This window comes from Lycorma delicatula, chromosome 1, assembly GCF_047948215.1.
Source record: "Lycorma delicatula isolate Av1 chromosome 1, ASM4794821v1, whole genome shotgun sequence".
NCBI lineage: Eukaryota > Metazoa > Arthropoda > Insecta > Hemiptera > Fulgoridae > Lycorma > Lycorma delicatula.
The window spans coordinates 323,462,860-323,675,335 of NC_134455.1; the positions used below are offsets into that span (position 1 = coordinate 323,462,860).

Consider the following 212,476-nt stretch of genomic DNA (forward strand, 5'->3'; position numbering starts at 1 on the left):
AGATGTTGTAGCGATTAATGGGGAATCTCAATGGCAGACTGCCCAAGTGCATATGTAGAGGAGGATACCATCTACCTGATGTAATTTTCAAAAACTGATATTAGGTATTTTGATAATTTGATATTTTTATATTTTTTATTTGTAATGGTTAGGTTTCTGTCAATAAATTTTTTTGTTACATTTTTCAAAAGTTCCTGTTTTTTTGTGTCACTGGTATATAATACAGTCAGACTTTTAAGTTGTATTGCTGTGACTCTGTGAGATTATGAAAGTCTTTTCTAACTGATCACTGAAGCCTACAGCAGAAGGTTTTAATGAGATTCTTCTGTCCACATTGAAACTGAAATTATGTATCTCCCATAACAATGCTGTTAAAACACATAGTTCAGCACAAAAAATCTGATATCTTTATTAAGAGCCAAAACAGTATTTTTTATAGTCCTAGTATTAAAACCACCCATCAGAATAATTAAAAAAATACATGAGCAAATAAAAATGTGTTCTTAATGTATTTAAAACGTTAATATTCTTATATAAACTGTTAAGGAAGTTATGGAATGTTGAAGTTGCACTAACAGCAAAATAGTTGAAAAAGCACGTAATTTATGGATAGTTTGCTATTCTCATAGGTTATATTTTAACTCACAACAATAAGTTTAATATAATATGATACTCAATTTTTTTCCCATCATGTGATTTGTAAGACGGAATTCATCTAAGACAAGCTTCCTTTTTTTATGGTTGTTACAAATAATATGAAATTAAACGTAGAATACTAAAAAAATCAAAATTTTCAGCATTACATCAATATTTAACTATTCAATATTAAAATATTTTATTGATAAGTGATACTGATATATTACTTATCTCATATGAGGTCTTTAAGAAAAGGTTATTCAAAATTTTTCCATTTTACCTTACTGATTTATTTTTACACCATCTTGTTAGTATGGCTAAAACTTTTGAGAGAATTTTAAACAGAATAATTATTTACACATATAAGTGTACTTTAATAAAAATGTTTTCAAATTTTTACTACTTTTTCTTCTCTTTATTTTTCGTTTTTATCTCTGATTTTCTTAAACGCAAATTTCATCTTGTGAATCAAAAGCTCATGCAGCAAACAAGGTATAGATAGGAAGGTGGGTAAAGTGAATTTGTTTTATATCTAATAAAAATTCATGAAAGTGTATTAGTATCGATTTAGGCTACAATACTTTATATATACTCATACGTGCACAAATGTAATGCCATTTGTCAAAAATCTTTTTATATAATAATAATGATGATAATAATAATAATCTGTTAACAGTAAATATCTCAAATTTTAATATCAAACCTGAGACATAACTTTTATGATATTTATTTATAAATAAACAAATAAATACAAAAAAAATCAACATCCCAGTTTTTATTTATAAATAAATAAATATATTAGAATATAACAGTAATAATATTTGATATTAATATTTTATTTGTTCATAGTTATTAAACTAATAATTCTAAACAATTCAACTTTCAATTTCACAGCCTGAGAGAGGCACTGCTCCTACACAAATGGGCAGTAACATATACATATATATATTTATTTTCTTAATTAAATTACTTAATCCTAACAAAATTAATAACCAGCATGCTTCTATTAAGATTATTCATTTAAATATTAACATGTATTTATAAATAATAATAGCTGACTAAGATTAAAATTAAACATGTTATATTACTACTGATATACCTATTACAAAAAAAGTAAGTAAATAAAATTAAAAATATAATTACAAAAATTTATGAAAATACTATCATAAAAATTTTAACAATAAAACAGAAAGTTTGTATTTTACATAATCATAATGCAAATAAGAATTATTAAAAAAGGAAATATCATTCATTTTTTGTTCATTCACATTTTATTGCTGCAAGAAATCTTCACCTTATTAAAAATGTTTAACATCAAATCACCCGATTATTCAATGGTTACAATAGTAATACACATTTATTCTTTTCATTAAACCAGATAAAAATATGTTACTTTCATCCAGGAAATTAAGTGTTATCTTCAGTTAGAAGAACAATCATTAAAACAGAAAAATTCTTAAAATAACTATTTTTAGTTTGAATATATGTAATACATGTTGTACCAGAAAGATTCCTGTGATCCAGTTTTCACTTCAGTTTGAGTGTGAAAGGTTTTTTCACTGTCAAAGCTTTATCTTCTTTAAATCATACAACAAACTCAGCCTGAGTGTAAAACAAAAAGAAAGATGTGAACATATTTGTTAACAAGTAATTATTAAAACTGAAATAAACTATTTATGTTTCCTTACTCAACTAATTAAAAGATAAATATTCGCAGTAAAAATTTACAAAGAAAAGCAACATGAACTGCAAATATTGGGTACATGACTAGTCTGAAAGGCTTAGATATTTACAATGAAAAAAAAAACCATTAAGATGTTTTTTATTGCAGCATGTGAAATTTTATTGTAACACAGATCTTACTAAAAATAAAATCATCTGCTATAGGCAAACAAAAGTCAATGGCCAAAGCAGTAATGCTACAAAAAAGCAAAAACAACAAATTGATATGTAGAACTGACTGGATTAAAAATTAAAGAGGTAGTAAAACAAATATTATTTGATACTAATTGAAGTTGAGAAGATTATTATGATAGTCACGAACTGGAAATATGAGAGGAGGTTGAAGAGTATATCTATTGTATAAAATTAAAAACATAAGAAGCAGATGACAAGTATCAAAATTCAAAAAAAGGTTAAAAAAAAATTTTAATTAATAGAAAAGGGAATGCCAGTCTTATGTGGTTAATGTGCAAATATCAAGAAAAAACTTTAAAAGAGTATGTAATTAGTGTTTCTGTAAGAAGAATGAAAACTGTTAACTAAACAGAAAAATTTAACTCAAACAATTCCAATTTAGCTTTTGTAAACTATAAGCAATATAACCTCAAAAAAATACAAATACTTACGTTTCTGCTATTTTAAGCAGTAAACAACCATTTCAATAAATTACTTATTTTAGGAATAAATCTGACTTACATGCCATGTATTATACATGATAAATAAAAAAAAATATATTGATTGTTCTTCACCGACTTATTAATAATGCGAATTGAATTCTTTACCATCCATTACAATACTTAAAGGGGAACGACAATTTAATTTTCTGAAATTAAAAATTGTAAGCTCTGATTAAATATACATTTCTACCATATTTACAAAGATTATTCTCATAATGATAATTAAAACTTTTACATTTAAATTCCTTAACAGGTAAAACTGAAAATCAATGAAGAACAACATGACAAATAACAAAAAGGCCAATGGACATTAAAAAAATAAATTATTTAATGTTCTGTTATTTCATAACATTAAATAACATTTACTGTTATGTTATTTCATGTTTATTTAATAATAAACATGAAATGTTGGAATGGTAATTTAATGACAAAAGGACATTAATTTTTGCAACAAATTCACAAAAAATATACAATCGCACTCACAAATACCTTAATTTTTGTATTTCTATTACACATACGATATGGGTATGTCATCATCGACTTCATCTATATCTACAGAAAGCATACTACATCAAAGAACTGTACCAATGTCATTTAACTGGTCCTCACTTTTGCATCCATCTGTCTGTGTTGCCGATTCAATAACTGGATCTTTTGCAACATAATTGTTTGAAACACCGATTTTACGGCTGGTTTCAGGATGGAAGTACTTGTAATACACTATCATAAATACTATACCGATCAGAAATGGAACAATACCGCTAATTATAAACGGTACAAAATACCATGATCTTTTCAAATGGTCATCAGCAGTAACACTCCAAATTAAAATAGCCGCTGCATTTTCAACAAAACAAACAGGGTAATATACGAGGTAACGATTCCGAGTACTCCCATCACTAGGTGTAAGGTAAGTGAAAATATAGACTAGACCAAGAATGGCACAAAAAGTAACTTCTGTTAGACGCTCCCCAAGGGTAGCTTGATCTGTTACCATGCAGAATTGTGTTCGTTCCCAAATACTCAGCCAGAGAGTCATCGCCAACCAATGAACTGCACATGCCACTCCAGTGTAAATAGGAAATGCAGAAGCAACAGCACTGATCGAAAGAATACGAGAAACTGAAATCAATAACAAACGTATGAAAAAATGGTAATACTGTTACAGATATCCATATCCAATAATATATACTATTCTTTTTTCATAATATATTACAAATATAATTAATGATTAAAAATCTAAACATGTATTTAGTCCTAGAGTTTTACTTTATGTAAACTATTCTTGAATAATCCTTAGTATTCTTATACCAGTCAAGTACTCAACATTTACTGTACTTGGCAAATAATTATTTTGTGATTTTTGTTCTTAAAAAAGAATTGACATATATCATGGGTAGAACAATAACAATTGTTACAACAAAGTAGAATTCTTGATATAAAACTTTATTTTACAGATAAAGAAATTTGATTTTCCTATGTAACATAATTTTTAAGTTGATAGTACTATGTTTTATATAACAGTCTCTTGCAGCCAGGAGAAGTTTTTAACAAAAGTCAAATTAGCAAAAAAATATAATATCACAATTTTATGAGTATACATAAGAGGTGCAGAAATTAATTTTATTAATTAGCTGCTGCAAAAGTACTACTATGAATTGTATAGCAATTTTTTTGATGTTGTGATTAGTGTACTTCCTTAACTACCATTCCTCAATGTAAGGTTAATAAGTAGAACAGACACTTGGTGCATGGCTGATGATATTTTACAAGGTCATCAATAAAGTACTGTACACAGCTTGTTTTAGATTTGCTTTTCATATTAGTGTATTAAGTTGTATTTTTTTTCCTGGGCCCACAACGAAGTGTCATTATCAGCGCTCAGACATATTATACTATTGTAAGCAACTAAAAACTAAGTTAAAAATTAAATTAATGCCTATTCTACATGCTAAAAGCAAAATAAAACCACAATAAAAAGAATAATAAAAATCTAACTTAAAACACCTAAACTGCCATCTGCCATATGCCAAATGCAAAAATGGACGAAACACATTATAATAATCAAATATTTGAATACAAATGCACGACCTTAAGAAATAGTAAGACATTGTATAACATAGTCATACTGTTCCCAAAAATATTTTGGTTAGTCCCAAATTTAAATTCCTGATGAAATGCCAAAAAACAGACACAGTCCTGTGGTGTACACTCAGTTGGCAGTCGCAGTGAACACAAACAGGAGCATCGGTTTGAGAGATGAGATATCCATGAATAAGTCTAGTGTGTCCTATTTGCAAACGGCAAATAATAACTTCCTCTTGCCGGTTACCCTTGAATGAGGAGCCCCATGGTGACACACTGTTCTAACTGGATGATGTTTATTATTGATGGTAGCATGCCATTCAGTTGCCACTCGTCATGAACACCCTCTTCAGAAAACTAAGAAGAGCTTCAGAAACCACAAGATTAATGAAAGGAGGCTGCAAATAAGCCTCTTTTGCTGCACAATCAGTGCGCTCATTGCCTGAAATTCCAGTGTGGCTGGGAATCCAACGAAAGCTCACACTTGTGTTGAGTCATTTCAGAAATAATAGACTGTACCTCATGGACAACTGGGTGTCTGGAGTTCAGGTCACTAATCGCCTGCAAGGTACCCACAGAATCTGAGCAGACAAGTACATGTCAGAATATTGTTAAAATATTATAGAACTTTTTTTTTAAGATAACCAGATTTGAGTACTTTTTTTGATATCAACAAAGACTAAAGCAATAACTTACAAGAGAAGGCCACCAAGGAGGGTAACCACACGTAACTTGAGGTATTGGAGGTAATTGTATATTTAAAAAAAAGAAAAGACGGTGAGCTCTGATGCCTAGTGGGGTAGAGCTGTTCCTGATATCAATTAAGATGTTGCTTGGAGAACACTGCATCAAAGGTCAGATGACTTGGTTGCGCTTTAATGTGGGCTACATAGGAGCCTTCATAGCCTACGTTCCTAGCCAACGTTTCATGTGAGCAAAGAGGTGAAAATCGGATGGAGCCAAGCCCGTGCTGTACGGTGGGTGATCAAACACTTCCCAACGAAAACACTGCAGGAGCTTCTCTGTTTCAGCTGCAGTGTGCGGCCGAGGATTGTCATGGAGAAAGACAATGCCTGATGACAACATTCCTCTCCGCTTACTCTTATTTGAATAAGAATAAGCGGAGGATGAAACGCTGGCTAGGAGGACAACATTTTGGCACAGACATCGAGTGCAGACAAGCGTAGAAACATGGCTGAAAACACAGGCGGCTCCGTTCTATGAAGTGGGTATTGGAAAGTTGGTACCATGCTACTACAAATGTCTAAATCGGAGTGGCGATTATATAGAGAAATAGCGTAACTGTTTAAGTACTTGTTACAAATAAAAAATTTTTTTATTTTCACTGTGGTTTTAATTTCGTGACCGATCGGACCTTGAAAAAAAATAACCCTCGTACCTATGGTTTGGAATGAACCAAAGGATCATATAATCGATTGTTACTTTTGTTTAACAAGTGTGTCTGGAATTTCTACAAAATATAAACATACTGTAAAATATCCTTCATTGCAATCTGCAGTCAGGTCTGTACCTCACAGTGAAATAATTTCAGTTCCTGAACCACCTATGAATGTATGTTTCGAAAGTAAAGATGAAGAATCAGGCAGCACTGAAGAAAACAACAATGATTATGACTTTGAATTATCTTCCAATAAGCCACATCTTTTATCTCAATGTGAATTAATTGACTTGGTTAAGGATTTAAATTTATCAAAAAATCAAGCTGAACTGTTAGGATCAAGACTGCAAGGTTGGAATTTACTTAAAAGAGATACAAAAATTTCAGGCATTCGAAGCTGACAAAAAGAACTTTCTCAGTATTTTATTGATGAAAATAATTTGGTTTATTGCACAAATACTGATGAGCTTATGTTATATTTAAGACAAGTTTATAAACCTGAGGACTGGTGCCTTTTCAAAGATTCATCCAAGTATAGTTTAAAAGTGGTTCTACTACACAATGGTAACAAATATCCTTCGATACCAATCGCTTATGGTATTAATTTGAAAGAGACATACAATGTAATGAAAGACGTTCTTGAAAAAATAAATTATAATATAATAATCATAGCTGGAACATATGTGGTGTTTTGAAAGTTATAGCTATTTTGTTAGGCATGCAGTTAGGCTATACTAAGTACATACGTTTTCTTTGCGAATGGGACAGCCGAGCTAGGGATAAACATTATGTTACCAAAGAGTGGAAGAAACGAGACAACTTAACTCCAAATGGGAAAAATATTATTCATGAACCCTTACTTGAACCCAAAAAAATATTTTTACCCCCTCTCCATATCATGCTAGGACTAATGAAAAATATTGTAAAAGCAATGAAAAAGGATAGTCCTGGATTATTGTACATCAGATAGAAATTTCTAAATGTAAGTGAAGTGAAAATTAAAGAAGGAATATTTGTTGGTCCTCAAATAAGAGAGTTGGTCAAGATGATGTATTTAACTCATGTTAAATAATGTAGAAAGTGTAGTTTGGGCTTCATTTAAAGATGTTTGCAAAAATTTTCTCAGCAAACAAAAATCCAACAATTACCACAATATTGTTAATCAACCTCTTACTTCATACAGAGCTATGGGATGTAATGTATCTTTGAAAATACATTTCCTCCACTCACATCTGGATTTTTTCCCAGACAACTTTAGAGACGTAAGTGATGAACACGGTGAACGTTTCCACCAAGACATTTTGGTGATGAAAAGCTGTTATAAAGGGAAATGGAATGCTAACATGTTAGCCAATTAGTGTTGGGCATTAATTTGGGATGAGCTTCAGGCTATTTATAAAAGAAAAGCATCAGCGAAATTCTAACACAGGTATGGCGATGCAAAATTATAAATTTTATAGATTTTTAACTATATTTCCCTTAATTTGTTTGAAGTATAATTTATTTAAAACTAAGGGTGATAGAAAAATTCTATTTACAAATCATAAGGTAATCTATGTATGTAAAAAAGCAATTCAAGAAATGGTATCACACTTAGAGAAACATTAAAAAAAATGTTTCTTTCTATCAGTGTAATTAATTTAAAAATAAATTGCAATTTTCACAAAAAATAACAGTCTGTAGTGAAATTTGAGTATATAAATTATCATTTGGTGAAGCTGAAATTCCTAGGATTTAGCTAATAAATAATAATATGCTGAAAACAATAATTGTATGTAAACAATATTTTTTCTTCAATGTAGAACATCTAACAAGATTTTCTGACAATATTTCTTCAGACTGAAATTTTAATTGTGTTGGTGATGAATTTATCAGGTATTTTCAAATCTTATATGCTGGAATATAGAATGGAAATTTTAAAATCTATGAAAACTGTCTTGCCATCTTTCATCAAAATTTGAACCCAGCATCTTAATTCAGCATTCTAAAATCATACTTGAACAAATTAGGTATCATTTTGTATATAAAAATTTATCTAATAAATACTAATTATATTAATGTTTATATTAATTTAACATACAATTTACAAAATAATTTTATCAAACTCAAAGTTATGGAGTTATTAATGTATTAAAAGTAGTCATTTGTATAAATTTAGACTTGTAGCAAACAATCTGAAAACTTAAAACTACCATATTTATTTATTTTTTTCTTTCTCCATCATATTAGCATTAGGCTAAATACAGCCTGTTTCATGAAATATCTCTAGCGTAGTTCTTCCAGCTCATATTGACCCTTAGTTTAAGTTGTATTCCAAGGAATTATATGGCAGATGGTTTGGGTGTATGCATAATAGATATAAAGAATATTAATTTACTTAGATGTAAATGATATTTTTGGTGGTTTTACATCATCTTTTTCTAATTCTCTTTGTTATGAATCCTATCTATTTTATTGCAGCTCTTCACTGACCATAAAAACCTTGATATCCAAGTTTTAGTTTTATAAATCAAATCTAGAATAGCTTCTAACTGACAGAATTTCAACCAGGTTTCTTTTTTAGTTACTTTTCATCAGAAAATGAGTCTTAAATTGCATTAATTTTCCAGTTCTTGCTTATTGGAGTCTGAACAAAAGATAATTCATATCTAAGAAATTTAACTTTACTGACCTGCTCTTTTTTTTTTGTCTTCAGTCATTTGACTGGTTTGATGCAGCTCTCCAAGATTCCCTATCTAGTGCTAGTCGTTTCATTTCAGTATACCCTCTACATCCTACATCCCTAACAATTTGTTTTACATATTCCAAACGTGGCCTGCCTACACAATTTTTCCCTTCTACCTGTCCTTCCAATATTAAAGCGACTATTCCAGGATGCCTTAGTATGTGGCCTATAAGTCTGTCTCTTCTTTTAGGTGTATTTTTCCAAATGCTCTTTCTTTATCAATTTGCCGCAACACCTTTTCGTTTGTCACTTTACCCAGCCACATGATTTTTAACATTCTCTTATAGCACCACATTTCAAAAGCTTCTAATCTTTTCTTCTCAGGTACTCCAATAGTCCAAGTTTCACTTCAATGTAAAGCCACGTTTGAAACATACACTTTCAAAAATGTTTTCCTGATGTTTAAATTAATTATTGATGTAAGCAAATTATATTTGTGACTAAAAGCTTGTTTCTCCTGTGCTATTTGGCATTTTATATCACTCCTGTTTCGTCCATCTTTAGTAATTCTACTTCCCAAATAACAAAATTCTTCTACCTCCATAGTCTTTTCTCATCCTATTTTTATATTCCATGGTCCATCTACTTTATTTCTACTACATTTCATTACTTTTGTATTGTTCTTGTGGTAGTTCTTGCGTAGGACTTCATCCATGCCCTTCACTGTTTCTTGTAATTTTTTTTTACTCTCAGCTAGAATTACTATATCATCAGCAAATCGTTGCATCTTTATCTTTTCACCTTGCACTGTTACTCTGGATCCAAACTGTTCTTTAACAACATTAACTGCTAGTTCTATGTAAAGATTAAAAAGTAATGGTGATAGGGAATATCCTTGTCCGATTCCATTTTTTTACTGCTAATTTCTTATGCTTTTCAATTATTAATGTTGCAGTTTGGTTCCTGTACATGTTAGCAATTGTTCTTCTATCTCTGTATTTGAACCCTAATTTTTTTAAAATGCTGAACATTTTATTCCAGTCTACGTTATCGAATGCCTTTTCTAGGTCTATAAACGCCAAGTATGTTGGTTTGTTTATCTTTAATCTTCCTTCTACTATTAATCTGAGGCCTAAAATTGCTTCCCTTGTCCCTATACTTTTCCTGAAACCAAATTGGTCTTCTCCTAACACTTCTTCTACTCTCCTCTCAATTCTTCTGTATAGAATTCTAGTTAAGATTTTTTATGCATGACTAGTTAAACTAATTGTTCTGTATTCTTCACATTTATCTGCCCCTGTTTTTTTTGGTATCATGACTATAACACTTTTTTTGAAGTCTGACGGAAATTCCCCTTTTTCATAAATATTACACACCAGTTTGTATAATCTATCAATCGCTTCCTCACCTGCACTGTGCAGTAATTCTACAGGTATTCCGTCTATTCCAGAAGCCTTTCTGCCATTTAAATCTTTTAATGCTCTCTTAAATTCAGATCTCAGTATTGTTTCTCCCATTTCATCCTCCTCAACTTCCTCTTCTTCCTCTATAACACCATTTTCTAATTCATTTCCTCCGTATAACTCTTCAATATATTCCACCCATCTATCGACTTTACCTTTCGTATTATATGTTGGTGTACCATCTTTGTTTAACACATTATTAGATTTTAATTTATGTACCACAAAATTTTCCTTTACTTTCCTGTATGCTCCGTCTATTTTACCAATGTTCATTTCTCTTTCCACTTCTGAACACTTTTCTTTAATCCACTCTTCTTTCGCCAGTTTGCACTTCCTGTTTATAGCATTTCTTAATTGCCGATAGTTCCTATTACTTTCTTCATCACTAGCATTCTTATATTTTCTACGTTCATCCATCAGCTGCAATATATCGTCTGAAACCCAAGGTTTTCTACCAGTTCTCTTTATTCCGCCTAAGTTTGCTTCTGCTGATTTAAGAATTTCCTTTTTAACATTCTCCCATTCTTCTTCTACATTTTCTACCTTATCTTTTTTACCCAGACCTCTTGCGATGTCCTCCTCAAAGATCTTCTTTACCTCCTCTTCCTCAAGCTTCTCTAAATTCCACCGATTCATCTGACACCTTTTCTTCAGGTTTTTAAACCCCAGTCTACATTTCATTATCACCAAATTATGGTCGCTATCAATGTCTGCTACAGGGTAAGTTTTGCAGTCAACGAGTTGATTTCTAAATCTTTGCTTAACCATGATATAATCTATCTGATACCTTGCAGTATCGCCTGGCTTTTTTCAAGTGTATATTCTTCTATTATGATTTTTAAATTGGGTGTTGGCAATTACTAAATTATACTTCGTGCAAAACTCTATAAGTCGGTCCCCTCTTTCATTCCTTTTGCCCAGTCCGTATTCACCCACTATATTTCCTTCCTTGCCTTTTCCAATGCTTGCATTCCAATCTCCAACTATTATTAAATTTTCATCTCCTTATACGTGTTTAATTGCTTCATCAATCTCTTCGTATATACACTCTACCTCATCATCATCATGGGCGCTTGTAGGCATATAGACGTTAACAATCGTTGTCGGTTTAGGTTTTGATTTTATCCTTATTAAAATGATTCTATCGCTATGCGTTTTGAAATACTCTACTCTCTTCCCTATCTTCTTGTTCATCACGAAACCTACTCCTGCCTGCCCATTATTTGAAGCTGAGTTAATTACTCTAAAATCACCTGACCAAAAGTCGCCTTCCTCTTCTTGACCTGCTCATAGTATGTTTTCTTCCAAACTGATTTTTAATCACACAGCCATGATTTTTAATTTACCCCTCAAAAAGACAAAGCTTGTTTTCTGCAAGGAAATATTCATTCCAAAACATCTGCTAATGCAAATTATAAATTTTCAACTATAATAGTCAAACATTAAAAATGTGTCACCTGCTAAATGCATATAGGTAACAGATATTTTGACTTAGTTGGATGCTAAGTCCACTGTTTGCTTCTAAACAATAGAAACTCATCAAAAAGACATTAAATAGTCTTGGAAATGTAAGAAAAAATGACTTCTTATTCTTAATTCCTTTGTAGTTGATTTCCCTTGAATCTAATACAAAGGCTGTTATGGAATGAGCCAGCAATGCTAACTATTACATGTCTTGGGAGACACATTTTTTTAACATTATCTTTCAAAGTTTATTCGAAATCTTATCAACTGTCTTTTCCCCAATCAATGAAAGCTAACTAAGTTTCAACATTAAATTTTTGGTTCTTCAGTATTATTTTTTTTTTATTGTTAACAAAGTGTTTATTCAAGGATGGCCTTTCTTGAAACCTATCTGATACTCTGATCAAACGTTCAGCAATAATTAACAATCTCTTGTTTAATAAAGAAGTATAGTTCAGTAATCTTATTACCCTCGATTTGGTTTCCTTGTTTATCCAAGACCAATTTTGATATTGCCCATGCATCGAGGACAAACATAGGTTGTTTTAGTTTTTAATGGAGTTTCAACGACAAATTGTGAAAGGTTATTTTCTTAAAACACACAAGGAGAAGTTTATAATTTTGTCATTCATTTTATTCAAGTGACCACAATTCTGTGTAACAGCTTATCCAGTCATTTTTTGACACAAAGTTCAACTTCATATTCTCTCTCTGACACCGATTCATCATTCTTTTAGGCAAAATTCTGTCTACAGTATAAGTCTTTTTATAACCTTCTCAATAAACCTTTCACAACTCTGTTCAATTCCTTTTTTTATGGACTTACTGGTTGTTATATAAGTCAATCTACTATCTTCCACGCTCTTTGGCAGTTCTGTTTTTCTTACATTGCTCTTCTAACCTATTTCCTATTAAACCAACCTTTTCCTATTAAACCAACAGTTTTAGTAGTTGGTTCTTTCATTACTTAATTCATGTTATCATTCGCACAATTAATATATTTTTATTTTCCAAAATCTCAGCTATCTATTATAATTCTGCTTTAAGATGTTTACTAACATTTGTGTCTTGAGATTTTATTGTAAAAATATGAAAAGCACACAGGCAAGTAACTAATAACTAAGCATTTCTGAATCAATGTCGATTTTTTCTTAAAAGAATGTATGGAAAATGAAACTGAAATAATGGACAGCCTTTCCTTATAGCAAAAAAAAAAAAATAAAATATTGTATATTTATTGTACATGTAAATAATATACAAGGGGATAAATCCTGGTTATGCAAAGTATTTTTCATGTTACAAAAATCATTTCTTATCATATAAAACCAAGTCGGTAGCTGTAAATGGTCAACCTATAGTCACTGGAATGAAGTAAATATATGTACAAAAAGTGCAATGTTATACAAAAAAATTCAACAATTGAGAGGCACTTTTCTGTCCTCTTGACTTTCTAATTTACAAATAAATTATTAAAGTGGAGAAACACAATCACTTTAACTTATATAAAAAAATAAATGAGCTGAATGGTCTGCAAAGGAGATGATGTGGTCAAATTTTGAGAAATGAGAACAATGAGAGTATCCTGGGAATTGAAGTAAAACTTAAAAGATGGAAGGAATACATTGAACTTCTTTGCAAGGATGACTGAGGTGTTCCTCCACTGCCTGATGAAAGAATTAATGAGGCCAATCCTGAAAACACAAAGAGTGAAGTATGAAGTAGTATATGCTATTAAACTTCAGAAAAATGGTAAAGCCACTGGTTCAGATAGAGTTTATGTTGAAGTTATTAAAGTAAAAGCTGAACAGGAATCGACTGGCCTCAATCTCCTACCATCATTTTTCAATGTTGTTTATGCATCTGGAAAGATACCTTTTGACTGGTTGAGATCAATTTTCATACCACTGCCAAAGAAGAGCAGCTAATCCCAATGTAATGACTATTGTCTGATTAATTTGATGTTTTGCAAATTATGCATACCCAGATGTACAGGAGATGTGAATTTCACATGGATCAGTGTCAGTTTGGCTTCTGAAATGGTGATGGCACGCATGAAGCACTCTTATCCTTTAATGTAATAGTGGAGAGGTGCAGAGACATGAATGTTGATGTGTATACCTGTTTCATCGACTATAAAAAAGTCTTTGTTTGTGTGAGGCATGAAAAAATGTTCGAGGTTCTGAGATCAACCAGTATTGATCAAAACGACTTACGTGTTTTATATACATATATATACACACACACATACACACACAGATCATTTATATACAAATATTGCTTTAAAAATTCAAAACATACCAGTAACCATAAAGTGCCAAAGAAACTGCAAAATTGTGCCAGGCCAAGTCAGATTTCTTTTTTCCTCTTGTGCAAACCTAATAGACCGTTGATATGATGCCATTGACCAAGCCATACTCAAAAGTGAACTGCATATAGATCCAAATTGATGGAATACTGTAAAAAGGAGGAAAAAAATTATTACACCCTAGAATATAAACCCAGCTAGAATGCTGTCGTCTATTATAACAGTTTATGCCATGCCAATTGTAGCTAATGATCTTTTGTGGTGTGCATAACCTTTACAATAAGTACATACTATGAAATTACAGTACTCATAAATTACCTGAACATGTTTTTGTTGACATGTTGTGTTTGAAAAGTGGACCTAGCGCTGGAAGCAATGTGTTGCACTTAAGGGTGACTATTTTGAAAAGGAACAAGTAAATTTAGAATCAGAATAAAATTTGTCCAAACTACATCTGTTGTCTCATTAGTTTCAACAACTGCAACTTTGTGTTCTCAAACTATGACTGATTATACAAGGTTGTGTGTTGTTTAGTTTTTGATAATTCATTTGTATTTATTAGCGTTGAATCCAAAAATAACCTTTTTTAACATCATGTCAGGATTTTTTTGCAAAGCGCAGATTTCAAAATTTGTAAGCATCCTTGGAAGTTGAAAAATTGTAAAAATTTGATATAATATATCCACTTTTTGGGTTATACTATGCATTCTTATAGCTAAACAGTTGAGTGGTCTGAAGAGGGAGCAGGGGGAATTCACTGACCCCTTAATTTCTAATTAAATTGCCACAAAATAAGCCTAATTTCTATTGTAGTGCATTTTCAAATTAATATATTTTTATTTATTAAATTAATTTTTATGAGGTACGTCGTGCCTTTGAAAACCACTTCCCCTCTTCATAACCCTTAATGACGAAGTATATAAAATACTTACAATTTATTCCATGAGTCAAAGTTTGTTTGGACGGCTTATACTTTGCTTTGTGCTTTTCCTTCTATTTTCTCAATATGGTTCATCTTGGTGTAACATCTATCAATAGTCTGCCATCATTGCAGTAGTCCATTTTCCTTGATACCTCCTTTCCATTTCTTTCATGTCCTGATGAAATATCTCACCCATTTCTGCAGTAATGGCACCCCGTTGTTTAGGAAAATAGTCCACATGTGAATGTAGGAAATGAACCTTCAAGCTCATGGAACAGCCTAAATTTTTGAACTTCTGCAGCATGTTCTCAATGATTGATTTTAAGTTTGAATCCATCTTATTGCCCAGAAACTTGGTTACTAAATCTTTAAAGACTTCTCAGGTTTGTTTTTTTGCAACTTCCATTTGTTTCTCAAAATTACCATTGTTGAGAAGTTTTCTAATGTTAGGACCAGTAAAGACACCCTTTTAGTTTGGCAGTTGATAAGACTGGAAATTTGTTACAGATTTATTTAAAACATTTACCTTCTTCTGGTAGGCTTTGACAAATTGCTTCATCAAGCCTAACTTGATATACAGAGGTGGAAGGAGAACTTTATTAGGATCTTTTCACAGCACATTTTTGGTTCCAAGTTCTAATGAAGATCTTTTTGGCCAATCTTTTCTTATCCAATGATTTTTTCTGTCTCTGCCATCCCATTCACACAACAGACAAGCAAACTTTGTGTATTCTCCTTGATGTCCTAGGAGCATCGATATTATTTTGAGATCACTGCACGTAATCCACATACGATTGTCATATTTAATTTTATCAAGAAAGAATTCCAAATTATCATAACCCTCTTTTAAATGGACAGAATGTCCGACGGGTATTGATGGATACGTATTCTCATTGTGAAGAAGGACAACTTTGAGGCTACTTTTGGAGAAATCTATGTAAATTCTCCAATCAGTACTTTTGTACGAAATGTTAAGTCAAGTCAAAAATTCACATACATCAGTGCAGATGACTAATTCTCCTTCTTCTGAAAAATATGGAAGAAATACCTTTTCTGTGTACCTGAACCAGGAAAATAAGGTGCCAGCTGCTAGAAGGTTCTTCTCTTTAAGCCTCAAATCAAGCAATTCTGAATTTTCTTTGGTCAGATGTAAGTTTCAAACCAAATCATTTAGTTCAGACTGTGAATAAAGCTCTGGTGCACAGATATTTCTGGGTTTGTACTCCTCGATGTTACCTTCATTTAAATCACTTGTGAAACCATCTATTTCAGGTAAATTTTCTGGTGGGATTGGCACTGGTATGTCTGGACCATGAGGAACCACGCATAAAGTGGATAGCATATTTGGATAGACAATTCTTTCTTTATTCTTCAAATTGAAAATGTGAACACCAGTTGAACAAAAGTAATAATCATTGGTGTGATTTTGTGGCTCTCGCCCCACCCTTGGAACTCCAAATCTGAATACTTTTTGTTCACCCTTTGACCATCATTGAAGTCCTTCAACATATGTGTAGCAAATGTAGTGGGGTGCTCAAGTTTTGTCTTGATCTCCTACTTTCATTCCAAAATATGTGAGGTACTCTTGTCAAATGAAACTTATATTTCTTTTTTGCCTTTCTACCATTAATCATCACAAATGTAACAAAAAGAATCTGTAGAATTTTTACAGCCTCTTGAAGCCATTTTGAAAACAGAAAATTTGCTTTATGGCCTAAAAATATATTTTCCACCAACAAAATGCATTTCATCAAGGAGGATGGAAAATACTCAATTTACGCACGCTGATGGTTGAAACATTATTGATAATAGTTGCACGGTGTATGAGTGGCGCAGATAGCTGCCAATAAACATGTTAAATCTTAAGTCTTGTCAAAACCTGTTGGCCAAGTTGTCAACTCTACGTATTCACTGGGCAATGGAGAGCCAACTCTCCCACCGTCTCATCATCTTCAACCCAAAAACCCCTGGCCTCCTTTTAAGACCACTCAACCGTTTAGCTATAAGAATATAAATATATTAAAGAACTGATTATTTATTATAAAAAAAAGTTTTATGTCTATTTTATAGTATCACAATTTTGCAATTTTTTAACTTTTTACAAATTTTGAAATTTGCAATTTGTAAAAAATTCTGACATGATGGGAAAAAATGAAGGTAATTTTTGGATTCAACGCTAAAGAATACACAGTAATCAATTATCAAAAGTTAAAAAAACATTCCAAAATCCAAATTTTGCAGGCTTGTGTTACTGGGCTTGAATAATCCCGTGGAATTAGCATGGTATTAGATACACAGGTAAAAAATGGATCTTTATGGAAGTAAATAAATAAATCCTTAAAAAATTAAAATAAAGGTTTTTAAGAATATGGATGAAGTATCCAATCCAAGCCTTAATAAAAGAACCAAACATAGATCTTAAATCTCTTTTCACGACAACACAGGCAAAATATTAGTAGGTGATCAGTTTTGTAACTGCATTTGGTATAATCAATAATCTTAAAAATATAAATTACCTTAACAATTCAAGTACATACTTACTTCTGGAGTATGAGATGTTCCAAAACTGTAAGACTGCAGATTTTGGGATACCTACACTAACCCATCCTCTGTTTATGTAAGTTAGTTTCTACAGCTTATTAAGAACACAGAACCGAGTGAGAAGAATAACTTGAAAGTAATAAATAATCAATAGTTTACCTAACCAGTAATCTACCATTAATCAAACCTCCCTAGAGTAATTTACAAAATAGTAAAATTTCAATGAATAACAACCAAATTTGTTGCTAACTATGAATTGTTTTAGCAGAAAAATTCTTAATAAAATCTTCTTCCTGACATAGGGTATAACTTGATAAAAGGGCATTAGGGTATAACTTGCGGGCATTAGGTACCAAATGTGGAGTTCATGTTGCAACTTTTGTTGTGCTATGTAGGGTGATGAGTTATAAATTCAACTACAGCAGCTTAGAGATGAAACATCCCCACAGTTAGTAAAAAACAAAATATGTGTGCAAGCCAGTGGCCATAATTTTTATAGATTAGTCTGGTGCTCTGTTGATTGACTTCATATCACAAGAAACAATGGTATACAAGCCTATTCAAAAAGACTCTGAGATCTACACAATGCTATCCAAAACTGGCCACAGCGTTGGCTAACAAAGGACGTTGTGTTGTTCCAGAGTAATGTGCAACTATGTCACATATTCACTGAGAAAATTAAAAAAAGACAATATCCACCAAACTTAACTTCAAGTGATTTCTCCATCCATGTAACAAATTTAAGTTACTTTTGACCCGGTAATGATTCATGAGAGCTGGAAGATGTTGCCATCCTTCATAAGCTAAATGATTAAACGAATATATACCAAAGGTTTATGACAAAGTTATTTGAAGCTTACAAATCACTACCCTCAAATTTTGATCTTTTAATTTTTTATCTTCTGCCATTGGGAACACATAAATATGTACATTAGCTGAAAATAATCTATGCTGCAAGATAAATGTAAAAACTTAACTGTAATAGATTTATAGCAGGATTTACATTGAGGATAAACCACTTACAGTTGAAGAATTAAAAGTCTTGACTGAAATTATTTACATACATTATTGATATGTACCTTCCAGTTTAAACATAGTCAAGAGTAATCCTTAAAAATAATATGAAATTATTCGTCTTAGTGGCTTTGTTATTTATTTTTATTTCAAAACTATTTTTATCCTGTATTATTATTGCAATTTCCATTATTATTGTTAACATAAAAACCAGTTTTAAGTATTGTAACAGGTGCAGAATGGAGTAAAATAGCAACATGAATAGAATAATAACATGCTTTATGACTGGAAGTTCCATTATTTTCCCTTTCTTATATTTTGCAATTTCTCTCAATTCTATAAGTAAAATTATAAACTATAAAAAAAATAGAAAATTATACAACTATCATGCTTATAAATTAATTAATGGCCCAAAAAATTGTATAATCAGATGATTGGTTTTTCTTTAAAAAAATATATTATTTTTGACATAATAACCCATAATAATGGATTGAATTCAACCCCCTTAAACATTCACGTAAAGCGAGTATGACATATATAAAAGGACCTTTGGACACTGATTAAGTTCAAGACCCTCCTTGATGTTTTTAAATTGCTTTCATAACTGCAGTTGTAGTGTGGTTAGTAATTTCCTTTTCTTAATTCTTTTTAAAATCAATTTTTACATATTTTTATCATCATAAAATTTAAACATGTTATATATCAAAATTATAGGGCTTGCTATAGACATATTTTTACATTATTATTCCAGCAACAACTTATTTATGTATATGAAATAGATTAAGGCCGTTCCTACTAAATAAATAAACTTCAAACTGATCTTGAATTAGTTTCTTTGGAAGTTATACCAAAAATAATTCACAGTTTATGAGATTTCAAAGAAAATTTATTTGTACACCAAATCAAGTTTATAGTCCTTCAATATAATCCCCTCTTCCAATGTGTAATGCTTGCTTGCCAACAGTCTGGCAGCTTTTGGATTCCTGTCAGGAGACAATCTTTGTTGAAGAGTTGAATTTTCTGGGTCACATCAGCTGATATTCTTTCAAACTGCTAAAATGAATTCCTCGGAGTGGTTCTTTAGCTTTGGAAAGAGATCAAACTCTGGTGGCCTCAAATCAGGGCTGTGTGGTGGATGGCGAAGCGTTTCCCAAGCATAATCGCTGACAAATCAATGACAGAATTTGCAATATGTGGGCGTGCATTGTTATGTAAAATTGACATTTCTTGGGTTTGTGACCAAGCATTGCTTAGTGACATCAGTTAAGGTTTACAATCATAGATCCATATTTCACAGAAAGCAATTAGTCGATTCGAGAACTTGTAAGCAGTTTTTGTATATATAAAACATACAACTGAGAATGTAGGATGTAGTAGTTATGTTTACATTTCAAAATTAGTGCAGGGCAGAAAATAATTGGGAACTGCATCAAACTAGTCAAATTTCTAATAACTCAAAACATATTATAATTTAATATATTTTGATATAATGGAACATATGCCTGAAAAAAATGTGCCTTATTGATATACTCTTATTATTTTTGAGTATTATATTCACAGGGTTTTATTTTCTGCATTGTCAGTTGTTGTGATAAGTTTTCATGTGCAATTTCAGATTCATTTTCACTTTAAAAAAGACTGCCATATTTTCTCTATTACTCTTAATTCTTCTTCTTCTTAATGTGTATCTAAATATTTTCTAAATCATAATCAATTTCTTTTAGAAAATTCTTGTTTTAAAAAAATTATTAGTGATAAGATGTGAAAAATAAAACCAAGTGTGTATTAAGAAAAAATTAAGGGTGAAAAAAGAAAAAAAATTGTTAAATAACATAAAAACTGAACTATCTAAATGAAAATAATAAAACATCACTCTTCATCCATAATAGTAGTCATAAAAAACACAGGTAGTATTTACTGAACTTAAGTGAGATTAACTGTTTAAAATTTGATCTCTTTTTAATGATATAAGTGAAAATTACAGAGGCTATCTTGAAAGTAAAAAGTGTTGGATTAAAACAATTTTTAATTCTTTAGATGCAGCCAATCTAAACAGTGTAAATTGCTTACTGTAGCTGGATTCAATTACTAATGCTGTGTATCAGCATCATTTTATCTCTAAAATTCCCCAGCTGTAGTCTTATTTTTATATCTATCAATATTGTTTAAAAAGCTAATTTTGTAAAATGTGAACTTAAACACTTTTTTCTTTCCATAATACATCAAATATATGGTTATTAATAATGTTTATACCATTTTAAATTAAAAAATTTGCTACTGAAGAGTTTAGAAATCTTCATGAATTAGTTATGAAATTTAAAATAGGTATTTCATTGTTTCCTAATAACTATTTGTTTTCGGGATAATTCAAGTTTTCTTGATTGTAATTGAAATCTCAGATTATTTTTTATTTAAGTGTCCTAAGCCTATAGTAATATGTTAATTAACATAAATTTAATGTTTTCAGTAAATTGTTAAATAACAGGGTTGTATTTGAGTCTTTACTTTTTCCAGTATTTAGTTAGGATGAGTCAAAAGTTAAGCTTAAATTTAATACTATATCTGCATTATAAATAATATCATACAAACATAGTGTCCACCTTCATAAACCAGACAAACAAACTGTTTATGCATAATTCAATGCAATAGTTTAGCTTATGAGAAAGGGCTTTATTATGCTTCCATTATCAACTTTTTGATTACGTACAGATTACGTACAGCTAATATACATATTTATGTGTTTTCCAATGGCAGAAGAAAGCTGTTCATATTGCTTAAATTAAACACACAAAAATCTTGTAGTCCAACCAAATTCACTTAGAGAAAAAAAATTGTTACCAGTACTTTTATAAGTGGAAATGGTAAAGGGGCTTATATAAATGTAAAAAAAATAAATACGTGAGTGGGGATGGTGGAGGGTTGATTTGGGAGGTTGAAAAGGGGTGAAAAATAGTATTATTGTTATTTTTGGCAAAAGTTGATATAAAAAAAAAAATATCCAACAAAAAAGTTGTAGATCATGCAAAAGTCTACAACTTTTGTAGAGGTCACTTTTTAACGTAACCTAAAATTTTCAGGAGAAATGTGAAAAATCTTTTTTTTTTCATTTCTACAAAAATAATTTAATTTTGATGAAACCTGGTGAAAATATACCTTTCTGAGTCTTAAATAACCATAATATTTTTTAGATAAAAAAAATCAAGATGTTTCCAAGATATTCATTTTTTCCAGTGTGAATTACTTTCTTTTTTAAATTCTACTTAGAAAAATCATCGCATAGAGAGCTCTGCTGGTGTTCATTTTTTTGTTTCGACATAAACATTTTGGTAAAATAAAAAAATCTATAATCACAATTCAAAAACATACTTAAAAATGCAAATAAAAAACAAAAGAATGACTCTTGCAACAATGAATTTTTCAGTAATAGTTGATAATTTGTTTAAATTTGTTAAAACATTCAAAAACTGATTACACCATTCAATTGTATGGAAAAATACAAAAGAAACTGTTTCATTGTTTGACCTGAATCTTTATTTTTGTACAGTATTGCTAGAAACATCTAAGTCAAATAATTTTGTGTACGTAGGATCTAAACAAGAGAGGCGAGTGGGCGTGCAGATCCATTCCTCTCACTTTTTACAGAAAATGACTTCAGAAAAAACATTAAATTGCAACTGTTTCATCAATTCACTAGCATTGAAGCTTTACCAACTACTGAAAATGTAGTACATGTTACTGATGGTGGATTTCTTTTACACAAAGTTGTTTGGCAAAAAAATGATATGACTGAAGTGATCACCAGAAAATATTTGTCTTTTATATGCAATGATTACGCAGACAATAGCTGTATAATATTTTATGGTTATCCAGACAATGAGGCTGATAAAAACTCAACTGTGTCTTCAACAAAAACAGCTGAACGCTTAAGGTGAAAAATTTCTTCAAGTTTTTTTTTTTTAATATTGAGCCGCACACAAAAATAACATCTTTACAAGAAAAATTTTTGTCAAATGATAAAAATAAGAATGAATCAATAAAAGAGTTGTCAAAAGAATTTAAATTTGAATGATATACAATTAAACAAGCAGAAGAAGATGCAGATTCATTAATCATTAATAAAGCAATAGAAATTGTCGAAAAAAATAAGGTTATAAATGCAGTAACAGGAGTCGCCGAATATTAAAAAAACTATCATTGTTGTTAGCCAAGATATTTGATCTTTTGGTTCAATTAAATCAATTAAATTTGACTAATGCAACAATTTACTTTCTCAAGCCAGGTGCAGCCCAATGTAAGTGACTCAATGTATTCGTCAAATAGTTTTAAGCATGAAGATTATCGTTCTAGTGTTGGTGTTTTACAGTGTTTTACTGGCTGTGACATAACATCTGCTTTTGCAGGCAAAGGAAAAAAACAACATTGAATTCAGTGATTAAAACTCCCGAGTTAACAGAGTTGGTAAAGCTTTTTATCAGACTAATGCAGAGCCAAAAGTCAATGCTCGAAATGGTTGTAAAATAATTTCATCTATTTACAAATGGCGTTTATAGACCTAGAAAAGGCATTCGATAACGTAGACTGGAATAAAATGTTCAGCATTTAAAAAAAATTAGGGTTCAAATACAAAGATAGAAGAACAATTGCTAACATGTACAGGAACCAAACAGCAACAGTAATAATTGAAAACATAAGAAAGAAGCCGTAATAAGAAAGGGAGTCTGGTAAGGATGTTCCCTATCCCCGTTACTTTTTAATCTTTACATGGAACTAGCAGTTAATAATGTTAAAGAACAATTTAGATTTGGAGTAACAGTACAAGGTGAAAAGATAAAGATGCTACGATTTGCTGATGATATAGTAATTCTAGCCGCCGAGAGTAAAAAGGATTTAGAAGAAACAATGAATGGCATAGATGAAGTCCTACGTAAGAACTATCGCATGAAAATAAACCAGAACAAAACAAAAATAATGAAATGTATTAGAAATAACAAAGATGGACCACTGAATGTGAAAATAGGAGGAGAAAAGATTATGGAGGTAGAAGAATTTTGTTATTTGGGAAGTAGAATTACTAAAGATGGACGAAGCAGGAGCGATATAAAATGCCGAATAACACAAGCGAAATGAGCCTTCAGTCAGAAATATAATTTGTTTACATCAAAAATTAATTTAAATGTCAGGAAAAAATTTTTGAAAGTATATGTTGGAGTGTCGCTTTATATGGAAGTGAAGCTTGGACAATCGGAGTATCTGAGAAGAAAAGATTAGAAGCTTTTGAAATGTGGTGCTATAGGAGAATGTTAAAAATCAGATGGGTGGATAAAGTGACAAATGAAGAGGTACTGCGGCAAATAGATGAAGAAAGAAGCATTTGGAAAAAAAAAATAGTTAAAAAGAAGAGACAGACTTATAGGTCACATATTAAGGCATCCTGGAATAGACGCTTTAATATTGGAAGGACAGGTAGAAGGAAACAATTGTGTAGGCAGGCCACGTTTGGAATATGTAAAACAAATTGTTAGGGATGTAGGATGTAGGGGGTATACTGAAATGAAACGACTAGCACTAGATAGGGAATCTTAGAGAGCTGCATCAAACCAGTCAAATGACTGAAGACAAAAAAAAAATTACAAATGCACAAATGATAAATTATCTCTGGATGATTTGAAATTTTAGCGGGGATGGAAAGAAGTAATTGCGAATAATTCCAAAATACTCATCTCTCGCTTTGCGGAAGTCTCAGTCATAGCTGAAGGTTTATTAAAAAAAAACAATCTCTTGCAGCTGTGAAACCAGTTGTGAAGTTAATAGATGCAGGTGTTGAAAACATGGACTGCGATGTACAGATTTATATACAAAATGACATGGTTCGGACAATTGTTTGAATGTTGACAAAATTTCAGAAGATTTCAGTGATTCCGAAGACATTCCACATGAAATCAAGCAGGAAGTCTTTGCTTGAACCCAGAAAATCAATTACCTGAGGAATTTAGTGATATCGAAGAAACATTTGAAGATCAGGAAGAAACCCAGTCGACGATGAAGAATGATGATCCAGACAATGAAGATCAAGTTAAAAAGTTGCCAAAAAGACCAAGATTGGCTTACTATTATTTAATTGTAAATATTCATTGTAAAAATTTTGAAAAATATAATAATTTTGAAAGCAAAGACTGGAATTTTAAATAATTTAATTAAAAAATCATTTATACATCTTTGAATTCATCAAAATTTAAATAAAAAATAAGTACACTAATTAATTCCACAACAAACAAATTAAAAAAAATTATTATTTTTTTATTTATATGAAGCTTGATTATTTAAATTAAATGTTTATAGCAATACTGCACAAAAAACAGTTTCTTTTGTATTTTTTCCGTACAATTGAATGGTGTAATCAGTTTTTGAATTTTTTTTTTAATTTAAACAAATTTTGTACAATTACTGAAAAATTCATTGTTGTAAGAGTGATTTTTTGTTTTTGCATTTTTAAGCATGCTTTTGAATTGTAATTATAGATTTTTTTATTGTACCAAAACAAAAAAAAAAAGACCACTGGCAGAACTCTGTATGATGATTTTTCTACGTATAATTTAAAAAAAAAAGAAAGTGTTTCGTACCGGAAAAAATGAACATCTTGGAAACTTCTAGATTTTTTATCTAAAAAAATTGTGGTTATTTAAGACACAGAAAGGTATACTTTCACCAAGTTTCATCAAAATAAAATTATTATTGCAGAAATGAAAAATAAAAAACGAAAAAAAGAAGATTTTTCAAATTTTTTTAGGAAATTTTGGGGTTATGACAAAAAGTGACCTCTACAAAAGTTGTAGATTCTTGCATGATCTAAAATGCTTGTATTGGATACTTTTTTTGACATCAACTTTTTCTGGTAATCACAATAATACCATTTTTCACCCCTTTTCACCCCCCCCCCCTAAATCAATCCTCCACCTCCACAGCTTATGCATTTATTGTTTTTATGTTTATTATAAGCCCCTTTACCATTTTCACTTATAAAAGCCCAGGTAACAATTTTTTTCCCCTCTTAATGAGTTATTTCGATCGGTATATGTTGAGATGTCCTTCCACAAAAAACATATGATCTTTTTTATTTCAAGATTTTTTCAAAGTTTAAAAATAATTCCAATATGTTTAATAAAATTAAAAATTCTGCTCAAAAAACAACATGAAAAAAATTGTTACTTGAGCAAAATTAATGTAAATAACAGACTCTGCATCATTATAATGCCTATATTATAATGCCTACACATATTTTATAAATGTCTTCATAATAAAACGTGAATCATGACAATTTGGAAACAAGCTGATTTTTAAGATCCAAAATGAAGTTATATCGTTACTCTTTAAGTCATTATGCTTTACATAAATTTTTTATCCGAATAGTGTACTACTATTAACATAAGATTATCTTAATATTTTTTGATTTAAACAACCCATTAATATTTCACTTTGTACTACTGTATCAGTTAATTTTTTCTTACCACATACCAGCAGTATTAAGTTAATAACATATACATGGGAAGTGTATCATAAACCATGGCTGAAATATTTATTCAATCTTTTAACACTAAATATTTAAATATTACACTCCCTAAAAATGTCAAAATCATCCTCATGCTTGTAATAAGTTATAAAAGTTATATTTTTTATTTATTTGGTTTTGACTTATTTGAATTTTTTGGAAGTAATAATAACCAATTCTATTAGGGATTATATTATGACACTACCCAGATGAAACCAGCTAAAATATTTATTTAAAATTGTTGAATTTTAAGTTGTCTCATGAATTAACTTTTATAAGAAACTAGAAAAAAAGCCGGCCTATGGCGCGCTGCAAAAATGTTATATGGTATAAGTTTCATTACACATGATTTTGTTACATTTTTTGCTAACTGTAGCTATATAACATTCATGAATTTAGCGTACTAACAGCAACAGAAATGAAAACCTTCAAAATCCTGAACATTTTTAGTTGATTCTTGAGTTGTGATTTTTAACACAGCTCTAACCTCAATGTTTTCTTTTTTATCCTCAAAACACAAATATAATTTTAGATAAATTGTTCATATAAAGAAGTATATTCATACGAACAAATGGATCGTTTGTGCACTGCCCACAGCTGCCCAGAGCACCACGTGGTCTGTCTGCACCAATAACAGCTAAAATAAAAGTATGCACATAAACATCAAACAAACAAACCCACGCACCATTATTTTTTATGGGAAAGAAAAATAAAATTAATATAAAAATTGATATTTAAAAAATATAAAATAAAATACTTACACTGAAAGGTAGATCCTTTTCCTCTATCCACAAGAACAATGGCAACTTGCAATATTTGTTGAGGTGCAGCTTCTAGAAAACATTCAAATACTCTCAATAACGCTACATCAGAGTCTTCTTTTAGCATTAAATCATAGTATTTTCGCTGTCCTACCCTATCTTTTTGTTGTTCTGCACGACGAGATCTGAGTGCATAATCAAGAGAGTCACAATACCTATGACAAGCATCAATTATTTATAAAAAAATATCCATTTAGTTTGTAAAGATACATTAAAAACTGTACTTGGAATATAAAATGGCCAGTTTCTAAAAAGGATCTTTAGCACAAAAGTTGCAGGACTGCAAAAAAAATAAATAGGCTAGTTCAATAAAATTTAATTGCACACGTGTAAAATACAGTAAGTCTTTTTATTTCAATAATTTTTTCTAAAAATTTCTTATGATTTAAATATAGGTAAAATAAGTTTTTTAAACAAATTAATTCTTTATAATAGTTAAAAATAATAATAATAAACATCATAAATGTAATATGAAGATTAAAATTGTCAATTTAAAAAAATTGTTACATTATGACACAGAATCTATATATTCCAAGTTTGTAAATAAATAAATGAAGTTATGTATAATTACAGAATCATGCAAATCTAAAATAAAACTCCTTTAAATCAAATACCTCAATACACGGCAAGATTATTTTATTATTTAAACTAAGATTTATTATAGAATATTATATATTATATTTTAAATTATTTTATTTTAAAATATAATAATAATATTATAAAAGTATTATTATATTTTAAAAATATTTTGTTATTTTTTATCTATAAATCATAGATAAACAAAATATTATGGCAATATGTATAAATAAAAAACCATAATCAATTCTGTTCTCTCAGAAAGACATCCATTAGAAAAAAGAAAGATGGAACATATATCCTTTAGAAAATTCGTAATTTAATTACAAACAATTGAGACAAGCAGAAAGCCCACCTATAAGTATGAAGCTGATACTACTACAATGTACTATGGAGGATATTTGTACACAAGGTAGAGAAGTTATCATAATGTTGTAATCATGAAAGGCATGAAAAGCATCGACTCATGATCATGAAGAAATTCCCATCGGGTAAAAGGTTGCTTGGCAGTTATATGAAGTAGTCATTGCGTAGGGGAAATCTCCAAGAGTATACTCTCCTATGTACATCATATTCTGATTTATCAAGCTTTACAAACTCAAATCTTCATTTTTAACTTTTTCTTTAAAATACTTCTGAGAAAATTCAAAAGGTATGACTACATGGCAGTTGAAAAACTCATATTCAAAATTACATTAATTGCTTTCAACAAAAAAAAAAATATTATAATTTTTTTATACTGAATAACTTTTTTTCAGTGCAAATTTCTCTTTAAAATATATCCTCAGAGAAAAAAATTTGAACCCAATTTTTTCGAATTGTAAAGGAGATGATCTGAGAAGAATTTTATAGCCTCAGGTTTATTCGGTAACAATAAATGCAAATGGTAACATAAATATATTCATTTGATTAAAACCATTTTTTAGGCAAATATGAAAAAATAAGTGACATTTGGGAATATTTAATCGTAATTATGATTTATAAAAATAAAACAAATCTTAATATTAATATATATATATATATATATATATATATATATATATATATATATATATACATAATGCAATAGTAGCATTATATACTACTATTGTATATATTTTACATATAAATATATATATATATTATAATAGCAAATTATTAATATGTAATTTTAATTTTAATATTACAGTAATGAAACATACATTACACCATGTACCATAATTTATTTTAGTATTTTTAATTTTTAATATGCAATTTAATTAAATAATTCAACCATTACTGAAAATGTGAGATCCTGCGAAGGTACTTTCATGATAAAATTAAGTTAAGATAAATCTCAACTCAATATTCTGCATAGGTGGTTTATATTATAGAATTAGAACATGATTCAACAGTATAAAGTAATAATATGAATTGTAAAATGATCAATTTCAGTAAAATAAAGATATATATTAGCCCATCGAGCTGGTCTAGTGGTTAATTTGTCACAAATCAGTTGTTTAGCAGCTGATTTTCAAAGTCAAGGATTCAATTTCTAGTAAAAGTTGTTGCTTTTTATACAAATTTGAATACTAGACAGCAGATACCAGTGTACTTTGGTAGTTGGGTTCAACTACATCTCAGAAATGGTCAGCCTGAGTTGTACAAGATTGTAGCTCATTTACATGTCACACATATCATCCTCATCTCACTGGGTCGTGGGGGGGTTGCTTATTGTTTGCTAGTAGAACAGATTACAATGTTCACATTAGTAAAATAAAATATATATATTTACTATATATGTATGTATAGTTTACCCATATTACAGGAAGCTGCTGATCTGAAAAATCAAACAGCAAAACCCAAAAAATAATAAAATAGGCAATACAGTCAAACAATGTTTAAATAAATTTCATACAATTAAAACCAACCTCATAATTGGTGCTAACTGGAAGAGAAGTACAAATATTCTAATAGTCCATTTCTTAACAGCCATTTTAGAAATAGATACTTCATCAGGATCAAGCATGTACCTGAAACAATTTAATTTTGCATAAAAATGGTACACACAAATGGACAAAATAAATAATTTACTGATCAGAAATATAAAGTTTTTAAACTATGAAAACACATAACCCACATATATAAATACGTGGAAATATGCTTTCAGAAAATATTTACACTTTTTAAAACAAATGTTTTAAAAAAATAATGAGATTAAAGAAATTATCATCTCCTAAGAAGAAAAATCCAATATCTACTACTAAAATTTACATGCTCACATATACAATTATGAATGTATAGTTCTGATACATTTTTAAACATACTTTTTTGCAATGGTAAAACTAATAAATTTAAATAACCAATGCTAGATGAGTTTTGGAGATAAAAGTAAAAAGTGCTAGTCCAATTTATTAAAAATCGACAATGTAATTTATAAATGAATTTAATTTTTGTAATCATAAGACATATACAAAACTTATAAATCTAAAATAAATGAATGAATGACACTAGTCAGTGCTGCCTTGTTACACAATCCAGTTCCAGCTGAAGTTATTGCTGTTATATTTCTTAAAGTAGGAAGTTTAGGTGTATTAGGGTATGGTAAAAATGTATACAAGTTTAGAAAAGAATATGCTCATTAAGTAGATTAGTATTATTTTTTGTTTGTTTATGTAGTCACTTATTTTGCTTAATTTAGTCACAATCGCAATTAAAATGTAGACACTTATTACTTATACATAAAATATCTAGTATCATTAATGTTGTTATATATTTATGATTTATTTCTTTGAGTTATTTGCAAATACTATGTTACTACGGATTGCCTTTATTTGCATAGTATATCAGTTTGATGATGTATCCTGTTTGAACAGTACAAAAACTTTTACACTACATCAAAGCAATTATTTATATTTATTTACATTATATATTATTACTAGTAACCCCATCGCAGCCTTGTCCATGTTATCTGCATTTCCTGTCATGGTCAATTTTTTTTTTATTTACATTTTTTTAATCAAGTAACTGGAGGCAGGCTGCACCTGCCTCCAGTTACTTATACTATTTATATATTTTTCGAGTAATGGTTTAGTTTATTTAACTTTTTTCTGAAAGCTACAGAATATCCAGCTCTTTAACATATGCAGGTTCTTTAATGTTCGCTTGTCTGTAATGAAGCTTTGTTTTAACCTGTGAAGGAGTGAATCAATGAACATATTATGATTATTACAGTTTTTGTGAAGAGATGATATAACAAATACTTGATGAAACATATTTTTGAACAGATCCAGAATATACTAAAAAATAAATAGTGAATAACTACAAATAGTGACAAAAATTTTTTTTTACATACATAAAGTTTCGTAATTTTTTTTCTCCAATTTATCAATAAAATTTTATCATTTTATATAATCTATACTACCAACATTCATGGGCAACAAAACCACTACTAATTAAAAAATCTAAAGTAACAACATTCCAATACAAATTCTTAACAAATACAAATGTTTACGTACAAGTTTTTTTAAACATCTTCTCCACTGATATCTGATTTCTTTCATTATATTCAATAAGATTATTGAACATTTTACACAGTACCATCGTCTGATATTACATATGGAAAGCAAAAGCTTAAAAGTACGATACAAAGACATACATATGTTAAATACATAAAACCAATAGAAATAAAATACATAAAGATCAAGAGCAACAATAGGGAGTGTAAACATGTATCAGTAATAAATAAATTTAACAGTAAAATTCTATATATTGATCTTTGTAATGTACATTTAAGCTTTTGTATTTTGCATATAACATCTGAGGAAGGTAATATGTACTAAAACGTTGTCATTTTTTAAATCAATTTTGTGAAAATAAAGAAAACATATTCTGTTTTAATTTTCTTTTTGGTATTATGGATTTTCACCAAGTAAAGGCTTCATCCTTTGATTATTTAAAATCTGCCATGTTAATAGTAATAACAAGCTCAAAGAAAACAAAACATTAAACTTTTTTAGAACTAAGGGCTCATTGATCTACAATCCAAATGATTTACTTAATAAATAATTTAATTTTTATTCTGTTCAAAACAAACAACAAAAACTATGTGATAAAGAGATAAACAAACAAAACATGCTATTGGTTGCTAGGCCATCTTTGATAAATGATATACACTAAAAAGCAAGGAGTACCTAAAGTGATTATTTTTTTGTGTGTACTGGGCAAGTAGTTTAGGATCTTTTTTCTTTGAAGTTAATATAAATAATAATCACGTCTAATAAGTGCCTGAACATGATCAGATGCAGAAATTCCAAATGTTTTCAGCAAAATCAGATTTCCCATGGTGCTGTTGCATTCAAAAACTGCTCTAATATAAATTTCGCTAGCCATTTTGGACACCATGGCTACATGAACACTAGGGTTTCGGGTTACCAAATTCAAATGGGCTTATTTTTTGTTAAAAAAAAAGCCCATTCTTTTTTTTGTTTAATGAAAATACATCTTAAGCAACATATCACAGAGGCACCCATGCATAGATTAATAGGGATGTAATGTTCATACAAAATTTTCAATAATTTTTCTTTTAGCGTTAAGCAATCCATTATTAATAAATAAGGATCTAAATGTACTTCTACAACAGCCACCACGTAATGGTGAGTTTGGGTGATGAGCCTTCACGTCACTGCTATACTATTGTTCTCTGAAGCATTGGCACAATATGATTAGTCATCTCTTAGTAGCAAAAATATGATGCAACTTACGTAGGGTAGTAATCATTACCAATTGTAGCTTGCTGTTACTTGGTGATGACTGTACACTGTAATGCCATTTCAAGATTATAAATTTTTAAGCATTTAAAGAAAAAGTTGTATAAATATTTAAACTGCATATGTGCTTATATTTCCAAACTTTTGAGGCACTGTGCGAAATTACAAACTAACAGATGATTAAAGCCAGAGCAAATAATATGCCTTTAAATCAATTTTAAAGGTATATGTTTATTTAACATACAAACAAGATTTAAAAATATTGATCAATATTCTTTTCTTGAATCTTCAAAAATGCCTGCTCTGTAAAAATTCAATAAACATACAAAAAAAAATTCTACTGACAAGACATCAATTGTTATTTTTAAAATTAGTATTTTACTTGATTATACATGTATAATAAATTTAAGTGTTTAAATGTAATTTTTGTTAAAAACTAAAAATTTTTATTTTTTAAAATAAGAGAATTATTTTAAAAGGTTTTTTTTTTTTAAAATAACTAATCAAAGTTGTTCATTTGTAGTCAAGAATCTCTGTTTAATAAGGCAGTCAAATTTACTTGACGATGAAAACACAATAACTGAAATATCAAATCAAATTAAGAATGACATTTAAATGTTGAGAATGACTTGAAAATCAATGTATTCATTTAATTATTAGAAATGATATTACAACTAGAAAAAGTAGAGGAATAATAACAATAGTCTTTTACAGAATTTGCTGGGAATATTTAGAAGAAATACTATGCAGTGTATTAATAGTGAAGAAACATTTTATTAGATTTTTTTGTCATTTAACTGGTTTGCCTTTTTTCGTTCTCAGCGTAATAATATAGTTTAAAAAATTATTTTTTTTTTGTCTTCAGTCATTTGACTGGTTTGATGCAGCTCTCCAAGATTCCCTATCTAGTGCTAGTCGTTTCATTTCAGTATACCCTCTACATCCTACATCTCTAACAATTTGTTTTACATATTCCAAAAGTGGCCTGCCTACACAATTTTTTCCTTCTACCTGTCCTTCCAATATTAAAGCGACTATTCCAGGATGCCTTAGTATGTGGCCTATAAGTCTGTCTCTTCTTTTAACTATATTTTTCCAAATGCTTCTTTCTTCATCTATTTGCCACAATACCTCTTCATTTGTCACTTTATCCACCCATCTGATTTTTAACATTCTCATATAGCACCACATTTCAAAAGCTTCTAATCTTTTCTTCTCAGGTACTCCAATAGTCCAAGTTTCACTTCAATGTAAAGCCACGTTTGAAACATACACTTTCAAAAATGTTTTCCTGATGTTTAAATTAATTATTGATGTAAGCAAATTATATTTGTGACTAAAAGCTTGTTTCTCCTGTGCTATTTGGCATTTTATATCACTCCTGTTTCGTCCATCTTTAGTAATTCTACTTCCCAAATAACAAAATTCTTCTACCTCCATAGTCTTTTCTCATCCTATTTTTATATTCCATGGTCCATCTACTTTATTTCTACTACATTTCATTACTTTTATATTGTTCTTGTGGTAGTTCTTGCGTAGGACTTCATCCATGTCCTTCACTGTTTCTTGTAATTTTTTTTTACTCTCAGCTAGAATTACTATACCATCAGCAAATCGTAGCATCTTTACCTTTTCACCTTGCACTGTTACTCTGGATCCAAACTGTTCTTTAAAAACATTAACTGCTAGTTCTATGTAAAGATTAAAAAGTAATGGTGATAGGGAATATCCTTGTCCGATTCCATTTTTTATTACTGCTAATTTCTTATGCTTTTCAATTATTAATGTTGCAGTTTGGTTCCTATAAATGTTAGCAATTGTTCTTCTTTCTCTATATTTGAACCCTAATTTTTTAAAATGCTGAACATTTAATTCCAGTGTACGTAATCAAATGTCTTTTCTAAGTCTATAAATGCCATCTATGTTGGTTTGTTTTTCTTTAATCTTCCTTCTACTATTAATTTGAGCACTAAAACTGCTTTCCTTGTCCCTTTACTTTTCCTGAAACCAAATTGGCCTTTTGCTAACACTTCTTCCACTCTCTTCCCAAATCTTCTGTACAGAATTCTAGTTAACATTTTTGATGCAAGAGTAGTTAAGCATGGATAATATTAGATAAACAAATTTTAAGGTATGATGTACAGAATTCTTTAAGACATGCTGAGAATCTCTGAACAAATGATACTTGTCAGGACGATTGTTGACAAAGTGGCTTTTTGAAAAGGGATGTTGATGAAAACAAAATTAAAGTATAGGTTTCAGAAAAAATTGTAACTGAAAAATGGATGTATTTCTTCATTATCCAGCTAATATTATTCCTCAAATACAAACATCTTGTAAATTATGGAATATGAACTTCCTCCAAAATTAACAAACTATGATTGAAAAAAGGTTCAATTAAATTTAGATGTAAAATGCATATAGAGTACAAAATATAATTGGAACAAATCCTTTTGAAGAATTTAAAAAAAATTTGTTTAAAAATAATCAATTTAAAAAAAAAATTACTTAAGTAAAAAATATGAATTAAGCACGAATTGGACTTTTTGTACAATTTTTTTTAGGTCTACTTGAAGAAATAAATTGTAAATTAGTAATAATTAACTAACATGAAAAGATATTTTTTATTTTACAGTTCAAAGTTATTGTAGCTTTTGTTTATTATACTTTCCATTCCCAAAAAAATGAAAAATATATGTGTTATTGTGGGAGTGTAACTATGTACAATGTTAAAATCAAAACCTGATAAGTTTAACATAACAAAATGTTTTAACAGAAAGTAAAATAAAACTGGGAATTCAAGAATGTAATATATATATATATATCCTGTAATATATATATCATTTTTGTCAACAATAAGTGCATAATACTGCTAGGAACTGAGAAGGGAGGAGAAAGGGAACAGTATGGAAAAAGCAAATACAAAAGACCTATATACATGACCTGCTTCAGTGTGTTTACAATACTGATATTAATAAAAAAAATTCAATATCAACAAAAAAAAAACCAATGATTTACTGACCTGAGAGGTCTATAAAAACATAATTTTAAGCTAATATACTGGTACCTATCACTCTGCCAAACCTCATCTTTCCCTTCTCACCAAAACATATATATATATATATATATATATATCATTTATTTTTGGAAAAATTTCCTTCAAAGGATTGAAGGAAAAAACCAGAAGCAAAAACAACATTCCTATGTTTTTTTTGCTTCTGGTTCATTTACTACAAACATGTACAATCTTTGATTGAATTTAAAACCACTCCAAGAAAAATTAAATGAGGTACATAACTTAAACATGTTTTTTAATCACCTTTTTCAGTTTTTCATCCTCTCACATAATTCATTTATTTACTCTTACCATAATGTAATTGTCATCTGTTTTCTTTTGTATGAAAAATGAATTTTATAGTGTATGAAAAAATGCCAAGTGTGACTAGGTTTTGAACCCAGAACCTTCTGAATGAAAGACAGAGATGCTACCATTTACCAGTGAGGTCAGCAATAATAATAATAATAATAGCAATAATAATTATAATATCAGCATACACTAAAATGTAAAAAATTATTTTAACATCTTTAACACTCTTACCACTTCGTTTTAACATTAAATCAGAAAACAAATGATTTTCTCTTAAACAACAGTTCCAACTTAAGATGATTCCAATGAAGTCCAGTTAATTATAATCAATAATATTAGCTCACACTATGGTCAAATTTTGCTACTTTTTTCATAAGCCAATATATACTATATCTTTCCAAAAAAACTATCCAATCTATTGTACATCTTCCTGAATTCTATGATAATGTATATTTCTCAGGTTCATTCCTAATGCATTTGTTACTATGTATCATCCGACCAACTACACATTTATGCTTCTTTATATGTCTTCAAGCTGAATACAAAAAAATGTTACCAAAAAACCATTAATTTCTTAATAATTCTGTAAAATATCATACATCTAGTAAAAAATGTTATGTCGAAATATGAGAACATAATATGTACATTCAATCACTGTCAATATTTAAAAATAGAATGAAACTGCTGTCTATATGTAATAAATAATAAGAAATATTTTATGTAGGTTTTATTTCAAACAATTATTTAATGGAAGTAGTAAAAATAAACTTTATAAATGGAAACATCCAAGAATTAAAGGAAATTCATTCAATAACTAATATAAATACAAATACTTAATATCAAATTGTTGAAATGAATAAAAAAACAATCCAAAAATGGTAAAATGGAAAACTACTAATTGTTTTTCAACCATCTCTAACCCCACACGTAATTCTGAATTGATCTTTCATAAAAAGAGCATGTAGAACAGAATCTTGACAGTCTTTACCTGCAATAAAGAAGTTCAACTCACATACTTACATTCTAATACTTATTCCAGTGTTGACAAACGCAGGAAAAAGTATAAACACAACAGTTAACAGGAAGTACACAGTTTGCTGGTGTCTATAATAACGATAAGCTAAGTTAATGTCTAATGCTACATCTACAATATGACTTAGTATTGACACTAATAGCACAAAAATATCCCAATTGGTGACTCGTAACAATGTCTGTGTTTTTTCTGGTTCATCATCACCAGACATTTCATTAAATTCATTTTCTTGAATAACATTTTCTTTCTCAGTATCTCCATGATTGTAGTTCGTGTCACTTTTTATATCTTTATATTCTAGGTCCATTATAAACAAAAGTTCTTACTTCTGGGTGAAGTGAAAAAGATACATTTAAAAGAAGAAATTCTTTAATTAATACCAGAGGAAACACAACTGTCAAAAAAGTAACCCCACATCTGCCATGTTTACATCGGCATTTTAACAGCAGCATAGAATCAGCTGAAAATCAGTTTTCGGATTCTATTGGTTAAAAATGAAGTTTCCGAATTAACAATTATTAGAAACATTTGGCATTCGTATTACATTTAAAATAAAACTATACTAAATGAAAGTTTTTTGATTAAAAGGTATGAGAAAATATGATTTCTACATAGCTATTTCATTAAAAAAAAAAAAAAAAACACTTACGATAATATTTTAGGAAAAAAATATTAAAATATCAGAAAATAAACAAAGTTGTGTTTCCTTATTTTATTTCGTGTTTCAGTGGAACAATATTTTTGTGAATACGTTGGTTAGGTTTGCGAACAGCTGATGTACACCGGCTATCTTACCGCCAATTTCTGTGCTTTTGTTAATTTGGTTGGGTTCTGGTGTATCAGGATGGGAATTTTGGGATTGTCAAAGTTAATCGCTGATATTGCGCCAACGGCTGTTAATAACAGCGAAATAAAGAATTATTTTGGTAATCTTTAATTTGTTTTCTGTTTATTTTGTAATTAATTTATGGTTGTCTAGTTTTACGAAGTCTAATGTTACGATTATGTAAATAGTCAAAAGTTAATGGAATCGCGTATTTCTTTTGTTTGTGGAGTTATTTTGATGGTTTTTTAAGGATGGATATGGATTTGAGGATAATTTGTTACTGAGGACAAAAGAAAATTATGAAGCCTGTCCCAGAAGAACAACACCTGCTCACTTGAGACTAATGGCTAGCTTATTATAAACAAACATAGCTATATTGAATTTTTAAGTGGATTGTGTAATATGACTTCATGTATGTTCGTTTATTCTATTTTTGCAAGTAATTGTCATATTTTTTAATGCATTTAGGTTCATTAATGGGAAAAACAATTAATGAATGAGTAAAATCAATTTGAACTCATTAAAATATTGAAATTTAATTTATAACCTTATACTTGCTTATAAGTCTCAAAGAATATATTCTTAATTCTTTCTCTCTCTCTCATTATGTGACATTTTCAATATATCTTAATTAGGACCTAAATTATTCATTATAATTGAAATTATTCATTGGAATCAAGTTATATCCCTTTAAGTTTCATGCTATCCTCACCAAAAATTCTCTCGTTCAACACTGCACAAATGTAATTTCCATTATTTTAAGACTAAATAATTTGGTAACTTTGTTAGATTCACTTTACGACTAAATTAAGTTAGGTTAAGTGCAATATCCATTATTTATGGAGTAAATAAATTTAGTTGAGTTAGTTTAGGTAACTACCCACCAGTTTGGTCTAGTGGTGAACGCATCTTTGCAAATAAACTGATTTGGAAGTTGTGAGTTCCAGCATTCAAACCCTAATGAAGTCAATTATTTTTAAATGGATTTGAATATTAGATTGTGGATACTACTGGTGTTCTTTGGTGGTTGGGTTTCAATTAACCACACTTCTCAGGAATGGTCGAACTGAGACTACAAGACTACACTTAATTTACTTACACTCATACATATCCTCATTCATTCTCTGAAGTATTATCTGAGAGGTAATTACCAGAGGCTAAACAGGAAAAGAAAAAAAAAGTTTAGATAACTATTTATTCCGTGTTCTGAACTTCGTACAATAACAATATAAACTAACCAAACATAACATAATGCTCGCTTCACCTGCTAACCTTGTTTAATTGAATTGAATTTATTGAGGTAAAACTTACATATGATGATGATTTGCATAATACACAATACTATAATAGTTACACATAAGTACCACTAATATTTGTCTGCAGACCTGTTTGCTAAAATTATAATGTTTATATGATAATAAAGTAATTACAATACTTAAACTAAATATACACTATGGTAGTATACACTGTGTTCATTTTTCTAGCTTGTAGATTAGATTACCTATTTATCATTATATTTAGTTAGAAATTCTTTAGTCTCCAATCCATTCAGGTTACATTAACCTTAAGCATTAAATTGGCCAGTTGATAGGCCAATTCCCTAATTGCATTCAATAATCATTTATTTATCTGATAATGTATATTACACTTGTACAATGTTGAATTATAAAGTTTTCATGACTGTACTTTGTAACTTATGAAGAACATAACTCGGGCGAATGTCTTCTGACGAATAATTTCAGTTTTAACGAATAACTCAAGTCCTAAATAAGGTATATTATAAATTTAATCAAAATCAGAGATGAGTCCCAAATTGTATATTATTACCCTCACAGAATAATATAGAACTAACTAAACTTGTTATAATTGAAAACAAAAGTTAATACTGAAAAGTATAATAAAATACCATAAATGTGTTAGTTAATATTTTAGTTTAATAGTGTAATTAAAAAAGCAAATGGCAACTTCTCTGCCACAGCTTAAATTTTCTTATATCTCTAGGTTAGTGTAATAAAATACACACCCTATAAATAAGATATGTTACATAATGATCGTACAATCTTTCATCTCTAAATAATAACTTGTTCAGTTTTGTCCTTTATGTAGGTTTTCTCAATGCTTATTTTATTGCAAACATTTGTATTGCACAACTATTACATATAGTGTGCATTACATATTACAACTGTTATTCGTTATAGTGTGGCCATATAGTTTTGATGGATCCATTTTGGTATTGGTTGCCTTAATCCAAGCCATATTGTTTTCTGTCTGTTAACTTTACATATTTTGATCATAATTTTTTCTTAATTTCATTTAGTTTCATAATGAAGTCTTGAACTGAATTGTACAATTCACAACTTTTGTTGAGTTTTTCTTTTTCAAAATCCACTATATTTTATTTGATTGAAACTATCACATCTAATAATTGTGACTATTATACATTTTGGGTATGCAACTATAAAAAGAAGATAGATATAAATTTTAATAACAGCACTGTTAAGTTTTAAATCTGGTTGTTAATGATAAGAACATACACTAAATAATGTTTGGGGTGTCTGAGATTGCCTACTTTTCACTGATAATTTATACTGATGTAAATTACCACTTAATTTATTAGTAAAATTTAACCCTGTTTTGTTCACTCATGTCTGCAATCCTGAAAATGGGATGTCTGTTGCCATTTTTGGACTTGTGATTCATTATTAATTTCCATTTAGATGAGTTTCTGATCAGTAAAAATTCTCATCAGTGAAAGACACATTATTAAGTCATTAATTGCCTTTTATCTGATGTGTTATTATGATGCATGACCAACTGTTGAACAGCCACTCTTTCGTTCCATTTGGGACTAACACAGGTTGCTATTTGTTTTAGTATAATTTTATCATATTTAATAAACTACAGTTTTTTTTAAAGTAATGTTAAACTTTTTGAAATAAAAATTATTCTAATAAACAATGAAAACAGGATTAGACAATTCTTGAAATTTAGTGAAGTGTAATAGATGCGTATTATGAAAATTGTCTTCAAGAAATTGAACATGATACAGAAAGTGAACAAGGACACTGTCTGTAAATCAATTATTTTATCTGTTGAAAATGAAGAGAAATTGCACTTTACCCAGTTGGGATTATCAAATCCAACTTATGAATTTTTCTTTTTAGGTAGAGAGAACATGCCTTGTTCATAACATTCTAGACCTAATGTAACACCAGTATATAATGTATTGGTATCAAGAGTGGTGCACAAAATGCTGAAACCCCTGTTTATTTATGGTCATTATTCTTTCATTCTTCAAAATAAGGATCATCAAGAAAGGTTATAACAATTTAAAAAAATTGTATCTCAGAAACTACTAGAGTTAATCAAACTAATACTTTTTTTTTTAAATTCACTAACTCAGAAAGTTTTTTTATATACCCTAGAATATTTCATTATAAGCTCTGTTGGTCGTTCTGCAAACATCCAGCTGGTAATCGACGACTTCTTCCCTGGTCCACTGGATCATTGCAGATGTAACTGGCAATAGCAGTGGTGATCCGTTGTTTTAAAATTTGTACATCTCTGATGTTTTCTCTGTAGACAGTTTTTTTAATGTTACCCAATGGAAAAAAGTCTAGGGGTGTTAAATAAATCTGAGCTTCTCAGAGGCCAAAGCTTGGTACCGGCCGTACCAATTCAATGATTAGGAAATCTTTCATTGGGAGCGTGTTGAAGGCTAGACTAAAGTGTGGGCACACCATCTTGTTGAAACATTACTTTCTTGTTCAATTTGGTCAACTTGTGGGAAAATATACAGTTGTAGTATGTGTATATAAACATTCCCTTTGATATAGTAGGTTCATGAAAAAATAATGGGCCAATCACACAATCTTACATCAAACTGTACCATGTGTTTATTTTTGGAGAATCTCTGACACTCAATAATTCCATTGGGTTGTTGAGATCCCCATGTCCTACAATTATGCTGGTTTCCACTGACATGGAAAGTCGCTTCATCTGTAAACATAACGCGTTTTAAAAATATCTTGTCATCATCAATGTTATTAAATATTTTACTTCTGAATTAAACAAGTTTAGGACTATTTATAGGTTTGATGTATGTAAAAAACTTTTTGAGTTAGTGAATTAAAAAAAAAGAATGTACTCTAGATACTAGAGTATCTCTAGTAGTTTCTGAGGTACGATTGTTTAAATTCCCGCAACCTTGTTCAGTGACCCTGTATTATTAGTCAGTTATTTTATGCATACAAATTGAACCTATTACATCTTATAATTGTGACGGTTAAAAATTTTGAATATGCAACTTTAAAAAAAAATTATATAGGTATAAATTTTAATAACAGCACTGTTGATTTATAAATCTTGATGTTGATGACAAGTGTATACACTAAGGGATGTATAGGATGTGTTTGTGTGAAGGCCTGTAGTGTATGTTCCAATGAAGTCGCTTATTATGAAAATTGTCAAGTGATTGAACATAAACATGTTCCTCTATTCTCAAGGATAACAGAGGAACCTATACCAAACTAAGTAATACCAACTTTGTTGTCTGGAAACAGATCTGGAAGATAAAATTCTTTTACGTGAATCACAGTAAGTATGATGCCTATAGAGAGCACACCAGAATCATGTACAACACAGAATGCCCAATTAAATTATATACTTTCATCCAATTCTGCTGAAGAGTGTTTGAGAATGTTTTGAAAAACTTTTTCAAGCTTATTTAAATCGTTGCAGCTCATGTAGCTGAGTTTTACGAAATTTTTTATGATAACTTCTAAATACGGGTTACTGATGCCATGTAATTTTGGTTACATTCGGCCAAAGAAGTGTGTAGCTATGTTCACCAGAAGATCCATTTGTTAAAATTTAACTCTGAGTAGAATAATAATTTTTTTATATAATTTTTATTGCAATTCTACTTTTGTTGTTTCTTTTTTTTGTGGTGGGGGGAGGACTCTGTATCAGGTTGGGTTGTTTATTTTCTACAGTTATCTTTATTATTTATAAAGTATTTTAGTTTTTTGTTACAGCTTTTCTAGTAGATTAAGTAATGTATCATTTTAGATAATTATACTTTGTGTTGGGGATTTTTGTTTATACAGCGATTAATAAAAAAAAGCTAAACCTAAATATTATATTTATTACAATGTTATGTTTAATAAAATGTTGAAGAGTACAGTTTTAAATGACTACAATTTTTTTCAAAAGATATAATTTTTTAATTGCTTTGCCTACAAATTGTTAATTTTAGTAAATATTGTTAAAATTAACTTAAAATTGTCTGTTTATTTCTAACTTGTTTATTTTTTTGTAACGGTAAGGTTAATTTTTATTCATATACTAATAATAATTCTTATATTTTATGACTGGTTATTTTTAATTGTCATTGTAATCTGATTGTCCACATTGATATTATTTGTTTATATATTTAATTATTTAGACAATTTTTTTATTGATAGTTTCAAAATAAAATGAGAACATTTTTAAATAATTTGTGTCGATACATATTTATAATTTTATTATTTATTACAAGGGATAATTAATCGATTATACTGAAACTTAATTATATTTTATTGCTAATGTTGGATTATGGATAGTTTTATCATTACCTTTTATTTTTCCTTAAAAAGGTAGTGTTTTTATTGAGCCTATATTAAATATAATTTAATAAGTTGTTTGCTGCTGTGTTGTTTTATGTCTTAAATGTGTCAATGTATAGACCTCCACTTGTAGTTGAAGTTAAAAAATTTATATTTGCTCCACTTATCATTGTTCATTTTTTTATAATTTTTTATAAGAAATATTTGGGCCGTATAATTTTGTACTTAACATATTAAATCTTTTTTGTGTAATAATTTTATTCTCTACCGTTTTACAGCTTACAATTTTATAGAGAACTAATTCAGTTGATTGGACAAATTATTGTAATCTGAAAATAGTATAAAATTGTTGTACAATTTAATAGCGAATAAGAAATTATTTTATTTCTATTGTTGGATTATTGCTTTAATTTCAGTTCTAAAGTAAAGAAGAAAGTATTATGATAGCGAAAAATTTCGGTTTTCAGATTTTAACGGAAATATCCATTTTGACCATCCCTAAATCCATTTTGACTAGTTTCGGCGTGATGTCTGGACAAGTATGAATTTCGCATAACTCAAACACGATTAGCCGTAGGATGTTGAAATTTTCTATTTAGGATTGTTGTAACATCTAGTTGTGCACCTCCCCTTTTGATTGCAGTCGATTGAACCAAAACTACAAAAAAGCCCAATTTTTCTAAACTGCAGTCATAAGTTATCATTGAGAGCTTTCCAACTATTTATCATAAGTGGTACTTATTTTCATTGGTTCCAAAGTTATAGCCAAGTAAAAATTTAATTAATGAAATAATTGGATCTTACAAGGGGAAGACACATCGGTTCGAATCAGACGACTTCAACTCCTTTTTTTTAACCTTTTTTTTAAATTTAATTTTATTGATTTATTAATAATTATTAACCTCAGATTGTAAAAAAAATTACAATAAATAATAATTCAATAATAAAAAAAATATGAAAAAATGTCATAAGTTATTAATGAAATAAAATTTTATGTGTTTCATTTAAAAAAAATGTGTACATGTAATTTAATTGGCATACAAGGAAGTCATGTGGAGTCCACATCAGATTTTTTATTTTGGTGAAAAAATCAATCATTTATTATAATAATTTGTTAAAAATGTATCTGATCCTTTTCAGTCCATTTTAAATACACAATACAATTTTTATTTTATTTTATGAATTTTTAAACATAAATTCAATTTTACGAGGCATATTCATAAAGTAAGAGCCGTTTGGTCATTAAAAAAATTAACAAGTGAGAAAAGGTTTTTACTTAGTTTTAGTTTACTACGTACCTACTTCACTTTTCCACCTAATCGCCATTCAGTTCTAAGCACTTTTCGTAACGCCGCACCAGTTTCTTTAACGCCTTTGCAAAGATGTTCGGCGCCTGGAAATTGAATCAGTTGACAACGGCAGTCCTGAGTTCCTCGTCCTTTTCAAACCGTTGTCCATCAAGGCACTTTTTCAAGCGCAAGAAGAGAAAGTAGTCGCTAGGTGCGACCTCCTCGGTAGGAGGAGGTGCAAGGTCTGTATGGAGGGTGTTCAAAAAGTTTCCAACAAAAATGTTGATTCTTGGTTAAGGCAGCGGTGTGAGGACGCGCGTTGTTGTGAAAGAGGATTACGCCGGACGACAGTTTCCCGCGACGTCGATTTTAGATTGCTCATCTTAGTTTGGTAAGCGTTTCGCAGTACACGTCAACTGTAACTGTTGATCCATGTTCAATGAAATCAACCATAATTTGCCATTTTCGTCCCAAAAAATGGTAGTCAACATTTTTTGATTCGAGTACGGAGATTGCTTAAATTTTTTCGGTTTTGGGGAACTTGAATGGCGCCACTGCATTGACTATTGTTTCGGTTCTGCTTTCGTGTAGGATATCCCCGTCTCGTCGACCGTAACAATGTGGGAAAACAAATCATCTCCATCTTGTCGATAGCAGTCCAAAAACGCTCGTCCATTGCACATTCTTTGCTCTTTGTGTTGGTCGGTGAGCGTTTTCGATACCCACCTTGCACACAGTCTGTAATATCGAGCTTTTCTGTGACTCGTGTAGATAAGAGGTGCGTCCAACATGCGGAAATTCACCAGCCAGCCTAATCGTCAATCGCCGATCACATCGCAGTTTTCGGTTCACTTGTTCAACGATTTTGTCGGTCTGAATACTGGGCCTGACACTCCGGTCTTCGTTATGCACATATTTGCTGTCATTTTTAAACACGCGGCACTTTTCTAACCTTTCCTTCATTCATTACCGTAGGTCAATACACTAGGTACAACGCGCAGCTGAAGATCCTTTTGCATACAAAAATGGAATCACAGCGCGCACTTCACAACTGGCAGGAGAAACGATTGTCGCGGATATTGCGATCTGCATTCGCCGGCAGACAAACAACTATTGGATCAAAGCAACTGCAGTGTCTTCATAAATAGCCGATAGATGATCCTTCACGCGTGAAAGCTTGAAACTGTTTTCAGAACCGCTAATATTTAAATATAAGCCGACGGCCGTAACTTTATGAATATGCCTCGTATTTTAATATTGTAAGAAGAAAAATAAACAGTTTGCAAAAACGTCCCTTAGAAATACCTTTTTACTTGCTTGTACGAGTTAAAAGAAGTATTGTGATCACGAAAAGTTTCGGTTTTTAGATTTCAACGGAAATATTCATTTTGACCATCCCTGAATCCATTTTGACTAATTTCGGTGTGACGTATGTATCTCGCATAACTCAAAAACGATTAGCCATAGGATGTTGAAATTTTGGATTTAGGACTGTTGTAAGATCTAATTGAACACCTTTCCTTTTGATTGCTATCTACTGTACCAAAGGTGTCCAAAAAAGCTCAAAATTAAAAAAAATTGGTTTTTGGACATTTTCTTAACTGCATTAATAAGCTCTCATTGAGAGCTTTTCAACAATATATCATAAGTGATACTTATTTTCATTGGTTCCAGAGTTATACCCAAATAAAACTAAATAATGAAATATTGGATCTTACAAAGGGGAAGGCACATCAGTTTGAATAGGACTTCCATCTCCTTTTTTTTTAATTTGAATATATTGATCTATTAATAATTATTAACCCGTGATTGAAAAAAAATTACAATAAATAAAATTCAATAACAAAAAAATAAAATAATAAAAAATTATTTATTAAAGACTAGGAGGATTGTATCTCACTCTCAAATTAAGTTAAAATGAAGTGCAGAAAAAATGTGTATATGTAATTTAATAGTACACAAGGAAGTTCTGTGGTGTCCGGATCAGATTTTTTATTTGTAATAATTATTTATAATTTATAATATTTTTTATAAATTTGTAATTTAAGTTCTAAATTTGTTATGGTTGGATGATGTTATATGGTCTTTTGTAGAGCAGGTAATGTGAGTTTCTGGACGAATTTGTAGCATCATTAATAAAATCATAAAAAATTGAAATATCTCTTCTTAAAACTTTCAGATCCAATATACATTATTTATAATATTCAGCATCAATAGGATCAATTCGAGTCCTATAATTCTATATATATGCATCACATTTCATGGTCTTGATATTGGTTACATTTATTGTTGAAAGTAACTATTTAAGTTCCTGTTTAATTTAACGACTTAGGGATTGATAAAATAATATTTCCTTACTTTTCCTAGGTATCTTCTTGAAAATAACTACCAAACTTGATGTTTCTAGATGTTTAGAAAATGGAAGAATAAATGGTTATTATTCAAAGACTAATAGACCCTTTGAATTAGTATATCTAAAGAATTGATTATTTCTGTAAGAGGAATACTTTTCTAAATTAGACAATTAGGTTTTTCATATATCTGCATGTACTGTTACATATTTTCATAATGTGTAATATAATATTTATAGATCTCCCTGATATTAAACAAGTTATCTATATAAATTATATAAATCATCTATATAAAGATAATGTATATGACTGCCAAATCACTATTCTTGATTACATTGTTTAAATATTACAGTCTTGGCAAAACTTTCATAAATAGTAAATTATCTGGATTTTTTTTTAAATTTTATTAAGTAGCAAATTCAATGAACAAAGGGAAAAATTTGAATTCTGAAGTTCTGCATTACATATTTTGACTTTTTTTATATAATGTTATATGATGCATATGATATTTAAAAAAAAAGAAAGAAAAACCTTAGTTATTAGAACAATTTCCTTATACAAAGTATTATTAAATGCATTAGTAGTTGGTGGCTAATAGTTGTAGTATTTGGTACCACTTAAAAAAAAAACAATAACAAAATAGCTTCCTTTTTATTAGTTAATACTATACTCAGTTTCAAATCTTGTAGGCAATGGAGTTATATTGTGGAAGCGTTATTCGAGATTGTAAAATTCTTTGAATGTTAGATAAACATATGAACAACCAGCATGGTCTTATTTATATTTCTTAAATTAATCTGAATTAATTATTTATTAAATCTGTTTTATTACAAATGACTATAGGTCTTTAAAGAATGCCAAATATTGTAAAAAATAATCAGATTCAAATCTGCCACTAGGTAAATGCAAGAATATATTAAATTTAAAAGATAATTCACAATTCAAAAGTTATGAAAACTTAGTGAGCATATATTTATGCCCACATTAAATGGAGATGCAGAAATTTCAGGTAGTTTTTTAAATTTTTAATAGTTTTATTTAAAATTCATCAATAGAGTAATAATAATATTGTCACAAGTTCTTGGTTCGAACAGGATATTGAGCAACTAACAAACTAAAGATTTCTTATAAATATAATTTATTACTCTATAAACAATAATAATAGCAATAAATTAATATAACTTTCAGAATATAATTCAAATAAAAAGACAAGATTAAGACAGTTAAATTAATAAATATAAAATACAGCCCAATTTACTAAAAACGTTATAAGGGCTGCCAGAAACTAACATTGCATTAATAACAATTAAATAACAAGATAACAATTAAAAAGTCTAAAATTCATCCAATCACTTTCCAAAAGTATTACTTTTATCTGTTTATTAAAGAACTATCCTCCTACACTTCATAAATAAATATAATACTTTCACTACTATTTAACAATAACTCACCGAGCAACTTCTTGTATTCATCCACTGTTCACACTGGAATACTCGCAATGTACTTTGTTTTACCACTTGCTTACTGATGTTGCTATTATCTAGACTGTGCCAAAAACTACCTCGCACAACTACTGACTGAAAAGAATCGTTTTTTGTTCCTTCTACATTCTTTCTTTATTTTCTTAGATTTTTTCTTAAACAAAGAAACCTGTTGCTCTGCTCCATTATACTGGTCCTGTTACAATATTATTCCTGTAAAAGAAGTTTCATTTAATTGTGTTGTAAATGGACTGGTGTGGAAATTTTTTAAATGGTTAAGTAATTTATTAAAAATGGCCACAGAAGCATAAAAATAGGTCCTTTCTCCTAAGCCAAAGTATTGTGCAAGTTGTTAATTTTAGTAAATTAATCCTTCTACTTTATGTTTTGTTTTTTACCTTTAATGTTAAGCTTTACATGTAACTGTATCTATTGTTTTTATTATATTCATGTATTGGCAGAATTCTTCCTTTTTTCTTCCTATTCACTTTCAAAGGATCCTGTACCCTTGCTTCCTTATTTTTTATATTTTTAAAGTAGTTTGTCAATTTAAAAATTGTGTTCTGTTTTCTTTAGGCCGAAAAGTAGCTATTGATGCATCAATGAGTTTATATCAGTTTCTTATTGCTGTAAGAAGTGAAGGGGCTCAACTAACATCGGTGGATGGTGAAACTACCAGGTACAAATGCCATAATTTATATGTATCTTATTGTATTGCATCATCTCTGTGGATTTGATTTGTAAAATAAAATTTTATTCTTTTATGATTAATATAGAATACTCTGGTTTTGATATGTTGTCTTTGTTCAGTTGGTCATTCAATTTTTAGTGCAGTTAGTTTCAAAACGTCAGGTTTTCATCACAGTTCTTGTAAAAATTCACAAAATGGTGAATTTCTTTGCAAGGTCTGTGGTGGAAACTTGAAATTTTGACCTGCAGGTAAAAAAAACACAACACAGTTGTCCACTGTAATGTAATAAAAACACTAAATTATGGTAGAAAGTTGCAATTAATGATACAATAACATAAAAATGTGATATGCTGGGACATTTCTAACGGTTACCATTTAAATAACAAGCAAAATTAATAATATTGAATACATTTTTTTTACATTTTGCAATAAAGTCATAAGGTAAATATATTAATAAAAAACAATTGTATTTTGGTTGTAAAATTGGGGCTACTCATGTTTGTTGTGGAAACTGTTATGTGATTAATTCAGTATATGAAAGGCAACAGAAACTCTTTGACATTTGCTGTCCTATCATATTGCATGATCATACAAATCAAATTTTATGATTATTACTTTTGTCGTATGAGTGCAGAAAGGTATTTAAAACACAAAACCATTGGGATGTGTCATATGCTTCTAGAACCGTTCTTCATAGAAAAGACTGATTGATATAAATTCTTTGCTGTTGATGTGTAGGATGATATTGACAATTAGTATAGTGATGTTGAAGATATATATACAGATGAAAATATAGATCATGTTGAGAGGTCTTATGATCCCACTTATAATCTTCAGCTATCCTCTCTCTTTTTCTGTTTAGCCTCTGTAACTACTGTAACGTATTACTTCAGAGGATGAATGAGGATGATATATATGAATTTTAATGAAGTATAGTCTTTGTACAGTCTCAGGTTGACTATTCATGATATGTGTGGTTAATTGAAACCCAACCACCAAAGAACATCGGTATCCACAATCTAGTATTCAAATCGGTATAAAAGTAACTGCCTTTACCAGGATTGAACCTTAGAACTCTCGACTTCAAAATCAGCTGATTTGCGATGACAAGTTAACCACTAAATTCGTCATTTAGTGACAAGGTATCCACATGCCCTGTGGGCAATCTTCAGCTATGCAGTGAACTCCATCTTATCTGTCAAAACAAATTAAATGATTCCGATCTGTGATTTGAGTCTATTAAAACAGCAAGCTGAACTTATGGCTCTGAATTACAAGATTGATATTTGTTGGTAGTAAGAACAAGCATTACTACCTTCAGAAAAGAAATGCTGCTTTCTCAGTGGTTTATAAAATGAGTAGTTTTTTTGTGTATGTTTAAAAAAAAATGGTTGTTAACATAGTGGCATTCTGAATGCAATTAAGTCAAGCAGTTTAATTGTCAACTTTGTAGAAATTTGAAGTCCATAGTTAAATTAATAGGCCTTCAAGGTGGGTTCACAAAATATTGGTTTTCATGTATACAGGTTGGCCTGCCCCAAGGGCAGGCCATACATTACATTGGTGAAAAGGAGGATGAGACCCAAGGTCCCTGCTATGCAGGATACTCAAGAATTACAGGGCATAATCAATGGCCTTTTTCTGGACGGACAAGAAGTAATGACTGATGAGACGAGGATGATGGAGAGATTCCATCACATTTTACACAAGAGCAGTTATTGGATGCAATGTTACGCATGCCCCTGAGAAAGGGCCAGGCCCAAACCGGTTGCTGAATTTGGTGATAAGGGTGGTGGTCCAGGATGCTTCGAATGTATTTCTTGAGGTATATAATGCTTGCCTCACAGAGGGGGTATTCCCCCTACTGGTGGAGATGCCAGCAGCTGGTATTAGTTCTCAAACTGATGAGGAGGGACCCGGCATTATCCTCCTTGTACCAGCCGCTGGCCATGATAGATGCTCTAGCGAAAATGTTGGAGCATATGCTCCAATGCAGAATATTCGCGGTGGCGGAGAGGGTGGGTGGACTCTCTGCCAGCCAATATGGCAATATGTTGTACAGGGCTGAATTGTGGTGGAGCATCACTATGTATGCAAAATATTTAGGACAATTCAAAGCTTCACACAGGAGATGCTGTTTACAGAAATGATCTATGCTTATCGCACAGTATCTAAGGAGGCAGTTGTGGTCCTGGCTGGCCTTTTACCTATAGACCTGCTGATTGAGCAAAGGAAGAGACTTCTATCTCCTGCTGATATAGAAGAGGAGTTGTTAGGAATCTGGCAAAGCAGGTTGGACGAGGGGATGAAGGGCTGTGGATGCACCACATTGTCGGAGATATTAGAATCTGGTACTGAAAGACTCATAGCTCGCTGGGTTACTCTTTAACACAGTTCCTGGTGGGCCATGGAGGCTATAGAGCTTACGTACAGATCCTCTTTGGACCACTCAGACCTTTGTCTCATGTGTGTTGAGGAGGAGACCTCTCTACATGTTTATTTTAGGTACACGATTTGAGAATGAATGCCAAGAGATGCTGGAAGCCTTGGGCACAGAGGTCATGTTTAATCCTCAAGACACACAGAGAATTATGTTGAGAAGACCCCTTGAATAAAGGTTATAGAGGATTACACAAAGAAAGTGAATGACAGATTACATACCTCGGAGGAAGCTTGATAGGGAATTCAACCATGGAGGGTGCCAGGCCTGCGGCTGAGCGCTTAGAGGGCTTCCCGACTGTGTGTGGGTTGTCTTCGTGCAATGAGATCGCGGGCACTTCACATACTGGCATATGATGGTTGTATTCTTCCCCTGTCAGAGGTAATGCTCCAAGAGCGGTTCCAGAAAGGGGAAGGAAAAAACATAGAAACACAGTAGAATTTTGTAAAAAAGACTGGCCAAAGAGAACTTGATGAAAATTTCTGATACACCCCTCTAGTTGAACCCCAGAAGATTCCTTTTTCCTTCTCTGTATATCAAGTTAGAATCTATCAAAGAATTTTGTAAACACCATGGATAGAGAAAGAAAAGGCTTTAAAGATTTAAAAGAAATTTTCATAATTAAGTTTTCTGAAGGAAAACTCAAAACTCAGTCAAAAGGAATTGGCAGCATGGAAATCATTTATGAAAGTGGTCAAGGATTTTCAGGCAACATAAAAGAAGGAAAGTAAAAAAACCTAGCATAAGTGTTTTGTAAGTCCTCTGAGCCATGGGATGTCGAATACAGTTTTTACATTTCATATTTCTTTCTTTCTGGGAAATCTTGGTGCAGTTAATGATGAGCAAAATGAGAGGTTTTAACATAGAGACTTAATTCCAAGGGTGTTATTAGGATCCTGCAATGATGAGTAACTACTGTAGCTATAAAAAAGTTTGATTCCTTTTAAAGGAAAAAATAAGAAAATGTTATCATATTTCACATATGTTAATATTTTTTTGTTTTTTGTTTTTACATAGCCTAACATATTATGCTTATGTATTTCAGTAAAATGATATTTCATGGTAAATAAAATAAATTAATAAAATGAGTTTCTGTTATTTATTTTATGAAACGTACAGTATTACTCATAATGAAAAACCTGTATGGAGAAAACCTTTTGTAAATATTAGATAATGTATTGCATTATTTGTCGGAGTGTATATTGTTTCAAATTATTATTAATTATATATTTTTTTTAAAATCTCTTGTAGTAAATTATATATATTGTTTGAGGGGTGGCTGTATATGTATAGCATTCACAACTCCCAAATGAAACAAATATGGCACAAAAATACATTTATTGTTACAAAAACTTAGATAATTTTTCACTAGTCATCATTTTCAGGCATGCATTTCTCCCAATGGTGAATGAGTTTTCTGATACAGACGATGAAGAATGCTGGTGGTCTTTCTTTGATTCATGATAACATTGTGTCCTTCAGTTTATCATCTGTATTAAAGTGAATACTCTTAATATTCCTTTTTATTTGTAGAAAGAAGTGAAAAATCACAGGGCACTGAATCTGATGAATATGGAATAGGTACAAATTTCAACTTCACAAGAGCTTGGTGGTCACTATGTACATGAACCATAGTGATAATATTTATGCTGTGCTGCTTCTCTTTTGGAATTGTAATGATTCACCACAGTTTTGAAATTGAACTCGACTTCCTCATCACGATAATGTTTCAGAAGCTATTCACAACATTCCATTTGTTGTTTGTTATTAATTTCTGAGTTTAAGTGGCTCTCACTGTAAACAGATTGTATGGTAGCCCAGTTGTGCAGTAATGCGTCCTCATTCTGTTAATAACCTTATCTGGATGGTAATGCGATGGTCAGTTTGAATCAGTTCATCCATTTCCTTTTGGTGCTTTTATTCAGTTAGAAACTGGTTGACAATTGCTAGGTTCATTCATCCTCAATATTCGTTCACCAACTCTTTAATACAAATTTTATTCCCAATCTACTCACTGATTTCAATAAATAGTTTCATCACAATAAACAGCTTTTAGACGACATTGAATGTGACTAGTACCTTTTCATGTGACATGTGTCATTCGCCTTTTCACTGTTAAAAATTAAATAACTGTACGTTGTTTTAAATACATAGCAGGTGTACTCAACTCCATAATAGAGACGACAAACAGAAAATGAGAGGGTGAATTTTGGAATGTTAATAGTAGGGAAACGAAAATACAAGATTGCAGCACCTGTCATTTTGTGTGATCGGTCTCCTGCTATGTTCCAGTATGCATTACATTTTAGTACCCTTTTAAGTTAAAAATCATTCTTAAATTTGTAAATTAATTTTTAGTTATTTATTATCAGTCTTATATATGCATGGGGTATTCCATTCCATTTTAATTCAACTAATTTTCAAAACATTTATTGCATCACTATTTTTTATTTTGATGATATTTGGTATATAATAACTAACCCACCTTCTAATGGCCAAAAAATGTTTTTTTTTTAATTTTCCATGAGCTGTAGCATTCTTATTTTACATGATACAGAGGTCAAAGAGGGTTTTTTGTATTCCAAAGAGTGAAGATGGAACTTTGTCTTAGTGTACTCAAATTTCATTTGTTACATAACCAAATCATGTAATGTTTACTGAAGTTACATTTAAAAATTTTGTTTTTTTTTCAAATTTTGGGCCCAGATTAAATAATGAAGAGCTTAGGATAACAGGCCTGTTTTTTATCTTTTAACTCTTAGGTATTAGTAGCACTTACAAAAAAAATATTGGACTGTTAATGAGTGTCCTTCATTAAAAAAAATGGCCGCCAAATAGTAAGATTTTAAATATGTCTCATTTTTGGGACCCAAAAACTACATGTGAGACAGGTGGCAAATATCTGAAATGTTTACAGCATTAAGTAATTTTTATATACTTTAAAACCATATAAAATTTATTTTATTACTCAAAGGGGTTGATAAGTAATAAAGCCATCAAAACCGCTAAAAACACTTTTCCGTCTATTCTTCTGTTTCTTGTTCACTGTGAACAAGTATCCAAAAAATTCACAGCATATATTTTTTCAGATAATAATGTAGGCCTACTATGTAAAATATATTGATATGTCTATAATGACAGCTTATTTATTTTAGATAGGTTGTTACTTAAAGTATGACTCATACACATAAACTCATGTTTAAACATGAAAGTGAATAGACATGCATGGACATGAATGTTTGTGTAATCCTGAATATAAACATTGTAGAAGGCTCAGTTACTGTTTCAATTTCAGAGTGATATGTTGTATTGTTGCTAGTGTTAATACTGACTGTGGTTAGGTAATGTACATTTGTTTATAAAGTAATTTTATTAGCAGTTAACTTCTCTTTTATGCGATATCTTTTATTTTTAATTTTATTAATTAGAGAAATTTTTATTTTACCTGTAGAGGGACTGGAATAAGACAAAGTGAGGTGCAGTTGGACGTTTTATAATTTATACTAACTATATTGTTATTGTAAGAAACCCTGCATTTTATAAAAATGGATTATGTAGTGTTAAATTGGCATTCACACTGAAACAGTATGTCACAAATTGACTTAAAGTAGATCTTCAGTGTTCCACAATATTTTAGAGTTTATTGAACAGCAGATAACATTGATATTCTTAAGAAATGGATGTACTGAAACAAAAAATATGTGTATTTTTTGCAAAACTGAATATTTAGATAAATATTTTCATATTAATAGGAAAAGTTGCTCTGACTCATTTAGCTGTCACACTAAACCTTTTAAGAAATTTCTTTGAATAATATCTTTGACATTTGCAACAAGCAATCCAAATTTAAAATTAATTCCAGGCAGAGCACTCTGTACAAAATACTTAAACAAAATACAAAAACCACAAGATGATACAGAAAGTGAACCAGAATGTAGAATATAATATAGAATCAGAATATATTTGAGCCTTAATGTGTTATAGTCGAATTAGCTTGTTCAGCATTTGAAATTATCGAGCAGCGCAAAGAACCAATTTAAAAAAATAAAATTACAAAAATAGCCGAGTCAGTTAGCAGTAAATTAAATGATTCCTTTGATTTAAATATTTCTACAGAAGAAACCAGTTTAGTACCACAAAATTATGCTGATTTAGGTAGGGAATATGAAGAATTAATCATTAAATTAATGAATAAAATGAAAACGGTTACATCATTCCAGGAAAAAATTAATACTAAGTTTATTTCCAAGCAGCTGGAGCATTCAAAATCAGTTAAGTGTTTGTCAGTATTTAGCTCATCGATCCAAACAATTAGTTAAAACAAGTGGAATTTTGCCACACATCAGCAAAAAGAAACTCTGTCATGTAATTGATATTGTTAAATGTGTCCAAGATTTTTACCAGAATGATGAGCATAGCCAAATGATGCCAGGCAAGAAGGATTGTGTCTATAAGATAAGCTGACGGGAAGAAAATTAATATTCAGAAAAGGCTTATTTTATGTAACTTAAAAGAATTGTACACAGCCTTCAAATAAAACAATTTAAAAATTGGTTTTTCAAAATTTGCTGATTTAAGACCTAAATTTTGTATTGTGGCTGGTGGGTCAGGTACTCAGTCTGTGTGTGTGCGCGCGCGTTTTCCACCAAAATGTAAAACTAATGTTATTTACTCTAAAAATTATTTTGATTATAAAATTTTTCTTTCAACCATGGCATGTGATATAGAAAATGCAATGTGCATGCTGTCACAGTGTGAAAAATGTCCAGGCACTAATGAAGTGCTCAGATTACTGCAAGAGAGCTGGGATGATTTTGATTCTGAAATTATCTTCAAACAGTGGGTTTCTGTCGACCGTTGTGAACTAACTACTCAAATGCTTCCATTTCAAGAGTACTTAGATAAACTTACTGAAAAATAATCTAAAAAGGCATCATTTTGTTGCAAAGACAACAAAACATTTCCTCAGCATTAAAAAGGAAAACTTGTTGGAGTGTGAATGTATTGTAATAGGATACTTCTCTCAAAATTTTCCTTTTCTGGTACAGGATGAAGTCCAGTCATATCACTGATCAGAATCTTATGCCACAGTACATCCATTTCTTATATATTTTAAAAAAAGAAGGAAAATTATAAAGCCAAAGCTACTGTGTGATTATTGAGAACCTGGAAGCACAATACTACATCGTTTTTCTGCTTCCAAAAGCAAGTTATAAATAAATTAAAAACACTGTTACAACAACTGCCGATGTTAATGCGAAGTTGCCTTTCTGGCACAGTGGAATCACTGATCTTGGCGGTGGCCAAATTGACAGTTTTATCGCGCAGCACAATTTTGAGGTCTTTAGTGTTGCAGACCATTTGACCACTTAGTCAGTAAGTGGTCAACTGGTCTCAGACCATTTCGGGTACAAATATTGACATCACCATTGGCAGAGACATCCCTGGCAGGGTCCTTGACTGGTCTGTGGTCGACGACTGTTCTAGCGATCATTGATACGGTTTGAAATAGCAGATGAGCTGCGCGATGGCCACGAGGGACACTTTCGTGTTTACCGAGGGCTCTTCCTGCATAGGAGGGCGGACTGGCCGAAATTTTCCTCTTTGTTGGAGTCCAGACTGGAGATTTTTTCTCGAGATCTTGACGGCCTGCCATTAGATGTCCTGGTAGAAAATTTCACTTTGCGGTGGTAGCGATGCCCTGGCAGAAAATTTCACTTCTGCGGTGGTGGCGGCAGCTAAAGCTGCTATTCCTAGAGGGACTGGTAGGGAACGTATATCTGGTTGGTGGTCTCGGAATCTGACAGCGATGAAACAGTCTGTGAACCGACTGAGAAGAGCTGAGAGAGGGTGATCCCTATCGGCGTGTGGCCCAAGTGCAGATTACCGCAGAGCGAGGGCTAGGTACTTTCATGGCATTAGGACCTCCAAGCGTAATTCTTGGCGCTCCTTCGTTCAGGAGCAAGGGAATAGGGACTCTTGGGGCGTTACGTATAGAGCCCTTGAACATAAGCGCAGGAAAGGTGTCCTCTTGACAGCCTTGTCAACCCACGAGGGTGTGGTAATTGTTAAGGACCGTGTCCTTAACATTTTGTTGAATGATTTGATCCCGGATCACTATGGTGAGTGAGGTTTCATACCACCGGCGTGTCAGGCGGAAAGCCGCGATTTTCGAGACTATCTCACGATCTTCTGAGATCACTGAGGCGGAAGTGCGCCAAGTGATCTGTAGTATGGCACGGCACAAGGCCCCCAGATGTGATTTTATCACAGTGGAGCTGATCGTCCGAGCGCTTCCAATAGTCCTTGGTCCTCTAACTAGAATATATAATAGGTTGCTCTTCGCCGGTTATAATAGGTGTGGAGATTTCGTGTTGTTCAAAGGTGGTGACAAAGATTTTACAGTTCTTACCGTCCACTGACGCTTCTGCTCGTGATTGGTAAGGTTTTTGAGAAGGTGGAGACTCATTTGCGTATTAATGTCAGATTGGCCACTGATCATTTGCTAATGGACAACCAGTATGGTTTCCGACCGGGCAAGAGCACTGAGGATGCCATACAAAAGGTGATGGATATAGCTTCCTCTAGTCCATGTAAATATGTATTAGGGATTTTCCTGGACATATCTGGGGCATTTAACAAATTATGGTGGCCCTCTGCCCTGTTTTAGATGCAGAAGCGTAAGTGTACACAAAATGAACTAGAAGTGCTCTCAAGTTATTTCAGCCATCGGACTGTCTCTCTGCGTGACGGTGGCTCGGAGGTTCGTAAAACCTTAACTAAAGGATGCCCTCAGGGCAGTGTTCTGAGACCCCTTCTTTGGATCATAGAATTCGATTCGATATTGCGTTTAAGATTGCGATGTGGTTGTCGTATCGTCGCTTATGCTGACGACGCGCTGCTATTAATTGAAGAGGATTCGCGTAACGAGGTAGAGTTCCGAGCTGCTCGTATTTGTGAGACACTCCGACTGTGGAGTCTCCAACATAAGATGATTTTCAGCCCAAAGAAAACCACAATGATGTTGCTTAAGAGCCGATTGGCAGCTACTCGACGAATCTGGGTCCGGATGGTTGGTCTCTCCAATTGGTACGTTACGACTCAAAAATACCTGGGTGTTATCCTTGATGAGAATTTTCGGTCCAAGAAACATCTACAGTATATAGCAAAAAAGGCTGCGATGCTTTTTATGGAATCCGGAGAGTTATTCATCCCGATTGGAAATTGAATTACCGTACCATGCGTATCCTTTACAAAGGTATCAGCGAAGCTATTATGCTGTTTGCTGCGCTTGTCTCGGCTCACCGTATGGCATTTAGGTATTGCGCGGACATTTTGCTGTGGGCCCAGCGACTCCTCTTGCTGGCTGTTATAGGCGGTTATAGAACAATCTCGCGGGAGGCAGTCTGTGTTATAGCCGGAGTCAGATCAATAGATATCTTGTCCAATGAGCGTAAAGAATGCTACATTTCCGAGGTAAATAACTTATTGACGTCAGAACAAAAGCAGGAAATTGAAAACCGGGGTCTTGCGGCTTGGTAGGTCAGGTGGGACGAATCCCCCACAGGTCCACTACATGCATGGTATATTTCCTATAGTGTCTGATTTAGGTGCGATTGGATGGGTCTTCCCCAATCCGTATATCACACAGTTTCTCTTCGGGCATGGTGCCTTTTGGGCAAGTTTGGCTAGGTTTCATTTGGTGGATTCGGGTCAATGCCCGGATTGTGGGACTGATGATACAGTGGATCACGTCCTCCACGTCTGTCCTGGATACGAGGTCGAACGTTCACGAGCTGTTAGGGAACTTGAGAGAATACATTCCTTTCTGTATCTCCGTATTAACTGGATGATCAGTGAGGAATGGTCTATAGTGGCTAGTTTTCTTCGCGCCCATGTGGTGTGTAGGTCTACAGAGGGAGTTAATCAAGGTACGCGATCGTTGTAGGATCCTGGGTGCTAGGGTTTCAGCTTAGGCTTTGGATTGGTTGGAGATAGGCGCATTGGCATCATGCCAAGGTTATATTAGTATTGTTTGTGATTCGCTTTAGGGCTTCCGCTGTTGGGGATAGCCGCGCCGCTGGGGTATGTTAACCCGAGCGACAGCGGGGTGGCTTCCTTCCACCAGTGGCAGTTGTGATCATGACTTGGTAATGCTACGTGAGACACCATGATGGGACCGGGTGGGGTACGAGGTTTGTCCCCTGCTCCTACACGGACTGGACTGAGGTTGTGTTCCCCTTGTTAGACATAATTTTGATTGGGATGAGTGTAGCAGTGATTTAATTTAAAACTCGTTCATTTTCTGAGGCATTTGCAGTCACAAACTGTGCTGTTAAATCTGGACTAGACGTGGCGTTCGTGCTTCTGCAGTTTCGGTCAGTTAGTTTGACGGAATCATGTTAGGTTGGATGTGAAGATGTCTGTTTGAGGCCTATGTGAAGGTGAAATTTGATTTGTATTTTACTGCTTCAAATGTTTGCCGAGGTATTTACATCGGTGGCATCCCAACTGTGAGGCCTGGCTGATGACTGTGAGATGTAATCAGTTAGAGGGTCTAAAGACGACCTTCAGTAAAGCTCCTCAGGGCTTTGAACGAAGGGGGTGATGTGGTGACTGGCAATGTCACAAGGTGGGTATCTTCCCCCATTCGGGGTTGGGATGTTACCACAAGTTAAACAATTTTTTTATTTTCTGATGGCTCCTTAGTCCAGTATAAAAATAAAAAAAAAGTTCATAAATTTGTGCTACCATCAAGAAGATTTTGAAATCGCAGCTGAATGGCACTTTTTTGCTTCATACCATGGAAAAGGACTATGTGATGATATTGGTGGAACTGTAAAAAGGACTGTGACTAAAGCAATCCTTCAAAGGATAATCAACAGTCAAATTGTTACACCTGGTGAAATGTACAATTATTGCAAAGACAATCTTAAAAATATAACATTTATTTTCTGCTCTAAAGATGTTCAAGAGACTGAAGAATACCTCAGTTCTTGTTCTTAACTTCTTAATGTATTTGAATTGTTTATCATTTTTAATTAAAGAAAACCCATTTATAATTCTGTAATTGACTAGTTATCAATTATCAATTTATTCATTCTAATAAGTTAAGTTATAATTTTTATAAACTGAAAAAAATACATAACAAATGTATTTTTTGATACATTGTATACAGTTAGAAGGAACAGTATTTTTAGCAGTTTTGTTAACATCATTACTTGTCAACCCTTTTGATTAACAAAATAAATTTTATGTGGTTTTTAAAGTACGTAAAAAGTACTTAATGCTGTAAACAATTCAGATTTTTGCCACCTGTCCCACATGTAATTTTTGGGTCCCAAAAATGAGACATATTTAAAATATTACGATTGGTGGCCTTTTTTTTTTTTATGAACATTAGGTAACAGTCCAATTTTTTTTTTTGTGAGTACTACTAGTACCTAAGAGTTGAAAGGCAAAAAACAGGCCTGTTTCCCTAAGCCCTTCATTGTTTATTTTGGGCCCAAAATTTAGAAAAACAATTTTTAAATGTAACTTCTGTAAAAATTACAAGATTTGGTTATGTAACAAAATGAATTTTGAGTATACTAAGATGAAGTTCCATCTTTACTCTTTCCAAAAAAAACCTTTTTGACCCTCAATACGATGTAAAATAAGATTGCTAAGCTCATGGAAAAAGTGATGAAAATGGCTGTTTTTACCTGTTGTGGCAAGTTGGAAAATAGTCTATTATTCAAGAAAAAGTTTTTTAAAATTAAAAAAAATATTTTTTTTGCCACTGCAAAGATATACCAAATATTAAAATAAAAAATAGTGAAGACTGATTATTTGTTGATTTAAAATTTAAGATCTCAGGTCCTTAATTTAGTAGTCAGTGATATTATTGATTAAGCAATCAAGAATTAGAGTGAAATAATTGCTTAAATTAATTTATATAAATTTTTGTATATAGTTTATGTTGAAAAATATGTGTATATACTAGGAGGTAGTACTTTTTTTCTCTCTCCCCCCTACATCCCTGGGCCGGACATCCACTCAAGTATACACGGCCCAGGGATGTGTCCTTGTGACTCTAAGGGGGGCTCCCCACTCACCGGCTGTATGTCCGGCATGGCAGATCAGCCCCCCCCGGTTCCGGATCTTTTCTTATTGCTGCCCGCCTCTAATCCTCCGCACGTTAGGGAAGGTCCGGCTATGCCGTCCTCCCCCCACACGCAGAGAACCGGGTCTCGGTCTTTACTCTTTTATGCCTGCCTCAAACCGGCGGCGCCAGCCCCAGCAAGCACCGAAGCGCCCCCAGAAACCGACACCGGCGGCCGGGACTCGGTCTTTTCTTTATCCCTTTCAAGCAACCCCAAGAGTTCTCACCCCATCACCGGAACCCGCATACCTAAGCATACGGGTCCTCCGGGGTGGGACTGTCCTCCCTGCCCTACCTTCGCGCCTATCGTCTGTGATGCCTCTCCTCTTCCTCTTTAGATTTGAAGACGGTGCTCGCAAAATTGGAAAACCAATCCCAGTTGTTATTGGATTGCATTAGCCAGCTAACCAGGTTGTCAGGTTATTATGCTTTTTGTCATGTCTGAGACCCTCCCATCTATAGCAGTTGAATACGGTGTGTTCCGCGTCGTCTTCCTCCTGACAGTACGGACACCTTGACGTCTGCCTTTTCCCGATTCTATTGGTGTTTCCCGAACGACCCATGTCCTGTCATCAACTGAGTGGTGTGGAAATTTAGTCCGCCTTTCTCCCTACCCAACCACTCTTTCAGATTGGGAATAAGTCTCCTTGTCCACTCTCCTGTTTGAGCGGATGACCATGCGGTTTGGCAGTTGCTAACGACTGTGTCTTCTACCTCGGCTCTTGGCACACCTGCCGCCCTCATGCTTCGGCCTTTTATCTGTAATTCAATGGGAGGCGTTTCAGCTAAGACACATAATGCATCGTAAGAAATTGTTCTATATCCTGAGACAACTCGTGCTACTCTGTGCACGCTTCTAAGTTTGCGTTTATTGCGTTGTACATTCATTACAGTGCGCCAGACTGGTGCCGCGTATAAGATAGATGACATCATTGCCGTTGTGATCAACCTTCTGACACCAGTTTTGGTGCACAGTGGTTATTAAATAGACCTCTTAGAGCCTTAATTGTAGGGGCAACCTTTTGACAAATCATATCTATGTGATAACCGTACTTTAGACTCTTATCTATGAATACGCCCAAGTATTTGACGTTACTAACTTCATAAATAATTTCCCCCCTTATTTCTATAGGTATTCCTCTGACCCTTCTCCTACCAGAGAGCAAAATGCATTTTGACTTAGCTGGGGCTACTTGGAGTTGGTTGTTATCTAACCATTCGTCTAATAGTTTAAGGCCTGATTTGCCTTAATTTCAAGACGGTCCACTTCCCTATCTTCCACCAGTACCACAACGTCATCTGCATAGCCGACAATTCTCACTCCTTCCGGATAAGGAAGCCTGAATATTCCATCATAGAAAACATTCCAGAGTATGGGTCCTAGAACGGACCCCTGTGGAACGCCGCCAAACATCTGAAAATTTACCGTGCCCTCAACAGTCTTGACCTCAGTATGTCTATCGTGGAAGTACTGATTAATCTGATTTACAATGTAATCACTGATGTTCATGTTTATTAGAGCATCAATAATCGCCGGCCACGGTACAGATCCAAATGCGTTTTTTACATCCAGTAACACAAGTAATGGCAGACTTCTAGATCTCCGAGTACCGCTTTTGGCTGCTGTTGCCCATTCCGTAACTCTCTTAATCGCCTGTATCGTGGAACGCCCTTTCCTAAAGCCGTACTGTTCTTGGTGTAGGCAGTTCTTCTCCTCTAACTCATTCTGTAGTATGGAGGCTATAAGTCGTTCAACCGTCTTCCCCATATTATTGATAAGACTTATGGGCCGGTATCCAGCTTGATCTATATTCGCGGCTTGCTTGGGCAGGAAGACGGTTCTTGCCGCCTTCCAGCAGCTTGGAAACATGCGGTTTTGAAGTCCAAAGCTGGCCACGTCCACCATCTCCCAGGGAACAGCTTCTGCCAGACCCTTAAGAATTGCTGATGGTATACCGTCTGGTCCTGGGCTTTTCTTATTGCTGAGTTTCTTGATCGCATTTAACACCTCTTGTTGATCGAATCTACCCCTTTCGCATTCAAGTATCGCTCTGTTTCCAGTATCCTCCCTGGGGAATAAGGTTCTTTGCTGTTGTATAGCTTCATCACTGTTTAGTATTGGAGCTTGCCGACCAAGACGTTTTGCTATGATTTTGAATGCTTTACCCCAAGGGTCGTTATCCAGGTCTTTACACAGTTCTTGCCACTTCTTGCGTTTAGCTAGTTTAATAAGGTAATTTAGACGTTTTCTGGCGGTTCTATATTCTTCCATGGCTCTACTACTTTCTTCATTTATACCGAAGTGGGTGCGAAGCCTCTGCGCTTTCCTCACATCTGTGCATATAATCTCTTTGGCTAGCTATATCACCATTCCACCAATACACAGTAGTATGCCTTGTTGCATTACATGGGATTCTGGACATTTCATCGGTGATAATGTTTTGAAAACTGACAGGATCTATTTGCATACACTCTGCGATTCTACGAGTCGCATTCCTTACGATCCTTTGAATTTGGTTGTTCGACCAAATCTTGGTGTGACATTTTGTTGAGTGTTTCCTGTAACTTGATCATTGGTATCTACGGCTACCGCCTTGTGATCACTCGCCGTCTCTTCTGTCAATACTTTAAAGACTACTTTGTCCGGATGTATTCTGTTATCGATGATTGCTAGGTCTATTATTGATGTGTGCCCTCTGGCATTGTACATAGGTGTTCCGTCATTTATGCACGTTGCCCCTGTAGTAGCCAGGAATACCTCCAGTATTCTACTTCTTACATTGGATGAGACGGCGCCAGCCGCCGTCGCTCTGCAGTTGAAATCACCGAGTATTAATACGCGTTTCCTAGACTGCATGACTATGCGCTGTATACTAAAAGTTTTATCTTGGAATTGATCCAAAGCACAGTTTGGGCTGATGTAAGTCCCCATAAAAATCAAATCGCATAGTTCGACGGCAACAATATCATCCTCTCTGAGATAAAGTCCGAAATCCGGCTACTCGTCTGATGGCTACCACACCATTTCTGTCCGGAACCCACTGCGGCCTGGCCGCCGAACGTGCATTGGGCTCCGTGGCTACAATAAAGTCATATTCACCTCTCGTGGCAATTTCCTCTGCAAGGTCACCGGACAGTAAACTCCTGTTGCTATTCAGTAAAAGCACTTTAATCATGCGGCTTTCTACATCCTGTGCTTCCAGTCCTATGGGACCGGCTATCGCAGTCTAGACATTTGGTGGCCTCACGGCAGTCCCTGATCGAGTGACCCTGACCCCGCAGTTAAAACACAAATGGGACCTGTCAGGGCCACAACAGTCCCTTCTGCCGTGCCCGGTTGCCCAGCACCTATAGCACCTCTAGTTCTCAGTTCTTATATACGTACGGCAGTTCACCCAACCTACTCTTAGTCTTTCAGCCACCAGTTTTACTGCGCCCCTGTATGTTGTTATCACAGTCGCGTTCTTAGTATTACCCGATGCTTCTCTAAGAGAGGTTACTTGGAAGCTCTCTCCCGTTCCTATGACTTTCTCAACTATTTCCTTAATTTCACTCTCTGATGTGTCATATTCTAAGTCTTTGACATGAACGACGGTTCGACGATCACCCCTAGTCCTGACGTCTACTTGGAGATCGGCTACACGACTTCGGAGCAGCGAGGTGAACTCCCCCGCTTTTTGAGAGCCTTTAATTCTCACCTCGACCTCCTGATTTCTGCCTCTTCTAATAGACAGGACCTCACCTGTCTCTTCTGCTCTTACTTTCTCTTTCATCGTCTTGACCAAATCGGCATATGACTTCCCCTGGGCTTTTACTACTACTGTTTTACTTTCGGCGATTGGAGGCGTACCTCTTCTCACCGAGGCCGACCTCGATCTTGCCCGCACTTGTTCTCCCTGACTAGGCAGCACCATTTTGGGAAGCGTCTTGCCCTTTCTCATGACATAAATGACGATCTTTTTAATTATTATTCCTACCGGGCCTGTGGGGACTACAAATACTGCCGAATCGGTTTTCCCTACCACTCTCCTGAGGGCTCTGACAACATGTGACGCCGTATTTCTATCCCCTTTACTAGAATCGTAAAGTATCGTATATCTTGTGCCCCTAGTTGTTATTCTATTATCCTCAAGTATAGTTGAGTCCTGGAGCACCAATGCTCCTGGACTTGCGTCAGCAAATTGACTGTTGAGACCTATGTTAGCTAAATCCACAAAATGACAGTTGTCTTCGCCTGGTTTTATGGCCGCCACCTGGGTAAGCCGGTTCATTACCCAGGTCGACCACCTCGCCGGGAGCCTATCCAGCAACTGTTCCTCAGTTAGATCCGTATCCAGTATATCGGACATCTCATCACGAAAGTGTCCGTCTGTCTGCGTCCCTACGTCTTCCAATTCGGGTGTCTCGTCATTAATTCTTTGTAGCTCTTTATAAATATCAGTGAGATCTCTCTAATGGGCCTTCATTGTGGAGATACTGGTTTTACCAAGGTTCTGTCTTAGCTGGATTAGTATTTGACCCAGTCTGTGTGTTACATCCTTAAGTGTCGGGGAGGTCTCTTCCTCCTCCGACGAGCCGGCTCTCACTCTTTTCGCTGCTCTTCCCTCAACCGGTTTCCAGTTCTTTCTCTCTTGTACATTGCCAACCTCTACGCTGCTCGTTTCCATATCTTCTGCCTCATTTGAAGTGGTCTCCTTTGTTCTCGACATCCTTGATGTTCCAGCCGCTTGTGAAGATTTCTCCAGCGGTAAAGAGCCACGTCGTCTCATGACCTTGGGTTGGACTCAGGGCCCAATCCCAAGTTCAACGACACCCCACTCGGGGGGTGCCCCAAAAAAAATTTGGGGGGGATGTGGGGGCACTAAATGTATGAGTTCGAAAAAGTAATCAAAAGTTTTGGGGGGTCAACTGATGAAGAAAGTTGTGATCCGGAAAGATATGGACAAATTTTTGGGATAGGATGAAAACTGTAGGAATTATGTAAGGAAAGGATTTCCCTAGTAGAGTGTCTGTAGGACTTTGAAATATTTCAGTCTTATAAAATTTTCTTCGAAATTTTAACTAAGTCCTTGTTTACTTCAATGAACTATGACAGGCCTAGCCTGTCTATTGACTTTGAAAATTTTTACAATATTCTATTATGTTAGTATAACCTCTAAATTAAAAAAAAAAACTTAGACAATGTTTTTTACTCACTTAGGTACTGCAGAAAGTTTTGTTTGATCACTAAACACAGTTTTCAACACTCTTGGTCACTTAATACCCTTCAGGGTCACGAAGAAATCCAAAGAAAACTTCACTAACCTCAAAATTTTTCAATTGAGAAAAAACGCTAATAATTCTGTTAGTCCGTGTCCAAAATTCATAAAAATTCACACAATAGTCCGTTATCCAATTCACTTTGATGCCTGTATGTCCAAACCGAAAAAATTCACCAAAAACCAGTCAAAATAACTCAAAAACGCGGAGCGACTACAGGAACGTCTGCACGTCTCCAACTCGACAGCAGGTAGTACTGGTGATCCAGTACTAGTCATCCAGATTGTGGTCACGTACTAACATGACTCATAACTATAGTTAATATTGTTTCTAGGAAAAAAATTTGTTACAGCAGTCAGAAATAAAATATTTAATTTTTATTTTGAATTTTTTATTTTTTTAAATTTTTCTGTAGTTTACAGTTTTTTTTTACTTCAGTAGCACTACATGAACACTATTTTGAAAACGTGAATTTTTTGTGTTGTTTTATGATAATTTATTTTCTAAAATCTGATTTTTGTCTGAATTAAAGTGTAAAAAGTACGAGGGTCTTTCAATAAGTCCTTAGAAAATACAAGAGATGGCACTTGTAGTATCAAAAATGGTTTGCTTTTAGTAAGCGTTATTTGTCGCTAGAGTGCAGTTAAAGTTTCAGCTGTATCCATCACGTGGTTTCATTGTCATAGTTAATTGAAGCAACAAGCTATTTATTTAGAAAAATGGAGAAAAGTGAGTTTCGAGTGGTGATTAAACACATATTTAAAAGGCTTAACACTGAAAGAGATCAAAGCTGAGTTGGATGAAGTTCATGACACCTGTGTTTGCAACTGTTTACAGTTGGGTAAATGAGTTTAAACGTGACCGTACATCCACAAAAGATGAACACCATTTGGGTCATCCCAAATGGATTGGAAGTGACCACCCCCAAAATGATGAACAGAATTCATAATATGGTTTAGAGTGATTGGCAAATCAGAGTGTGCGAAATAGTTGAGGCCACAGGCATATCGCAAGATACAGTGTTTTCAATTTTGCATGAAAAATTGGGTGTGAAAAAAATTTCAGCAAGATGGGTGCCGCATTTGCTCTCAGTGGAGAATAAACACAATCATGTGGTTGATTGAGGCTGTTTTGGCACTTTTCTGTCACAGTTCTGATGATTTTCTGCATCTATACATAACTGTGGATGAAATATGGATACACCACTACACTCCAGAGACAAAGTAACAGTCAAATGAGTGGGTTTTTGAAGGTGAACAGGCTTCAAAGAAGGCGAAGATGGTGAAATCAGCCGGCAAGGTGATGGCCACGGTTTTTTGAGATGCATATGTTATCATCTACATTGATTACTTGGAAAAAGGACAAACAATAACTATGCATATTATAGTATTATGCATCGTTATTGCACTGGTTAAGCGAAGAAATCAAGTATAAACGTTCTCATTTGAAAAAGAAAAAATATCCTCTTCCATTAAGACAATGCACCGATGCACACCTGCACAGTTTCTATGGCCAAAATTATGGAATTAAAGTTCAAATTATTACAACATCAAACCGTATTTACCAGATTTGGCCCCAGTGATTTTTTTTTTTTTGTATTTCCAAACTTGAAAAAATGGCTTGGTGGGCAGTGGTTCACGTCAAATGAGTAGGTCATCCTCCAAACAGTTGCTTATTTTGAGGACCTTCTGAAATCCTACATTTTGGACGATTTAAAAAAGGGAGAAACGCTTGGAAAAATGAATAGTTAAAGGAGATTATGTTGAAAAATAAAAAAAAAATCTACACAAAATAATTTTTTTTCTTTTTCTAGACTTATTGAACAACCCTCATTAATTGACATTGTCTACTTCACTGAACTAATACACTGCTGGATATCATTTTGGAATACAGGACTACAAGACATACATCACTCTTTCACTGTAGGGGTTGGCTGTATAATGAACAGTTTACAGAAATATACATTCAGGGAAATCAGTTATAACATGTACTATTTTCACCTTAGATGTATGGTTCAATCATGAGATAGGCTGCAATAGATTATATAAAGAATGAGATTAATGTACCATTTTGTTTTAGAATGAAAGGATTACATTTTGTTGTGTGAGAAATATAATGGATATTTTCTTTTGAATGTGTACAGGGTTCAGTAGGGAAACCTGATAGTTTTTTGAAATGATAGTACAAAGTTGTAATCTGATAAAAAACAAAAATTATCTTTTTTTTACTTAAAAAAGAATAGGTGACATTTATGACTTGTGAGGAAAACTGAATTTAAAAAATTAAGTTTAAAAGTTATGTTGGTCCACCAGGCTGGTCTAGTGGTAAACTCATTGTCACAAATCAGTTGTTCAACAATTGATTTTCAAAGTCGAAATTTCTCACATTCAGATCCTAGTATAAGTTAGTTGTTTTTATATGGATTTAAATACTAGACTGTGGATACCGTTGTTCTTTGGTGGTTGGCTAATTAACCACTCATCTCAGGATTGGTGGACCTGAGTCTATAAAAGAATTACATTTACATGTCATACATATCATCCTCATGGTACCCGTGTACTTGGGTTTCAATTAACTACACATCTCAGGTATGTTGGCCTGAGTGTACAAGACTACACCTTTTATTCACATGTCGTGAACAAGAGATGTAGCCGCCTAAGAGACCCGATTCCAGAAAGCTGCATGGGATATCTGGAGACTTCCAGAGATTCATAACAAAGAAAAAAATCATCTTCATCTCATTGGTCTGGGTGGGAGGGTTGCTTATTTATCATTAATTGAACTGATTGCAATATATACATTTATTCGAAGTCTTAGCTCAACAAGATCAGCTGGCTAAGTTAGTACATAAAACTCGATTTTTAATGAAACCCCCACAACAAAAAATCTAGCAGGGACAATCCTGGGGAGCAAAGTGCCATTCAATTGGACCTTTGCGACCAATCCACCAACCTAAGAATTGTGTATAAAGAAAATCTCAAATTCTAGGCGGTAGTGAGAGGTGGTGCTAGTAATCTTGCGGATAGTAATGGTATCAATCTTGGTCATTATTGTATAACTGAGGAATTGGAAAATTTTGTAGCACGTCCAGATAAAAATTACCATTTACAGCTGCCTCCTGGAAGGATTTTTTGCTTACGTCACAAAAAACATTGACGTTAGGACTATCACTAGTGGGCTGTAAAGTTTCATGAGGGATTTTGCTACTCACCTTGCAAATGGTGTGAAATATTGACTCTTCATTAAAAATGTATCATTGTCTGCAATTCTATCCATCATTTCCACAAAGAAATGCAGCTGAGCAACTTTGTTGCCATCTGTAATGTTTTGAACATGGTTAGTTTGTATGGCTTCAAGTGCAATCATTTGTATAATACTCATCAGACAGTTGTTTGTGGAATGGCAGTCTCATGTTGAGTTGATTTCTTTGGACTGAGTACAATACTTTCTTTGAATTGTCCCACCGTAGCTTCAGGGACATGTGGGCGTCCTGGTGATTTTGTATGTTTAATAGAACAACCTGCCTAATCAAAGGTTTGGTGCCAAGAGCAGTAGCGGCTTGTGTATAGGCACTGTGGAACTGCAGAACCCCTATTTCCACTTGATATTATTGATAACATTTAATATGAGTCTTTTTTTCTTTATAATTGTACAATATATATTCCTTAAGCCTAATGTCGGTACCCATCTCCCAGCTTATAAAAAAGATAAAAAAATCTTTGTATGGAACTGTGCGCTTCACAGTTCAAGGAGCGTGGTGTTTGGCTGTTGTGCGCATGCACACATAGGAAGCTGCACCCAAGGCTGCGAGGGAGAGGGAGCACTGTGCTCCTGCAGTACCGACCCTGGCGTGCTGGTGGAAAGTAGTTTATTTTTTACTCCAAGTATGTATGGAACATCCCTTGCTTGCTTCGTTTTCTAGTTTAGTCATGGAAGGAGTATGAAAGTGGCTTAGTTGTTTTTTCAGTAGTGATCAGAAGGTGGTGAAAGCAAGCGCTCTTTGATTACCAGACCTGTCCAAAACACGCTGGAAGGGCGAAAGACAAGGTAATGAGTAAAAACTAATTATCTATTTGTTTCTGTGTACATAGAAATTAAAATTAAGCACCATTGGACTATAGTGTTTTTAAGCAGATATCTTACTAAGTTATCTAATAATTAATAATAATAAAAAATATTATCTGTATTGACATTTTATTATTTATTTGGTTAAACTGTGTACCATATTCTTGAACATGATAAAGTATAGAATTGGATTATTATCCTGCTTCCTGCTATTCTATTTGATTTATTTTTTTCGGTTCTTTTATTTTACAGAAAACTTTAACATGACCTTGAAAAGACCCAGAAAAAATTTCTGGAGCAATATCCCCACTAATGTTAGCTACAAGCTGCCACTGGCCAAGAGCAAATTGTATGCCTACTAGGAGCGTCCCAACTGTACTCTAAAAATTACATGAACTGCAGTTTCTGACTGCAAATTGTGAAACCAAAGTGCACAGCGAGAATGTTCTGTACCAGTAAATGTATCCATTTTTAACAATACTGGTTTCAGCGCTTGTAGCTGTATTTGGTAGTAATGAATTAAGAGTTAAAATTTGATCTGTTTTGCTAAGAAATGAGATTGCAATCAAATTTATAAGTTATCTAAATTAATTGTTATATGCTTTTAAAGTTGTTAAGTTCTGTTTGAATAACGTAGTAATATTGAATAACAGGACAATTCTGCGATTTATGAGTATAGGTGATAGGTCTTTTGATGCAGAGATGTAACTTGATGCTGCTACTACAATGCTATTTTAAGTTTTTTTTGAGGACTAGGCACTATGATAAATCCAAAAAAATAAATGAACATAATTAGTATCCATTTTAGTTATTTTCATGAAAATTTATTTTATTGTCTTCATAATTTTTGTTTCTTTAACTAAAGATTTTATGTTACAGTCACTTAATGGGTACATTTTACCGCACAATTCGTTTAGTGGAGAATGGCATCAAACCAGTTTATGTTTTTGATGGTAAACCTCCTGAAATGAAGGCCGGAGAACTGAATAAACGTATGGAGCGTAGAGAAGAAGCTCAAAAAGCATTGGAGAAAGCAGAGGAAGCAGGTACGTGATTTTGTAGGTATTTTATAGTTTGTTATTTTAGAATTTTGTTCTCCATGTGTGTGTGTGTAATAAACTTTGTTAGGCTGTTTATTGTAGTTTTTGTGCAAGTAATTGTTCAGTAGATTAGCGCATATCACTGGTTATATTGATTAGCACATTTTGCAGTAGAACCCAAAATTTATTAATTTCTTGCATTTCGATACTGCTTTAACCATTTTTCTTTCACTGTGTTCTGTTTATTTGGTGACTCAGTTACAGTGCTTTTTCATTTAAATGCAGTTTTACAGTGGCTGTTTAAGATAACATATATATCCTTTTTTTAATGTTTTCTGATCAGCTTAGTGAACTTTTTGAAAATATTTATTTTAATATTTTATTTGATTTGGGCTTTAACATCATTATATTTTGAGGTTGCAAATATTATTTTACAATTTTATGTTTATTAAATTTCATCAAATAATTATCAGCACGTAGTTGTAAATATCCATGTTTTTTTATTGTGTGATGCGCCTCACAAGTTTACAGAACATAATTAAGAGTAGGAATGAAAGGCAGAAAAAAGGAAAATGCAAAAAATCTTAGGATGATGCTTTTAAAAAGAAATAAACATTTCAAAAATTATAAAAATCAGGTAAATAAACAAATAAAGCAGCAAGAAACTAAATTGTCACATTTGACTGTAATCATTTATACAGAAAACTGTGCTAGATATTTGAAAGAAATTAGAATTGTTTCACCAATGCTGTTGAAAATTTCTGAAACTCATACCGAAGTTAAAAACCTGTTTTCAAGGATTAAAGTAGTTACCAAAACTAATCAGTTGGTTTGTATGCCTGTTATGCAGGAAATATTTCTATAAAGGCTATGTAAATATTATAGTCATTAAAGTAACTGTCATATGAAACTACAGAAGAGAGTAAGTGTAGTGTTGATAAAGAGTAGTTTTGATAAATTTAGAAGACCAGATATTACACGATTTAAAAATTTTAGATAAAGCTGCTGATGCAGGTATTTCAACTGCTGAATACAATTCCAATCCATTTGTTCAAGAAATAAATATTGCTGATATTTACCCTGTATATGAGGTTAAAAAAAAAAAAATGTGCGGAATTTTGGTTTCCTCAAAACATTTTTATTTATTCACAATATTGATTTTGCCACCTTTAAAGAACTCCCCCTCAGATGTAATACATTTGTGCCAATTCTTTTTCCAATCTTTGAAGCACCAGAATGCAATTTTCGGTATTGTGTTTAGCTCCTTCAGTGATTGTCTTATCTCTTCAATGTTGGCAAAACATCATCCTTTCATGGTTCTTTTCAGCTTGGGGAATAGGAAGAAGGGACCATGTCCAGTGAATACAGAGGCTGTGGCATCATAACAGTGTTGTTTTTGGCCAAAAATTCATGAACAACCACTAAAGTGCAAGTGGATGCATTATTGTGGTGCAATTGCCATGAATTGTTTCACACAGATCCAGTTGTTTTCTTCAGGTTGCTTCACTCAAATGGCGTAGAACTTCCAGGTAGTTCTCCATATTGACCATATGACCTGATGGCAGGAACTCATGATACACTAAGCTGTTCAAATCGAAGAACACATTGATGAGAATCTTCACATTCGATCAAACTAGACGATCTTTTTTTGTTCTTAGTTTATCACAAAGCATCGATTTGGATGATTGGGCTTAGTTTCGATGTCATACCCATAACTCACATTTCATCACCAGTTATGACCTGTTTGAGCGCTTCTTGATCGTTGTTCACTTCATTCAGCAACTCCTGAGCAATGTTTATTTGGTACTGTTTTAGGTTGAAATTCAACAATTTTGGAACAAGTTTTGCTGCCATATTTTTGACATCTAAAACATCCAAAAAAATTGCCTGGCATGAGCCAAATGATATGCCAACAACATCAGTATACTGATTCAGCGATTGTCCATAATTATTTTCTTCACTTTTTCAATGTTCTCATCGGTTGTTGATGTGCTGGGATGTCCAGGGTGCACGTCATCTTCAATATCATGACCCTCTTGGAAATATTAATACCATTTGTAAATGCTTGTTTTATTCATCGAAGAATTACATTCAACATTTTCAACGCGGTGCTGCACTTTATTTCATTCTTAATGCAAATTCTTTGTTCCATTTTTTCCAGAAGGTAAAGATTGCTTACCATATGAAAACACGTAATCTTTCCAAAAGCCAACAATAAATTAAACATCCAGAACAGCTACCAATGTAAATATACGTTAGGAAAAAGTGTACTAACGCAACAAAAATAAAATTATGACTGTTGGTCTTAAAAAGCACAGAAAATTTAAAAATTCTATGTATATTTTGATCAAACCTTGTATATTGCAAGATATTGAGGGTTAATGAAATTGGCCGCTGTTGGAAGTTTGTACCGTCATGAACATATGTAGCCAAAGAAGAAAAACTTAAAATTGCAATAGACCATGTAATCATGTTTTTAAGCCGTACAGAATGATTATGTTAAAAAAAGAAAAGTACACTGAAGGAAAGAACTGTCTAATTTATGACCGCTGTGGAATCATGGAGGTCTTTATACTGGGAGGTCCTTCTGTATGTATGTTAAATGCCACAGAGTCTGTGAAGTTTTTTTTCATATATGCAGATTTATAATAATTGTAGTTACATATGCAGAGATTTAAACATCTGTTGACGTGTCCCTTTTTTAGGCTTTAATATTATTTTTAGTAACTGGTTCACTGTAAGATAGAAAAGTATATGACTAGATGAGATTATTACAGTTCTTGGAGCTCCTATATCTCTTATACCTCAACTGCTTTATATCTATCAGCAGTAAAACTCCACCAGATAAATATTATGTTGCTCTCAAGTTTCTAGAGTAGGGTAGAGTAGAAAATTTTTGGTATTAATGTAGTAGGCGATCTATCACTATAGTTAGTTAGTTGTTAGATGGCGCCACTGAAACGCTATATTGAAATAAGAAAATAAATAATATTATAAATATAATTAACCAAACTTAACCTACGCTCACTTTGCTCACTAACCTTGACTAGCAAGTGTAGTTTAAGTTTGGTTAGATTATATTTATAATTTTATTTTTTTATCTCAGTACAGTCCAGTGTTTCAATGGCGCCATCTAAGAACTAATAAACTACCGCTGTAGTTTATTAGTACCATTGTAGTTTATTACCATTTTATTTTACAGTAAATTACATCTTTAATGGATAATGAGTTGGATCAATTCAGACACCAGAAACCTGCATGAATTTCCATGTATTGCCGAACTAATTTTACTGCAGTGTAACATGTTTTCTTTGTTTAACTTCTGTTTTTATTATTATTACATCACTATACTTACCTTGTTCAGTTTGTGTTAATGTTTTGACTTGGCATTACTGCTTGTCTGTTTGAAAATCACACTGTAGAGTTTGTCTGCAAGTGCTTAAACGTTCTGGACTTTTAATTTTAAAATTTTCCATTCTCTATCTCAATTTAGACACTTTTGTAACTCTGAACTTCTCTTTTATTATTTTTAGCGTCTTGATCCCTCATTAAATTGACTGTACCTCCAAAGACAATATTTATGAAATTATTGATTACTATAATAAGCTTTAGTTTTCTTGGGAATGGATTAATAGAAAACTCTTTTAAGAGTGATTGTAACAGAAGCCCAAAAATGTTTACAGATATTGTTGGAGTTGACATTCTATAGTTCTGGTCCAAGTAAACCTGAATTTTAAATATTCTTTATCATACAAATGATTGACATTTTGAGTTAATTTCACAATTTTTGTCTTTACTGCATCGTCTCCAGCTTTACTAGTACTAGTATCATCATTAGAATCAGTACATGATCTTTTTGTGATCAATTTATCCATTTTATCTTTCTTAAAAAATATATAAATGAAAATATAAAATTAACTTATATAATGCAAGACTTAAATAAATGTAAACTCGTTTAATTTAAAAAATTGTGTAAGATCACTGGAAAAGAAATCAGCAATATAAACTTCACATTAACTTTTCAGAATTCAATTACACACAGAACACATGTTGCTTCTGCACAGTTCATTTACTGATATAGTTTATTGGTATTCTGTCTGCCGTGCCCCTGTTGTCTCCACTTGTAGCCATGAACACACAGCATTATCAAGTCAACTATATTAGTAAAATGAATTGTGCGCATTGCACAAGTGAGGTGTGTTCTATATTTGAATTCTGATTAAAGAACCAAAAGATATACTTTGTCGTTCATATTTGCTGATTACAATTTGATACCAAAAATTGTTCTGTATTGTCTTGATTTTTCTTTTACTAAAATTTTTAATTGTGTAATCTGATTTTTTCATTGGAACACCATTGTTCTATGGAACATGGATTGAGAACCATGGGTGTAAGGATCGAGTTAAATTTTTTTTGTTCTGTGATGTCTGCATGGTAATTTTAGTACTGTTAGTAAAAATTGAAAGAAAAAGGTTAAGAAAAGGATTGCCAGAAAAATGGTAATCCATCGGATGTATTTTAATTACAGCATTTAAGGAAAATATAGTTGAAGATGGAAGCCTGGTCTATGAAGTCCAGAGAAGGAAAAGAAGGATTAGTAAAGGTAAAACCTTTATTTTTAGGGATGTAGTCATTAGTTTAATGGCGGATAACGTGTTGTATTGAAAACGTTTCTAGTGTTTTGTGCACATTGGAATGTTGTGGTTGATGATTATGCATAATAAAGATAAAAAATAATGGTAATATTCTAATTTCAGTGCTGCAAATCAATGAGGCTAATATTACACTATTTCTTAGCTTGTTTTGTTTGCTTCTGCTTTGAGTCTTTGTGGTTTGTGCTTATAGATTTAGTACTAAAGTTAAAACAGTTTATGTTATTCAGATTGTAGAATAACACGTAGTCACCTTGTTTAGTTTTTGAGTTAAGCTAATAGAAATTTGCACCTGAATGAAGATGTAAATCTTCATTCTCTGATAGTTCAGAGATCTATCTTATCAGCAAAAAATCATTTTAAAGATGGATTACCATTTGTTTCCAAAGAATTGACAGGTCGGTCATGAATTATGAGTTTTGTCCAAAATATCCCAGATGGAATTCTGGAACCCATACCAAATTGAAAGTCCTCATTAGGTACATGGATGTATTGTTAAGTGGCAACACTTGTAAAAATTATGTGCCGCTGTTCCATGCTGTACATAGCTAGGCTGAAGTTTGAAATTATAATGCATTTGTGTTATTCTTGGAACTCTGATGATTTCTCAAGATAATGTGAAGAAGAAATTATAATTTATGTAACACTTTATCCAGTTTTCAGAAAAATACAATTTTGGCATGAAAATGAAGAACTTATATACACAGTCCTTATTTTAAGGCATATTATTTATAGTGCGTTGAAAAAGTTTTATCTTGAACTTGTTGTTTTGATGATGACAAAGTAAACATAAACAAATATTCTATTCTGCTCAGTATATAAGTGATGAAAGTTTGTATTACACAAAATTAGCTATGAGAAGATACTGAATAACTATAAAATAAATATCAATTCAAAAGGTATTAATGAAAATAATTTGAACCTATGTTTAAATAAATGTTAAAGAGATAATAGAACGTTTAGGGTTTTATTTAGTACTAAAAAAACTCAGAGCCATATGTCTGTGAAAGACAATCTGTAAATTATGTTGTGGAAAGATCTCTTAAATGAATTAGTCATTTTTTTTTAACGAATGATATGGAAGTATAATATGGCCCTTTTCATAAGCCAAAGAATTGCATTTGAAACCTCTATCAGGACTAATAGAGTTGGCTATTACTTCTAAAAATAAACTAATAATTTTTATTAGCAAAGGTTGCTTATTAATAAATATAAACACATAAATTAATAATCTTTCATTTGCTAATTATCTGTCTATCTGATTAATACTTATGGATGCAAAACAGTGATCTGACTGCCCGTTTTTACATCGTTAAACTCTTTTTGACTTTTTAGGAAGCTCCAAGAGATGATATTGTATTTCAGAATATAATTAGGCATAACATAATTTAATGATAATAAACTTATTTTATTGATATGCTTCAAAACTAAATAGTACAATTTGATTTTGTTGCAAAAAAATCAGTTTGATATCCATAAGAATTTGTCATTTAACAATAACACCCAAAAAATCATGGAACTACAGCTAAAAAAACACAGTCGGTACAATTAATAGGAGCTCTATACATTTTATTAGTGGTGATACTTCTATCTGAGAAGTACAGTACAATGATTTTATCTATATTTAAGCAGTTGCAATTCATCCAGTAAATAATGGGACTGCTTATGTAGAATTTTCTAATACTTATAAATATCATTCTATTCTCTTTTAGTATATTTATGAAGTCATTAGAAAATTTTCAAGTAATTTTTTATATTTAGTCTAATAATACTTTTGAAAGCTGATGAGCAAATTATTTTTTGTTATGTTATGGAGATTCCTTACCAAGGAGTTACATTTTAATTTAGGACATTTTTTTAACATTCTTTAGTAATTATGCAATTTTCTTATTGTGTTTAATTATATTAACTTTTATATTAAACAGGAAGCGAAAAAGGCCATCTGAAAAACATGGGATGGTTGTTAAATTTTTCATCAAACTTAATTTTGTTATTATATCCCTAAATAGGAAAGAAACACATATATTTTGAATATAAATTTTCATTGTGGAATTTATCTAAAGCACTTGTCTGACATTCAGTGTGTTCAATTGAAGAAGTACAGGTTCTCAAAAGTCAAGGTACACTGAACAATTACAGCCCTTCGAATTTACCAAGAAAGTTCATCAAATGGAATGCATTTGGTACACTAATTCAAACGCCATCTATTCAGAATGGGAATTCAGGTTGATACCATGCAGTATTAAAACTAGTTTTATTTACACTCCACAATGATCAGAACTTGATGATTAAATGTGATCAACAAGCTTTGTAGATTTAATTTTTGAAGATGCTGAAAAAATTCTTTCTAGTTTCACATATTAAAAAAATGGTAATTGAGGGTTTGGAAGGGAATCAAATTTGGAAGCTAAAACAGAAAAATGCTTGAAAAAAATTATTAGAAAAGGTTAGTTCGAATTTTTTAGCTGCAATGTTGAGCATTACACATTTTAACCAAAGAAGATTCTGATTGAATGAAAATAGAACTCTAAAGAAGAAAGGGTAGTAAAAAATGCGCTACAGTGAACTTCACAAAGAAAAATACCTAACAGGTAATACCATAGACTTAAAAAAAATCAGCTGACAAATCAAAGCTATTAGTTATATTTTATGTTGTAAATAAATAAGAAATTAAGTTTGTGGGTAGAATACAGGTCAAATCAGTATTGAAAACTGCATTTCAGTTGATCTATCTGAGTGTTTATTCATATATAAGCACAATAACAAGAATTGACAAATTTTGTAGACAGTCATAGAAATGATAAATCATTTAAAATAAATCATTTTGTTTCATATAATTATAAAGCATATAATTAAAAATTTCCGCAAACAAATTTGATTATACCATTTTTCCCGTTTATGTCTATCACCAAACACATCTGCCATTTGTTTATATTTATTTGGAAAAATTGAAAGAGAAAGGCATTAGCTGAAGTTGCCAATGTATTTTAAGTTAAAAAAAAAACAATAATCAGAAGTGTTCCTTTTTTTAAATATATACATGATTTGTGTAAGATTGTTTTGTGTGGTACAGTAGATACTAAACTTTAAAATGCAGTGGCATAGGGCAGCCCAAGGGATACTTTTCTATTCCTTTTACTGCTTGTTGTTTTGATAAAATAAATGAAATATAGAATTTTTGTTTTGTAACTTAGTTTTTTTTTTGTAATTAAGACATAAGCTGTGATATCTAATTAAACAAATTTTTGATTTGGCACTTGTATATAAAAAATGGAATCTGTTAAATCTGATTCAAATTTTTCATCTGAAGTTGTAATATATAATTATCATACCCTCCTGGTTATAACACTGACTGTTGAAAGAATTTTGGTTTAATGTGTTTTAGAATGAATCAAAAACATCTAAACTAATTTATCAAGTTGTTTAGTAGTAGCATGTTGAATGAGAATAATTATTTTTAAACAGGTTTAAGCTGTTGTTTTGGGGTTAAATTACTGCATGATTGAGATTCTTATAAATACATCTTGGAAATTAGTGAGTACAACTCAAAAATTTGTATAAGTGTTCCCTCCTCCCCTAAAAAATAAATTGTAATCTTACAGTAGAATACTAAATTTTATTCTCAGTGTTTTGAAATGTTCAACTCACAATTAGATAATCACAGAGGAGAATGTTAAGCAGGTTTTAGAAATGGAAGATCTTGTCCAAAACAGATTTTAAGCAGATAGTTATTTAAAACTAGCCAAAAAAGTTTGATTTTTGAACATTTCCAAAAAGCTTTTGATTCTATTGTTAGAGATTTTTAAAAGAATTTGGGGCAGGTAATAATAAAACAGTGGAAATAACTAGACAGACACTGACAAACGGAACTTCTAAAATTAAATTTATGGAAAGAAACTTTAGGGTAGGCCATACACCATTGCTGTTGAGCATTATAAAGACAAATTACCAAAATGTAAATTAGCATTCTACAAATTGATTTCATCTGCCTATGAACCCGTTTTAAGGCAGTTTCAGAACCCAGATCCTCTTGCTCCTTATTTATTTTCACATCTTTTAATGATTTATAAAAACACTCCTTAGCCGTTTAATTAAATCAAGTAATATAGCAGCTGCTGCTGTAAACACTTCTTCGAAACTTACTTCAATTGATTGTACTGACTTTTTTTTTTTTAACCTCCTGGACCACCATTAAGTATTACTTAAGAGGATGAGATGAATGACAATTTTTGTAGCATGTGAAAATGCCATGCCTGACCAGGGTTCAAACCCGGGACCTCCAGATGAAAGGCCAAGAGTCTACCAATCATGCCATGGGGGCCGGCTAATTGTACTGACTTAAAAAATTTATGTGAATTAAAGAAAATTGATCTTTATTTTAAAATTACCAAAAACATCAGAAGGTAATGAATTCCTTTTGACTGTGCTTTGGAGAATGCAAAAGCTTGAAGAAGAATATAGCATCAGTAAATAAAACTGAGAAGAATCAAAGAATCTATTTTGCAGATGTTTAGGTATAATAACTTATGATTTAGAAAATGGTTATACAAGATTAAAACTTCTCAAAGAAACAGCAGAAAAAGTAGATGTACATATTTAATCTAAAAGAAAAAACAGATTTATGATAATAATTTGAAATATTTTGAAAAAAGAGAATATATATCCAGTGATAAAAATTCACCAGAAGTAATTGAACAAGTTACAGAAACATTAATAAAACTGATAACTTTATCATGGTTCCCACTGTCAGGAAATATAGACTTAATCAGGAATGTTTAGAAAAATTCAGGAAAGTTGCAAAAAATTTTTGAGAAGGGCATTTTTGTTACCAAATTAAGTTTAATAATGTTAGTATTAATAAAGTACTTTTTAATAATGCCAAAATATATTTGATATACTTTCCCAGCATCGGGAAGTGGCGACCACCATTGCCCAGCACATTGCAACTACGTGCTGCAAGCAGCCATTAATATGTTCTGTTCTTACTTATATTCCTAATCGTTTTTTTTTTTTATATTGAAGGAGGGATATTCCAAATTGCAGTTAATTTTTTCTCTGGTGAAACTTTAACAAAAAGTTACCATTGAAAAATTTAAAGGTTGTTAACTATTTTTTTGGAATTTCGAACCACCATGAATTTTTTTTGTATTTTAGAAAATTACTTGCTTTTAAATGACATCTAAAAAGGCGCTGTTTAATTTCCACTGGTTAGATATAAACAGAGAATTCAGTTGGTTGAGAAGAGGTAGAGATGTGTTCTTTTTGTGATGTGTCTAAAAAAACATTTTGGACTGGCAATATGGACCAAAAGGCAGTGTCTTCACATTAAATGAAAGCTACATAATGAAATAATTAAGATAAGGAATTATCTGCCTTCACTGAACTTTTTTTATCTTCCAGTGGTATTTCAACTCAGGAGACTAAAACTTTGATCAACAGTTGTGAGAGTAGTGGTTGTGATACATCTGTGTATTCCTTGCCTGGATCTTTTGGTTAAAATAATAGCATTTCAGCAGCAAAGAGATACATTTGAATCCTCAACTTCATTTATGCAAAATCACAACACAGTTACTTCTTTTTGTTATAAACATGATGTTTCTAAGGCGGAAATATGTGGGTTGTCAATATTGTACAAAATAATTTATCCCTAAGTTCATGTGAAGATATTGATTGCAATTTTTAAAATTATGTTTCCTGATAATTGTATAATGTCAAAATTCCAGCTTGGAGCTATAAAATGCTTCTAAGTCATCAATCATGACCTTGCACCATACTCTGATGACATTCTGCAAAATCAGCTATGTTCTTTTTTTAGTAATGTGGTTTGCTTTGATGAAGCATCAAATTGTACAGAGGGGTCAAATGGACTTATTTGTGTGATTTTTTGATACAGAAACAAATAAATTATGAACAAGGTATTATAACAGTATATTTTTGGGAAAGTCCATTGCTCAACATAGTCAAAATAATTTCATAGAAGATATCTTCCCTCTAGATAAAAACAAAATATTATATATATCTATGAATGGACCAAACTGATCAGAAGATAGAGGAAGACCCTGAAGGAAATTGTTTGGTGAGTATTGGTGTTTGCAGTTTACATGTTGTAAATGAGCCATGAAAACAGGGATTGAATCCGTCAGATGGGCTACTCATACTTTTTTAAGAGATCTTTACGTTTTGTTTAATGATAGCCCAGTGCGGCACGCTGAATTTACCTCAAACACAGAAAATAAATTTCCTTTAAAATACTATATGGTTAGAACAAGCCTTGCTAATTTTGGATGACGTAAAGAAATTGATTGACAAATCAAAAAAAACTTCAGTGTAAGCCATACATACTCCTGTTGAGCATTATAAAGACAAATTATGAAAATGTAAATTAGCATTTTACAAATTTCATCTGCTATAAATCCTTTTTAAAGCAGTTTCAGAACCCAGATCCTCTTGTTCCTTACTTATTTTCACATCTTTTAATGATTTCTAAACATGCTCCTTAGCTGTTTAATTAAATCAAGTAATATTGTTGCTGCAAACATTTTGAAACTTACTTCATTTGATCGTACTGACTTAGAAAATTTATGTGAATTAAAGAAAATTGATCTTTGATTTCAAATTACTAAATTTCTGAAAGAAATAAAAACGTCAGAAGGTAATGAATTGAGGTTTCATAAAGAGTATCAGACGTCATTAGTTAAATTCATCTCAAAGTTTGTTGAACGAAGTCCTTTAAAATGTTAAGTTTTGTTGAGGGGTTTATCATCATTAAATCCAACTGTGATCCTTCATGAGCCTGAACTTGGTTGTAAAAAAATGAAGTGTTTATTGGCAGCATTATGTGAAGCTAATAGATTTACTGTAAATTCAGCTGAGAAACAATATTCTTTGCTATGTATGGATGTTAAAGGAGGAAATATATATTAAAATATATATATATATATATATATATATATAGTTCAATATACTGAAGATGACAACAGTGAAGAATTGAAAGATAAGAGGAAGTTGGATAAATTTTTTCATCTTTTTTTAGCAAAAAATCAAAATATGTGAACCATTGGGAAATAGTAAAACTACACGTAATTTTTTCACACTGAAACATAACAGTTGAAATGGCTTTTCCATTAATAAATCTCTTCTTGTTGATAATTTGCAAGAAGAGAATAATTAATCATCAAAAGGTTTTTGATGCAACTCTAAACGCTGGGGGCAAGGAGAATATTTTCCTTACAAAAAAATGTTCATTGCTGTGAGAAGCCCTAGAAGACAGTATGAAGAATGTATTTTAGAAAAAATAAAAAACTTCTCTTGTGAAGAATAGAATAGAGCCTTGTAATGGAAAATGCAAGCAGAAATTTAAAAAACTAGAGGAAGAAAGGAAAAAGTTGAGAGCTACAACCCTACAGTACAATTAACTAAATTAAAAAAAATCAAATAAAAAAAGAAAGACAAAAAAACTCTTTTTAAAAAAAAACCTATCAGACCTAACTGAATTGAACAGCTAAAAATATTTATTGTAAATAAATAAAAACCAAGATTCGTTTCTAGATCTAGAGAAGAACAGATACCCATCAAAATTAAACTTTTAGTAAAGGATAAGCAGTTAGAAACCTAAAGGTATTGAAGAAAAGTTGCTCTGTATTTTATATGTACATAATAATACGTTTGTATTGTAATATATACATTTCTTATCTGTAATACTTTTAGTCACAGTGATTTCTTTTTCCTTTTTGTTCAGTTCAATTTTCCTTTTTGTGGTCATACGTATTATTTGTATAAGTTGTGATCATACATATTCTTTGCTAAATTGAAATTTGTGTTTCTTAGCATCTTTATGCAATCAAGTTATTAATTGTTTTTTGTTTACTTTGTAAAATAATGTAGGCTAGTTTTTGTGAAAAAGTTTTAAGCAATCTTAGGGCCGAGAGCCTGTATTTTTAAAAATTGCTTTAGTTAGTTTATTTTTAGTTTTTATTTCTTATCTGTGTTACTTTTAGTTCCCATAATGTTCATTTTTATGCAAGAAACTTATTAAATATTGTTTAGTTTTTTGTACTTTGCAGTGAAATTTACTGAAACAGTTTTATTACAGAAAATAGCCTAATTTTAAATGTATATTGTAAAAAAATCATTAAAAAAATAATCTTTAAAAATGAATGTAACAATAAATAAAATTTAAAAAAAAGAGGCATGAGTTGGGCAGCTATAGAGATTGTGAAGGCTGCAAAAAAAATGTATATATTTTGTAGAGTAAACGGCAGTAGCATAACATTGTAAGAGTGAGGAAATTTTTACAAAATTGGTCAGGGAAAAACCTGAATCTTAAAATTCTGTGGGAACCCTGTTTAAATACCTTGGAGAAAATCTTAAGATAAGAGCAGAAAACTAGAAAAAAGTGTTTGTGAATGTCAGGAGTTTGTTTACAAAGAATGTATATCTTAAAATGTTTAAGATTTGACACTAGTAGTAAAACCAGAAGTTCATAAAAAAAATCAAATTTTTCTAAATTTTATGTAAACATGAAACATGTATGGTGATTTTAAGTGAATTATGTCTTTATCAGCTGCCAAAATCCTAGAGGCACATGCTCATATTTTTGTGTTTTAAATGCAGTCCAGTATTGATTTTGCTGTAAATTGCTTTGTGAGTTTTACATGGATTTTTATTTAAATTTAAGAATAATCTGCTTTGATGGTTAGTTATATTTCTCATTATGCTCACCTTCCTTGGATGCATTTGTGATCATTGGTTCTGGTCAACTGGGAAACAATTTTATTGTACGTTATTATCTTACTTACTTTTGTATTTAACTGTGCACCATCGAAATGCTACCAGCATGTACTAGGAATGTATTACTTCTTATGTAATGTTGTGTTTAATTTTAAAAAGTAATGAAATGTATCTGCTTAATTTTGAAATGAAGCATAAATAAAATATGTAATTAAATGGAAATAAATAAATTATTATTGTTCAGGAAATTTATAATCCATGCTTTGTTGCATTTGATGGAGTTGTATAGTATGAGGGTGAATAATCATATTTAAACAATAATTTTGCTATTCTACGCAGCAAGCAGTTCCAAGCTTGATGGTGGTGTGAGGGGTTAATGTTTCGTGTATTAGAGAGGGGAACCAACTTGGTTAGCTCCTCCGCTCGGTTCTGTCATCAGTACAGCCATGAGTGAGCAAATGATTCCATCGTCTGTTGCACAACATATAATCATTAAGGTTTTTAACTAATGAAGGCATTAAACTTACTGAAATTTTAACTCATTTAAAGGTACAGTTTGGGGTTGCTATACTGTCCCAGAACCAAGTGTATACATGGACCAGACAATTTAAGGGTGGGCGAGAAAGTGTAGAAAATAAGTCACGATAGATGTCCAAGGCCAAGTTTTGCAGCTGACAACAATATGCCATTTGAGAGCTTATTGACAGTGGTTGCTGGTTCACTGTTGAAGAAATAGTGTCAGAACTGTGTATTTTCTAAGGGAGTGCTCAATCCATTATCACTGATCATCTTGGCTTTAGAAAAATTAGTGCTCAATGGATTCCAAGGTTATTGACCAAAAATCAAAAACAGGTCAGGTTGGAGATCTGTGAGAGACTTCTGAATCAATTTCGGCAAGAAGGGGATGATTTTTGACGTGCATCGTCACATGTGAAGAGACATGGATCCATCATTACACTTCAGAGTCAAAAATGGCGAAGGAAAGATGAGGGCTGCCCAGTGAAGGCCAAAACCCATTTGTCAGCCAGAAAAGTTCTTGCAATGATTTTTTTGTATTCAAGAGGAGTTTTACTCATTTATTTTCTTCCACAATCAATGTATGGTGAATGCGACTTACTATTGCAAGCTGCTACAGTAACAAAAGCCGTCTACCGAAACAAAAGATGGGGTATGCCTATCAGAGATGTCATCCTTCTCCATGACAACGCCAAGCCACACACTGCAATTTTGACAAGGGATAAATTGGAAAAAATGCACTGGGAAACCCTCAACCATCCTCTCTACTGTCCAGATTTGACCCCTGTGGCTATTTTTTTGTTTGTACCCTTGAAAGAATTGCTTAAAGGGGAACAATTTGAAAACAATGAAGATTGTCGAGGAACGTGTACACAATTGGTTGATGACTCATCCTCAAGCTTTATCTGAACTAGGAATATATTCAAGCTTCCAAATCATTGGCAAAAGTCTGTAGATTGTACAGGAGACTATATAGATAAATAATCAAGGTAGAATTGGTGTATATTATTAATCAGTAAATTTATAAAAAAGTTACCATTTATATTTGATTCACCCTCATATGATGTGAAAAATGTATGAGTAAAGTCATTTTATATTTAGGGTGATCCATATAATCATTAGACTGTACCCTCAAATAAAATCTTAACTTTGTATGAACATTTTTTTAATGCTGTATCTGCATCTTGTGTTTCTTATTTATGGCATATGTGTCAGAGTGTGCAGATTGTTAGCTTTCATGTTCAGGAGGTTGTTAAAGCCCCAGCTGTACCGCTTTTAATTAACAATACGTCCTCTTGCCCTGTCAATCAATAGGTGTAATAAGCTGAAGGTACACTCATTATATGAACGAGGGGCGCTGCTGCCTGTGAGCTCCAGCTCAAGAACATTGCTGTTGATGTTTAAAGAGTAGTTTCAGATTATCTTAAGAATAACTCATTCAGTTTGTAGTATTGACTGCTGTAGCTATTAGACACTGTGTGTAGTTCCAAATTAGTCTCAGATCACCAGTATTAAAGAGAGTACATTTTTTTCATTAACATAATTAAATGATCTAAGGAGATTAACTTTATCGCAACTTCCCTCTTTGGTATTTCACCATTTTCTCTTGATTTATTTAAGAATGTTCTTTTTGTTTAATTTTTAGATTCAGGGAACAAACTCATAGAAAGGAAGTTTTACATTCACTTACATTCACATTATCTTACAATCTGCTTTTACTTTTTCTTTAAAATCTTAATCATTCCTCACTGCAATTCTTATAGACCTGCTACTTTTACACACATTCCTAGATTGCTTTAAAACTGAAAAGTAGAATATCGCTAATGAATACCTTAAATCTGCAAATAGTGTATGTTAATATGTTAAATAAATACTGCAAGGTCTGTCATAAAATTACAGGATGAATTACAGTTTGCTTTGGTTTTTAGTTTTGATTTATATTTGTTAGAAATTTGTTTACTAAAACAAAGAATACAATTTTACATTATGTTTTGAAATTTTCTTTTATTTATTACTTATTAATATCAGGTAATAACTTCTAACATTTGATGTAGTCATAATTTTAACACAGCAGTTAGTTTATAACAGCCTACTTTTTTTCTAAGCAGAATACAGTTTTCTAATTGTTATGATGTGAGTGAAAATTACGCTTTTGTGATGAATCAAAAGATTTTTGTTAGCAATTATAATTGAGTGATTCTCATAAAAAGTCACAATTTTTGTTTTTGTTTATTTTATGCATTGCAATGTAATGTGTTAAGAATTTTATACATTACATTAAAGAATTTTTCTTCTAAATAAATTCTGTATTTTCAGTAGTTGTATAATTACAGGAATTTTATAAAGTACTGTTGTATTATTTAGTTAAATTCTTTTGACATTTTTTTTTTGAAGCATGAAGCTAAATGCTTTAGCATTTTAGTTTATGCAAAATTGTCATTGTAATTAAAAAGAAATATGTATAACTGGAAAGATTATCAAATAATAAATTATAGTTGTGATAACATTTTCTATATGCAGTAAAGAATGGAGTAGCATGGAAACATTCTGAACTTGAAATCATGCTGATGGTTTGATGAAAAAGCAAGCATTTCACCAGTGATCAACTCCAAAGCATGAAGTTTAATAGGTTCCATTTTAATTTATTACAATTTTGTTGCAGGAGATGGTGATCTTGTGGATAAATTCAGTAGGCGCCTTGTAAAAGTAACCAAACACCATTCAGAAGAGTGCAAAGAGTTATTAAAATTAATGGGAATCCCATATATTGATGTAATTTACTTAATTATATGCATGTTAAATATAGTATAACATTCTACATTTTTGAAGAAGTTGTAATGTACAAATAGTGGTCCTTCTGCTTCTGTTAATTAATTATTTCCTTTCAAGTTTAGGAAGAGAAGTATTTTATAGAAAATATTGAGTGATATTTACTGTTTTTTAAAAGAATTATAAAGACATTTGTGGATTAGGCTAATGTAATATTGACATTTCTAATCTTACGTAAAAGTCATGAAAATGAAGTATTCAAAAATAAAGGTGGTAAGAATATTTTATGAATTCTTTTAGCTTATATATAATTCAAAATTTTTATTTCATAATCAACTTTTATAAAACAGTCACAAGTACATCCATATTGTTCAAAAAATAAACCTTATTTTGGTTATATGTATGTAGTTGATGCTACTGGTCTGAACAGGAATACAAATCAATTAGGTACGATTAAGTGGCTGTTCCAGTTAATAAAAAGTTAAAAACTAGATTAACCATCTTGAGATAAAAACCCAAATGTAACTGTATACTGAAGGATTCATGTTAGTTATATTGCAGGTGCCCAAAAATTACTGGAATTGTTGGGAAAAAAATTGATTTAATTATTTTTACTTCCTGGAACATTAATCTTCTTCAAAGTACTTTTTATGTAACTGAATCCACTTGACGCAAAAACTATATTACTGTTTACAAATTATATTACATTACAATTGTATTTGTAATGCAATTTGTAATTGTCATGTATTACATTACAATTGGAACTTGTATACAAGTTCCCAAAAATTATTGGAATTTAAAAAAAATTGATTTAATAAGATTTACTTCCTGGACCATTAATCTTTTTCCAAGTGCTTTTCATGTGAATCCACTTGTTCCAATGGTTTTCTCACTGTTAAATTTTCACATTTTTAAAATTCCTGAAGAGGAATGTTTCCCAAGATCTGCAACGATTTATTTTCTTTGAGTTCCTCCAACTACAAAAATGTGTTCATTTGAATTCTGTTTTCATATGTGAGAACAAGAAAAGATTACATTGAGCAATATATAATGAGTAAAGAAGATGAGGGAAACGGTTATCTTGTTTTTTGATAAAACTGTTGATACAGAAGGCAATATGGTCAGGGGCATTGTGATGGTGCAGAAACCATCACAATACCTATCTCCTACACCTCCGGGTGTTTTCACTGCATACTCTGGTTATTTTTGATTACCCCTTATATAAGATAGTTCCATTTAGTTTTTTCAACTTATTTATGTGAGCAGAAATGTGGTAAATAATGAGAAATTTTTTTTTAATTACAGTTAATTGAAATTTCATGAATAGATCTAAATAAAAAAGAAATTTATTAATACTCATGTGAGTAATTTCAAAAATCTTAATTATTTTAACAATTCATTCGGAGTTTCCGTGTGTTTTTTTTTTAAAACTAATACTTAAAATTTTAAGAAGTTAATACTGATATAAGTTTGCTTTCATTGGCTTTTTTTGTGAAATATTTCTAAAATGTAGCTGTAGATTTTTTATCAGTTTCATTTTAGTTTCTCTTCATTATCATTGTATTTGTGTATTTACTGCAGTTCTTTGTAATATGGTTTCATTTTAATTAATACACATCCTTCATTCCAGTTAAAACATTCCTTTGTTTTATTCTTTTTTATTTTCAACTTAAGAAATTGCCTCCTTAACATTGACTGATAAATAAAACACTGTGAGCTGTGCCATTTTTAATTATGTTTCCACCTATTTTGTGCCAGCTTTTAAGCTGTTGCTTGCAGCAAATTAACTTGTTCCTGTTTCTTGGGGTATGGAAGACCATGTTAAGGTATTTTCTTCTACTCCAAACAAAATGTGATTTTTAATTAATAATCCCAATTGGTGTGAAATAGGGTTGGATTTATCTGTTAATTTATTTCTTTAGTGTCTAAAATGGTTGGTCTTTGTAAAATAACAAATCTTAATACAATGAAATCTGTGTAAACTAGAAGTTGTACAATTGACAGTACATTCTGCTTTACACAGTATTCAGCAAATAGTTTATTTAGTAGCTTATGAAGGTTCACATTAATTTAGTAATTAATATATTACTATTAATAATACAATAAATTACTTGTATATGTATTTGTTGCTCCCAATTGTGTGTGTCTGTGTGTAATTGTACATAAACTTTTTAAATCCATTCTAATAATTTATACATTACTGTTTATTTTATGCTAAGTAAAAATAATTTATTTATATATAAAATGAATTTAACTATAGTCTTTGTAGGAGTAGCTTATTCTTACTTGCTTATGTTTCAATGTTATTTTCAAATACAACAGATCATGATTCATTTCTGGGCTGTTATTACTGCAAAGTTTTCCAGAAAACACAATCTGAACAGTACGTGTTCTGACAATCTTTTTTGTACTCCAAAAGATTTAGTTTTTGTTTTCTACTTCTGGCAGAACTTCTTTTTACTCCTCACTCAAAGGTGTCTGTAGTTTACACTTTAATAGTTTTATCCAGACTTATGATTTCTTCATCTTTTACCTATTCATCATAATTACAAAATATTCTTCCACTGATACAAACTCATTCTCAGTTTCTAATATCAATTGCTCTACAATAGCAATATTTATACATCTGTATGTTTTCCTACAGATATTTTATTTTTTCATTTATAGAAAAAAGATAAAATTTGATGTTAATATAATTATAGTAATATAAAAATATTACTTAATTTTCTTTTGTGTAAGATAAATTTTGAAGCCAAAATCTGGGTATAAATTTTTTGCAAACACTATAAAAGCTGATATATTGTGTTTCTATCCTTGTTTCAACAAAATTGTCAGTGCCTTTGATGTTAAATGCAGCTTGTTTAAACACACTTTTAACAAAACCTTTATGTAATTTTATCATTCAAATTAATTTACATTGTGTTCAGCAAAAATAGAAAAAGTTATCAGTTATCCTTTACAGATAGATGGACAGGAATTAATTTTAGCAATAAGTGATTATAGTCAGCTTCATTGCTTTAGTGATTAGTTTTTCTAATTTTCAATTTGAAAAACCATAAACTAAAATGATAAACCTCTCTTTAGACTGCTTGTTTCCAGTGCTTTTCTCATTCTTCAAATCTAGTTTTATTAGTTTGAGCTCTAAAATGTTTATATTTTAGAGTTTAATAAACTACAACAAACAAATCTCATCACAATATCCACTATCCTTAATTCATTAACTAGTTGCTGATTCTGGAATTTTTAGTCTACTATTTTTCAATCAACAACTTTTTCTTCACCATAAATTTGGTTGAATGAAACAGTGTTTTTGGAGCAAAACCTTTTTAACCACCCACTGAAGATTTTCAAGTTGTGTTTACTAATATTTTTGCAATTGATTTTGCTTGTTGTGTAATATTGATCCCAACATGGGAAGGAGGTATTAATTTTTGGTCTTGCATTTATAAAATATTTGAATAAAATATTGTTGAATTTTTAATTTGGACATTTGTCTTTTGAAATTAAGTGATCTAGCAGCTTTAAACCAATCTGTTTTAGTTTTCCATGTTATCTTTTAATTCTGTAAGTTTGAGATTTACTGCAACTGTATTTCTCACTTAATTTTTGGATGGTTAATTACTTGCAGATTGCAGACATCAGTAACTTAATATTTTTCTTTCAACTAAAAAGTATTTGATTTTACTATTTTTTTATGACAGTTTAATCCAATGCACAAGTACATAAAACAAGCAATAACAATGAAAAAAGTAACAATTCGTATACTATAATATAAAATAAAGTATGCGGTGGGTTGGGGAAAAGATTGAGGCACCTTTACATAGCTGAATGACAGGCTGATATGTGAGCATTAATCTGTTTTTAATGTTAAAATAAATAAAAATTATAATCCAAGCAGGATATTATTGTTCTTGCAATATATGCTTCTGTATGTTTCTACACATAAAAGCTACTTCAAACGTTCTTCATGTAAATTGACAGTTACATGACCTTCAAAATTTGTTAAGGAATTGCATTGAAAACAGAAACTAAAATTACAACATATCTACATTAATAAAAACTTAAATATTGTCAAGAAAAACCATTATTATTCAGGTTGTAATAAAATCTCTGGCTTATCAGGCAGTATTTGAAAATATGTATTAGTTATGATTTTGCATGTCTGCTTCCAAGTTAAATGGTTTTTGGTAAAGGAAAGTTGTAGTTTATTTATAAAAAGTGTACCAGACTATGAAAAATATTCCAGAATTTTGGCCTAAACAAAGTCCAGATTGTTCAGCTGTTACTTTACTACAAATTTGGAAAAGTATCAAATGCATATTAACAAAAATACATTTCTTGACAAATAATTGGTTTTCAGAAACAATTTTTTATAAACAGGTTTTGAGTACAGATAAATATTTAGTAGACAGTACTTGAAAGAAACTAAAATTATATTTATTTATCACTTGCAGGAATTTTTGTTTATACATAAGGATATTTATTATGTAAAGATGAAAGTATAGTAATACTTACCTTCAAATTTTTATAATTTTATTGACTTTTTTTATGAAGATAGTAAAATGCATGTAATAATAAATATGCACTTTTGATTTGCATTTCCAAAAAAATACGTAAAAATTCAAAATCCTACAGATTTTCTTTTTTGTTTGTAAAAAAAAAGATAAAATCTTATGATAATGTAATTAATTAGTTAAAGTAAATAAAAATATTACTTATATTTTGTTTGTGTAAAATAAATGTTGAGGCCAAAATCTGGGTACCTACTCTCCACCTCCAGCATTTCTGTATTCTATTAATTAAGACAATTTCTAAGTATGTAATTTGACCTGTTAAAATTCTTCCACATTAATTTCCCTTTCATTGCATTTCTTGTAAAATGGAAGAACTTCACTTTTACATCATTAATTCTTTACCCCACATTCCATTTCTTTAATGAGAATTTTTATTTGTTGATTGTCTTCCATGTACTTCCTACTTGTTAATATAAAGTAATTATTTCATGTATTGTGGTTGCTATTGACATTAATATTTTGTTTCATATAATTAAATGTGTTGGTAGAATTATCTATCAAATGATTCCCCATTTAATACAATTTATATGATAAGACTAGCTTATGACAACAGTATGAAATGTCTAATTTTTCTTATTATTTAAGTATTATTGGTTTGATGGTTATCCTTATAACTAAAACATTGACTGAATAGTATTGTTTCTTAAAGAATTATGTTCTTATTAGAATCACATGGAAGTCTATTTTTAGTTGTAAGTTTAGACATGTAATCAACATCCATGTAATAAAAATTAATCTACAAAGTGGATTAAAAGTCAGTTGCCTCAGTATGAAGATGTAAATTCTGTAAAAGGTAGAAATTTGGCTTTTACAGTTGGTAGTAACTGATATAATTAATTACTGATTTAGTCTTAAATTATTTTTATTTCTGTATTGAAATAGTGGTGTTCAAGTACACAAAACGAGAATGATTTTTCATGCTTCATTTTAGTGGAGAAATAATAAGGATACTGCTTCCATTCATGAAGAATCCATGTGAAATTTTCTAATTCTCCATTGCCAACCTGTCAGCATTTGTGTATACTTAACCTAAAATGTCAAAATACTGGTGGTGTTGGAGTTACTCCTTAACAGGCAGATCCAAAATGTCAGAAAAAAACGTACAGCTTGTCAAATAGAAAGGCCATTAAGCTGGAAATGCCCATAACAAGTTTATAAAAAAGTTTTTAAAAGAATTTTAAGCATTATAGGCCAAGATTACTCCATGAAGCTGAGTCTGATAGAAGGATGGAATTTTTTGAGGAAGTTATTCATTATGAAGCAGATACTCATTTATATTGCTCAGTGATATGGTTTGATAAAGCATGCTTGAGACTGAATAATAAAAAGGATCATAATTGTTCATTGGTTTCATGAAAATCTTTGTTTAACTGTGGAAAAGGAACTTAACATACCAAAATTCATGCTTGCTGATGAATCACAGACAAAAAGGAGTGTTCAGACCTTATTTCTTTGATGGAAGTGTTACAGGCAACATGTATCTTGAGATGCTACTTCCCAAACTATTAAACAACCCATTATTTGACAAACATTTTTATGCCAGCAGTAAGATGAACCTTTCCTTCAGTATGCTCTTAAAGTTAAAGTACCTCAATCAAGCCTTTCCTTGTCTGTTAGGACCCTTAGGAACAATTGAATGGTCAATGCGTACATATATTTGATGCCTATTGATTTTTTCCTGAGATAGTCCATCAACAATTAAAGTTGAATGATGAGCTCATCGAAAGAGTTGCTAAATTTTAATATCTTAGAACATGGTTAGAGACAAATTATTCCATTGAAATATGTTTGAGTATTGAAAGAGCCAGGAAAGCTTTTCTGAATATGAAAAATCTAATGATCCGTAAAGATTTGATCTTAAAGTTCTTAAACTTTATAACTCCCTCTATGAATCATGAGACCTTGCCGATGGTGAGGGGGCTTGAGTGCTGATTGATACAGAGTAGCTGGACCAAAGGTGAAACCATATCAGAGAGGTATCTGTTAAAGCCCGACTAAGGAATGATTTCTGAAAGAGGGCAGCAGTTCTTTCAGTAGTTGTTAAGGGTGTAGGTCAGGAAAACTTAAACGGCTATATCAACATCACTGCACAGCTGAAAGCAGTGGAAAACTACAGCTAGTTTTTTTTCCAAGAAAATTAACTCTGTAGTAACTGAGGTGGAGGCGCCTTTCTTGCTAAAATATTCCAGAGGTAAACTAGTCCCCCGTTTGGATCTCTGAGTTGGGGGCTACTAAGGAAGAGGTCACCAGAAAATTAAAAAATAATATTCTACGAGTTGCAGGATGGAATGTTAGAACTATAAAAAAGGTTGCTAGGTTAGAAAATTTAAAGAGGAAATGGATAGATTAAATGTAGATGTAGTAGGAATTAGTGAGGTGCAGTGGGAGAGGAAAACTACTTTTGGTCAGGTGATTTTAAAATAATTAACACAGCTTCAAATAAAGGGAAGGCAGGAGTAGGTTTCTTAATGAACAAGAAAGTAGGGAAAAGAGTAGAGTATTTCAAAATGCACAGAGACAGAGTCGTTGTAATAAGTATAAAATCAAAACCTAAGCCGACAACAATTGTTAACGTCTATATGCCTACAATTGCCCATGATTATGATGAGGTATGGGTGTATACGAAGAAAAAGGGATGAAAATTTAATAATAGTTGGAGATTGGAATGCAAGCATTGGAAAAGGCAAGGAAGGAAATGTAGTAAGTGAATACAGGCTGGGTAAAAGAAATGAAAGAGGGGACCGACTTCTAGAGTTTTGCACAAGTATAATTTAGTAATTATCAACATCCAGTTTAAAAATCATAATAGAAGAATACACACATGAAAAAAGCAAGGTGATATTGCAAGGTATCAGAAAGATTATATCGTTGTTAAGCAAAGATTTAGAAATCAAATTGTCAACTGCAAAGCTTACCCTGGAGCTGTCATTCATAGCGACCATAATTTAGCAGAAAGACTCCTGGAGTTGACGAAATACCTGCAGAATTATTGCACAGTGCAAGTGAGGAAGCAATTGATAGATTATATAATTAATTGTTATTATTTGTAATAACGAGTAATATTTGTATAATTATAATGATTAATTACCTAAAGTAGTATAATATTCTAATATCAGGTTCCTTTAGTATCTGTGTAGTACTTACTTTGTACAGTTCAAACATGTTATTACTGAAACTCACTGATTCTGTATGATTAAACAGAGATGAACTACTTCGTAAGAGTAGAATAACTCTTAGGAATATTAGATTATAACTGATGTATAATCTAATGTCAAAACAATTTGAATAATCTTTTAAAACTGTTGTTTTGTTTTTACACTGAGAAAACTTAAATGTTTATTCTGGCAGGCACCCTGTGAAGCTGAAGCACAGTGTGCAGCAATGGTTAAAACTGGCAAGGTTTACGCTACTGCAACAGAAGATATGGATGCCTTAACATTTGGTTCAAGTGTACTTTTGCGTCATATGACTTTCAGTGAAGCAAGGAAGATGCCTATACAAGAATTTCATTTGGACAAAATTCTTAATTCCCTTGAACTCAATCATAATGAGGTATACTATAAAACAAGCAGTTATGTTTATGAATTCAATTTATAGATTGCGATTTATTGTTTAATAAAATATTTATAAATAAAGTAAGTTTATTTGTAAGTGTGTACTGGAGGCGAGTCTATGCCTAATCCCCCTAAAGATGATATATCTTTACATTTTTCTTTTGTAACATACAACCTTGTGCAGGATTGAAAATTACTATAACTGAGTAAAACCTTTCAGTCACTGCAATCAGAATATTGGAAACAATTTATTTCTTGATTATGTAATTATATTTCATGTATTACTACTTTTTATATTAGTTCACTAGATATATTTAGTTACAGATGATTTGCTTTTACTGTTAGCTGTAGGCTGCCAGCTGAATTACTGATGAAAAAATTTTATAAAAAATGTAAAGCCTGTGTAAAGTCTTAGTATAAATATGAATTATTTATGTTAATACTTGATATATTAAGCTAATAGAGTAATTCAAAATTGCACAGTAATAATTCAATTCCAAAAGCTGATTTGGGAGTTTAATGTAAGCAAAAATGTTACTATAAAAATATCACTAGAAATGCTTTGTTTTCAAGTTGCTAGTGAAATATTTACCTTGATATCTGTTCCGTGAATAAAATGAAGCCCTAGTGAAGTTATTGCAACTTTTAAGAGGATACCCACCGGGTTGGTCTAGTGGTGAACGTGTCTTCCCAAATCAGCTGATTTGGAAGTCGAGAGTTCCAGCGTTCAAGTCCTAGTAAAGCCAGCTATTTTTATACGGGCTTGAATACTAGATCGTGGATATCGGTGTTCTTTGGTGGTTGGGTTTCAATTAACCACACATCTCATGTATGGTCGAACTGAGAATGTACAAGACTACACTTCATTCACACTCATACGTATCATCCTCTGAAGTATTATCTAAACGGTAGTTACCGGAGGTTCAACAGGAAAAAGAAAGAAAGTTAAGAGGATAATTTTATAGTTCTACAGGTTACTTGATCTGAAAAATTGAAAAAAAAATCTTGTAATTGTAGCTCTGAGAAAACTTTTGCAAAGCCCAAAAAACTAAAGTTGAAATAGTTTCTTTTTAGGTTTGCCGCAATTAACTTTGTTAAGTTAAGAATTTGTTGAAAATCAAGTTCTCAGAAAATTGATGTAGTATAGCAAATACTGGTTTCTGAAATTCAACAAATTAAAATTAAAATAGACCTAAATTTGGCAGAAAAAACATTACAATTTTAGGCACAAAAAATATTCTTTATAATGGTAAAACAATATAATTTAAAAGGTTTATTAAGTGATACATATTTTATCATGTGTGAGATCAAGCTGTGTAATAAAATTCCATACAGAACAATTTGATTGAAATAATCAGCTGTTAACAATTAAATTATTTTTCACACCAGATAAACAGATTCTTACTGCTGAGTCATTCATTATTAAACCTACTCATTTCTCACACAAGTTGATGTCATTTTGTAATTCATTGTATTTTCAAGTTAAGTTAGTTTCAACAACATAATTTCTAGTTAGATAAGATATTTTATTCATTATTATTTCTTATTTTTAATAAAATTTATAAATGAAATAAACAACCAATGTTGAATAATTTTTAGTTAGTTTTAGTATTTACCATGTATTCTTATAATTTACATTTTACTTTATATTTGTGCATATGTTTTAAGTTATTTTATTTTTATATTATGGCTAGTAGTAGTGATATATAGTTTGTGTACAGAATTTATCCTTTAAATAATTATTGCAAAAAATGAATCTTTATAATTAACCAACAGACCAGAATTAAGGCAAGCTTAACAAGTTTTAAAACTTTTCTAAACAAATACATCTGCCATCACCTGCCAATTAAAATTAAGATTAGACAATACTAAGGTCCTCTTAAATGAATTTAATAAAATTCAAAATGAGATTGACAATGAACTTATTAAAGATGAAACCAGTTACTTATCTGAATCAGAAGCTGCTAAACAAGAATTTTGAGATATTTTGTGAAGTGCTTGCTAAAGCAGACGATCTACGAGTTTATTCACTAAAAATGTTGGTGACTTATCATTAACTGTTGCAGTCTGTCTACTGGAGATTCTATAAATATCATCAGTCAAACATAACTCCTGTAAATGTATATTTTGACATTCTCAGTGTTATATGACGACTGGATTCTATTCAAAGAGATGTTTACAAGAATTATTAATGGAAGATAATACTATTCATTAGTACATCAGTCATTAAAAGGAGGCTATACAGCAAAAATAGTAGATGCAGTTGACCTTATGTCTCTTAGAAAAATGCTTGGCAGTTATTAGTCAATCTATACCAGATTGAATAAGTGATTGTTAAACATCATTTGAAGGTGATTTTTGACCAGCTGAATTTAGTAAAGAAATTCAGCATCTCTTTCAAATGCCTTTTGACAAGATTATATCACATTTAAAGGTATTTTCCATCTTAAGTCAACTGAAAGATAGATAGGGTGCAATATTAATGTACATTTTATTAAAAAACAAATTTCATTGCAGGCTTGTCTTGTTCAAAACCATATATGCCAACCCAATTAACAAGCTATGTTCCATTCATTAACTATACTCATAATCACAAAACATACAGGAAATTTATTTATGTAATTTTGGAAAAGCAATTGAATATTTTCATACAAAAAATTGTTATATCAACTTAATTTTTGATTGTACTTAAAAAGTAGTAACATTATTAAAGTTTGTAATATATCTAGTTCTACACAGTTTGTTGTTATAGTTTCTTTTAAAGATGAAGAGAGATTAGTACTACCAAGAAAAAACCTTTCTTTCTTTTTCCTGTTTAGCCTCCGGTAACTACCATTTAGATAATACTTCAGAGGATGATATGAATGAGTTGAATGAAGTGTAGTCTTGTACATTCTCAGTTCGACCATACCTGAGATGTGTGGTTAATTGAAACCCAACCACCAAAGAACACCGGTATCCACGATTTAGTATTCAAGTCTGTGTAAAAATAGCTGGCTTTACTAGGACTTGAACGCTGGAACTCTCAACTTCCAAATCAGCTGATTTGGGAAGACGTGTTCACCACTAGACCAACCTGGTGGGTTAAGAAAAAAACCTGCATGGGAATTGCCATCACAATTAAATGAAAAAAAAGTATATATCTATAAATGCACTGTGCTGCTATGACAGAAATAAATAAAGTGAAAGAGTGTATAAATTGTAGTAGTTATTGTTAGACAGACTTCAAAATTGTTCCAGCATGGCTAGAATCTCAACAACAAACTGGAAGTGAATGTATATTTGTGGCAAACCATGTTGCAAGAATTCAAGCCATATCTGAGTCAAATGGTGTTTCATGAAAAATGAAGAAGCTATATATCATTATTTCTTTTTATGTCGGCTTAATTTATTCAATTTGTAGTTATTTCAAAAACTAACCGCCAAATCTTTTATTACAGTGTTTCACCCCCCCCCCCCCCCCAGATAACGAAAATGTTTCAAAATATTTATCAGTAACACTAAAAACTTCATCAGCACAGACAATGAATTCAAAAATTCCTTTCATCCAAATAACAGCATCATAAAATTATTTCAGTTTTAGATTACTTGGCAAGGCATCTCTAATTACGAAGTATTTCAAGAGTATACTCTTCTTTGCAGAACTATTTAAATTCTCATCCTTTGTAATAGATCCTTCAGACCTTACCCCCCACTCATTCCTGAGCATTTTCTAATAGGGCAATCGCTAACCGGTGTTCTGGAAGATTTCATGCAAGTTAACACAAACCACCTTACCAGATGGCAAGAATTAATCAGTTAACACAACATTTTTGGAAAAGATGATGGAAGGATTATATTAGAGAACTCCAGAAATGAGTAAAATTGAAGACCTCATTGAAGGCTCCAACTTGGCATGGCAGTTTTTATCCATAAGGACACCAGCCCTCCTTTGAGCTGAGCATGTGGCTGGTAGCAGTTATTTGCCAGCCTGCCGACCGGACAGTCGTAGTTTGGTAACTATGATGTAATTCATATCCTAATAAACTGTATATTCTTTGTTTTTATTTATATGTAGTTTTATTGAATCAAATTCAAATAAAGTGTAAATACAGTTATAATATATTACCCACAGTAAATACATTCAAAATATGTCAAAATTCAATTAAACTTTATCGAGATACTTTTCCCTAACATTAGAAATCTCTATGTTCTGAAAATGATATTTGTTTTCACAGTTTATTGAATAATGAAATAAAAGTTAAAAATGTTAACAAAGTAAAAAATAAATTATATATTAAGTAGCAAAATATGTTTTTAAATAGTGAATATCATATGGTTTAGATGCAACTTCCGTTATATATGCATCTCAGGTTAGGGGTGAACTTTTACAATTAAATATATTTTCGGTAAAGAAGTTAAACTATGTGCTTTGTGTAACAAAAATTATGAACATGTATGTAATTTTATGCGTATCTGCCCAGTCTTAACAGAGTTTAGAGTAAATATTTAAATTGAAAAATTTTACTCCTGTTGAGTGTAAATTCAAATAAGTGAAAAAATTAATCAATTATTGTAAATTGCTTGGAAAGTATATGTTTTTAGTTTAAAAATACGATTATTTATTAAATTGGTCTGGTTGCTGATTGTGGTATTTCATCAATAATTTGTAAATTTTGTGAATATTTATATAATCTTCATTATTGTTCTTATGAATGTAGAAGTTTTATTTGATAACATTATTGCAATTTAAATGTAATTACAATCTAATAATATTTTTGTTGAATTGTTTTAATTTATTTATTTTGGTTCCTTTTTTACGAATTCTCTGTTGTTTGTTATAATTATGATAAATTCCTCAGATTGCTTATTAAACCATGAGAATTGCCTTTTCATAAAAAAAAAAAATAATAATTTTTTTTTTTTTTTATTATTATTTTTGTTGAATAAAAGACTTTATTATTGTACAGAGCAAATCATATTCTATTACTTTTAATAGTCTGATGTATAGGGTTTTAATATAAAAACCCTTTATTATTAATATTATTTTTTTTTATTTATTTATTTTTTACCAATTCAGTGATTGAATGGATAACAGAACAGTATCATCTATGTTATTATTTTCATTTTTAATTAATTGAAACTCTTAATGCCAAATGTAATTCTTTACGAATGAATGTTATTTTTTAAAAAATAATTACTATTTAAAAGTGTAATAATATTTCTTTATTTGTTAAATTATAGATATTTTAGTTGTATTCTGTTTTGGATTTTGTGTCTTAATTGTGAATTTTTTTGTTTTATTAGTTTATAGACTTATGTATCTTGCTGGGATGTGATTATTGTGAAAGTATAAAAGGTATTGGTCCCAAGAGAGCGATTGATCTTATTCGTCAGTATCGAAGCCTTGAAAAAGTAGTTGATAATATAGATCTGAATAAACATCCAATAGCTGAGAACTGGACTTATAAACAAGCTCGTGAACTTTTTCTTAATCCAGAGGTTGCAAACCCTGATACGATAGAGGTATGTAGAATAATAAAATTAATTTTATCAAATTTTGATTTGAAGTATTTAGTGAATTAAATTAAGTTTAACATGGCTGTTAGTCCTGTTTGAATTATGTGGATTGTTTTCAACTTAAATCCTGAACTCTGAAAAGTTTGATAGTTGACTCCATTTAAGGTCCCACATTTGATCCTTGTTGATAATGTTCTTCAGGTATTTGATAAGTTTTGTTATATCAGTTAGTTATTTATTTAATCTACAACTGAAGGGGAAGTTTCCTCAGAAAGTGAATTAGATTTTCTGTTAATTTTATATCAATCCACAGTTACCCTAGAATATTGTCATCCTATTTTGATTAAAAAGTAAGATTCTTCTACTTATTTTATTGATGTACAATAACATATAATTTAATCATTATTTTTTTCATAACATACCAAAACTAAACATTTCCCATATTACTGAAAACTATAAGCTTATGTTAATTTTATTTTGTACTTTACATCACGCTTGATGAATTAGTACATCATAGCTTGCTAAAGATTTTGTAACTGTTAATAGAGTCTACTATATAACTGGGGAAATTCTTAAAAGGATACCATTAAACATCCAATGAAAGCATTTACTGCTGTTTACAAAGTAGTACTGAGCAGACAACCTACAATAACCACTTATCGGTTTACCTCATTTTAACAAATTAGTTCAGCTCAGCTTAGCAGATGCAATATTAGTAAAAATACAAAAAATTAAAGATTATCAGTCTTTTAATTTCTTTTTTTATAAACTACATGTAATCTAAATTGACATTGTTACTAGTAGTACTAAAAAATAAGGGAAAAAATTGTGAGATTGTTAAAGAGCCTTATGAGAAGAATGTGATGGGTGAAAACCTCTTTCCCCTATTTTTTTTGGATGAAAAACAACACTTGACATGTTTTTGTGTATTTATATTGAATTAAGTGTTTATAAAAATATATATTATGTTGCTTATAAAACAGTGAATTCAATCTCTTGTCAGTATTTCATTACCAGTTTTTAAAATCATTTGCTAAAGAATAAGAAAAGATATGACTAGCTTCAAAGAAGCAGTGTAAATAACAGTGAATTTTCTGAACATGCAAGATTGATTTGCTTTCTCAGTGTAGAAAGGAATTGCTGTGTTTATAGTGCAACTAGTATGAGGTTTGTATAGAAAAAGAAGAAGAAAACTCTCTACGCTGTTACCTATAAAAAGGAAGTACATCTACTGAACAAAGTTAAATAGAAAATAATTATAAAAAACTTACGTTGTAGTAAACTATTTACAAATCGTAATATTTAAAAAATTTGAGGCAGGATGCCAAGTTTTTTAATTTTCAGGTTATTGTTACATGGTGTATGGTGCATTATGTTCTACAGTGTATATTTATAAATGAAAATAAAGAATTAAGGAAATTTTTCAAATAATAAGTTGTGAATTTTTTCATACAGGTTCACTTAAAACATGATACTTACAATTTAAACAAAAAAAAATACACTAAAACAGTTAATAACTTACTATTTATGGAGTTTTTTTATTTATTAGATAAAAAATGTTTGTAATGATACTTACCGAACAGTAGTTTTTAATTAATAATACTGGTCAACATAAAATTTGGAACTGAAAAGGGAATAGGTGTTCTATATAGTATTTTATATGCTGAATCTGAGTATGTATTCTGAAACAACCCTTCACTTAATATTCTTAAGTTGCAATCCCTTAAATTTATTTGTTCCAACATTCGTGGAAAAAACAATACAAATAAGTTATTATGTCTGTATGTTTACTTATTCACATCTGATTTGTATTGTGATGCGTGCTGTAGACCTATATTTGATACATTACAGTCGAATGATGTCATTTCATGTCAAGCTTGACATGTATAGATATATCAGTGAGTCAAGTAATTCAATGTGATGAAATTTTCTTCAGTTTGAGTTCCACTCTTGATGTGACTTGCTATGTTGTTTAGTTGTGGTAGAGGTTTTATCAGACACATATTATAGATTGTTTCATAAGTGATTACATAGATTTAGTGAAAGATTTATATGAGAACAACTTTTGGTATTATTTTATTGAACGTCAAAATTTGTTAAGTTGTGTATGTGTGTGTTTTATGCTGTTTTATTGCACCCGTGGTAAAAAAATTTTATGAAGTATTTTAAGTAATTATGTATTTATAAATTAAACATAATTATTTTTATAATTAAGTATTTTGTAATATTTCAGTTTACTTTCATTCATTAAAACATTTTTACTTATACAATGAATAAAAATTCTCCAAATATTTTTTGTTATGTTTGCAGAGAATTGACTATGAAAATTCAATGAAAACCAGTATTGAATCTGCCAAAAACTGCTTACAAACATTATTTTCACTGTCCCTTGGGAGACCAAGATAAATCCTGGGCTCCATGTGTAACTTGCATCAAATTCTTTGTTAAACTAACGCAGTAGTTAAAAAGAAAAAAAGAGCATTTGCCTTTTGCTGTACCTATGATTTGGCAAGAGCCTACTAACTATTATGATAACTGCTATTTTTTCTTAACAAATGTTACTGGTTTCAGTCCAAACAATAAAAGCAGTATTGCATACCTAAATGTTCATCTAGCTATGAGACTTACCAGTACTTTATGGTGTTGATTTACCAATTCTGATTGCTCCAACTTCTTGAAAAGAGATTTCTGATTCTCCAGAAGGCTCAATCGATGAATCCTCAACTTCAATAGATATTAACTACGTTCCAGAAGAATCAAATATTGAACCTCACCTCATCATACAAGCAGAACTGAGTGACCTAATTCGTGACTTGTATTTGTCGAAATAACATGCAGAACTCCTAGGTTCATGTCTTAAAGAATGGAATTTATTAAACAAGGATACTAAAATTTCAGTACATAGAAATCGAAATGAAAATTAACTGTAATACTTTAAAGGAGATGATTTAATCTGTTCCTGCCATGATGTCAGGGGCCAATTTCTGAACTGGACATTAAATATGTTTTTCATGATTAGCATTTATTTATAGACTCGCCAAAAAGAAGCTTAAAGGCAGTGTTGTTGCATAACTCGAATACATTTTCTTCTATACTGTAGAACATGTTGTAGGAATGAAAGAAACATTTGAAACTATGTTAAAAACTTGAAAAGCTATTAAGTATGATGAACACTCTTGGTGAATCATTGTTGACCTGAAAGTGATAGTCATCTCGGTTTCTCATTTTTTCTGTTTAGCCTCCAGAACTGCCGTATTACTTTTGAGAATGAATGAGGATGTTTTATATGAATACCCAATCACCAAAGAACACCAGTATCCACAATCTAGTATTCAAATCCGTGTAAAAGTGTCTGCCTTTATTAGGATTTGAATCTTAGAACTCTTGACTTCAAAATCAGCTGATTTGCGATGACGAGTTCACTACTAGACCAACCTGAAAGGTTTTCTTCTTGGTCTCCAGAGTGGCTTTACTGAATGTATGTTCCTTGTGTTTTTGAGATAGTTGGGCTTCAGTTAAACACTACACAGTTAAAGGCTGGCCAAAAAGAAATCAGTTTACCCCAGAAAAGAAAAGTGTTGCAGTGTTCCCCTTGTTGAAGCAGACAGGGGATTGGACCACAAATAAGAAAATTAATTTGTGAAAATATATTTTACAGCAAACTGAATCCTAAATAGCAGCATAGAAGTCATTTAAAGATGCCATTACTGATTTTCTTAGAAATAAAAAACTGAAAACCATGATCGGCTTATAAATGAACTCTTAGTGAACTACAAAAATTTAGACTGCAGAATGTCATTGATAATTAATTTTTTACTTCCTCATTTGGACATTTTCCCTTTAAACTTGGGTGACATCAGCGATGAACAAGGAGAAAAGTTCCACAAAGATATACTGCAGGTGAAACAGCGTTATCAATGCAGATGGGTTGATTCTATGATGAGTGACTACTGCTAAATGATAAAATGAGAAGACTTCGCCAAACACAAAAGAAAAATAAAAAAAAATTAAGGTAAACATTAATGTCTCTAAAATAAAGGTAGGAATTTTAATTATTATTTTTGTATTCTATTTAAGAAGTTTCTCAGTATTTTAATGGGTCATAACTAAAAATGTTGTGAGGGTGTTGAAGAAAAACTGATTTAATTTTAAGATTCAGCATAAAAATACATTCTAATTCACGTACATTTATCTTTATTTTTTTATTTGACCTGTGTGATTATTTATCTAATCCCAAATAATAGTTAAGATATACATAATTACCTGTATAAATTTATTCATTTTTCTTACTTAAATCATATAATTAGGAATTTGTTTATTGGCATTTCTTCTCATCTGCCGTCTTGATCACGTAACTGTACAGACCTGGAGTTTTTTTATATTAAAGTTAATATTAGTTCCTTTCTAGGAAATACTATTAAAATGATTGTTAGAACAATTTATATATAAAGCAAAAAGCCAAAACTTGGTCATTAAATAAGTTTAAAAGATAGATGTAGCTGATCATCAAATAGTGTGTCTACCGCTCTCATATCCTAAAATAATAGCGTCTGCCTTAAATTGTAAATTAAACATTTATAATAAATAATATGAGGATAAACTCCCTCTTTAGATGCTTCTAATTGTAGCTACCCAAATCATAACCCTAGTCACTTACTTGTTTTGCCAATAAGTGACCCTACAAACTCATACTTTAACATTCCAAGGATGTTGAAATTGGAACAATGAGATTATAAAGTGATAAAGAACAATTGAACAATTAAAATGCCATCGTTTTATTGCAGGCTGTGTAGTACATAATATTTTGTGCATTACATATTTTTTAAACTATAAATTCTTACACTTTTTTCTGTTTTACATATTCACAGGTAGGGAGAGCGCTTGTATATAATGCATATTTAGAATGTGGAAATCAATCTGTGTCAGGAAAGCTTTGAATTTGTGGAATAATTCTTGTCTTTTTCTTCTAGTTAAAGTGGATTGACCCAGATGAAGAAGGATTAGTGAAATATTTATGTGGAAATAAAAATTTTAATGAAGACAGAGTAAGAAATGGGGCAAAAAAATTAATTAAAGCACGGTCAACAACAACACAGGGTCGTTTGGATTCTTTTTTCAAAGTTCTTCCTTCAACGCCAAATAATAATAGCAATAAACGAAAGGTATTAGCATTTAATTTTTAAAAATAGCTTATACACTAACATAAGTATAAAAACAACTGGAGAAACATTTCTTGCATAATTTGTTACATACAGTACAATTTCTCACCTGCTATCCTTGTCTAACTTCATTTTTGTGAGGTTCCACTGGTATCGAAATCTTACATCAGGCAAGTATAAAAATAAGATGGAAAAAGTACTTCTTAATCAATATTTACCGTAATAAAAGCTATGTTAAATCTAATTAAAGATAAGATTTTTCTATGGTTTTCAGTCATATAACAAAAGCATTTTGTTCTTAGAAAACCAAGAATGGGATACTTTTTTTGGTGGGAGGGGATATTGAGTCATTGATAATTTGACTAGTTTGATACTAACTTCAGTCCTTTCTCTATTCAATGCTAATATTTTAATCTCAACAAATTATAGCATTCTATAACCTCAGTTTTGCATTTTAGACTGAAATGTAGTCTTTGTTTATAACTATATTTTTGCTTTTTTGGCACTGATCTGGTTTGCAACTTTCTCTTGCTCAGTTTTTTAAATTTCATAAATCACTGAACACAAAATGTTTGAAAATTTATTTGATAATTGTGAAACGTTAGAACATTTATTTTTTCTAATTTTTTTATTCACTTTTTCCAACAAATCATTCATGATCATAGACTGCTAGCTTGTGAAAATAGATCATGCCCTTAAAACAAACCATTTTTTTATTTTACCTTCACATATATAATATTTGGTCCATATAAATCATAAATTTCTTCAAGAATGCAGCAAATTTGTTTTTCACAATTAAGAAATTAGTTACCGCTCAAACTTCACTCTTCTATTTATTTTAGCAATATTTCAATTTTATACATAGCTTAAGTAAAACTTAATCATGCAGTTATATTTAGAAAGTACGCACTAAAATTTAATTGCATTAGAACTTAAAAAATGTATAAGCTCAGTAACATGGATATGATTGGAATATTGCCTACATATGATTAATGGTGCAGATAAACCTGCTACACAAATACTGATTACTAAGCATAACAAACTGGCAGAATAGTTGAAATGGCCCTTATTTAAAAAACCATGCCTCTGTTTTATTTTTTTATTATCTTTATATATTTATTTCATTATTTATATAAGTATTTATTTAATACTTTTAAGTATTAATATAGAATTTTAGAACGCCTATTATTTTTATTATGTTATTGTGAATTTTGTGATGCTGTTTACAAGGTTTTACTTCGATTCCCCGAGATCGATCCAAGCAAAAAAAAAGGTGTTGTGTGGCAAGAATTAGTGGAAAATTGTATTTTTTATCTGCGTAGATAATTACTGCAGCATATGATTTCATTTAATAATCAATGGAGAAAACGTTTTCTGGGTCTAATTTAAAGTTGGTATTTTTTATTCACAGTTCATAATTAAATGGAGATACTATAATCACACATCTTGTGTGCTTCTTTCAAACACTATATCTACTGTGCCTTCAGTCATACCCTTTTTGTTTGGACTAAATTCCTGTAATATATGACATTCCTGATCTGATCTCAGTAATATATGATTATGCTCTGATCTGGATAGCACATTTATTTATTTGTCAATTTTTGCAGGAATTCTAGATAGTACCTATATAAATATATACATACAGATATCACATAATTACTTTCTTCTATCTAATCTTCATATGAGATAATATCTTCTAGGTTGGGCTGAAATTTTTTAATATTATTAATTTTCCTGAAATTCCCTGCTGTATGTAAAAATAAAAAAAATAAATGTATTGTAATCATCGCAAAATCAGCTGACGGTTCAAGTCCTTGTAAAGGCAGTTGCTTTTATATGGATTTGAATGCTAGACTGTAGATACCGGTGTTCTTTGATGGTTAGGTTTCAATTTACTACATGTCTCAGTAGTGGTTGGCCTGAGTCCTTTTCAAGACTATTTACCAGTACATTTACACTTACCAGCCTGCGAACTGATGCCTTGCCATCTTTGCAGAGTACTGTTGACGTCATTTCACTGTGCTATTACTAAACCTGGTATTTCATAAATAATATGTACATATTATAAACTTTTAGTGTTGTATATACATATTGGTACAATATTGAAAGTTTGTTTACAGTATGATTAGCACTTAGCTAAAAGCATAATACAAAACCATGTAGTTAAGCAAAATTTGATAATTATGCAGTTTTCTTGTGAATGTATGTATTCTGATGTTTTTTTTGTATTTTCATTTGACTGGTTTGATGCAGCTCTCCAAGATTCCCTATCTAGTGCTAGTCGTTTCATTGCAGTATACATCGTACATCCATAAAAATTTGTTTTACACATTCCAAACGTTGCCTGCCTGCATAATGTTTTCCTTCTACCTGTGTCTCCAATATTAAAGTGACTATTCCAGGATGTCTTAATATGTAGTTATAAGTCTGTCTCTTCTTTTAACTATATTTTTTCCAAATGCTTCTTTCTTCATCGATTTGCCGCAACACCTCTTCATTTGTCACTTTATCCACCCATCTGATTTTTAACATTCTCCTATAGTACCACATTTCAAAAGCTTCTAATCTTTTCTTCTCAGGTATTCTGATTGTCCAAGTTTCACTTCCATATAAAGTGACGCTCCAAAAATATTCTTTCAAAAATCTTTTCCTGAAGTTTAAATTAATTTCTGATGTAAACTAATTAAATTTCTGACTGAAGGTTCGTTTCGTCTGTGCTATTTGGCATTTTATATTGCTCCTGCTTCATCCATCTTTAGTAATTCTCCTTCCCAAACAAAATTCTGCCTCCATAATCTTTTCTCTTCCTATCTTCACATTCAGTGGTCCATCTTCGTTACTTCTACTACATTTCATTACTTTCGTTTTGTTCTTGTTTATTTTCATGCGGTACTTCTTGCATAGAACTTCATTCATGCCGTTCATTGTTCCTTCTAAATCCGTTTTACTCTCAGCTAGAATTATTATATCATCAGCAAATCATAGCATCTTTATCTTTTCCCCTTGTACTGTTACTCCGAATCTAAATTGTTCTTTAACATCATTAACTGTTAGTTCTATGTAAAGATTAAAAAGTAATGGGGATAGGGAACATCCTTGTCAGACACCATTTCTTATTACAGCTTCTTTCTTATGTTCTTCAATTATTACTCTTGCTGTTTGGTTCCTGTAAATGTTAGCAATCGTTCTTCTATCTATGTATTTGAACCCTTATTTTTTTTAAATGTTGAACTTATTCCAGTCTGCATTATCAAATGCCTTTTCTAGGTCTATAAGTGCCAATTATATTTGTTTGTTTTTCTTTAATCTTCCTTCTACTATTCATCTGAGGCCTAAAATTGCTTCCCTTGTCGTCCTCCTTTTTTCCCTGAAATCAAATTGGTCTTCTAACACTTCTTCCACTCTCCTCTCAGTTCTTCTGTACAGAATTCTAGTTAAAATTTTTGATGTATGGCTAGTTAAGGTAATTGTTCTGTATTCTTCACATTTATCTGCTCCTGCTTTCTTTAGTCTCATAACTATAACACTCTTTTTTAAGTCTGATGGAACTTCCCCTTTTTCATAAATATTACACACCAGTTTGTATAATCTATCAATCGCTTCCTCACATGCTCTGTGTAGTAATTCTACAGGTATTTTGTCTATTCCAGTAGCCTTTCTGCCATTCAAATATTATAATGCTCTCTTAAATTCAACTCTCAGTATTGTTTCTACCCTTTCATCCTTTTCTTCCTCTATAACACCATTTTCTAATTCATTTCCTCCGTATAACTCTTCAATATATTCCACCCATCTATCGACACCTTTCGTATTATATATTGGTGTACCATCTTTGTTTAACACATTATTAGATTTTAATTTATGTACCACAAAATTTTCCTTTACTTTCCTGTATGCTCCGTCTATTTTACCAATGTTCATTTCTCTTTCCACTTCTGAACACTTTTCTTTAATCCACTCTTCTTTTGCCAGTTTGCACTTCCGGTTTATAGCATTTCTTAATTGCCGATAGTTCCTTTTACTTTCTTCATCACTAGCATTCTTATATTTTCTACGTTCATCCATCAGCTGCAATATATCGTCTGAAACCCAAGGTTTTCTGCCAGTTCTCTTTATTCCGCCTAAGTTTGCTTCTGCTGATTTAAGAATTTCCTTTTTAACATTCTCCCATTCTTCTTCTACATTTTCTACCTTATCTTTTTTACTCAGACCTCTTGTGATGTCCTCCTCAAAAATCTTCTTTACCTCCTCTTCCTCAAGCTTCTCTAAATTCCACCGATTCATCTGACACCTTTTCTTCAGGTTTTTTAACCCCAATCTACATTTCATTATCACTAAATTATGGTTGCTATCAATGTCTGCTCCAGGGTAAGTTTTGTAGTCGACCAGTTGATTTCTAAATCTTTGCCTAATCATGATATAATCTATCTGATACCTTGCAGAATTGTCTGGCTTTTTCCATGTGTATATTCTTCTGTAATGGTTTTTAAATTGGGTGTTAGCAATTACTAAATTATACTTGTGCAAAACTCTAGAAGTCAGTCCCCTGTTTCATTCCTTTTGCCCAGCCCGTATTCACCCACTATATTTCCTTACTTGCCTTTTCCAATGCTTGCATTCCAATCTCAAACTATTATTAAATTTTCATCCCCTTTTATGTGTTTAATTCCTTCGTATACACACTCTACCTCATCATAATCATGGGCACTTGTAGGCATATAGACGTTATCAATTGTTGTCGGCTTAACACCAGCCAGTTGATTTTAATCAACTGGCTGGTGTTCAGTGATGTAAACTGGAATTGGTTTAGAAGGTTCACGGGTGAAGTTCTCCGATCTAAGGAAGAAGAAGCTAGAAGACGGGGAATGTAGTAGGGATGGGAGGACAGTCACTCCTGGGGAGAAGTTGGGTAAAAGAAAGACCGATTCCCGGCTGGCGGTGTCGGCCCTGCGGGTCGGTCCGCCGGTTTGAGGCGTGGCATAAAGACCGAGACCCGGTTCCGTGCTAGGGGGTGGGGGGTGGTATAGCCAGACCTCATCTCTGAGGCGGGGAATTTGAGGCAGGCAAACAAAGAAGTAAAGATCTGAGACCGAGGAGGCTAACCTGCCGTGCCGGGCATACTACCGGTGGGCGGGGGACGCCTCCTTAGAGTAAATGGACACTCTCCCCAACTGAGTTATACTTAATTGGATATCCGGTTGGGGGGAAAAGGGGAAAAAAAAGGTTTTGATTTTATCCTTATTACAATGATTCTATCGCTATGCATTTTGAAATACTCTACCTTCTTCCCTATCTACTTGTTCATTACGAAACCTACTCCTGCTCTGCCCATTATTTGAAGCTGAGTTAATTATTCTAAAATCACCTGACCAAAAGTTGTTTTCTCTTCCCACCGAACCTTGCTAATTCCTACTACATCTACATTTATCCTATCTATTTCCTCTTTTAATTTTCTAACCTAACATTCCACGCTCCAACTCGTAGAATGTTATTCTTTAATTTTCTGGTGACCTCTTCCTTAGTAGTCCCCACCTGGAAATCCAAATGGGTGACTAGTTTACGTCCGGAATATTTTACCAAGGAAGGCACCTCCATCATTGTTATATGAAAAGGAGAGCTACATTTTCTTGAAAAAAAGCAGCTGTAGTTTTTCATTGCTTTCAGCTGCCCAGTACTCAGAGGATTGAGTGATGTTGATCCATTTAAGTCGTCCTGACCTATGCCCTTAACAACTACTGAAAGAGCTGCTGCCCTCTTTCAGGAATCATTCCTTAGTCTAGCTCTCAACAGATGCGTCTCCAATATGGTTGCATCTTCAGTCCAGCTATTCTGTTTCACCGAGCACTCGAGCCCCCTCACCAACGGCAAGGTCTCATGATTCATAGACAGAGAGGGTATGATTCTGATATATTGAAATTTAATAATAATATTTTGTGTACATACTTGAAAACTTACAAAATATATGAACATGAGATTTTGTAAAATCCCATTTTTTACATAATTAACAACATACTGCTAATTTCAAGTGACATACTGTTATAATAAAATTATAAGTAAACCAAAGTTACCTAATCTTACAAATAATTCTAATTTTTTTAAACTATTACGTAAATGCATACCAAACGCAGAATACATTAAAGTTAATGCATTCATATGGAAAAGAAGCTCCCACGTAATGAGCTTCAGAACGGAAGCTCCCTGGAAGCGTAACCAAACAAGATAAAATTTTTGGGAGACCATTAAAAATTTCTTCTAGGTTAAAAGTCACAATAGGCTCTAGGGAATGAGAGCTTGATAACTGTTAAAATATTATATTATTTTATGTTGTTGAGTTTTATTTTTCAAACAGTCTGTTTTTGAGAGAAATAAATTTTGTCTTATCAAACTGATGGTTTTTTTTTTTTAATTTCAGAGTGATGATAAGAAGGCTGAATCCAACAAAAAATCTAAAAGTAGTGGCAGTAAATTTAGAGGGAAACCTAAGTAATAAAAAATTCCTTGTGTAATTTTAACTTTGGTGAAGTATTTGCAAATTTTCTTTTACCTCATAATGAATTACATATTTGAATTTTATCATTGTATGTTTAATTTTTATTATTTTTATCTTAAAAATTATCATCATACATTTATAAATTACACCATAAATTTTAATATTTGCATTCTGTCTGAAATTTTTAATTTAAAAAACATTTCATTCTTTTTTTAATTAATTTTGTTTTATGTTAACTGAAGATATCTAAATTGATTAACTTGTTGATTAAGAAATATATTAGTTGATTTAGTTTTATAAATATTAATTGCTAATTGAAAGAGTTTGAGTTTGAATGGATATTGATTGTTGAGCCTTCACTTTTTTTGAGTGGATGAAAGAACCTTTTGTATATTTTTCTTTAATTTCATTTCCTTTAGTATTCAGTTTTCTTTTTAAAATAATTATGTAAATGACAAAAGCCGCCACATGTTTGTTTTAATATTAATTTGATTTACTCTTCTGTTAATATTAGTGTGTCTCTTCATGTACGTTTATTATTAACATTTGTATTTTGAAAGAATGGTTTTAATTATTTTTTTAATATAAAAATGATTTTTTTCTGATTATTTTTGTAAAACATAAATTAAATTGAAAATGTTTTCATTTTTGTTAATGTACACATGCAAGTGATAAAAAATAAATTATGTAGTATAACAAAAGGTTGGCATGAATAAAAAACATATATTCCTTCTGTCATTGCCCCTTCTGAAGCTTGTACTTTATTAGCACAACCTTGTGCTAATAAAGCTCATGTAGCTCATGGCTACATGATTTGAAAAGGTTAAAAATAACACCTCCTGAAGTAAGAGTTGTACAATTTATGTTTCCTTTCCATTCATTAAATGTCTATTAGATATTTTTTCATAAACATTAAAATCAGTTTGAAAGTAGAAAAGCTGAAAAAGAATTTGCAAAAAGTAATTAAAATCTGAAACTGGATGATCATTTTGATTATTAAAAAATTGCTTTTTCAAATGATTTTTTTTTAAGAGGATCACATATTTAATTAAATATGTATATATAAAAATGAATGATGAATATATGATTAAAAATTAAAAATACATATATTGGGCAATTACATGTTTGCCAACGCACACACAGTGTAATTAATACAACGGAATAAAATATTATAAGGCAAATACTTCTCTGATAATGGACTGTGCTAGAAGACTACTGAATTGTCATAGAGCGCTGAGAGTATTTGTACACATGACCTAGCTTCAATAGCCAATATAGAATATTATGACCTAAAGTTCATTATTTAAAGTAAACGAAATGTTGATATTATTTACTTTGAAAAAATTTCAATCAAGTAGTACAGAATCTTACCCTAAATCTGGAGACAGAAAAAAATTTCAATTGTTGCTAACATTTACATTCATGGTACAAAAAATCTATTTTGTAGAAAGTTTTTTAAAAATCTGAAAATTTTTTCAAATATAACACTTAGTGGTGCAATTCATACTAGAGAATTAGTGAATGAAAGCTAAATTGTGGCTTTTTTGTGAATTATTAATGGCATTGACTACTATAATTTGTCAACAGTTATTCATCTAAACAGAACTGCATCCAGCCTTCTTAGCTGAGGTGATCATTCAAAATTGGTTTGCTTTGAAATATTTGTTTCAAACATTAGTTACTGTTCAAAAGTTCCCAAAATTTATATAACATGCATGAACATATGCTTATACAGCCAAACACTGCCAGTACCAGTATAATATATCCTTTGTAAGTCTGTATGCTTAGAAACTTTGATTTAAATGTATGTGTTTTAATGTTGGCAAGCAGTTTCCATTGTTGATATTAATTTTATGAGGATCCAAAGACTACTGAGGCAACAGCTGTAGTTTGAAAAAACGTTATTCTGAATTTATATTTACATGTTCCTTTTCAAAATAGTTGCCCTTAAGAGCATAAACTGCTTCCAGCACTTGTTTTCTATTTTCCAAACATGAAATCTAGGCCATCTTTTGAAGTATTTTGAATTTCACCTCCATGGCTTTTATGACCTGTAAATTCGTCTCAAATGTTTGCCCTTTCAGGTACTTTCACATCTGCATGCAACCAGAAGTTGCACAGAGCTTTATAATGGGTGCAGAACTGCTTCATTTTTCCTTCAAAAATTTGCAATTATCTGAACGACATGGTGCATACATTATCGTGATGCAACAGAAGTTCTTCAGTTTTTTCTTCTGAAGTGAGCCAGCATTATCTTTTCAGCACATTAATGTATCAGATAGCATTTGCAGTAGTTTCTGTAGGTACCTGAAGGTAAGATGAATCCTTCACAATGATCGTAACTTTACCCACATTGCATGCAGCTTTCACTTTTTTCAGATGTGGTGAAGAAATAAGACTGCTATTTGTAGCTTTGTCGTTTCATCTCAGTCATAATAAAACGTCAAAGACTTCATTGTCCATAGTTACTACATTATGCAAAAAGTGTGATCCTTCCTTTTTATAGCAAGTTAACAGTTCTTCACAGAAAAATACACAGTACTCTTTGGTTAGGCATTAAAAACCATGTAATCTTAACAATATGCTACATGTTTCGTATGCTTCTGCTTACTCCGAACAGTGTGTGAACTGCTTTTTCATATGTGCAGCAGTTCTCCCATTGCTGCACACCAGTACGAAGATCTTCTCAAATTATGATGCTTACTGTGTTCACTGTAACATTAACTGACATGCTCTTGTGCTCTTGAATGGAAAATCAATTTTTTTTCCATTGCAGGCCATTACCCAACGTACTTTGTTAACAGTCACCAACACTCAGTGACTATAACCATGAAGATTGGCATGGAAAGTAGATAAGTTATCCAATTAATATCTAAAGGGTTCAAAGGAAGAAATAAAAAAGAAAAAAGTGATAATGATGTTAATCTTGTAGATAACGGTAGTTAATTTGGGTGAATAGGTGCAAAAGCACACAGTACTTCTTTAAATGACCTGGGAATGGTTTCTGTCATCTTGAGATGACTAGATCTAATATGTAGTCTTACTCAAGTTTGGATATGATCATCCTAATTTCATGGATAGCTAGAAAAGCAAGGGATAGGTCAGGAATTGGCATGGAGGTAGTTATAGTTAGGTTCCCCTTGGCCATCACTTATAGTGTACTGACAATTTACTATCTAGGGCTTTTTTTTAACCGCCAGGACCACTGTTAGGCATTGCATCAGAGGATGAGATTGATGACATGTAGCATGTGAAAATGCCATGCCTGACTGGGATTCAAACCTGGGACCTCCGGATCCAGGAAGCTATCACTTACGCCATTGTCTAGGGCTTGCTTAAAACAAAGTAACTAAATGAAATCAAATAGCCTAAAAAAAATTGACAAATAGAATCAAAAAATCCAAGGCTTGGTAATTTAAATATAAATTGGTTTGAGCAGTAACACAAAAATGCATTTTTAGGCGAGTACAACTTATCATATTGGATGCCAAAATGATGAGTCAAAAACAAGGAAAATTTTAGCTCAAGCTATATATAAAATCAAAAATGAGATAGGCTGATGGCCTAGTATGTTCAACATTAGTTTATAAATTAAGGAAGTTTCCTTTTAATAGTAAAGTTGAAAAGGTATTGAGATAATCTAATCAACCGATTATATTAAGGTTCAAATCCTTGTACAGGTAATCCTAGTAAAGATACTTTTGTATGGATTTAAATACTAGGACCATGGATATTGGTGTTCTTTGGTCACATCTCAGGAATGGTCGACCTGAGACCTGTACAAAAGTACACTTCATTAGATATCGTACTCATTCATCCTCTGAAGTAATACTTGGCTGTGGTTCGGAAGGCTTAACAGAAAAGACATTTATATCAAATCACCTGTGAAAAGGGGTATATCCAGTCCTTCACACTGGACAAACAAAGATACAAGGTGCAGTTCAAAAGTAAGGGCTGATTGTAACAAAATAACAGTTGAAAAATTTATTAACACGTGATATCGTGAAACAAGGTTCTTCAGACCCAATAAATAAAATTACACCTGGGTTTGAAGACATGTTTGCACAAAGATTTTCAATTCACTTTTCTTGAATCATTGAGATGCAAGCCAGATTTTGAGGTGTAGGAAGATATGGTTGTCACTGGGCATGAGATCAGGACTGTTAAGAGGGTTGATAAAAAATCTTCAATCTGAATTTTTGAATCATTTCCATTGTGCATGTAGCCATGTGTGTACATGCATTATCACAAACAATTTCTGCTCTCAGGGTTTCCCATCATCTGTTTAGAATGGCACAACATAGTTTAGAAAGTGTTTTTCACAATAGACTTATGGATATTCCGGATTTCTTTTTATTATTTAATCTCTGATACCACCATTAGGTATTGCTTTAAAGGATGAGATGAATGACAAGTAGGTATGAAAATGCTATGACTGACCAGGATTTGAACCTGGGACCTCTGGATGAAAGGCCGAGATGCTACCACTCTCATCATGGAGGCCGGCCATAGAGCCAACTTGTTTGAATTTTTTCATTTTAGGTGAACCAGAATGATACCATTGCATAGATTGTTTTGTCTCGGCATACAAAATCCACATTTTGTCCCCAGTGCAATCTCTTTTTGAGAGCATTTGTTAACATTTTCAGCATCCATCATGCACACAGTTTACAATAGCCTAAATTGTCAAGTCATGATTCTCAACAATGTTGTCTTTGAAACCTCTGAAATCCTAGAGAAAGATTGCTAATCAATCATAATGCAACAATTTTCTCTCACATTTGCATTCACATGTTCATTGAGATCGTCAGTCCAGACACTAGACCTACCACTTCTCTGACCATCATGAACATTTGGACAACCTTCCTTAAACTTACAACACCACATAGTCTCACCTTTCCTTCACTCATTGTGATAGGCTCATGTTTCACACAACTGACAGTGAATTTCAGCAGCATTATGTCCTCTTGCATTTACAAATCTAATCACAGATTTAAACTTTACAACTGGCAGGATTTGTTATTGCCACTGTGATGGAAATGTGGTAGTTACATGCTAAACAGGCCAATTAAAGCCACTGTGCATGCACCAACCAATCAGTGTTGCTAGTCAGAACCACACCTCTTATCACCTACTATCGTAAGATAGGTAAACATTTGGGGGAAGGTAGTTTTAAATGAAACATTTAGGCTTTCTTAGCATAATCTAGTTGCTCAGGATACTTTTTAACAGTAGCTAAGATTCCAAAAGGGCCAGGCTGTCTAAAAATGTCTATGACATCTCCAACCTGGAAGACAATTTTTGAAGACATTCCAATCAGGCTGAGATGATTAATGTCACAAACTGAAGACCAAGCATAAAGAAGTTGAAACTTCAAAATAAATTGCACAGGTGAGTTAAGACTGACGAAGTGTTAGGTTTTACGAAGTGCTTCTGTGGGTTTTGGGAGAAACTGAACAATAAACTGTTTTAATCAGAAGTGCTTCATTAATTTAAAAAGTTGAGCAAAATCACAAATTGAGCATTACCCTTATCTCTGAACAAAAAGTCTGTTCCCATATTCTACATATAAAAAAATTCTCCGTGGGACTGAACTCGTGACATTAACACAAATTGCTCATCTTTGTACACTTCATACATGAATTTTCATACCAGTCGCTATCAATGTAGCTGGATAGTTTTAACTATAGGTTTCATTGGGTTGGTGTTGGGGGTAATCAAAGACAAAAAGATTAAGAACATTGCTCTATAGCACTGATTCCCAAAGTGGTCCAGGTGGACCCCCAGGGGTCCACAGGAGACTCGACGGGGGTCTACGTTGGCGTGACAAAAAAATGGGGATTCACAATTTGTAAGCGTGGGGGGGGTCCACGAAAATTCATCTGATTTCGATAGTGAAGAACTAAAATGTTGGCTTGACTTTGCGTATCAATCTAGGCAGATAATGTTTTGAGAAGCTCAGCGACTGTTACTTGTAAAAACTTGCATATTCCATATTCAGTACAACGAATGTGTCAAGACTTGCAAAGCACCACCGCCGCCGTCCGCAACGCTTGTTCAGATGTGCAAAGGGATGAAATACGACTTGTGGTGTGTGTGCTAGCAATCTTGCATGAACTTGTTTGATTCTTCACTAATATAAATACGATTGCCAAGGATAAATGTTACTCATTTGTTTTTGGAATTTCTAAAAGAAAAGTAAAGTGAATAGATGTTAGCGTTTGCCAGTGTCAGAAAAAGTAGTAAGTACTTACCTGCTTTTTTGTTATACTTACTTTTATTTTATTTATTGTTTATTTATTTATTTGACAATTTATTGTACCCATCAGTAAACAATAAATGCACAAATTACAAAAAATACGTAGTTACAAAAGGCGAGACCTATTCCTAAAAGAAATCTCTTCCGTTTTAAGGATTTATTAATTTTTGGTCTAAATTTTTTTTAAGATATATAAAAAAACTATTGGAATCGACTTAAAAACTTATCCTGAACATACCGTTTCCCGGTTGTAACCCTTATTCTGTATTTTCATAAATTGTACCTGTCTTTACATACTCGTAACGTGCATTAATGTAATAAATAAATGATTAAAATCGCAGAGTTGTGCTTTCAAAATATTGGTTACTTAAATTTTCTATAGAATTTACAGAAATATATCAAAATATAATTAATGAAAAAATGTTTTACATCACATTAAAATCAGTTCAGCCATTTTCATAAAACTTTATTATGGATCTTACAGATTTATTGCTTTTAATAATTAGAATCAAGTTTGCCGCTGGTACTTTATTTCATTGCAATAATTAATTAATCCTATTCTGTTAAAATAGTCATATCCTGTTAAGTAAGACCGCCTTGAGATTACTAAAACAAAGTTTTTTTTTTATTTACCGGTAGGCAACTGATACGAAACATGGCCGAGTCTAAAAGAAATGTCGACTGTACAGTGTTTATTTAAAATTTGGATCTCTTCCTTCAAAGGCAGACAAGCGATTGCCTATATGCCTTTTGTGCAAAATTTTGAGCAATGTCTATGAAACCATCGAAGCTCGAATATCATCTAAGAAGGTGTCATCCTGATAAAATAGGTAAAGATTTGAAATATTTTCAAACATTGAAGGAAAAATATGAAAAGAGACCTACCGTGCACAGTATGTTCGCTTCGTCTGAAAGTAACGATGATGGCTTGCGGGCATCGTTCAATATTTCATTACTTATAGAAATCTGGAAAACCGCACACCATTTGGAGAACAGTTAATTTTACCCGCTGCTGAAGAGGTTTTAAAAACTGTTCTGCACAAATCTCTATTTGACATACTCAAAAGAATTCCTTTGAGTAACAACACTGTACAAAGACGTATTGATGAAATGAGCTCTGATATTGAAAGTTTCTTGTGTAATTATCTGCAAACAACTCATTTTTCCATTCAACTGGACGAGTCAACTTTACCTGGTAATGAAGCATTATTATTGGGATATGTTCGATTTGTTATGGACGAAGAAATTCATGAAGAGCTACTATTCGCGAAAACTTTGGAGACGGACACTAAAGGTGAATCAGTATTTAATGTCCTGAGTGATTTTTTTAACGAAAAATCAATTCCATTCACAAACGTCATTTCGGTGGCAACAGATGGAGCTCCTGCCATGGTTGGGCGATATCGTGGGTTTATAAGCCATCTTAAAAGAATTACACCAGAGGTAACTGCAATTCACTGACATCCACCGACAACACCTAGTAGCGCAAAATCTGAGCAATAGATTGCACCAATCGCTTCAACTTCTAATTAATGCTATTAACAAGATAATTAGCAATGCATTGAATATGCATTTGCCCAATTGTACGATGAAAATGATGAAGACTTCCAACGATTGCTCTTACATACTGAAGTACGCTGGTTGTCGAAAGGTGCATGTTTAACAAGATTTTACTCACTTTTTGAATCAGTTTTTTCTGGAAGATAAAGATTCAGATTTAAAAGAAGTGATCACTTCACTTTTCATTAGTGATCACTTTGAAAGCTGACATCTTGTATTTGACAGATTTGTTCAAAAAATTTAATGACATTAAGGGTGTAATTTCAGCTTTTCTTGGAAAATTGAAATTTATGAAGCAAAATATTAGTCTGTGTGTATTTTCCCAGTTTTCAAACTTGTCACAGGTAGAATGCCTTGATGAGGATATTCAGACATACGTTCAACATTTAATTGCCCTGCATGATGACTTCAAAATCAGATTTGAAGATATTCTAACGATGGAAATACCACCATGGATCATAAATCCATTTGATGAAACGGAAGTGGAGAATGTGATATTACAAGAGGAGCTACTCGAGCTTTGCACTAATGAGGAGCTGTAGGTGAAATTTAAAAGAGGGTATCAAACATTTTGGCTGCAGGCAGAAATACCAGAAAAATATCCTGGACTCTGGGGAATTGCGAGAAAGCTTTTGATAGCGTTTCCCTCGTCATATCTTGTCGAAAAAAGTTTTAGAGTCGTTATAAACCTTTTATCAAAAAAAGGAGCTTTTTTCAATATCACAGAACGGGGAGATTTGCGCTTATTCCTAACAAAACTGAAGCCAAATATTGATACTTTGCTGTCAATCCATCAAGTACATCCCTCCCATTAATATTGTAATTATTTTGTGATTGTCATTGTAGAAGTTACATTACGTTATTGTTTAATTTAATTATATTACATTGCAATATGATAACAATAATAATTAATAGTGTAATGATTACATATTTGAATAAATGCAACACAAAAAATATATATTTTTCTTTTGCTTTTTACCACTCTGAATGGGAAAATAAGAGAGAATGGATTGCTTTCTTGTGCTGTGAGTAGATGTCAAATGTAAAGTTGGATGGAAGCATTTTTTTTGATTGGCCAACTTTACTTTTTTGATATCCACTCACAGCACAGTCAATCAAAAATTAACCAATCAATTCTCACTTTTTTCAGAAGCTGTTAGTTCGTGTAACTCAGCCGTAACGCAAATTTTCATAGTTAGATCTAATCTTCACATTTTCAGTCGACTGGAAATATAGTAGAAATGTAGCTCCAGGGGGAACCAGCAAAATTTTGAAAATGGTCTATGAGAAAAATAAGTTTGGGAACCTCTGCTCTATAGGATAAAATAAAGTAAAATAAGCTCAAAATAAGTAACATTTCAAAATTAGTAAGTGTTCCTGTTTGAGAAAATATCTTTGTTTACAGCGTCATAAGCTAAACCTCCACAAATAGCTCTGAACCTGCTATTATTTTATTCCCACTTTTCACTAGTCTTGATTTCCAGGTTTGTGTAGTCTAGTGGTTTTGTGAATTTCAATAACCCTTTCGGTTTTTAAATGTCAATGTAAAAATCAATTTTGACCATCCCTGAATCAATTTTGGCTAGTTTCCTCATGACATCTTGTACATACATGTGTGTGTACCTCGCTTTAACTCAAAAACAATTAGCCATAGAATGTTAAAATCTTTGATTTAGGCCTGTTGTAACATCCAGTTGTGCACCTTCCCTTTTGATTCAAATCGACTGGTCCAAAAATTGCCATAATCCAAAAAATATGGGTTTTGGATTTTGGACTTTCTTAACTGCAGTAATAGCTCTCGTTGAGAGCTTTTCAACAGGTAAGTGATACTCATTTTCATTGGTTCCAGAATTATAGCCTAATGAAATATTTGGATCTTACTAGGGAAAGGAACATCAGTTCAAATCAGAGACTTCATATCCTTTCTTTTAACTTTTCTAATTTAAATATATTGATTTATTAGTGAAATAAAATTTTATGTACTTTTCATTTTAATTTTTAAAAAAATTGTATTAATTTATTATTGTATTTAAATTGTATTAATTTAATATAATTTTTAAAACAATTATATTGATTTATTAATAATTATTAAAGTTTGAAAAAATATGTATGTGAAGTTGGATTCGAACCGATGTGTGCGTGGCTACAGATCAGACACGTTCTCACTTACACATTTACTTGAGCGATGCGAGACAAAATTAATATAAAATGCAGACACCATAGAAAAATGAATTCAATGTGGTGTCCGTCACAATGCAATTTTGTAACTGTCCATTTTATTAAAGAATTTGAGGATCATATATCACTTTCAAATGAATAAGTTGAATGCAGCAAAAAATGCGTATAATTTAATAGGCATACAAGGAAGTCATGTGTCTAGATCAGTTTCTTTTTCTTTGTACGCAGAGCCTAGAACATCAAGTTTGTACACCTTTGGAGGTCACATCTCTGAAATTGTGAATTTTTCCCCAAAGTTTCAGATAATTCAGAACAAGGAGGTCCTATAATGTTTTGCTTAGATCCTAATCTGTAGTTGCGTTTAAAAAAAAAGTTAAAAATTGTTTATACCTACAGGTTGACTGCCATGAGATGCACTAGTGATACTAAAGTTATTATCGTCTTGAGCACCCTCCATGTTGGCTGTTCAGACTGAGTTGAATACTAGGCAACTTATCTATTTTGGTGATACTGATCAGTGATACACATTACTATATCATTGATGAACTCGCTAGTAATTTCATTGTTTTTCTTTTTTTTTTGTTTGGGGCTTAAGTGATAGATTTCAGTTCACATTATTGCAGTGGCCATCAAATATTTCTCTTGGGCTTATTATGCATTAGTTAATCAGTTGCCAGTGACCAGGTTAACAGCAACCATTAAACTCAAGAGCAAATAATATGATCATATATGTACACTTGTTCACGGCAAATAAGATAACATGAATGTAACCAGCTAGCTGGTTGCATCACCAATTTTTTTCAGGTGAAGATCTTAAAATTCATATTCCTGCCACTCTAATGAATCAAATGATTTTATAGTTAGATATTTTTAGAAAATTGAAATTATCAGAAACAGATTTTACAGTGGTCAATTTATTATATGTTAGCTAAAACTTGGCTGTTTCCTTTTACTGTTTGTTTTTACTTAGATTTTGAATTTACCAATTTTAAGGGAATTATGCTAAGAAAAGATTAATTCTCACCTCAAATACATAAAATAATTATTTACACAGAAATATATTTTTATGACAACTATTTTATTTAATGTTTTTTTTTTCCATTTTTAATTACATTACTAACTTGTTTACAATATGTTACTACAATACCACACACTGTTAATCATACAGATTTCTCCTCATTGTAGTAGCACTTGTTTTGGAACAGGTTTTCAGAGATGCAAAAAATATCTTCATTTCAAACCACCTAAAAAAAAAAATGGTCAAAATGAATTCTAATATTTAAATATAATTCACTAAATCCACAATTTAATAAATTAAAGTAAATTTAAATTTATGTAAATCTTTTTTTTCAGAATAATTTTAACATACTGACATGCATTTTTAATTTATGAGTGCAATTATCAAAATAAATTCTGTGGTTGAATTTTTGATTTTCCAGTTTTTTTTTTAGGTAACTAGGTTACTATGACTGATTACATAAGAGCACATCTGGTGCTTCTATGGTAATTTTAGTAAACTATACCCTTGAAAACAACAATCAGAAAAATAATAATTTTTTTTATAAAATGTTACACAAAACTTTACTGAACAAATAGGGATAAGATTTTTTAATTTCAAATTCTAATAACATGCAATCATACTAATTCAGTTTACACATTTTCTAGTATTATTCTCATTTCCAAATATTCATATACAGTAATAATTGCTTGGTTAGTTTTTACTACATTATTACTTTTTCTGTACTCTTCAGCATTCTACACAATCCATGTGCAGAGTGGGAGCACAACATGATTTATGATTGGGTGTGGTATGAGTTAACATGACCACTTTGGAAAGTATTTAGTATTCTTGATTTATGCTTGGGCAAAGGGCCTAGTATCAATTAAGTCTGAACATGAATTACACATCCACATTTTGTGGTCGATTATATGTGCATAGTTTGTGTTCATATCTCGTTAACAAATGAGATATGTACATGACGTTATGGGTGGAGGTTTTCAGTGATTACTGCCAAATTGATAACAGAGTACCCACCGTTTCCTTGTGTTCTAAACTGAAATTTCTCTCAGATCACAGCAAGTATGCCTTAAAAAAAAAAAATCATCTATTAACCCTGTTTGGAACATGACTAGCATGCATATACATTTGCATGTCATGTTGAATGTTACCCTCAGTAATATGTTTGAAATACATAGCATATTGAAGATATGGCAAAGTTGTACTGATTAACTACTTGCATTATTGGATTCATAAAACAAAATACTTACATGCAGGTATATATGGTATGGTACATTTATTAACTGAAGTTAATAAATGATCACTAATAGTGATCATCGAGATCAAATAAGTAGTTCACAAGGTAAAATGAAATCTTTAAAATAAGAAAAGTAAAATAAAACTTTTCAGTACATGACAAATGCAGCTTTTTTTATACCTAAATCTGTCATAAATGCCTAGATTAGTTCATTCTACCGATAACAGTGTTATCTGAAATAGACTTTATATCTTGAAGTTTATACATTGTACAGAATATATTAATTATATAAATAATTAGCAGTGAACAAACAAATTTTACATGCACTGAATTCAGATTATTTGAAAAAAATCACTGTAAATGTTGTAGTGATTTACCTGAATCTCTATCTACTGTAAACTACAGAATATTAGATGCAGTACTATATTACACATGGTAATATTTAACCGATTTTTTGCCAGTGGTGTAAACGCACCTTTTTCTAAAATAATTTTTTTATAAATTTCTAAATAATTTTCTTCACTTTTACAATTTGGCCTTACTTTGTTAAGTTCTTTGATCACCCTAACATAAGTTATACGTTTTTATTTTTTAAGTTTAGCTGCATTCAAACTTACTGTAATTTAACATGCCGTGTAACTGCTTCATTTTATAATATATTTGGATAGCAGAGTGGTTGTTATAAATAATATTATTTTAATTATATCTCTAGGTTTTGTTTTTTATTGTCAATTGATAAAAATAACTTGTTTTTAAAAATCATTATAAATAGCAGTCGTTAAAGACAATGGTGCGTTGATGCACATTTGGCATAATGAGTGATGTCTCATGAGCTAAGCATACATCGTAAATAGGTTATGTTGGAATATTCTCACAATCTTGTGTTGCATTGTTTTGCTTATACATCGTTGTAGTTTTGTTTAGTTTCTAACATTTTATTGAATTGATACAGCATTTCCTTTTGTTATTAAATTTTGATTACGTATTCGGTATTACTTTTATAATTCATAGAAATTTACTCAAGAAATATCTCAAACAATATTACATCGTCTTTTAGTATAGTGTTTATTTACGATGTACATGCATTAGTTTTACAAGAGTCGAATTGATTTCATTATAATTTAAGTATTTTTTAAAATGTGGAATTTTGAAAAACCTCTGACACTTGACAAATTGCAGTCAATTTTAGATGAAGATGAAGATAACATATCGCAAGCAACCGCTATTCACACGACATATTCCACATAAAGTTGATGAACTTACAGATGAAGAAGATTTTGACAATTTGCTAATCGAGACCCCTTCTACAGCAGCAACAACTGATATAGCAGGTACGTTTGAGATTCATGAACATTCAGAAAAAGATGCTGAAATATCAAATTGCAAGGATAAACCAAAAAAATCTAAAACTAAACCCAAAACAAACATTCCAAAATGGGAAAAAATTGAACCAATTTATAAAGAATTGCCAATTTCAGTAGAACATAGACAAATAGAAATTTTAGAAAATAAAATATTGAAATATTTTTCCTTTATTTTGATAATTTGCTGAATATGATTTTAGAGTTCAGTATAAAATACGCACATGACAACAATCGGCATGATTTTTCTTTAAATAGTGCGTTTCTAAAAAGATTTATTGCAATTTAGATACAGACTAGTTATCATACGTTACCTCAAACAAAAATGTATTGGAGTAAGGATGAAGATAAGGTTGTTGAAATAGTCAAATTCAATGAGCCGTAACACCTTTAGAGCAATTAAAAGGAACCTGCACCTTTCCGATAACAAATTGCTTGACAAGAACGATAAATTTGCAAAAATTCGGCCATTTTTTGATGAAATAAACAAACGTAATTTACAGTTTGGCGTTTTTTCTCATAATTTATCTATTGAAGAAATGTTGCCATATTTTGGTAGGCATTCAGCAAAAATGTAAGGGGAAAACCAATCAGATTTGGATTCAAGCTTTGGTGTTTATGTAGTTCTGATGGGTATTTGTACCAATTATACCATACGGAGGTGCTAAAAAAGAAAAACCTGAATATGGTCTGGGGACACAAGTAGTACTCGATCTGTGAAATGTATCCCATCCGAACGAGCATAGAATTTATTTTGACAATTTTTTCGACATATGATCTATTTAAATTACTCAATGGAAAAGGATATTTCGCTACCGGCACTGTCAGAGAAAATAGGCTTCCTAATTGCTCACTAGAGAGTTCAAAAGTATTGCAGAAGATTGATAGAGGTGCATTTGATAAAAAAACTAGTTTTGCAGTAGCTAGATGGAATGATAATGCAGTGGTTACAGTTGCCAGTAATCACAATGGAATTTACCCATTAGCAAATACAAAAAGATATAAGTATTAGTCAGCCATTAATGGTAGCACAATACACAAAAAATTCATGGGTGGCGTGGATTCTCATGACAATGGCATTGGAAACTATAGAATAAAAGTGGTGGTGGCCATTGTTTACTAATGCTATCGATTCTGTTATAGTAAATTCGTGGAAACTATATCGGCTTGAAAACCATGATAAAATCAGTCAAATTGACTTTAGGTCGTATTATTGTTGATCAAAAGTGAGGAAATAAAAATACCACAGTGCATCGCTGAAATTCGGGGAGATAATGTTCCTTCTCAATCATTGGCAACCAAAGGTCGGCCTTCAAAAAATAGTTTGCTGGAAAATATTCGTTTGGACAAAGTGGGGCACGTTCCGAACATGTAAACAAAACTAGAAGACGATGTAAGCTGTGCAAAAACCACAAAATATTTTTGTGTATAAAATGTAAAGTCCACCTGCACTCAAAATGTTTCAAAGAATTTCATTCACCGCAAAGAAAATAAATCCACAATAAACTAAAAACAATTTAATGTAGTTTATTCATAGTTGTTTTTTTCTAGTTTTATAAATAGTTTGGTTTCTTGTAATGTTTTTACAAAGTTACATTTTATATTATGCTTTTGGCCAAAGGTACGTAAACGAACCATTTTATTACTAAGCCATTACTGAATTTTTTGTTGATATGAAAATATTTCTAGCTTTATATACTTACAAATAGATAAAATAAAGTAATTAATAAAAAAAAAGTAGTGTTTATTTAATTGTGGCAATTAATGGGGTTAATCAGCATACTTGTTCTACAAGGTAATATATCAAATCAACAAACAAATCATATGCAACACATTTTAATGAAATGTCATTAAAAATTATTAGATTATTTTACCTAAGAAACCTTTTTGAAATATAAAATTGGATTCTGAATTTTATAACAATAATTTACTTTTTCAAAATAATAAAATGTTACTAAAGAAATGAATTTTTAGAATTGTTTTCTATAAAATATAAGCATTTGAGTACAGTAACTATAGAAAGTGAATTACACATCTGATGCATATTTTTAAATGATTACTGTACTCTTCTGCTGCAAACATATTTTTTTTAAATATAAGAATTGATAATCACTGTGTATCAGAAAAAGCAGGGACTGATATAAGTCAAAGTCTGTCTAGTTCCAAAAATTTAAATCAAACTTTATTAGACAAATTCAATATCCTTACATAATTTTTAAATGTTGTCAAACAATTGTGCAAAGAAAGTTCAAGCAGATTAAATGCATTACTTAACAGAAAAACTGTTAATTACAAAAAAAAAATAGACAAAATTAATGGAAAACATGCAGTTAATAAAAAAAAGTACATGTAAAGAGTAAAATATATGGGTAAGTAGTAACTTAGTAAGTAGCAACTACAACAGTAACATTCTAAGATTAGCGTGCATGCTCTACTTCAGTCATTAAAATTAATCACCTGTCAAATCTGAATGAAGTTCCTTCATGAATGAAATCGCTGATGCAGAGCTAAACTAAGAAACTAGACTGTCACATATTTTTATAGTTAGGTGGAAGGTTTTAAGCAACACAAAATTATTTATATTTAACATTAAACAGAGAAGACTCAGCATAAATTAATCACAATACTGCAAATGAATTAAATTCATTGCTCATTGAATAATAAGTTACTAAAAATTTCAGCAGTTTATTTTGGTTCTTTTCAATACAACTTGTAAACTTGAGTTTATTTTACAGAGTTTAGATTCTTTTCACTTTCCTTTCCATTGCAAGTTGCTCCTTTCATTCAATTTACTATGGGGGCTAAATCCATTCTTTTATGAAATTACCTTCATATAAACTATCAACATAATTGAGAATATTTTTCACCTTTGTAACAATTAGATCATTTGATTACTGCAAATTTATATCATGTTTTTCTTTATGAACAAAGATTTCATAATTAGAATAAGATATTATATTTAGAGAAAAATATTTTTCACCTTCATAATGGGTATTTCATGTTAATAAAAAGTTGATTTTTATTAAGACAAGGCATTTTATAAGCTGGATAACAAATTTTAAGAGCTAATTAATATCAGATTCAGCTATTTTTTTATTAATTTGTATTCAAAATAATGTGGTAAAATGGATTCTGGCAAGAAAAGAAAAATTAGAGAATATTTGGCAGTAAAACTTTATGTGAGCAACAAAGAAAGAACTTTAAGATGAAATTAAAAAAAAAAAAATTAATTTTGAAGTTGAACTGATGAACTTTTATATATTTAGATCACAAGATGGCAATTTATGGTTTCAGTGACAATTTAATTACAAAATTAATCCAAAGCAAGGTCGATGGAAATACTGAATTTAACACCATAGAGAATAAGTCCTTTTATCTGTCAATTAAGAATTCAAAAACAATTCACTTAAGAATATAAATACAAAATATGCTTGAGAATGTTAATAAAACCACAATATAATTATCTATTTACCATTAGCCATATAATGCTTCAAACCACATTAAAATTTTATGTTTAATTTATTTTGAAACAAACAAAACAATCCTCTCTTAATAAATTTTATGCAGAGTAAAATTTCTGTCTGAAAACTAAAGACCACAATTTTGAAAAAAAAATGGATCTGACAATTGCTGATGTGACGTGTGAAATCAAATGTTGAGAAATTTTTTTATTTCATTTTTTATATTAAGAAAGGTACTAGAGAAAGGGTTTCAACAAATAAATATACGCATTCTTTCTAATCAACATTTTTGTAACTGAGGTTTTTATTTTTATCAACAGTTTAATTTACCATCTGAGGCAGTTTATGTACCATTAATATACTCAACAACTATTAATATAAGTGTAATAACAAAACATTACTACAATGTATACTAGGGCTTATAAATATACGTATATTATATAATATGTATTATAAGCAAGTTACAGCTACACATTAAGTAAGCAATTATTTATAATTCAAATATAATTTTGTAGTGTAACAAAGCCGGCCATATTTTATATAAGTATTTGTTTATGAACAAGCTGCAACATCTTTGTTTAACTTAGAGTATCTGTATTACATTTAGGAGCAGTATCTATTTTCTTTCAGGAGGGGTAAAAATAAAACCTATCGACCAGTTTTGTGCTAATTAATTTTATTTAATTAAATTTTTGGAAGAAAAGATGTTGCATTAAAAGAAAACATAATTACAGTGATGGTAAAAGAAACTGAAATTCTGTACAGCAGTTAACATTATTAATCTTTATATAGATAAATATTTTCCAATCTGTTAAACAATTTTTTAGTAAACTTCAGAACAACACCGAAACAGAATAGTAAACAAAATAATTTTTTTTACTGTACAGAAGTGAAACAGTGTATGATAAAAATATTCAGAAGTTATATTTAGTAACAACCGATTACAGGCTGTTTATGTTTAAATATTAAATGTTATAAATTTAGAGCTCACGCTCAATCTTGATGAGTTCAGCAATGCCATCATTCATTTCCTTGACTGCTTGAAATTCCGTGAGACCCATACGGCGCTTGTTAGAGATATCATAAACTCCACCTTCAGCTTCTGTGTGCTCTCCTCTTGTACCACGTACCTGAAAACGTAAGGTATAACAATGTAAACAATTAAACCATTATTTCCATGGTGTAGGATACACTATCACACATTTGTTTATAAATATGCTTGTAATGAATTCTGTATTTTTAAAATGCCTTTTGGGATTGCTTATAGAAAACTCTGGAGTTATTATGATTGCGTTCTGACTTTTTTTTAGATTAAAATTACATTTTTGTTTTGGAAAAATAATGTTCATACCTCTCTAAGCTGAGGTGTGAAATACTTAACTTACAGAATGCCACACAGAATTGTCAGTATTTATAATCACCTGCAAATTGTATTTGCCAGCAACTTCTTCTAACTTGGCTCGATTTGCGGCCAACTTTGGCACCTTGATATGTACTGATGCTCTAATAGTTGTTCCCAAATTGGTGGGGCAGAAAGTTAAGAATCCCAGTCTGTCATTGTGAGAAAATGGAACTCTTTTTTCTATTTCATTAACTGCACTCACCAGTCGTCTGTAAACCTGAAAATGTAAATTAATTGTCATTAGATTATTGAAAAAATAACCCGTTGCTATGATTCCATATCAACCCAAATTAATTTTTAAAAAACCAGGGACTTAAATATATTTCATAAAATTTGAGTTATAATTTAATTTATTTTATTTTATACAAACAAGTTTGTTTTTGTTTCAAATGGTGTAAAAAAAAAAACAGCTAGGTAAAATTTGCACTAAATACATTATGAAAAATACATTTCTTCAAAAATTAATATAATACTGTTTTTAAATTTGTTAATTTTTTTACAATTATTTAATATGTACTACAATTGCATTTTATTCACTACTTATATTACTAGGAATATTTTATACAGGTTACAAGTATACTGAATGCATTAACCAAACCAATTAAATTTTACTAAAAATTAATTATCGATTAATAATTATTCATTTTTACTAAAAATAATAATTTAGTCTTTAAATTGTATTTACTCTTGCAGATAGACATAGACAATAAATTCAGTTCTTAATGTCTGCTTCTTTTTAAAGTATTAAATTCACTTGTCATTTCTTAAAATGATCTAAAAATAACAAACTGGGAAGCCATTGCATGCGTGCAGGTTAATTAATTTTTTTATTAATAATCAATTGCATAAGGTTAAATGTCAGCACTTAAAATGCTTGTTTTTAAAGAAATGGCCAAATGTACGTAATTTTCAAAAAAGGATTACCATTTTCAAAAAGAGATTTTAGGAAAAATTGGATAAAATTAATATATTAATAAAATTAATAAAGCTGATTTTAAAGTAGTTGTAAAAATACCTATTACCAAAGATTTAATTTAGAAAAAAAAATTCATTTAGAAACTAATTTAGAAGAGTAAATACAAGATAAGAAAACATATTATTTGTATGTAGAAGGTGAAAAACACTCGTTAACTCTTCTTTTTTTTTTCTAGTCAGAAATACACTAATATTTGCAAATGTGTAATAAACTGATTTATGTTCACAGTATATTGTAAATATTTCAACTAAAAAATATCTTTTTAAAAAGGATTTAATCTACTTAGTGTGCATGGAAGCTATGATTCTACTACAAACTAATTCTATAACATAATGGATATCTGAAGTAAATTAACATACCACACAATAAAAAAAAAGTAAACAAAATATGAATTACTAAAAAAACATTACAATAATTATTTAGTAACTGAAGTCAGATTTACAGCTACAAGAAACAATTAGGATATTCAGAAACATCCTCATATTGTTTCCTAGTATATCTTGTATGTTAGCTCTTGAATTGAAATTTCCATAATGTGGAAATTTACGTAATGCTGCATAACAAGGGCACTCCACAAGGATGTAATTTATAATTTACTTTGCAGTCACATTGAACATAAACACATTGGTCTGATTCGCTAGGCGTTCGTAAGTGAAAGCCCTACTTGCAAACAGCTGGGTCCACACTCCTTAAAGTTCGTGGCACTTTAAATGAATACTAAGACTAGATGGTCAATTAATTATAGCCTTACTATCCTTGAAATATATCCACTATTTTGTAGCAAAAATACCCACTATTAAATCTACAATATTAGTTTTCTTATACAGAAATATTATACTAAAAGGGGAAAAGTTTACAGTAGAAAAGTCTATAACTGACAAGCCAATCCCACTCAGTTCTGTAAAGGAGCTTTTCTGTTTTTTCATGTCATATCTGACTAAAGATAGTATACCTAACCTCGTTAAATATATCCTGTGCACTCGCGTATTAAAATTAATTAGTGTTGTTTATCTTTAATTACCTGACCCAAGTCTCCACCCATCTGCATAGAAATGATTCGGAGGTGATCTTCCTCATTGCACCAGACAAGGAAGGTTTTGTCATCGTTGTGATAAATACCACGTCCAGTTGGCCAGAACCTACAGGCATTGGCAGCCTAAAACAATTTTTTAGCAAAAATTAGTGTACATCCAATATAATTTAGGTTTCTTGTTATATTTTTTGTTATAATTTAGGTTTCTTATATTTTTTTGTTTCTTTGTTCACAATTTGGAATTTTATGTATCATTTTTTTTAGTAATCATATTGTTATTAATTCTTACTATTTAATTACTTTTAATTTCATGTAAGCAACTATTCTGTAATTAATTTGTGGAATTCAAAATTAATTTAGTAACATTTTTGGTCCTCAGCAAAGTAGTAAAACTACACGCCCTTATCTGATGATTTGGAATATCTAGGAAATTGGATCTTGAAAAACAAACTAAACAATATAAAAATTAAGTAAGAGATTCCCACTAACTGAAACCACATTTTAACAAACATATTCTCATAACAAAATGCCAGACAATTTTTGTAAGTAGTATCTTATCTAGCAGCAGTAAATTAACAGACTAAATCAAGGATTTATATTAATTTGGCATCACCTTTATCTCTATCATTTAAAAAGTTGAATTCATCATTTAATTAATATCTCTTAAGTTATTTTAAACTAAATTTATTATATGTTGCATATTCACACCCACTAAAATAGTGATTATCTGCTTTTATTATTTTTTTTAGAAGTTAAGTATTCATAATGGATATGTTAAAAAAGTCATTCCTGACATTTATTTCATACAAAATGATAGAAAAATCTATTTCATTTTGTAATAGGCTTCTATTATTTAGGACTATTACATTAACCCATCTTTTATAAAAATAGCTGCTTTGATAATAGAAAAAAAATACTGTGCATCATATCATTCTGTCATAATTAAAATTTATTTTGCCTGCTGTTGATAACCTATTTTCTAACTTTTTACAGGAATAAATTATACTGTAATGATACCTTCTTAGCTGTTAATTGTTTCTTACTTATTCTATATTTTCATTTTATATTAAATACAATTCAACCAGCATTTAATATTTCTTACTTTATATATTCCACCATGTGGGAGGAATTGGTCCTCCTTAACCACAACACAAATGCATGATTAGTGAATAAATCAAAATTCGCCAGAGGAATCTGTTGAATGTGAAATTGTGTTTCTACAATTATGAATTGTAATGCTTAAAATTAAGTTTCTATGTCACATCCCTGCAGAATTTCAATCTTTTTATTGTTGATAATAGTCTCTCTGGACTCACATGTTGGGGAGTCAACAGTCCATCTGTTAGTTTTATAGCATAATTTACAATATAATTTCATGGTAAAGATGAACAGGGAGAATTTTGGTTCCTCTCCCAAGGCGCTTTCCTAAATCTGAAAAAAAATGAATAGCCAGAAAATCCTAAATGAAATGTATTGTATCTTCAAGCTGGGCTACATGGCAAAGAACATTTGATTAGTTTTTAAAATTATTGGTTTTAAATATTTAAAACATATTTCATGAATTTTATTTTCAACAAAATTAAAAAAAATAATTATTAAAATGGTTACGCTTATTAATTTAGTATACATCTGCTTTTATTTATTTTTTTTCTATCAGTTAAGTGTTAATAATTAAATGCAAAGAAGCCTTAAATTGCTGGCATTTATTTTGTAAAAAATGAATTAGAAAGAACTATTTAATTTTGTAAGAAATAAATGAAATATTTATTTATTACTGTGCGTACTTACTGAATTCTAGAATCAAGAATTTCATTAAATGCATGTGTTGGTAGGATGTTATATGCTCTTTGAGATTACAGAAATATCTAGTTATGGTAGCAAATACGACTATGCATCTACCTTTTACTGAATGTATGTCAATTGGCATTTCACCAACAACCTTCACTTTTGTCTTTTCTTTCATACTTTCTTCTCATATCCTTAAACATTTTTGGCCACTATATCTTTTTCTTTTACTCAGATTCTTCTTATCACTTTCAAATCTGTAATTTCCTATTTACATTTCTAAATACTACATTTTGAATTGTACTGTCTACTATCCTGTTCATATTGTTGCACTATTCTTCAACAATTCATCAATGGTTAAGTAATTTTTCTCAACAAAATCCATAACTGCTCCATTGACTACATTTTGAGTTCAAGAAATTAAGCATTCTTTTTTTCCCTGAGAAATTTTCCGTATGCAATTTAAATTATATGAATTTGTGGTTTTAATAATTTTATCAAAGAATGAAAGTTATTTTTGAAAATTGAGAAGCTCAAAGTACTTGATCCTGCTTGATTACTAGTACTAAAATAAATTAATTTGGATTTCTTATCTACTGACAATGCACAGAATATCTGTATGACAGCACTTTTTATTATCATTAATTCTTTCAGTTCTCAGCTAATGTGTGAGCTCCCAATAATGGACAAGTAACCAGCATTGTTGCTCACCAAGAAATGGTGAGGACATTTACACATTACATTTTTCACCCTTGTTTTTTACAATATTTCTGTTTAAAATTGCATTTATTCTATACTTTTTGCCATATTTTTTGCTATGTATGTGTTACTGTAGTAATGAATCCAGTCTGTTGAAAGCTTTTAATTGTAATTATTTTTAACCTGTAGTTATGGCTTATTTATAAATACCTGCAAAAATCTATCGCCCTCCTTGAACAAGAAGTGATCATCAATAAGCTTCTGTTGGACCTCTTTTGTCATTCCTGTAAGAGGGTAGAAGTTACCTTTCAATTCAGCAGTAAGGCCAGACAGTGTTGAGGAAACCTTTTCTTCCATTTCCTTATACTGTGCCTCAGTTAAACAGGGGTTGAAGGGATAACCTTCCATTGATCGTCCACATCTCACACGGGTGGAAATGATGTATTCTCCCTAAGGTAAGAGAAGATAAAAATACAATCAGTAAATTTAGTACTTTTTACAATTAATCTACAACTTCTTACTTATTTTCCATGTGTTTAGCAGAAAATTTTAGAGTAAAACATTTTTTTCAAATTTAACATTATGTTACACTCAAGAAATGTAAAATAAACATTTGTAAGAGGAAGGACAGGGAGTACTGATCTATAAAGGATTAGTTTTAATACAAACTGCAGCTATTGTAATGAGAATGCCAACTTATATTGTGCTGCATTTCATATATCTAATCAGTTTTTAGCTTTGGTTAATTAACAAAAAAAGTTTCATTAATGCAGTATATTTTCTTTTATCTATATACATCAGAGGCTGAATTTAAACAAGTTAATGGACTATAGAATGTTTTACTGAAGTGCTAAGGAAAAATTTATCTAGTTTATGAATCCTTACAATCAGTACTCATCTAGCAATTTGCAACCATAGTGATTAGAAAATACTGTCTAAAACCTTCCAACAAATATAATGCGACAGGAAATCTGTTTTATAGATCCAACACAAACTTGTCCAAAAATGACATCTATGTACCACCCACAATATTTTTTATATTAACTTACAGACTACATACATGCCACTTCATAACCTCATAGTAATATGAGCTTGTGAAACTTCCATAGGATAGCTGAAATTGTGATATTTAAAAATGCAAATAAACACTTATTACTAAGTAACAAAGTTACATACTGCAGGGTCAAGATTGCTGAAGGTGTCAACATCACCAAAGTCCCTAGGTGGGTGCTTGTCAGTTTTCTTGAAACCTCCATGGTAGTCTTCAATGATAGGGTCAAAGAGGTCTGCAAAAACTGTATATGCTTCTGCATCTGGTGCATAGATACCAACACCAGAATCATGGTTTTCAAGACCTGTAAAATTAATTATTTTTCTATAATAACAAATGAAATGGAATTAACATTATTATTATTATTATTATTATACATAAGTATGGAATTTAACGTTATACAAAAGTAATTCACAGTAAACATTTCCCTTAAATTATAATAATTATAAGTTATTCAGTTATTTCCAGTTTCACTAGAAAGATTGTAATGATATTTATATCCTAAATTAAAGAGGATCTATTTGCCGATGTATTGCCAACTAAATTGTATTGCACACTATGTTCTTCTGAATATCAGTTTTTAAATATTACTTGCAAAAGAAAACTCATTTAAAATTCTGTACAATTCTATGTATAAAGAGGTTAAAGATTTATTCAAATTCCTGTCTATGAATAATTTTAATAAAATTATCTCCAATGTGTATAATAAAAAAATTGTTCAGAGGAACTGTAGGTTGTGTATAAAGTTTAAAAATTCCCAAAGAAAGTGTAAAATTTTATTTGCTTTAATTTGTATGCATTGAATTACTTTCCTAAAATTTCACCAGAAATAGTAGTAAGTTGACCACCTCGTAAAAATGTTGTAAAAAGAATTTTATTCCAGATTTCTAGTTTTATTCATGGAGATATTTCATAAAATGAATCTGAATCATATTAAGTTGTACAAAAAATTAAAAATAGAGCATTTAAAATATATATTCTGCATAAATTCTTAGAACTTTATTCTATTTGAATTTCATTTTTGTTTGTAAATTTTTTGTTTAAAAAAATGGAAAAAATTCAAGAAAGCGATTCATAAAGAAGGAAAGTGGGTCCCTGTTTATTTCATGTTAGCTCATGGTTAAGCTTTTAAAAAAAATAGAACTGCAACTTTCATAAAAATCAATATGGCTAGTCATAAAAGATGGGTGGAATAAATACACACCTTTAAAAAAAATTATTGTTTATTATTTACAGATAAAAAACTTCAACTTTACAACAGGTATTTTCTGTGGAAAATTATAATGCTTACTTATATTAGTATGAACAAAATGAACCAGTATAATTTTATACAGTCACATATCTCTAGAAGATTTTATGTAATTATAATAATTGAAATGCTAAAAATTTATTCAGAATGTTTTTTTAAATTTCATTAAAAAGTATTCAAAATAACTGAATAACTAACACTGGAAATTGATTAATTCTTTAATATGCTTAAGTAGAACGAGATTTTACAGTGGTATAATTGTTCTAGTATTGGATGAATGTAATATGCTGCTATCATAAGACTAATAATAGATACAATAGCATTTGGAAAAATAGATCAAATAAGCCATTGCTTAAATCAGTGCTTGTTATAAAGAATGTACCATATATATATTTTGCTTTAGTCTATCCCATATGGAGCACAAGGACAGGGAACCACGATATGAGTTGACCCAGTTCCTAACATGGTAACTTCAAGCAAATCTGTATATGCAGGCATTGAGACCCTACACCAGTGCAGTTACTACTGTACAAGAGAGGACACTGCTTGAATGCAGCAGGTTCTTGCTGCAAAAGGAAGCATACCTTACAGAATTTGGCATGCTAACCCCCTGATGATATCATGGTGACTATGCTGTAGAATTAGTGGGTGAGAGTTGATTCCATTTTGAATTTTGATTTTGTACAAAAAGTACAACTTTCACTCTCATAATGTGTGATTGACTGTAGGAGGTTCAATGTTGTTCATTACTCAAAAACTGAAATATCAATTGGGGTCCAAGTATATAGTATACTAGTAGTATATGGTATAAGTATACAAAGTATATAATTATAGTATACCAGTAAAAAAACTAGTTTTTTACTAGTATGTATATTATACAGATGTCTAATCTTGATGATGTTAACAAATTTCCTCAACATGTGACACTTTTCTTTGATCATAAGCAGTTGATTTGCTAAAAAAAACACTTCATGAGCATTATTTTTATTTTATTGCCAAATCTTCACTTTATTGAAAGCTTTTAATGATTCAATATAATTGAGCATTTTCAATAATGAGAAGTAACTAACAACTGCTTAATAACTTAATTTTTACTGTAAATTGAGTAACTTCATTTACTTGTATTTTCAAAACAAATGCTTACACTAAAAACAAAAATTTTAAAGTACTAAAACAGAATAACTAAATTAAAGAAAAGATCCATTAACAAGAATCATACAATTAATACTAGTAAATACCAGTTTCAATTTAAATCAATTTCTCTTGAGCATAGTACTTCATGTTATATCAATGAAGATTAGTAGATGGCTGTCACAGTAGCTTGTTGTCTTTTGGAAGAGTCTATTATAGTACAATTCTATATAAGTTGCTTAAAGCTTACACAGGATATGAGTAAGTTCATATAATGGCTTGTTAAGGCTCCTCCCCCTGCTCCTGTACTAGTCCAGTTGTTAGATGGATTAGTTGACTCATCCGTAGTTATACATCATTCATTCACCTCCCCTTATTTTGTAATTTAACCCTCATCGAACAATAAATTTTCCTTTGAATTAAGATTTTTATAAGGGGGTTCTCAAAAAACCATCACTTATATTTATAAGGGAATATTATATTTTCATTATTGAAAAAATTTTCAAAGGTAGTTAAGTTTAAAAAAAAAGGCGACTATTAAAAAAATGTTTAACATTGGTGACCAGATGTGCAATGTTAAATTTTTAACATTAGTGTTAAGATGATGAATACCAGATTTTAGGGATTTTTTTAACAATGGAATTTAAATAACTTCCTAGAAGAGCTGTGTTTAAACATTGATAACCGTGTGTGTGGCAACAAATATAATTACTTTTTCTATAAAACATTTTAAAGGAAAATAGCTTAAGAATGGAAAACAATGGATCTACTAACTACACCATTCATAGTGGGGGTAGGGGGTTGAAATATACTCAATTTTATTATGAATACACTTCATGTTATAATTTACAATGAAGGTTTAATTATTTAAAAGTGCATTCAGATATATCATTTGGAAAATATACATGTTTTTATATTATTATGCTTACTATGAGTTCCATGTTTACACATAAGTTAACTTAAAATAAATATTATTGTAAATTTACATAAAATCAAAGTAAAATATCTTTTAATAAATTCAGTGTCCATATTACACTACAAAGAATACAAACTAAATTCAATTCAACCACAATTTCAAGTTTTTTATCATGAACTTGTCATTATAAATGGGAAATAATAAACTTCCACAATTTGCTTGTAAAATACAGCCATAATTTCAGTTAATAATAAAGTTTAAATCTGCATAAAATAAAATATTGCTGTACTTACTGTTGTGATTCAGAGTATCATTAAAAACATTGTAAGAATAAAAATTGTGAATTTAGTTTATACATATTCCATTTTTTCTAAGATTGCTTCTACAGAAAAATAAACTTCTTAAAATTGTTAAAATAATATTGGTGTCCACATTTATTATCTTCTACATTCAAATTAAGATATTTACTGATGTGTCATGGCTTTGTCTGGTTTGTGGAAAGTCTGGATCATTGACCCCTACTACTATTTTGACGGCCAACTGCACGCCAGTCTGTAGAGCCTGACTTTGTGATCAACATTCTGTGGAACATGGGATACTGTTTTCAATTATGTTTCGACTTATACAGAAACCATATTGAATAGATATTGTAAATATATTGTGTATATCCCTATGGTGTGGGACTTTTGGTACACTTTGTACATTAGAAAATTATTCTTTTATAACTTTTTGGCACCTATTACTAAATGGTTGTGGTTTTAGATCTGATAGTTATGCCATCTTCTGAAGTGACTTGTCAGCGATTATCTATCACAGCTTCAGAAATTCTGTTAGTCTCTACATTGATGGGATGTCAAGTTCTTATTATATTTGAAAGAAGCAAAGAGCAACATGTGTGTGCGTGCATAATATCAAATATACATGCACACATGCAAGAACATGAGGCTGTTCATGCAGTAACCAAAGGAGATCACTAAAATTATTTGTAATTTTAAGTTTACGTTTTGAAGAAAATTAAATTTTTTAGTGATTATGTCTAAAAATCAACATTACCATAGTAAAAATTATTTAGAAGAGGTTTTCCATTTATTACACTTATAAAAAAATAAAAATTAGATCAACCTGAAATTTTGTTATCTTAATAAACAAAATACATAAAAATTATTTGTTTTTGAAGATGATGTGATATAGAATTGCAATTTCATTTAGTTTTCAGTAACTTACTACTTTAAAAAAACCATCAGAATATTTTCATTACAAATATTTTATTTATATAAATAAATTTTTTTATAATTAATATTTACTACTGGAAATAATTATTTTAATAGTTAAAGAAATATTTAAAAAAAAGAAATAGATTAACAGATCATGTTTTTTCTTATCTTTAATTCCAGTAACAAAAATCCTCATAACAGTATCAGCTGCAATTTTATGAATGAAATGTAGGTCAGAATATGCTTTGCTGAAAAATATCATTACTAAGTAATTCAAAGGATTAGTAATGGTATGCTATTTATTTCTGTATGGTTTCACTCCTGCCAAAATGCATGGCTAGAACAGCAGGCTATTGATTGCAAAGATAGAGCAGACAACCGGGTCCTCTTGACAGTCTGGCCTAACGCACTGCGTATTGATCTTAGTTCAAAACAGTGGTGGTAACAATTCTTAAAACCTGCATAACAGCCTCCTGATGTCCTTTATCGGATTATAGCATAATAAATATAAATCCAATAATTCAGGCCAGCACTTCTTTTCTCCTTGATGATTTAATGAAGTAAATAAAAACTTTTATTCATAGGTTGAAATTATATAAATAATTTAAGTAATCCATATGTGGAAATAAGATTCCATGGTGATTGCCATGAATTATTTTTTTTATTATAAAAGTATTGTTTCAATGTGCTTTAATTAAAATTAAGAAATAATTCTTAAATGAGGTAAAGCAAAACACAAAATTCATTATGTAATGAAAAAAGTAGCGTTTCCAAATTTTAATCCAAGAAACAGAAAATTGTTTTCAAAAACAAATTAAAAATCTTTATGTATAATCAATAAACTTCAATATACTCTTATGCAAGTTACTTAAACTTTTAAAAGTCTTAAAAAAAATAATAAATTACAGAGATAACAGAAATTAAGGTTTTCTTAGTGAAATAAGAAGATTTACCAGATTGGATCACATCAAGAAGAGTGCTGCCAAAAGTAGGAGTTTTCAAATTTTTCAACTTATCAAATACTTCTTGAGTAAGATATTTTTTCAAGAGAGATTTACTATCAGAAGCTTGAAGCTTCTTGAATCCAGCATCTAATTTTTCTATTATTGCTGCATCCACCATTTTTGGGTACCTGTAGAAAAAAAGTTCATCAGTAACAGTTTAAAGTTTTAGACAGTCTAGAGCGTATAGAACCCCAGAAAAGTAATACTTCATGATGAGCATCTGGTGATTACCAGTTACTCTAATTCTTAATTAGTCATACAGTAATCAACTTTCCCATTAAATTATCAAGAAATTTCATATTTTCCTAGTCCAAATGAATTTTAAGTATGTACTTATAAAATATTTTTAATTTTAAATAATAGGCTATTCTCTTTATTCTCTTTAATCAATAAATTTCAATAGGCAAATTTAATGTTATTAACAAGTAGGAATGAACTAATTTATAACAGTTTTAAATAACTAAGTCTATTTAACAGGGTTAAATAGACTTATTTTGTTTGTGGTAAATAAATAAAAAAATATTACTATTACTATTACTCTGATTTCTGCTATTGGAAAACAATTTAATTATTGTTCACAATCAAGGTCAATTTTTTTAAAACAGAAAACCATTTCACTTTAACATTAATGATAGCAGATAATTCTACACTCTGGAATGAAGGTATTTGATAAATCTAAATTTGTAAAAGATTTCATGTTAGCCTAGGTGAATAGTTAAAAAAATATATATATAAAATTTGATATTTATCTCAGGTCAGCTAATCAATATACGTTTAGGTGATTTAAACACAAGTCACAAAGTCATTTTCAAGAGTAGCATGCATCTTATGTCAGCAGGCAGGGAGTAAAGCCATTCCCCCAATGTCTCTTTCAATGAGCTAAATATATCGTTCATATCAGCATGCCAAGTCAAATGGTATTCACCATACAAGTGAAGACACCTTCATTCTGTTCACTGCAGCAACTGACTATATAGTAAACACTTCCCTCAGAAAAGCTGTTTTATATACAAGCACCTGATACAGGTGCTATAAGAAAGACAGGACATTCTAACATGACAATTACTTTACAATTGTGAAACAATATTACAGGAATTGAAAGAAAAGTTAAAAATTACAAAAGATAAAAGTAATCTTTAGGTCCACGAGGAAGAATTAATTTGGCAATATTTAATAGTAACATAAAATGATAATATTATATTATAATATAATATTAATGATAATATAATATTATATATAATTATATTAATGAAAATTCATTAATTATATATAATCATATCCTAAAAACATACCTCAAAAAAATTAAAAATATATAGTTTTTCAGTTGAAAAATAAGATATGAGAATGGAAAGAAAACGTTCATTTAGATTTTTACGAGAAATTTCTATTTTATTGAAAAAGCCTGCCGTATTTTTCTTAAGATAATTTGTATTCCATTAATTACTTTATTATTCAATATACAGTATTTTCAGCCACTTTGCTTCAGGTATTGTATGATAAGGTACATGTGTATAATGAATACATTATCAATAATTATGTTAATAGCAGCACATCATAATTATTTTAACATTAAGAATCAATGTATCGTTATTACACAATTTAATTACTACGCATTAAAATTTGTTTTATTACAAAGAAAAATATTTTCTAAAAACTGTTGGTCAGGATTTGTTTCTAGGAAAAAACTTCAAATACATCGCCTAAAATTAAATTTTGACGAACGTACAAATAAATTTTAAACGAGAAAAATAAGAATGCTGTGTAATGACATTTTATACATTGAGAATAAAATAATTTAAATAATTTTTGTGTCAAAAAAAATAAATTAAGCTACCCTTATATATAATTTATAGCAGACTTTTCTAACACGCGATCATCAAAACTTACCGCTCATCCCTATTTCATGTCGTGCTTGTAACATTACAACTAAAACGTCATAATAAATAAAAATAGTCTACATTTTAACATGAACAAAGATAATCAATATCAAAATAAAAATAATACGCCCACTTTAGGATTTTTTTGGAATATCATTGTCTTTTTCAGTGCATTATTCTTTAGTTTTACCCATGAGAAATTAATTTACAATAAAAAGAAAAATAAACAGTCATTAACAAATTACAATGAAAGAAGCCAAGTGGCTGATGTTATAGAAAACAAAATCATTAATTGAAACAGAATTATTTCGGAAAAATTACGTAAATTTTATTTTCTGACAAAATTTAACAGAAATGCAAGAATATAATATCTATTTTGTGGACGAAAAACATACCTAAAAACAATTTAAAATATAGTTTTTTCGGTTGAAAAATAAAGCACGAGAATGAAAAGAAACTTTCAATTCAGATTTTTACGAGAAAATTTTTATGTTTTGAAAAACTTACCGTTATTTTTATTAAAGATAATTTGTATTATATTTTATATTTATAATATTTTATATTTAAAGTCAGCAAATTAATCGAGGCAATTTTACGTAAAATTAATTACTACTTTTAATATTGAATATCTTTTTAAAGTAAAATATAATTGTATTAAAAATCTGATAAAGTTGAAGTAATGAATTTAAACTAACTTAAAATCAAATTAAAATACACAGATTAATTCAGGATTTTAATCGTAATAACTTTTCAGTAATCATAATCTTTGGTATTAAGCTTTAGTGTCAATGCTGTCAATGGTGCAATCGATAAGGTTATTTTTATTTAAAGAATATTTATAACCAAGGCTGAATGTATTTTTAAATTTTTAAATAACAATGAAATACTTTTAGCCGATTCATTATTGCAGGTCACGTTTCAGGAAAAACGTTTAAATAGTTAATTGATGAGTTTGCGCTAATACAGAACCTATTCTTCTACCTATTCTCCGCACTTGGGAAAATTATTTTTTGTCATATTGCCTGTAAGCAGTTTTTATTTCCTTTTTAATGATTTTTTTCTTCAAAGTATAAATTTTGTAGAAAATTAATATAAAACGACAGACAACCTGTGAACCAACAACTGACGGCAACAATGACAGTCTAAAACGAATTATTTTTTATTAATTTATAGCCCGCCGTATTCTTAAAGAATAGCTTTCTATATAATTATGTTTTCCTTTTTTACCTCAATCAAAATACATTTTGAAGTATGTACGTGTAATACATTATAATATATTAATACTAGCGTATGTACGTTTATCGCGGTTAAATTACGTTTGTAAGATTAAATTAAAAATCCAGGGATAATTCACATTTTGGTCTTTATTTCTAGTACTGGAATTGCAGACATTTCTTTTAACGAAATGTCGTAAATAATTCAAGTAAAAAAAATCACACAATGATTTTAGATTTTTATTTCAGAAAAAAAATAATAAGAATCCTTCCAAATAATTAATATTTTTAAAACGAGGTATGTTTTTAAAGCAAGTACCGTTTTGAAATTCGCCGCTGCTACGCTGCGGTCGGCATTCCACACATGCGCACTATGTACCCGCATCTGTTGGCAAGCCACAGACGCCATTACGGAAATATTCGACTCTTATTTACATTTGTTGGTATTTAAAATGCCTCCGCTGATCGAAAATCCGGCCGACCATGAAATACGTGGTGTGATTCGTTCTCTTAGTGCTAAAGGCGTGAAAACTGCTGAAATTCATCTCAGATCTGTTAAGGAGAAAACAAGAGTGATGGAATTGAACGAAAATAGGTTAGAGCTTTTAAAGATGACCGCCAGAATATTCATGATGAACGGAACTGAAGATTTGGTGCAGAAAGTTGACGAAAAAGTGCTCACCAAACTCTTTATGAGATTTCTTCGCTATCTGAAGAGTTTCCTCAAGTTTCGAGAAGTGTTGTCTATGAAATAGTGACGTGACCGAACGCTTAAATTATCGAAAATTGTGCTCATATGCTGGGTACCTGCGTCAAAACGACAGTGTTGCTAAGTCAGGCAGACTTCTATGACGACGGTGTTCAAACGCTGATTGCACGATACAAGTACCTTTGTCGTATAAGTACCTTTGCATTTGGTGGTAATTATGTTGTAGAAAAGTAGATTAAAGTACAGGCTTTCACGAAAATTTTTGGTTAATATACTAAACCTTTGGTTTGGTGTAATAAGGCACAATAACACAGTACATAACCACTTGAAAGGACACTTGGAATAAGGGAAGCGCAGTAATTCAATTAACAGCAGTGTGAAAAGCATAGTATTCTTTTCATAACCTTTATCTATACCCTCCTTTGAGGTATTATGCAAAATTTTTCCTACAGAGAAAAATTAAAAAAAAAAACCAAATCTTTTTTCTTAACTTTTATGAAGGTGTCTTTACCCGACGATGCATTTCTTCCTTATATTGCTTCTTTTTTCCACTTTACAATTATCAGTTTATTTAACGTGCTGTCCAGTTTTCTCAATATTAAAAAAAGAAATTCTGCGCGTTTCTTTAATTTAAATTTGGTTCAAGAATTCTTATCTTCGTAGCCTTGACTAAGAGATTTTATGCACCGCCTATCACCCCTCGATCCTTCAGGTCCTTCGTACAGTATTAATTATACTAATTTTATTTTTCACAAAAATACTGCCATATTCTTTTCTCAAATTACTAGTTATATAAACAAACATTTTAATCAATTGTAACATATACCAAACTCTTGAAAGAAAAAACAGAACTCCTAGCAACACGACTATTAAAACCAAATAAGGATTACAAACTGTCGTCCAGTTATGCACCAAAAGTGAATGGAATATATGTTTCTCTCTGAATAGTCTTGTAATTTTAATATTTTAACTAAATTTATCTTAGTGCTGCTATACATTACATTATACGTGCTCATTAAGGTAACAAATATTTAATGTCTGTAAAAAAAAATGCGGGTTTTTTTAAGGCTTACCTTTTTTAATAACTGCCATTACTTGGGTTCATATAGTTGTTACATTGTGCTGGATATTTTTTATAGTCTACTAATAAATTCGATATACTGATATCATAATTGTTTAAAAACATTAATTCATAATTATGGCAGAAATTCCAGTTTATTAATATCTCCGGCTTTATTATATTAAATGAGACATCCTCAATTGAACTACGCATGATTCACTTCTATTAGCCCTCGTTAGACGACAATAACCCGAGTGTTCAATTATTCCACCACTAACACTACTGTACTGTTTGCAGCCTAGCGATCATTCGCTGGTTCGTAGATTCGATAATTGTTGAAATTTTTTCCAAAAAAAGCATTTCAAAATATAACCTAAAGAAATTTAATTGTTAAAAATTCTGATAAGCGACTGCTGCGGAAGTTTGTTTTTCAAGTTAAGCTACTTTTTAATTGCCGGATGGAGAACCTCTATTTCAAAAATCACTGACGAACGTTATTGTAAATTTGATTGCGTTTTCTTTGCGAATACTCAAATTTGAAGTATTCTTTCTTTGCGAACGTGGAAGAGTAAATTAAAAAAAAAAATCGTTAATGAAAATTCTTTAATAGTTTTAAGCAAAAGGATCCGGGGGTAAGATAGCTTTCTCCTGGGTATGTTTTTTAGGAAAACAAAGGTATTTTCACGTATACCTCTGACCAGAGTTTTTCTACGTCTACATCTCTTAAAAATTAAGAGGGGGTTAAAATAATGCAAACTATTAGCTTTTTGTTTCTTTAGGACAAAGATAAAAGATAAAAATTATTATTACTAAGATAAAGATAAAATTAAATCTTACCTTAAGTTTTATTATTGGCTTAAGCTGTTTGTTATGTAATTTCGAAGCTTTTAAAGATTTTTTTAATATATAACACTTTTTTAATATCGAAAGAATGATGAAAATTTTACTTGTGTAAGGAACCGAGTTGTTTAGGGCTAAAATTGTTTCACAAAGTTAAAATAATTTATTACAAAATGAGCGGGAAACTTTGTAGTTAACAGCTGTTTTCAATACATTTTCACGATAAATCAAATATTACACGAGAATTTTAGTGTCGCAGGGCCGAACGTAAGTAAAAAATTTAAAGGACACATGTTCAGAGACAACAAATAGTGGTATTAAATTGTCAGATAAAGACCTATCACCTGGCAAATTATCTCTTTGTATTAATACCATCGGGTAATTAAATTATTTGTTAAATCTTTACAAGCAAATTTAATAGCATTAAACAGAATGCTAAGCGATGCTTTTAAGAGTTGACTTACGTGTGCTTCTATTAAAATGAAAATTATTAATCGTGCTACTTAATTTTTTTAAATGTGCATCTGCAAGCTTAGTTAACTAATAATGTTAATATCATTAAAATAAACGAACACTAACTGAAATCATCGATTAATCAATTTTTGCTACTTTTTCTTTTAGTCAACTGCCATCGAAGTCTACAATAGTATAAATTCCGAATTAAGTCATTCAAATTCTTGGTTAGTTTATTATTGTATTCAAAACAAGGCATTGTGAAATGAGGTATTTCTTTTCTTCTCATACACCCTTTATAGAACTGAAGGACAACGTCACCTACCCTTTCACGTTACCTTCCTCTAGTTTAACCTTGAATGTCGAGCGGTTAGTAAACAAGTCTGTGCCGCTTTCTTTTTTGTTCGTTAACTAAGCTTTAGGTTTTTAAGGGAGTATTCTTTTTTGTAGATTGTGTATTACATAGCGTAGTAGGAGTTCTCACAGCGTTCGTGATCGCACCAGCCCCCCTAGTCCCTCTGACTCCAGTTGTTTTGATATGATTTTTAGAATAAAATTATTCTGAAGTAGTTTAACCATTGCACTATAAATTACGCTTCCTTAACACGTTCGCTGCGGTACGACGCATCTATGTGCAGTAATGGGAAGTTGCTCTGTGCTTATCGTCGTTTGCGTAATTCCAGTACAGTGCTGAACGGCAAGTTATTTCACTTCTCTTGTGTTGTACGGGCCTAATTGTTACCTGAATGTATTGTTGCCTTACTGGGCCTGTATGTAGTGATTTTATTTCTCTTATAACTAAAAATATCATTTAAATGACTTTATACTCAACGATATCTTTCAGAAAACATCTTTTCTTAATTTTCTTAGAAAGAAAATATCTTTCTTATTTATGCGCTGTACGTAATAATTATTAGGGGTAATTTTGTTGGTTTGTTCCGTGCTAGCATCATTTCTTTTATTAAAATTTATATAAACAACTTTTTGATTGTAATTTATAATGGTATAAAATTAGTTTACAGTATTATATTTAATAAAGATGAAAAGTACAGTAGATTTAGTACAGCTTTTTTCACAATGACATCACGAATATGTTAAAAAAAGTAATTAAGTCAAAAATAAATCAATTTATTATTTAATAATTTGGATGATGTTTATATGCAAGCGTATAAACATTTTATGTTAAGAGATTCAGACCCAAATATCTGGTAATACATTTTATGTATCGTCCATTTTTTATTTTATTAAACATTTGAATGTATGTTTTTTTTTTAAAGAAAATATTTCAACATATTTCATTTCGGAATAATAAGATGAGAAATCATAACAGTAATAGATTAAGTGACGTAATACAAATAAATTATAAATAAAAACCAGCTTAAAAAGATGAAGTAATGTTATGAATAATTTATTGACAACTTGGTCATAAACTACATGTCATATGCGGTACGGCACAAATGTATACCGAACGAAAAACAAATCAACAGTTCCAGCATAAAGAGAAAAATCCGTAGAAAAATCCGTATAAAAACCACGCACAGTACAAAACCTTAGGACGGGGCCAATATGCACCGTCTCACTATACGGCATTATAATTGCCCGTACAACAAGATGGTTAAGTTCCCTGTTTTATACGTCGCAACGAAAGTGTTAAGCTGCAACTTTTGTTTTGAAACATATATACTATTTACTCAACAGCAAGCGGCAATGTCGTTCTTTTGGCAAATCGAACATTATTGCCACTTTATGCAACTCTTACACCTCCACTGATTAAATTCAATTATAAAACTTATCGGTTAGACTCATACCCTCGATAGAAATTGAGTATTTTCCTAGATAAGATCGTACAAATTCCGACTACTAGAATTGATCCCGCTACAGGAAGAGAATTGAAGAAGGCTTCAATTCTTCACTACAGAGCGAGATCACAAAAATGTTTTAGCAAATTTAAATCGTGCAATAGATCATATTACAAATTATTTTAGTTTTAAAACATTATGTTTTGAAATAAACATCTTTTTTGTAATATAATTAACTAAATTTTATTCTTAACAACAACTTTTCTTTTTCCTGTTTAGCCTCCGGTAATTACCGTTCAGATATTACTTCAGAGGATAAATGAGGATAAGTATGATTATAAATGAAGTGTAGTCTTGTACAGTCTCAGTTCGACCATTCCTGAGATGTGTGGTTAATTGAAACTTAAGCACCAAAGAACACCAGTTATCCACGATCTAGTATTCAAATAAAATAACCGAATTTATCTTAGCACCAACTACATCCCTCGAGTTAAACATACCATACAGTTTCTTAAATGTAAGATAAAGTTTGACTTTACGCAGACTACGATTTTTATTTATTAATACAACTTCGATCTAAAGCAGCTCAGCTCAAAGTTTTTGGCAGATTTATCATCATTTTAATCTGAATAGACTGTATAAACATGTGTGAAAATAAAAATTTAGAATTTTATGTTTTCAAATTGTTAAAAAAGTACATGCTTTAATTCGATTAGATTTTCTAAGAAACTTGATCATGCCTTAACTAGTTTAGTTTAATGACCTAAAATGTAATTGAAAAGATCTGACTATGGTTTTAATTGCTAGATGACGAATTAATAAAACAGGTACAAAAGAAACTCGCAATTCTGTGTAAGAACACTGGCTTTTCGTTTCCCTCCCCCTTCACTAATTTCCAGCACCAACGCACTGATTTTTAACATACATACGTTTAACTTATAGATCCTACACATAAGCATCAAGTTCAAACTCTCTCAATACAAAGTCTGCGTAAGCGCGTATGAAAAATACACCACTACACAGTCAACATAATCTTTAAGCGAGATTATTTGTCTACTGCCGAACTTACAACTTCAAATACATAACTACAGCATCTAAATTTCAATGAAGTTGATCAAGTAATTTAGGAAATTTTCGAGACAAAAATTCATGCCTGTATGGTGCATTTTGGAGAGTTCAAGTAACAAAATTTTTTACATGAAACGATTTTTTTACTTCACCATGCCACCGAAAGTAATGCCGTACTTTCTTCGAAAAGTCTGTAAAAAATTCTCTGCCGACGAATTTATTTTACAATAACTATCATTTTGTTTATTGTTTAGCTTTCGTCCTCAAACTAACTTTTCGCTTACATTCGGCTCTGCAGTATTCATAAGAAGTTTTAAACGCATTCATCGATTAGTGCAGTTACCAATATTAGTGTAAATATACTAATGCCATATACACGACTAAAAACTTTTAGCATTTCAATACTCGTTTAATAATTTGTTAGTAAATATAGACGTTTACAGAAATTTAACAGCGTCAAAGATCTTTCTCAACATTTTGATAGGCATTTAATTTACCGTATCAAATTATTTTATTCCTTCTATGAAAAGGATAAAATAAAAAACCTAGCGATGCGACTTCATTTTTTTTACACTACACGCATTACATCATTAACGATGGAATGGATTTGAAACTTAATTTACTTTATGAAGCGAAGTTTATAAACTGAAACAATACTGATCGGTGAATAACATAACATCACCTTCGATTTTTTTATCGGTTACTAAACGAACTGTTAAACTGCAAACTAGGATATAAACTTTCATTTTATTTGTGTCGACATTTTATACCTATAAAATGAGAATAAATCACAAAACAAATCGTTATCGTTAGTTGCATTATCCGGTTAAAGGCATGTAAAGACGGTTAAAGCTAAAATCCCAGAGGCACTTTGCGTGCTGTAACCTATCTACATCGTCTTACATGTTCTAACATGCTTGTGAATCAAAAGTGAAGACAAAGTTTAGCAAGCTATTTACTTCTTATCCGATAATATTTCTCCAGCAATAAGAACAAAAGTCTACACTAAAATCAAAAAATATTGTCTTTATTTTTTTTATTATTACAACTTTAATTGTTGCAGGTAAATTTCAGCTACAGTTTTAGAAAAATAATCAAATATTTTCTAACTTTTCGATATTCAGTACAGAATTAGAACAATGTACAAGATCTTTGCTTCGGAACAATTTTAAATACTGTTACAGCTTGCGGATTTTCTTTACATAGAAATTTAATTGTGCAAAAATATATTTACAATCATAGATAAACAATTGTTACTGAAGAATTTCAACATAGATCTAGTAAATTAAAAAAAAAAAGAAAGAAAAGGAAAATTGTTAGACAGGGTAGGTTTTTACAGATTGCAGTAAATAGCTTATTTCATTGCATTAAATAACGTATTTATTGCACACATATTGGGAGAAAAATTATAAAATATTATTTTATGCGTTCCAAATGAAAAACCGAGTTCTTTTAGCAATGAGGTTTATGATTGCAGGCAAATAACACATACCTAACAATTTCTGGGAAATTAAAATAGAATAGGGAATCGTCCATGAAGTTTACAAATACGACCGTTTAAACCGGATTCAAACCTGCAAACCTTGGATTAAAATTCTAATCCTTTACTACTGAATTTCCCTGGAAAAACTGAACTATTTACCTGTTTACAATCTAAAAAGCGTAAGTATTTTATTTTAGGATTTTCTACACATGGATCACCACCTACACGTGGTATAATAATACATGTGTAGAAAATCCTACTCCAACCGTGGGATCCAACTGTGGGATCCCGAATCTGTAAATATATATTTGAATCAATCAGCTAGCCAGTAAAAGAACATAGAAATTATTAAATTTTTGTAGACTTCATCCAAAATAATAGGAATTAAGAGAAGCGGTCAGTACTGTTTATAATGAACTAAGTAACAATTCGTTTGTGCGAACAAGTCAATGCAATGTGTAAAATAACGATAAATATCAATCATTAGCAAAATAGTACATATCCCACTAATGCCCACTAAACCATTTTTTTTTCTGTTTCAGCAACATGAAATCCACAGCTCCAGAAATTATTCGTTACATGCTTTTTAATAAGATTATTATTAGGACAATTAAACCATAATATGACAAATCAAGATTTTAAGCAACTCCTATTAAGTCAACAGCTCCATACGTATATGATAAAAGACAATTTTATTCCATTAAAAATGAAAACCTCAAATAAATTTCAAACTTATCAAATTATGTAACAAAGACATTCAAATCATACTTAACACTTCCCCCAAATTTTTATTTTAAACTGATTTTGTTCTAAGAACAATATCCCTTTCAGGAAAACTTGTGGAAGAGTCCGCACAAAAATATAATTTACATCAACGTTAAGAATAAAATATTCATCGAAGAACCACGATCACATTGTATAAACCCAGTTAAATGCGCAGATATTTAATTTGTGAGAAATACTATTATTACGCGTTATCTAAAATAATTTTTAAACTAAAATGCTTGAGGTGTTACTTATAAACAAAATCGGTCAGATAAATGGGGGGGAAAAATTGTTATTCGGGAGTCACTTTCAGGCAATTTAAATTCAAGGGATTATTTTTAGGAGATTAACAACACGAAGATAAAAAAATAAAAAATAACTTTGCAGCGGACCTACACAAAATTATCGGCTGACTCGACCAACTTCGTCAGGAACAACTCAACCGATTTTCAACGAATTTAAATATGCATATCTAAATTTCAATGGAACTAATGTATTTTGAGGTTCAAAAATCTCTTAAGTTGTATACATATACATATTATATGCTACATATACATATATAAATGTACATATATATATATATATAACGGTGAGTTCGACTGCTAGGGGGGGGGGGGGGGGGTTAAAGGGTGAAGAGCAGTTAGCGCGTGCGTTCCACAAACATCGTTATTACAAAAATAATTTAAGAAATCATTTACAATGAAATCATATTTGCAATGACATCATCGTCTAATTATTATTTACATTTTCATTTTAAAGTTATGTTTAAACAACGATTTATGAAATCCAGTACTTATTACAGTACGGTATGTAGGCCATTGGATTTATAAACTAATAATTTATTACAATAAATAACAAGCACTTAGTAACCTCTTACGTGACAGTAGGATCACAAACTTCTGAACTGTTAACACGGCAACTTCAATAAATTTATTTGTGCGCTTTTTGTTTAAATCTCTGAACGACATCTTTTTTCTGTTTGTGAAGTATGCGTGGGTTTTGAAAACTGATTGTTTCTAATTGTCATACGGCCCCTAATATCGTTATTGCATTCACGTGAAACAATATAATCTATTTTAGTGACATTTTTCGTTAAAAATGAATCCTGTAATTAAAAGCAAAGTAAAAAAGATAAATTGCATGGACATAGCAAAGAAATTGTATATATAACGTGTTAAAATCTATGCAAGAAGCAGCTAAGCTCAAAAAAATCTTACGAAATCAGACGACACTTTTCTTATTCCTGTGCAAAAAGTTCAGCTTCGTTGTAGTGAAGCTGCTGGTGTATCAGTTAGTGTGATTAACTCATATAAAAAGGGAAGCTGAAGGCATGTTTTCAAATTAAAATGTCAAGTTTCTGTACACCGGATAAAAATTGCAAGACAATAACTTTCGTTATAATAATTGGAAACAAGCTGTCGGAACAATTTTTCCTCAACTGTCAGAAAAATCGTTCACAATTTTTAGTAGACAGATTAAACTGACTGACTAAACAGCACCTAATATCAAAAAATTAAAAAAGTAACTTCTACATGATCTCGGTTGGCAAGGAGGAGAAACAAGGACTATATTACACGATTTAAATCCTAATCGTGTAATATAGTCATTACATCCTAAACTTAATCCTTAAATCCACCCACTTAAATCCCAAATGGGTGAAAACTGTTGACAGAACATTATATTGCTATGAAGAGAATCTTTTATTTGAAAGCCATAAGAAATTTCGGGAAGAAAATAGGCCGATCATGTATTTAGATGAAACTTCGCACTCATCCGCTAAATCGTGGGAAGACGGCAGGCAGCAGCGAGGGACTTCATCCACAGATTTACACATGCGAAAGGGTTATCATAATTCATGCAAGAGAAAAAGACGGGTTTGTTCCAAATGCCTTATTGAAATATTAGCTCAAAAACAGGCGACTACCGCGATATGAACCACAGGAACTTCGAACAATGAGGGTTTCCGAAAAACTTTTGGGAAGGAATGCACGAGTGGCTAAAGAGACGAATTATTTCCTTCTATAAACCGATGATTTAGAATTACTACAGTTAAAAAAAAAAACATCAAATCCGGCTGCAACCTATTCTCTATAGGATTTTAAACGCGGAGGGTCATACAGTTCTTAGACTGTCCCCGTTATCAACTGTATCTAAATCCATTGAACTAATCTGGAGAATAAAAGAGTAGGTGGGAGATCGAAACCTTTAGCAGTGGAAATTGTCGCCCTAGTTGAACAAAAAATTTCTTCTGTTTATGCTAGCATGTTGCGAAAAGTTACTGAAATTGGAAATACTACTGGCGTAAAGAATGTACCACGGATATTGAAGTTGATAAGTTAAATCATCAAGCTAAATGGGAAAACGTCTACTGATGAAACAGCGAGCGATACTGAAGATGAGGTTCCATCGGAGATATTTTCTGGAATTGCAGAAATTGATTCATAGAGTTTGAATACAGAACCCAAATCGGTAATTCAAATGTTAATGAAATATTTAACCTACATTGTAAACATTATAATAATTTAACACATTCGCCGTTATTTAACATGTTTTCATAATTTTTTTGTAAATTTATTACAACTTACATTTTGATTTATTTTGACTTTCTTTCAATAGTTAAATTACTTCTTACAGCTTCACTATCATGAATTGTAATTTATAACAAATATTTGCGGTTTAGATTCATTTTCATTCATCGCGCTTGCGATGATGTGAGACGATATTATTAGAATGTAGAGTAGTATACTGCCCCTTATATGGGAGACTGCAGTCAAGTTACGCCGAGCAGCCTGTATTTTTTATGATTTAATATTTATATTTAACACTGTTCACGGATACAACCACGACTTTCAAAACTGAAATTTTTTTTCTATTTTTGAAATTGAATCATTTTTTTACAAAAAAAAAATATTTAGGAACAAGTATGATTATCTACATGGAACTATGAGCAATTTCACCTTTAATCCAACTCTATTCTGCAAAAAATTAAAACAATCTGCCAAGCTTAAACTTTCATTCGATCATTCTCCTACTACATGAAGTTTCTTTTACATTCCAATAAAAGATTTTTTCTACATAAATATGTTTATGCATAGAGTATGTTTAGCTACATGTGTTTTACAAACCACTTATATATATAATAGATCTCAACGAAAGAGATCTATGAAATCTTTAGTTAATAAATCTAAAGTTGATATCTTTAATTGGTTAAAGATAGTATAGTTAAACACTAACTAAGTATTCTTAGTAGCGTTTCGTGTAGAATTCGTTGTGGATAAAAACAATACGTCTCTTATTAAAATGGAATCGACTACGTAACCCACATCATTACTCGATTTATTTTAACTGAATACACACGGGACTGAGCATACTTGACCGGTCCGCTGAGAGACTTTAGAGTAAGTTACTTGTATATTCCCATTTCGAAATAATTGGGCTGCTTGAACATGTTTTGTATTTTGGACTAAGTAATATACTTTTTGTATTATGTGGTATAAACACCATAGTATACAAAGAATCTTTGGAATTTTTTTTATATATTTATATTTTCATTAACAACGTAACTAACTGATACACGTGGGGAAAAAATTAATCGTTTTAACATATGGCATCTCTATATAGAGCTGAAGACTGAATTGTCCATAGTTTTATGGAGAATCAATTTTGTAGTAGGCAAATTATCGAATGAAAGTTTAATCCACAAAGTGGTGCGGATCATAAAGTTATACTTATGGTCACTTACTATGATCACTTATTTTGAAAATAAATTCAGACTAAATTCAGAGACAAATTTCTGTTTTGAACGAGCTTAAATAAATCATGAAAAATACTTGACGGGATGCATTTTGATCTCAATCCTCTCTAAAGTTATACGCTTAAGTTAATTTTAGCATTTACAGGTGCTGTCATCGTAGACCCACCGGGTTGGTCTAGTGGCTAACGCGTCTTCCCAAATCAGCTGATTTGGAAAGTCGAGAGTTACAGCATTCAAGTCCTAGTAAAGCCAGTTATTTTTACACGGATTTGAATACTAGATCGTGGATACCGGTGTTCTTTGGTGGTTGAGTTTCAATTAACCACACATCTCAGGAATGGTCCAACTGAGAATGTACAAGACTACACTTCATTTACACTCATACATATCATCCTCTGAAGAATTATCTAAACGGTAGTTACCGGAGGCTAAACAGGAAAAGAAAGAAGAAGGTGCTGTCATCGTTATTTGTATATTTTCATTTATTTAGTCACTTTTGTGCTTATTTTGTTAAATAACTATCTTCCAATTGAAAGGAAAATTTAAACGGAAAAAGAAATTTTATTATTAATTTCCGTAAAACAAAGGTAAACACACTAGTTTAACAATTTGATCAAGGGTAAACAGACTGAAATGTAGTTCAACTATTTGACAGGCAGAAAAAAAAGGATCTCTAGGAAAAATATTTTTCCAATTTATCCTCAACATTTATGGTTATTCGTACTGCATACAACAAATCCGGATATTTTCCAATAGTTCTTTCACTTAAAACTTTCTTGGGTATTACGAAACTAAAAATTATTTCAAAACAAAACGCGGAGTAAATTACTTTTAAGACTTTTATTTCACTTATATGCATAAAAAATACGTTGTGCAACTCTATTACTAGCAAAATGATATATAATAGGTAATAAACAGATTTGTTGCATGTAATTTAGATTAGATTACCCTTTATCATCTTAAAAATGTCAAGTTAACGATAAGAATATTAATGCATTAAAAAAAGGTTTTAACAAAACTAAATATAAAGTTAACTAAAGAGAAACATATTTTCAAACGCTACTCAAAATTACACCTGATTTAATTGCACTTTAATAAATTAAAAAATAAAAATCGGCAACTGGTTCATTCATTTAAACGGAAATTATATTTATTTTTCCTATAAAATATCTTCGGGTTTTTCTCCTTTTTGAAACCAAAAACTGGACTGGTTATTATCGCCCGAGGAACACGAGTAACAGAATGCCAAACTTTAAGATTATTATCAGTTTCAAAAAAAATACTGTCGATTATTATCGGTTTCAAAAAAAATATTGTCGAAAAGTCATAGAATATAATAGAGTAGAACAAGCGTTTCTTTATAGTAGAATATTAGACGAATACATTACAGTACCTTTGTGTAATAATATAACGTACGGTCTGGACTGCAAGTAACTAGTACAGGTTATTGTAAAGGAGACTCCCACTGGCCAGAAAAAGTTTTGAAAAAAGGAATAGAAAATCAATCTCCGAGAAAAATAAAATGCATAGTACATAATCGATAAAAAAAATTATAAATATGAATCGCCGATAAATGAGGGAGAATGTAAGGTGCTTCCCTGTTAAAAAAATAAATATCCAGATAAGTTTTTAACGATTTAAAAATTTGAAGTGTTTTAAATTTCGGCCATGCCACCGCTCCATAAAATAAATTTCGCGTGCTAATTTAAACCGACGAATCGATGCCGCATAATGTCTTTTCAAGTATTTGATGTAATACAAACAAATCACTTTTTCCTCTCTATAAAAATTCACGACCACAGGCCGATTTTACGATAAATACGGTACACATAGTGGAAGTAGATTTCGCATTTCAGTTTATACGTACAATTTACAACCGGCTAATCCAAGAATCAATGGTCAGTAACGCATCCTTCTTAATAAAAGAAAGATGGTAATCGCTACGTATTTGATCTAATATACCTTTTCAGTAGTACGAGTTCTGTATAATAGATAAATAGTATCACCGATGAGATTCTAACCGCCCTTTGGGTTGATGTGTGCACTAAAAAAAACTAACTTGTAAGATTAGAAATAAATCGTTTGTGATTAATCATTCGATTAGAGGAACCGGCAGAAACATCGACGTACATGAAATTTCGAAAAATATCGTTATGTAGCGGAGTATAAAACTTTTGCTCGTAAAATGTTTACTCTATGAAAATAAGCGAACAACATAATTAAAAAATACCAGAGGTAATTAACTTGAAAAAAGTAGTTTTATTCTAGCGTTCAGTCCGCTACAGCATACTACAAAAGGATAATTATTTGTAATCCAAAAATACAACTAGAGTTGTCAAAATTATAAAAAGTATTATGCTGAATTCGCTGTGTAATCACAACATTAATGCAATATACATGCAACAGGCTAAAATACTCGTATATTAGGGTCAAGTAAAAACTAGGGTGTTTAAGAAGCACCTCAACTACACAGTAGTACTGTTTAATGCAACTTAAGTTATCGACACGGCAAAATGAATGCTTCGTTAGTTAAAAAATTAAACGTCCCTGAAATTTATAATTAAATTAATTTTAAAAGTAATTTTAAAAAATTAATTGAATGAAGAAAAATTAAAACAGATTTCCGATCCCCGTGGCAAGGAGGTAACATCTCGGGCCTTTCATCCGGAGTCCTAAGTTCGAATTCCGGGACAATTTTTCATATTCCCAAGTACAAGCTTCTTAGTAACCTTCTATTAATTCAACTTGTCGGTTTCAACTTTCTTAAAAAGTTTAAGCATAAAACAAATTCAATGAGAAAACCAATCTGCTAACAAAGAAATGGCACCTCCATAATATAATTATAAAATTGATCACTGCTCATTCAGTAGTAAAAAAATAAAAATAACACGTTCTCAAGTACTACTACTAATCATCTCGAATTCGTTTAAAGCCAGAAAAAAATTTAAAAATTTGTAAAATAGGTATAAGGAAAGAATTGTGTAGGCAGGCCACGTTTGGAATATGTAAACAAAATGTTAGGGATGTAGGATGTAGGGGGTATACCGAAATGAAATGATTAGCACTAGATAGGGAATCTTGAAGAGCTGCATCAAACCAGTCAAATGACTGAAGACAAAAAAAAGAAAGTGAAATGCGGAAGATTACTTACAGATTTGCGATTTGTAATTTTTCTACAATTAAAACGACATGAAAAAGGAATTTTATTGTACATTTTCAAAACGTGCAATCTACTTGCATATAGTGTTCTTTCATTTGATACACTACTCGTTGACATTCAAAAGAAATATCAAGCCAAACAAACATTTTACAGAATGTTTTTTATATACTTGAAATATTTGTCCCTCAATGAAATTTTTAATTTATTGAGATCATGAACGGTTCGGCTACATACTGTCAAACAGACATACTTAAGAATTTCGATACGGACAGGTTTCAACGATATCTCAAAAACTATTAAAAAAAAAAAAATCGAAACTGCTTTAATTTATCGGTTGTTGCTTTAGTAACTGTGAAGTAAAATTTAATATTTTTATATTAAAGACAAATTACGGTTTGCCCTGAACATAACAGGGGGGGCACAAAAAATTGTAAATACATGTCTGTATAACATTACTTTCAATAATGAAATAAATTATAACCAATTTGTTAGAAAAATGCCAACCGAATTATGTCATGTTATTTAAATACCGAATTCTCCAGTTGAAGGTGAAATTCATGAAGGGATTCTAGTTACGTAAATGCTTAATTCTAGAAAAGTAACTTAAAATAAGATTATCTGCAAATTAAAAACATAACGAACTAAAAAAATTATTTGTTTGAAATACAGCAGCACGTTTTGTTTACTTTTAACAGTAAATTTCATTTCGGTAGAAAAATTAAAATTTAAGTGTAATCTCATTAAAATTTTTAACTGCTTCAGATAATCTATTTGTTAACAGTCAGTCCAAAACGTGTTCTTTTCTCACCTTTTATTAGGGCCGTCCATATGGTAATTAGCAGCGGAAAAACTCCGATCATGAAACGAAACCATTTTTAAAAAAATAAAATATCAGTAGTCGTGTAGTTCAAAAAGTATATTACTCAAACTACTCCGTAAAACTAACAATTAAATGATGACTGTAAACTTCTGTCAACTGTTTTTAGTTAACGTACGGTAAACTTCCTATATAGTACAATTAGTTCTTATTCTTTTTTTTTATCAATTATTTCATTACAGCGAACCTGAAGCAGGCATTTAAGTTTTCTTTTAACTAAAGAAACAAGGATTGGATTTTAAAGGTTTTTTAATGGTTCCTATTTTTTTTATTTTAGGATAAAAATTAGGTGATGTTAAAAAATTCTTATGCGCTAATTCTACGTCTAGAAGTTTCCCCATATTTATGTTTTACGAAAAATATTTTTTGTATGAATTAATATAAGATTTTTTTTTTTATAATTTATGAATTGTATACACAAAAATTAAATTTGCTTGTTCAGATTGCTTACAATTATAGAACGTGTAGTTTAGACCTGAGATCAACTCCTTCCGAGGGACGGACAGGTTAATAAAACTTTAATCATAAAATAGAACATTATTTAACATATAAATAAGAAAATAAATCGAAATAGAAGATGGAATAAGAATTATTCTTTCGAAGAAATATTTCTTTGTCGGCCAGGAAAAAGTGATGCGATAGTTCAGTTCCAAAAAAACCCTCTTTTATTACTAGCCAAAAATACCAAAATAGACAGAAGGAAATGAAAAAGGTACAAAATTATTGTCAGAGGTTTTTTTTTTAGTCTGAATTTTCTGTTATCGGGGAATTAATGAAAAAGACGTCAGGAAGAATTTGATCTTATATAAGAAATTACTTTGAAAAATATAAGAGGATAGACTATTCCATTTTTATTAGATGTACTGCTGAATTTTACCTTAATTTAAGTGGCTGAAGCGAACAGAACGAGCCTTTCTATCTTAAAAAAAAAAATTAAGAGACCAAGAGACTATGCTAAGCATAGTTTATCGACCAAGATGTTTTTTCTAGTATTTCCGTCAGTGTAGATTTTTTTTTTTTTTGTTTAACCTCCGGGGCCGCAGTTAAGCATTACTGTACAGAGGATGAGATGAATGATTTGTAGCGTGTGTGAAAAATGCCATACCTGACCGGGATTCGAACCCGGGACCTCCGGGTGAAAGGCCGAGACGCTACCACTCAGTCAGTGTAGATTAAAAGAGACTAACCTACTATAAAGAATTACGGTTAAAAGCGAATCTCAGTAGATATGTATTAAAGCATTCATTTAATTCGTGAGGAGTTTTAAATTATAAACCGTTGATATTTAAAATTTTATTGTCGTACTCTGCGTTAAGTTTACTGCCGATGTTTATTATAAATATACGATACTGATAAGTTGTATCTGAACGAGATCAGAATATATCATTTCCATGTGGGGGAAAAAGTAAGTAATAAAGGTGGTAAAATTATACAATCTGCTTACAGAGGGAATATTGACATTTTCCTTTCCTGGGGTAAACTGATTTCTTTTTTGGCCAGTCTTTAACCGCATAGTGTTTATCTACAGCCCAACTATCCACAAACACAAAAAACGCATAAATTTTGTAAAGCCACTCTGGAGACCAAGAAGAATCAGCTGATTTCGAAGTCAAGAGTTTTAAGGTTCAATTTCTACTAAAGGCACACCTCACATCTCAGGAATGGTCGACCTTCCTTTTTCCTTCGGGAATCACCGTCAGATATTACTTTAAAGGATATGTACGAGTGTAAGTGAAGTGTAGTCTTGCGACCTGAGACTGTACAAGACTATGCTTCATTTACACTCATACATATCATCCTCTGAAGTAATACTTGACGGTGATTCCCGGAGGCTAAACAGAAAAATAAAAATACTTTCATGTTTCTTTCATTCCTACAGAATCTGCTGCCACTATAGAAGAAAACTTATTCTAATTATGCCTTATTCTAACAACTCTGCCTTTTAGCTTCTTTTTGACGAGTCTATAAATAAACGCCAATCATAAATAACATATTCAATGTCCAGTTCAGACATTTGAACCCTCACATTATGGCAGGAACAAATTAAACCGTCTCTTCTAAAATAATTCAGTAAATTTTTGTTGACTTCTATAACTGAAATTTTAATCTGCTTGTTTAATAAATTCAATTCTTTAAGACATGAACGTAGGAGTTCTGCATGTTGTTTTGACAAATAAAAGTCACAAATTAGGTCGCTCAGTTCGCAAAAGAGCAGTAACTTCCAAAAATAAATAAATTACAAACATTAAAAACCCTCGAAAATTGAGAAATTAAGAATATAAAAATTTAAATATCTTAGAGAAGTTATAACGCCAAATGATCTAGAAAAGCAAGCGCTAAATGAGAGAACGCAGAAAATGGCGTTATATCAATTTTTCGGATAAAGATCTTTTTAAAATACAAAAGAGAACTTTAGGAAACATATATGAACCCGATTGCCAGGACAGAATTTATAAACTAAAAAATTTACCAGAAGTTATAAAAATGCAGAAAAAAATAAAAGACCGTCCGGAGATGATTACCATTTTATAGACATTTATAGAGAAAGCGCAAAAACAGATTAAAAAAACAAATATTTAACTTTTATAACAGTAGAACGTTTAAAACTAGCCGGTTTAAAGAAGTAGAAAACGATCTAAAACTTTAAAAATCTTCAAAGAAACCTGTTTAAAAAAGAGACCAATATAGAAAATTAATCAAAAGTTTCCAGAGAAGGATTAGAGGACTATAGGAAGAAAGTGAACCTAGGAAAAAAAACAAGAGAATGAAAAAATATTGGGAAAACAAAAGAAGTTCCAAACTATTATGCAATCGTGATCCTTAGTGGTCCGAACGAACAGAAAAATAAACTCCTTTTAACTTTACCAACAATACGGTTTCATTACATTTTTAGTAAAATTATAAAGGATGGACAAAGTAAACGCCCGCATAATCAATTTCTACAAGCAACGAGAGCTTTCGTGTAGAAAAACTCTATTAGCATAAAATATAAATAAAAAAATTATAAATAAATATAATTTATCCATATAAGTTCTATATTATATATAGAAGTTACAATAAAGTAAAAGAAAAACATAGGTATTTAAATGTTGTTACAGAACGATAATGAAAATAAAACCCTTTTCGCTGACGACACAACTGTATCTATATCAGAATTTTAAAGAAACGAAAATTGTATTGTAGCAGCTAAAAAAAAAAAAAAAATGTTTACTGGATAGATTGTAATCCATATATATACGGTGAATACTTCCCATAAAGTTCTCATTAACTTGACTGACCGCCATGAAACCCCAAATGACTCCATGTGACATTTCACCTAGTGTTAGTACCAGGCCGCATTGAAAATGAACTGTTCCCAACTGGCCACTACACGTTTTCAGCAAATACTAACTCAATATTTTACTAGTTATTTCTACTGTCTTAAGAAAGTAATATAAATATTTTTTTTTGGTCGTAGGATGCGAGACCCCGAACGATCTCTTGGTCTTGTAGCGCATATTTTTTCAGTATTAATTTCATACAAGAATATAAAATGAAGATGTTAGAATTTGTTTGGTTAATTAAACATAGTCATAATATGTTTTCTTATTTAAAATTGATTACAATTTACCCGTTGCTATGAGATTCTTGCTGGTTGGTTGTTATGTTTGCTCCCATTCTTGCTAGATGAAATATGAAACTAATCAATTTTCAAAAAAAATTAAGTACTCTTTAAAAACACACTAAAAGTTATTGAGTAATAATATTTATTTACAGAAAAAAATGTTTTACAAATTATATATTATTTTTTAAAAAATTAGAAAACGCGCGCGCGCATAAAAAAGCTGACAACACAGTTGCAGGGCTTTCCCGTCACTATAACATTAGTAACAATATATGTAGTAACTGTATATGGTACAATAACTGTAGGTTGTTTCTGATGCACGACTTACACATACAACTTAATTTAAAATATTTATAATTTCATTTAAATATAATATTTTTTGTTTATTAAATTCAATGATTTTAACTAAAGCAGGTGCTCATACCGTATTTCATTCGCGCGGGTGTGGCAATACTAACGGCCACTTTAAATACTTTTTTACACTTTAAATAATCAATGGACAAATGTAATACAAATGCGATTGTGATCGATAATGTAATATAATGCGAACATTTCACCATTCATCACCCCAAGAATTTTTTTGGGTATGGGTAAGCGTACATTTCAGCGATTTATTCATAGCATTTTTATGTATAAAATCTCCAAAAAAAAGTGACAGGAAAACTTTTACTCGATTGTTAGTATCGTTAACGTTTCTTTTTTTTAACCTCCGGGTCAACAGTTAAGCAATTTTTCCGCAGAGGATGAGATGAATGCTTTGTATCGTTAACTTAGTTGAAGGAAAAGGTCTTTTGGTCGCCGATATAATAAAGTGCTACGGATTTATATAATTTTATAATACTTATTTTTACAGAGATAACATTGGTCTATTATTATTTTTATAATTTAGCTTAATTTAAATGTTTAGAATCCTTAAATGTCTTCTAAGGATGTTAGCTGGCAGCTTTCGACAAGGTATAGGTATGTTTAATAAAGTAGTAATATTCCCAGCAAGCAATACACTGTTTGGTTGGCACGCATAACTAGATAATTTGATAAATGATTCCACGTTTATACTCGTATTCATTACAAGTTAAAATTTTATTTACTAGAGTAAAGCGAGATTTCTGTGAAAATACAACCGTTCTCGGCGATTTATTGATAGTAATAAATTTCGGTTGATTTGACATTCGATACGTGGGAAAAGATTTCAACAAAAGATGTTTTATTCGTTAAAAATTAATATTTTCCCCAAGTAAAAAATAAAATAATCGAGGGTAAAAACTGGTCAAGATCCTGTATACTGGAACTAGTTTTTCTAAACGTGCACAGAATTCCGTCTCTACACATCTCATTAAATACTGCGGTAAGTATTTTTCCACCACTAATGATCTGACTTTTTAAGAAATATTTTCTGAAGAGCGATAATTTTTCTTTCTTACACAATCATGTAAATTTAGAATATTTAATATTAGATAATAGTTCAACATCGGGGAAATATCGGTTAATTCGACTAAAATTTAAAAAAAAGAAAGATTAATAGGTTTATCAATTAAATATTCATTAGATCCACGAGCAGTTTAAAAATGTTTCAACAAGTATGCAAGCAGGGCACACAACATGGGCTTAAAAAAAGTGGTGGGAAAGCAAACTATGTAGCGATATGAAATCTAGACTATTTCCTCTGATTCTACACAAGCTACATCTGGATATAATGGAAGTGTACCGTTTAGGTAATGTCTGTAACAGTTACTAGTCGGCCTCTGTGGCGCGAGTGGTAGCGTCTCAGCCTTTCATCCGGAGGTCCCAGGTTTGAATCCCGGTCAGGCATGGCATTTTTACACACGCTACAAATCATTCATCTTACCTCTGAAGCAATATCTAACGGTGATCCTGGAGGTTACGCAAACAAAAAAAAAAAAGTTTGCAATATAAAGCGATTCAGAAAGCTCCCGACTATGTCGGTCGATTAGTATAACCAGATAGAAATGTTTGAATTATAAACAATCTTACTTTGTGTCCATTTGAATCACATTAGCAAAATCTAAGAAAAAATCCATCAAATCGAGTGTTCTCGTCATAAATGTTCAGTCAGAGAAAATAAATTTACTTGACACATACGGAACAAAAAAAAAAGACAATATTTTCTTTAATGGAAGTAAAGATTAGTATAAAACTAAGACAGAAATGATAGTATAATAAAATAATAAAGGAATTAAAAGTAATTTTCTTTATTATTATTTTATTCAATATTAAGGAAACGGATAACATAATCGTTGCATAACAATATTTTATTTATCTAGCTGTCGTAACGAAGTACTTAAAATGATTAAGATTAACATGACGCAACGAAATTGTAATAAAATAAATTATTATTCTTATCTAAAAGCAATTATTCTTTTGTATCAGAATATGTTATCGAACTGAATTATACTAAAGATAGAATTTATATGATTAAATGAAACTGCATTTTGTGACAAGATAAGACAAGAATAATATTAAAATTTATTACAGAAAGGAAGATAAAGAACAACGCAAAGATGATGTCATTGAATATTTTTATAAAATTACTATTATTATTATTCAAATTAATTGAGGGTAGAAAGAAGAAGGTAAAAGGGAAGAGTAGATGTTAGTTGTTTCAAGTTTAAAGCACGACTACAGAAAAGTATTGAACCGGTAAAACGTTGATGAAAGAAATACATACAGGTAGAATTCACAACCTTTACTGAAAAAACTATTCTAATAGACAGCACGTTACTTTTTACGGATTGATAAATAAAAGCTATACATTATTTTCTTTTAATTAAAAATTGGGCACAAAGATAAGCTTCGATTCAGTCCTGTTAACCCGAACCAATAAATTAATGTAGAAATGTTGAAGTACTGGAATAAATAAATCCTGTAACGAAAAGATATACATTATCATTTTATTCATAAAGACACAATCCAGGCCGATGACGTGCTTAAAGAAAACCTAAATGATTACAATCATTATAAATAACAATGCAAAGGAAAAAGGTGTCATATGTAAAAAGATGTATTAAAAAATAATCATAATGCTTCGATTTAATTATGAAAAATAAAAGCTTATATTTGTTTTCAGTACTTTAACTAATCTATTTAACGATTCATTTAATTAACTAAAATATAATTGTAAATTAAATCGTCTTTTGTAGACAGAAATTCATTAACTTAGCAATACCGAACCTAGCGATCAACATATCGAACGCCGATATCTTGGCAAATATTCGGAAACATTGAACCAGTAAACAACTTATTTGGTGTGGTGACACGATAAATGATGCACCACAGTTATCTTTATCAAAATTATAAGTTTTAATATTATACGATTATTCTGTATGTATTTAGTATGTTAACAAAGAAAATTTAACATTTTATCTTACGATTGGTAACTAAGTTTGATACAATTATTTTAAGAAATGTGGTATTAAAAAAAAATCCGCTTGTTTGACACTACTGCGCGAGAAAAATCATGATGAAAATAGTTTCAAAACCTTGAATAAGAAAAAAAACCCGAGTTAGACTGCGGTAATATATAAGACACTTTCATACACGTTTCGGTCTATGTAACAATAAAAATCCGTATTATTTACCGGGATTCTTTTTAGCGATTACAAAATTTTCTAGAAGGGGGTTTTTGATTACAGTACGCGTATGTTCGGCTTCACCGTACATAAATCCGATCAGCTTGCTCTTTTAAATAATGTAACTAGTAAAATTTTCGACCAGTGCAATATTTAAAGTTGTTAAGAATTAAATAATCGTTAATATAAAATAACGTTATATGATTTTAATTTTATGAAAACGTCTAAGAAAGCGGTAGTAAGTGTTACCCTAGAGATAAAAAAAAAGTATGAGAAACTATTTAAAATTCTTTTCAAACCACTCAAGAGGGGAAAAACAGTTATACTGAAAAATAACTTTTTTTTTCACTTAATACTCGTAATAGATTTGAATAGCTTCAACCAACATAGACATGTGTTTTTTTAATTTATTTATTTATTTCTTTACATACATACACGCGCGCGCGCGCCTGTACACAATTTATAAAATTGTAAAAAAAATATTTATAAACAATATTAAATTATAAATAGACGGGTATGCTCTTATCAATGTACACAGCATACAGGCTAATCGGAAAACAAATTATTTTGCCTGTAAGAAACTATTGAGGGAAATATTTTATTAACAGGTATCAGACATCAAGTGATTTTTACCTGTAATCTAATAAAACCGATTCATCCATTCATAGAAAAAAATGAAAATCAATTAAAACTTACTTGTTTTTATTCCAGTAAAAATTCATTCAATTCTAAGTTGTTTTTTTTTTTAATTCGATCACAATGCAAGTTATTACCGGCATGAAGCAGTCACTAATCTCTTCGTATGATATAAATCTACAAAGCAAATCTTTCTATTTAATTTTATTACCTTGAAAAACATTTATTAATTTTTATGTTCCAATAGTTAATTACAAGCAATAAATGTTTTATCGGTTGGAAATTTTTTACGAATAAAATCTACCAGAGCTTCATTCAAAGAAAAATGTACTTAGAAAATAATACTGGAAATTACTGAAAGCTAATTCACACAATAATACTAATTCATGATAAAATTTTAGTGCTTGAACTAAATAAAGGTTTAACAATATTTTTGGAATTGAAAGGTTTTTATTTTCTTCGCATATATAATGTATTTTATTACTAATATTATTATTGATATACACTTTACAGACTATGACCATTTTGGAATTTTACAGAGATAGATATTAATTTCCAAAAAATACTAAAACAACAAACAGCTCGTAACTGCGGTCGCCGTGAGGTGATGCAAGGGAGCTCATGGGTTCATACTCCATGGCTTCAAGAGACTGAATGGAAAAAAATTAGAGAATTAAAATTAAAATTTAAAAAAAATTATTTTGCTTAAAAATACAAATCTTTTTTAGAAGTGTTGGACTAATCTTCTAAAAAAATATTATTAGAGTCCAGATTGTTTGAAAAACCACAAATGTGGGATGTACAAGTTACTTAATTAACCAGTGCCAAGGGGCAAATATGATAAACGTCATATCATATCATATATATATATATATATATATATATATATGTCTTTGGTGATAAATTTAAGTTTCTCCCCCTATAATATTCTATTTTCAATTAAAGTTTTACCTATTCCTTTTCCGCTTATAATCTCTCCTGGGTACTTAAAGTGGTTGGTATCTACATATTTAGTTCCAATTGTCTTTTGTGTGAATGATTTGATATTCGTCATGACTTCCATCTTGGTAATGGATATCTGTAGGCTCCGGTTTTGGGCTAATCCTGTTAACCCTTCTATTTGTGCACCTTTAATTTACTTTATGTTTTTTTTTTATCTTCTTTCGATTTAGCTAAAAGAGCCAAATCGTCAGCAAAGGCTAAGCATCTTATTTTGACTTTCGGATCCAATCTTCGCACCAGTTTCATTCGTCTGCCAAAAAGGATTTCATTATTTGTCCAAAACCAAGTTGAATAGGATTGGTCCATCACCTTGTCTCAACCCTGTTGTAATTAAGAAAAGTTGGCTTATTTATTTATTTTTTTGGACTGATGAATTAATCCACAACAGAAGCTTACAGAGAAGCTTGTACGTGGGAATGTGAAAATGAAAATCTGTAGCATATGAAAAATGCCAAGCCTGAACGGGATTGAATCCCGGAAATTCAAGATGAAAGAACCTGGACCTCCGAAATCTTCCATAAATTTAAATTTAGAGATTGTGTTAGCGAGAGTAAGTTTAATGAGGTTCAAAGTTTTCTGGTCGACTCTGTATTCTCACAAAGTTTGAAAAAAGCGTCGATCTCAGTCTACAAAATCATAATCTTTCTGAAAGTCAAAGAAACATATGAAGATGTGTTTGTTCCTACATGTTGAATATGTATATTTTAGAATCAATTTGTATAATTCATTCGAAAATATAAAAGTAGAACAAATACAGTATTTGTATATAAAGTATTTGTTCTGGACATGATCGTTTCTATCGAAAGCCTCCTTGATACCTGTTTTGTGATCTATTTGGGATTCTAACCTATTCTACAGCAATTTAGAAAATATGCTACAAGTCACTGGCAACAATGAAATACCTCTAGAATTGTTGACATCCATCTTGCAGTTTTTCTTGAATAATGGGTATATTCCCAATTTACCATTTCCTATGGTGTGGATTCCGGTCAGATTCTGGAAAAGTATTCTGCGATGTGAATGTTTTCATGCATTAATATCTAAGAAAAATTACTTCTTAGCTTCTACTCCAAATATAATGGATAACAAGATACTATCGAGTTAAATAAAATGGAAAAATAATTATTTATTAAGAAATATGTGAAAATGATTTAGAATTAATAATTCTGAATCACTATACTAGATTTATAGAAACACTCCTACACAAAAAATAGTACAGTTAACCAATAAAGATACATCGATATTGTATATCACGTACAACGAAAGATTAAACCGAATTTTAGAGCCATGCACGCAAGAAACAAATTCATAAGGCTCACGGCTCGCTTTGAATGTTGTTTCTTTTTTGCGAATATAATCGTGAGCATACGAATGAAATAAATAATCTTTCCTCATTATGTATCTAAATACTGAACTACATATCCGATTTTTAACTTTTCTTCACGTGGATCTGTGTTCTAAACCGCTTAGAGAATAAGTATTTTCTAAAATAATATTTCTTGTTATCTCGCAAAATTGCGTGAACTCGCAACTGCGATAATTTGTAACTTGCAAAATATCGCAATAGTGTAATACGAGAGCAACTGTATATTCCCATATTTTTTTTTTTTTGAGTAAACCAGAAAAGATTTAAACACATCAAGATTAAGGGTTCAAGCATTTCAGAGATTTGCAAACAATTGTTTTATCTATTACTGAGAGAACTAAAGAGTATAAGCAGACTAATTTTTTTTAAAGAAATGTAAGGGATCTGAAAAATTTTCTTTAACGAGTAAATAGAAAAATAAACATAACATTTGAATTTACTTTCAAAGCATCAATCCTTCTAAACCGTTCAGTTTAGTACAATATTTGGTACAAAAATAAAAAGCTTTCTTAAAACAAATACTTTTCTGCCTGAAACTAATACTAATTAATACTGAAGAATATTAATTAATTTTAGTTAAAACACACGATAACCCATTAAGCCCATACCATATCTATCATCATGTCTAAGTACTGATGATGCGCGGGCTTTTAATATCAAACACCATTGTGGACAAAGCAGATATGTTTTTTTTTTTTTAAAGTAGATAATGAGTTATGCGAATCGCCTTATATAAATTACTAAAACGAAAACTTTGGGCATAAAGCAATTGAGTGTAATTTAACTCGATGCATTTCATCAGTAAATAATCACTAAAATTTGTATAATTCGTATTTTTGTTATAAAAAAATTAATTTATTTCATCGTGTAATTTGTCTTTCTATTAATCGATATAAAAATTCCTACATCAGATGTCTATTCTTAAAATAATAAAAAGTACATGCTATTTATTAACTGGAATAAACGATTACTCGATTCACAATTTAGAAACGGTTAAACGATGAAACAAATTTAAAATGATTTTTTACTTGAATAACACAGAAAGTTTATATAAGGCCGAAATTCACTTTGAAGTTAAAAAAAATAATTTACTTCCTCGATACAACGTTACTACCTCTTTACCTTAGAAATTTGAGCCTCCGATGTACAGATGCTTTAAATATTTTAGACCCTATTAGAATTAAAACCTTTTAACAATAAATGACAAATGGAGAGAATTCATAGCGATTATTTTTTCCTATTAGATATGCATAATGCATTCATAAGAAAAAACTATTTAGTTCAACACTGACGACCCGCCTACTTTTACTGGTGACTACAATGCTTACACAAATTATATTTTATAACGTAATAGAACCGGGTGCTGACAGTACAGATATAAGCCTGTCGCATCAAACGTTTTGCAACGACAACAAAAATTCCAAGAATCGTGTGCTATGTAATTCTACAAGGCAATGTAGAATCGGAACTGGTGTAATGAAAACAGATATTTAAATACGACATTTTCTTCTTCAAATAGTTGTAATACTTAAAACTAGTTTTAATGAAAAACAAATTCAGATTCCGCTGAATGAACCGTACGACTGAGTACAGGAAGTTTAAACGGTTATAACAATTCTAATGCTTCCATTTTTCATCAAAATTGATCGACATGATACTTTCTATGGTAAAATTAATTTATTGCAATCATCGTTAAACGCTAAGTTACAAAAATCTACTGGAACATTCTACCGACTATGATGATGAATTCATTCGCTCTAAAATATTTTTCCAATGACCTGTATAGAATAAAATAAAATTTAGAAGAAAACCAAAATACTAAAAAACATTATCTAAACGTTTTGTTGTTTTTTTTAATTTTTTCTTTTCTTTTTTTATTCTTATCTTACTATTATGACCTCGCGCGTATTGAACCAGGATTTCATGCGGGATATGGACGAAGCTTTGTATTTTCATGAAATAACTGAATTTTGGAATACAGTATGAACTTAAGATATTAATTTTTATTAGAAGATTCGAACTTTTTATATTTTCAAGCATTTAAGAAGCTAATTTCCAAAACGTCTCTTGTCCAAAAATTTTCTAAATTGATATTTTTGTATGATTTTATTCAGCACTTTCTCCTTTACAGGAAAAAATATGGTTTTTGTTTCCAAAATGTCCTTAAAAGATTAAAAAGTCAGTTTCAATATGAGTCTTGTTTCCAAAATGTTTCTTGTCCATACATTATGGCTGTACAATTTGCTTCCTTTTTTTTTGTAACAAAAAGTCTCTTGTCCAATGCGTACATTAAATAGAGATGTGGCCTTGGTGTCTCTGGTCCAATTTATAGCACATCGTACAATAATAAATTATAATAACTAATACTGTAAAATGGAATATAATTTTACAGGAGGGAAATATTAAATGTGGTAACACTGTTAATATTCCTAGCAGCTGACAAATAGGTTTCAAGTGTATTTTCTAGACAGTGGTTATGAGTTTTTGGGTAGATTTTCAAGCTACCTATTGTAATGGGTACCACGATTCAACTTCCGAAAAATTTCACCATACCTTCGTGTTTCACATTCCCCAGACTCAAAGTTTATTATATATATATATAATTTTTTTTTTACTTTCTTGTGGACACGATAACTGCCGTAATTTTGCGTCATCACTTTCAAATTGTTTCCTAAAAATAACTCGACCCAAAATCTCGGTCGAGTTTGTTAACGGCAAAAATCGGAACATGGGGGTGGAAATGTGGTAGCTTTTTCGAGAAAAAAAATTGTCTTAACCTTTTTATTAAGTAAAATATCAAATTCGTTTAAAGTTCCCAACTATTCTTTGGATAAGGGCCTAACATTTTTCTAAGTAAAGTTTTTTTGATATCACACGCCATTGGCTCAGGCGATGGGAAAAATGGGATTTCGAAGACAAAAAAAAATCATACCTCCCTTTATAGACACAGTATCGAATCGGTTTAAGGTGGTCGTTAGTCCTCTAAACATTACCTAATACTTTTATCTGAAACAATTTTTGATATGACCAACCCTTACGGTAAGAGATGACAAAAATTTTCCTGGAACTGTAAGATGGGGCTTGTCGTATGCTAAACATGTGAAACTTTTTTCACATGCAACCAATGTCGTATTGAGTAAATTTGAAGTTTTTCATACCTTTAAGGTGGATCCTTTTTTATTCCCTACTTAGCACCGATGAAATCTACTTCCGGCGTGCCGAAAAGGATTTTTTTTTAGTTTGTTCCTTCTCTCGCTATCTAGCGAGAGATATTAAAGATATTGGAGTATATTAAACTTCTTTTTTTTTTGTTTAGTGTGTTATTTACACCTTTTTTCTTATGAGCAGTGTAAGATTTTATTAGTTTGTTTTAAAGAATAAATTTTATAGAGTTTATTATAACCTCACTAAAACATCTGGGACTACAGACTGTTACATTATACAATATTTTAGTATGGAAGGTACTCAAATCAGCGAGCAAGAAGCGCAAAAAATTCTAGCGTTAACCCTAAAAATAAAGGGAAAAATAGAATACGTATTCTATTTTTCCCTTTGAGATGTTGAACGCTGGAAAAAAAAACTGTGGCGACAAAACGTTATGCTCTAAAAAAAATTCCCAAAACGTTCCAGTGCTCGTATACTGAAGTATGCAAGTTTAATTACGGCGAGTTAACTATGCAGGATATTCGTAAATTTAATCAGAACCGTTACAAATAATGAAATAAGAAAACGCAAGGCAATTTCATTCTTAATTGTACGACCAATGAATATCCTACAAGAGAGGAAGCAGGATGGAATCACGCAAAAATGGAATCGATTATTCATTTCACACACAAACAGTCGACAAACAAGGCAAATTCAGTTATGTAAGAAGACGTTTTCTGAAATATTAGGGGTTACAAAGAAAAGAATTCAGCGTGTCTGCAGAAAATAGCTTTTAACTGGAAGTCTTACTTCTGAAGCAAGAGGTGATCGTAAAGCCCATTTTTATGAAAATAAACGGGCTGCATAAAATCTTTCATCGAAAAACTAATTCCATTAGAAAACATTACTGCAGAGTCTCGAGTAAAAACCGGCAGTATCTACCCGGTTACCTGAATGTTTTAAAACTACATAAAATGTATTTCAATAATGCTGAACAAGGTCTCTCAGTTTCCTACGTTTACTTTTATGATGTTATTTTTGCTGATTATAATTTAAGTTGCGTCTCTCCAAGAGTGGATAAGTGTTCTAAATTTTGTCAGTATGAACTAAAAGAGAAGACTGGAGAGAACAAAAAGAAGTGACGCTTTTTATTTTCTCCTTCAGTAAGAAAATATGTAGGGGAAATAACATTATATTTCAATTGTCTGAAAAATAATGTACTTCCACAGATCCCAGACCAAGCGGTTTATTACCGCCGTCAGTTTATGCATATAATTTAACAATATGCGAAGGCGTTTTGAAAGATAAACAACCGAAAGATAGATTAATATTTATAAGTTGACTGAAGCAATTGCTGCAAAGGGATCTGTTCAAATAACTTCGCCTTGTTTTACAAATTAGAGACGACTAATTTTGAAAGATGCACTACAATACGCCTGTTTTCAGACGGGTGTGGCGGACAGAATGAGAATTCTGCCGTCCTATTCGTGCTAATGTACTGATTTGTTAACTGCGCTCCATTGCATGTGCAGTATATCCTTCTCATTTTCCTAGTCCCTGGCCATTCATACCTTTCTTCAGACAGTAATAAGATAGTCATCACTTCAACATCTAGACACTATAATAAACCCGGAAGAATATTTTAAACTATTCAAAAACCGTAGAACCGTTTTCAAACTGACTAACGGCTGTACTGCGTATGACAAAAAGGTTTTTGGAAAAGAAATGAAAGAACCTGGCCGGCTCCATTTTTAAGTTCGCTCCCATTAACCGATTTATATTACGTCGAGGCAGAACACTTACATCTGAAGTACTAATTAAAGAAGAACCGTGGTACCAACAGGTACGAGTATCTTCAAAAAAAAAATTCTTAAACCAAAACAGAAGCTGTTAGGATTCTAATTAATAAAGAAAGACATTCCTGTAAAAACAACATTCCTGTAAAAGTACCTGTTACATCTTTGTTTTAAGAGAACTGGGAGGGGCAAACCCGGACTTATTTTATAAAAATTAATTTCTGGTGAACATATAGACTACGAAAATTCGGAAAATGAATTGGAAGGTAGTATGATGGAAGATGCTGAAAGTATACTTTAAATAGTTAGGTAAATTTATTATTTTCTTATTTTACTATATAAAACTGAAATAATAATTTAATTTTACTTTCATTGAGAACCTATAATTTTTATCATATTAAAAGAACTCATATAAACCTAAATGCTGAATCGTATTTGTTTGTTTTTTTTTCTAATTTAGAATTGTTTAATTTAATAAAGAATTGTTATTCTTTTATTCAGTAATAAATTGTATAATTTTTTGACGAACTTCGTACATTGCCTTTTGAATCAGAATGTCTCGTCTGAAGATTTTCATTCCAAATCACCCCCTATTCTTGTTTTTAGTTACAAAACGTCTTTTTTCAAAAATTATTTCTTTATCTATTTTTAATGTGTTGCCTTCATACCAACATTTATGATAATTTATGTTTATATTTGATATATAAATGTGATTGATAACTTTTTCCGTTTAGTTATAAAATATTAGCTCCGCAAATTTTTTTGTGGTTTACCACAGATTTTACTCCACGACAGGGACATTCTGGAAATGAGCTCCTCATTTACCTTTATCTATTTCCAGACGCGCACCAATTTTCCTAGATTCTAAAAAAAAAAAAACTAATATACATATCGTGAAATGTTTTTATAAGACGAGTGAAATTTAACCCAGGACAATCGTATTCTCTCTAAACAAGTTTAATAATTATTTTTTCATAAATCTTTTTGAGTATTCGCAAACTTCTGTTGCAGTGGTCTCCCAAAGAGATCTTAATACGTAACAGCGTCCCGACCAGCTAATAAAAACAAATTTTTAATTAAAATAATTTAGAAAGTTCTAGGAAGACAATTAAAAAAAATTATAATAAATTTGAAATTAATTTAATTTAATAAATTAATAAATCTGAAAACATGAAGACATAATTTAAAATAAGTTTAATTTTCAATAAATTCTTTTACAGAAATATTTTTCATTTAATACGGATAAAAAAGTAAACAAAAATACGTACAATACAAACAAGAAAAATTAAATAAATAAATATGGCTTGAGAGAATATTAATTATAAAAAAAACTTGAAAAATGTTTGAAAAAAAACGTATATTATTTAATGTTCTTGAAGCCACTACAGCTATTATCAGTTTAGAAATGTACGTTCTAGGCCTTTTACTCTCCTAAGTAGAATAAAACTAACAGAAAAAATTTCGGGATACATAGACTAATTTTTTAAAAGAAATGTATTTAAAGTTTAGTGCTCTTACATCAAGATCTTGTTTATTCAAAACGTACTGTTCTTAATGAGTTTTTACTAAAATGATATTAAAGTGAGAAGGCAAAAAACCAATCAATCTAACCTAAAGGAAGCATATTTTTGAGATTCTATATAGCCTATATTAGGACCAAGAAGAAATCATCATTGAAGTACAGAGCACTCGCGCGCGCGCGCGTACACATTTGTTTTAGAGTACTTTATAACAATAATAATGTAATAACTACTCTAGTTATATACGAATTACTATCATTGTTATTGAGTTTAGGTTTCTCCTTCTCACTGAGAATTATATAAGGCTACGTAAAATTTGGATGAAATATAACATTTTCTCAATTAATATGCGTTACGTAGAAATACAGTTACACATTCGAACTCTGATTTTAGGATCTTATGTCTTATAAAATAAAAAAAGAATTATTAGTAGTTTCGGGCTTTTAGAATTGTTTGTACTACATCATTAAAACAAGTGTTCGCATATAAAATAAAGATAAAAGAAAATTATCACAAGAAAAATTTTCTTTCAAGTACCTATACACATGAATGTGTACGTGACTAAAGTAACGCAACTGTCGTCCTATATGAAACAATTAACACTTGTATGACTCGGCCGTCATTCAGTAATGTTAACATATTTCACCACATGTTATTGTAATGTATAAAATTCCAAACAAATGCAGAGTAATCTAAATGTTTCATATTTATTTCCTTTAGGTAATAATCAAATTTCAAGAACTAAAACGTTTCGCCACTACTTTTTCCTATTTTTTCAGATTTATTATTTAAAAATTAATTTATCCTAAAAAAAATAAAAATAACATAGGTTATTGATAAAATAATATAGGTTTGTTTAATCAATAAGCTAGCAAGAAATGCGACTCCAGGTTTGTTTCGCGACTAGGAATAAAATACTTCAGAAAGGATTATAAACAATATGTCATCATAAACGTAAGTTCACAGTTTAATTTGATTTTATCTAATAAAATCTACTGCAGTAAAAATTAATTACACAATAAAAAATTTCTAGTAATTAAATCCATTCATTAATTTTAACAGGAAAACAATCTACGATTGTTGTAGGTTTGCATCTGCAAGAAATTGCAAATAACGGACACGGTACGCGGTTACACGCAGTAAATCGCGTAAAAATTATACGTATTTCACAAACAGCTCGCTATTCAGCCGATAGAAAAATAAAAAAATAGGCTTGGCATCATTTTTATAGATACATAATTTACGTTGATGTCATAGACAATCTGACTTATTCAGAAAATGTGTTTATAAAATACACGTTCGGTACAATAAGTGTCCTTCTAATAAAATAATATTTCAAATTTAAATTATTCTCCTAATAAAAGGTCTTAATGATGAATGCAAATGCAGGTCACATGGTTATCGAGAGAAAAGAAACAAATTTTGAATAACGTAATAAGTAAAAGAAAAAAATGTAGATTTAAAGTAAAATTAATATAAAGATTTATTACTAAAAAATATTTTCCTTACAAGGTCCTTATTTACAAGCCTTCCCGCTCTTAACGAACTATTACAGTAATATTTGCAAGGTTCTACAATTATTCACAGCAAAATATTTATTGCAATTTGTTGCAATTTGAAATGAATGAATCCAGTACCGAAGTTCAGGAATAGAAAACACCTTCATATAAAATGCTAATGGAATTAATGTTGTTAAACATTAGGATAGTGTCAAACGATGAAAAATTTCAATCCCAAACATATACCTTTATTTACAAAGAAAAAAAATCATTATGTAAAATTGAAATAGTAGACAAACATATATCGATTTTATCATGCCACAGATCACCCTCATGCATTTAATCGCTTCAGATACACCCAAACTACAAAAATCGCTGTACACAATCCTTAGCATGTAAATAATCTGAAAACTTGTTTCCGATCTCTCCTTTCGGTGAAAACTTAGTTACTTATTAATTTCGTATAACTTAGAGCTAAAAGCACATCGATTCTTTTATCTGTATAATATCCGTACCACGATATTTATTATCTTCCTGTTGCAAGCGATATTACTTGCAGGTAAATGAATAATGATACGGTTCGATGAAACTATTGCTTGCAACAGAAGAATAATTTGTTAATACTAAATGTCGATTTATATGCGATACTGATATGATACAAACACATTTTAACATGATAACCGGGATTTTTTAAACTGAGATTAAGTAGAGTCAATTTTAAGCGAGATCATACGCTTCAGAAACGTTTTTGTAACTTAAACGTTTTTAGGAACGGTTATTTTTTTAACTTATGAAAGAAGTTCGAAATTATGTTCGACTCCACAAAAAATAATCATCGACGAGTAAGCCGGCCGCATGGCTTACACAGCCAATGCACCGAATTAATAGTAATTAAATGAATAATTAGCAGAATCTTGCGAAAATTACAGTATAATCTTTAATAATATTATTACCTGTTTTTACGACTCGAAAACCGAAAGGAAACAGCTGTTCAAAACTTAAAATAACAGTGGATGTGATTTTAAACCTCGAATTTATAAGAATTAAACTACGAACGTAAAACGTTTTCTGAATAATTTTTGTCCCAATTTTTATTGCAGAATTTTATAATAGAAAAAAATCTATTGGTCACATAAAATGCCCTTAGAGGGCATGACACGACTAATTTGTTCTTATTACAACCTCGAACATGCTTCTGTACAAATTTCAAAAAGAAAGATATTATTAATATGGTAGATTAAAACTTGCTAGACTCATTCAGGGAATTGAACCCGAGACGATCACAACACCACATGCTAACCATAACACCCACCGACCAGCCATTTAATTACAACCGATCAGTGATACTAATCGGTTGTTACCGACATAAAACATTTAAAAGATGAAAATACTATATTAAAATAGTCGTATTTTTACTTTAAGATTGAATAGATATAAATATATCTATTCAACATTTTACGGAATGTTTACCACCTCGATTCAGATACGACTGTCGTATTCGCAAAGTTTGGTATCGCAAATAGTTTCGTTAAAATAATCAAGGGGATTAACGCATCATGATTCGTTATATTAGTTGATACATTTGATTCCTGGACGTCCATTCCCAGAATCTGAAACAATAAGTGAACTAATATTCAATTTCAAGGAATACTTTATTAATGTTTAATACTGCAGTAAATTTTTTCAAAATTAATTGAACTGTCATAATTGATTTTAAGTATAAGTATTTTAATAAAATTTAGCTGTTATATATTTATTATTACATATATAATCCTTTCTGCAAAAACGAAATTATTTTTTTAACAAAAATGAAAGTTAAAATAACAATACAAAGATAGGAGTACAAGAAAATGCAAGGATTAATGTATCAGAATAACAAAAGGCTAAACGTAAGGGAAGATAAATATAAAAGGCCAGGTCTTTTACTGTTATTTTTCCATCCCTTAGATCAGCTATACAAGCCGGTCGGCGATATTCAGAACACAGGAAATAAATTCCCCTCCGAATTGAAAAAGAGCAGTTGCCAACCTTTCCTATTGAAAAAGTCGAGGTTAATTGCATATGCCCTTTAACAACGTTCGCTAAAACTAGACATAAATAATATGATCAGATTCGTAAATTTACCTAATAAAAATTATTATGCAAACTAAGAAAAGGATATAAGATACATAAATAAAAAATAAGATATGTATGGGGGCATGAAGTAGTTTTTCCACGGCAATAAATTTCGTCACTTACGCAATAAATCGCGTCATTTAGGTTCGAAATTACATTATAGAAAAAATGAATATTTCTTAAATACCGTACTTCAACGAATGTAGGTACTTTTATTTTTTTTAAATAAAATCACGAAAAAGAAGTTCACATAGGTAGGCCATATCGGTAACGAAGGAAGAAATTAATATAACACTGACCTTTTTGCTTCAATTTGCAGTATAAAAAACAATACCCGAAAATTTGTACCGTTTAAAATTTGCTTTTAAATGGTAATTAATCTTTGGTAAGAATATGTATATTTAATTATTTATATTGTATGTAGTACATTTACTTATTTATTTATCCATGTTTTATCTGTAAAAACCTTTATTTGGGCACAATCATCAGTGAAATTGCTGTTTTTTTTTTTAATTTTTTATCTAATAACATTAAAAAGGACTGACGAGATTCGCAAGACATTAAACACAGAATGGCAGGAAATGATGTGGTAGGGCAAAAAAAACAGGTAACAAAAAAAATTTTGTTAAAATATTTGTTTAGAGTGCCGCGTTTTGAGCAACGAAACACGTAGCGACATTAATCGAAAAATACTGAGTAAAGGTTTACGATATGAGGAACAAGAGAATAATAAAATTAGATATTTGGACGATCAAGGTTTAAGATAAATTGGAAGAAAAAAATTTGTGGCACAAATTTCTAAAAATAACGAATTCGGAGGACCATGTATGATACGATGTACATATTGATCCGAGCGTAATATATTTAGTTTCAAAAGGAAGTACAGACGGTAGAAACTGTAAGGGAAGACAATGAATACGATGTATAAAGTATATAATTGATGTGGTATACTGACAGATTGAAAAAGTAAAAAATTAAGGCGGAACCCAATGAAAGCTTATACGATAATTGCTTATGACTACGATTCCGTACCTATCAAGCTTGAGTGTACCTATGTATACTCTCTCCTATGGTTTGACCGTGTTTTATTATTCAAATGTTAAGTAAACATAAAAAAATATATAATATTATTAGGTAAATATAAAATTTGAAAAAGGTATATTAATACATAAATTATAAAGGTATAATACATAAATAGCTGAGCCTACTAGACAATCGATGAAGGTGTGCGAAATCGTCGCACTGCAATTATCATAATACAGAAAGTAACAGTGACGTGTATTAACAGTAAACTTTTAACGGATACTGGAAAAAAATATTTTATAAAATTTATAACAAAAGTGTGAATTTACTCGACAAATTCAATACACTCTAACTTCTTACTTAACTCTTACGAGATTTTTATTGGTATTGCGTTATTATAGCAAATAAAAAAGTAACTAGAATGTATTAATGACGGGAAGCCAATTACAATGTTGATCACTCTTTGTCTGAATAGTATTTTAATAGCTTTGTAATTAGTCAAAGAAACAATTTATATCCCAAATTAATACTTACTCGAGTAATACCGAATAAGTATTACTTTAAAAGTATTTTTATATCAAAAGGAAATTTTGCAGGGTTTGCAAAATTAATATATTGCATGTAAAAGAGAAACTTCCGATGATTCGCATCAAAACTGTTACCAGCCAACATCTAATTTAAAAAAAAAAAATATAATACTAACAGAAAATTTTAATTAACTGATTAGAATTCTAATTAAACATTTCAAACTTTGTTCTTAATTCAGTAAATATTATTAAAACATTTTAACTGGAATGTTGTAGAAATGAAATAGTACAAGACGGGTGATTTTCATTCCGTTGAAAAGAATCGTGAAATCTTTTTAAAAATTCAAACTTAACAAATCCAAATACATAAAGTAAAAACATCCACAAATTAATTTTCAAAATTAATTTGAATCATTGTAAAACTAGAATGTATTTGCGCATGTGCAAAATGCAAACGGTACGGGAGCTGTTTAAAAATCAATTCCCTAATCAAATATTAAACATCTTGCTGAAAAATGTTCTTCACAAGAAATTAAGATTAGAAATGAAAAGAAAATGTCTTATTTTTCCTGTTAATACATTTTAATTGGTTCTGTTCGTTTTTATCCTTCAACCTTTCACTCTAGGAAAGAGATGTTGCCAAATAAGAAATGAATAGGAAAGTAAATAAAATGTGTCCTTACTTTTAAATGTTCGTATGCCATAAAATAATAATACAACGCCTTCATAATATTAAGATTAGATTAATTTAATAATGATCTTTAAAGAAAAAAATGATGTGAACACCATGATGGAACGTGATAACACTAAAATTATTAAATAAAAAACTCACTTTCAAATTAATAGAACTTTCCTTTCAAAGATCAGCACCTTCTTCAGTAAAATTGGATTCTCCGGGACCAAATACTACACAATATTAAAAGTAACAAATATAATTAAAATACAAATGTTAAATCATTTTAAAAAACGTATACGAATACTGCTAAATTTAACTTTGAAATAACTCGTTTCAAATGACGCATATTTTGCAATTTTCCCGACAAACAATGTAAAATTTTATTAAATTCAAAATAATAATATTTATGTTAAAGATTTTACTACTAAACTTTAAGGAGATTTAAAAATCTTTTTCGCAGGAATTAAAATAATTCTTATTCTCAGGAATTCATAATTCAGTATTGAATCGACTATTAATCAAGTTTATAAATCTATCGAGGGAAATCTGAATACTAGTTTCAAAATATAATTATTAAAAAGTATATGTAAATATAATAATGAACTTATCTTTTACTTGAAATTCAGTGTTATATCATTTGAATAAAATAAACTCAGTCACTATGATTACTTTAAGAACTGACGTCCTAAAAGATAAAAATTAATCAAAGTAAAAATTATCAATTATGGATTTATTTAAAAAATAAATAATAACGGAAAGATTTTCTATATATTTTGTACTGGTTCTTTCTATGGTTCCACTGATCGTGCTCCGATTGATTTTAGTAAAATAAAGATAATAAAAAATAATATACCATGTAAAAATATTTTAACCTGATGATACAAAAATAATCTGTACTATTAAACCGTAATTAATTTAGAATCTCTCATTTAATACCTAAGAATTTAACGACATTTACGTAGATTTAACCTTAAGGGATGTTTAACATCCTGTAAATTGAAAAGCGTGAAGTTAAAAATAAAATGCAAACGGCCGAAGCTTCTTTAATGAACCGGTTTCCATAGATAGTCGTGAACACGACTGAACAGTCGTTCATAGAACGTTTGGAACACTTTTCACTGGATTTTGCAGGCATTTATTAATGGCTGATATTCGTATTAGTCGATATCGTATAAATTTAAAAAAAAATAAGAGCCGATCGATTAGTCGAATTTAATATTTTAATTGAAATAAGAGAATAAGGACAAAAAGTTGATTCTAACAATTTAATTAATTCCTAATTTGTTACAAATTCTAATAAGACTAACGGCGTAATTTCATATAAGTAATTGATTAGATGCGATCTTAAAAATTTTAACGGCTCTTAAAATAATCGTTATCGACATTCCCCTTTCTATACATTATTATAGTTATCAAGTAGTTAAAATGCAACGATTTTTTACGTCGATGAAATTCAGTTCCAAAATTAAAATCCTTAATTATATTAATCGAATAATTAGTACAGGCTTTTTGCACTTATATTAATGTTCTATTCGTGCAGTATTAGTTAAAACATATTAAAAATGACAAAATTGAAACCCCAAGCTTACCTTGAAAATTGTCTTCGTGAAAGAAAGGGAAGAAACACTAACGTGACAAGAGCAAGGGAAGAGTCACCACTGAGCACAGCACACTGGGAATCTGTGTCTGTAGATCAACGAGAGGCTAGGCCGGCTGGGGCTCGTGACGTCACGTAAGTCAGACCAATCATCGACGAGCATGCGCAATATACTACCCTACGTTCAAGGCCGCGCATTCCCCTTACATTAATAACTCTAATGTTTGATAGGGAGGTCAAATTTCTACCCGATTATCGATTCAAAAACCTTTAATGCCTTTAACCGAGACGTTCAAAAAAATTATCTTTTACATTAAGAACTTTAAGAAAGCTAAAAATCAATTCAAAATTGCTAGGAATTGTATAAAATTTCCGACGAGAACGCGGGACTATTTACTCAGAGGGACTAAAACATTAATATATTCATATTTAAAAAATAATTTAATAATTAAAAAAGAAATTAAAGTAAAAAACCGAGTAAATATACAAGAAATATGTCAAGATTTATTCCCAATATTGTAAAAGCGAAAGAGCGGTAAGAAAACTAATGACCTACTAGAAGTCAAAAAATAATTTAAAATTGTAATTTAGCAGATTAGGATGCTGTTCTAAGCTATCCTATTAGATTTGAGCAGACCCTTCTTTGGTGCAGACTTTTAATTTAATTGGAATTACATTTGATAATAAATTTTAAAAATAAAAAAAAAAACTTAACAATGAAAATCGAATATAATCTTCGCTATTACAGAAATTACCATCTGCTTTTTGGCTATTTAGAGAAGGAATTCACTCTACCTTTATTCCATATTTATTGGATTTCGAAAATATTATAACTGGAAACGAAAATATTTTAATCGTTGCAGTTACGATGAAAAATGTAACAACTTCAAGTTACGTTGTACACAGTTTTTTGTTATTTGTGAAATAGTTGATCGTAGTTCAATGTTCATATTGCCTTTGTGATAATAGTTTCTAATTTTTTTAGCTTTTACATTCGATTTAACGTCAAAGCTAAACAAAAAAGTAATAACTAAATAAATTCTAAATCATTCTTTTATTACTTCGAAAATTTCTTAAAATTTTTTCATTAAAATAATTACTGAAATTGAAATCCAACTTTGAAGTTTCAAAAAATTGAATTGACTATATTTTTTCCTTATTTGGACTCATATTTTGATTACATTTCGTACGACAGAGTAGGCTCGAATTACGAAAATAAAAATGTATATTTAAAATCTTTTAAAAATTTATCGACAATGTTCATATTTTTTATAATTTACTGCTAGAGATAGTCTAAATTTCAGGGAAACATTTCTTTAAACATGTGTGAATCATGTCTGATCAGAAAATTAACGAAACTACTCGGTTGATATTTTCTATGTTAACTTTACAGACGTCTTAGTGTAAAGAAGAAAAGTGAACAGAATAACTTTGCCACCAAGTGTTTTCAGAGTAAATCGTACTCACGAAGTAAGTTTTCAAGTAAAGATTTAGACGTTTAATTTTCTTTATAAACAATCAGTTACTTTGATAATGTAGATGGAAACAGAGTCGTGATGGCCAAAATAATGTGACTCAGAATTTCTGACTTATTATTAGAAATAATACGCTAAAGAAGCTAAATGTATTGTTATTTACTTCTTTTAAAGCTTCGATATCATAAAATTTACTAAATATAAATATCATAAATTTTACATAAATTACGATTGTTTTGTGATTTTTAAAGAGTTATTTTTTGTTGTAATCAGTTGTTTACAACATTCACCCTTAAATTAAATATGGTATTTGTAATGTTTTATCAAAGGAAATTCATTTCTTCTTAATTACAAAATACCTTTTATCATGGACTTAAATACGAGTAAGTTTAACAATAAGGAAACCACTTTCGAGGTAAATAATTTTTTTCTGAAATTAATTTTGATACAAATTTTTAAAACAGTATGAATTGTTAAAACAGATTTAACTGCATCATTTCTAATTAAATCATATACGAGTATTTCTCGTTATTTACCTTTAAACCGATATCGTAAATTTAAATTTACGTCCCCATCGTACATTTTCTTAAGTTTAATAGGAAAATAAGGAAACAATGAAAGAAAAATTCGAAAAAATGCTAGAATTTCAAAAGTACTTCTAGGATCTAATACATTTATGCCACCTACATAAAAAGAATTACACATAAGAATTAATGACACAGAGATTTAAAACTACTTTAATTTCGATTAAAAATTATACATTTGTGTCTTAAGTGCTTAAAAGATCGGACTTGGTGGAACGTTTGCGAAATTTGTCTTTGAGCTCTTCCCATCGGCCTCGACTTTGACTGTACTCAGGACTTCCAGATATCGTTACTCCAAATTTAGGTGTTAGTTCCAATTCATAAATAAAAAAATAATTTAACGAATACACGCAATTATTAGGCGATATAGCCATTTTGTTTTGCTGCAGTTTTTTCTGGGTTACACACAATTTACTTAAATTTACTATTATAATAGTATTACATTTTCTGAGGAATCTCGTTAATCCGAAAATATACAAGAGGAATAAACGGATTTGCAGGTTTTATTTTTACTTTTCAGAAATTAAAAATGAGAAACCGTATAAAAAAGAGAATGTTTAGCAAAATAATTTTGTAAAACGTTGTGCCTACCTGAATAATGTATTCTATAAATAGTTCTGTTTAGCATTTAGATATAGAATAAATAATTTTTTTTTTTTTGTACGAATTAGGCTACACTATGGTGCTTTTCTGGTAACTGAGGTTCCTGGCGATAAATTTTTCAGAGCTTTAGTTAAGACATCGCTCCAAAACAGTTTTCTATGAAGGTTTCGGGCACTTACCTCTTTATTACGGGGATCTAGCACATTAGAACGGTGAGTTCTACACCATCTGTGACGTCATTCCTCCTGTAAAGGAGTCATATGCCCGAATCAGTTTAACTTCTTGGTCCAAATCGAGTCAATGATATCTATCGAAATATTCGTCTTCTTTAGATAGAACTAATTAGTAGTGAAGTAGAGTTACTTCGTTTTTAATTCCTCTTTTTTATTTCTACCTCTACTTGATTTCTCATTAGGTTGAAACTACATCTCAAAAAATTTATTTCAATTACGGATTTCCTTTTATTACGTACCACATTTCAGCGCCCTACCGTGCTTTGCACAACGGGATTATAGTATGTACGAGTCTTCGTGTTGGTAGTAATCCATAGAATTCCATGAAGCATTGTTACGATCTTGACTTTTCTAAGCCGATGTTTTATTTCTTCTTCACTATCTCCTTTACTAAAAATTATCGTTTTCAAAATCGTGCAGTTTTGGCAGCACAGAATACCAACCCGATCCTCCGAATTCCTATTTATTATACCGATTACTAAGTTTTCTGCGGTTTCCAATTCCTGTGCGAATAATTTTTCAAATTTCTCAGCATGTTATACGCTCGTTCTCTACCTTAGAAACGATCATTTGATCCTCATCAAATAAATAACACGTCATAACACGCATTTATTCTTTTTTTTTGTTTACTACATTTACGTCTTTTCTTCTCCATTCTCTGATTTTTGCTTATCTTATTACTTTTGTTTCATACATTTAAAAAAAATAAGCTGTATTAGTGAATAATATTAATATTTTGTTATTTTTTGGCTAAAACCTATCATATGTTAAAAAAGTGTAGAACCTCAGTAAAACGTGCGCCTCGGCTACAGCTAATAAAATAATGCTAAACAAAATTTCATCCTAAAAAAACATAATTTTTTTCTTTGAATTCCAATAATATTTTTAATTTCTTTCTTTCAAAACATCTATTTTTGACGAAATTCATGTTATTTTCATCCAATAAAGAATATTTAATTTATAATTTAAATCAACACATACAAATGCTTGATAAAATTCTACCATTTTGTTAAATAGTGCTGTGATTTGTTAAATAGTGCTGTTCTAACGGTTTGCAGTCTATTATCTCGCAAATGTTCTATATTACAAGAAGAAATGTTACTATACTTCTTTTCAAATTTTCTTTGTCAGAAAGGCAATTTCCATAAAAATGACTTATTATTTTGTAAACCATTTTACCCGGAAATGAAAGCTTTCAGTAAATTAAGCCTGAAATTAAAAGCACTGAATTCTGATTTAGGTATATTTGGGTTAGCCAAAATTTTCAGTCGTTAGTCGTTCCATTAAGAATAATTTAAATATATATTTCGATTTTCAATTTAATTTAGCAGTAATTAAAAGCAACCATCATTACAAGGACGAAGCAGCTTTTAGGAAAAACAATTACTTTTAAAATAACTGCTTCATAAACCGCTTTGGAATAGAATGCTACTCCAAACTGGTGCCTGTAAGGCGAGGCGCGAATAGATCTCATCTTGGACTATTCAAACCGATATAAAACAAACTCGCATCTACATTTTTATCGCTTTATCTACGCCATATTATTGGTTACGTTCAATGTAATAGTGATAATTAGATAATCTGAATTTTAATGTAATTTTGATGGTTACTGTCCAGCATATTTTTCTTAATCGGCTTACGACCAAAACGATCACACCAATTTTTTCTTTAATTAAAAAAAAAAAAAAATAGAATTCATCGAAATCCTTATCATTGCTTGCAACAGTAAGATGATACCGATACGTGATAATGAAGTATGTGTGAGATGTGTGCATGTAAAAAAAATAATAATCTTTTCTTTTAAAAGCGTCAAGAAAAAGTAATCGCTTCGTTAATTCACCTCATTGCCGTTCCACTGAGAAAATTTAGTTTAAAATCACTGCGTATTGATTCAGTAATTATGGATTTACTCGTTTTAACATTATTATTTTTTTAATTAAAATCTTTTCGAAATTATTTTATAATTCATAAAAAAGTGAGAGTAGTGTTTGTGAATATTTCTATCTAAGTAACGTAATAAAAATCAGTCTTAAATTTAGACTTAAAACGAACAACCCGAATAAACTAATCTCTATTCTTGCATAGAGATCAATTTAATGTCTTAAAAATCGTCAGTTTTCCATTATCGCTATATTAATTTCTCGTACATTTAATTTATATTTTTTATATAATGAAAAGTAATTAAATAAATTAGTCGAATTAAATAATACGTTTATAAAAATAAGTCCTTGATTTCTTTGCCGTGAATAATTTCGCCTTTCAGTAATTTCCCTCGCTGCCGTTCCATTGAGCTGTTATGAATAGCAGCGATCGATTTTAATTTACCAGCAAAAACGAATTACTACGTATTTTACAAAATAAACATCTGAAACAAACAAAACTTATTTAGGCGAGTTTCTCCTTCGATCGTCGGGTGTACGTAAATAACTCCTATTGAAAATGACTTAATTTATTTAATCGAGTAAACTACGGAAGAAGCAGACGACCTGAATTTCGTGAAACTATGATTGTAATTAAATCAATGAAGCGATTTTTATTTTAAGATTCTGTTTATGACAATAGAGTAGATTCTATTAGATATTAAAACCAAAAAAAAAAAATAATAATAATTTAAATATTTTACTATAAAAAATAGATTGATAACGTGTCCCAGACAAAACTGAACTGAATTTCAAAAAAAATTATCCTAGAACACAAAAACAGATATTGAAATTTTGTTTTAAAAGGTTGAGATTTGAAAAAATGTGCAAAAATTATAGGTATTGTTTATAATTTCATGCGTAGAAGATAAGAATCTTGCAAAAGTTTTTTATTCGAATTCAGATAGTCGTTCTTTGGTAGGTATTAAAGTTCTTTTATGTTATTCTATGACACTATCAGAAGTATGCATGAGACTAAAAAGAACATGATTTTATTTTTTTTTATATCCCGCAATCTAATTTCACTTTACTGTGTAATTGTTATTTTTTATTTATTTATTTAATTATTGAATTAATTCTCCACAGAAGCTTGTATTTGGAAATGTGAAAATGGAAATTTGCAGTGTATAAAAAATGTCATGCCTGACCGGGATTCAAACCCGGATCTTCTGGGTGAAATTCCGAGACGCTACCTATCCGCCATAAAAATTTGTAATGATAGGTGCTAGTCACTGAGCTTAGAGAAACTGAAAAGATGTAGTTGATTGAAAAATCCCGTACGATGTGCAATGAAGACAATAAAGATTAATTTTTCGCATGCAGCTTAAGAGAAGTTAATAACTAGAACACGTAATACGGCCTTGAAGAAGTAGAGATTTTATTTTAAATTGTTGAAATTTAACATGACAGTAAAATAGAAACAAATGAAGTGTATGAAATCAATAAAATCAAGGACGACATAGTTTACGTTAGGTAAAGGTAAAATATTATGAATTAACTTTATAATGTTAGAGATTTTTTTCTAATAAAGAATTATGTTGACGACGTAGAGTAAAAATTCATTATTAATATCCGTCGAATAATTCATCACTTTTTTGGTAAAAGTGTACCTAAAACGATCGTAGATCGTTTTAGATTTCATTAGAAAGCTACCTATTGTACCATGATTCAACTTCCGGAAAATGACAACATATCTTCTCGTTTCACATCCCCCAGGCCCCTAAACCATCGTCAGTTCAAAAGTTTATATATACATTTACACACACACACACACACACACACACACACACACACACACACACACACACACACATATATATATATATATATATATATATATATATAACGACCCAAAATCTCGGTCGAGTTCGTTAATGGGCAAAATCGGATCATTTGGGTAGAAATGGAGGGGGGGGGATTTTTCGAAAAAACAATATATCGCTATAACTTTCTTATCAAGTAAAATATCGAATTCGTTTAAAGTTCCTACTATTCTTTGGATAAGGGCCTAAAACTTATGTTAGTAAAGTTTTTTGATATCACCAACCATTGGCCCAAGGGGTGGAAAAAATGGGGCTTCGAAGACAAAAAAAATCATACCTCTCTTTATAGGCACAGTATCGAATCGGTTTAAAGTAGTTGTTAGTCCTCTAAACATTACCTAAAACCTTTGTCTGAAATAACTTTTGATATGACCCATCCTTACGGCAAGGGATGACCAAAATGTTGCTGGAATTGTAAGAAGATGGGGCTTGTCGTATGCTAAACATGTGAAACTTTTTTCACGTACAACCATTATCGTATTGAGTAAATTTGAAGTTTTTCTTAACTTTAAGGTAGAAATCTTTTTTATCCCCTACTTTTTTTTTTAACCTCCGGATCCACCGTTAGGCATTCTTCTGAGGATGAGATGAATGATTTGTAGCGTGTGTGAAAATTCCATGCCTGACCGGGATTCGGACTCTGGACCTCCGGATGAAAGGCCGAGACGCTACCACTCGCGCCACAGAGGCCGGCTTTTTTTATCCCTTTAGCACCGGTGAAATCTACCTTCGCCTTCCGGCATGCCGAAAGGGATTTTTATATATTGTAAGTTGTCATGATGAACTGCCAAAAATATATTTTTTAGATATTTACTTAAAAGGACGGGTGGGTGTTACTCCTTTCCTGAGAAACTTCTGTAACATTTATTTTTTGATTTATCTTTTTATTAAAGTCAACGTTTTGCCGTATCATTAATATTTTTTTCACGTTTTCTTTGTAACAATAAATTTAAGCTATATAACTCTATCCTATAAAGTTCTCCTTTAAATGCATTTAATTTTGTTAGTAACAGTGACTGGAATTCTGTTCTTCAGCTGATTAATAGCTCGATCAATTTGTAATAGTTATAGGACGATAAATGGCGTAGAGAAAATATTATTTTGTACCGTCATATTTTAATTTGTAAGCTACTTATATTAAATTTTGCGAAGACACTTATCGTTAAATAAATTTTTTTACGAAACGATAAAAAGTAAAAAAAAAATTAAAACGGTTGGTTATATTAACGACTTAAATATAATATTATCTGCTAGGAAAACTTTTTACATATTTGTAATGAATTCTTGTTGAGATTTTTAATTTATAAGAGTTATATCGACTGATAATGTAATTAAATGTTTAAGTGCCGTCACATTGTTGCTTAACTAAAAATATAATAAGGTTTACTTTTAAATTTTATTAGAATAAAAGAGATAACATTGTTGCTTATTAATTATTCTTTGACTTATGTTCACCTTTATTTAACGAGGGGTGACAAACTGTTTCAGATTATTAAATTTAATAGCTATTATTTTTTAATTAATTAAAATATGATACAATGAGAATGGTTTTATTATTTTTGGCACCCGTTCTGATTTCTGTTATTATACATTCTTTTTTAAATTACCGAAGATTAGAAAAATAACATTTTCAATGCAATCCGTATTAAAATTAATTGATTTCACTCTGTGGTAATCGATTGTAGCTACTGTGGTCGACTATTTATGTATCCATGTAACGTGAAGGTTTTATACAAATTAATCGACCACAAAAAATAATAAGTTCTGCTCGGGTAATTTTAATGAGAAAAAAATTGTAGTATGGAGTAACAGTTAATAAGAGTTTTATTTTACGAAACACTCTTAATTATACCTTGACGGTTTTTTATATGTTTAACTAAAATTGTAGACTCTTAATATGAATGAATCGTACGTGAGAAAAAAAAATCGCTCTCATTTTAAAAAATAAATTATATTCAAGGAAGTCAACACGTTAATATAAATATGACAAGTTCTTAAATAGATTAATTATGTTAATAATGAATATAAATAAAGTGTATTCGCAATTTTTTATGAATAAAATTAGGCGATTTATCCAATCGTTCGAATTGAGCAAAAACTAACTTACTATAGAGGGTAGTTTTTAACAAAACGTTTTCTTTTTAATACGATTTATTTGTCGATCTTTTGATGATATTTTCATGTTACCTGAGACTATTTTAAATAATTAGAAATATTTATATTACTTAAAAATTGCTCCAGTAAACTGACCAAAACTAACACGATTCTAGTTCTCGATGAGCTGAACCGAATGTTAAAAGTTCTATGCAGAAATATCGTGATCGGAACAACTGTAAAGTGAAACGAATTTCATTTGTAGTCTGGAAATTACGCAACACCTTTTTTTTCTGTTTAGCCTCTGGAACCACCACTGGTAATACTTCAGAGGATTAATGAGGATGATATGTATGAATGTAAATGAAGTATAGTGTTGTATAGTCTCAGGTCAATCATTCCTTAGACGTGTGGTTAATTGAAACTCAACTTCCAAAGAACACCGGTATCAACGATCTAGTATTCAAATCCGTATAAAAGTAGCTGCCTTTACTGGAATTTGAACCTTAGAACTCTCGACTTCTAATACGCAAACACCTATCAAATATTAAAAATTCATCCAAACTTATTTACAAAGAAACAATAAATTTGGAGATAATTTTTTCCGATTTATTGCAATACTATGCAAGAGTTTATTGGAGTACTACATCGTAATTAAAATGAACACACTTACTAATAACTTTATTAAAAGTAAAAATTGTCGGTTCTTAACTCAAAATGATTTCTTAGTTTTGATATCTCTAACAGCTTTCGTTATATCAGATTCCGATTATAGAAAAATGATTAAACATTAAATAACCCTTCGGCGACCTAGCTGGACGATCCCGCATTACTTTCCGGTGTCTAATCTGCATTTTGGAAGTAGTCGATTAAGAATTTAATACAGAAAATTTGACTTATGTAGTTACACGATTCCGTTATCAGTAAAATATTAAGAAAATAAACTTAAAAATATGTAGTTTATAAAAAAAAAAACAAAAAAAAACAGTGTGCAGTTTTGTATAAATCTGATAAAATTTGTAATCATTTTTTAATAAACAAAACTTTAATCATTTTATTATATAATCGCGTTTTATGAAAATACACTTTAGTTTACACTATATTTCATACAACATAAAAAAATGCCTGGACGAATTGAACCGTTTATTGTTATTATTTTCGTACAAAGAAGTAATGTAATCACGAAAAATTTCGGTTTTCAGATTTCAACAGAAATATCCATTTTGACCAGTAGTGGTGTCCAATTTTGACTAGTTTCGGCGTGACGTCTGTAGGTACGTATCTCGCATAACTCAAAAACGATTAGCCGTAAAATGTTGAAATCTTGGAATTAGGACTGTTGTAACAGAGTTGTGCACCTCCCCTTTTGATTACAATCGACTGGACCAAAACTATCCAAAAAAGCCCAAAATCCAAAACAATAGAACTTTTTCTTAATTGCAGTAATAAGCCCTCATTGAGAAATTTTCAGCGATATGTCATAAGTGGTACTTATTTTCATTTGTTCCAGGGTTATAGCCAAATAAAATGTTTATTAATGATATTTTTGGATCTTACAATGGGCATCGGTTCAAATCCGACTTCATCTCCTTTTTTTAACTTTTTTTTATTTAAATATATTGATTTAGTAATAATTAACTTCTGATTGTAAAAAAAAAATTGCAATAAATAATAGTTCAATAATAACAAAAAAATATGAAAAAATGTAATAAAAAATATGTGTAATTTAATAGGGGTAAAGGAAATCATGTGGTGTCTACATCAGATTTTTCTAATATAATAATAAATTCATGAGGCGGTTTAACTTGTTTAAGCAGTAATATTTACATTACCAGTGTTCTAGTTAACTTAAAGTTACTGCAGATTATTAATAATTTTTAAAAGAATTTTTGAAGATTATTATTTTAAATTCGATCATTTAAATTATTTATAAACTTTTATTGTATAATATGTGGTATAAAAAGTTGCTTAAAAGTGTAAATGTAGGAAAATGGTATAAATAAAATGAACTAATAGAATTGTTGGGCGTTTCACCGTTTGAAATTATTATGTATTCTATAAAAAAGTTGGGTTACATCCTCGATAAATTAATCACAAATTGTATTACTGGAAAAAAAACTAATAACTAAAAAGTTAGAAATATATGACATAGCGTCCCGTTCTTAGGTACAATTACTTATTTAAATCTCAGAGAGTGATTTATATTGATTACACAGAAAGGATTCAAAGAGAGAACAGTTGTCACATAAACGTGGATGAAATGTAATTTTTGAAAGCATGAATATACTGTATATTGAAATAGTGTACAACGCCCATACAAATCACCTGATAATTCACTGTAAACTGTATTTAGGTTTCATATTAGTTACGGATCATTGAATTTCTGCCGACGCCCCGATCGGATAAAATCCACCTCTATTTAATATTTCAAATTCGATTAGGTACTCGTGAAGTAGGGAACTTATTAGATTATCGACTTATAATTATTTAATCCCGTTAGATAATACAGTTTATTGATAAATTTTGAAATCTTTTTAAGTACTTATGAATTATTATGCAGAATAAAATTTTTAATAAATTTATTAAGTAATCTAATGTACTCTTAAGTACTTTACAAGCAGGATAAATGTTACTTAAAAACTTACCGGCTGTTTTAAATTTATCTTATCGGTTTGTTCAGAGTCGTTAGTTAAGATAAAATGAAGTATTACATAAAATTAGAGTACTGAATCATATTTTGAATAGGTATGTAAATAGAAACTTGCATTGCTTTAAGCTTGCCATATTCGGTAAAAAGCAGAACTAAATAAAGATAACGGCGTATCTAAACCGTAAATTAGTGTTAAAATAATACCTTAACGTTTATAATCGACAAAATTCTTCAGGAATTTCTTCAAATTGTAGTTTCGTAAATAATCGATTAAGGATGATGAACATCCCTGATTGTTATGAAAAATGAACTTCAAAATCTGAGGGCTCAGGATTCCAGTTTTCGCTTGAGAAATGAACAGAAAAGCCTTTATATTATTTTTACGAGACAATTTTAATTAATTATCTGTTAATATATATTTTAACGAATAAAAAAAAAACAAGAACATGATTTGATTAGTAAATCTCGTAAACTTTAACACTTTACTATGTTAAAATTAATTTTTGATTTCTTAGATGTTGATATTTTTATCTCATTCACCATTTATCACGAAATTAATTTTCTGAAGTGGAATATCGTAACTATTTTACCGAGTCGACTCAATGTACAACGTAATACGAATTATTATTTTTCGATGGAAAATTATCGATTAATTAATAGTTATTTATACTCAGATTATCCCATTTATAACCAGCCAGTTTCTGAGTAAACAGAGTAAAGGTGTCAATTTTTTAATTAAATATTTAATTAAAAATAATATGCATTTGGTGGGTTGGATGGGCCCAATAAACAATAAATACACAATTTCTCAGTTAAGAAGGGAAGACTGAAATATAAACCATTTCAGTCAACAATTTTCCATATTATATTTTTTATCTTGTTATTCTTGATAACGGCTGTGCCATTTTTGTTAATGTCTTGACTTTTGTTATTATCTAATGATGACTGCCTACGACTGTTTATTTAATTATGGCAATCGACGATATCTAACTGCTTGATACCGAATAAGCAATCAAGATTGTATTTCGGAGTAAAACGTTTTTACATGTTACATACAGAGTACGGCATTCATTTAAGAATACAATGAATATATTTTATAATGCCTTTATACACCACTAAAATAAATTACTATATAGATAAAAACATAGTCTACCATTCTGTATATTTTAGATAAAAACATACAGAATGGTAAACATTACTTAGAACACGAGGCGTTTTTTTTTTTTTTTAAATAGAAACGGAGTTTTATAATCGTCGTTGAATGATGTAATTAAAACAAAAAAGAATAAGAACAGATTTAAAGATATATTTTTAATTTTTTTAGCTGTACTTTCAGTCTTTTCACAACGTACACATAAAAAAATCGCATTTTCCAAAATGAGGGGACTAAAATTTAAATTAGAAAAAAACTAATTTTTTTTCCATCAATCTCCGTCAAAGAACGCCCTCATAAAATTTCATTTCTTGGTTCATATTCACGTAGGTCTCAGATTAAAAAAAAACATATATAGCGTAATACAGTTCAAATAGAACCGGAAAAATTACTTGGTTCTGCATTAATCTTAGTAAGGGTATTAATGAATATAACGAATTTTTTTTTAACCTGAATTGAGGTTTAGCCGAATATTTCTCAGGACAGCTTGTTTTAGGCTCAATAAGTAAGACTGCTACGGATAAATTATGTATATATATAAAAATAAAGAAAGTGTATGACAGCGAAAGAGAGGACATTAACTACATAGTACATTTATAAAACCATCAAGCATTATTTATAGGTTTTTTCTATTTATAATATAGTTTTTTAACTATGTAGTTATTACTTAAATATTTAACTAACTACGTTTACAGTTTTTATACTATTATATTAACTTCTTTTACTTATTATTGAATTCTATTGTTATAAAATCTATAAGTTTCTGGAAAAAATGACTTTCATTATGTCATTTAATTTATCTTTCAGGTATTATTTGCATCACTAGTCTAAATAGAATAAATATTTCAAAGAATTTGGCACGATAATTTTTCTCAGTTTTAACTTTAAAGAATTATTTCACTTGAAATAACTATTTATTTTCCATAACTAGTCGATCATATAAAATAACAATAAAAAAATCACAGATTGTTAGTTTTCGGTCCTAATATTAATAGAGGTGAAATAGAGGTAATTAATTTTGTCATACGCATTTGTCCGTATGTCGCATGAATTATTATTATCCAGGAGCGGTGAAGTCTTCTAAAGAGAAAAGAAATTGAAATTTTTACCTGTAGTACTTCTATACTTATCAGTAGTGTTTCTTGCAGCTTAATCGGCTAATAGCAAGCTAATATGCAAAGAAAAGCTACATAGATGTGTGTGTTTTTCTTTACAGCTGATGACAGTATCGATATTTTTCAAATCGGTTTTCAACACACCGGGTGTAAAAAAAAATAATATCAGGGTTTTATTTTGTTTTATGTTTATATGAAATATGTTGATTTAAGGCTAAAATCAATGAGGAAAAAGAACAGTTTTAGTTGCATGCATGGCCGTAGATTGATTCATTACCTTTCCGATTGATAGTGCCGCTAGTAAAGATGGCGATTTTTGAACATAAAACCATCTGTGTTTTGAAATTTGCTAAGTGTGAATCGGTAGATAAAGTTCATCGTGCGTAGAAAGTTTAATTGTAATCCTCCAAGTGACAATAACATTCGTCGATATCATGGTCAGTTTGAAAAGACCCGATGTTTGTAAAAGGAAAGAGTACTGGACGACCAAGAGTGTCTGAAGAAAATGTTGAACGTGTCAGGGAGTCTCTTACCTGCGTAGTCCTAAAAAGACTGTTAGGAAGGCAGGCCGAGACTAGCATTGCGAGTGATGACAGTGTGGAATGTGTCTTAAGGAAACGCTTATAAATGCGTCCATACCGTTTACAACCTTTATAGACACTGAAGACTACCGACTTCGCAATCGATATATTGAAAAGTGAACTTTCTTGATTGTGATTATTGATGAGTTAACAATCTAAATAAAATCTTTCATTGCGAAAGGGACTCCTCTTTTTAATTAATTTTTTTTTTGTACAAAATCCCGACGGCCGTGCTTTTTCGCTGAAAAAAGCGTAATAGGAGTTACTTATTTGGATATGCTGCGTACTATCTTTCCTCAACTGCAAGATGAAACAGAGAATTTTATTTGGCTAAACAAGGTGCTCCTCGTCACTGGCATAACTCTGTTTGGGATGGTTGAATGACGTCTCTCCTATCGGTTGGATGAGTGTCGCAATGACGAAAGATGCTCGCATTAAACTTGTGACTCCTGTTCTGGGTTGTTAAATTCGATTCATTGATATGGTTGAGGTTACTCAGTGGATGCCGCTACAACGCGTATGCGGACGATGAGCTTTTGCTGGTTAAAGGAGATTCGAGGAATGAGTTCGAATTCAGAGCAGCATAGGCTTGCAAGATACTCCAGTTGTGGTGTTTGCAACGTAAGATGGTGTTTGCCTAGAGAAAACAACGATTGATTTGCTCAAGAGCAGACTGGCTATTACACGACGAACTCGTGTATCAGTGGCAGATCATCGAATAAGGTATGTCCCGCTGCAAAAGCATCTAGTTGTTATCCTTGATGAAAAATCTTCGATTCTAGGAGCACTTTCAATATGCTGCTAAAAAGGCTCGAAATGCTTTCTTCGGTGTTCGGAGACAGTTCACCCCAACTGGGAATGCGGGTTCTATATAAGAGAATATGTGAAGCTATAATGCTGTTTGCTGCACTTGTCTGGGCTCATCGAATGAGGTACAAATGTTATTGGAATATTTTGCTGAGAGCCAAGCGTTTCTACCGTTATCTATGATTAGTTCTTGCATGACTGTCTCTCTAGAGACAATCCTTGTTATTTATATTAATTTCTAATTGAGCTTAATAGATAATAGATAGCAGTATTTATATATAAAATTTGTAATTTCTATTAGACCCATTGATATCCTTGCAACTGAGTGACAAATATTTTAAGAAGCCAAAAAGGTAGGCCAACTTACCTCTGGGCGCATAAAACAAATAGAAAAACCAAGGTCGTCTGTGGTAGCTCAGGTAGACTGAATCGTCCCATGGCCGTTACACGCATGGAATTTTTCCTGATGTGACAAGTATGCAGGCTGTTAGGTGGATTTCCCCCAAACGGGATATTACACAGTTTCTTTCTGGACATGTTGCTTTTCGAGATAGGATGCCCAGATTTGGTTTGATTAATTCAGGCTGCCGTTGATGATATGCGCCATGTCTTATATGTCTGCCCTAGGTATGAAGCTGAACATACCAAAGCAGTTAGAGAGCTTGCGAGGATTAATTCTGGTTTTAATTACCAAGTTAATTGGGAAACCGAAAGGGAATGGAACACAGTTGCTGGTTTCCTGAGATTCCTAGCTATATGAATCATGGTTGAGGGGGTCTGATGTTGTTGTGGATGTGTAGATAAAAGAGCAACCTGGGTGGCTAGGGGGTCCGCCTAGGTGCTTACTTCACCAATAGGAGTTTTGACATCGAGCCCCGATTAGCTGAAATACTCGCTGTTAGGATGAGTGTGGATGTGTGGAGAACTTTGTGATGGAGCTGCGGTATGGGAGGATGTAGGAATTGACATTGCTTCCGAAAGCAGACCAGGGCAGAGAGAGATAGGGTATGTTTTCATTAGAAATTTATTAATTTGTGAATTTTTTTCTTGATCTTTGAGTTAATCAAGAGAGCTTTGAATAAATTGAGTTGTAGGATAAAATTGTAATTTTGCTATTAACACTTGTTTTGTTGGTATGAGAATAGTATTTTTGTTGTTTAAAGACTCAGTAATGATCTGAGTGTATAGTTTAAGTGGTTAGAAATGGACATTTTTTTGGGTAAAACCTTCGGTATTAAAGGAAGATGCGGGGATTGAGCTTCCGCGAATCGGTTAATTTGATAGTTGAAGATTGTAAGTTATGGTAGGTGGTTGTGGTTGGGGGAAGCCACACGAAGGCAATAAAAAGTTGTGTAAATTCACTTATGGAAATATCTGCAGAGGCATTTGCATTAGTGGTATCCTGACAGAGACCAAACTACGATGTGACTGTGATGTGTTATCGGGTTTACTGGGTCTAAAAGACAACTTCCGGCGAAGCCCATCAGACTAGGAATGGAAGGGGCGATAGTGTGGCGACCGAGATCCTCACAGGTGGGTATTTTCCCTACAAGGGTCAGGATGCTCGCATTGAAGACTTGTAGGGAGAAATTGTAAGATACGCTTTCATTTTACTTGTTACTCATTTATGTAAGTCAAAGTTAAGAAATATTAAATGTGTAAATCCCCGATATTTTTTTTTGTATACTCTGTTGTATATAAGTCTGCTAGTAGAAGTTGAGCATAATAAGTGGGTACTTAATTACGATCAAATAAGCCGTTACTACAGAATAATATCTATTTCACAATAGAAAGAGTACATAATTTTTTGATTTACATTATTTTTCCCAGATTATATTATCCGCTTAAGACAAATATGATATGTAATAGGTGTCGATTAGAGTTACTTTCTCTGAGTGATATTGTTTGTTGTACAGTCATTCACTTTGGTAGAGTAAAAATGTTTCTTTCAGAGCTGATTATTGTACATTTTGGCATTGATATGCGGCTACATTATATTTTATATTTAGCTAACTGAAAAAGCAGTAGGACACTACTTCACGCTCATTTTTTCATGTAAGTCTTTCATGGGATCCTTGTTATTTTTTATTACGGCTACGTCATTTTTGAGCGTTGTGAATCACCTATGGTCACTAACAATCGTTACGATTATTTCCCTAAACTCATTACCTATAAATTAGTTATGATCATATTAATAAAAAAATTAGATATTATTGTACTTCAATGTACAGAAACGGTAGCGATAAGTCACAAACGATTTGAAACAGTGATTACGTCATAAATCTGAAGTTTTTGCAGAAATGTTTTGGTTTGACTCTGTACAATGTTTGTATATTTCTGTCCGTGAAGCGTTCCTTGAAAAGCAACACTTTTAAAACTAAAGGATATGTTTGCATGGAATGTTGCCTCGGATCAAGATTACTTTTTATCTATCGAGTTATATTTAGCTAGTACTGTACTATTCACGTAAACTATTTCGCTGCAGCTAACGCGATTTTATTGAAATTATTATTATTATTAAGACAATAATAAATAATTTTTATAATAAATGACAGAAAAATATACATTTCTAGACCATCAAACGAAATTTTATTCTTGGTTCTATTTATCTTTTTTTACGACGGTGATATTCACGTTAGGAAAATTTACCCGGCGGAGTAAACTGATAAAAATGTTACTTGTCTTATTTTCGTTCAGTCAATCCACCTTTTGACGTTTCAACCTGAAACTAAAAAATATATTAAATTTCGACAGTTTCATAAAATGTTCATAATACTTGTATGTAAAATTAAATCGGTTTCAGCCAGTAGATTATTATTATGAAAAAAAGATATTTTAAGAAACACCTGGGAACGATTTGACATCATATAAATAAGACTGTTTTAAAAGTTAATAAGCCAATGAAAACTACTTTTCAGTATTTTTTTAAACTGTAAAAAATAATTTTAACTACCCTAAATCATAAACAATTTCGTTCAGCAGTTACATTGTTAAAATTAAACAGACTGCAACCCTCACCCCAAAGTTGAACTAACAAAGGAACAAAGAGACCATTTAACTGGAATAGACGACTATAACCAATATTTAATAATCAATATTTACCATCTGATTACTTTGCTTTTTATATACGTTTTTTCACACTAATCTTTTAAACGTAAGAAAATTGATTTGCTTGTAAACTTTTAACACGCAAGTCCGGCTAGGGTTTTCCCCGACCACTTTTTTAACTGTATAAACATGAATATTAGTTAACGTATATATTAGTCAAAAGCATTGTTTTTCTTTAAAGAACTCATAAAGATTTAATTAATAATTCTCTTTTTACTAATTCTTTTATTTGGTCGTTGATAGAATTACCTGAAAATTTTTTAAAAATATTTAAAAAATGTTAATATTACACTTAACGATTTTAATTTAGTTACATTTAAATTTTAAAAGTTTTTTTTAAATGTCGTAACGTTGGTATGTTCTACATAAAACATCTTTTGCACTCTTCTGCCTGCAAATATAATTTTTTTTTTTCTAACTGCGTATGCTTTGCAATTATTTCAAGTTATTGTTTAAAGTAAACCGATGTTTAGCTGTCTACAAAAAGATAACGTATATCTGTTGTGAAACACTTCAATGATAAATAAGATTTACATTTAGAGATAATTTGAATAGAATTATTATAGAATTATAAATATAAATTATTAATACTACAACTGTATAAAAGTTATCGATAAAATTCAAATCATATTTATTCATAAACGCAGTACAAATTTCGTATTTAATAATCATTTCAAAACAAGAAAGATATGTTTAGCAGAAAATTAAATTCTTTCACAGATATGTTATTAGGATCATTTATTATCCTTAAATTATAAAGGGCTGTTAAGCAGGGTTTTTTTTTAAGAAACGAAACGCAGAGGAACAAAAGGTATACATTACTCGATACATACAGTTCAAGAACCAAGAACAAGGATTTTATTTGACCGATTTCATATATATCACACGTCAAAGGAATGTGGGAAAGTCGTCTGAGCAAAAATAAACCATTTTTAAGAATCACGTAAGCGTTTTGAAAGATTTGTTTATCATCATGAACATTAAGAATCGTATTTTTCTTTCATTATATTTAATGTGCTCTTTTGCATACAGTACGATTTGTAAAGGTAATCTTGTTTAAACTTACTTTATTTTTTCATGTTCATTAGATTCCAGTGTTTTTTTTTTCTATTTTCCCTGCTGCATAGTTATGCTGTATAGTATTCTATAATATATAATATAGCATTCTATATAAGGGAAAGTTTGCTAATCGGGTTAAACTTTGCATGTCAGGATTTTTGAAAATCTTGACGCTTAACGACTCTTCTAATCAAAAAACTATAATTTTATCATAAAAAAATTCCAGGATATATATATATATATATATATAAATGGTTTTTACTTGGCATTGGAAAACCCGATTTGGTTAAAACTTGACAAGATTATTAATGTTTGTGGGGCACTGATGCCATTTAGTTTTGGTCACAGTAGGTCAAGAGGGTCGGGATCTACAAAGCCCATGGTCCCGTATCACAAAATTTTACTCAGATTAAATACACTTTTTACAAAATGAAAATATCTTTGCTTGTAAGGTGTTAGCTAAGATACTTTCTCGTAGTTTTCGGTTTTATGAAACTTCCGTAGAAATATGGGGCAAAAATACTTTTTTATATTTTGTTTTTTCTAGATTGAAATCACAGTCTTTTATTAATTAGATGATTCATTCTACTGCATTAGTATGTCACTTTGGTTATGCATATAGGTAATTTAATTTAGGAATGGGGGATATTAAACGTAGTTATTTTGTTTTTTGTTTCGTTAATTTTGTTTTTTTCTCGTTAGAAATTTGTTTATAACAACTTCAGATTTGACGAACCGATTCTTTGGAAATTTTATACGGTGTATTCTGAATATAGGTCACTGATGAAATTTTATTTTTACAATTTATCATGGATGTGGGGAGATACGGTCGCCATGAGTTCCATATTTCAAAATTTTACTCGTAGTAGAATAATTTTTTTTACATAATTCAATATCTTCTAGGAGGCATATACATTTCTGGTTAGTGTTAAGTACTCCAGACCCTAAATTAAATAGATGAGAAAAAAGTTTTTTGTCCTTTAAAATCCTGTCAATCATAAAGCCAACATTTTAATACCGTACAAAATTTGCCATCCCATTACAAAAAAATCTGAAATGGACACCACACAACTTCTTAGTACGCCTATTAAATTACATATACTCATTTTTTTTTTAATAAAAAGTACATAAAATTTTATTTCATTAACTTCTGATTTTTTTTATTGTTATTGAATTATTATTTATTGTAAAACTTTTTTTACAACCAGAGGTTAATAATTATTAATAAAGCAATATATATAAATTAAAAAAAAAGTTAAAAAAGGAGATAAACTCGGATTTGAACAGATGTGCCTTCCCCTTGTAAGAACCAAATATTTCCATTAATTAAAATTTTATTTCTCTATAACTCCGGAACCAATGAAAATAAGTACCACTTATGATATATCGTTGAAAAGCTGTCAATGAGGGCTTATTACTGCAGTTAAGAAAAAGTTGAAAATCCAAATTGTTTTGGATTTTGGACACTTTTCGTTCAGTCGATTGCACAACTAGATGTTACAACAGTCCTAAATACAAAATTTCAACACCCTTCGGTTAACAGTTTTTGAGTTGGGAAATGCATATTTACGTACAGACGTCACGCCGAAACTAGTCAACATGGATTCAGGGATGTACAAAATGGATATTTTCGTTGAAATCTGAAAACGATCACAATACTTCCTTTACTTCGTACAAAGAAGTAAAAAAGAAAAGAGACTACTACCTTATGTAAAGTCTCGGATAGCGATTAAAATTTGTAAGAAAATCCGCGAGCCATGGGATTCCACAAGCAAGAACGTAAAATGAAACTTTTCAAAAGTAGGTCGAAGCGAATCCAAGAAATTAATAAAGGTAAGGGCTTAAAAATTTTAATAATTTTCCTCCTATGTAGTAGCTGAGTTACATAACTCTGCACCTGGTTTTGCACAGTTCTCGGCAAAGATTTGTTTAATTTCAACAGTTTGCAAAACCTTTTTTTATTTTAAGCAGAAATTAATTGAAATTTTCTTTGTATTTTTCAGAAAAAAGTTAAGTTCTTTTGTAACGAGTATGATTTTAAAAACTAAATCGGGACAAAACTCTTGATCTTAATTAAATTCAGTCAAAACATCTTTCAAAAAATTTTTCTTTATTGATCACTTTTATTACACTACCCAAAAAGGCGTGTTATGTGTTTAGTAGTCATTCATTTTAGGGTGTGTTTCACCGTAGCAGCTCAACGGCCGAACCGGTTTAAATGTATCACCCGCGTTGGAATCCTTACGTTACGTTGTCATAGGATATATAAATATGTATATATGTATGTTTAACCGTAACTAAAAGGCCACAAAAATTCATATATACGATTCTAAAAGTATAAACGATAGTATTTTCAGTATTGATTTATTTGTCTCGAAAATAGTCGTGTTTTAAGATCTGCTACAATATTGAATAAATGAATTACGGTAGTAAAATTTATTTTATAATTATTATTACTGTTGTTATTTATTTATTGTTAAAAAACATTTAAGAAAAAATCTAATGATTTTTTGAAGGGTAGTAGGGTTCGATCGTGTAAGCATGTTCTTTCTTCTTGCTCTTATTTGTTAGTGTTGGTTCTTCTTATTAATGCTAAATGTTAACTAATAATCCTTTTCTTTTAATTAATTTTTATGATTATTTTTATTATTTACACGACTGCTCAAAAAGGAGTGAGATGGTTTTAGGGTGTATGTATGTAATGCTTGTTGCACTGTAGCAGCTCAACAACCAAACCGATTTAGATGAATGACCCCGTGTTGGAATGCTTACGTTTCCGGGAGTGTCATAGGCTATATAAATATGTGTATATTTATGAAAATATATGTAGTAATGGAGTATTTTCCGGTTCAAGCACAAATTTTAATGAATTGAATTAATGAACTGTGAACCGTGAGCCTCTATCAGTGTGTGAGCTACGTTTGAACTGAATGATTCTAATCAATCGAATGATTATTGTTACAAAAATAATAGAATTAAATTTACGTTAAATAAAATAAAATAATATTTAATAAATTTAAATAATTTGTAATTAAAAATAACGGGCATCCCGTGGGGACTGCGTGTGAGACTACAGTAATGAGGTGATGCGTGCGCCTCGTGCAAGGCTAAACCAATCATCACCATCATCTGTTAACAAACGGGATGCCTCTGGGGCGCTTTTTTGAAAGGTGCAATGGGGTAATATCTCTGCAAACAATCGTCCGGTTTTCAAAATTAAAACGGAGTATTTGTTAGTAGGTAGAAGGCTAACTTTTGCATGCATCAGGTACATTCTCGATCGAACAGATCACGGTTATTCGGGAATGTTGTTATATCTTCGCAACCAATCTTCCGATTTTCAAAATTGAAACGGGGTATTTGCTAGTATAACACAAATCACGATGGAAACTAACCAGAACAAAATGTTTGTCGCAATGTTTTTTTCGGCAGTCGTATTTTTTAATTTTAATAGTGATTTCTTGTTTACGATTTATTTTGTACAAAAACTGTAAATAATTATGAGATAAGTTATATATGATAAGTTGAATAAAAACTGTTCTTTTAAAAATAAAGCGTAATTTTTGTTAATACAATAGATAGGAGAACTTTGCTCGAAGAAGATACCCAGCGATAATGCTTCAGCCAAACAAATACTTTTAATAAAGTTATGAAAATACAAGATTATTATGTTATTATCATAAATGAGCATTATATAAAAACAATATAATATTAAGAATCCGTAAGGTAATTATTATTCATACAATGAAGAGATAAGTTAAAAATTAATATCCTTTAAATATTCAAAAATGTCGACTTTTAGGAGAATACGCCAGATTAAGAATAATCTGGAAATTCTTTTTTTGCCTCACAATTTGTTTATTTACAATCGGTTCCGAGTAAGGATCCACAAATAAATAGTATTACAAAACACATGATAAGGGGTTTTCAACGAACACCCTCAATAAAACGTACATATACATAAAAATATAATTAAAGTACATATATAAAGTTCATATATATATATATATATATATACACTCGCACTGATTCAGACCAGATAGGAACAATAGTTCACAAAGGTCTAATGAAAAACAGAAACACAAAAAAAAATTGTCATTAAACAGTAAACAAAGATAAATAATTAGTAAAATAACAAGCTGTTAGAGATAAATGGAGAGAGGCTAGGCTTCTCATGAAGGCATAGAAAGATGCTCATCACATGTGTGATATTGAACCGGCTTAAGTCAAGCAGATTCCCCCAAGTCCAGTACATGCAGGCTTTCAGTCGCCGAATATCCTCGCTGTCGTCTAGGAGATTAACTGCTAGAAAGTTCATATGACTATCTAATGACTGTCTGTAATTTGAACCTAACGCGAACATAAGGTAACTCTAGTTAGTAGTGAATTTCTTCGTTCCTTGCAAACCACGGTGACTGTGATATAGATCTCGCCGACTTATTCTGGAAAGGTCGTATAATCTCAATGTCTTGCTTGTCGTATCCCATAGCTCTATGCCATACATCCAAATCGGTTTTAGAATCACCTAGTATAAATAAAGTTTGTTGGACAGCGACAAATGTGAACTCCTGCCTAAAAACCAATAATGTTTCTTACACCTCGTGTTTGGCTGTTTCCTTTTTTGCTCTCACGTGATACTTCTACGTCAAACGACGATGAAAGTGGAGCCCAAGATACCGTACGCGGTCAGAGTGTGGGATGAAATAGATGCACCCGGGGACAGTTACCTTTTCTCTGGTAAACGAAAGTAGATAAATTTATATGGAATTCTGCAATTCAAAGTTACAAAGAACGCAATGCACCGAATTAAATCCGAATATAATAAAGTACAATACGTGTATTTTTTTAAACGACAGCTGATTATTCTATGAAGTTTATCGGTATTTTAACAATAAATTAATTACAGTTTACGCAATACGTGTTGTACTCGATTCCCTCCCGTTTCTGTAACAGAATACTATATTTATGCGAATAATTTTCGAAAGTTATACGAAAATATCTTTTCGATTTTCTTGATAAATAGTATTCTAATTTAACGGACAACCTCATATTTTTATTTTTCTCACAAAACTGTATACAACTGGTATAAACTAATTTCGATAAGATAAATGGAGACGGAGATATCTTTTTAAAAAAGATATCTCCGTCGATAATCACCGAGCCGATAATCACCGAAATGGTTTGGGAATTTTTTCGGTTACTTAAAATTCCGTATTTTAATAAATGTTTACCATTTACATGTATTTTACAGATTTATTTTTAGTAGAAGTTATAGTTCTCGGAACCTGGACATACAAAAAAGAGATGAGAATTTACATTCTCATTCGCGTTTGTTTACGTATAAACTAGTTTGTTTACCCCTTTTGCTGTTAAAACATGTTCTTAATAAAATAAATTAATAAAATCGAACAAGCTTTAATTCGGTGAACTGTGTTTTTTATAACTTTTGATTATAAAATTACATATAACTCGTTCATTTTAATTTTTCGATGAAGAAAAAAAAGAAAAGGACCAAATAAATTTAAAAAAATGAATTATAACTATTCATAAACTAATCACTATGAAGTAGTATTAAATCTTCATTTTCATTGTATTAATAATAAAAACTGCATTACGGATTCTTCATATTATATTGCTTTTATACACTGATCATTTATTATTATAAAATAATAATCTTGTAATTTCATAAATTTATAAAAAGTATTTGTTTGGCTGAAGCAATATTGCTGGGTATCTTCTTTGAGCAAAGTTTTCTACATACTGCATTAACAAAAATTATACTTTTTTAAAAGAACAATTTTTATTCAACTTCTAAATAATAATAATAATTAAAATGTATTATTACTTTTACTGTCACATACGGTAGGGATATTTATTACAGTAAAATATTTCAACTATACTTGGGCTATTTTGAATGTATTTTCAAAAAAATTATAAACCTAATCATTTGTTTATTTCGCATACAGTTGATAATTAAACATTTTACTTCCTTGAACGACATACAAGGAGGTATTGTGATGGCGAAAAATTTAGGATTTCAGATTTTAACGGAAATATCCATTTTGACCATCCCTGAATTCATTTTGACTAGTTTCGGCGTGACGTCTGTACGTATGCATCTCGCATAACTCAAAACGATTAGCTGTAGAATGTTGAAATTTTGGATTTAGGACTGTTGTAACATCTAGTTGTGCATCTACCCTTTTCATTGCAATTGACTGTACCAAAAGTGTCCAAAAATGCCCAAAATCACAAAAAAATTGAATTTTGGACTTTTTCTTAACTACAGTAATAAGCCCTTATTGAGAGATTTTCAACGATATGTATGAAAACAAGTGTTTTCATTGGTTCCAGAGTTATAGTCAAATAAAATTTTTATTAACGAAATATTTGATTCTTACAAGAGCACATCGGTTCAAATCCGACTACATCTTTTTTAATTTTACAACTTTTTTTAATTTAAATATATTGATTGATTAACCTCTGATT

General features: G+C 30.8%; 3 protein-coding genes across 6 annotated transcripts; 1 reads left to right on the top strand and 2 right to left on the bottom strand.

Moving 5' to 3' along the window:
* Positions 1–1,394: 1,394 nt before the first annotated feature.
* Positions 1,395–37,392, bottom strand: LOC142334200 (XK-related protein 6-like). 2 transcript variants are annotated; one of them, XM_075382025.1, is made up of 6 exons: positions 36,951–37,392; positions 29,726–29,827; positions 27,201–27,415; positions 14,410–14,565; positions 4,030–4,157; positions 1,395–2,238 (listed from the first exon to the last, which is right to left on the bottom strand). In XM_075382025.1, the coding sequence occupies exons 1-6, from the start codon at positions 37,268–37,270 to the stop codon at positions 2,221–2,223; spliced, it is 939 nt and encodes a 312-aa protein (XP_075238140.1). In that variant the 5' UTR covers positions 37,271–37,392; the 3' UTR covers positions 1,395–2,220. The 2 variants fall into 2 exon arrangements, with proteins under 2 accessions (XP_075238140.1, XP_075238139.1); XM_075382024.1 differs by having other exon boundaries at positions 1,395–4,157.
* Positions 37,393–37,729: 337 nt separating this feature from the next.
* Positions 37,730–114,789, top strand: Fen1 (Flap structure-specific endonuclease 1). The gene is made up of 8 exons (XM_075382026.1): positions 37,730–37,889; positions 49,093–49,195; positions 71,995–72,161; positions 88,716–88,825; positions 96,745–96,948; positions 102,237–102,455; positions 107,420–107,611; positions 114,021–114,789. Exons 1-8 carry the CDS (start codon positions 37,739–37,741, stop codon positions 114,093–114,095), a joined length of 1,221 nt encoding a protein of 406 aa, XP_075238141.1. The 5' UTR covers positions 37,730–37,738; the 3' UTR covers positions 114,096–114,789.
* A 10,363-nt stretch (positions 114,790–125,152) lies between these two features.
* Positions 125,153–186,926, bottom strand: Argk1 (Arginine kinase 1). Of its 3 annotated transcripts, XM_075382028.1 has the most exons (9): positions 186,776–186,865; positions 185,343–185,416; positions 143,582–143,760; positions 138,244–138,422; positions 137,278–137,517; positions 134,572–134,706; positions 132,594–132,791; positions 132,164–132,302; positions 125,153–125,339 (listed from the first exon to the last, which is right to left on the bottom strand). In XM_075382028.1, exons 3-9 carry the CDS (start codon positions 143,748–143,750, stop codon positions 125,326–125,328), a joined length of 1,074 nt encoding a protein of 357 aa, XP_075238143.1. In that variant the 5' UTR covers positions 143,751–143,760; positions 185,343–185,416; positions 186,776–186,865; the 3' UTR covers positions 125,153–125,325. The 3 variants fall into 3 exon arrangements, 2 of the variants coding, with proteins under 2 accessions (XP_075238143.1, XP_075238142.1); XM_075382027.1 differs by lacking the exon at positions 185,343–185,416 and having other exon boundaries at positions 186,776–186,926; XR_012758802.1 differs by lacking the exons at positions 185,343–185,416; positions 186,776–186,865 and having other exon boundaries at positions 130,169–132,302.
* Between the last annotated feature and the right edge of the window lie 25,550 nt (positions 186,927–212,476).

Excerpts from the sequence above, each read along its gene's own strand:
- LOC142334200 (XM_075382024.1), bottom strand. The coding sequence starts at position 37,270 with ATGGACCTAGAATATAAAGATATAAAAAGTGACACGAACTACAATCAT. Across the intron at positions 14,566-27,200 it reads AAAAGGATCTACCTTTCAGT|TATTCCATCAATTTGGATCT; the intron begins GTAAGTATTTTA and ends TCCTTTTTACAG. Across the intron at positions 4,158-14,409 it reads TTGGCACTTTATGGTTACTG|TTTCTCGTATTCTTTCGATC; the intron begins GTATGTTTTGAA and ends TATTGATTTCAG.
- Fen1 (XM_075382026.1), top strand. The coding sequence starts at position 37,739 with ATGTACACCGGCTATCTTACCGCCAATTTCTGTGCTTTTGTTAATTTG. Across the intron at positions 72,162-88,715 it reads GGAGAAAGCAGAGGAAGCAG|GAGATGGTGATCTTGTGGAT; the intron begins GTACGTGATTTT and ends ATTTTGTTGCAG. Across the intron at positions 88,826-96,744 it reads TGGGAATCCCATATATTGAT|GCACCCTGTGAAGCTGAAGC; the intron begins GTAATTTACTTA and ends TTATTCTGGCAG.
- Argk1 (XM_075382027.1), bottom strand. The coding sequence starts at position 143,750 with ATGGTGGATGCAGCAATAATAGAAAAATTAGATGCTGGATTCAAGAAG. Across the intron at positions 138,423-143,581 it reads TCTTGATGTGATCCAATCTG|GTCTTGAAAACCATGATTCT; the intron begins GTAAATCTTCTT and ends TTAATTTTACAG. Across the intron at positions 132,303-132,593 it reads CTGGCAAATACAATTTGCAG|GTACGTGGTACAAGAGGAGA; the intron begins GTGATTATAAAT and ends TTACGTTTTCAG.